Source organism: Amblyomma maculatum, chromosome 1 (assembly GCF_055883805.1).
Source record: "Amblyomma maculatum isolate TAMU_Amacu chromosome 1, ASM5588380v1, whole genome shotgun sequence".
Lineage (NCBI taxonomy): Eukaryota > Metazoa > Arthropoda > Arachnida > Ixodida > Ixodidae > Amblyomma > Amblyomma maculatum.
The window spans coordinates 331,831,044-332,119,401 of NC_139344.1; the positions used below are offsets into that span (position 1 = coordinate 331,831,044).

General features: G+C 45.0%; 5 protein-coding genes and 1 long non-coding RNA gene across 8 annotated transcripts in view; 4 read left to right on the top strand and 2 right to left on the bottom strand.

Moving 5' to 3' along the window:
- The first annotated feature begins 31,468 nt into the window (after positions 1-31,468).
- On the top strand, positions 31,469-65,061 carry LOC146207426 (acylamino-acid-releasing enzyme-like). Of its 3 annotated transcripts, XM_084587321.1 has the most exons (23): positions 31,469-31,764; positions 35,454-35,644; positions 42,394-42,626; positions 44,640-44,727; positions 45,880-45,955; positions 46,788-46,906; positions 48,887-49,116; positions 49,723-49,763; positions 50,619-50,740; positions 52,342-52,399; positions 53,476-53,576; positions 54,130-54,181; positions 54,286-54,374; positions 55,067-55,187; positions 56,402-56,473; positions 56,787-56,867; positions 57,820-57,908; positions 57,987-58,097; positions 61,330-61,378; positions 61,481-61,508; positions 62,766-62,874; positions 63,149-63,255; positions 64,600-65,061. In XM_084587321.1, exons 1-23 carry the CDS (start codon positions 31,665-31,667, stop codon positions 64,697-64,699), a joined length of 2,367 nt encoding a protein of 788 aa, XP_084443447.1. In that variant the 5' UTR covers positions 31,469-31,664; the 3' UTR covers positions 64,700-65,061. The 3 variants fall into 3 exon arrangements, with proteins under 3 accessions (XP_084443447.1, XP_084443455.1, XP_084443460.1); XM_084587329.1 differs by lacking the exons at positions 31,469-31,764; positions 35,454-35,644 and adding an exon at positions 39,193-39,591; XM_084587334.1 differs by lacking the exons at positions 31,469-31,764; positions 35,454-35,644 and adding an exon at positions 39,193-39,531.
- An 8,036-nt stretch (positions 65,062-73,097) lies between these two features.
- LOC146207427 (uncharacterized) lies at positions 73,098-150,128 on the bottom strand. Its single transcript, XM_084587342.1, has 18 exons — positions 149,983-150,128; positions 106,581-106,671; positions 101,848-102,005; positions 96,942-97,025; positions 94,917-94,979; positions 92,638-92,737; positions 91,027-91,093; positions 90,638-90,734; positions 89,853-90,058; positions 89,070-89,165; positions 87,193-87,263; positions 85,887-85,967; positions 85,143-85,250; positions 83,417-83,593; positions 80,986-81,183; positions 79,142-79,303; positions 78,415-78,513; positions 73,098-73,749 (listed from the first exon to the last, which is right to left on the bottom strand). The coding sequence occupies exons 1-18, from the start codon at positions 150,037-150,039 to the stop codon at positions 73,589-73,591; spliced, it is 2,076 nt and encodes a 691-aa protein (XP_084443468.1). The 5' UTR covers positions 150,040-150,128; the 3' UTR covers positions 73,098-73,588.
- Positions 150,129-158,818: 8,690 nt separating this feature from the next.
- Positions 158,819-201,804, bottom strand: LOC146207428 (uncharacterized). Its single transcript, XM_084587350.1, has 8 exons — positions 201,339-201,804; positions 198,705-199,378; positions 189,258-189,839; positions 180,331-180,519; positions 173,189-173,377; positions 172,211-172,482; positions 166,827-166,935; positions 158,819-162,226 (listed from the first exon to the last, which is right to left on the bottom strand). Exons 1-8 carry the CDS (start codon positions 201,622-201,624, stop codon positions 159,302-159,304), a joined length of 5,226 nt encoding a protein of 1,741 aa, XP_084443476.1. The 5' UTR covers positions 201,625-201,804; the 3' UTR covers positions 158,819-159,301.
- Positions 201,805-202,523: 719 nt separating this feature from the next.
- On the top strand, positions 202,524-222,999 carry Set (NAP domain-containing protein SET). The gene is made up of 6 exons (XM_084587363.1): positions 202,524-202,903; positions 204,902-205,091; positions 207,774-207,952; positions 215,728-215,822; positions 221,361-221,455; positions 221,802-222,999. The coding sequence occupies exons 1-6, from the start codon at positions 202,634-202,636 to the stop codon at positions 221,837-221,839; spliced, it is 867 nt and encodes a 288-aa protein (XP_084443489.1). The 5' UTR covers positions 202,524-202,633; the 3' UTR covers positions 221,840-222,999.
- Positions 223,000-234,035: 11,036 nt separating this feature from the next.
- Positions 234,036-234,954, top strand: LOC146207430 (uncharacterized). The gene is made up of 3 exons (XR_014703325.1): positions 234,036-234,060; positions 234,136-234,282; positions 234,361-234,954. It is a non-coding gene; the product is annotated as an uncharacterized LOC146207430 (long non-coding RNA).
- A 28,346-nt stretch (positions 234,955-263,300) lies between these two features.
- The window catches only part of LOC146207431 (uncharacterized), a 262,324-nt gene continuing 237,266 nt past the window's right edge, over positions 263,301-288,358 (top strand). Inside the window, exon 1 of the mRNA XM_084587378.1 lies at positions 263,301-263,637. Within this exon, the coding sequence (XP_084443504.1) occupies positions 263,376-263,637 (262 nt within the window). The 5' untranslated portion in view covers positions 263,301-263,375. The remainder of the gene's footprint in view (positions 263,638-288,358) is intronic.

The following is a 288,358-nucleotide window of genomic DNA, read 5'->3' on the forward strand; positions in this document are numbered from 1 at the left end:
AAATCCGCTTCTGCAAGCGCCCTTTCCTGTGTGCCAAGACCATGGCCAAGCCGTCGGTATGTTTGAAATTCCAGCTAATCCTCTCTTCGATGCGGTTCAGACTACGGGAGCTATAATCAAAAGCTGATCACAACAGTGTAGCTGACCCTCAAGTGAAGCATCAGATCAGTGCTTATTGCGGTATACTTGTAGCAGTACGCTAAAAATGTCAAAATGGTGTAAAATTACCCAAACGTAGTTAAATCAATGCAGTTTTTATAAAAGAGTTTATTTGAAGATCCGAAGACAAGTGTCCAATCTATCATCACATGTATTAGTGCCAGTATACATAAAGTAAGGGGACAGTGCACTGGGGGACACAGAACAGCACACGACAAAGCAGCATACAAAAACAACGCAATGACAAAACAGCACATGTAAAAAACAGCAAGCTTCAAAATTTCATACCGTGAAAAATCAGAACAGCAACAGAACACCGCGCAGACAAAGCAGCGCATGGAAAAACAGCACGATGAGTTTCTATGCTAAAGTCAGTGACTGTAGGCATCACACTTGTGAGGTGCTCCTGAAGCCTTCTGAATTGAATTTGTGGCGCATTGCTGATTAAAAGCCGGCCACTGCGTTTTTTAATACGGTTTGATGAGTTTGACATTCTGACTAAACTGTGCTGTATGTATACAGGATAATTTCGTGATGCACATCTGAATGATGGACTGAACTAGTGATTCGGTAGAAAAATGTACCGAACGACATTATTGTATTGTCTTTCTATTATCACACAAATGCTGCAGCAATGCTCTATTCAATGTAGTATTCTATTTAGGTCTATTCTATTTCTATTCTATTCTATTTAAACCTGAAATACTAGCTACCAACTACCACCTGCCATATGCAAAGTATCGGACAAACATCGGCAAAATTAACGAATGTGGGTTCTAACTGTCCATCTGCAAGGACCAGGCAAATAACAGCGAAATTGGCGAATGCGAGCACTATAGTATAGCGCACTAAACAGCAACCTAACGATTCCGCTAGTCTTTCTTAATTAACTTAATTACTGATGAAGGCCACAGAAATTGGGGATACATGATGAGACGGGTGTATTCTAAAGAAGAGATTGGATGAATTAGTCAGAGGCGTCATCCACAGGAAACTCATGCGAATTAATATACAAAGACACCTATGCACAGCAAGTAGCATCTTGCGTTTTGTCCGATATACACCCAGTATTCGCACATTGCGTCGTAAAACCGTGCGCGAAGCGTCTCTTTTCCTCAATGACCAGCAGCGGCGGTCGTTTTACGCAACGCTTCGCTTCGCTTCCTTCTGTGCGTTCCTTTATCGTCTAAAACTAGGACCATCCATCACCCCATGGATGTTCCGTGTTTCCTCCACGCGGGACATTCTGTTCATCTTGAAGCTTTTACAGCTCAGATATCCTATTCAGACCGTCTGAAGGAGAGGCCCTTATTTTCTTTGTTGTTACGTGCCTTTTATTATTATTTTTTTTTCGCTTGTAAGCCTTCCGTCCATGCGCTCTTTCCACTGTTGCCTTCGCTATTATATCTTCGGCTTCTTGTTTACTGTTTTGATTTTCATTTCCGCCGCCACAACAAACCGAGCCTGTACAGGCCACGAGTACACTTCAGAAGGGAAAAAAAAGTAAACATAAAAGAAAAAAGAGAAAGCAACAAACCGATAAGGAAAAGGAGCGGGACCTTAATATATAATCTCCCTTGCCTAGCGTCTGAGCTGCGGTGCGGGATAGCAGGGGGTAGAAACACAAACGCGATGACCGGCCGGCAACAGGCACACAAAACCGACACACAGGACACAGCGCAGCAGCAGCAAGGATTCAAAACAGCAGGGTAAAGAAATGGAATAGATAAGGCAGGAAGAAGAAGAAGAAGAAAACTAGCACAAAAAATGTGGGGGGGGGGGGGGGGGGGGCGTATAAGCAAAGCAAACGTGGTTGGGGCAGGGGGAGGGGGTAGAGGGTTGAACGTTGAATGCAGTGGTCGCTTCTTGCCTCGGCGCTGGCTGGAAACCTGTTTATGGACGGCGACAACGCTTGGACCGAACCGAAGAGAGAATCGCCGCTAGGGATTCGCATCTCTGCGCTCTATTAGATGACCCCCCAACCCCACCCCCCTTCCTCCCCTACGCATGGCCACTACACGCTTCTTTCTCTGCGGGCAGAGGTGACGTTTCCGGTGATGGCGATATAAGACATACCGTATTAGCGTGCGTTTAAGCCGCCGTCGTGCCGTTTCGAGAAGAATCGTAGACGTGAAACGAATCAACGAAATTGATGCATGCCCAGAAGCGGGCGCTATCAGTTGGGACAAAGCGAAAGGAGGGAAGGGGGAGGGGTACAGATATCGCTATCAATTTAGCTCCCAGGGAAGGCCTAAACATTTGAAAATCTGGAAATGCCCCCTTGTCCCTTTCAGTATATATGACACTAAAACTATGGTGCGTATAAAGCGAAGTTTGACATCAAGAGGCCACTTAAGGAGCCACGAGTGTTGTTCCTCTATCTCTGCGGATTTTCGCTTTGTATGGCTGCTCTCGCCCGCAAATGCACTCTCTTGAAACTAGCAGCTGCGACCGGATCTCCTTTTGCGTCCGGCATCTAGGCAGCAAGAATTAGAAATTGGACAGCTAAAATCAAGACGAATCTGATCGAAAACAGATGTTATTGAGCGCGCTGATATAGCCTAACTAGCATGATCGATGTACAAGCACAAAGCTCAAAATCATCCTCATATTCGCCAGCATCACCACTTGTTCAGATATCTGTAAAGTAAGGAGCAAAAATAGAACAGCTAGAGGTAAATAAAGTGTGCTTATAGTTGACCCGCCAGGCTGCAAGGGAATGGAATCACTTGCCGGACGACGTCATACCTCCCCCAATCCATCGACCTTAAATTGTCATTTCAGCAAAGTAGTTCGTCGAACAAATCCAACGGGACATTTGAGGCGCCAAGAAATATTAAGCCCCAGGTTATGCTAACTCGCCTTATAGCATTAAGACCTGTGCAAATAAGTGTTCATTGAAGAATAAGCGGGCAAAATTAAATCAGCGTCCTCCATTACACAACACTATCTCTATCTTTCTCCCTCATTTCATCTCCCCCTCCTCCCCCCGCTTCATCTATTCCCTCATGAGTCATTACTTGGCTGTGACATAGTTACTGATCTTCCCCTTTGTCTTTATGCTCTGCTTGAAAGTTCTCTTTATTGTTTTTTTTCTCTTCCTGTATACGGTAGACACGTGATGTGGGTGCACTTCGGAATATGTTATAAGTAAATTAAGAGCGTCGTAAACGTTTCACTTTCGATGGACACCTCAGCCGTGCCATAAGGGAAGGGATGAAAGAAGAAGTAAAAGAATTGCCACGGAGAAGGAGCCGTATTGGAGGGCTCCGGACTATTTGCGACCACCTGCGGCCTTTTACAGCGCGCTGACGTACGTCGCACTATTTTTTTTTTTTTCCGAGTTTACATCGACATGCCGTCGCACTCGCTATTCGATACCCCAACCACTGCTCAGAGAGGCCGAACTCCATCACCACTGTCTGAGTCACCTCGATGGAGCATGGTTAGATGCGCGTAAACACGGTACCATAGCTGCAACTCACCCTTTCCCTCCAGGTGCCCTCCCCTCGATGGTCCGCGCGCATTTTCAATTTAGATACCATCAGCTGCCGTGTGGCGCAGAGTCATACGACCAATGCTCCTGGCGCGTATGCTGCGATTACGACCGGACCCCCGCAGACGCGGTAACGCACTGCATTCAGTCTTTCCACTCGAAAGAGGAAGGGGGGCCTCCGGTGATCAAGAGTGGGGGGGTCATTTGTTCGCAAGGCGGACGGGAAGAAGGTTCATTTCGCGTTCGGTCGCGCACAGGAGCGCACCCCTCACTCTTTCCTCCTCCCTTTCATTGCTCGAGATGAGCGAGTGGACGACATGCCGAGTTGTTGATCACTTTCAAAATTTCTTCGCGAGTGCAGTGTAAAGCCCTCACGGAGGCTGCTGCATAATCCGGACTCATTTCCGGAAGACCGGGAGCGATTTACTTTCGGTGCACATTAAGACCAATTCCTGATATTTCATTCATTTTATTCGTAGAGTAGGTATCAATGGAACGACCATAAGCTATTGCACGACTACCATAGTTCGCATGCAGGACGCTTTCGAAATGGCACCATACTGGATGTTTTCAAAAGGATGTGTCAAAAATGCGTTTTCATTCACGATATAGTACCTTGTGAGTGAGCTCGGTTTTTCTACGTTTCATTTACGGAGGAAGATGATATTTCCAAAAGGGAGAAAATATGTTGTTAAAAATTTAATTGACTACATCTGGCCAGCCGGCTCTTGCTACCAAATGCATGGAGCGATGGTCCGAAAAAAAAAAAAAAAACGCTTTCGTACAGTTGTGCGTGTTGGTGAATTTAAGTAGCGTTTCAGACTCGGGGTTGAGAGTACCTTGCAGATTAGCAAAGAATATCTATGAAATCGACTTGTTTCTCTTTTGTAGCATTTATGAAAGTAAATAATTTTCTCTGTCTTTTTCAGTTTTGCCCTTCTTCCTGCGCGTGCATTTCTGATGCGAAAACACTTTTTAACAAACTAAACCAAACGGCCACGCCCGCCCCAATTGTGTGTGTGCGTGTGTGGCGTGGTGTGTGTGTGTGTGTGTGTGTGTGTGTGTGTGTGTGTGTGTGTGTGTGTGTGTGTGTTTGTGTGTGTGTGTGTGTGTGTGTGTGTGTGTGTGTGTGTGTGTGTGTGTGTGTGTGTGTGTGTGTGTGTGTGTGTGTGTGTGTGTGTGTGTGTGTGTGTGTGTGTGTGTGTGTGTGTGTGTGTGTGTGTGTGTGTGTGTGTGTGTGTGTGTGTGTGTGTGTGTGTGTGTGTGTGTGTGTGTGTGTGTGTGTGTGTGTGTGTGTGTGTGTGTGTGTGTGTGTGCGTGCGCGCGCGCGCGCGCGCGCGCGCGCCAGTATTTTTCCTACAATTTAAAACCTATTTCCATGTCTGAAACTGAGTGTTTTAAGGAATTAGGCGTAAAATCTCATATCACAACATGACAGCTTTCCACTTCCAGCATGCTCTGAAAAATGCTGTACTTAATATATTCGGACAATGACACAATTTGAGAACCGAAACTGATACTCTTCAAAAGGGGCACTGCAGCCAATGGCGTCGATTGATGCACATCACAATTCGGCTAATCCGATTAAACCGTGGTTAATCCCCTTTCATTTCCCGCCCCCTGAACTGCCCGGCTAGCAAAATCCAAGGGGGTGAACTACAACGTCAGGATAATCGCTTGACGCCTTTGGGGGCTTCGTTTTAGGGGCATTTGCCGCTTTTTTATTTATTTGTATCCGACTAAACTTCACAATAAAGTTGTTTTTTGCTCTAAACTCATTTACCTCAACAGGTATTTTGTTACAATATAGTACTATCATTAAGAAAGGTAACAAAAAGCCTGCTGCTGTATACTTATATGACCATGTGAAAACATACCGAACCAAAATTAGGTATGCGCCCGTCATTTCTCTCTGTCGCTCACCTCTTCGATTTCCCCTCCCTGTCTCCTTGTTACCCTTTTATTTCTGCCGCCCCAGTTAAGATGCTTATTCCGTTGTTTCTGATAGCAGATACCCGGGCCAGCAAATATATTTTCACTTCAATTTGCTATTTAAATAAAAAAAACTACTTACTGCTAATTAACGTGGCTGATTTCTAAAAGAATGCACCACCAAAAGTTCCTTTAAAAAAAAAAACACACGCACAAACAGCGCGCAGGGTAACTGGACAGTCAAGAAGACACAGTACAGCGCTGACTGTACTCTTAAAAAAAATACATTAAATCTTGTCTTGAGAAAAGAGTCAAGCCATTAGTTTTGTGCACAAAAAGCAGAAATTACTGAATAATACAAGGAGCCACTACATGTGGCAATCCGCCGTGGAGGTTCAGTGAAAAGGCGCTCGGCCAGTAGCCGCAGCATTTTGATTCAAAAGCGGCGCGATGGTCACATGTTGATCGACCGAGGGGGAATGCAAAAGGCTCCCATGTCCTGTACAATGTCAGTGCAAGCTAAATATTCCCAGGTGGTCTAAATTACTTCAGAGCCCTCCATTACGGCGTCCATCATACCCTGAACGCTTCAGTATCAATCAATCAATCAATCAATCAATCAATCAATCAATCAATCAATCATTTATTTCAATAAATATAGAAATTGCAAAAAAAATGTTGGGCCAATAGCCGAAGCTAGTTTAGGCCCGTACATACATACATACATATACACAGCAGTGGAGACACGCTAAAGGACATGTAACAAATGTTTTCAGGCTTATACACAAGCAAACGTAACAATCAATGAGCACACAAAGTACAAAAAAAAAACATAACAGCAAAGAAATGAAAAGCAGGCATGCACATACACAAATTATTTTAGGCGACTTGCATAATTTAGAGATCACGGAATACAGTTCCCTATCTGAAGAAAATGAATACAACCAAGACATACATATTTGGTAGCGCCAGAAATGTAAGCATTTCTTATCTCTTTTATTTAGTGTTATAATAATATAATTCTGTCAAAATAAAATCTTTTGATGGAAAATAAAAAGTTATGTGCCATTTTAATTTCAAGTGGAATATTATTCCATATTTTTACACCGACATAATGTATTAGGCGCCGGCCGTAAAAGTTTCTTGTGATAGGAAGGTTAAAGTTTATATTGTTTGCATTTCTGGTGTTCCTGTTGGGTGTAACAAATATTGTAATTGGTAAAGGGTGAGTATTCAGGAGAATGGCATTTACTACACAGCAAACTTTCATTTCCGACGCAAGAGTAAGAGGGAGTATATGTAGCCCTGAGAACAATAAATGTTAGATCTCACAAACCATACCATACCATACCATACCATACCATACCATACCATACCATACCATACCATACCATACCATACCATACCATACCATACCGTACCGTACCGTACCGTACCGTACCGTACCATACCGTACCACACCATATCATGCCATACCATACCATACCATACCGCACAGTACAGACAGTGCTGCATTAAAAGCGGAAAGGACATCGGCTTCAGAAGCGAAAGAGGATGCAGTGTCTGAAAATATTACGCGCGATATTCGCAAGGGAGCTGAGAGGCTATGCTATCGCTGAATAGTATTTGGTACTGCATACATGTGCTTTGTCGTGTTCTCATCCTCTGCACAGTGTCTGACCTTGCAGCAGCAAGTAGCTCATGAGCCTATACTCTTGCAGATTTCTTTCACTGTTCCAGCGTTTGCTCTATCTTTCCTCCTTACCTTCTTGTCCCATTGTCTCCAAATCTCCGCGCACATATTTATTCCGTTCCAAATCAGGACGTGGCCAGATGTCAAAGACCGCACAATCCAGCAGCATATATTCAAGTTTTCGTCAAGTGTGCTCCTCGAAGACAAGTGCGGGTAAAATTCGTGTCCGAATTGAACTTTGGACGTAGAATGAAACCACATATCGCCCATATTTGGTCTGCACCTCCAAAATATTCCATAACAGTAAACTTTCTTAATTACCAAAATGTTTTACAACATTAAAGGAAGCATTCCAATTAAAGGCAGACCCCTTTGTTTTTGGTCCGGTCATTCAAAGCCATCGCTGCAAAAGTGCAAGCTGAGAGCGTCGAGCAGTGCGCAACTGCAGGACGGAGGATGAGGCCATGCAGATTGAATTCGTGCGAGGTTTACAGTGCAGAAAAAAAAATATAATAAAAAGGGGGGGGGGGGGGGAGATGTTGGCACGGTGCCTTCGTAGCCAATTTCTCCCTCCTTATAAATCCGCTCATTAAAACAATGTAAAGGGTAGACTATTGAATTTCGTATGAGTAAAGTGATTGCGCAAGTCTGAAGTATTCAGGTGAGTATTCAATCTGAGGCGTCTGCAGGTATTCCAATAGTCACCACCTTCTAACGGTACAAACGCTTTGGAAAATAATGTCAGAAAAAAAAAAATCTATAAAGATAGAAGGTCGAGTACAAAAGCTCCTTCAAGAGCGCTATAGATACAGGTCTGTCAAGTCAGGTTTCTGCACGCCGCTGCGTGCCCGGACGTGTTTAGCTTTCCAGAGCGACGACAGAAGCGAATCCCGCTGGGAAAGGTCGCAGCTGGCTGACTCACCCCGCCAAACAACCAGGTGCAACAAGCGGGGGGACACCCGCCATTATTTGTATTTGCCAAAACCCTCAGAGGGCCCGGCACAAGGTTGCCGTTGGTTGGGAAACGAAGCAAACAAAAAGATAGCGGGGAACCAGAGACGGCAAAAATCCTCCTTCGTCTGCGAAGAATCGCCTATATTTAGAATCTAGGCTAGGCTCGAAAAATAACTCAAATACACGTTCGGTCTCAACAGAAACGTGCAGCGAAGTGAAGGCAGCGGGCCACTATCAAATAATATAAAACAAAACATTCCCGAGTGTATCATATGTGCTTGGGCCTACGTCGTCTGACCTCCTCATAAGAAGAGAACGATGTAAAACAGGTATACAGTGTGAGATAGAAGCGTTGTCAAGTTTCGCAGAGCACAAAAATACAGAGCTGAAACTCACGCTGTCTACTTCAGCGCAGGCTTTAGCAGCTTCCACAGCACTGAACGCTTTTGGTGGACACGGCACCCGCACAAGCATAAACACCACCGAGGGAAGAGAGGTAGTGGACCTGCATAAAAGGAGCACAGAGATCTTCCACCATCAGTCCCAACGAAGAAAAGTAGGGGCTGGGTGGAGAACCTATGGGCGAGCGCTGAAGTGGAAAGAAGCAGCAGGAAGCCGCGCCTTTGAAAGTAAAAGCAACGCCCCCTCCACCCCCCCCCCCCCCCTACCTCATCTACTTCCTTCTCTCCGCCCTTGGGCCCTTTCAGAGTAAACCTCACGGGGTAATCCGAGGCTTCCTTTCTTCTTCCCGTTCGAGCAACCACTTCGCGTAGCTCTGCTAGTACAAATTTCCCCTCCCGTGCGCTTTCCCTTCACGGTTTATCGCGATCACAGCTGGGGCTGTTCGGGGCGCTGGAAACAAATGATCAATCCAGACGGGAGACAGCCGCCTACCCCCTTCCCCTTGGCCGCAGACATAGCATGGGAGGCTTCAGAAGTTGAAAGAGTGAGAGCGGACTTGCACCATGTGGGCAGAGCATTGGGAGCTAGGGAAGAGTAGGCAGTGGGTGCATAACCTTGTTCACTAACGGCATGCTCCCCGTGAAAGGTAAAGACAAAGTTCTTGATGTACATTCCCTCCGAAAGTCTCACTTCGGCGTGGATATGTTTCCCGTGCCTGCCTTTCTGGTTTCACAGCTAGGTGACTGATAAGCGCTGTTTTCTGAATTACAGACACTTAATTCTCATCACCCCCTTTATTCCCGTTGGCTACTTCCCAGCGAGCAGCGGAGAAAGGTTCCAAGGCACTGCACTGTACTAGTAGGCCGGCGTATACCATGCTCCGTTGAACGGTCATGGTTCGTCTGAGGGTTCTAATGCACCCAGCTTTTTGCGGTTTTCGCATTTTTTTCTTTGAGATATTTGTGCAAAGATGTGTGTACGGCGCGCGGCGCGCGGCGGCGCGGCCCAAGTGACTCAGCTGCGGGAGGCCACGTGGAGCACCGTGGAGCGAGTGGGGAGGAGGGGTCACGACCCTTAGGTCCCCATCCCTCCGCTTTTCAGCTGAGTGAAACGAGGAACCTAAAGAAAAACCGAAAGTAAAGCTGGTAAAGCCGCCTGTCCGCGAAACGGTGGGGAAACACGTCAGAACTTGCTTTCCATGCGACGTGCAGACGTCGCCAAAACGGAGCGACCATTTCCCGCCAAAACTCATTGTATGCACCGGCGAAATAAGGTGGCAGTGTTGATCTCGTACGAAAGAAAAAAGCAGAGTTCTTTTATGTAAGTATAGGTTCGAAACTTCTCGTTGGGCCCATGTATAAAAAAAATTACTGAATCTCCCTCAATCTATTTAATCGAGAGTAGATGCAAGCTTGAAATGGTCAGAGGCATGAGACCGTGGCGCCATCCTTGGGGACGGCGCGAAAGCCGATGTTTCGCGCCGCGCCTCTCTCATATATACTCATATCAAGAGCTCCTGGCGGCCATTTTATGATAATTACGGTCGTTCGTTTTCGGGTTTTATACTTTCTCTTCATGTAAAGGGGGAGGGGGGGGGGGGTAAATCGGGCGCTATTTTTCAAATTGGTAATAGGGAATCAATAGGGGTTTTCACGAAAATACTCCGACATTCGTTTCATTTTTTTTTTTTTTCGTTTGGTGGGGGATAAATTTACAAGCTTTAAAAATTATTAGATTTCTTTTAATCAGAAGGTAATAATTAGGGATACGTTTCAGTTAGTAGACGGGGGAAAGTCGGATTTAAAGAATATATATATTCCGGATTACCGTGTTGCTTTGGTAACTAATAATTACTGACAGAGCCTCTTTTTTCAGAAATTATCGCTCGAATAGCTCCAGCTTTACAGCTATCATGCGAGCTTTCAGCAGTTAAGTTCCGTCACATGGGCTCAGCGTTACAATGACAACAACAAGCGCTTTGCAGAAGTTTTGCCAGCTATATTCGGGACTACGGAAGGTGGCTTCTTTACATCAGGTCCATATAGGCCATTACAAGCATGAATTTCGATATACTTTTGCTACCTGAGTTTGTTAGCAATCTTAAATAAAACTACGGGCCTGATCACTACAAGTCGAATGTAAGACATGCAAGGTGAAAAAAAAAAAATGGCATAGTCAACGCTCACATGAATCAAATGTGCTGAAACTTTCACAAGCAGACGTCATTTATAGGGCCTGTAAGCCGCCTCTCGCCAGCGCGCAAGCTATATGAGGCAAAGTAGTTCCGCGGGCACAGTTTTTCCAGAAATCGGGATTTCAGGAACATGTCTGGGGTGTAAAAATTGTTTAAAATCGAGTTTTACCCGAAAACGAACCACCCCAATGATACTGAATTAAGTGTATGACGCCATGAACCTGCTTTTCATACGGCGGTATTACAAATGAGAAATTAAATATCACCGTGTTTTAAATGCACAGCTTGAGTGATGCAGCAATGAAAATTGTTAAAAAGAAAAAAAAAATGGAGACAATGATTTTTGTAACTCGTTTGAGCAGCGCCTAGCGTTTGTGTGCCAGTCCTGTACTAGGGCGAATAACTCTTTTCGTTGAATCAAGCTCAACCTCGTTTGGTGTTTGGTGCTCGGACGACAGTTTTAGGTTTTACTCAACGTTACTTCAAGGTTGCCGACAGCGGGAACTAAGAAATTCATGCCTAAAACGGCGGTTTGGCTTCACGAAAATTAAGTTGGATGGACGGAATACATGAGCGTCCCCTTCGAAACGGGGTGGTGGCAGTTGCCACGTGCTAGGCTTGTTTTTCTCTACGAAATCAGGCGATAAATTCGTCATTTTCTTTAATACATTTTTAATCCCAATTCTAACCTTATGTTACCTTTCTGGTTTTGAGCCAAAAATCTTTCAATCGCTTTTTGCTAACTTCTACCGCAGAGTAATTCACCTGACTATTGTAATCACTAAACCATAGGGCCTCAGCGAGAGTGACTGTGCCTGCATCGACATCCGGATGGTACCATCACATTCGAGTACAAGGTGTACATGTCTCTACAGATTTGTTTTCCGTCTCTACAGAAACTTCAGAAGTTCCATGTCTCTACAGAAAGTTCACCGGCGTTCTACCATTGGTTTACATGAAAGGAATGGCGCAGTATCACTGTTACTCCCGGAATCCCGTCGACACATCTCGCGGACAGCGCAGCCACGCTCAGGCTTACGCATTTCTCCAGTGCAGATTCTGCAGTGATCTCAGAAAATATTTGCACTGTTTTTACTTTGTTCATTGCCAGTCCCACGTCTTCATAGACGTTTCTGCTATCTGATTGTGATAATTGTATGTAGGCGTGTAGGCCTGTGCGGTCTTCAACATGCATAGCTTAAAAGTTATAGCCGCTTTCTTCTCATGCAATTTCAGCTACGGCTGTGATGCTGAGCACCGAGAAGCATTTGATCTAGCCGTAACGCGCCACGAAGGAGTCGGCGCTGCCACAGCAGTTTGTCCTACCTCCGATACCACTGAGGCAGCGGAAGCCGCAATTTCTCTCGCGCCAGAACACTGCGATGCTCGCACCCCAATACACCGAAATTGTCTCGTGCCCCGACCTTTCGAGAGGATTTGCCCGTGACTGGGTCTTTCAGAGGTCTATTCGACCCAGCCACCGCTTTCCTTCGCAGACAGTGCATGGCATGCCTCGTGTGGGTACGGAGCCCTAATGTTTTTATCTATTAAAGTTGATTCCATCCATCCATCCGTCACCGGTAATAAACGCGCTCGTGAGTTCGAGGTCTAACTTTCCGGGCACCGGAACGTGACTCACCCAGTTAACACCACACAGGTCCCGATGTTCACGTACGGCGACATTATCGTGAATCCAGAAGCACGCGAACGAGGCTCAACGACAGGCTCTATCTCAGTCAGCAGACGCACCTAACTCCGGAAAAGCATTTCTCCTCGCCTGTCTCGATCGCGCGCCATTTTCTCCAACCAATTCCCACTCCACCACGTGCCTGGCCATGTGCCACGCCGTATCACGTCCCGTGAAAACCCCGATGCAGGCATGTTTCTTAGTTAAAAAGCAATACCTAAGTCACAACCTTAAAAAGAAAAAATTGTCTTATTATCGTTGTGAAAATGTAGGTATATTGCCCAAGATAACACTGTAGAGTAACAACTGAGAACCCCCTGTCATACAATTAGAAAAAAAAAAGCGACAAGAAAGCATAAGAGCATAATTATATGCTCATAACTGAACCACTCCATCTCCATCCGTTGAGTAATTAGTAAATTTATAATACTTGCAAATTTAGTAGACCTACATCCATATTATTAAATCTATTACAGTCCATCAGAAAATTCATACGGCAAATTATGGTGGAATAGTAAAATAAACAAATGGAAAGGCAAACTAGGCATAAAAAGAAGACAGGGTAAAGATGTACAAGAAAACATAAAATATCGCTGTTTTCAAACACTTCCGGCCTTTTCGCGCAGAGAATAATGCTCTTTTTCAGCTTTTATGAGTTTTTCAGAGGACATGCCCAGACGCGGAGAAGCAGTTGGCTACCAGTAACCAGTACCTAAAATCAGACCAAGAGTACAGAAATCGACGAACAACTAATCACATGCAAGACCGTATGTACGTCAATTAAACTCAAGAACAGTATTTTGAGCCAAGATAACATTGTTAAGGACTGCAAAACGAAATATGCGAGTCAAAACATTATCAGTAAAGAATCAAGCATTGCAAGCTAATACTTTCTATCCTAAGAACTATAGAGAATTGTTAGCCGAATAATTATACTCATTTCTAAAATAATTCTGCTGGGGAAAATTTATTTTTGTGTGACTGGGCAAACAAAGTGAATGAAATGTGCGGAATCACGAAGGGCAATGCACGCCTCATTCGGGCTTGCCTGCCACCGAATTTTTATCTGTTGTAGGCCGTCATTGCACCTGCCACCACTTAGGTGGTGGACGACGTTGCGGCGCGCGTCTTTCTTCCTCTTCCTTTTATTTCTTCTCTATTTTCTCTTTTGTCTGCACGAGGCAGCGGAGGTGGCTCAGCTACAGAGCCAGTAGCAGGCCCGTGCATTTTCTTTTCCTTCTTTCTACTGCCACAACAACACCAACAGCGCGTAGTTGCTTGATCGCGGAGGCCACGACGGAAGGCTTTGTTCTACCACTGGGCACGAGGGGCGCTGACCAGTACAACGGCGACCGAAACCGAAACGGCGAAACTTCGCTGTTTTTGGTCGGCCGATCGCTGCACAGTTCAAATGACGAAGATTGAATTATTCTGACCGAAACAGGCAACTTCTCCGTTTAAACATATAAAACAAAGCCTGCTAATAAATATGCTGCCTCTTTGTAAATTTTAGCCTGAAAAATCTAGCGGCAAAGCCGGGAGAATTTATTTCGCCGTGCTTCGAGCGACGCAACGCTAATTTTCTCTCTGTCCTCAGTGATTTGCATTATTTATTTCTTTTTTTTGCAACTTCACGCACTTTTTACGAAGCATTTCGAAAACCGACAGCAGCATCGTCAAAAAGGCGCCAGACGGCTCGACGTTCATGCGTTCATGGCTGCTTGAACGAAGATCCTGTAATAAGTAGTGGAGCAATTGAACCTTGATTAAATAGTTTATCTGGTCCCAGATACGCGCATTAAACTTGCACATGTACAGAAGACGGGCGCTGCTTCTTATAAAGAAGCTTCTCCTCCTGAGATTGCTCAAAAGGTTGCAAAATCGGCGGCGTCATCGCATGTGGGTGCAGCCCGCGTTTCTGGAACGAAAACAAAAGAGCCTTTACTTCACATTAGTAAGTGTCCCTGCAGTTATTTATTTCACAGTGGGATGCTGAGCGTCGCACTATCTTCTGGCGGTTGAAAGGTTGAACAGCAGCACAAACACTGCTTTACGTTTCGTTTTCTTTTGCTAACCTTCGATTGGCAGATGCGCGAAGTTCGTGATGGAAAACTCAGTAACTTCACCAAGCATTACCGGATGACACCACGGCTGTTCGACGTGCTGTTGTCGTTTGTGGAAGATGACTTGACGCGGCAGCACGTCGTCAGAGAGCCACTTGAGCCAGGAGAGCGGCTGGCGATAACACTGAGGTTAGTAAAATATTGACGGCCGTAAAAGTTGCTCGGGCGATTGCTGATGCAAGCAGCGCTTTCTGTGGCATTCGGTTTTGACTGTCCTTGGTGTGCAGTAAGAACGCTGTACTGGTCATCTGCAGCGCCGATATTGTGATCGGATGGCATGATGCTGTGGTATAGAGTTGTGCCGAAATTTTATAGTGTGCATTGTGTGGCAGAATATCACGTTTGCAAAAACCGTTCATCAATCACGGCTGTTGTCAAGCGCCTCATGGACCTTAAATGTAAAGGGAAAAAAACAGAAAAAAAAAAACAAGAACAGTTGTTTATATTCTAAAGTTCCAAGCACTACAAACTTCTACAGGCAAATGCCTAGTTGGCATTTCTACAGGCCACCGTGAATGACTGGCACATGAACAGTGCATGTTCCTGGTGGCATCTGTGAAATGAAATACAGTATTACTGGATTTCAAGCAGCCATGACCGATTGGTTCGACGTGATTACAGCTAAGGCAATGAAAACTGAAATCATTACTTTTTATTTTTTGTTTTGTGTCCCAGCTACTTGGCTTCAGGAAAGGATATCAGAGAAGTCGCCAATATGTACCTGGTGGGAATTGAAACTGCTCGGATAAGCATTCATCTGACTTGTCGAGCTATCTGGACAAACCTGAGACATCGATTCATGAAGGTGAAGTACACATTCGAAAACTTTCCGGTCTTCGCAGCCATAAAATTTGATTTGTAACTATGCTTTTGCCTCTGTACCAGCAGTCGGTAGACTTTCCTCAGGAGTACCCATTTTAGCTGGAAAATCACTTTTCCAGTTGAAGTTCTGGCTGGATTGATGTTTTCCAGCTGGAAAGGAGGTGAGATTCCTGCTGGAAATTTCCCAGCTGGAGCTTGACCGGAGGTGTAAATTTGCCAGCTGGACATGATCTCCAGTTCGAAAACCTAGCTGGAAATAGATGTCATTCCAGCTGTGAAAGCGTGGTTTCAAAGCTGGAAAGATTGGGTACACAGGTTCAATGATCAGCTGGAAATGGGTCTTTTTTTCGCCCGGGTACCATGTGGTGTGAATAAGGGTTTGCAAATATTTGTAAGTTTTATAATAGCAAGTCAAATATTTCCCAATTTTATTCACCTCACGAATCAAATAGTGCATATGTTCAAAATTATTGGAAGCAAATTCAATTTCTCTCGTATATATGCCTCAATGCGAAACCTTCAAGGTCTCTGCTCAGATGTAACTCTCACCACTCGTCTACTGAGATGTGGTGCTAGTTTATTCACTTTTTTCAGTTGCAGAATGTAATTTTTCAATGTGCATGAAATGGCAGTCATTGAGTTTAGTTCTACTGTTTACCGACTTCGTGCTGAGTACCGCCTGGTGATGGAGGCCGGTGTTGCGTTCTTTGATAGCTAGAGCTACAGCTCTAAGTTATAGCTAGGGATTAGACTCTTCGGTTATAATCGAAAAATGTGATGAAAGTGCACCCAATTCAGAGAAATATTAGTACTTTTGACATGCATGCCACAGCAAGCTGGTTATAAAGTGTTGTTACGCACAGCCAACAAAGAAAATTAACAATGTGTGGGAGCCGGGCCCATGGTGAAATGGTGTACGAGCATATTAAGTGGCACAGTTACGTTACATACTTCTGCTGGCTAGGAGGTTCTATCCCATTGTCGTGCGCCGTCTGATATAGCTTTGTACTATTCACTGTCATCGCCTGCTTATGGCTGTAACTTGGTTAGGCAGGTGTCTGTGAGAACACTCAAAAACACAAGTGTCATGAAAGGGTATCGAATTATGGCTACCGCAGCGATTAAGTGGCAATTCCATTACTGTCTTCAGCATGTAAATTACCTCATGTCCCACCTTCTTACTCAAACTAGCACAACAGCCCAGTTAACACGGCAGTGCACCTTTCATAAGTTTACATCTAGTTTAATTTGTGTGCAACTGTCCCATCGTTTACTTTCCATTACCTTTGTTTCCATTGCCATTAGCACTTTCTTCTGCAAACACACCTATACATGCTTTAAAAGTAATTAACGGCCATTGATGCATTAACTGCAGATAATTTTAATGTTTAAGCTGGCAAAAGAAGCAAAGATAAATATAAATTTTAAATGACTTTATAGCACCCGCCGACGCTATAAAGTGGAGGCGCTGAGATCAGCGTTACCAGCAGTGTTAGAGGAAAATAAAGCTGTACAAGCGCGTTGCTTCACTGCATTTGAAACTTCACTGCATCCAACAACAACTTCACTGCATTTGAAAATGGCACTTATATTCTGTTTCATCTTAAATATTTTTCATGTGCTTTATTCTGGTTAAGAAGATGTTGAACATTAAAAAAATATATTGGGTAAACTACAATTCTACCCAGAGGAAAACCTTATCTAGTCCACTGGACACTGGGATTTATCTATTTCATTAGGAGCTGCATAATCTTCTTTGCATGTTGAGACAGTGAAGCTTAGGGCAGCTCGGGAGTTTAGTTAACTCACATGCGGTTATTTGCATGAATTGCACAAAATTGAATCTGAAAGCTATGAGCACTTTGCATGTGGCAATCTCCTTGTGAACGATGGCACACTTTGTGTAGCCTCATCCCCAAGAAAAAGTTTGCAAAAAGGAAAATATCTTGATCAAAATATTGCTCGCCTTTAGGAGAAGCCATCAAAATGGTTTTGTTTTCGATGGATGCAGTTTCTTCTTTGTTTTTATGCCAATTTTTTCGTGTACAGTATACTGGACACTAGGTCAAAAGGAGATATCGGTGAAAAAAAATTAAATGTCCATAAAATTGCTGTCATGGCAAACATCGAAGGAATGCTGTGAAAGGTTTCGCACCAGCCTAAAACCGAACTCGCATTTATATTAAATTTGTGTAAAGGATGCAGTATTAATGTAATTTATCTGGAGCACAGCTTCTGATTTTAATAATAATAATAATGACACAATTCATATTTTTGTCCAGACACTAGCATAGCCAAGCACGAAACGTTATCTTCACAGCATTCTTGCAGTGGGTGAAGACATTAAGAAACTCGCGCAGACGGTGGCTCCACCTTTTCCTGTAGGTAATATTAACTATTTTATATGAACAATACATTGTTCCTTAGCCTTAACTGTTCCTAAGGTGTATGGCTAGACCATACTGTTCACTGTACTGCACTGGCCTTTAATAATTTGTGGCCCATGCTCCCCAATCCAGTCTAGTTAAATGTATTGATAACTTGAATGTTGAAAATCAACCTTTCATCAAAGGGATGTTCCTAGCTACGTTAGTCGCATGTGTTTTCACCAATATATGGGTAACTGTAGTTAAAACCGCTGCTCCTCAGCCTACCTGCATTGTGCCACAAGAAGCCTTTTGGTTACCCCAGGTTCCGACTGGAGAAGACTGGTGCCAGATCGCCGAAGCTTTTGCAGAACAGTGGCAATTTCCCAACTGTGTGGGTGCTATTGGTGGCAGACACGTGACGATTGCCACGCCTAGCCGTTCAAGTGGTGGATACTTGAACCACAAGGTAAAATGTCTTTCCTTAACCAACTTTTTTTTTTCTTTCCAAGATTCTGGTTTCATTTCTGCCAGTATGTATATTTAGAGCAACACACTTTTCAACAGAAAAGGAATTTGGCTGAGAATCTCAATTTTCCCTGGGAATCACTTGGAGAAGCATCTGGGAACGGTCACCAATGCCCTTAGTACTTTCGTCAAGCTAGGGAGGTGACCATTGACGGCACAAGCATTATGAGGGCCCACATCATACAGGATTTTCCATCTTTGAATAAGATATTTTGTGCTGGTTACTGATCTATTCATGACCAATCCACATTTGGGACCGCTATTTGGGACCCCTACACTCAAAATAACATCATTAAACTGGAAAAAGTACAATGTAAATCAGTAAGATTAATTTACAACGCATATAATGCGCACATCTCCAAACCAACTATTACTAGATGCCAAATTGGAAAGCCTGGCCTCAAGACGTTACCGGGAAAGAATGAAGCTTTTTTACTTGCTTTATCATGACTAATTGGGAATATTGATAAAATGATTTACATTGAAACCGTTAACCCGCGGACAACACGTTCCTATCACCCTAAAAAGGTTAAAGAATACTCCTGTAAAACAAACATTTTTAAAAGATCACTGTTTTCTAGAATGACTCGCCAGTGGAATACCTTATCTGCTGATGTTGTCCAACACACGTGTATCTTCATTCTGTCACGCGCTGTCCTGAATATTTGAACACATTTGCTGCATTGTACTCAGATCGTGGCGTCTGGTTGGATAGCATTTGAGCTTTCTTTGTTGCAGCACGTGTCGCTTTACATTCTTTATCCTATTTTTCAATCTAATTTACAGCTTGCTGGTCTAACGTTGACTTGTATTTATGATGATTAGTTACGGTTCCATGTATTCTTTTTTTTTTTTTTTTTCATTTCTCTTCTCCGATACTATGTGTGCATTGTATGCCTGCTCCTGCCTAAAGCCTGACACTCAGGCTGGCAGTATGTTTCTAAATAAAAATAAAAATAAATAAATAAAGGCATGGCATAAAGGTCTCTTTGATTTGGTTGCATGTAGCAAGTGCAGTCTTTTGCGTACTCAGGGAGTGCAACAACGTCACACTGATTTTGCTGGTGCAGTGCACGCCCATTACACATCCATATTTGATTTGCAGAAGTGCTGTATTAGTATCGCACAAGTTCTTGGCTGGCTTGCAATCGCCAAAATGAAAGTTGTAGCAACACTGTGGTGTCCATGCTTAGATAGGAGACATGTCTGCAGTCTTAATAAAATGGTGGCGATTCTTTGTTATTGAAAGGAAGCAGCAGGTGGGTAGCTATGTAAACCCGACTGATCAAGGCAAGCCCAGAGGGCAGCATTTTAGCTCTTATTTGTAAACTGCATGCCAATAATATGACTTTGTTCAGGAAAATCACAATTCCCTGAGGCTGGTTCGTGGCATCACTTCACTGAAAATTGCTGTTCGAAAATTCTTAAAAACAGTCATTGACGTGGGTGCCATGCAGCTGGCTGCAATTTGGTGGCAATGCCAATGCTAGATGACCAGGCCTGTACATGACCATTCGTTTTCAAAGCAGCCGGCTGCAAAGCTGCAAAGTGGCTTAACTGGCACCGCACACTCGTGGCAGCACCGCAGAACATTAAGAAGCCAGGTCATTGAGTGCAACCAAATCAAACAAACCTATATTGCGGGCTCTTTTGCTTAAGAATTAATCTTACGCTGCCCCATATCTGTATTGTCCGGAATCATCAAAAAGCATGCTCTAAACCGTGACTTTCTCTTGTAAAAAAGTGAGCTGCATGCAAACATTTTCCCTAAGTAAGGTGTGCCATGAGTTTGCTTGTCAAAGTATGCTCCGTAACGCGATGGCCAGAACTGATAGACACTAGCCTGATAGTGGTACAGCAGTATGCAATGCAGCACTGGCTAGCTTTAGGAGTGTTCCACCTTATCATGCTTTAGCCAGCAGTGATAGGCGTTTGTCAGTAGAAGTTTGCAGCTGTGAAGGAAAAATAGCTAGTAGGAGCAAAATCAGCTCACTAGTTCAGCCAAAAAGGCAGCTGTTTCACACTATTTCATTAAATTGGAATGAATGGGAAAAACCCAGAAACTATTACTTAAAAACTCATAAGCTGCTCGATATCTTCTGCTCTTGGGGTCATCATTACTGGATTAGCTGGAGTGAAGCAGATGAGCCGTGAAACAAAGCTTGTATGCACTATAGTTGTGGCAGCGCTTCCAGCTCTGTACTGATACTCAGTGCAATGTGTCACATTTCAGAACACATCCTCAGTCGTGCTGTTGGCAGCTGTCGACAGCAGTTGCAGGTACATCCTTGTCGATGTGTGCACCGAGAGTCGACCGCCTGGCAGCAACATCTTCGAGGATTCGGAGCTTGGCAAGGCAATCTGCAGCGGTGCCCTGGGTGTCCCTACAGCCGCTTCACTTCCCAACACTGGTGGAACGCTTGCACCTTACGTCTTCGTGGGGGATGGCACGTTTTCACCACGCAAGCATCTCATGAGCCCGTTTCCAGGAGAGCAAGTTGAAGATGAGAATGCAGTCTTCAACTACAGGCTGAACAGAGCCCAGTAAGATGTTGGCAGTGCACTGGAGATGGAGCATGTGGGCTTTAGAAAAACTGCGCTGCTTTTTCCGAGTACTGATAAGTTGACCGCCAAGGGGATAGCACTAGCCAAACGGGGCATCGCTGTATACATTAGCAACCACTGCTAGAATGCCGCACCAAGGTGCAATTTTTCCGCAATTTTTCCGCCACTCACTTTGCTCTGTTTCATTGTTGAGGCTTCCGTCTTTATGGGCACACACCCCAAGCCTGCTCCCCGATGCCCCGAGGCCAAGTTCAGGCAATTTCAACTGAGGGTTCAGGCACGGTGGAAGAACAAGGCTTCAGGCATAGGTCCTACAGACTATGTTTCTTCATGTCAGAAACATTTATTCTTGAGTGTTCCAGCCAAAGTTGCAGTGCACCGAGCATTTTAATTCAAGTGCTGTTAGTTTTAAAAATTCACTTCTGGTATATCATAATCTATTGTCCTGTCAGCTTTATTTAGAAAATGCATACCTTAGCAGTTCGTTCACACTCTTATCTTTTTTTTTCCACTTAAACCCTGTTTTTGCTGTGTTTTTTACAGGAGGTGTGCAGAGAATGCCTTCGGGCTCACCGCAGCCAGATGGAGAGTGTTGCTCCGCACCGTTCATTTGAAGCCGTGCAACATCGACTATGTGATCAAGGCCACCTGCATGCTGCACAACTTTCTCATTGACATGAATACGCAACAGTTTGCAGATGTGGAGGATGGTGCGGGAAATCTCACTCCAGGACTATGGCGTAAATACATTAAGCAAACAGATCTAGAGGCACACTATTTCCCACTTGAGGTTGCAGCGGGAGTGGAAGATTGCAGTGCAGAGGCTGCACATGCGAGAAACCTCTTCATGGCATATTTTTGCAGTGGCATGGGTGAGGTTCCTTGGCAATGGCAGCAGGCAGGAGTATCTAGTGAGGATGAACTTGGACGAGCGACAACTTCTCCCACTTCGCTAGTAAAAGGCGACTCTTTTCTCATCGGCAGCTGCGGAACAAAGTACCAGCCTTCATGAAAGACAAGATTTGGACGCATTGCAATATCACGGGACAATTCCTCTTCCTCTCCTTAAGAAGAAGATGCGGAATTAGTGCTGCAACAGAGCACTTGCCTGACCTGTTTGCCATGGTTCTCCACTATTTCTATACTTAGGCTTGTGAGGCCACTAAGCCTTGTATGGCTTACCTGATTAAATAACATTTTTTGTTGCCTGTTTCATTGTCTTTCTATATCTGTCGTGTTACATGTGAAGACAAATCACGTGATGCAGCTAGCTTGTTGATGGCTCTTCATATCGTGGAAAGGCTGTATTGATGATCACGGAGGCCAGTCATGGGCACTATCGAAGATACATGTATCTTCGATACTATCTTTAGGTGTACTTTGTGTATCGGTATTAGGTATCGTGTGCGGAAAATGAAATTATCAGAGTATCTGTATCGAAAATAGTTTTAAAGTATCTTGTATTTTGAAGATACTCGATACTAAAGAAAACTTCAAATAATGAAACCGCTGTGAGACTTTGGGTTGACAGCACTCAGACGGTAGTACAGGACTGGAGACAGCTCGGCTTGTAGTACCGCCCGAGTTCCCTACAAATGCCCTGGCCCCTCAGCGTCAACCACATTTCCACCAAACTCGCTTTCTTTAAAACTGAAGGAGGCAATGGTAAGTAGGTGCTCACGCGGTGCTTTACTTTAGAGCACCAAGTGCGTACCATGAAGCTGCTAAACCTTTAGCAGACACACAGAGAGATAGGAACAAAGCAGAAACGCAAGGCGAACACGCTGTAGGGATCACGCACATTGCTGTACCCACTCTCCTACCATTTGCCATCCGTCCCCCGGCTCTGCGGAGTTTAATTCTCGTCAAGCAGTGCCCTCAGTGTGCTGTCAGACGCACTAACTTATGCATAACACAAAACCCCCTGTGCTCCGCGTGCCGGCTTTGCTTGACAGCAAGAACACAAGCTTCTAAGGCCTCAGTCCACCACGATGCAGTCGGTTAACCACATTCTTGTAGTTATGGCGTTTGACGGAAAACAAATTCATTCTTTGTAACTGCACAGGGAACAGGCTTCCACTAGATTTTTTTACTGGGAAAAATATTATGTCCAAATTTTAATGAAGTGCGCGACATGAAAGCTATGAATGCAATTTTACAGCACAGTTTGAATAACAAATTATGCGTTGTCAAAAAAAAAATTTTTTTTTTTTTTTTTGCGAGAAACATTTGAGCAAACCTTGAATAAAGCTGGTAAAGATATCTCTAGGTTAAAAAAAATGTATATATATATATTTTTTGAAATATGCGAATTGATTGACACGATATTGGCCCCTTTCAATTAAAAAAAGATACATACTTTTAGCTTTTTATCTACAACCAGCCGTAGTTCTGCAGCGACACTAGTGAACCTCGAGTTTCCTAACTACCTCCAGGATGCTTGAGTTAACACGGCTGTGGTTCACTCTTACACGCTGACAAAAGGTATCTTCATCAAATAGAACACTGCGGTGTGCTCGTGTGCGTATGTAGAGAGGCTTTTCTCTCTTTCCGGACTAAATAATTTTCAGCCATATTATTTTTCTTGTTTTCCTTCTAGCTTTTAACAATATGCAGAGCTTCAAAAGTTTGTTATCGCACTAATAGCAATATAATTGCTCAGTTCTCAAAACGCACACAGATTGTACCTTTGTATTTGTATGTATAGCCAAGTGCCAGGTCGGTTCGCATGAAGAGCATTAGTTTAAAGAAATATTTCGCTCGGCTGCTTGTGGAAGCAATCGCTTAACTGTAACCATGGCTGCAATTCAATGCAAAGTTCTGACACGGACAGCTGCCCAAGCGATACCTCCGTGCTGGCGCATTCGTTAAGCTTTTTCAGAAAAACTACACTATAAGAATGCTCTAAAAATTCCAGAAAGCACAGTAAAATTTCCTAATGCCGCTAATCGTATCACCACCTTAATTATGTTAGGATTGCAGTGATGTATCGAAGTATCGACGACACAGTACCGAGTATCTGAATCGAAACTCTATTTCAATCCTGTGTCTTGTATCAGCATCGGAAATACAATTTTTCAGGGTATCGTGTACCGGTATCGAAGATACTTTTTCGAAGTATCTTGCTCAGCCCTGATGGAGGCACTGGTGTATTTTTTGTATTATATGATGTACATGTAGCTGCAATACAAAAGGGGACACACTGACAGCATTCCACGAATTGCTGCACCCTATTGAGTGGACACCATGAAATCCTGAACACCCACACTTAATTAGGAAGGTCAAACTTGGGGCCACAGTGACCTTGACTTTACCTAGCACAGTGAAGCATTCGCTTCAAAAGTCTGTATGTAAGATGCACCTGTTTACCCAGTTAGGGCCATGGGACTTGGCTACACATGTTCGCACCATCATTGCGTAATGCTCCGTGCCTGTGAGAACACTTCTTACGCGGCGTGAAATAATTGAAAAATGAGGCAACACTCGTGAAAAAAAATAAAATGCATGTAAGATGCAGCATTGTATGAAGTTACTAGCGAAATTTTTGGAAAAAGAGAAAAAAAGTGTGTCTTATGCACAGAAAAATATGGTAATGCCTATGAAACATTTCTAACTTTAGTGCAGACCAGGAAACTGGCTGTTCCTTTTTGTACTGCAGCCACCTGCACGAAGGTACCTGCAGCACTGACAAGATCATTTGAGACAATTTTTCAGCCACTTGGCTCACAGAGCAAACCCAAGAAATTGTGCAAAGATGGGCAAAAAAAAAAAAAGCATGTGCTAAACTTAAAACACAAAAAGAAATGACAGATTCCTGGGCTTGACATGCTTAGAAACTGAACACAAGCCATATGCACGGTACAGGTAACAACACTGAGGCACACTGCCCTTGGCTACTACTCCAATGGTGTTGCTTTACAAGCTCAAAATTTTTGATGCCCTTCACCATAAATGCTGAGGAAGCAACAGAAACCAAGCATAGTGAATTGGAACCTAATGTAGGCTGCAGTCATTTTATTGTTTTATCATTTGTTCACTGCATTCTCTAGCACTGCTTTCCGAGAAGAGCACACCACTGGTCTAGAGCCTACTCTTGGAACATTTAAAGTGGATACTGCAGTGCCCTGCATCTCGCATCTGCATCTGAGCGTGGAACATTTTTTACTTACGGGACGCTTATTTGGTTCCGTGACCGCTACGGACACAGTTGGAGCACTGACTCCTGTTCTTTGAATTCGTAACTGCTGTCGTCTGCTCAGACCACAAAGAATGAAGTTTTGATTATTTGCAGTCAACCAATAGTGATGGCCGAGTGTTTCAGTGTGTTTTGTGGTTTAGGTTTGCATCAATGCAGAAGAAGGAGAATGTGTTGAGAATTCTGCCTTTACTTCTACCGACAGTTGTTCATGTCATTCAGTAGAGGTGCCCTTTGGTGTAAAGCTATGCACATTCACAGCTGGGATCCACAGCTTGCCAGTGCTAGCCTTGGTGTTCAGTACATGGAGCTGTGTGGCCACTTTTGATGCATGCATTATGACCTAAGTGGAGATCGTGGAACTCTGCTCAAAACCGTCAAAAGCGCTCTTGCTGCAAAACCATTTCTCAGCACTTGTATTATAAACACAAGCCTAGCATTACATGAGACATTCCACTAAACAAACACCTTTCCAAGATTGTGGAAACCAGTTTCTTCCTCTTCACTGCGGCTGACTTTTTATGCTGCTATTTCGTAGAATCTTAACTCCTTTTGTTGTGGTTACTTCAAGCATGTGCGGCTGTACCAGCCCATTCAAGAAGGCTGGCATCACAGTTACCTGAATTGTAGTAGTTTTACTGGAGCTGCTGTATCATTTCCATTTTTCTGCATTTTTAGGCAAGTCTAAGTATGTTTCAATGAATGAGTAAATGTCAATGTTGCCTGTTTCAAAAGGAATGGTGTCCGTGGCTGTGGTACTTCACTCAGCTGTGCATGCTCAGTTAAAAATGTCTCACCAGTTCAGGGTCAAAAATGAAGTTCATTTTACCAGCCACTACAGGTACAGTGGTCACATTAGGGGCACTAAGGATTTGGCCTGTATAGATGGGGTGCTCTTTTTATTAGAGCAAGACCGGTCCCACCGATAATAAAGCTTTTATTCAATACAAAACACTGCAACCAGTTAGTCTTGGTGTAGACTTTACAGATTTGGTTCGAGTGGCCAAATAATAATAAAAAAAATTCTTGCCTGTTAATGCATCTTTTGCTTCTGAACAAATGTTAACACAAAGAAGTAGCAGCCAGAGGATAACTTTTTACTGAGAACAGTAATTGGCGGAGTTGTACTCAGTGTTCTTTTAACCACAGCAAGACTTGCCTGAACCACACTGCAATATGTTGGTACCAGCCAGGTCTAAAGTGAAAAGATGATGGTTGGTTTGTGGGGTTTAACGTCCCAAAGCGACTCAGGTTATGAGAGACGCTGTAGTGGAGGACTCCAGAAATTTTGACCACCTGGAGTTCTTTAACGTGCACTGGCATCGCACAGCACACGGGCGCCTTGCTTTCCGCCTCACCCGAAAAGTGGTCGCTGAGGCCAGGATTCGATCACGTGTCCTTGGGAAAGTGCAAAGATGAATAAAACCAATCTGGTGTTCCACACCACTGAACTATGAGTAAGTTTTTAGATCTCTATGACTAATGTGGCCAAACATATTTCGGTGCCACAATATTATCCTTGAGAAACGTAGTTTTTTTTTTCCTTTCACATGTATTGCTTGATTTCAAACTCTGTGAGCCCATTCCCAGTTGTTGCAGGATGGTGAAAAACAAAAGAATAAAAGGTTAATTTTACAAATGTGAATGACATAAGCAGATGTCTTATTTAGGATTTTTTTTTTCTTGAGTGGCTGCAGGAGACTACACTACACACCAGACATTTCACATAATTGCACTCAGAATGTGTAAAGTGTTGAAAAAACAAAAAAGGACACTTTAAAAGGAGCACTCTTCCAGGGAATTGCAGAGAATGACTGGTACCTAAATTAATATTTCCTGTGTGCAGTGACAAGCTTAAATCAGGCTATATTTTTTCTGTGCAACAAGTTACAGGATGGGCGCCATAGTAGCAAACTCTAATAGGCTTGTAATAGTGTCAGAAATTCTGTTGTTCAATATACTGGGTAAATTTGTAATGGCCTTGAAAAAATTACGGCCGATTTGCATAGTTAATTAAATTCGAAGTAGGTGCATAGCACTGCGAACCTGTGCTGCAGTGCCTGACGGCCCGGCTTTATCCATTGCGACGTGAAGCAAACGCAGCTTTCCATACACCATATTCAGAAATGAACGAAAACAGGCACAATGTACTTCTTTACAATGCAGTGCTCGGCGGCCGAAAGGTCTGAGGTGGGATCATAGGGGGAGATCTAGATAGAAGAGAGAGGGAAACGTGCTTGAAGGCGAGCACCAGTAAAGGCGCAGAGGTAAGCACAAGCAGCTTCACGACGCAGCGAGCAGCTCGGAGCCGAGGTCCAGGGAGCACCAGTGCACGTCTGCTGTCCGTGAAGGCTGTGAAGGCTGAGGAGTGACTGATGCGAGGGGAGAGATGCTCCGCCCCTCAATGTTAAGTCACGTGATGCGGACACGCCACTTTCCCTTCTTCCACTTCAAGTTCATGAAGAGATGGATGTACAGAGAGAGCGGCTTCCGCTGTAGCTATGCGGCCGCTCCGCCTCCTCAATGCTGAGCTGCGCGACGCACACGCCGCCATCTTCTCTTTCTCCACTTCAAGTTCACGAAGACAGAGTGAGCGGCTTCGGACGGACATCGGCGAAATCCGTGATTGCGGCTAGTAGTGCTACGCACTAAAAGTGCACCTTGCTACAAGGCATATTATATACGGCACTCAGAGCTATTTAATATTACCAGTTGTGAAACTTCCCATAGGGCCCACGTGTGAAAAAAATGTCGGTTCTGATTGGTCAATATTCGGGTGTCTACAAATAGTGGCGGCCCCTGCGGCCATTAAAGGAAACTGTGTCTAAATTGGAAACTTAGATTTTTGCCATGAAAATAAAATATGTTCAAGAGATGCAGAAGTGAAAATTCTTGGAAATAAAAGCTCGAGGTAATTAAGGTGAAAAAGAAAGAAAAAGAGGTGATTTTCAGAAAGCAATGATGCATTAGCAGAAAGATTCTATTGAGCGCTCTAGATGGTGCCACAATTGATAGGCACCCAAAAAGTGTGTACTAAAGCCAATCACTTTTTGAAGCAGATTCCCAACTGGTATGATCTAAAAGCTCTGTACAGCACCATGTCAATGACTTGATGCCAGTCAGGATGCCAAACTACTCACTAGGCTGCATGCCCTCCTGAGACCTACAGCACAAATTTTGTCTGAGTTTGTTCAGATGCTTAAGATACGATGTAATTTAGGTTCCAAAATAAATGTTTTCTGCAACGTTTCGAACCTATGGCTGTGTGCTGGGAAATATGTTGCATGAAAAAGCTCGCAACAATTATTTACTTAGCACACAGAAAAAGCAGAGTTATATGTCTCTTGGTTGCACTGTTACAAGTACTACAAGGCACTCGATAGTGCTTTAATGCCTGTTGGAATGCATATGAATTTGTGCTTGCTCTTCTGGCCCCAACAGTAAAACTTTCTTTTGCAGACTCCCAATTTTTTGGAGAGCTTCTAGGAAGATGAAAATGATATGACTTAGACCACAATTTAAAATAATCGAAGATAATCTAAGATAGGAGTACATGACAAGAAACTCTTTAGACGCCCTTCCATACCTGTTGTGCCCTCAATTCTGTTGTCCAATATATCGGATAAATTATTTGATGACCAGAACTCGGAAGGATATTCCATTGTGGTAAACAGTGTGATAATGAATGAATGCTGAATTCCATCTTGCCGATTTTCCACTTGAAAGTCCATGCTTGTCAGTGCACATCTTTCTGTTAACTCAGTTGCTGTCTGTGATTTTAGTTTTGCACCACATTAGGCACGTCTTCTCATTTCAAGAGAGGCAAGCTTTTATAGTGCAAATCTGTTCTCCACATGGTCACCTCCATTTAGTCTGTTTTACAGTAACAGCTCTACGGGGAACTGAAATGGTAAGTGGTTATCTGCATCTTACCCTCCAGGATGAGAGTGGTAATCTTTCGCTGGCCAGAAGTTGGCAGTACTGAGTGGTAAAAAAGGAAATCTTCGTTTTTTTGTTAACTTATGCAAGCTGCATAACTTTAGCAGCATTTAGAGAAATACAACTAGAATAATATTGGGACGTTCTTTACCTTGTGATTATGAAAACACAAGTTTTCATTGGCAATCTTGAAGCTTGGGGCACATAAAAGAAAAGATAGCAAAATTATGACCGTATGAATTATGTTGCAACAACATATATTAGTACAAAGTAAAAGACCAGTCATATCTTTATCACAACAGTCATTGCTGATCTTGTTGCTGCAGATAATATATTATGCAGGCACCAGCACTGCCACCTTAAATGCCTCAAACCCCTGTGCCACTTTCATTAGGTGGCCACTTTCATCTGGTGGCTTACAGTTTGGTTTATATAGTAGCTTAAGAGTGCGGGCCAATTGGTGTCCCGTTATTTATTAATGCCAGCACTTGTGTGTCCTCGTGTCTTAGTCGTGTCGTTTGTTGTGTTGTGTTGGTAATAATACATAATGGTTTAGAGGATTTAACGTTCCAAAGTGACTTAGGCAATGCAGGACACCTTAGTGGACGACTCGGAATTTTCGACCACTCAGGGTTCTTTAACATGCACCGATACCCTTTTCGCTTTCATTGAAACGCAGCTACCATGACCGGAATTCGATCCTATGTCCTTAGGTTCAGCAGTCGAGCTTCCTAACCACTGAGCCACCGCGGTGAGGCACTTCATCAGAGTTATCCACAATGCTTGTAGTCACGTGGATTTATTGGTCACTCGTGGACAGAACACTTGGGTTGGCGTAATCACATTTACATTTGTGTTTCGTGGCACGTTTTGGTAAATTAAAAAAAAAATTCAGTTGGCATGGTTTTTTTTAATGTAAAACGTCTTGCCTGGTTGAGCCATCACTCCTTTCTGCAGACCACCATAACTTTGCACTTGCTTGGATTATTAAATTAAATTATAACAAACTTTAAATGATTGAAATTAAACTAGAACAGCACAGGGAAACTGGAGGGTGGCATCTTGTCACTTTTCTGCCTCTGACAATGTTTAATATTTTGCTGGTTAAATTCACAAGTATATTTGCAAAATGGGCTATCACGAGAAATCTTAAGAATCCTTTTAGCCCATTTTAAATTGTAAGTGTTTTGTTAAACTTGCATCTAAACTTATATAGCTGTGAAGAGAGTTGCAGAATTAGGTTGCAGTATATATATCTGAAAATAATGAGTATACTGTGATTCGAAATGACATATGTTGCTTGAAGTACGCTAGCGCTGTGACAGCCTCATATTGTGGCCATCATGAATGCAAGGAGCCATAACTTTCCAAGAGAAATAATATGCAACTTAAATGTATGCACATGATGGTGCTCTCTATAGTGAGCATACAAGTGGCTCATAACTCCTTAGAGGAGCACCGAGGGCAAATCCATCCATATGCTGTTGTAAGTAAAAATTGGTTGCTCTCTCTGGCTCTCTGACAGCAAAAGGATTACCACCGAGAAAATCATGTGCAAAAATTTTCCCGCCAGTCGATCCAAACTCGTGGCTTCATCGAAAATGATGGGTTGCCGCGACTTGAATGAAATGGCGGTGTCAAGCGTACTTCTTGGCTGGTGTGGTTTTGGTTTGTGATTTTTTTCTAGCTCGAGTGATCTGCAGTTCCATATCGATAAAAGCTTAGTTTCTTTTCTCATTGTCGGTTGCCAGAACGTCAAACCAGTCAAACTGAGAATATTCATAAGATTAATTTCTTGTACTTTTAAAGGAGTCATGAGCACTGTCATGATTTCGGTTTCGCCGCACACGTGTGTACACGTGTGCACGGACGGCGAAAAAATTAGTGCATAAAACTGTAGTAGCCACCCTAACTGTAGCGTCAAAAAAGAATTCTTTACAGGCGGATGCCGCTAGAAGTCGCCAGTGTAGCATTTAAAATCTGGTATGGTTATCTGCACAGCACAGCTAAATTAGAAATCCACTGACAACATATGGACAAAGGCTTCGCCTTCACTGCATTAAACAACATTTTTTTTTTTTTTTTGCACCAGGCTTTGATCCTGCGCGGGTAGATCAAAACCAATCAAAATACAGAATCTGTTTCCTCTTTACGACGGCAGCGCCATTCGCGGCCTTCAGCATTGCTTGTTGCATTGTTTACTGACTAGGTGTGTTTTCTAGGACGCTAGGAAACATGCAAACTGCTTTTCTCACTTTTTCTCGCTAAGGAAAATGTGTATTAGCCCTATTGGAAAAATAGTTAACGAGTTTATCTACTGCATATGAAGCAAAGCTTGTGGATAACTCTAATATACAGCACGCTTTCGAACAGCGAGGCGCTTGCGCGTACGGCTGATTACGAAACTAGTGGGAAAAAAAAAAAAATAGTTCGCCTGCAACACGCCGACGCGATTTGTACAAGCGACAAGGCTACAAGGCGTCGGAAAAAAGATACTTGGTGCATTCAAAGTCCACTCCAAATCCGCCGAGCTTCAACGAAAAAAAGTGCGTGACTGCCCCACTCCGAGCTGACAGAAGTTGAGTGCTTAAACTGGCGACGCATCGACAATGAACGACAGACCCGAAGCAGACAAATGGGTAATGAAACAGAGCCCAAAGTACAAACAGCGTTACCGTAAGGAATGGGAAGAATGCCCAGCATTCCGTGGTAAGCATGCCGCATTCTCTTTGAAGGCTTGTTGCAGACAGCGCACGCTTTCGAAAGGCGCCTCGCATCACTCTCCCACGCCTTTGCTCGGGAATCCGCTACATTTGGCGACATACAGCACCGAAAAAATCGGTTTGCAGGCGCCGTCCATTTCCCCGTCATGTATAGCGGATTCACGGCGGTGCCCTTCACCGCGTGGCCAGGCGTTCGCGCGGTTAGCGCGGTTGCCGCACTGGAAGTGCACGTTTGATGATAAACTTCGTTTACGGAAAAGAGGAAATAGACTGCAAGGATTACAGTTGTAGTTAAGCCTTTTAATCTGCTGCGCTACTCTCTCACTGCCGATCCGTCAGTCAATAAAATAGGCAAGCGCCGCTTTCGAAGAATTTTGGTACATCGTTGGAGGCACTCTTATTGCTCGTATCGTGTTATTGCTGCTCCCAAAGTGTCGTCCTTATCGTGGTGTGGGCATCTGTGCCTCGCTGTAACATGAAAGCGTTAGGTTTTGTTTTGTTCGGAGCAATAAACCTGTGGTCGCAATTCAGGGAACAGCAGCGTACAACTGTGCCGCCGAAAATGGTCGTGCTAGACGTTATCGCACACCGCTCGTTCTTGCTTCTTTTTAGCTGAGTTTACTGCTTTTGTTTCTGCCTGGCGAACAAGAGTGCATATTTCTCGAAAACTGCGTGGCACGTTTATTCGTTTTGAAATTACCAAACTCTTATGCGGCTAGCACGCTGCCGCTGAATCGCTATATAGAGCGTGATGTGACGACGCACTACTGAATTGGATTTAAAGGTATTGCGGCCGTTTAAAACACCAGTAAGCCGCATGAAGATCGTTGACCAACGAGACTTGTAGGTTTATGACACACATGCGATCAAAAACGTTTCCAAAGTGGAAAACTTGAATACAGCAGAAATACCGAAGCAATTGTTTGCATAATTTTGTAATTATTTGAACGCTTGCTCTATATGTTGTGAAATCCAATTAATTTGAAATAGCTAAGTTTTAACTTACAATTAATTTGAATTTACCACTGTTGCCCCCGCCAGCACCAATATTTTTTAACTGGGACAGGTTTTTTACCTCCTGTTCAGGGTTGACATATGCACAGTATGTGTCACACTTGGAGAGAACATAGGGAATGTTTAAACTGGCTCTTAACTTGAGAAAAGTAGTTTTCACTGCAAACTTAGGCCGAGAAAATGATGAAAGAACACAAGAGAAAAGCCTCAAGCCTTGCACCTGCTTTATGGTGACACCTTTTTTTTTTTTTTTTTTTTCATGCTAAGAGCAGGTTTAACCATTTTTCTTGTTCCCACTAAACATGACATGTACTACATATGTAACAATGAAACTGGGTAGTGTACAGCATTTCAGTGACTCCCTGAGCAAATATCTGCCAGCATTACAGCCAATAATATGTGATTGCAAACTCGTATATAAACATTTGTGGGATAACTCTTTAGTAGGTGGCAGTGCAGAACAACAGATGGGAAGGCACGAATGCAGGAAGAAAACTTTCATGCAGCTGTATGCATGTTGAAATGAATATTGTTGCACCCTTGTCACTACAGGTAGGCAAAAGACATTTCATTTGAAGGACTGAAATGAAATATATTGCTTGATGCAGTGCATAAATGTTGCTAGTATTACTGAGAATAGTCTACTGGAAATGTTCTCGAAGAAAGCCGCATAAGGGAAGATTTTTTTGCCAGTTAGTCCATGATTAAAGCAAGGAAACAGCAAGAAAGAAAGCAGGAAGACTAGAAGTGACAGACACCAAACCAAACTTGCAAATTAGTGTATATCATGAAGTATAGCAGTGAGTGCACAAGGCGTACAGCATAAACAAAGACAACGCTAATCTGAAATCATCACTCGTACTGGTTCATATCTAAGAAGCCTATTTTTTTCTTCGATATGCGAAGGAAAGGCATGCTTGTCACTTTTTTTATGGATAACAAAAGCTTCATACAGTTCTCATACTCGTTGACTTCCATATGTGCAAAGCATTCTGCTTCTTTTGAACTGAAGATTGTATTTTCATGCTGTCACATGTTTGACTGGTCTCTGTCTAGGTGCGATGTCTCCCGATTCTTGTCTTCCTGCCACATTTTTTGCGCAGTTTCCTTACTTTAAAGAAAGCTGATTTACTGGGGATAACATTTAGTAAGCGTTCGTGGCATAGGCATGAGTATGCATATGTATTGAAACAAGAGTAAAAAGTCTTGAAAACATTATTAGGTACATGTAGCATATTTTATACCTCTGTCATATATCAGGGAGGCACAGCTTTAAAATTCATACTGTAACCATTGACCTCAAAGCTGTTCCTACATGATTTAACGCGGCAGGTGGCAGCAGAATACTTGATATATATATGCTCAAAACGTAGTTTCACAACCGCAGCCCTGCATGAAAGAAGCAAACTTTCCATGGTTTTCTGTTGCCATTCAATTGTTTCTCTCTTTTATTTTTAACACAACAATTTCACTAGTCTATTCTTCTACACTGCTTTTTGTGTGCTGTGCAAATTGCATAACTTTTTCTTTTTATTCCCGCTGACTTGTCACCACAGTATTACTGTGATTTTCTGTCACTATGTAAAAATCTGCATACTTGTGGTACCTATTTGCTTCTATGTTACTAATGTATTTTCAAAGTAGTATTGAGACATAGTATAGTGCTGAGAAGCCGGTGAAAGTGTACCACCCAGAGCTGCTTTTCAAAGAAACTTATACTCGCACAAGGTGTTTAAATCTCTTGTCCAGTCAGGTCTCAGGAACACATCGTATAGTCCTCGAATATCTGAACAGTGTAGGGCATTTTTTCTCAGCAATTAATACAGTACCTGCATAGGTAGTTCGGGTTCGTGTTTCTAAAGCACAATAAACATTTCCACTACTGGTTAAAATAGAAAAGCTTGCATGGCTATTGCTGCAAAGTGGTGCGCTGCCATTCACAAACATGGCATTCACCAAAGCAGTTGAATACTGGTACTCCTTCCTCTACAGAGATGGTGCCACCAGTTGCTTAATGAGTGACATGAAGAAACACATTTGTGGAAATTGCCATCCTGATTGGCTCAGGCTGCTGTAGGTTCTACAAAGCTACAATCTACTTGTCAAATGAAACAGATATTTTGTTAAACTTGAATATGAGAGGCAGTATGGTGATGGCAAGTAAAGGAAGCACCAACTATGTTTATGCACTCGGAGACATTTTCATGAGGGTATGTTTCTTCTTGCTTTTTAAATGTTTGGCTTGGTAAACTCTGGTGCTTGGTTAATATGAGATCCAAACTAACTCTTGCAATGTAAAGAAAAAGAGCAAAAGTTCCCTTGTGTGCAGGTTTTTGCAGTGTGGCATATCAAGCTAACTGCAAATTGTATTGCGTTTAGAAGCACAGAAATTTAACAGACGATTGTTATTTTAATTAGCAGTGCCTCCACATACCACTGTTCAGTTTCTTTCACACCGTAACAGCTTTCGCTCTTTTTTTTTCTTTCTAGATACAGTGTGTGAACATGTCATTGCCATAGCATCATTAAGGTGCATGCTCACTGTCCGAAGTGAGTGGTAAGGTAGCAGCACATGCAGAGCTGACAGTTCACTGCTCTCATGGTGGTAAGCTGTAGCATTGCTTTTTGCGTCTGTGCCAAGTGTTCACATGTTTGTGGCAGGCTGGCTGGCGCCCGTGGCAGAGAATGCCTGCATAGCGTTCTGCAAGAACTGCAAGATCACCTTCACTGCCAAGCTCAGCGACATCAGGTCCCACTCGACATCGCGCAAGCACCAGAAGGCCATGCAAGGGCAGCTGCCACGCAAGCGCATGTCTACTATCCTCAGGCTGCAGGGCATTGAGTCGCTTGACGTAAGCTCCCGCTTTCTTCTCTGTCTCCATGGCTGACACAAGCAATCTTCATTAGAAATGCCAGTATGTTGCCAACAGTAGTTAAGCATAACTTAAGTTTCAGACAGGAGCTTGGCACCGTCTGAAACTGCGCAAACTTGAGCTGTGTCATACCTGTGTCTCTCGTACTACTCTCTGGTTTCATTGTCTAACATGTGGAGCATCCACTGCACTAGCTACTGTTTTGACTGCATGTGAATTGAATGTTTTGGACCACAAGAGTGACACATGCTCTACATTCAACTGTGACAATAATAGCCTTCGAATTTAGTATTTTACGCAAGGTGTATACAGCTGTATACAGGAGCTTGGCACCGTCTGAAACTGCGCAAACTTGAGCTGTGTCATACCTGTGTCTCTCCTACTACTCTCTGGTTTCATTGTCTAACATGTGGAGCATCCACTGCACTAGCTACTGTTTTGACTGCATGTGAATTGAATGTTTTGGACCACAAGAGTGACACATGCTCTACATTCAACTGTGACAATAATAGCCTTCGAATTTAGTATTTTACGCAAGGTGTATACAGCTGTATACAGGAGCTTGGCACCGTCTGAAACTGCGCAAACTTGAGCTGTGTCATACCTGTGTCTCTCGTACTACTCTCTGGTTTCATTGTCTAACATGTGGAGCATCCACTGCACTAGCTACTGTTTTGACTGCATGTGAATTGAATGTTTTGGACCACAAGAGTGACACATGCTCTACATTCAACTGTGACAATAATAGCCTTCGAATTTAGTATTTTACGCAAGGTGTATACAGCTCGTTTGGTCAAAAAGGCGTCGATGTAACCTAGAATTGAGAAAAACTGCGCCGGAGAAAATATGCATATGATTTCATATCAAAACTGTGATGCAGCCATTCCTTGTGCAGTGTTTAGGATGGTGACATCACAATTCGCTTCCCATTTAGCATCCATCCGGTACAGTCAAGTTGGAGGCTAGTTTGCTCTAGTGGTTCGAACTGACAACCATGTCTACCGTTAAAGCGAGGCTCGAGCGTTCCCCCAATTTTTCATCTTTTCCCAGCATTTCACCATTCTTTTCCTGCCTCATACAGTCATCTAGAACTGCCTTCTGAATGCACTCTTGGAAGTTTGTTAAGAATGATTTGAACTGCTTGTTATTGTGTTCCCATCTAATGTTGCTGCAGCATGAATGATTATGCTGTTTTTTGTGGAGCCTAGTCTTTGTCTCATAAACTGACAAGTTGCTTTCATTTTACATTCTTCTCTACTACATTTGCTTTTAATCTGTTCTCCACTATTCTCCATAACAGTCGGTGTATGCCCTTGGGGTAACCGAAACAGTTTGCAGGAACAAAACGCTTTCCACATTGCTTCCTAAGGTATAATAGCGGGCTGCATTGGTATTGGTTGCTGTGGGCAGCTTGAGTGAGTGGGGAAGACAGTAGCAACATTTTCTCTGCATTCTTTGTCACTTCACTGTGGAATGTTTCATTGTCATTTTTCACCTTGTGCGATGGAAAGGTGTGGTTCACACCAATTGAATTGCAAAACATTGCTCTCCAATTTTGGAGATACTGAAAGACATGGTTAAAGTGCTGTGAAAACTATGTCAGCAAATGGAAGAAAGATGAGGTAGAACGACCCACAAAAACACCAAGCACACAGTTTCCTGGGATTCAGCTACAATATTTTTCACTGGAAAAACATCATTGTTCCTGACGCTGAAGTCATTCCATATCCAATCAACCCTGCACGCACTTAATTGAACAATTGGGCCCATGCTTGAAGCATATACTTGTGCATTGCGACAATCATCTCACACATTAGTGTGGAGAACCAGTCTTTCATTTTATAAGTGAACAAAGGACTTGTAACCTAGCTCTAGCTCATTTTTCTTTTATTAGTGAGTGTTCGCTTTGCTCGTGCCTTTCCTTACAAGATGAGCTTTGGTCAAACTTAGAGCTACTGAAAAGCAAGCTCTTAAAGTATGTACAACAGGAGTGAGACACAGCTGCCATACAGCATCACTTTCACGATATTAACATGTCATGAAATTCTGCTCTCTAAAAATGAATTGTCTCAGAATTGCAGCCTTCAACTATATGTTCTCAGAATACAAGAGCTGCTCTTTTTACAACAGGCTGCTGCCTATGTAGAAGACGCAATAGTTTGTGAATATGCATTGATAAATATGTTATTGAACAAGAACTTCTTTTTCTATGTTGCGCACTTATGCTGCCATAAACGCATTATGATACAAGGATGGTTTCAGATATACTGTGAAGGAAAACCAATGTCCCGCACAGCTCTGGATACAGCACAAATTTGCAACATTTTATTTCTTTCAAAAAGGCAAGCAAAATATAAATTCATACATGTAGACTGTTATTTAGCCTGAATCGTTTCTTAAAACATTAGGTGTAATGAGGCGCTGTAAACACTTGCGCTTTAGTCCACATTGCAACCATACTCTTGTCTCAGGCTTGTTCTTGGGAACTGCATGCATTTCAGGTTAGCAAGTATAGTCTTTAAATAATGTTTTTTTTTTTTTCTTTTACACAAGTCATACCACTTGATATGCTACATTTTCCTCATTCTGCTGAAATGAGTATACTAATTAAGCTTTTGCTGATCACTGGAGTTTTTTGGTTGCTCCTTGTGCTGCCTGTTAGCCATTCAAGTACTGGCGTTTTCGCGAGGCCATCATTGTCTGCTTGCAAGTTCGTGAATCATGCCTGACTTCAAGCACAGCTGTCCGTCTGCGGATGAGTGTGTGCAGGCCTCTGAGAGCCAGCTGAAATTTCACCCTCGTAGAAGGCGGCCTTCGGATTTCGGTGTTCTTCGATGTTAGGGCACTCGACAGATGAGGTACTTCGATCTAGGCGTCCGTGTACTAGCTATGCGTACGGTAGAAATGGGGCCTTCCACTACGGCGTCCCTCACAGCTCGAGTTGCTTCCAGCCTTTTGCATATCGCCTGTAATAAAATATTGTCACAGTATAGCTGCAGGGAATCACGAATTCGCGCGAAAGTATGCTCATCAGGCGAACTTGTGCAGTACGTTTGCAAAATATCCTGCCTGGCGATAACAATCGCAAATCATTTAGAAACGATGCGTACGTATATTTGCAAGATGTAACCAATTCCGGCCAACGTTCTTATGGTTCCGGCTACACCATGGGCGACTCCGTTTCGACACCGCTTCACGAATCGGCGATATGAGTGTAGCACACGTCAGGCTATGCCCGGGAGCGCGCCGGTTCGTCGAGAACTGGTCAAACCGGTTGTACCACTCTCGATGCTTCTTCATGCACGCGTCTCTTGGCAAACTGCCGACTTACCTGTGGCGCAATCGTGCCTCCGTTGCTCTTCATCGCCAAGATGACATCGCAGCATTTTAATGTTTTTTTTTTTATTATTATTATTGTTACAAACGTCCTTGTCGCTTGCCAACATCTGCTTACGTATCGCCTCTGCCTTTTTCACTCGGTACGGGTGCGATGACCATCCGCCGCCGAACGTTCTAATTTTTTTTTTTTTCGTTCATTCTAGCGTTGCAGTTCGTTTTATTTATCTCCGGTGATTGACCGGCTAGGTCATCCGGACTAGCAGCTGCAGCTTACTTTGAACACTGCGGCTGATGGCAGCCAGGGAAGGGCGCAGCGCGAAAGCAGGTGGTGGAATGTTCTGCCACCTTTGGAGGGAATGTGCAACTGTGACAGAGATCCCAGCGTTGCAGACGACCCTTCTGCATTTTTTATCTCACGTGTTCACTACCCCGTACATTTTACGGCTGGCTAGCTGACAACGGACACTGAAGTGAACGTCGCTGCTCGAGCAGACCGAACAATGGCCAAGGAACCTGCTGCAGTGAATGTGGGTGAAAGAGTTTTAGTATGGAAGAAATTTCAGCCTTACAAACTTTGGGATTTAACTGTAGGTCTGAAGCATCTCCCAAGTGATTCCAGTGCTATATTTGCCCATTGTTCTTGCTGACTTCTAGACATTCTATCTCCCATGTTAGCCAAGTATATGTCATTTATATATTTGCACAAAAAGTTCTGATATAGAAGAAAGTTCAGTGTTACAAATATAGGTATTTAACTGTATGTCTGAAGCATCTCTCAAGTTATTCCTGAGCTCCTTGCATCTTTGCCCATCCTTGCTAACTTTTAGACATTCTATCTCCAAAACATGTTATTTATATATTTGCACGTTCTAGAGATTTTCCTGTCTCAAAAACAGTTCATGCCATTTTTTGTGTATTTAACTGCTTCATATATGTCAGTGAAATATTTCTGTTATTGATTCTTGCACTTGATGTTGTGCAGTTATTCAAGCAATGGCTTGAAACAGCCTGAATTTCACATGAGTTCTGCTTTAACTTCAGGGGCTGTATTCAGAGTTTGCGTCATTATTGAAAGTGTCGCTATCTCCCCAACCTTGAGTCATCTGATTGGTGTATACGCCGGAACCGAAAATAGCAGTGACAGCTGGTGCGATGACTTAATTGACCAATCAGATGGCTCGAGGTCGAGGAGATAGCGACACTTTTAATAACAACGCAAACTCGGAATACGGCTCCAGCATTCATGAATTTCTTGCAGTGGTTGTGCATAACAAAATAATGCACACTAATTACTTTATAAGCATTCTAGCCCTTAATTCCTGTTAATGGCTAGGCCAACACATTTTTGTTTAGCTTAAGTTTTGGCAGAAAGAAATTGCAGTTATAATGTAATGCAAGGGAAGTAGGCATTGAAGCCGGTTGATATTCTTATGCTCCTGCATTGAGTTTTTGTGCTTGGACTATGACCTCCTGATCACCTGAACACATTACAGTAAATTGTGAGACATCTCCAACCAACAAGTTTTTATTTAAAAAAAGATAATGGGGGTATAAGTATGGCTTAAACCTAGTGGCATGAACGAAAGCCCTGTAAAGCATGGTTTTGCATGGTTTAGCGTTGTTGTACACAGTTTGACGGTTCGAATTAACAGGTTTGCTCAAGCTTCACCTTAAGGGTAGACGTGAATGCATCTTTGACACCTCCTTTTCAGTGTGCAATTTTAAAAAAAAAAAATATATATATATATATATATATATATATATATATATATATATTAAGTTGCAAACTTTTACAAACTAAATATTTTTCCACGTGAAAAGACAATAATGACCTTGACCTAATTAAGTGTAGGTGCAAAAGTGAGACAGATAAGGAACCTTCCTTTGTCCCAAAACCAAAAAACTTCCCTCTGCTTTCATTGGTAGGGCACTGATTTTGCTGTTACTTTTGTGCTAAATTACACACTCTAAAACAGTCATTGTTTTCTTGGTTTGGTTTTGTAAACAACAAATTTCTATTTGTCTTTTGCACGTGAAATGTTTTATTTTGAACTTTTTTTTCTTTCGTTCCTCGTACTGAAAGGCATATATTGCAAGATTCTGACACTACTCTGTAAAACCAATTCCTGCCTAAAGCCTCGTATGGAGGTCAGCAGAGCACTTGATAATAAATAAATGTTTTGGTATCACTTGTCACAGTTGAAAGAAATTGATGGTCAGTTAGCATTACAGGGCCAATTATTGGGGCTGTGGAAGTTAATTTAAGGCGGCCTATGTCTGCTGTTTACTGCGTAGCAGTGACAAAGAGTCTACTTTCCTTGAAAATGTGATTTTTGTGAGTTATAGAAAGGACAGAAAGTGAAATACTGTAAAACCTCATCAATTCAGACTTCAAGGTAGGAGAAAAAAACATCTGAAACATCTGAATCAAAAAGGAAAAAATTTGTGACAGCTGAGGTTTTTTTTGCAATTCCAGTGAATGCTTTATTTCGTTCACACTGTTAGAAGTAACTGGTCCATAATAGTAAGGTTTGTGCAGTTTAATTCACTTATGACAAGGTAGCACTCTGCACGTGTGGTTATTTCACCATACAGGTAGTGCAAAGAAATGAGCACGGAGTTTCTTTGCACATGAATGAAAATGGAAAAAGTACGCATATTGTCGCTAGAGAAGAAGGGCAGCTTCAAACACACACACGCACACACACAAACACACACACTGGTGGCAAACCTCAACGAGGTATGCCTGTTGTTATGCCAGCGTCAGAAAGGCACAGTAAACAGTGAAATATGCACTCATGCCCAAGGAAAAATATTTGGCCAATCGCTTGTTGAGCAGGTCAAACTTTGACATGACGCCGCTTTGGAAGCCTGCTGAAATAAACAAGCGTTCATTGTCATAGATTTACTTGGGTATGAGGTAGGACTCTAGCAGCATTCTGAATTAACGGGTGTCAAATTAGCGAGGTTTTTCTGACGCACTGTCATTGTCAGAGAGCGTTCTCGTAAGCAAATTTCTTTATCATCAAGTAGTTGTTATTTGTGGGTCTGTGAGGCTGGCGCCGTTCATTACAAGCCAGTGATCACAGAATCCATTCTTTCAATGCATATTAATCGATGCCATAGTTTAAATGAGTGAAAAGAAAATGTGTTCTATTTTCAACTGTATATCGCGGCATTAGATGCATCTATTACTGCCACATAAACTTCAGCATAGCCATAGACAAAGAAATTTTACGGAGAAGAAAGTTCAGTTTAACGCTATGCATGTAGGGCAGCATTTTTTAGGTGATGTTAGTGGTTTATATGACTTGCTAGCTGCCAGATTCTGGCTATTGAGGATAGCTGGGCATCGCAGCTCTTTTGCCACATGCCCACAATTTGCACAGGTGAGCAACATAGTGAGCCTGTACAGGGAGATAGCGAGAGTGCCAGAGGCACGGGACGCCTTCCTGAGCCTGAGCCAGGATGGGCAGTCACTGACCCTGCACACCCTATGGGAAGTGCGTGATGTGGAGCAGGGGGAGCAGGCCTTCTTCTCTCGGCACCACCTGGGCACGCTGGACACCCAGGACCGCCTCAGCTTCCAGGCCGTTGGGCACCCACAGGACTGCTCGGCCGAGTAAGCTCTCTTGCATCTCGCTTTACTCCTGCCCTCAGACTGCTTGGCTGCTGTTTCAGTTAAATTCACTGTGATAAAAAAATTAGAGGAGTTCAACGCTGCTGAACCGAATGTGGAGCAAAAGATTTGGCTGCCGGCGACTGAGTGTTGCATCGAACATGTTGCGTTGAACACGTCAAAATTCACTGGCGTTCTAGGCAGAATCCACTTTTATGCAATGAGCATGCGATGCTGGCAAACACTTTCCTGCTCCACTCGGTCAGCTTTCCATGGCGGCGCGCGCATGCACAGTGTGGAACTACCCTTCTCCTCCTCTCTGCGTCGGCGCGCACATCTGCTGGGATGCCGCTACCCTCCTCCTTCTCCTCTGTAGTGAGCACAGCCAGCAGCAGAACACGCGGTGCACCTGTGGCGAAAACCAGTCTTGGCGCATGCGCACTGCCGCTCTTTTTCAGGCACCGCGGAATGCGCAAAGGGCAGCGTAGTGTAGCTTGCGCTACAAAAACCTGTCTTTAGTGATCTTACTCAGGCCTGTGCTGTGCTGGCTATGGTCATCCTATCCCCCTAAACTTCGTAATTTCATTCAATTTGCCCTCCTGAATTTCTACCGGCACTTTTCACTCACTGCTGCATTAATGGGTCTTTTGGAATCTACTGATCTATGCCTAGTGCATGATCTGCCCATGTCCATTCCCTCTTATTGGTTTCGGTGAACAAGCAATAACATATGCTTGTGCCTTAAACTATATGGTTAGTCTTACTGCTGTCATTTTTCTTTACATAGGTCACTGTGTCATCCTCAATTTATATTTAAGGTCTCCTTCTCGGCCCCTATGCTTTGGACCTATATACATGTCCGTATAACCTCCCTTGTTGAGTTCAATACATGCTGACTGCGCACCCAAATTTTTAGTTTAGTGCTGCCTTGGCTGAGACCTCCTTATTGAATGTAGATGCACAGTGATCAATTATTCTGATGCAGAATTCTCATAGAGTGAAAACATTTTGCGCCCTGAGGTTAATGCTAATTCTGCAGAAGTTATGACAAATTTTAGAATTGTGACATTCTGCAAGCACTCACTGGTGTGAAAACTTGTTTGTCGTCATTAGTGACATAATATTTAATACTGCCAGCACCAGGACAGGTACAGGTAGGTAGAAGTAAAGATACAATATCCTAAAATCATTGAGGAGGTTTTAGGTTTCTAATCAGTAGATATTGCTTCTCTCACCAGTATCATGTTTAGTTGCTGCACAGTTCATTTCAGATATGATTATATTGATTGCAATGAAACATTTTATGTGGTCATTTTATATTTCACTGGTTGCCATGCTTACCCTAGCTGTGCTAGTTTTAGTTGTTGTTATTTTACAAAAAGGCACCTTGGCAGTTATTAACTCCAAGGTCATCTCTTGTGTTTGTGTGTAACAGACCCCCTAAAATTTTTGTGGCCTGTGCATAGCGAGAAAGAGGCGGCAGGTATCACTGATGTCAGCAGTGATAGTACTACCTTGGTACTGCTATACCAGCTGTTTCAAGGAAGCCAAACACAAATTTTTAAAAATAAGTTTTGATATAACCAGACAGCTTCAACAGCATTGCAGTACCAGTGTTGGCTGACATTGGAAAACAGGCACTTTTGTTGTGAAGTGGTGATGCTGGTGGGGGGGGCATTACTTAGAGCTAGGGTTTTTTAGAAAGTGCACCTCTTTTGGCATGAGATAGGTAAAAAATTTTGAGACACAAAGTAATCGCATTTTTGCAATTATATAATGGTATGGCTGTTAATAATAGCTGGCTATAAATCTTTAATTTCAACGAGATGCCAAACTGTAATAGTTAAAAAGTCAAATATCAGAAATTAGTTGTAAGTTAGTGCTCGTGTGTACATCTTTTCTCTCATGCATGTTTTGTTAGTGCTGTGACAAGAATTGTAAGAAATGGTAAAGCCAGTAGATGAATGTTTGGATCTTGCATAAATGAGTCTTTATATCTCTATTTCTTTTTTGTAGAGTCCTGACTGCATTCTCTCAGTCTGGAGCCTACAAGGCAGTCTTGAGGAAAGTCACCAAAAATGGAGAAACCAAACAGATGATGGAGGTTTGTCACTTATGCTCTGTTACTATTTTGTTTTGTGCAAAAACAATTTGTGTGGTCTGGTGAATTTGTCAAAAAGTGAAACATATAATGGCCCAGCCGCACATTTGTTCTGCAAATATGGCTGTTTATTTTTCTTGCATGTATAACTGAAAAAAACAAAGTCAAGTCTAAAAAAATTACAGAGCACTGCAGAATCTGTATTGGAGTAATGTGAAAGCACGGATGCTGCTGTCGGTTGCTTCTGGTTGCTTACTTCACTTCTTATTTACCAATTTTAGTCTTTGGTACTTTCAAATTGCGCACCAATCCCTTCCTATGCTCTTTTTTGGCTCTACTTCCGGTTGCGTGACATCACATCCTTGACGTCACTTTAATTCAATTCTTGTTTACCCATTTTAGTCTTTGGTGCTTTCAAACTGCACGCAAATCCCTTCCTATGCCCTTTTTTGGCTCTACTTCTGGTTGCGTGACGTCACATCCTTGACGTCACCCTAATTGACTGACTTGACTATTTTAGTCTTTGGTACTTTCAAATTGTGCGCCAATCCCTTTTGATGCACTGTTCTAGCTCAACTTCAGGTTGTGTGACGTCACATCCTTGATGTCACCTTAATTGACTGATTTAATTAACTATTTAGTATTTGATACACCTCAACGTCACCCTAATTGACTGACTTAACTATTTTAGTATTTGGTACATTCAAACGTGGCACCAAGCCATTGTCTAATGAGACAGTTTTCGCCTTTACTTTACATGTTTTGCCTGTTATTGATTGCCTAATTAACTTATTGACCTAATTATTTTTTGGACTCATTACGTCACCCTCTATCGATTGACACTACTCATTAACCTCTGCCACTTATCAATTACTCACAACTGCTGCGAACACAATTTTGTTGACGCAGTCTGCAGACAGGAATCTGTGAACATAGCGAAGTAATGCTTTCGCATTAATAATGTTTGGTTGCAGAGGTTTCTTGCCTTTTGAACATCATCGAGTTGTTGCTTTTAGATGGCGTGAAGAGTGTGAGCCCTTATTTTTTGGCTAATTGCCCCTCCTCATATTTCCTGCCCTTTGAATTGCATCACTAACAACAGCCTTTTTTCTCAGATCATGTTCTGTTTAGACAGTATTTCTGTTTTGTTTTCAGTTCTGGGACCAGAATATGAGGCTAGATTCGGTCGACCTTGAAGCTGTGGGTGCTCATGGCAAGGTGCACAAAAGTGGTAAGCACTACATATTTCCTGTCCATTCCTCCGTCAGTCATGAATCCATATCAGTATGATTGTGTCTCACTGATTAGAAACCCATTGTTGTGAGGAGGTCTCTTGCACATGTTCATGTCACACAGCGATTGGAAGGCTTCCATCTTTTTTCTTGCACAAAAATTTTCCTTGTAATGAGAGTCCTTCAAAAGGCCCAATGGTCTGCTCTATTCTATTTCTTTAAAAATAAGTGTGTAGAACTTCGGATATATGCTATCTGAAAGTAATTCTATGGGCTTGAAAGCCTTATTGTATACCACATGCTGCTGTAAAAGCTTTTTACTTGGTGTGTTTTTTTGGGGGAGGAAAGAGAGAGAAAGAAGCCACAGCTTGCTTGGCTGAAAAAGATATTCATTAGTTAATGTCAACTGTAGTGAGGTCAATATTTTCATTTTCAGGTGATCTTAAATCCTTGAGGGGCTAAAAAAGTAGTCAGGATGTACAGGTGCCTGCAAAGTTTTCAGAACATGGAAAACATGAAAATCCTTTATTGCTTTGAAGCTTTTGCATGTAGCCAGGAACTAAAAGATGTACACTGATCATCCCTAATTAGCCTCCTCCCTGCATCCTTTGCTGTCAGGCTTCAGGCGGTAAGGTAATCTTTTTTTCTTTATGTGTGGTTCTCACATTCTGAAAACTTCTGTGGCGCCTGTATTCTTATGGGTGAACCTGTAGACCACAAGGTCATTCAGCTGGCACATTGTAAATATTTTCAGGTTCTTGCTGCTTGAGTCCATTGCTGGTTATGTTTACACTTGACGATGATGGGCCTTCATAACTACCATGCATGCAGGCACTTTCAGCTGCTTCTCATGGTCCAACAGCGAAAACCAGGTGCTCTATGTTGCCGAGAAGAAGCAGCCCAAACGGGCTCCCTATTTCAGCCGCACGGAAAAGGAAGACGTTGAAAAGGTGCATTCTTCCACCCTTTTGGTTTTGACTTTTGCCTCTGGAGGAGTTCTGGCAGTCACTTTGAGGCCATTTTTTTGCTGGAGCTGATGAGAAACATATTGAGGAGTGCTGTTGCAAACAAAACAGGCAACAAAACGTGGAACATTTGATTGTGAGAAAGGGCTCGGTAGTTAGTTTTTTATGCTCAGCTGATAATATATGCAGTTCACCAATCGTAGGTGTTGTGAAGAGATATCATTAGGCCTGCTTAAGTGAGAGCATAACAGTACCGATGATACTTGATATAGTAAATAATTAGCGTCATTTGTCATATTCGTTTAAACTGGTTTAACACCACCTCTGAGAATGCTATGGGTCAGAAAGCCACACCTCCGTGGCTGCAGTGTTATGCCGATGTTCTTCAGTTTGTTAGTGCTGCTGTTATCCATGGCTGCCGCTTTTCGGTCAAAGAAAGATTAAAAAAAAAAAAAAAATGGTTGTGTTCTCAGCCTCTGCTAAACAGTATAGGTAGCCCTGGATAGCTACAATTAATTTGGAGCCTGTTCTCCCATAGTCCAGGAGTATGTTTTTCACATACACAAAGTCCACTAATTTCCTTTAAAGCATATTTTTGGTTTAATATTGTTGCAATGTGATATGATTTTTTTAGCTTAGTGCACAGCTTTCGCGCAGCATTAATGTTAATTCTCGAAGATCGCCTTTGTCGAAGATTGAAGGCGAGGCTGCGAACTTACTACCAGTTGCTGGGAGTGTTGCAAGCGCTGTTGGTATTATCGTGTCCTTAAAGCAGCTCATCCGCAGCAAGGGCATCGACCGGGAGAGCATGTCCGTGCTAGAGAGCTTAGAAAGCGGCTTGGTTGGGTCTGTTATGAAGAAATGGCATTTCTTTTATAGAAATAAATTCCACACTCTTCTGGATTTGTATTTTTTTAGCTGTAACAGGGGAATCTCGCTTGCCATGAGCTTCGATACGTGGAATGCAATCCGCGTGACTCGTGTCTGGTTCAACTTTGGGCTCAACTGTATCATATGGTATGGCATATGGGTTTAATATTATGAAGGTGCACATGGGCTATGACTGACGCTTCAGTGGAGGGCTCCAAGTTTATTTATACTGTCCAGGGCCTTTGAACATGCGTTGGCATCATGCAGTAGATCACCACTTTTGTAGCTTGCCTCCATTGAAATGCTGCCGTTTTGCACCCTGACAACGAGGTACAGTGAAGATATTCAGGTCCAAGGCCCCTTCATTAACACGTTTCCATGTTAAGGACGCTTCCTCAACTGCCTTTGCAGCTGCCTCATTCACGTGTCTGACACGGAGTTGAAAGGGTTGAGGTTGGCAGACCAGTTCAGCGGCACCCATTGTCTGTTACTCTAACATGCTGCTACTTTTCAGTAGCTTTGCAGTGCCGGGTTGTGGTGAGATTGTATTGTAATTGTATTCTATTGTATTGTATCGTATTGTATTGATTATAAATTGAGATACCGGGCAGTGATTGGAGTGGCTTCGATGCACTAGCTTGACCAGCCAACATCGTTGCTACCTCCCAACGTTGACAATCTGCACCTTCAACTTTTGGCATCAATTTTCCAGCACCGTATTGGGGCATGTTTGCACTGAAGCGTGACTTTGCTATGAGATGGCATAAATGGCAGACAGGCAGAGACCTACTTGCATGAATTTTGCGTGCACACTGTCTTCACTTCTTTGCAGTCAGCTTAAACCAAAACACACCTACCACTCCCCCAGAAAGCCTACAACACCCTCGCAGAAATTCAAAAGGAGCCTTGTTACCCCGTAACTCTCGACCACATCGGCAGCTTCTCGGGCAGCGCAGAAAAAAAAAAATTGTCTAGAGAGGTGCACATTGTGTTTCCTTGTGTTCACTTTGTGTTGATGTTTAGAAGGAGCCACAGTAGGCACTGCACGAACGAACTCAAAAGAACGCTGCAGTATATCACCTTATCTTGCTGCAGGGCACACAGTTTCTATACCGGGACAGCTGGGGCGAGTCTCAACGAGACTACCTCCAGCCCATGCTGTGCACCATCAATGTCTACAGCAGTGCCATCAACGTGCTCGAAAATATACCCGAGAATGTGTCGCCGGGTCAGGCAGTGTGGGCCCCAGAAGATGCGGGCATCCTTTACATTGGCTGGGATACCAGCCCCTGGAAGCTGGGCCTGGTCTACTGCAATAACCGAAGGCAGGGCCTCTGTTGTTGATCTTTTTGCTTGTTTCACTTTGAAAGATGTGGAATTGAATTTCGCTTAGTTTTTCTAGCCTTGAATTCTGCTAAACAGTGTGCAAAAGTTAGGGTTGTGTGAACTGTGGAATCTCAGAATTTCATGGAAAAACCAAAAATCTGTCTGCCTCTGGTGATTTTTTGAAACATTCCAAAGAAAAATTCAGTGGTGGTACTGCACATGCACCGTTTGGAATATATGTGGTAACTTAGTCCATGATTTTTAATTCACTGAGCTACAAAGAGAGTGCGTGTGAGAAAGTTCTTCTGGAAGTGTGCCAATGGTATCAGCTATATTGACATCGCACACAGGTTCCTTTGCAAGTATACCAGATAAGCAAAAGTCTACATTGTGCACCGTTTTTTATTTGTTTGTTTGTTTATAGTACCCCTAGTGTTTGTCTACTGTGGTCCCTCAGCTTTTACAGTTCCCGAGTGCAATAATTGCTTTATAATGTTATAAAAATGACTATTTGGAGCGCTCTGGCTGGCAGGTTAGATGTCTTACTTTGCCTTGACCGTCTAAGAAGTGTTAACATTCTTTCTCTTGCTTTTTCTTTCATACAGGTCCCGCCTGTATTACTATGAATTCGAATCGGACACCACTGGTGGGTTATAGGCACTTTAGTAAAGCCTGCATGAGCCTAGTAGTATATTATTTCATTTTGTGTATGACTGAAAAGAGCACATATTTAATGCTATCAAAGTATGCACCTTGGGGACGGTGGAGCACTAAATTACTTCAGAGCTGTGTTTCAAATTGCATATCAGACTTGGGCTCGGAGTTGTGTTCTAAATGTTTAGAATTGAAGGCTGTGTGAAAGTACTACATTTCCGATGGATGGCTGACAGCACCTCCCTTAGCTATGATATCTGAGGTAATTACTGGAAAATGTTGCATAAGTATGCTGCTATATATAGTTTAGTATTTTAACAGCGGGAACTAAAGATGTACCGTGGTGCACGGTATGAACAAGGCATACTATGTATACAAGTGAAGTAAACGTGGCGGTTACTGAGAGCTCACAAAGAAAACATGCTTCGAAAATTCACATTCGGCGAATTCGCGATTATTCGAACCTGGTGGTGAATGAAACTTTGCTGAAATGACTATTACTGGTAGCTTTTCTACTCTTGATGTTTAGATGAAGTGAATGTTGATATTCTGTGCATCCTGATGCCTCAGTGAAATTGAAGTGAGAAGTGGGATCAGAATGATTAAAAGTCAAGTGCACTACTTTGCACTGTGCTTGCTGCACCATAAATATGTTAACCCGTGTCTTGATAAGTGGCGGTACGTGGCTGGCCACCATCGAGCATGCTGAAGCTTATCTTGGATATGGAAATAACTGTGTGGATAAGTTTAATGAGCATGTTTGGTTTGGCAAATCATGCTACTTAGATTATCATTAATTTTTTCATCACTTAGCATTACCAATAATTTGCTTCTGGACTTCTTTCAGTTACCATTGGCGAAATAAACAAGAGCGTTTACTCGCCGCGGTTCAGCCCCGACGGCAATACACTTGTGTACCTGCAGACAGAGGTCGGAGGCCCCCACTTCCAGGCCTGCCAGCTTGTCAAGGTGCGTTGTTGACGTTTCTTTCAGTTTATGCCGGTGTATATATATATTTCTGGCTTGCATGAGTATATGAACATTTTAATTGTCGAATCAGCTACGTAAACCTTTTCAAACTGTTCTAAAATTTTGGAGTGCTAACAGCCGTCATTGACTAGAAAACAGATATTATCATAATAGGGGAGTAATTAGCATCCACCAAAGTGCAGCCATATGGCCACCAAAGGAAAGCTGCATGTCTTTCGGAAAATTCGGAGATGAAAACATTTGTTCTTTTCTTGGGGTCAAACCAGTGACCACGGCCCATCCGGTGCAGTTGCTCTACCAAGTGGGCTAACCGCGACAGCAAGCAGATCAGATGGTAGGGTGAAAATGAATTGATCAATCAAATGAGAGCGATGTTGGTCCATCTATTCCACATTAGGGGATTCTAAACATTGAACCAGCAGAGGTAATTTTGTTGAAAAGTGGACTGCGTGTGAACACATCATGGTGGGTACAAGAAGGGGTGCAAACATTTGTTATTGCTTTCTTCTGCAGCAATGAAAATAGCTTTTTTTTTTTTTTTTTTTGCACGAATAATGTCGCTTTTACACTTCTCAGTCGCAGAGGGAAGCAGTGAAGGCACACACTTGAGACAGCAACCATGACACCACACGTAGCAAAATTACTTTTAAAAAATAAATGAAAAACATTACTACTTAATTTTCCCCAAAAGTACTGACATTACATTACAAATATTTCTGCAGAGTAATGCAATAACTCTAAATTTTCGGTTTTCATTCATGCAAAAACAAAATAAACATCGTAAACAAAACAACCTCTTTCCAGACTCTACACACATTTTTTCTTCTTCCCACAACAGAACGACTAAAACGGAAGTATGGTCGAAGCTTGTGACATTCTTTGCACGCAAACCAGAAACGAACGGTGAACCCAGCACTTTGCTGGCCTGGAGCCGTCTTCACTGCTTGAGTCCCCAAAGCAAGTTATTTATTGCTGCAATGGTTCCAAGCATCGATCGCAGCATCTTGCGCTCAATAATGTCTGTGCCATGGACATTTCCACCTGTCTTCCCCCTCCCTCACCCCGTAGCAACAAACATAACCAGGCACCACTGTTGTGCTAACCAACACAACAGGGAGTGCCACTGCATCTCCCATGCTCCCGAATAATTGTGCCATCTGTCCCTTCGGCATTTTGTGTACAAGTCAACCCCCCCCCCTCCTATTTCAAGTAGCCTTTTTTTTTTTTTTTTAAAGAAAATGGAGGCTTATACACAGCAATATACAGTAGTTAGCAAGCCATTCAGTTGGCATGCTATGTACAGTAAATAATCAAGTTTATTACTTATTCTTAATATACATTTGCTCACTGCATTCAAATGAAAGATGAGCAGGGTCTATGTGGTTGTGGTTTTATGTCTAATTGCTATACATAAGCATGGTTAAGCTCAGCTTGAAGGAGGCACTAGCTAGTTCGATGTTGTCTTTGCAATTTGTGCGTTTTCTCAGTGTTCTCTCTCCAACAGTTGTGAAGAGTACAGCAGTGTCATATTGGAAGCCAGCACCGTCCAGTGCTTACACCATGCTTGATTGCTCTTTCAGTGCAATTGGGAGACCAAGCAGGCTGTAGTGGTGGTCGACAGGGTTACCACCCCGATAGGTGAGTTGCTACGTTGGTTTGACAGGGCAAGCCTCTCCTTCTGCCTTCTGGTAGCCTTTCCTAAACTTTCAATAAAGCTACTTAAGTTGGAGCCAGGAGCTGCATTTCTTTTTTTTTTTTTAATGCTTATTCATTCACTCAGGTCACTGTGGCAAGTTTTCAGCCTGGGTTTAAAAGATTCCTTCAATCTATGGAAAGTTTCAAATTGAAAGAAAATTAACTGGAAAATTCAGTTTTTCATGTTTCTTGTTCGAAGTTTGTGAAATCAACCACACTGTGATGTTGAAATCAGCACAACATGATGAGGTTGAATCTCTCGAGAAAGTAGGAAAAAATTGCAGTTGAGTGTGCTTACTGATTCCTAATTCAGCCTCCTATGAATTGCTTCAAATACACTGAAAGCTCGATAATTCTGCCTTCATTATTTTGGAAACTTCGGTGTGGTTCAGTGGGAGACATCAGCCAGCTGGGTGGGCACTTATGTTTGCGAATGGCGGTGCACCACTTTCGAGCAGTCCTTCATAATACTGTGTTCATGCAGACTTCCTCTGCTGACCCAACCAGTGCGTGAACTAGCTGACATCGCATGTTAGAAAACCCTAGGTGGTCGAAATTTTTGGAGCCCTCACTACGCCGTCTCTCATAGCCTGAGTCACTTTGGGACCCCTGCAAACCGAACCAAACCATCATTTTCATTTTACTACCTGCACATTTTACTCACTAGTTTCAATGTGCGCTATGCAGTCATGTAAACCAGGCCTACTGCAAGCTGTTGCTTCCTGTCGCTTGCTCTCAGCGAGGATGCTTGGTCATTATGTGAATTTGAGTATGCGAGCATGGGAGTTTTTGAGGATATGGAATATGTGTGGAAAAGGGAGAAATATGGAATGTGAATGGGAAATTTTCAGTTATGGCAAGCTATGATGGCGACACCACTTTCTTCAAAGAAAGTCTTTGATACAGACTGTGCCGCAGAATTCCCCCTTAACGACAGAATTTTCGTCTGGGGAGGACATGGCAATTGGAATGCTTCTGCTACAATGTGCCTTAGCTGACCGGTCAACTCTCTATTGCAGGAAATGAATTTCCCGGCTTGTACCTGAACGCTCTTCCAAACAACTGTTTCGCTGCTGACGGCAACAGTGTGGTTCTTTCAAGTGCTTGGCACAGCAAGTGGGTAAGTGCCTTGCATCTCCGAGTCGTTTGCTGCTTTGGGTATCTGTGTTTGCTGTACAAGTAAGAAAACAACGCATTACTTGTGGCATTACATAGAAAACTGTTGCCGAATGCGTTTTGAATGCTAAAGAAATGCGTACAATCAACCATTTTCTTTCTTTTTCAGCTTAAATTGTGAGATGTGGGCATGGTAGTGGCTACAGAGAACAGTCGCCATAAAATTGGCTGGCCTGTCTCATTCCTCTGATATGAAAGTTCTCACCAAAAGAAACTGCCATGCCACCAAACTTTGGAAGTGTTAATCAGGGAAGGCAAAGTGCTATCAGAGAGAGCGTTTCTGCAATGTGCCAAAGCTATGCTTGCGCATTCAAACTCACTACTGCTGCTTTCGTGCTAGAGGAATGCTGCGATAGGCACCGTGCAGCTGTAGGCAAATTTTTGGCTGAGAATGACAAAGATGACTGTGGTTGCTAGTGTGATATGTTCAGCTTTTCAATGGTTTTGCCTAGTGAATGTCTTTTTTTCTGTGTACTTTGTTTCTTCTCGCTTTTTAGGAAGTAGTAGGCATCAACCTCACCTATGGCGAGGTCACCAAGCTGAGCAAAGGTACTGAAGGCCCCGCTTTTTCTTCTGGTGTTGTTCTCAAAATGCAGTATGCAAATAAATTCGAGAAGCATTTATATTTGCCGCCTGAATCATGTCGTGTGCAGATGAAACAGTTGGATGCTGGCAAGTTCTGACGGTGAAGGATAACTACATCGTTGCGTGTCTCTCTGCGCTCAACTCCACGCCTCATGTTGTGAGTCTTAACAAAATCCACTCTATTCGACCGAGGCTGCATGCTCAAGATGTGAGGGCATGCAGCTGATATCTGTGAGAGCACCTTCCAGTAGCATACATTTTTGTCTGTGTTTCTGCGGGCTTGCATATGTTGGGTTATTCGTGTTATCCAAGTACAGGCTTAAAACAAAAGAATGGTAAAGAAGCAGAAACAGTTGACAAAAAAAAAGAAAGCCTCAATTACATGTGCATCTCTTGTAGTTTCCATCAGAACTCTAATGAAAATAGTGATTGGAGTTTTCTTTATTGACAATAACTATGATGATGGGCCATATGTGCATGTTACCTAGAGAAACTATTTTTCCCTCACTCACTTACGCCTGCTGTTTACTATTCTCATCCTTTTCTCCTTTGGTACAACTATCAAAAAACATTCCCTAAAGCTGGTGTGCGAGTTACTGCATTTTTATATTACTGCAGCCAGGAGATTTCTGTGCAAGCCTTTCTTTTCCTTGACTTTTCTTTCCAAAGTTTTCTTCTTTCATATTTTTGTTTCCAATAGTTGTATTCCTACCACGATAAAATCTTTTTCCAGTTCATTATTCACCCTCCCTGATTCCTAAATTATTATTTATATACAATGCGATCTAAGGCAGAGCAAATCATTCATCTGCTTGGGCCTGCACCAACTTCCCGCTTTCTACTACCTAGATGGTGGGTACACTCACACCGGGAGGTGGCGTGAATTCCTGGGTGCCAATCGAACCTGATGACAACAAGGTATCTGGCATCAGCTGGTACATCCTGCAGTTTTCCCCACCTGAGGAGACACGTGAGCCATCTTCTCCTTGTTTTTTCTTTTGCCGAGATAAAAATGCTCTTAGTTTAGTTGTGCAGGTTCACTACTGTGTTCTAAGGTTATGGCTAGCCCACAGAGCTACATCTTCTTATTCCTAGTTCCATATTCACCTGCTTTGCGTAGAAGCCGTGAGCCCTTTCTCAAAGCTTAGAAAATTTGAACGATCTCACCTCATGCAATTTTTTTTGAGCTCTGGTCAAAACTTGAATTGCACATGGTTCGAAAAACCTGCTCCGAAGTCTGTGCTCTTGCTCCCGTCTGTCTTCAAGACGGTATTAGTGCGTCCTTTATAAATGCCCTTCCTCTGTCTTCTGCCAATAGCAGAATTGCAAATAAAGGCAAAATTTAATGACACAGTCTGCTGATAGAAAGTTAGTTTGCTTCGCTATTTTTGTTTAGAATTCACAGCCCATATTTTATCAGATCAGCTGGTTTCTCTGCTCCATGAAAAATTACCTTGCTCACTGGTGGTGGTGTGAGGAGCATGAGAATCTACGCACTGTAGCAGAAACTCTGATCGTGAGGCAGTAACTTCTTCAAGCATGCTGTACCGCTCACTTGGATCTGGATGTTAGTAACTCACAGCCATAGACTCGCCATAGTGCCAAAGAAAGTTGTCCTCATGTATCGAATCATTCAAAGCCGGTAGATTTGATTTATTGTAAATGGCTTCCTCCTTAAATTACTGAAAAGCTGCCGGCATGTGTGCCATAAACATAAAAAAAAAAAAAAAAAAAAAAAACATATTCTTTATGGCATATGGGGTTCAACGTCCCAAAGCGACTGATGTTATGAGAGACGCCGTAGTGGAGGGCTCCGGAAATTTCGACCACCTGGGGTTCTTCAATGTGCACTGACAACACACAGAACATGGGCGCCTTGCTTTTTGCCTCCATCGAAAAGCGGCCGCCGTGGCCGGGATTCGATCTCGCAACCTTGGGCGTAGTAGTCGAGCGCCATAACTACTGCACCACCACAACGGATACATATTCTTTATTAGGAGCCTATTTGTACTGTGTGGCATGCTCAGGCATGCAGGTTTCAGTGCCTGCTATATTTTCTCTCCCATGATCTGACTATATGAACTAGTTCTCTGGATCACAATCAGTGTTTCCCACATTCTGTACTTGTAACTGTACGCGGTGAGGAAAAATAATAATTTTTCTCCTTTTATGTTTGCTTTTTAGACGTAATTTTTGAAGCAACTTTAGTGACTCCCAAGAATGAAACGGACCTGCCTCTCATAGTATGGCCGCACGGTGAGTGTTCCAGTGTTTCCTCTTTACTTTGTCTTCCCGGATACTTAATCACAGCAATAAAAAGCAAGGATGTTTGGTTTCATTTCTTGCGATACGTTGCCCAAAGATATCTGATATGAAACTGTTAATAAAGTTTTGTAAAAGTACCGCTTAGCAGACATATTCTCCATCAGTGCTCATATATTTTTCTGAACAAAGCTGACCGATTCCCTCGTGTACTTTGCATTGTTTTCTTGATACAGCCCTTTGCATATTGAAAACAAGTTCTTGATCGTTTTCGTGGTGGAGTATTTTTTTCTTGTTTGTTTTTCAGGTGGCCCTCACTCCTCCTTCCATGCTGGCTTCAACCTGTATCCCATCCTCTTTGTAAAATGTGGCTTTGCAGTGCTTTTAGGTGAGAAGTGATCTTTCCTGTTCTTTTAAAGTGAAAAGTACCCGCCCTGTACCTGTGAAAATCTTCACTTATGGTCTGTCCACATTGGCAGCGTGTGGTGCAAGTGTGAAACAGTGCGTGCTGGTTTGTTAGTGGATGTCTTTTCTTCTTTCTTTTTTTTTTGTGTGTGTGTGTGTGTGTTATAGTTTTCATTTTGCTGGAGTGGCCCTGACTTTAGTGTAAACCTTTCTTTTTTTTTTTCTTTTTTTTTTTTCTTCAGGAAATCTTGTTTTTAGTTCTGATTGTGGGTAGCCTCCTTCTAGCATACATTCTAATGCAGTTGGGGGCATCCCTTAAAGGAAATGGCAACAAGCATGGTAGATAAGCAGTTTAACTTTGAGAACGTAGTGATCAGCTTAAAACTGTTGGTATGTTGATATTCAGCATATAATGGTTGACTAAAGCATAAAGCTCAGTATTCACAGCAAAGCCAATGTGGAAGCCAAGGAGACAAGAAGTTTTGTTATTGTGACTGAGGAAAAAAAAAATAAAATTAAGGAATGATACCTTTTTCTACAATGGGACCATTGTATGTACAGGTATTAAGGTTTTTCACAGTCTTAGTGTGTTTTAGCAAGTGTGCTGAGGTTCTGTTCTCAATTTTTATCCTTGAAAACGTGGTAAAAGAGGTTTTAACGCCCTTATTTTTCTTGAGTGGTAAGTCAGTGATAGCATGTGCATATGCAAAATATGTAGACCAATATTTTTACTTTCTTCAGTACTTTGTCATCTGTATGGTGCTCCGGTTTTTGTAACTATCCTAAATGGCGCTCATCTTTATAAATCCTATTCCCGATTAAAACCTTGTATGACATTCAGCACAAGAGCTGTTAAGATTTTTTTCTTCCTCTTGTGACAAGAGTGGACTGTTTTTTATTTGCTGATCTTGTTTTCTTGTACCCTTCTTCACTAGTGAATTACAGGGGATCCAAAGGTTTTGGAGAGGACAACCTCCGATCATTGCTAGGAAAGATAGGCCAGCAGGATGTATTTGATGTTCAGGTAAGTCGCAAATTGTCCAGTACTTTCTCATGTTATATCGTGTCATGTGAAACCATTGCCTGGATCGCATTTATGCAGTGTGCAGCAGAGGTTGCAGCCCAGCGGGATGAGATCAACCCGGACAAGATGCTCATCTTTGGTGGCTCACATGGAGGCTTCTTGGCATGCCATGCCATTGGCCAGTTTCCGGTATGCTACTCTACCTGGCTGGAATCCAGCCTCTGGTTCGAAAAATTTGTGCGAACTAGAGCTGCTATACTTTCTTTCCTTGCAGTAAACCAGGTACTCGGCATTTTTTGTGTAAGGGGTTAGAGGACACTAGCCTGCATTGCTGTTACCAGAGCTGATACAGTTGCCCAATAGGTTCATGTATAAAAAATTATTTTTCTGCAATTTTTTCAACCAACAGCAAAAAGAACTGCAGCCAGATACAACTTGAGAAAAAGCAGCAGATTCCAATCAAAGGAGGCTCTTTAGCCACCGATGTCGGCCAATTTTCGTGATACCGCGGTTAATCTGATTAAGCTGTGGTGAACTTCCTTTCATTTGCCATACCTTGCATTGTCATGCTGACTGCATGTCATATGTGGCACAGTGTCATTAGTGCACGTCTGTGTACTTAAATAAGCATAAAGAGCACATGGTGACGTGTACCATATTTTAACCGGGCTAGTATAAATGATTTTAGGGCAATCCATAATAGTAGTTACTCAGCGTATGCCTACACTGTGATAAATTCAAAAGCTTTCCTCTGTATAGTGTTAATTTGCATTTTTATTTGTTCTCTAAAAGAAAAGAAATTGCTTTTTTGTCCTGAGGGCTTAACTGTTAAAGGAGTATCGAAACATAGATTTTTTGTTTCAATATTTTGCTTTAATCAATCCTTCATGGTCCAAACAGAAAGACTACAAACCGAAAAACTCCAGCACAGCCCAGTTAATCAGTTATTAGGGCATTTATCAGGACCATTTCCGGTTTTGATCTCTCTGAGCATGAACACATGAAGACGTCAAAAATGCGAGAGTGCCACACGAGCGCCCCCTACTGGCAAGACTGATGATGACATGGACGTGGGATATAATGATGCATACGGGTAGTGTTCGTTGTCTGCTTGCGATCGCACTTGCAAGAAAATATCGTCGGTTGAGTAGCGTTTCAGCGTAGCTTCGAACATCAACATTATTTCGCCCAAAGATGCGGACGTTGCTGACATTGCCAGGCGCCTTAATTTCGACCCGCTCGCCTGCGAATCAAGCTTATTCGATTGGCATGTGGGAATGTCAGCTGGTAAGACACATTGAACAAGGGAAGATGCTGCTTTCTCAGCTCTGTTTGCCAGCGCTGTCAATCAAGCCGGCGTCCAAAAGAGTGCTTTAGTAGATAGTTGCAGCATAGTGCGATCAGCCACTATTACCTGTTATAGTGCACAGCTCTTGTGCTCACGTGCTGATTGGTCCCAACGCGGTAGGTCTGCGTGCCGCCACCAAAGCATCTGGCGCTATCAATGCGATTTTCGCTGTCGCTTATTTATCGTGGATTGCTGTTTTCGCATACATAACAACCCCTCCTAGAAGACTTTCAGTGATGAATAGATTGAGAGGATTGTTTAGCCAATAGTGGGGTGCTGGCAGAAGCGATTACAGCGATGAAAGAAAGTGAGCCTTTCTCCCTCAGCCACTTTAATTGCTGCTCCTTCCTGGTGCGATGCCCCTGGCGCCTGCTAGTTCCGCTACTGAAGGCGTCGCGCAAATCAGCAAATCAAGAATATATTTTAGCGTAAAATATGCTGCCCAGTAAAGTGGTGTGAAAGTAAGTCTAGCGCTTTTTACGGCGTTAGCATAAAGCCCTTTGATATGTTCACCTGTTATAAGGTGCCGTCTGCGGCCGCTTTGATGTGAAACCGGTTAGGCCTAGCGACGTCTAGGGCAGGCGGGGCGCAGCGCAGTTCGACTTTCAACGTGCCCGTGGGGGACACCATTGCTGAAAGCTCCGCACTTGTGCAGGCACGCCATTGGTGTCTGAGTATATGTCAGTCATCATGTGCACCAGGTTCAAGTTGTACGAGTCCGGCATAAAATGAAACGAGAAAATTCTGCTTCCCCTTTGCGTAGCCTGATATATATATGTGTGCACATCCGTGCGCACAAAGTATACCTAAGCTTTGCGTTCGTAAAACACGTCGACCGCGGAATCGACGCCAGGTGAACTAATTGTAACATGCACCAACAGACAGCGTGAAAGGCAAATCGAGTCAATCGAGCAAAAGTGCAGAACTTTCCAAGGGTGCACAATCTACACAGACACGGCGAGCTACCCTGTGTCGACACTTTTTTGCTCTGATGACCCTACGTCATAGTTGCTTGATGACGTCATGTTGTTTGCATATGTACACGTTTTCGTCACAGAGATGTCACTGTCGATAGGTTTTGAAAAATGGGGTCTTTGCCTTGCTTGTAATTAAAATCAAACTAAAATATCTTCGCAGCAATGTAAAAGGCTGGGATTGCTTGGGTAGCATCTGTATATAACCAGGAAGACAATCGTATTCCTTCCGGCACTTCGAAAATTGGTGTCTATACTCCTTTAAAATATTGTGACAGTCCAGAATTCAGGTTCGGGCCAAAGCATTGGCTTTGTACAATGTTGCCCAAAGGTTCAGCGACTGCGTACATGTCAAAATATCTCAGCTGAAACATTGATCCGAGTTATAAGAGCATGGTACATGAAAAATTAAGGCTTTAAAAAGGTAGGCTTGAAAAATTTTGTTTTCTTATAATGCTATAATTACTCGTAATGACTGCACTTTTTTTATGCCCCCTTAAAGCCAATTAAAATCTTAAGGTGTACCCGAAAACTTTTCATTACACGGAGGAAACTATTGAGAAAAAATTTGAAGTGGTAAAGATGCAAAAAGTATGTTGTTGAAATGAATACTTCACATGATGACTTGCCTTATAAATAAAACAAAATTATTCTTTAGCATGATTTCCATGTTCAAGCAGGCTTTCAGCAGTTTTTTTCTCAACCCCGCGCACATTACTTTTGTAGCAATCCGTAATGCTGTCAGAAGAAAGCACAAATAAAATTTATTTTGGCACAATTCACAGCTTTCAGCTTAAAGGCCATCGCAGATCAAACATCAAAACCCTTTACAACTGGCTTTCTATTGCTTCTCGGATTTCTCGCAGAACGTAAGAATTGGCTGTTTGTCCTATAGGATGAGGCTTGGTAGGCTTGACATTTGACAGATAGGGTGCATTACGAAAGCAAATATAGCGAGTGTGAAATACTGACCTCTGCCTAAAAAAATTTTTTTTAAAATATATTGTGGCCTTTTATGGATATGCCGTCATTTTGTGGCACACAGTCACAGTGGAGAGGTGTGACATTGAATAACTGCTTTGAGGAACGCTCTTTGCAGAGCTTCTACAGAGCTGCCGTAGTCCGGAATCCAGTCGTGGACCTGTCCTGTAAGCTTGAATTTTCGAATTTTGACTTGCAAAAGAAAACAGTTCTGTTCTGTGTATTTCGTGCCCATTGGTAAATTATTTTTTATTTTCTCCCTCTTACAGCAATGGATGGGACAGATATTCCTGACTGGTAAGTTTAATCGCTTCATATGCGATTTAATCGTTTGAACACAATATACAGATGATCAGTTTTTATTACGGTTGTTAATAGGTTTCGCTATGAGCTGGCTAGGGTTTGTAAAGGTCTTTTCGCATCAATTGTTCGTGGTGCACCATTCACTCATTATTGTTTCACATGTGTGTGATATATTTACCGCAGGTTGTAATCTATTGCTGCATGCTGTGTCTTAACTAATCCAGAAAGTGAATATTTATGTCCATACACAGAAGAGAAAATACTTAGGAGCACTTAAAATTGTATTTCACCGATACAGAGTAAATTGCGTACTGTGGGCACCCTGTATATTACAGAGTAACTGACTTAGCAAACTTATTGGTTTATTGGTTATTGGTTTAAACTTAACAAAGAAAAAGCGATAAAAGTATGTCGAATTCAGTTTTCCGAATTCAGTTTCAGCCGAGAAAGGCGAGTATTCTTGACATGCAAGGCAAAGGTAGCTAGCGGTTAAATACAAATGCCACCCAGAGTGTAAAATTAGCTAAGTATTGAGGCCAGGAGTTTGATGCTATGGTGGCATTGTTAGGTAAGCAGCACAGTTGTGTGGTTAGTGTATTGAATCATTAGCTCACATGCTGCTGCTGCTGCACAGTGGAAAGCACCCCTTCCTGCCTTATTAAAATTAAAATTACCACATTGTCTTATAAATCACTTAAAAAGTTTATATTTACTAAAGAAAGAAAAAAAACCTGTTTTCTGAAATAAGCACCAAAGGAAAAAAGTCTGCTGAATTTTCGAGTAATAAAAGCAGAAAACTCCAGCCTTTAATGATAACGTTACGTTCTGCTTCTCCTTATCAGTTTGTTTAGCATGTTCTTATGCATGCCACCTGTGTGCTTTGTAATGAAACATTGGTGATTGCAGATGTACAGAGTTGCGCGCAGTGCTAACTTTTCAGATTTATAAGGTGGTTAAAGGAATTCCGATTCTAATTGTACTTAGTCAAGAAGACAAGTGGGCTGTATTTGATAAGCCATGTGATGGTAACGTCTTGAAGCTGGCTCTGCTTCAGTGTAAAGTTGGAAGCAAGCTTCATTGCAATATGAAAAATTGGGCAGGTTGGTCGGTGTTGTGATGAAAAAGAATGACAGATGAACAGAAATGTGATAACACGGCTGTCCCCAATCCAATGTTTAAAGCGAGGACGCTAGCTGTGAGCAAAACTGTCTTATCGGCATGCCATTTTCTGTCTGCATCCACAATGTTTAGGCGCTGTGTGGAAAGTGGTGTCGTTCCGGACTACAAGGCAGGCTATGTGCTGGAGCCCAAGCATCTGGAACAGATGTGGAACAAATCGCCCATGAAGTACATCAACAATGTGAGTACATCATACCAGCTTTTCAGGGCACATTTAAAGATGTTTTACGTTAGAGCATAGCAGTGCCATTTAGCCTGTTGTATACAGCAGTTGGCATTTTTATTTTTCATTTCAAGGTGATGTTCCAAATGTAGTGCCTAAGCTAACCATTCTTTTTTTTTTTATTACTGAGCACTAGCTTATGTGTATACCTTTATGTGTATTTCTGTTTGGAAATAAAAGTTGATTGATTGATTGATTGAATGAGTTGAAAAGTTGCACTTTTTTTCTGCAGGTGCGAGTTCCAACCCTGTTTATGTTGGGTGAGAATGACCAGCGGGTACCAATGACACAAGGGATGAAATTCTACAAGTCTCTCCTTGCTCAGGATGTGAATGCCCAGTACGTACTCTGCTCTCACTCAAAAAAGGAGTTGCATAGTTTTCTCTCATCTTTGTGAACCCATGATACCATAAACTATAGCGGGTGTGGAAATGTTCTAAATTTCGAATAATTGCAAGTAATATTTACTCTATGATTTGTTTCGCACCACAGTTTTACAGTTCAATGTATTCATAACTCTTAAATGCATGGAAGATGGTGGAACGGGCGAAGCTGCGTCCTGCATGTGTTGCTGCTGTCCATCCCTCACAATTTTCATCCATTAGAACCTAGAAACTCTATATCTTTGCCTGTAGAGAACAAGAAGAGTGCTTATGAGGGAAGCAAACCTCGAAGCCAGCACTCGAAACTCTGCAACATGCATCATGGGCCAGTGTTAGGCATGTGTGATAGCGTTTCCATGTCTTTGGTTTGAGACAGAGTTTGAGCCACCGAAACCAACACACAATGGCAAAGCAGGCTGCATGCCACCATTAAGTGTTGCATTTGGACCAGCATTATGCAGCCTGCACTTCGAATGCTGGCCTGCAGTACTACTACTGCACGATTGTTAGCCTTGCGCTTCAGTTACGCTCATGATAAACCAAAACTAAATTTGTAATACGTACATCTGTTTAGCTGTTGCACTTTGTGGAAAAGCATTTGTTTCTTTCTGGTTTAAACTATCTGCATTATTATTGGCAGCTATTCCTAAATATTCAACTCTGTTTGCAGCCTAACATTTTATATTTGCACACCTCTGTTATAAACTATTAATGACTAAGAGTGTTTTTGACATGCACGTTACCCTTCATAGCAGGCGATTCTGGAAGTGGGACGCCATCTAATCATAGCTATCATTACCATGTGCCAACTGATATGTGCCATTGCACGGCGGTTGCTGTACAGGAAGTACAAAATGTTGGGAAGTGCAAGAATGTTCCTTTAATGGTCTAATCTTCAGACTAAATGTTTTTTAAGGCAGTTAGGCGGCACTCAATGTAGAATAGAGCAGCAACTAGCGCCAAAGATACCCACAGTCTGCAAAATCACGCACGCAACTGGATCCCTGTCCCATTATCAATGTCATTCTGCTTGTGTGTGCGCAAACTTCCCAGCCTGTTCTCTTTTCTTTTCTGGTCATTGCCTACAGGATAAAACCACAGTGGCATAGTATCTTTTGCCTTCTGGTACTTCATTGGCAGTATCAGAATTCTGACTACCTTTTCTTCCCAGCCTGTTCTCTTTTCTTTTCTGGTCATTACCTACAGGATAAAACCACAGTGGCATAGTATCTTTTGCCTTCTGGTACTTCATTGGCAGTATCAGAATTCTGACTACCTTTTTTTTTTTTTGCTGTTTTAGGATGTACTTGTACGATGACAACCACGCGCTGTCCAAGGTTAACGTGGAGGCCGACATGTTTGTGAACATTGTCCTCTGGTTCAAGAAGTTCATCAACTGAACTGCATAACAACACGTCCATTTAAGAAGTGCTTGTTACTGCTAAAGAGCTTGATGTTATGAAAATAGTTTGCTTAACGAATCACACTACATTGTTTTGTGGCATAGAATGAAGCGCTTATGCCGTGCCTGTCAGTTCGGTATTATTGATGTGTGTAAATTGGCGTAATTTGTTTATTTTCCCTTTGATTGCAACATCTGGTCGTAGTGAACAGGAGTTTCAAGGGTTTCGTCATGTTTTTGCGTACTGGAAAACTTAGCACACTATTTGTGCTTCCTCCGCTATTGTTGTCACTGCTGCTTACTTCAAGCTGCGGTTGATGGTACTATGCCTAAGATGTTTGGTAACACATGTGACAGTCACCAGTATTTGTTTTTTGTACTCCACGATGGCCAGTTTGTGTGAACACCGCCAGGTTATGAAGGACTATTAGTTTCACACATCTACTGCTGTTGTTGGCAACATAGCATTGTATGAATTGAACTTTCAGTGTGCCTGAGTACACAAAATGGGGGAAAAAAAAAAAAAAGACCAAACACTCATTTGCTTCTTGTTTTCCTGCCCCCATCCCCTATTTTTCGTAACAGTGTTCATTAATACAAATGTGCACAGCACATTTTTATGACACCCCACTATTCCATACGATGTTTGAACTTTCTTTTCCCTAAAACAAAACACCTCAACCTTATTTCTTCAATAAATTCACATCTAAGCTTGGTGCTGAATCCAAGAGCTTTAGAAGTGTCTGGCTGTTTTCTCTTCCAGGGCAGGTGAATGCAGTAACTGCACTATTATCAAGAAAACAAACACTGTGGACCTCTCCACAATTTTATACCAGACTTAAGCCTAGAAATTTTAAGCAAGTCTTATAAGTGATGGTTTGTACTCGACTGTTTAATATTGGCAGATATGGGAAGTACTGAATCTCATGAGAATCAAACCCATAAGTCATGTGAGGACAGCATCAGTGTACAGATTAAGATATTCACAGCATTTGTGTTCTCACAGCAAAGAGCTCTAGACAGCTGCTGTCGTGCCAGATTCAAGGCATGCCTCGTGTAAAACCCTAAAATGTAGTCAAAGGTGTCAGGTAAGGGTGTGCATACTCGAAATTTCGAATATGTATCGAATATATTATTAATTTGTATTAAAAGAACTATTAAAAGAAAATTTCAGTATTCGCACACCCCTAGTGTCAAGTCATTTCCATGATGCTGCAAACGAAAGAAATGACAGGGAGGACTTCTCTTTAAAAGCAATGCAAAAGCGAAGTATCGTGCTGTCCTTCACTGCCTGACTAGGAGACTGTACTGCAGGACTGGGAGATGCGTCGGGCCTGTTCACAACTCAACGGTACAGCAGTAAGTCTGAATGTCTCTTTATTGATACTAATAACAGCCGTGTATACATACAAAAAAGGTGATGACAATCGTGCCAGGAAACGTAAAATACACACGTAAACCCGCAACCCCACTAGATATCCAAACGTGATATCGGAAACTCATCTTCAAAGCTCCAAACATCCCCATAGTGTTTTCCGACTACTACATATCACAAGTCGCACTTCAGAACATTGCACTCACAGAATACACACCGAGAACATGCTGCTAAGCAGGACAGGCTAAAAATTGTCAAGAACTAAACAGCTTACTCAAACACTACAAGTGCAGAGGGCACATTTCTGGGAGCCGATCTTCAAACTTTACTTTTTTTTTTTTTTATTCACTTATAAGAATGCGTCCATTAGCTGCTCACAATACAAAAGGAACCCTTCTCTGATTCAACTTGGTGCATTTCTTGTACTTCAAACAGTGCCTGCATCTATTCGAACAATTTGTGCTGCGATTTTCGTTGAATATGTTGCGATCAATAATGAACTTAGAGCTGAAATTTACCACAGCGTTAATTATAATGTGCATAAGCAGTTATTTTCTCAATGCACATGCACTGCACATAAAAAATGCCTTCAGACCTTCAGAAAACATGTTAGCGATTTACCTTGCTAAGCTTGGCAAGCTTTGTGCTTGCATCTATTATGGTTCGCTGCATGTGCTTCGTGCTGAATCCTACAATAAAAAGTTCAGCCGCGGAAACTTGAGGTTGCTACAATTCATTCAAAAGTAGAGACTTCCAACTGCCTATTTCACAGTTGTACAGTGGTCTATTACGTGCATTAAAGGGACACTAAGGACAAATTTAAGTTGGCTCGTATCAGCAGGGTATAGCGCTTTAATCACAAAGAGACCACTTGCATTGAAAAACAGCTTGTTATAATGAAAAACGAACCAAATAACCAAAATACAGGTGTCAACGACCCAGTTTGCAAACAAAATGTCCGCCTACCATCGACTTGTTGCTGCAGATTCCAGAGACTATGCTACGCTGTCATTCACTTCAACACACTGCGTTTTGATGGAGGTGAAACAGATTGGCGTCCGTTTGCCGTGTGATGTCAGTGCATGTTAAAGATCCCCAAGTTGTTGAAATTTCCGGAGACCTCCGCTGCGGCATCTATCATAGCCAGAATCGCTTTGGGACGTTAGATCCTACTAACCAAACCAAACAAAGGCAACCTATTGTTTTCAGTAAGGATGTCTTGAGTTTTATTTGACTCACAAGGACGATAATAAATTCAATTTTCTCAGTGAAAAATGTACGTTTTGCTGGTGGACAGAAGTTAGCATGCTAAAGAATCGGTATTTACTCGAAAAATGATTTCATAAAGCCTTCCTCAACGTCCCTTTAAAAATTTGAAGAGCAAGATCACACCCTATTGTCAGCAGCTGGCAAAATTTTGTATGCCTGCCCTACCAGCACATTTGTAATATTCAAATCTATCAACCCATTGCATCTCCCTCTGCTCTAATGGTGCCATCTGGAAATAGAAATAGGAATTGTAGTAAAGCAATGGTGATCCTGTGAACTCTGCAATGACTGTTAAAATAGCCTAGCTTCTGGCTCACTTGGATATTAGAACTGTATTGCTGCTATAAGGGTTGCGGACATTATTAAACAAAGAATCGCATTTTCCAAAGAACAATACATGCCAATTAAACAGGCTCTGTACACGTTACTGCGCACAATGCAATTCGCACAGAAATTAGAACAACCAACTGCTGTATAGCAAATCAAACAGAATGCATTTATAAACATTTTTGCAAATGGTAGTTCATGCGAGACAAATCTCGACATGTACAAACACCTCTCATCAAATCTATTGATTTAAACACATCCTGTGACTGGGCAAACTCTATAATAGGTAGAAAGTGCTCTCAAAGTGTAGTTTTAGATACCATTAAATCACTACAGATTTGTGCTACAAAGTTCCAGAAACATGTTAAAAAAACATGACCAATAGAAGCAGAGAACATGCTAAAAATACAAGGGCAGCTGCTTACAAATAGTGTTTCCTTGGTTGAATAAACCAGCTGCCATCTTGTGTCTAGCATTAATTTCAGCAGTAACCTTTAAGGGTGACTTTATATTTATATCTAATACCCCATCTGCCACTGGCAATGCAGGTATCAACATGATGTGCAAATGTATTTGCCTAGATTGCGATCGCCAGAAATGTGTTCCCTCAACATCCCACGAGCGTTTACAACGGAAGTGACAACAGGATTGCACGTGCTCCAACTTTTACATAAACGTCTCCCTCGGCGAAATGTCGGTTACGGCGTAAAAATAAAGCTCTGCTTTGGGTAACACCTCACATGACTGCAAGCGCAATACACAAAAGTGAAATGCGTACTCCACCTCTTCACAGGCACAGCAACACAGAAATGCAGCAAGCCCATTCGTGCTGTTCACTCTCATTCACTCTCAACAGCTTGGACCATACATACATCAACACTGTTAACCACTGGCTTCGTGAGAAGTGTGCCTCGTCTCACCAATTATTTCTCACCTTGGCACATTCCTTCAGCTTTGTTCTCTGAGCAAAAGAAAAAAAAAACTGAAAAGCTTATTCATGCAGAACAGTGAAACGTCGTCTATAAGCACACATCACCACTCTTCAAGCATTCGAGACAAATTCATAATCCAGTTCAATACCTTGCTCTTCAATTGCAATCCCCTATTTCAGTTAAGTTCACCAGCAAGTGCAAGTTTACTTTGACTACTGAGCTACCTTACCAAGAACTGCAACAGCATTGGTGTGCCAGATCTAATTCTTCAAGCAAGCAGTATTGTATAGTAGCTTAATGAAATTTCTAATGCACTCTAATGTAAGTTAGTTCCAGAAAAGATGTTAGTGAATCTTCTGATCACCATGAAATCTCGAAGAAGAATGTTTCACATGTTAAGTGTGGATGCCTTGGTCTTGTAATGGCTTCTGTGTGTACGTGTTAAGATCTAAACACTTGAATACGAATCTAGAATTAACAGCATTGTGCTAGAATATGCACTAAATGATGATGTACATCTAGCAGCTCTTGGCCCAGATGTGTAATGACACCAACTGATGAAGAAGCCATACCACCGCCAAAGCGTACACCCACCCATAGATCATGTAACAGGAACACTAAAAATACCTCCGCACGCAGAAAAAAATATCACAAATGAAAATGCTAGCAGAAAAGTGCCCTGTAATACCTTGGATCTTTGGTGTACACATAAGTTAAGCAATAAATACTGCAAAATATACACAATAAGAAACAATGAAAAAATAATTGAAGAATATAACTTCATATACTAGCTCCAGAAAGAAAAACAGAGACCTCTGCACTGCCAACCAGAAATTGCAGACATCAGTTCACTGTCCGTCAAGAGACACAGAACAATATACTTTGCGCAAGTCTTGCAGAACACTTGTGTATTACAGCTCTAACCGACTCGGACATCGGAAGAGGGGAGGAGGTGAGAAGGGTGGAAACGGTGTTCTCTCAATACTGGCGTCTAAACTAAAGCTCTAAAATAAAAAAATGTTCACTAAGATGAGCAGATAAAAGAGAAATGGGACTGCCACGTGGGTCCAACTACAAAGATCAAAACAAACTTTGCAGTGCTCTTTTCGTCATGCAGAGCAGTGAATGAAAACTTTGGGCTGCGTTAGCAACATTCTGAAGTCCAGCCGGACTCTATTATATATCCCCCCCCAACGAGCATGGTTCACACAACACTTAAACAGGGAGAAGGGGAGTCTCTCTTGCTTCTATCCAACACGTTGACGTTGGGAGAATGGCGTCGGCTATAAGTAGGAGACCGAAAAAAAAGCTGCACACACCCTTTTGCACTTTGTACATATGCGTCAGCTTTGCTCGACACATACATGCTGGTATGCAAACAGCCAGGTAAGCCATCCAGACAATTAGCATAATTCCCACTAGACGTACTGTAGTTGGACTGCTCATGACTGGTGCCATACGTGCACGAGAAATGATGTCAAGTGCATCGTATACAATGCCTTCAGTTCGTGAATTCCATTATTCTGCCACATGTCCAGATTCAAAACCATTAAATGCCACAGAGGGGCAAACACTGACTGCTTCCAACTGTGGATTATTTTCTTATTTGTAATATTCAGCAACTTTCATCTATACTTCTACAACACTATTTTTAATGCAGCATTTATTCCTACAAGATTAAATGATGCAAATGATGTTATCGAAAGAAGTTGAATGCTCTCTCCCTCTGCACATGCATGCTTTCTGATGTGCACAAACTCTACACTTGGCAGCAGTCCTAGTTAGTTTGCGTAGTAGACTCCACCAAGTGCCATGTATTAACACCAGCAACCTAGTTAGAAAAGTTTCCTCAAATACAGTACCGCACTCAAACACGCACATATTAAGAGCAAAGCTCTTACTCTCTAATTCGCAATTTTAAAGGTCACGAAGGATATTGTTTGACCTCTAAACCGGAGGGGTGGGCTGATGTCGTACCACGCGACTCGCCACAGCTGCGCCGGCCGCCACCACTCACCTGATCATGTCACTAACCATGCGACTAACCACATGATGCACTGCTGCTTTACCCCCCCTCCCGTGCAATATATAAGCGCAGCAGCAACACCAAGCAAAACAATATGTAGCCTTGCTTAACTAGAGCATCTGCTCGTCTCGCAGGCTATAGGGGTTAAACCACTGCCAATTTTTCCTCTGCTGTTTATACGTATTAGAACAAACTTCCAAAATATGTCACTGTGTCTCCTCAGTAAGTAAAAATGAGATATAAATCAATGTGTTAGAACTCCGTGCGTGAACATGGTTGTGACATCAGTCAACAGCCAACGGCATCAAAAGGTAAAGCTCTTAGGCACTTGGTGTCATTCCTGTGCATGTATGGCACATTTATAAGTCAGCTAAACCAGTGAACAGATCTTTTTTTTCTTTAAGTGAGCACGAAACCAACCCATATCTGACTGACTATTCCAGTAGTAAAAGTTCATACTGGGCTTGTTTCATATTCTAGTAGGGGTCCTTCATAGCGTAACAAGAAAACACAATGAACGAGAGACCACTATTGTCCCATTGTCTGCTTTGTGTTACGTCACTGTGCTACAAAAGAATAGTAGTACAAACACCTGTAGAATAAAGTGTAAATAATGAGTGGGCCGAGTGGAAATTCTGTCATCGGGTACAAAAAAAAAAAAATAATAGTGTGCAGCTTTGCGACATCATCACCTGAATACGCCTATGAAGGCTTCCATTAAATGGCACAAGCTATATTGCAAGCTTCAATGCAGAAAATAAAGCCATTCAAAGCTCTCGTTATTTTCTGCTGTGTTTCAGACCAGTGATAACGTACATATATTTTCAATATACATGCAGTACAAGCATGTGGCACAGCGAGAAGAGATCTTATTTTGCCTTCATATCTCATTTGCCAGTTTTTGTCATAATTAAGTTGCATCAGTGGATTCTTTTTTTCAATAAAAAGAAAATAGCATTTTTTGGCTAATAAAAATAAAAGCACCCCTATTCAACATTTCTTTAATGAATGTGTGTCAGCAAGAATACCTACCAAGAAAAAAAAATATGAAAACACAAGTTCACTACATGCCAGTGAATTCCCACTATCTTTGGGCATGCTCAAACTTTTTCACAATACTTCTAACAATACACTGTTATTACCAAACCGGTCATGCATCACCTCAAGGACAGAACAGTCATGACACAGTCAACAACTATGTTCCACCCAACGATACTAACATAACTTCTTGCAGTCAACAAATGCTGTAATTGTGTTCATGAGAACCTCCTCAACACAGTGTTGTAGGCTAGACCCTAAAAACAACAGAATAAATAAAATGTCTTAATGAAGTGACCTAAACAAACACCGCCTTCCAAAAAATAAAAAAAAAAGGTACCCATTCAAATGACAACACTAAGTATAAACTACGACCAATAAAACCTCTCCCTTGAATAAAACATAAATATATATTTGTGAAAAAGGCAAAACAGCAATTAAAAGCAAAACCTCCCCAGCTTTCTGTACAATTTCAAGAAAAGAAAGTTAAAATTCAGCCCTAGGCCATTTATATAACGCACATTTTTCACATGAAGTACCCACACCTAAAACAACATCTGCAATTTGTATACCACAGCACGTGTTCATGATATATACAGCAGGAACAGTACCACTACCTCTCCAGCTTCGTTCAGAAATTGTGAAACTGAACCGCTTTAGACACCTATACGTTTCCAACTCAAGGCCTCTGTCACAGACGAGAAAATGATGTAGAAAAGACCCTGTGAAAAAAAAAGTGACAAAATAAAGAGATTCCCAACTACAAGAAACAGCTATGAACAGAGAGACTAGATGCGTTTCCCAAGGAGAGCCGGGCGATACAGACGTTCTGCCTCACTGCTACCTTCGTGAAAGAAGGCAACGTGATGCAGCGCCCAAATTGATCGCCCCATTCTGATTGCTCGAAACAGTGATCCAACACATGCCGGTTGGACACTGTCTATATATCTTTAAAGCATTCCCAGCAATTCATGCTTTCTGCAAAACGTGCAGAGAAAGCTCAATGAAGCCCAAGCAAGCGATCTCTCCATATACCGGTAGCCTTGGTGAGCACATGGTTGTAAAAATGAGCACTTTTGTCCCACTCATTTTGCGCAGGTTTCAGTAAACCAGAGGACAGGTACTGTTCCTCTACACTAAACACAGTAAAGCTGTGAACGTGAGCGGACAACCCTAAAAAAAAGAGGCAGACCATCACACAATACTTCAATGGGTACTGGCAACACCCTTGAGGAGCAACTAAAAGAAACGGATAAAAAATAATCAATGCGAGCGACTATACCGAGTCATTGCCGATAAAAAATGCGAATACAGGAAAGCAGTACTGAAGCCACAACAGCCACAGTTTAGAAGAGTGACTGGATCAAGAAATTGCACTTTTTTTTTTTTCTTTTGCAGCGGTTGTGGACATGCCACTTCTTTCTTGCACTTTTTCTTGTACACTTCAGCATAAATGCCTGTGAATGTCCCTCAATGTTTGACGCTTCAATTGTAAAGGTGTTTCTGCAAAAAGAACCAGCTCTGCAGAGCACCTCATCTGGCTGCACGAGTTGCTTTCATTTCTCCTATCCACAACTGCCTGCCCCATCATTGTGACACGCCTATAGTTTCAACATTAAAACATACATGACCCTAATGATTAAGGCAGAGCTAGACGGAAACATGCACACACACAAAAAAAAAGTGGCGGTCGCGGAAGGAGGACAGAGAAAGAGATTGACGGAAGACAAAAGGCTAGGCTAAGCAGGCTACCCAAGGACTTTCCCTTGGAGAGACCAAACCTGGCTTTCCCACATGGTCTTTGGTGGCAATTTAGGCATGCCAAAAAGGTGCGTTGTTTTCCTTTCGCGTTCTCGCCTCCCATCGTGGAAAAACGGCACTACTTCCACAGAAAGCGGCCTTCACACCATCGCTGGTTCTTCACTTTCCCGTCACCCAGAACTCTTCGAGGCGATTTCTAGCCTTGTCGAGAACGTCCACGCCAGTCTGGCCAGCTGGCTGCGGCTTCACCGGATCCTCCGGAGCCGTCTTGTGTGGAGACTCTTCGGGGGCAGCCTTTGGTATTGGGTCCACTTTGCCCTCTGTATTGTAGAAGAAAAGCAGCAGAAAGAGAAAGACAGTCATAAAAACAGTTTGTTTCAAGGCACTTAAATATTAAAAAGAACAGAGAAGAGAAACAAAAATGTCTTATCTTGGTGTTGGTGTCAGGGCAGAAAGCTGGGCTAGTTGGTGTCTCACGATTAAATAAAAGGTAAAGGATGAGTAAGCGTGAAATATTATAAGGCTGGCTGATACGCTGGTGCTATAAGGCGACTACCGTGTCTACCCCTTCAAGAATTATTACAAGAATAACCTCTACAGTATTGACGTGGATTCATAGTAAATAGTACTTTACTTTCGCTCTCATAATGAAGCCCCTTCGTTTCCCTATGTTAGCTTGCTGATTTTCTTCCGATAGTTTCATAGATAACATTTTGAATACTTATAAGGCATAAAAGGGGTTTAGCAAGGCCATATAAGAAAAAAAAGTTCACTGAAGCTTTATCGCATTTATTAAAGTCATGTCAATGTGCAGCATTGAAGCTACAAAAAAATAAAAAGTTCATATTTCAGTTTCTCAAATTTAATTTTTTTTTTACCACTCAACGGGAAAGGACTCAACGGGAAAATAATGCCAGAGCTTACACATAATAATGACCAACATTTATCTTCACATTAAGCCAAAAGCTGCTTGCACAGCAAATTTACTGATCAATTTATTTCTGCACTCCATGACGGTGCTGATGATAACATGTATTTTCATTACAGAATGAGGCACTTTTTCGAAACTGACATCCCATAATAACCTAATACTACCGTCACTAACTTGCATGAAAGTTCTTCCGCCAATCACTTGCTTTACACTGACAAGGAACAGAGTCCAAGAAGCTGTCAATGAACGTCTCGTCTATATTTCCGCCTTCTAGTTGATCAAATTTCTTCTCAGCGCTGCTGGCTTCTTATCCTTCGGACGACGCATGAAGCCTACCTGAACATTTTCGCTTCAAACAATCTAAGCAGACTGGTCTTGCTGACGCATAAACTCTGCCCTCTTCTTCTACCAATTCTTTACAAGCATAAAGGACTGCTCCAGGTCGTCGTCGTGCTGAAATACCTAGATTGTTGGATGCCTGTGGAAGAAAGTCCCAACAAGTGCCTTCCCAACCATTGCCTGAAAAACCTCTTTGTTCACGAGATGACACTTTGAATTCAGTGCAAGAGACCAACACCACAAGTAGAGAACCAACCCCATGCTGTTACGTTCCTGCCTATGTGAGTTAACATTAAAAATTTATAGTGAGGCACACGTAAAACCTGTTTCGGGCAACATACACAAAAAAATGCCATCAATCCCGCACGACACAAACTTTCCTTCATTTAATGAAATTACTGTTTTTAACTGGCACCTATCTCTACCAAGTGTTCACATGCCTATATCACCCTGGAAGCCCAATTCTTCTTACAGACGTGCGTCTTCCGAGCTAGGTCTTGCTGTTTAATTCGGCTAATGACACATGACACTTGTTATTCTTCGGAAATGTAAATAACAGACAGGAGATTTTTTTTTTGCTAGCGCAAACGATGGTGTTTCCTAACAACTTAGTCCGTTGACCTATCGTGTCCAAGTGAAGATTGAAAAACCAAGCTCAAGCATCCTCTGAATGTTTACCTCCTTAAAACATGCAAATAAGCTGACTGTGCTCCTCTGAAACGGTGGTGGTGTTTCATCGTAGAGTGGTGACTGCTGACAACTGCCATTTCAAGAGTTTTGGAGATATTATGGTTACATTGGACTCTTGTCCATTTGTTATAAAAATGTGAAGCGATACATAAATATATATGTAAAATGTACGAATTTAAAATGACAGCAAGTTAATAAGAATTTAGAGCAGGCAGGAAATGAATGCGACAGGAAGTGCCCGTCAAAGGGAAATGATAAAAAATGAACTGAAGAAGACAGAGCCATGCCTCAACAACTTCCAGGCTAAAGAAGAGAGCAGTACCGCAACAGATTACTCAAAAATAGCAGATGCTTATTTTATTTAGAAAATATTTTTAATTCATACGAAAAAAAAAAATGATTTTTTTATTATTATTATTGAACACTGACATTAAACAGAATCGGCCAGTTACGGAAGCTACAGTTATTACATGCTTCTTGCTGGTGCCTGTAAATGCCACGATTTATGAAGTTCCATATGCAAAAATGAGCCATGGTCAACTATTATACAATTTGATTCCACTAACAAAAATTCCCAGTCTACGCCATACACACGGCTTGCTCGCCTGGCATAAACTTGCCGGGTATGAAACTACAGGGCTACTGGCGGTTTAGTTTGCCGCATAGTTAGCCAGCCCACATGCAAAAGGAAGACATGGAAGTTAGCTGCATAGTGATCTTTGACCTCCCCTTGCAGCCGACTACTGGTCTTAGGTAACTGCGACTGTGTCATTGCGTGTATGTTGCTTTTGGCTGCAGGCACTGCTATGCCTTCTCACATGAAGTAAGTTGAGTTGAAATTACACAAAGCAAGTTCTCCAGGAGCGTTATTTGCTTGAGGTGTATACTACAGAAACTTTGTATACCAAACATCAGTTCAAACCAAATAGTTTCTAGCCCTTTGCTGTCTGGCTGAATATGCGAAATTATCGAACACAATTTGCACAAGCCTAATGAAATAGTACTTTGAAGTAGCTCCTCCACTGACAGCGAGATAAGCTTCACAAAGGGTACAAGCTGCTCTACCAATTGGAGGTCTGCATTTGGAACTGCTTTAAGAATTTTAAGAAAAATATATTTAGCTCATGAATGATACATTAATGAATGCTTCAATAACACTGACATCAGTTCAGTTCAGGCGTTCAGTCGTGTCCGACTCTTCGTGACCCTATGGACCATGTCACGCCACGCTTTCCGGTCTCTCACTATCTTCTTAACATCACATAGCTTCATCTGCAATGCCTCGAGAATGCCATCTAACCATCGCGTTCGCTGCCTACCCCTTCTCCGGCGACCCTCAACCTTTCCCAACATCAAATCTTTCTCCAGCGACTCCTCTCTTCTCATCAGATGACCAAAGTAGCTGAGCTTTAACTTTAGAATTTGACCCTCCAATGAGCAGTCAGGGTTTATGGTCGACAATATCGACTGATTTGATCTTCTGGCAGTCCAAGGAACTCTTAAGAGTCTTCGCCAGCACCACAATTCAAACGCGTCAATTCTTCGGCGGTCAGCCTTTTTCACAGTCCAACTCTCGCATCCATACATCACAACTGGAAAGACCATAGCACGGGTTATACGGATCTTGGTTGGCAGACTAATGTCTCTGCTCTTTACTAGGCGGTCAAGGCTAACCATTGTTCTCTTTCCCAGAAGCAGGCGTCTCCTAATTTCATGGCTGCAGTCTCCTTCCGAGGTAATCTTGGCGCCCAAGAACAGAAAATCTGTCACAGCTTCCACTTCTTGTCCATTGATGCTCCAGGACTTGATAGGGCAAGACGCCATGATCTTCGTCTTTTTAATGTTCAGTTTAAGCCCAAACTTCTCACTCTCTTCTTGTACGCGCATCAGAAGTCTCTTGAGTTCCACTTCACTTTCTGCCATTAAAGTGGTATCATCCGCATATCTAAGGTTGTTGATACATTTTCCAGCAATCTTCACTCCAGCTGAAGACTCGTCCAGGCCGGCCTTCCTCATGATGCACTCTGCATATAGGTTAAATAGGCAGGGCGACAGTATGCAGCCTTGCCTCACCCCTTTCTCAATCGGAAACCAATCAGTAAGACCATGCCCAGTTCTGACTGTGGCCTCTTGCCCTTCATAAAGGTTCCTGAGGAGACAGATGAGGTGAATTGGAACTCCCATCTCTTGGAGAGCTTGCCATAGAACGCTGTAATGGTTACCTTAATGTACAACCATTTCCTTCTTTTTCACGATATCAATAATATTTGGTTCTCTAAGCTAGCCAGATCACCTTCACCATTGCTCACAGTGAAAATATTTGAGAACCTGTACAGGACATTATGACTCAGCACCAGGAAAAGTAGAGCACATTTAAAGCTTTATTCATTCAAGCTCGAAGTGCATGCTATGAAATAACCACTGAACAAGAAACCATTTGTTCAGTGAATATGTGTTAAAACACATGTGTTAAAAATCAATTAAAAAGAAAAGGACCTGTAAATATACATCAAAATTTCAAGACAATTTGACACGCGGCAGAACCAGCTAATCAATCAGTTTTGCAAGAGTGCTGTCGCCCTTGTCATGAGCAAGAATTGCAAAACACTGAAGGGGCACAACACTTTATGGCGACTCTGACAGGCACTGTGCATACTAGGATGCCACCATGAGAACAGCAGCACAGTAATGAATAGAAAAAAGAGAGAGTTGTATGTATTTAGGAGAATCCCTCCAGGTAGAGCAACCTCAATCCCATTTACTCCTTTTATCATGTTTACACTCCCTGAAGCAGAGTAAATTTGGAGCAATGTGTAGTAAATTGTAGCAATAAAAAATGTCATGCTGTAACATCTTTCCCACTTTGAGTCATCTACAAAGCTGGCCTTTTCCTGAAATTTGTAGCCACCCCGTTTAACTTAGCCAGTAAAGCAACCAGCGAGCACACGCAGTGGTGGCCCCAGATTTGAGCTCTGGACCAGAATTTACTGTTCTTCAAAAGCAAACAATGAAAATGACTGCTAACCAGGAATGGCGGACTCCATCTTAGGTGGAGGTGCTGGCTTTGGGGCAGTGTCAATGATGGGTGCACAGGTGGTCCCCTTAGCCTTCCCTGGCCAGTCACCTGAGCGAGATAGCAGGTCAAGGTGCAGCAGAGAAGAACAAGGTAACCCTGTGTTAAGCTAACCAAGACACACACACACAAAAATATTGCTTAACGATAGCAAATGCAGGTAACTTGTACATAACAGTCCAGGCTGTCACCCCCTTGGCACTTAGTAACAATACCACAAAGAGGTAGAGGCAATACTCAGTGCTTATCTGCTCTTAAACAATGCCAGCCTAAAAGCTCGTTGCTGGGGGTGAACATGTATGTCTACCTGACATGATTTGGCCACATTTAAGCATGCAATAAAAAAGCAGCAGAAAAAAATGCAACGGAGCAAGGTGAAGCTGGCACATGTTTTTGCTTCTAAAGCTGGTAGCAATAACAGGTTACATCAAAATACCAAAGTAAAAGGATCTTAAACCAATGCTCTTAAACCAATGCACAAGAGAAAAACTACACTCTGATCAAAATTTTTGAAAACTTTTAATGATTTGAGATACCATGTATTAAAAGGCATTTGGGTAAAAAGAAAGTAAGGATCATAATTAATCACCTCGCCTATAATGCATTTCAACACTGGTAACATGTTGACTGCATAAAGCTTGTTTTGGAAATTGGCAAAGCCCCCTTTATGGAAGCTTACCAGCAGGCGACTGTCCATCGGTCCACTCGAGGCCTCGTCCAGTGTCCAGAGGAACCGTCCAGGTCTCGGGGTCAGGTGACTTGACTCCAGTCACCTCCTCAGGCGACTTAACCGTTGTCAGTGGCACGGGACCAGACTGGGGCTCTGGCAGTGGTGATGGACCTAAAAAAGCATGCAAGGGATTAGAAGCAGTGCTACCATAATCAATTAAAGGAACACTAAAGGGAAAACCTGTGCACACAAGAATTGATGGTAGGCCGATAGATTGACCCTTTAGGGGCAGTACTAGTGTTCTTTGTCTACAATGAGAAAATGACTGTGTGGCTGAGAAGACCACTGTAAAGTTCCTGGTTTCCTCTTTGGTTCAAATGCTCATGAAAAGCTCTCCCCACTGATTATACAAGTTTTTGTTACAACATTCATCAACAGATGGCACCACTACAGTCAGCCACAAAAAGCATAGAAGGCGTCACCTGACTGAATGTGTTTCTTCTCTTTTTCGTCTACTGATTCAGCTGGGGCACAGTCAAGACAGATGCCCGTCCGCTGCAAAGAGACTAGCCACTATACCATCATCGTCATCACCATCACCACAAAGTCCAGTTCATCACTCTTGAATCGACTGGCAGCCTCACCGTTCAGAAAAAGTGCAAATGACCTGGAGAGCTTGTTGTATGGTTTGCACGTCTCAAGCTGCTATGCCCAACATCGAGTACATTTTCGTGTGAAAATGATGAGCCAATCACGTCCAGGACAATATTCACTCGACCAAGTGCAGCTGGAGGAATTCTTGAAGGGCACTGCTATGGTCCTTTGCTTTTTATGTAATTTTTGGGCCTATCCCTACTCCCTTCTTGATGCAAGTGGCATATCTGCACTCCTGAGACACTAATCTCTCTGTCAAGGAGGGCTCTGCACTCCACTTTGGCGTCTTTTTAAAACGTCATGCTTCGAAAAGGTTCTGCTACAAGTCCCAAAACACAGGCAGCAATAGCGGTGGATCTTTGGCGATGGCACGGATAAAAAGAAGCCTCCCACATTGCATGCGTGCACTGTACAAAGCATGCCGACAATACAGGGCACACACTATAACCAGGAAAGGAAGGCTACGCCTTTGGTTCGTACCTCCGTTCCACGATTTCTCGCCGCAAACCGCATCTGATACCAGTGAGCATGAGTCAAGTCTAACTACTGAGCTATCAGTAGCCGCATATCCGATATTTTACTAGCTATACACAGCCTTTATGAAATCTGTGACAGTGTGGCACTACAGAAAATATCCTGTCATGTTCGAAGCTTAACTCCAAAAAACAGTCCCCCAATGGCTTTTGCTTGTCACCTTTGCCTGCCATATTATTTCAGGTAATGTGCAAAGGTACAAAGCATGGATGCACACAAAAACTAACAGCACGAGGTAAAACACATATAAGTGAACTGAGGTTGGATCCTGTTACCTTGTTAGTCACATTTTGAAATAAAAGGAAACTGACGAGTCATGCCCGTGCTAACGTCAGAAGGTTCAACTACTTCACAGTCAATATGGCGCCCATCATTTGTTGGAATATAATCTTCATTGGTTGGAATAATTGGCACAATGCTCTTACCACCTGCTTCAATGCCCCTTTAACTGATGCGTTAGGTTGCAAGGGAGTAGCACTTTGCGATCCTCAAAGACTCAGTCTCAGTGGAATTCATTTAATCCTAAGCAGCTACCAACAGAAGCTGGTAATTTTGCCAGACAAGATGGTCAAAAGAGGGCTCCAGTTATGCTCACTTGAAGCTGGCTTGCGTTTAACGAGGCACAAAAAATAAACAAAAATAAAAAACTTTTTTTTTCCACATACTAGCCATGTCGGCTGAAGCCAGGGCCGAGGAGCTGGCACTGGAGCCATTCATGGGCGGCAGGCTGCTGGGGCGCACCGCATCCGACTTGCGCTCCGAGCCAGACCCGGGAGTGGCTGCCTCCACGCTCTCGGCCGGCGTCGTCGCCGGAGGCACCAACACACCGTCCTCACTGCCACCACCAGCGTCCTCCGCCTTGCCTGCACCCACGTCAGGTAAGCACACTGTTCCCTGGCACTCGACAAGAGTTGCTTAACAGTCACTATGTGGTCGCGCTTTTGCAGCGCCACAGCGTACATCTCCATTACATGTGCTTCCTACACAGGCAACCTATATTTTCTTCCCCTCTATCCCATGCCACCTGCCTTTCGCTGCACCACACTGTGCCTAGCACACTGCTGTGTTTGTTCTTGCAACTACAAGATACACCAACACCCCTCTGTGGCACTGTCCGCAACTAAGTCTATTGTGTCAGATGTCTTCACATAACAGTGTCATGTCATGGTGATGGCACACTGATATTTTGAGGTGTAAGCACACTGCAAGGATATAAAGAAACTAGTGAAAACTGTCTCATTTTACTGGATGGTGGAATCCTGAACACTTCACAGACTTAACGCAAGTTGTATGCTAGTGCTTTTCATGCTCTGGTCACACCTCTTGCACAACAAACCATCTAACGATGTTTTATGTTTAAAGCACTGTTCTGCGATCACTAACATGACCTCCCAACACCAAGAAATGAAAAATTTTGTCCAGTCAGACTACTGGATACACTGAACAACAATGGAACTGCAGAAGTGGAAGCCACGGAGTGAGATTTGGCCCCATAGTTTCGAACTGTTTCTCGGCTTTTGTGAGAACCTATGCAATTGTTTAGCGAGCATGCACTAAGTCGGGTAGCTCTCTGCCTCTTGAGGAGCTTTCAAAAATATGTGAGTCAGTGTGAGCACGCTACAAAAGGTAACCAGAATCACATGCATTTCAGTGTGTGGTAAAGTACTTTTCAGCCGCTCTCAGCACACGTAACAGTGCAAACAACGCACAGCAGTGCAAAATGGAGCATCAAAATGCAAAGACAAAGTAAAGCAACCTAACTAAAACCTCTCAAAATTGCTGCACCAGATGCAATCTTTCCCCTCATCTTCTTCTCGACATCAGAGTAATCATTCCTCAGCAATTTTTTAGATGACTTTTAAAGTAGCCTGCGCATTCATTTATGTCGACCGCCTTTGCCTTAAAGGAGCATAGAGGCCAAATGTTGATGGCATTTTTCTTCTTGTTAATGATGCGCAAGACATTCATGTATATGGATCACCACGGGGTATAATTTGTAATTGAATTTTTGTTTTTTTTTTTTTTTTACTAGTTTTAATTTTGGTTTTAGCAGCTGAGAGATGACTGTAGCGTCACAATCAACTCTAGGTCAAGCGCGGCATGAAAAGAACAGCGATATAATTGCCGACTTTTCCTTTGTGTTTCCTGTTCTTAAAGGGCCACTGTCCAGGGAAGGCCCTTTTAGGCAAAGGAGCCCAGTGTTTCAATCAGGTACCGGAGATAGTCTGTGCAAAATTCTACAGTGACACGCGCGCCGCAAAGCATCGAAAATACAATTCAAAGCTCTCTCATGCTCTCCTTTGAGAAGCCAGCTTCACCGCTTCCTGCGCTGGCCCGACGGGCCCCGATAATGACGTACGTACCGTGAACGACGTCCATTAGTCCGTCTCGCTGACTGACGGGAGTGGATGGGTGTCTACCGCTCGCAGCGCGCTTTTCCCTCGCCACGGCCAGACTGAATCCAGTGGCGCGCGCTCCCTCGACCGTTTTTTTTTTTTCACGCTCGCGGAGAGCCACGCCCCACCTCCCGCCAAACGCGGAGGAGGAAGGGGAATTTGTATTGCGGAGGCTAGACGACCTCGGGCAGGAGAGTGAAAAACCTTTGCGAGGGAACGGAAGGAGAGAGGCAGGATAGAATCGGGTGATTGCGGTGGCTGTAACTGCGTTATTAGTTACTCTTTTCAAAAACATTTTGCGGCCTTGCGTTCCAGGGGCGAAGTCTCACAGTCACCGGGGAAGAAAATATTTTCGACCGGAGGGTGGACAGTGGGCCTTTAAGACAGGCTGGCTTTAGCGTTGTAGTAAATTCAAATGACACAGAAACAATTATGTCGCCGTTTTTTTTTTTGTTTTTTTTTTTCCCTTCCTCACATGACCTAGACTTGACTGACTTCACAGCCATCACTGGGCTGTTGAAACCAAAACAGGTGGGAAAAAGAAAAAAAAAAATCTATTATAAATTATTCTGCGGTTGTAGGCGAATATCGCATGGTGGTCCGTGTGCGGTAATGTCTTGTGCATTTTTACAAGAGAAAACTCAAACCCAAAAATCAGGTGCCTATGCTCCTTTAAGGGGCTGGGCTAGCTGTGGGTTACCTGTTACATCTCGCTGCTTGCTGTCTTTCTCCTCGCCCTCTGGCTTCCCCTGCGGCTTGAGCCAGATTTTGCCGTCCTGCTCATTGACAGCGGCCGATGCAGGCCGAACCACGGCCCGAGGTTTCGCAGCAGGGGGAGCGGCACTCTCTTGCAGTGGACGCCGTGGTCTCGAAGCTCCTGAGCAAATGTTTAGTATTGACATCCACAAATCAACATCCAAACATCCAAAGAAAACACTGATTCAATGCAAATGGCAGCAAAATAAATTAAAGTAAAAAATGAAAAACAAAAAGGAATGAAGGCAATGACCTCAGGCTACCCACGACCTGACACAAGTGCCGAGAAGTAATTGTGAGGGAGGGCGTGATTTTTTTATTTTTTTCCTGGCACGTACGAGATTCTCAATAATCCCTGTGGTGGAAGATGTGATGTGTAGCAGTATATACCCTGAATAATTCACTACAGAAGAAACTGCACCTCAGAATTAGATATGGCTGCCCAAAGCAAGCAGCTAGTACATGCCATCACTAATGGATGCGTGGCGCAGCAAGGTTGTGCCAGCCAATAAGTCTCCGAGAGAACAGCTCGCTGCTTCTTCACTCAAGTCAACAAGTGATCAGATAAAAACGTGATGCCGCACTGTTTTATAGCTAAGGACTATGTCAAGTTGATGTTAATTTTGACAGATCTGGAAAGGAGTGCCAGTTAGGTTGTGTGCATTCCATATTTGCAATACAGTAATTTTTCAGTTACTTCATTTTTTGATAACTGTATTGGATGTTAGCTGTCTCTGAAATCATAAGATGATATACCCACTGCATTAAAAACATCCATGCCTACAAAGTATTAGATCATGTATATATTTATCAAAATAGCCAAGTTTCTTTTTTTTTTTTTTTGCATAAACAGCTGAATCAGTAGCTTTTCCTTAATTACTAATTAGTTACCCAAAGCACAATGTCTGGCATTGTACAGTTTTGCATCATGCCCCGTGGGCAAAAATTCCCTGACCATCACTTTGCACAGTCACTTCGCCCGGCACCCCACCCCACTATTGATTCTTTCATAGCCACCTTTGCATTGCCTTTTATGTACTCTAAATCAAAAACTGGGCTGTGAAAATTCCCAAACATAGTAATTATTGGCAGTTGATGGCAGTCTTAGATTTCAACTGTCAATGTGAAAGCCCTTAAAGCCCTTCGCTTAACTGGCTACTCGTGCAAAGGAAAAATGGTGGCACAATAAAACAGGTTTCTGCTGAAGTAGTCATAAAGCCAGGTCAGAGTGCTGGGAATGACAAAATGAACCGAGAAAATTCATATTCATCCAACATACAGTACTTAAAAGAAAACGACATATTTTCTTTAGCACTTAATTTTGTTGTCTTATCCATATGCATTGCCGGTAATGGTTAGCTAGGTGAAATTTATTTAAGAAAATAAATAACTCGTTATCTACACAACGAAAAGATTTGCTTTTTCTTTTTTTTTTCTTTTTTCTTCTTCTTTTTTTTTTTTGAATATAAGAATAGCTTCAATTCTACCAGTTAGCATTCAATTTTTTGTCGCAGTGCCTTTCAATGAAATACACAGGTAGGCACGCCCAAATTGCAACACCTTTTAAATTACACCCAACAAGCAGGCACATCCGAGTTGGTTAAACTTGCGTATGCAGAAGGAGTAAAACACCTGAAAGTCAGCCTCAGTTTTGAGTTCGAACCACTTGCCTGTTTTCTTGTCGGTCTCGGCCATCGGCGTTCGCCTCTGAGGCGGTGATGAAGCTGCCCTCGTTCGCGATGAAGCAGCTGTCTTGGCCCCGTCATCATCATGCTTTGCTGGACAGTGGAACATATGCCGCGTTGAGTGCCTAAACTTAAGGTGCAAAGTCGACTACACTGCTTGAAGCATAGAAACTGCCCCGCCTCAATTCGTGACTGTGTACCCAGTGTTAGCGGTCAATAGTCTGCCCTATTGCTAGTTCTTTTTACATAAATATTTCTCAGAGGAGCTTGCAAGATAGCTGCTCTCAGCTCAACCCATCTGCATCAAACTAAATGGCCAGGATCAAATGCAAAGAACCAGACGTGAGCTAGAAGGCATTCTTTCACATTTTTACATTTGCCACCACACAAAGCAAGAAAGGTAAAAGCACATCAACATACTGCTCCCAGCTGGTGAGCCAAGTGGCAAAGTTTGTTTTATAATTTGAAGAGCAACGGAAAAAAAAAAAAAAGTTCCTCTATATTTGCATCTTGGATCTGATGGCTACAACAGGAAGTGCGTTAAGCAGAGAATCTGAGGTGGTTGTATTCATGCATGCATACATCTGAGTATTCATGTTTAGAATGCAGTGGAATGCAGCACATTTTACACGCCCTTTCTCCCCATCATGTTCAAGCAGCAATAGCGAAAACCCGAAATATGAACACTATGACACCGTATCAGCAGACGTAGCTTGAATGACTCCTCACCAGGTGTTTTCGGAGACGTCTGCTTCTGTCGAGTGGTAGCCGCAGGTTTGGCTGCCGGTGAAGCTTTGCGTTGGTTGCCAGCTAGTGCAAAAAAAGGTTAGAAAAAAAAAAAAACAAAAAAAAAACAAGAATATATGCTAACACAGAAAAATGTACTTGTAACCTTGCCTGAATCGGTTACACTTACTGTCTTGGCAAAGACAGCGTGTAGGTAACAGTGAGTTATCATGACTAGTATACTGTTAACCAGTGTCTGCCAAAAACCCCAGATGAATACTATGGTACACTAGCAAGTGCTGATCTGCAGAGTGAAGTGCTTGAAAACACACAGAAAAGCCCCAGGAGAATTAAGTGCATAGTCTGTAATGTCTCGGCAGCATACAGCACAAAAGAGTTAAATGCTGAGGAAACACAGGTGTAAATTGACTGAAAAATGAATTCCAGAAGCCACAAAGGCAATAAATCAGATTCTGGCACTAGTACTACTGTAGCGATTCCACCTCTTGAGCCACTTACTTGTAAACTGCAAGTGCGCTTTTTATCTAGAACATTTAGCAAACTGCAAATTCACAGACTTTTCACGCATCTCCTAGACCAAAACATACATTGACAGCAGAGCGTCAACAACATGTTACAGACTGAACGGTTGTGCTAGGCCTTACAATACATACTGCATCAGCTCAGTCTCAACAAAGTGACATGTTGCAAAAGGCAGAATCATAGCAAAGACAGGCAAAAAATGAAACAAACTGCATTTTATACAATAACACACTACAGTTGCTAATGCATGTGCGTAGAGGCCTCACAAAAGTGAGAGCATGATAAAGCGCTGCAATGTGTTATCACTGCCATCCCTGTCTATATTCAATACTGTGCTCTCACAGGAGCCAAAAAAGTCCAAGGTTCAAAGGCAAGATAATTCAAGCGTGAAACTCTTCACATTATCTTTCCCGGGCCACAGACACTTAAGATACTGCTATCTCGACATGTCACACAGGTCTGCAATTCAACGCCCACTGACAACGTTCTGACAATGAAGGATTGGACGGTCTGATAACAAACAACTCACGAGCAGCCAAAAGCCATGGGCAAACTTGTTTGAGATCATTGTGCTAGCACACTAGCACACTAGGGGTTGCAAGCTGTGAAGAGCCCAAGCCACAATGGGTATAGCCTGTATAGTAGCTCGAGTATTCCATCGCGCAAAGCTCATGACTCTGGCAGCCACTACGTATACTACAATGCAAAAAGGCACGACTGCACTGAAGATCGAGCAGAATGGCAAAAAGTTTGGATTGGAACGCACCTTCAGCTTTAACCGGCGACACTGCTTTCGTTGGGCTCTTCTTCTCTGAAGCATCAGCAGCGCGGCCAGCCCTAAATCAGGAGAACAATCATAATGTGACAAAATTCAACAATGGTGCTAGATTACATAAGACCTCATGTTCCTTTATATTCGCAATTAGTTTTCAAAGCAACACCTTTCCTGTGAGCTACCTAAACAAAAACTAGCACCTAGCTCTTATATGTGGATCAAAACACAGCTGGCTAACCATAATACCAATTATGAAAATTACAGCAGTGGTTATGAAGTACACAAGGCTATACAGAGCAATGTGGAATGACAATGTTTCTTTTCTGTGCAATATACAGTCAAACCCACTTATAACAATACCAGTTTTAACAATATACCTTGGCTGACTGCCAAGAGGCAGTTGGCAGTAGATAATTAAATAATTAATTAATAACAATGGGAAGCCACTGCACTGTCAGGTTTGCCACGTGTTCTATGGTAAAATGAACTGCTTATTACAATGGTGTCATAACATATTATCGGTTATAACAATAAAATATTTTTCACTGAAAATCAACAAAAACGCGGAAATACGGCGACCACAAAAGTGCGCCTGTACGTGGAGACGCCGACAACGTCGATGCAGCGACAATAAAAAAAAAGAAGAAAAAACCATGACCGAGCGCGTCGAGCCAATGCGTTCATCGGGTGCGCCTGGGAAGCTTGCATGCCGCGGAGACGCAAGGGAGGACAAAACACTTCCTCATGCTGAGGAGGAGGGATACCGTAAGGCGCTGCTAGCGTCCTCATGTCCTCTGCACGGTGGAGCAGTCCATTTTGAGGGTGTGCTGACCGTGATGCACTGCACTATCCTCTCCAATTTGCTTTGTGCAGGCCACCGCTTCGCGGTTGCACATGTTTTGTGGCAGATGCGCAGCAGCATTCGTGCACGTCTTTCTAGCGTAGTTCTCCTAATGTGCCATCATCGTTGGCACGATCTTGCTGGCCTGGATTTTCAGTGAACAGCAATAAAAGATTGTCCGAGAACGCCAACTGCCGCCAGACTTGAAGATCTCACCCCTGATGGCAGTGCAGCTAATTTTTTGAGCATGGGCAGAAGTATAGCTACTCCACCATCATGAACTGCTTCAGGAAGGCGGAAGGTCGCGAAGCTCCTGCTGACACAGCGATGACCAAACTTTGGTCCACAGTGAGCGGTAGTGACGGCAACGCGTCGGGACTTGAGGAATTTTTACATGCCGACGATACAGTCGCGGATGCCCTGCAGAAAGATGTCGGCCAGATTGCCATAAAACAGACAACGCTTACGGATTATGGGTTTCTTCCTGCTAAGAAATAAAAAGTGTAAGCTACCTCGTCCTCATTAAATGTGTAGCTTATAATGTTTTCTTTCTTTTGGCCTAACCCGGTTATAACAATGATATTTCCATGGCACTTTAATATTGTTATAAGTGGGTTTGACTGTAACACACTACTGTGTCAACATTAGTACTGAAAAGGAAGAAAAACTCCAGTCAGAACTCCTTTCCACTTTTTGACATTCACAAACACAAATCCTTATCGCATGGGGATAAAAACGCAGAGCTCATGCAGCTCACACTTTGCAGAACACAAACACGTACTGCAAGCCTGGTTGAAGCAAACACAGACATCTCATACGAGGTTAAAATTATATGCAAACCAGGTTTATGCCTAATTACTCAAGCTTGCAGGACTTCTGCAAAGTTACTAAACATACGGTAAAAAAGACCAAATGTGAAAGACCCTACTGTTTTTATATCATGAAAAGAGAAGTATTGCGTCTTGAAACAAAATGCTTCCAAGCATAAACTATAGGTGTTCAGTCCAGATACAAAAGCAGCACTCACTCAGTATCTGTCTTTTCTCTCCTCTTAGCGGACTGAGATCGGTGGATAGAAGCTGGAGCAGGCCGTTCCCTGGGAGGCGTCTTCGCAGAAACTGGCCTGCATGGACATACACAAGTTAACCTCAGCCAAAATGCTGAGAAAGGAAGACAAGGATATTATAGTTGTGGCAGAGATAAAGCAAAGACACATACAGGGAACCCTACTGGGGAAACACTGTATGAGAGAGTCATGAAACATTAAAAAACCTACTGGGGAAAAACCACATGAGAGAGTCATGAAACGATACAAACGACTGTTGTCTCACACAATATGCGTCAGCCACTAGGTTTTTTAAGTAAGTAACTTCAATTCGGCTACATTTCAACATACCCTTTTAGACACTTGGGTGTAAAGCAAACGAATGAAAAAGAACTGCAGTGGTTTAATGTGGCTAAACCTAGCGTTATGGGTCAAAGCACTAGTAGTTTGGCTGTCTTCTCGCCTGCTGTTGTTTATGCCGCATTAAGTGGGACAATTAAACTTCGCTTTTAAGGGTATAACAAGACAGCATTATTGGCTCCCACTTGAGGATCCTCGTTCATGTACTACATTCATTTTGTTACCAATCTTTTACTTTGTGCCTCTATCATACAACACATACTGATTAGTATACAGTCGTAAGCTACCAGATTGCATAATTTAAACAGTGCATGAGAACACGTGCACTTCCATGTCAAAAAAGCATTGCAATGTGAATTTACACGGCCAAAGACGGCGGGAAGTAAAATGGCCAAATACACTTGCCTTGGTGTGTGTGCAAGCGCCAGGGCAGCGAGGCTGGCGCTCGAGTCCAGCTTGGCCCACAGGGTGGTCCCATGCGCTGTGGACGGCCCTCCCGTCTGAAGGGCTCCGGCACGCGACCGGCTGCGGTACTCGTCAGCCATGTGCAGCCGCTCCACCACCTCGGTGTACCACTGGTTGGGGTCCACCACCGGTTGAGCCTCCGCCATCTTCAGAGTGAAAAAAAAATGGGCAAAACTAATAGTGACACTGCATTATCCCCTGTCAGAGAGTAGTCCAACAAAATGCTGTTGACTGGAGCTAACTTGAACTTCTTGACAATTTTTCGGTATTCAAAGCCATCGATAGAGAAGAAGATTCATCAACTGGCAACCAGTTGTAGAAAAGTTTAAAGAAAAAAAAACATTTTGGCTTCGCTATGAGAGCCTTACTCAAGGCTTCACTAGCAGAGCTGAAATCTGGCCAACAAACTTGACGGCAGGAACAAAAATATTTTTTAACTGGGAAATTGTTGGCTAGCGTGCAGTGCAACACTAGGCAACAGTCTGTAGAATGCCAAGACTTTGATCCTAACAGGCTGAGTGAAGTTCTTACTAAACGATGTTTACCAGCAATAGTTAACACTATAGCCCTTTCAGCGAAGTTAACGTCATACTAAAAGCAACAGTCAACAAAATGGGCAGCTACAGCTACATGCTATCAGGAAGTGACATACGTTAATAAAGAATTCCCTGTCCACACACATTGTAGATATTTAAGCCATACCAAAGGATCTCTACCATACTCACAACAGCCTTTGGCGGCTTTTTCCAGCTGCCATCGACGTACATGTATGAGGAGAAAGGCTTGAACTTTGCCTTGTACTCCGTTCTCTTAGTTGTTTTTCTGCGAAAAAAAAAGAAGAAAAAAAAAACAAATCGTGTGTTACTGGCTGTATAAAAAAAATGCAATCTGCACTGCACCCACCATATCTGAATTTTAACTTGATAGCACTACTATGAAAACCTGAGCAAAAGTTGGCCGTAGTTTTTGGTCCCAGAAGCGTAAGTGTAATTGGGCAGCTCTGGCTTCAGCTTCAGCTAAAGGATAATGCACAATACCTATCCAACTTTAACGAAAAGTAGAGTTACTGTCACCATAACTGTGCCCCTGTAAAGGGAAATTCTGAGGTACTCACTTGACCTCATGGCAGGCGTCGTCCCGAGGCAACAACCTCTCCGTGGGTTCAGCACGATGTGGGCCATCTACACGTATGAACATAGGCACTGTTACAGGAAGCCCCTTTACTTCTCTGAATAGCACCAATAACGAGTACAATAAAAGCGCAGTAACCAAGGGTTTATCTATATCAAACATTATTAAACATGTTTTAAGCTCGCCACAAATTTCAAAGCAATTTATTGCCCTACCTTGCCACATCTCAAGAAGGGCACACTACGGACTTAGCTGGAATGTTGGGGGGTCTACGTGGGACAACACAACTCTGGCGTCACAAAACAAAGCTGCTCTGAGGTCAAACCACAAGCAGTTACAATTTTTTTTTCCCTCAACAAACACTTCTCTTTGCCATCAATGAATTTCAGCTTATGCTCCGATTTCCTCAATTGTTGCCCCCTCTTGTGGATACTGACAGCCATGTACTAGAAGCAGCAATGACAGGCATATGTAACTCAAACTCGCTTAATTCTAAAATCCAGCATTAAACATGACATTTTCATCCTGCGATTATCTGTTAACCCTTTGATGGTCTTTACCACACATCTACAATTGCAGACTTTAGTCCTGCATAGTTTTTGCGTTATGGAACCAAATGGTTTGAAAATTCACGCCCTACTAGAGATATGTGCACACTGGAAGGTGCTGCCACCTTCTAGGATTTACAAAGAACATTAGAAAAGCTGCTTCTGGTTCGTCTTGCGGAGAAAAAGAGAACTGATTTTCGTGGTTTCGGTTTCTCCACATGATCACAACGAAGGCGCGCAAAAGTTGATTTTTTTCTTTCTTGACACTCTCTTGCAGAGGCCCGCAAGCGCCGATTTCTATTGTTATTATCGCTCTTTTTAGTTTGTGATGGAGCACACGAGGCATTATTGCTCTCCAAGTTTACAAAGTTTGCGAATGTTGATTTCTATTTTTACTAGCATTCTTCTTAGTTTGTTTATTACTGATGCTTTCTGTGCTTATTTAGTTTCCTTCGAGTTGCCCAGGTGCCTGGTGAAGAGGTGTTATGGCCGTATGCAATATTTCCTTGCTTGAGACTGGCAGCTATGCCTCTACTGATTTAAATTTGACTTCACACTTCGAGTCTGAATCAAATGACAACTGATTTTCAAAGAATGATAGGTTGTCTTTGGACAAATTACATTCCGCCACTTTCAGCTCCAACCATACTTAAGAAACATTGAACACTTTTGCTCTTCTAAGTGACGATGCAATCAAAATACCGTCTGTAATTTTTTCCCCTCTATTTTTGTTCCTTTTACATACTCATGTTGTTTGCTCAAAAGTAACTTCACCACCTGAGAAAGTTTTTTCTTCAAAACGATTTGATCATAAAAGGGTTAAACAGGCTGCCATTTTCTTTTTCTCTTTTGAGCTTGGATTACTGAGTGGCAACTGAATCATGAACAGTGCCTTTTTGTTGATAGCCAATAAAAATCAATAGAAATGGTTGTAGTTAGCAACTGCTGCTCACTTGTGATGACCCTTCGCTTTGTTACTCAACTGCCATAACATTTTTCACATGGACCACTACCGCCCAGTTACAATGGAGGGGTGCCGAACCCACCAACGACATCCTTGGTGGCCGGAGGCAGAGAAGGCTTGGGTGGCCAGGCAAAGGCAGCCCTGTACTCGCTTGTCTTGCAGGGAGCCTCATCACCGTGGCTCTGGTGGTGGTGGTGAAAGAAATATGCGTGCGTCAAACCATTTGCTGCGAGTGCATTGCCTTCACAAACATAAGCAGTTTCCTTTGCCCAAATGGCATGATTCAGGGTGTGAACCAGAAGACACTTCGACCTTTCCTGCAATTGCTTCAGTGATCATTACTATGACTTCGTAACCTGAGTGTTCCAAATACCCAAATGTGGGATTCAATTTTTGCATGAAACACCAGAAGACTGTAACAGCCCATTGCAATTCATAAATAGACCACATTATATCAGTGTTATTCTCACATAGCAGATTATCATTTCCAGCACAACATGGTAATTCACAGCATTTGATAGACATAATTATTCACTGCTTGTTTTCTGATTTGCCATTTATAGCACTGGTTCTTGTAACCATGACACTTGTTTCTTTCTTTTCTTTTTTTTTCCCCCAGGTATTCCTCATCAACGTCACTGAAATCCACTTTCTCTGCACTTCATGTGGAGAATATGAAAACATCATGAATAATGTTTACACTGGGGAATCCTACTGCTGCTGTTCTAAGATTACAGAAAAAAAATTATACAGTCCAATCATGGGAAAACCCTTAGAGCATTGAATTACATGCTGAATTATATAAGGAATTATGTTTTAATTTCCCTGTACACAATTTTGGTTTCAACACTTAAAAAAGCCCTTGTCCGAACAATTAGAACACATTATTAGCTACACAGTCTACAGCTTTCGTAATGGAGCACCTTTCTCTTAATGCTGTTTCACACTACGCAAAACAATAACTTCTATACACGTAAGCAAAACTTGCTTGGTGAAGAGAACTGTAATGAACTGTGAAGGACTACTCCAAAAATATGGTAATCTTGTATAGCATGAACAGTGACCACCTGAAACGTCCTGCATATCAGCCTTAGCCACTATGAAAAGTAAACTTCAAAGTTTGGAAACAAATCTTTTTCGTGCATTCTACGTTTGAAAGCAAGGTTTTTGGCAAGAAGCAAGTCATCTAAGTCCTCTTATGAATAGGCCTTAAAAACATGTTTCTCAAGTAAAGTCAAACTTTTTTTCTTCCGTGTAGTGGTTCAAATGCACAGGGGTGTTATTCACCGGTCCACTGTATTTTTTCTGGTTAACACCCTGAAACACGACCCCAAGCAACCAGTTAGAACCCTTGGTCACACCCCCCAATCGCAAGCCCCGTATTGCATGCCAGGCAAAAGCAAAGCCAACCAGACAAAGCAGCAACGCCAATGAATGCACATGAATCAGCTTGGCGTTGTATGCACTCATGACAAGGAACGACTTTGCATATCAGTTATGCCCAAGTTCTTGTGAACATCTTAACCTCTCGGGGCAAGTTTCACGCCAACTTGCAAGGCATTCTTGCATCACCTTATTGGTCCACTGTCACAAAACCAGCAAGTCGCCGCCCTCTCATGCCAATCTTCATTTATTGATGCCTTAGAAATTGTTGCCGCCCTCTCATGCCAATCTTCATTTATTGATGCCTTAGAAATTTATTTCAAACACAATGACCTGTGCTTGTATTTTCTCATGCTTGTAAACCCACCCCTTATGTAATGCCTCCAAGAGAGGCCTTTAAGGAAATAAAGTGAAGTGAAAAGTGAAGTACTCAATGCAAAGAATGTTTAAAGGTGCTAATTAATAACCTAATGAACATGTCACATGATCTAGAGTTTCAAATGCAACAGACAAGCTTGCCAATAGGACTGAGCTTTTGAAAACTTCCTGTAACTAGGCTACTGCTCATCCCTTGAAAGAACATTCCTCAACAACCTCGCCTACCTGCCTTTGAAGGGCAGAGCTCTGATGCCAAAGACCAAAGGCAAAAACCGTAAAATCTGCAACTGCCTCTTACATACGTAGCCACCTAGAGCTGAAGTACAACGATAATAATGCAAACAGCTGGCCTCCAGGTCGCACAGGTCTCAAGTCAAAGGTTCACAGGCACCTTGGCAGCAATTCCTTAGCCTCCTGAGCTCAGGAAAAGAAGCACATGCTGGGCAAATTAGCTATGCCGCAATGGGCGGCATCCCAGCGACAGCAGTTAAGAAGCAGGCAGCATAACTGTTAGCAAGCCCAATAACCCCAGAGAGGCATGCTGAGAAGCAGCGCAAAGCTGCATCCCACTATTATGTGACAGTGTCGCGTGACCCCTACCTCTGGACAGGCGCCATCACAAGCCCCATTCATGGGGCCCTCTGCACAACACTCTTCTTTGCTCTGGAAATGTCGCGCAAGGAAGGAGGGCTCTTGTTTCACTCCAAGCCAGCTAACAAAATAATCGTCGTCACCCTACACTTACGCAAGCTGGCAATGGAGAAGAGCCCTGGCGTGGGCACCACCACGGTTGCTTACATTCGAGAATGTCAGGAATGCGCTGCACTGGATCTTTCTTTGAGTAAGCTTAGGCATGCTAAAAATTGAAAAGCAACCTCAAAAACAGACAAATATGCTTAATTTCCTTCTTGTTTCTATATCTTAGCGACTGCATGACATAAAAGAAGTTGAGATCATCACAAGCCAGTGAAATGAACGTAATAAACAAGTGTTGATACTAGCCACAGTTTCAAGAAGGGCTTCTAAGGATGCTGCCACATTTCCCGACAATAACCAAATTATGCCACTTAGCGCAACACACCAAGGTTCAGAGCTGTGTGCTGCCCACGCCAAAAACTCCAACAAAGTAGAATTCGTGCAATTACTGCATCACAGCAGACCTCTTCTTGTGTACGTAATCTACATGTCTCTAGGAGCAAACCAATCAAGCAGTGAATGCATAATAATTACAAGATAGAGGAAGGCAGCAATGTTTCAGACCCTCATGACTTTGTGAACCATCCCAGGACTCCATGAAGTGGCAGCATAGCAATAAAATGCCTGCACTAACATTTGTGACATGCACATGAAACAGGAACCCAGACCTACCTAGAGAAAATTATGTACAAGGAGAGGTCTACTGACTATAGTTTATTTATTGATAGCTACAAAACCACAAAGCAAAATAAAGTGAGAAAGTCACAGTATTCGATTCCCTCTTGCATTACTTTGACCTCTCGTAGCTTGTGAAATGTACTACTCTGCATCTGAGATGTTCAACGGGGATGCATATCAGACTTCAACAACTGCCCTGGAATACGTACGACATAGCATTAAACAAAGAAATGATGCTGGAGCAAAAATCTGATTGCCGTCATGTTCACAGGGTTAATCCCCTATTAAACAGAACAAAGCTTGGAAAAGTTTGTGAACAAAGCCACTCTATGAGATTGTAGATAAGCGCTTCAAATATTATGCCTACCTAAAATATACCAGCAAAATCATTACCGCATGCTATTCTTTAAACTTAAGCAAGACAAAATTTATAATAAAGCAAGGCACTTGGAACTGTTTATACTCCTTAACAATGTTCTACCATTTCACAGAGCAGTCAATATCATTTGATGAGGCCCACTTGATTCAGCTGAACAAGACCATATGCAAATAGGCAAGTAAAAATTAGACCTAAACTTAAGATGTTTGATGTTGCCGAATAAGTATGTAAAAAAAAAAAAAAAAAAAAAAAACTACACCATAACTTATTTTAGGTGCTATTTTTCTTTTTTTATTGAAAAGCAGCGTTTACCAGACTCAAAAGCAGAATGCAGCAATGACATTCTCATTTGACAAAAGCTTTTCAGGTATAAAAGAAAAGGAACATAAAACTAAATGCGGAAAATCTGATAATATAGGAATCGATTTGTTGCCCTGTTTGTTGCTCATGCAGTTAAATAATTTCAGCAGTCAATGGATGCACGGAAAGGTTTCCATTATCTCTGACAACTGGCAAGGCATTCACTTTAAGTATTTGCTACCTCTGAAAAATGGCTTGGTTCTGGCTAAAATTAAGTTTGCATTAGCGGGTAGAAAAAAAAAATCGTTTTGCCAATAGCCTTCCGGAAATTCTGCAAACAAAGCAAACAACCTGTACGTTTAACCCTTTTGGGACATGTGTCGGGCATGGCTTGAATAGAAGGTGTTTGGAAAAGAGTGGTACAAAAGAATGCTGACCAATGCAGTATAGTCGGTGGAAAAACTGCATCTGACCGAAAAGGTTTAAAATCAACCCCTAAGATAAAAGACTATATCTGTCTGCATATAAGTGACAAGAAAGGGAAGCCAAACTGGGGGTTTAATGACACATACCATGACAGGTCTGCCACGGCCAAGGCTGGGATCTGCAGATCTGCTTCGGGAACCCACCTTGGATTTGTTCGACCGCTCCTCTGGCTGCAAAAGGCATGACAAATGATATGAATCCTGTAAAAACATCTGTGGCAAATGCACCAGTGCGTGTTGAATGGTAGTGCTAGCAAAGGGTGCTCGGGGGTCACCTGGCCTGACTTAAGATCAGCACCAATTGCTTCGAATAGTAAAAAGTAGTGTAGCAAATTATGTGTGTGCACAGACACTAACTGTGGGTTGCATAGTGGCAATTATGGTAAATGACAGAAATTTTCTGTCAAACTTTTTTGCCATGTTGTCAAACTTCAAAAAAAGCAAGAATGCTGAAGTATGTGCACACGGCAACATGACTTAGTGGGTGGGATTAACGTAATTAAACTTACTCGGGTGCAGGATCGGACACGCAACAGGTGAAGGGGGAGGGGGGGGAGAGGAAGGAGGGGGGTTCTTTCATGTGAAATTAAATTGCACAAGTACTGAGCCTCCCTAGCTAAGGCCTTTTCATGCAGTATATCTTAACCTTCTCTTTATTCCTGAGCCCGCTCTGTTTGTTTTCTTCCACACAACCAGCCGTACGAGGGGCACTCAGGATGGCCTCCCCAGCGAGTCTCCCGTGCTGGACAAGACTCGGTTGCCTAGCCTCCTTCCTTTTGCCATTCTTATTCTTTCACTCTTCTTTCCCTCCTCTCCATACAACAGCTGATACATCAACAGAAGAGAAAAAAAAGAAAAGACTGTGGGTGCCAAAAACAAACCACAGGCATGGAAATGATAAGTGGAATGCAGTTAGCAAGCACGTAATGTCATGTCTACTACACGGCATAGTACAAGTATAAAAGGAAAGGCTCTTGCTTTCCTTTTACCACCTAGTGACGTTTCGCCTCTAGGGGCACTCCATTACTTCCTCACGAGTGGAGGGAGGGGGAAAAAGGTAAAGAAAAGGAAAGAAACAAAAAAGAATCTTGCCAAGGGTGGAGTGACAAAGAGTGACACATTTCTTGCCTCAGAAACGAAGAATAAAAAATTGACTGTGAAACAGACTAAAGAAAGACAGTTGCCTTTATTAATGAGAAAAAGATACTAATTCATAGCTTTTCAAAAGCAAGGGACAGTTTTGGAAAAGCAAGCTTATTATCAATAACACCTAGAGGGCAACTAACAACGCTCCCCTCTACTTCCAAAACCCACACGAGCATGAGTATTCTTGCCTTCATTCCATGTAAGGATCAAAGAATAAAAAATACCTGATTCCCTTTCTTTCATCGCATCAAAAAACAAAGAAACACATGGCTCACTTTGGGAAGCACGTGGTCAAAAGCATTAGAAAGAAATATGTAAACAATCCCAAACAAAGAACACAGCCTTGGTTTATTTTCTGGCATGCATTTCTTTTTTCTCTTTAACCTTTCTTTGCTGGGACAGCACCTGGTCCCGACAAACCACTACCTTTCATTCCTTTGCCCTGGCGGGGTCACCACAGATGCCCGTGCTCGACCCCAGAAGTAGACACGCCCAGCAGGAGCTGACACACGCGATGTACGCCCAACGTCCCCGCCCTTCCCTTTTCCTGGCTCCTCATTACGTCTCTATAACCCTCACCTTACACTTCTGTCCCCTTTTTTCTCTACAACACACTCCAGTCCCTTTTCCACTTCCCTTTCTGGGCCTCTTCAGAGCTTCCCCCTCACCCTAATGCTACTCATTCATTCTTTCTTTCTTTCTTTCTTCTAGTCTCTCTACCCCGATTTCTCATTATGTCCCCATTTTGGTGACACAAGGCCCCGAAGCGGTGGCCTTGTGGTAGAGCATCCGCCTCGCATTCGGGAGGTACGGGGTTCGATCCCCAGTGCCGCCGGGTACCCACCGGTTTTTAAATGGGTACAAGCTTTCCCCCGGCCTGGTGCTCGGCTCTTCTGGGGTGAAATGCTTGGGAAAAGGGGACCGAAGAAATGGCCTTGTGGTAGAGCATCCGCCTCGCATTCGGGAGGTACCGGGCTCGATCCCTGGTGCCGCCGGTTACCCACCGGTTTTTAAATGGGTACAAGGTTTCCCCCGGCCTGGTGCTCGGCTCTTCTGGGGAGAAATGCTTGGGAAAAGGGGTCACGGCCCAAATAGTTGCGCCGATGTGGCAGTGATTCGTTCCGCCATCGGACAACAATAAGTCCGCCTTGCGCGGCAACAGCCCATTATGTGGCCCACAAGGCCCAGCGGTGGCCTTGTGGTAGAGCATCCGCCTCGCATTCGGGAGGTACGGGGTTCGATCCCCAGTACCGCCGGGTACCCACCGGTTTCCAATGGGTACAAGATTTCCCCCGGCCTGGTGCTCGGCTCTTCTGGGGTGAAATGCTTGGGAAAAGGGGCCATGAACCAAACATGTTGGTTTTTTTTTTTTTCTTTGTTGCTGTTGCTGCTGCTGCTGCTGATGTCGAGGCTCAGAGGGAGAGCCAAGACGAACATGAACCACCTTTGCAGGTTGCGAGGTTGTTCGAAACTAGGTCTGGCCCACCAGGGGCGCAGCGGGGTTTACGGAGCTTCTCCCAAGCGAATACCCCTAGGAAAGCCGAGCGCCAGGCCGAGGGACGCTTGTACCCATTTTTTACAGTACCCATTTTTTACTCTATAACCCCAACCTAACGTCTTCCTCCTCCCTCAATCCTTTCCTCCTTTTCTTTCCACCTGCCTTTATCGCATACTAATCCCGGTCCTGACATCTCTTTACCTCCCCTCTCTACCACTCAGCCTTTTCATTTCATTCACTTCTCCTGCTCCCTGCTACTCACGCTTTCACTACCCTGCCCTCTCATCGTTTCGCATCAGGTCTTATGAAGAGGCACAAATCAGCCACATGGCCTTGCTTGTTCATGCTTTGCGGCCGACGGGCACTGCCACTGAATGCAACCCCGACTACCTCCCCCAGCGACGCACACAGATGTCCTGCTTAATGAACCGTTACATGAGATCGACGACAGGAAGCAGCCAAACTTGTTCTGCCTGTATGTGGCAGCAAATCAAACAGCATGCAAAGGTGTAAACCAAATGAACGTGCCCTCCTGAGGTCAGCACTGTTTTCGTGAAAGGAACACATATGCAACTTCAAATCCATTTAGCATGTGCATACAGACAGCATTGTATGTATAACCATTAAAGAAAAGAACACAACAATAGATCGAATCTCAGTGGCGTAAGTAGCGTGTTTAGTATCCCTGTTATGACAACACTGTTGAACATCTCAGTGCTGCCGATGAGCAGTGAAATCACTTATGCTGAAGCATAATAAGTTTTCATGAGACGCACTCAGTACTGAAGTGGCACAGACAAATTTTACTTATTAATGTGAAAGCATTACTTTTCGCATTACAAAAAAAGCTGGAGGTGTTGTTTGTGCGCACAAGATGGTCACAAAAATCCCAGCAATAGCAAGAAAGTAGGGTGACGTCATCAAACAGCAGTATGACGCACACAGAAAGCCGAGCATCCGCAAAACACTACAGGATGCATCCATCCTCATTGGCAACTAAGGCTACCATCACTTCAATCAATTCGATAGGTGTCGTTCATCTATATATACTCGCCACTGGTAGACCTCCATGCAGTGGAAGTTTTCCTGACTTTCGTGTCAAAACTGTGAGGCATCTTGTCCCGCGTGCTATCGTAGCATACCATATGGTCTCTAACGATTTCTCGTTGCACATAGCATATGCCTGTTAAGTCAAGTCAGAGACTAGCTGGCAGCAGATTCGAACTGACAACATAAATACCCTGAATGCATGCCTTCAAACCGAGGTTTTGACAATTACAGCTACCGGACACCACGTGAAGCATGCAGTCAACGACAAATATGCAAACACACACGAATACAATACTAGCAGAAGAAACTTTAATACATGTAGAAAACCACTTCAGAACATTTTACGTGCGTGAATGTACTGCTTTCTCACTCATATATGTATCTTCCGAAATTCTCAAATGCAACGTAAATAATTACATGCCTCTTAAGGCAAGTAATTCCATTGCCCTCCTCAAAGACAACAGCGCCAAGCATCTTGAAGGATGTAGTAGGGTCAGCCTCTACATCTAAAACAGACTGGGAAGCTGCTGATAAACCTAAAACTAATGCTCCATTTCCACAAATGAACAACAAAAACAAAAAAAAAAGGCGCTGCAAAGATTCCTTGTTCTAGAAAAAGAACAAGAACAATATGTGCTGACAAGAGACACCCATTAGAGCCATACCAAAAAAGAAGTAAACGCCAGAGTGGAATCTATGCATAAAATGGAAAGATGAAAAGCCTCCCTCCGCAGCTACTGCCTCCTTTTGCAGTGAACTAGCAATACTGACAAATGCACTGTTCCAGCAACATGCCCATCCCATAAACTACACAGTTATAAGAAAGCATGAAAGGCATCCGTATCAGTATACTTGGTTTAATATACCAAAGCGATGCACAGACTATGACGAAGCCATAGTGGAGGGCTTAATGTGGACAATCTGGTGCTCTTTAATGTGCACTGGCATCACGTGGCATACAGGCATCTTGTTTTTTCCCTCCATCGAACACATCCGCTACAGCCACAATTAAACCCCTGTACTCAGGTTCAGCAAATTAGCTACTGTGAGGGGGAGAGTCACAAGCATAAGAAGTGAAATAATGAAGTCATTAGCCTGCGTTAGTCCCCGAAATGTTGATCAAACTTCATCAGTTTTAAATGCATTTCAAAGAGTCCCTGAAGCTACTTGTCTCTTCCCAACAACTTCTCAGTGTCCATGGCTGTTTTATACTAAGTAAATTCGTAACAAAACATTTCTGTAAAAGCCTAAAAAAAAAGTGTGATGACAAGGAGGATAAGAAAAGTGGCCAAGACTGACCCTTGCCCTGAAGCTGTTGTCGTTGCCGTCACGATGGAGCGCGTCCGCCGACCCGGTTGCTGCCGCCGCGTGGTGACCCCCGTCAGTGCCCAAGATGTCGCTCGTCCGATACGCTACCTCCGGGTGCCTCTTCTTCCTTGCGAGTGCTGGTTCCAGCACTGGGAGATAAGAGCAGAGTGAATATAATTTTCTTCCACACATGTACACCAAACAGAACGGAATGATTCAATACAGCATAATACAGCATTAAGAAAGAGAAAAACAATTGGTGGTCTACCTTCTCAGCAAAAGCAGTTTCTAGCTTAACGTTACCTGACGACATTTGAACAAGTTCAGCTGCATTGACTTTGAAATAATTGCTATGAACCTGTTATAGCTACCACATCTGCACTCCCAACCAGCTCCAATGGGTGAAGTTGTTGCTTCAGAAGCTGCTAACACATTACAAGACGTTAACACAACTCGCAGTTACTTTGGCACAACTGTTTTCACCCCAAGATGAAGAAACATGGAGATTAAATTGCAAATTTCAATGAGATACTAATTAAATTCATTCCTCACAGCCAGCAAAGCACTGTTTAAGCATGTATTACTTTTGAAAGAAGGTTGCCATAGGCTTAGCTAAGCACAGCATGGCTACATGACTAACTACACAGAGAGTTGTTGCCAGGATGGTAAAGATAACGCCTGGTAGGAAACAATAGCCTGGAAAAGTAGATACTGAAGAGGCATACAGCGTATCAAGATGAGAAAGGAAGATGGGCGCAATATTTGTCCATTGCTCAATCTTCTTACATGTGTTAACTTTCCACTACTGAATAATAGCTCTAACAGCAGGTTAACAAAGAGCTAATCTTGAAAACTGCATTACATTCAAACAAGAAGAAAATTGTCAGCTATTGTAGTTCACTGCTGTTAATTGGTCAGTGAATAAACAAACCTAATCTTTGATCTAAAGTAGAAGCCACTAATAAAATATAGTAAAATTTGCATGTTCTACCCCACAAAACTGCATTCCCTTCAACAGGGTGCTCTACATAAAGTGAGGCAAGGATTTAAAGAGAACTTGCTAATGTTTACAGTGAAGAACAAAAGCACACCAATACTGGTGGCAGCAAGAAGAGTGGTTTTATTTCAAGCTAACAGAATCAACTGGTTAATATGGATTGATAACCTTTTGTCACGTTAAATACAGGTGAACATTTTTCAGTGATGAAGTTGTAAACAGCAAAAAGAAAATAAATAAACATAAATGGCACAATTTCCAATAAAATAGTAATATCGCTTTTTTTTTTTTTTTTTTTTGTATGAAATGAAATGCGGGAAGCTCCAATACCAGAAAAGGGCACTGGATACTGACATGCACAGAGTAGTGCCTCCTGCACATACCATGTCAATATTTACCAGGGGAGTATAACCCAGCAAAAAAAGTGTAAAAACACATTCTTAACATTGTTGTTTTGTATTTCACACACAGGCACTAAAGCATGGCTGAGAAAATTGTCATCATCTCTCTCGATACTAAGTACTCTTGCAGTCAAACATCATGCATACACTGTGGTTGGAAAGATTTATGATTAGTTTCAACTCATTCACGAAGGGGACAATATGAAATAAAATATACCTGTTCTTGCTTCCAGTGAAACTAAGATTAAGACCTGAGCTTCAAATCCCCATTGCCCAGCTTTTTCAGCAACCTTGGTTCACTTCATATGAAACGTGCCCTATAATAATGCATTTCACTGTGAAGATTGCCTTATCAGAAGTCAATAAAATTTATTATTATGAAAACAATATATTAAAGCTGCTCATGCATCTAACATGACATGACATGAAATGTGACATGTAAACTTCCCGTTAGCATTGCTGACAAGTCAAAACCCAGTCACCTAGCTTTATAATGTTAAGTACAGCTTTTGCAGTAAATTTCATGGTAACGGCATAGCAAAGGTCCCATTAATATGAACGCAAATCAAAGTTCAGCATTTAATTATTGATTGCACCATAATTTGGCAGGTAAGACACTTGTCCCTGTTTTCTAACAGTCTTCCTTTTGGTGCACTACATATCTAAAGGACACTTCCAACTTTGAGAAATAACCAAAATATTCATCTTTATGTGCACACATATAGTCAACGGCCACAAGCTGTCCAATCAGTTTTCAAACCAAACGCAGGAAAGAGCGCTTCAGTATACTGCAGCGTTCATCAGGAGTATAATATTTTCCTGACTACTGTCACACTGTGTATGCAGTCTGCAAAAACTAAAGTTGGTTGAACAAAGAAGTAAAAGAAAGAAAGAAACAATAAAGAGAGGTACTGTGAAACTTCAACACTACAGTTGGGCCTGCCAGGTTGTATAAAATGACATTGAATAAAATCTTATGTGGTCCACATGTTTGGGAAGTTCAAGCGCAATAAGTTTAGGCCATTAAAAGGGTACAAAATATGACAACTTTAAGAAGAGAATTGAATAATGATTTTAAACTCCTCAATGGCCACCAAGGAAAGGTAAGGCAACAAAAAGATCAACAAGACAAGCCCAGGGAGAAGCTGCACGACATGCTTTGGACGGAGAAAGTGCGCATGGCTTCTTAAGAAGCATGATTTAACTCATCAAGCTCCTCTTTCAACCTGGTTAGAGCCATCAGTTCTAGAGCCAAAGTGAATAAAGGAGCCAAGGGCAGCAAAGCCAGGAAGAGCCAACACACATACATGCATACCTTTTCTGAGAAAATCCATTAGTTTAGAAGGTGCTCCTTGAGGTAGAGAAAACAGCAGGCGACCAAAAGGCACGAAGCCAATGCAACGACAAGGGAGAGCCAACTGAGAGGTGTTCACAACACTGGTGCCTCACGCAGACTAAACACACGCGCACGCACCGGCGTTGGGAAGGGGGGCAGCAGCGGCTAAGCCAAGCGTGACTGATGGCAGCGCATCGTCTGCCATGCAACAATTGAGCAGCAGGAAACAAAGAAGAGAAGGGAAGCACACATATATACGTCACAGCCATGGAAGCCCCATCACTTTCACATAGCGCCAGACAGCGCTAGGATTTAAAGCATATCCACAGGCACAATCCGCACACTGCAGGCTTTGTGAAAAGTAGGTCAGAGATTAGACAGCTTTCAAAGCACCCTGCCAGATGCTCTAGTGACATATTACATCGTCCTAGACTGGCAGCACTGCCATTTGAGCTCTTAGCTTTCCCAGAGCACAACGCATTTCAGGAGAGGAAGAAAAGAAGGAAGATTAGGGCTGCTTTTTGTAACAACGAAACGAGAAACATAATTGGGTGGCCTTTGAACGCCAAGAGTTGGAAAGTCCACGATATGTATCTGCACACAAATCCTGGATTGCTCTCTAATATTTAAAAGCACGTATTTTTACTGCATATTTTTGTAATTGTGTCACAAACACAAACAGTGCATTCACTGCAGGCTCCGGGAGGCCTTTGTTGAATCCTACCACATACAACGAACAAAAAACAAGCCACACTTCAGCTCTGTAAGTGAGGCACGAAACGCACACCATTTCTTTCCTCTGTAAAAGCCCTATTGTGTTCTGGCAGAAAGCCTTTTCCTTCACAACAACTTCAAATCAGCGAGATCCGCTGGAGCGCGACGCTAAGGAATTTCTCGGTAGCCTGAAGAATGTTGTGAGCGTCACAACGTAGCCACAGCAAAAAAACTGAGCAGCAGAAAGACAAGCTTCCAAGCAGACAATAGCCGCACCCATCACAATATCCTGCTGACGCACATTCTCGTGCTTCAAGTGCAAAAAAAGAGTGGCAAGGGGCAACTTTTGAGAAGTGTTGAAAGAGCAGCAGATGACATTTAAGTGCAAAAAAATTAAAATAAAGAAACAATATGGCCTGTGAGAGTATTTGCCATATGTTTCTGCTGTGTTTTAGTCTAAGATAGATGAACTGTCGAAAGCAGAGATGAATTTTGTTTCCTTTACAATAACACAAGTAAAATTAAATAGAAGCAAAAATAACTTGCCCTCTATTCATATATAAATGTTAAGCCAAAGCTCGAATTCCACCCAAACTTGAGAAATAAAATATATACAGGTGGCTACTTTATTACTAAATCTGTGGATTCTACTTTCATGCAAGGCTGTGCGTTAAAGAGGAGCTTGAATTCTTTTTTTCTTTTCTTTACTAAAACAGAGCTCTAGTTAGCTTTCCTTAAGTCTCAACAAGCTAAAATAGTAAAGAAGTAAAGAAAAGAATTCTGCCATGCTGTTCATGATAACATTTTTTCTTGTCCCGTGACCACCCATGAAAAATACTGCTATCTGCTTAAGTCATAAAGGCTGCTTTTTATCAGATGTTAGCATCAATCACGCATGCACACAGCTTTTTAGACAGAAAAAAAAAAAACACTAACTTAATATTTTTCACTCAGAAAGCAATGAACTACCCAGTCACTAGCTAATGCCGATTGCTTTATTTTCTGATTGCTTTATCACAAAATATGCCTGTTACATAAAATGAATACTCTAGACATCCCAAATGTTCCAGCACAGTAGCAATACAAATACACCACTGTCACACTATGATGACGGTACTTTTTGTCAGGACACACAGCAAGGCCACTGCCGCAGCTCATGCTGGTTGACAACAATTTACTGATATGTTGGCATCCCATTTGTGCATGCCAAGGAATGATGCATGCATTTCATATTGTACAATCCTAAAATGCAGAAAAAAAATACGAGTTTACTCACAAGTTGCATCTGGCGGCCTCACGACAACATATCCTGCTGGTTCTGTATGGCTCGGTTGCCACGCGAAGTTCCTCTTGTACTCAGCGTGCAACTGAAAATCAGAAAAAAAAAAATAAAGCAGAAAAAGAAAAAAAGTCTGAATTTCTCAACCAATCCAGCTTTTGTGGACTAAACAGCATGCTGCACCATAATCGTGTCAACAAATCCTTCACAAATAATTGTCCTTTCTTTTGCTGCAGCTACTGCAAATATAATGCCTAGACTTTCACACTCTGAAGGTGATCTATACAATTTAAAAGCTATGTATTTCCATTTCCTGTAGTCCTCTGTCACACGAACACTTCTGAACACGATCTGCATTCAACTCAATGCAGGTTGAGGTTGTCACATGTCAACTTTCAAGTGCAATCGAGTAGCCACTTCCTCAATCGCTCTCGAGTTTTCCAGCACATTCAAGAGCAGGCATCGCCACCCTCGTCGTCATCTAACACACACAAAGGAAACTTCTCAATGGTCATTCAAAACGGCCATGTAGCACCGAATGCTTCAATCCTTCTTGACAACCTCGATGCAGATGGAGTTCAATAAGGATCGGAAGTGTTCGTGTGACAGAGGTACAATTTGCCTCAATTACTGAACTGTGCTACAGGTTGCTTGATTTAGCTAAAATGTTAGATAACTAATGCAGGTTTATGCATAAAGTAATGATGGTAAGGTTATGTGCACAGGAAAAAGCTAAACCTAACACAGAGACATAAAATGCAGGCAGAACTATACATTAATATTTTGTTGGTAACCTGAATCAGGCGTCCATTCATATTGATTTTGTTTTCACCTTTCGCAAGCAACTTTTCGCAGCTGCAACAGACATTTATTGTTTTGTAACACTTGTTTTCTAACAGGGAAATTTACTCTAACAGAAATACTTCCTCCTTAACTTGCAATTTGATTTGATAGCATTTCAACTACGCAACACCTGAAAAGAAAAGGCAAATTCTATTTTTGCAAGTAGGTAGTCACACCACTTTATCAGAGCTCATGTTGTCACTCTGAGCACACAGATTTGGATCAATATGCAATTCTAATGCACAGCACAATCTACATTTCTGTTGCATTGTTGGTTTTAGCTTGAAGTAGGAATGTAAAGTGCCAAAAAAAAGTATAAGATGCAATTTTTGTCTGAAGTTGGTAGACATGTGCTGAGCACTACATCACTCAACTTATAAAGACATGAATTTTGAATATTTGAATAGTTGGGAAGCTGTTCTTTAAATTCTCATAAAAGGGGGGGGGGGGGGGGGGGGAATGGCTCAACACATGAATGAAATCTGGTTCTGATGAACTGTACATTGTGCACACTGGTTGACAAAATTACACAAACAGGTTTGTTCATTCACAAGCTCCTTTAGCTCAACAAGAGCATTTTTGAGTTGTGCCGGTATGTAATATTCATAACGAATTCCTTTTTCTTTTCTTCTGTAAGACAAAAGTTTAGTAGGAGAAAAGGAAAAGGCTAAAACCCACAAGCTCACTGTAGACACTCCTTTGGGCTTCTGAAGATATTTTCTCTCATCTTCCGTAATAAACATGCATTTACAAAGAACTTTACATTTTTGCTCACACCACTAGCTGGTGGCTTGTTTGCAGAAAGTGCTCACATGCTTTTATACAACCTGATATTTCATTTTAGTGCAACTTAATATTAGCAATAATTAAGATGTTTGCAAGGTGATGTCGGGTTCATGTTGAAAGGATTACTGCGAGCGCCCCAAGCATAAGCAATTCGTTGGGCAGCACCACTTCCTAGCACAAAAGACTTCCTGGAAAGGTTTCTTTAGAACAACAATGCAGCATTACGTTGCAGATGATCATTTTTTTTTGCAACCACATAGGCCACCAGACAGATCGGCACAATGGCACGTTGTACACGTGCTTTATAAAACCAGTCTACCTCTGCGAATTAAAGCAAGGTCCAACATGCTAAAGTAAAGCTTCAATGTGAACTATAATGAGTGGTCGCGATTGGTTCTGACGCGATTCGTTTATTTACACCTCTGTGCAACTGCCATGAGACACACCGCGAGCGGCGTATTATGCAAGAAGGGCGTTTTCGCGTCGCGGCTCATTCATTACATCTGCTGCATCGATTGTAAGCACGCACCTAAAAGCAGCGCCGCTCAGCGATGCCTGCCGTTTCGCCTTGGCCTACTCTCAGGCGCGGGAACGCATGCGCTAAACGGCGGACGCAATTAATGCCCGGACGGACGGAGGAGACTCCACTCACAGCTTAGAGACTCATCAAGAAACAAGGCCGCCAGAGATCAGACCGGCGATTAGGAGACCGGTATATATCCACTGAGAGAGGCGCTGGAGGAAACTCGCTTTCGGTCCCGGAAATGACACTCTACGCAGGGAACGCGCTGGAGGCGAGATCCGGATTAAAGCAACGTTCCGCGGTTCCGCCGTCTCATGTCACGAGCAAAACATTACGCGAGACGTAAACAGACAGCCATCAAAGAGACCTCGACGCAATGTTGTTATTAAAAGGTGGCTTTTACCATTTGACGAAGGCGATGTTTTCAGACGTGCAGTCACTGAGAATGGTCAAGCGAGAACAAGCTTGCCTTGTTCTGTTGCCGTACTTTTTTTCACGAGGCGAGCGACGCGGCCGACATGTTACGAAACGGAGCGGATACTGCTGCAAACGTTCCCCTTCGCATTCATTCGCCGCCCCAGCCGCCGTCGGCGACGTCCTTCGCTGCCGTGGAAACGGGCCTTCAAGAATGAAAAAAAGAAACATCGCGCATGGATCGTTCGCGCTACGCGCTGTCTCTCACCGGGCTGCTCTGTTGAAGACTACGGCGGGCGCGACGTTTGCTGCGACGACGACGGAATTCACGGGAATTTGCAGTGCGCTCAGACGAGCCTCTTATTTGGTTCAGAAAGAAAACAAGAAAGCGTGCGTCCCATATGGAGTACCCGACGGTCGGCGGTGGGGTCGACGGCGTGTTCTTTCCCACAAGGCGGGGTGGACGTTTAGTTAAAATTTTGGACCACAGATGGCGCCACCAGTCCATACGCGCTCAGCTTCCATCATTCTCCGCGCCTTTTATGAACTGTTCCTGACCGTTCGTCTTTATCGACCGAGTCTTGAGGGGGCGGCTTGGTGCTACTGCTTCACTTTCGAAGCGTAGGTGTGCACAGCGCGACCCCCTTAGACGGAAAAGTAAATATTTCTTCCCCGTAGTGAAACCCATATGGTTGCTCCAGCTCTGGCTCCCGAGGCTCAACCAAGGGTACAGATCGGAGGTGCAATCATCGAGAATTCGACGCTTCGGTGGCTTTGCTGCTTTCTTTCGTGCTTACCGTCTCATTCTTCGAGTTTCTTCCATTTATTTTTATTTTTCTTTCGCGTCTGTGACTAGGAGTTGACTGCGATGCATATTTCAGGTGTGAAAATAACTATTTTAGTTTTTTGTCTTCTCTCCCTCTCTCTTTCTTTCCCTTTGTCGCGCCCTTTCGAAGGCGCATTTTAGAACGAATTTGCAATCCCTGAGTGAGGAGCGAAACAACAAAAACAAAAATGAATGGAGGGAAGGAAAAAATTCTCTTGGAAAAAAGGCACTGTTGAGTAATGTTTCTTATATTTTTATTTGAAGGGGGGTGGAGGGCAGGTGAGTTCGCGGGCTTTGTCGCAATAAACCGAAAGTCACTACCTAATCCAGAGGAAATAAAAATTAAACTCGCGATATTTGCAGTTTGTAGAACCGAGTAAAAGCAAAGAGAAAATGAACTATTGCAAACTCCAGAAGAAGTCAAAGCCGTGCACTTTCCAGGGGCATCGGACCCAGGAACTCAATCGCTTTGTTGCCAAATTATGCGCTTAATGGTGTGTTAGCGCAACCATTCTGCTTTTTTCGCGAAGATAAAATAGGTTTAGCAAATGAATCCTCGACCAACAGTAGATATACAAGTAGTCAAGGAAAAAAATTCGTAAAGTGAATTTCACAGGAAACCTCGCTGAAAGCGAGAAAAACGTGAATTACGCCATGGACACGTACGATTCTTTTTTCCACACAGGAGTCGCATACTCCATTGGCCGCATTAGAAAATAAATGCGCTAAAGGCATATGTTAAAACGAGATGCTCTATGTTAACACGATGGCGTTAAAGGCCCCGTCTTCAAGAAAATCGGTGCCATGAGCTAAAACGGGCATGACTCTGTGACATGGCTGGCTTGACAGGTTGGTAGTGTGACGTCACGAGGCCACATGAGATAGCCAAGTTGGCGAGAAACATACCGGGACCCCTTGGATGTTAAACATGCTAATCCTTGGCCACGCAAGCACATTCGTACGGCTTTTTGATTAAAGCGGGGCTTTATATCTCTGCCGAGTGGCCTTTCACATAACATGGCCTTACTACTCTACATAATGTGCATGCACACGATTAGTGAAAGAGCTGCAAACGGGAGCATGTAACACTGTGACGTCATACCCTCACAATAGGAGCTTAAGTGCACCCCCCCCCATCCCCCCCCCCCTCCTTTTTTTTTTTTGTTTTTCAAAAAAAAAAAAAAAAAGCCGAAGGTTAGTCTTATTATGTTTAGGGGAGCCCCCCAGGGCGTCGACCTGTAATAAGCGAGCAATTATTAACATCCCCTCAAGCGCAGCCAAACTGTTACAAAGAAAAGTTATGCAGCTTCACGGAAACTTCGTGGTTTGAGAAAAGTTCATCTTGGTCTGGGACGGCTTGCATGCACCCCGAATGGACGCTTAAAAGACGAGAGAGAGAGAGAGAGAGAGAGAGAGAGAGAGAGAGAAACCGCGCGAAATTTGCGAAATGACCACCCACCGCCATCGCGCGAATCAAGGCACCCTAACCACCATATGACGCGCGCTTGTGGGAGTGGTGCACGCGCTCTGCAGTCGCACGTAGATTTCCGCATGGCGTGTGTCCAGTAGAAGAGTTGCTTTTTGACGCTGACAAGCATTGAAGTTTCCTATTTAATGTGAGATACATAGATACGATGAGGTGTCTAACAGCGTATGCCTGTCCTCTCTTACCCATTAATTTTCAAAGTACATTGTCAAGTCTTTGGATACATTTTTTTATTTATTCTTCCTAAAATGGTCCTTCGCAGGACATTACAAGGATATTACATTACAAATGCCCCGCACATCTTGGACAAATAACTGCAGGTGGAACGACGGGCTTGTATATATATATATATATATATATATATATATATATATATATATATATTTTGTCTGCCTTATAGCGCGTTTGTCTTTCGGTTATATAACATTCTCGAAGTGTAGTGTTCGATTGAATACAGTTTGCGAAAGACTTGCATAGAATGTAATTTCACCGGGGGCGCCTTGTCCGGTGGCAGGCATTAAAGTTCATAACATTATCAACCTGGATTGTCTGGTAACCTTGAATTTAGCGCTCTTTTGTCGCAGATGCGAAGATGGCCTTGTGAAAAAAATAAAAAGAAAAAAAATGACGCAGAAGATAAGCAGCTTTTCCTTTGGCGTAAAATACACGTTAAGACATCCTGTCTAAATTTGGCAACCACATAGGGCTTTGAAAGCTTTAAAAAAATAAAACCTAGTGGACGCCTGCGTACGACTTAGTCGATCTGTGCATTGTAATATAAAGAAGCACTGCCGTGAACTCGACAGTAAAAACGGCGAAGCGATGTCGATGGAAGGTTTACATGTGTAGTTAAGGGCCCGATTGCTAAGAAAAGTACACGTCCATATTAAAACTCATTCGCAGCACGAATAAAACAACGACAAGAAGAAAACACACAAGACAGGACGAATGCTTCACTTCCAACTCTCGTTGTTTTATTCGTGCTGCGAATGGGTTTTAATATGGATCATTACCAACTGGCCCAAACATCGGTGTTATTGCACAGTACACTTCCCCTTATGTATATGTGCCGACTTCTCCAGTTGTTTTACTTCTCGTTCATGCGTTCTTCGTTTTGCGAAAAATGGTTCGCACAGTAATGACAACGCATATTGAACATGGTACCACACGCAGGCCGGTGTAGCAGGTGCCTTAACTAGTAATGGTAACCCAGCTTCTGAAAAAAAAAAAAAGAAAAAAGAAACCTACTGTCCCACTCCACCCCAGTGAAGCCAACTGAAAACTATTGTGAGTATCGTGGCCTAGTCTGTAGTATTTGTTTTTCGCTCTCCACGTAAAATTATTAGTAGAGTTTAATTATCTAAATTCCGAATTAAATTCAGGGGTAAGTAAATGCAGAAGTTGTATATTGCCTTGAAAAACATGTCTAAAATGTTTGCATCAAGGCAAGGTACTGTTAACGTAAAATACTTTTCTTTTAGAATTAAAAGGCAATTAACTCGCAGAGTTAGTAAGCTCCTATGTAAAGCGATTACATCACTTCACGTCCCAAGGTGCTTTTCGGAGAGCGAAATCTGCATTTCTCTGGCGCGCTATCATCGTTCACCGACGGGGAGTTGCATGTGCAACAAACGAGGAATATGCTCCGGCAGCTGTTCACGTGGCGGCTTCCGTGCGGTCGCTAAATAAAACTGCGTTAATGGTACATTTCCGCACGAATTTCAACCAGCTATCTCATAAGACGATCTACAACCACGGATTTGACGCGTTGCTCCTGAAGCCGACAATTAAAAAGTGCGCCAATTAGATTTCATCGAATAATCAAATTTGGCGAGTAAAAAACAATTCCGGGGACACCTAACCTCGGCCTTCGAGGGACATACAACGTTAATGCCTCCCGTCGGCGACTGACATTGCAGATCCTTAACCCCGTACCGATCACTTAATGACTAACACTTCTCGCTTAACTGCTGATTCCCAGTGGCGTAGCGAGGAAGTGCGGGTGGTGCGCGCTCGAGGGGTGTAGCTAGCTGGGCAGAGAGAGGGAGGAAAGGGCGGAGGCGAAATAGGTTATTGTGTTAAGACTCAAAAAGGCGGCATTAGTGCCGCTGAGACACTGACTGCCAAGAGTGATCTTCGCGTAGAACGAATTATTCTCTTGTGAGGAGTGCTTGAAAACACATGCCTTAGTTTATTCCAGAGACTCATCAATTTTAACGTTGGACCGGGCCTGTGTACGAGCATGTACCCTAGTGTTATGGGGTTGTTAGGGGCCGAGCCCGAAAGACGTCTATGCCCGGGTCACCAACGTGCCCTGAGAAGGGCGCGGGATGAGGCGCCCAGAAAGGAGACTGTACACATTGCTAGCGGGAGACAAACTGGCCCTCCTCGCTGTACGCGGGGAGAGCGTTTATTCACTCTTTCCCTTCCCGCTTCTTCCCCCACGCAGACCGGTTCGGCTGCCGTAGAGGAGACGCTCTGGCGGGGACACATGGGAGGGATCGTCACACTCCTCCCTCTCTTATGAAGCCTGCAGCACAGCACAAGCGCACAACAATGTCTTGCTTGTCTTCTAAAGTCCGTAGTAATCCACAGGCTTCCGAACCCGCGAAGACCGTCGAAGCTGGCGTTCCGAGGGGATGCCGCTTGACCTTTGAAAGCGCGCCGATGCTTTTGTCGGCGGCTCGGTACTCGAGCAGGGATACGGGGAAGACGGGGGCGGCGGATCGTTGACCGCTGTCGCGGCTGATGCCGGAAAATAATCCTCGTCGTCGTAGGTAATGGCAGGCGTCGTTTTCGGTCGCACATGGTCCGCGTGTCTATTCCACAGCGTTCCGTCTTCAAGCTCTACCTGAATAGACGAAGAACTTGTGGGACAATTGACGGTACCGGAAAACCAAGATGGGCCTGGTCGGAAGTTCCGAACAAAGACGCGCTCTCCTGCTGGAGGCAAAGTGCTTCTCCGTGCGTTTCTGTCGGAGCGCACCTTTTGCCCTAACTGCTTGAATTCCATGCGTGCTCTCATGTCGGGATGCACTCGTTGAATGGGAGTTTGCAGCTGCCTGCCCATAAGAAGCTGTGCAGGAGGGGATCCTGTAAACGCGTGTGGCGTGGTTCTGTATGAAAGTAGGATCCTGTCAATGTTGGTCTGGAAGTCTCCCGGAGCCGCTTTTTTTAATTTCCCCTTAATTGTTTGTACAACACGTTCCGCTGCACCGTTGGACGCTGGATGGTATGGTGGGATCAGGATACGTCGAATGCCGTTCTTGCTTAAGAAGTCAGCGTATTTCTCGCTGGTGAATGCGGTGCCGTTGTCAGAGACAATGATGTCTGGAAGTCCATGAGTTGCAAATATGTTTCTCAGGCATCGGATCGTGGCGTCCGCTGAAGGCGTACGAACAGGAACCGCCTCTACCCATTTAGAGTAGGCGTCGACTAAGACGAAGAAGTAGTGGCCTTGAAATGGACCACCGAAATCCACATGCCGTCTCGACCATGGTTTCTTCGGAAATGGCCAAGGATTCGACTGTGCTTTCCGTCCCATTCTCTGATGTTCTTGACAGGTTTTGCAGAGTTTCACCTTCTTTGTGATGCTGCTGTCGAGTCCATCCCACCAGACATGGCTTCTTGCAACTGCTTTCATTTTCTCCACGCCTGGGTGGGTTTCATGAAGTAGGTCGAGAACTTCTGTTTGTAGTTGCTTGGGAACGACGACACGTGTTCCTCGTAGAATGCAGTTTTCGTGCACGCTAAACTCAGTGCGGTTCGTCTGAAATATCGCCCACTCACTTCCTTTTGGCAGCTCATCCCCAGTAAGTAGCGCACGACGTACATTTGATAATACAGGATCACGATCTGTGGCTTTGGCAATGGCGGATGGCGAAAGAAGTCGTGGATACGCATTTTCAAGCATGAAAATCTCAGCAGGCTTGGGCACTGCGCCGGGCTCCGTAGGAAGCGGTAAACGGCTCAGCGCGTCGGCGTTGCTGATGCAGGTGCCAGGGCGGTACATAAGCTTGTACTTGTACGCTGACAGAGTAATTGCCCAGCGTATCATTCTGGGTGATGATCTATCAGGAATAGGCTTGTCTTGCCCAAGGAGTCCCAGAAGAGGCTTGTGATCCGTTATCACTTCGAAATCTTGACCCCATAAGTACTGATGGAATTTCATGACACCGAAAATCATGGCAAGGGCTTCTTTGTCCAGTTGACTATAATTCTTCTCTGCTGGAAGAAGGCTTCTCGATGCAAATGCAATGGGATGTTCCCCAGTTTCATCTCGATGTGCGAGGACTGCTCCAATACCGTACGGTGAGGCGTCGCAACTGAGAACAATTTGCCTTGAGGAATCAAAATGCTGTAGTACCTGCGCAGAGGTCAGTAGTTCTTTACTTTTCCTGAATGCTTGTTCCTCTATGCTTGACCACTTCCATGCAGTTTCTTTTTTAAGCAGGAGGTTCAAAGGGTGAAGCACTGTCGAGAGGTTAGGCAGAAAACGCCTGTAAAAATTAATTAGTCCGAGGTAGCTTTGAAGTTGCTTGATGTCCTTCGGACTCGGAGCATTAACGACAGCTTCTACTTTCTTTGGTGTCGGCTTTAGTCCATTTGCATTTATGACATGGCCAAGATACTCAACTTCTTGAGCTAAAAATGAACACTTTGCAAGCTTGAGTTTGAGACCTGCTTCTTGTAGCCGCTGTAGCACACTGGCAACGTTCTTTAAGTGATCTGCCTTGTCTAGACCCGTTACTAAGATATCGTCAAAGTACACAGTGACGTGCCGCATGCCCTGTAACAAATTTTCCATTTCTCTCTGGAAAATGGCTGGCGCTGAAGCTACTCCGAAAGGCAGTCTAGTGTATTGAAAAAGGCCTTGAGGTGTGTTGATTGTCACAAGCCTCTGTGAGTCGGTATCAAGCTCTACCTGCTGGTAAGCATCTTTCAAATCTAGCCTTGTGAACTGTTGGCCTCCTGAAAGCTTCGCCCACAGGTCTTCGACTCTCGGCACAGGGTACTTTTCCAGCACTGTTGCAGAATTGATTGTTACTTTGAAATCGCCACATATGCGCACGCGGCCGTCTTGCTTGAGCACAGGAACAATAGGGGCTGCCCAATCTGACGTCCTGACGGGCGTAATGACTCCCTCTCGTTGCATTCTTTGCAACTCTTCTGCGACTTTATCTTGAAGCGCGAAAGGAATTGTTCGCGGCTTGAAAAACTTGGGGACTGCATCTGCCTTGACAACAATTTTCGCTTTCACGCCTTTCATTGTTCCAAGTCCCTCTGAAAATACCTCTTTGTATCGAGCGAGGAGCTTATCAATATTTGTAAGGGATTCCACAGCTCTGACGTCATTTAAGTCAAGTTGTAGCGCGCTGATCCAATTTCTCCCGAGAAGAGTCGGACAGTGATCAGGAGCTATAAACAATGGCAATGTAGCCTCTCTCCGTCCGAATTGGACTGGCACGATGACCTTGCCCCTAACGGGTGTAAGTCTTCCGCAGTAACTTTTTAGTATCACGTCTGAAGGCTCTACTGGGAGATCGGGAAATCGCTCTTGAAATGCAGTTTCACCCATTACGGAAACGCTGGCCCCTGTGTCCAGCTCCATCCGGAGAGACCTGCTTGCAACTTGTAAAACTGCAATGAAGGGTGGAATTGTTTGCTCGCCGTTCATTTGCCACGTCTCGTAGACCTGCGGCTTGGGGGCAGAAACATTCTCATTGCTTCCAAGACTATGCACGGGCTGCTTTTGTTGCCTTTGTTTGCCGTACTTATTCGACACGTTCTTCGGCGTCGTGTCTCTAGTCTTCGTAGAGCGGCATACTCTTGCTAAGTGCCCTATCTTGCTGCAAGCGTTGCACCTGGATTTGGCATGCTGGCATGCTGTCGCGTAATGTGGTTCTCCACAGCGATAGCAGCTTATTGTCTGCTTCATCTGAGCTCGCATTGCAGTGTGAACTGTTTGAGCTTCGGCCCTCTCCTGCGCTTGCATCAGCATGCTTGAGTCAGTTTTGGCAGTCTCCATTGCAACAAGGATTTGTACTGCTGACTCGAACGTCAGGTTTGGCTCTTCAAGCAGGCGCCGCTGCATTGGCGCATCGTTAATGCCGCAAACGAGTTTGTCCCGCAGCATGTCGGAAAGGAAGGTGCCGTACTCACAGTTCGCCGACAGCTTTTTTAGTGATGCCGTGTAGTCGTTGACGGACTCATCTGGCTGGCGTTGGCGACTGTTGAACTTGAAGCGGCACACCACCACTGAAGGCTTTGGAATGAAGTGGCTGGAGAGTACGCTGAATATCTCGTCGATGGAGACTTGGTCGGGCGTCTTGGGCGTCACTAGGCTCCGCAGCAAGGAGTATGTGTTGGGTCCGCAGCACGTCAGGAACACAGACCTTTGCTTTTCCCCGGGAACGCTGTTGGCGTCGAAAAACAGCTTCACACGCTCCAGGTACTCTGTCCAGGCTGCTCCTTCCCCATGAAACGGCTCCAAAACTCCGTAGGTAGGCATGGTTGCAGAAATTGTAATGCAATGCCTTAAGTTTTACCTCGTCGCCAGAATTGTTATGGGGTTGTTAGGGGCCGAGCCCGAAAGACGTCTATGCCCGGGTCACCAACGTGCCCTGAGAAGGGCGCGGGATGAGGCGCCCAGAAAGGAGACTGTACACATTGCTAGCGGGAGACAAACTGGCCCTCCTCGCTGTACGCGGGGAGAGCGTTTATTCACTCTTTCCCTTCCCGCTTCTTCCCCCACGCAGACCGGTTCGGCTGCCGTAGAGGAGACGCTCTGGCGGGGACACATGGGAGGGATCGTCACACCTAGAAACACCAGCATTAACCCGGCACCCACCGGAAACTCCTGCGCGGGAGAGTGACACCCGTCGGCGGCCGTACCACCGCATCGCCTCTTTTTGTGCACGTGCAGTTCACTCTCCTTTCCTAAGCGAGCCCGCCGGCAAAATTTTGTCTTGTTCATTTATCTCCTGTGCCCTTCTCGCTCCTCGGCCCGGTCACACATGCGCATCACACTTTCAAAACGCCGAAAGGCACGGAATACCTGTTGCTCGGTGGAATTACAAGTCTGATCACTAAGCGCCGACTAGAAAAAAAAAAAAAAATAATAATCAGAAGGGCACTTTTAGCGAGGCCAGCTACCTTAAAAGGGGAATTGAGAGTGAATGTACCCAGAGCGCTCACGTAGTACGTTCTGCGGTTCTTACTTTCAGAGCGCAGCTCTTCAGCGACCGTTCCTGCGTTTCGCGTAGCCGTCGCCGTCGGCCTCGTAACCAGCGCCGCCCCCCTCTCAGCCCCCCCAGCCCAGCCTCCCTCTTCCTCCGTGGCGGTGACTGCGCGTGCTCCGATTGATGCGCGCGCTTCTGACAATGGTGTCGACCGATTCTCATGAAGCCACTTTTAATCCCATTAAGCCGGGGTGAAACCTCTTTCATATACCACAACCTACATTGCCACGCACACGCAAGCAGATCCAAGGGGATTATCTACGACGTCATGAGACTTCGACAACGCTTTTAGCTGCAGGGAGTCCTTCGAGGACCGAAAGCAACATTTCTTTCTTTTTCTTTTTTTAGTAGTGCCTGAGTACGTATATCATTTCTTCATTCTCCTTCTTGTAACTGATTCGGCTTTGTCGCAATACTTCAAAGCCGGGCAGGCAGAGCAGCCTCTGCAGGAAAGAAAGGAGACCGCTGCAAGACGTAAAATATTTAGCGAAGCTACACTACGTCACCTGCTATACTTATCGGCACCCATTCCCCGTTTTCTAGTTGTTCATCATAATTACTGCGATTCAGTCACCTGAAATGCACATAGGCGTTATCTTCAACCTTTATTTACATATATTCATCAACGATACACATCTGCTCACTGCATGCACTCGTTCGCCCGGTCGGCGCGACACGCCTATGCGTCGCAAAAATAAAATAAAATAAAATAAAAATAAATAAAGAAGGGATGCAGTGTCACTGGGTGAGGTATATGAAACCAGCGCACGGGGCTCAAACCGGTGTGCCGACCACGAAATATTGTGAATAAAAGTATTGCCATGTGCAGAAATTCGAATCTGAGCTAGTCGACTCATGCAGCCCAAATATAACATCCATCTAGAGTCAGCTGTGTTTCTCCTAGTTGGTTGTTGTTTTTGCACTGACATACTTTCGACAATTTGCTAGAAATGCCAATGTAGCATCTAGCTGAAGGCAGTTCGCTACCATGGTTCACTGCACTTCAACCGTTAAATATTAGAGCACACCTCGATGCCTGTTTTAGACCACAAAAAGGTGTTGTCGACTTTTCGCTAATTATGCGGTTGAAAATCGCGCATATTAACGGAATGTATATAGCATCGTTAGCTCTATTAAGTTTTCCGCATTCATGTCGACTGTCGTCGACATTATGCCTAAAAAATAACGGTGAACTGCGAAAAAGAACTAGAACTGAAAAAGGGCGGTCAGCACAAACAAAACAGCAGGTGGAGTTAGCGTCCCAGAGCAGGTCATTTATTATGCCACTTTCCAGACTCACAGTGCAAGATGTGATGTCCATTTCCAAGTACAAACACATCTTTACTGTTCAAAACTTGCGAGCCTACAAGCATCGCGTATAATGTCGGCACAGAGTGCTGCCCAACAGCAGCTGGGCGGCCACCGATGATTGATTCTAACGTTGGTGCATTTCGGAACGCAGTCCTGCATATGGTATGCCGTAATTTCCGGGATACGATCCACACTCGGTGTACTGTCCGTTGTGCAAAATTCTAACAAAAAAAAAAACAATTTTTCATTAGATTGTTTGCATCTTCCACCTAATCCGACGGCGTCAGGAGTGCAGTCAGCGCATTAATAGAAAAAAAAAAAAAACATCAATTTGTTATGTACGCTCTCTTTTTAAACATCATCACTGAATTTCTACTGCTCTCTTTTTTCTATCCAAAAACTCGCGAGCATGTTATCGAAGTAAGGCGTCGATTATCATGCACATTTCCACTCCAGGAAGACACATGTGATCGATATTCTCCGAAACTGGAATAATGCTGACAAGCAGCTTGCGTTCACAGACAGTGCAGTTATGACCGTAACTATATAACTTCTTGATAGTAACAATCACGCAAGGCATGATTAGTTATAATGGGTTTTTTTGAAGACAAAATAACTTCGCTATACTAACTGCGCAAATTGTTATCATTTAAACACGTATGCATACCGCGCGAACTATGTTGTGGAAAATGCGGTAGTCTGGATACTCTGCTTCACGGAGCAAGTGTTCTGCCTGCAGAAAGACGCAATGTTACACGACCAGTTTGAACGGGGCAGGGTGCAGCTCGCTGCCTTTGAAGTGCAGTCGTACAAGCGAACCGGCCGGCTTAAGCAAAACCATCCCGAAATACATGTGGAGTGCATATGGAAACAAACAGGCGCTAAAAATGATGTTTCATTCCACCACACCTACTAAACTTTACATGCAGATTGCATATTACTGTTTTCCGTGCATGTATTCGCCCCATTATTTTTTTCTTTATTCTTTCTTTCCTTATCCAACACTGCGAACCTTGTACAGGTGCAAGCAGGGTGGGTTACATGACAAGAAAACAATAATAACAAAGATAATAAACATCAAAGTGTGTCGAAAGGAAATAAGAAATCATTCCAGTCGGTTACAGTGTGAGAAAAAAAATTAAAACTTGAATAAATTTGTTTGTGCGAAATACGGCGCCAGCGAGTTAGGATGATGGTGGCGCGTATACTTCGATGATAAAAGCGACAGATATGGTGAAAGGTTAATAGCTAGATCTCTATTCCAAAGCGAGGAAAGAAATTGCAAGCGTAAATTTTTCTTCGTTGCTCAAGGCATTGAATACCATTAACCTGCATTATTTCAGAGGGAGAGTTACACGGAGAAAATTTAGAGTAAATGAACCTTGCAGCTTTTCTTTGTACCTTTTCTAGACGGGTGATATTGTGTTTAGTAAACGGATCCCAGACAACGCATGCATATTCAAGTTTAGGTCTAATTAGTGAATTGTAAGCAAGTAGTTTTACGCTCGAAGGAGAATTTTTAAGCTTATGTCTTAAAAAGTATAGTTTACGTAATGCAGAAGAGCAGATGTTATCTATATGTAAATTTCATGATAAAGTATTGGTAAGCGTGACACCCAAATACTTGTATTTGGTCTATTCCAACAAAGGTGAAGAACCTAGCCTGTAGTTAAAAGAAAGGCAAGAGAAGCGAAGAACGACGGTCTTATCAGTGTTAAGTTTCATGTCCCATGTTTTACATCATTCAAAAATCTTAGCCAGAGAGGAGTTAAGGTGGATTTGGTCGTTAATCGAAGTTATTTCTAGAAAAAGCACACAATCATCCGCAAGCAGTCTGATATGTACATTCGGATAAAAGTAAGTTGTAATATTAATAAATATATAATAAAAACAATAATGGCCCCAGTACGCTTCCTTGGGGCACCCCAGAGCCGACCGGAAGGCAGCCTAATTGTTACTCATTAACTGCTACAAATTGATAGCGATTGGGTAAATAGTTTGTTATCCATATAATCAAAATTTCCGGTAGGCCAATGCGTTTGAGTTTTAATATTAGTTTGTCATGTGGGACTCTATCGAAAGTTTTGCTGAAATCTAGAAATATTGCATCAATCTAACCGTTCTCATGAATACATGAAACAAGTGAAAGTATTACTGTCACTAGTTGCGTTATTGTTGTGTACCCTTTTCTAAACCCGTGTTGAAATTGAGAGAGGACGGCGTAAGCATCTAAAAATTAATTAATCTGGTTGACAATACTATGTTCAATTAGTTTACAACATGATGATGTAAGTGATATAGGACGGTAATTCTGTAATAACGCGCGGTTACCTTTCTTGTATACTGGCACAACCCTAGCTACCTTCCAGTCACTCGGTAATTGTCCATGAAGTAATGAAATACGAAATATAATAACAAGAAATATTGAAATAGATTCAGCATATCGCTTCAAAAACCCGTTAGGAAGGTTGTCGGGGTCACATAAGGATTTAGTTTTTTAAATTCAGTAGCATGTAAACTGCTCCGGGTATGAAACAAAGTTAACATAACAGGGGTGAAACAGTGTATCATTAGATGGACAAGCACCGGAATTCGAAAACACATTGTGAAAGTAGTATTCACTGCACTTATCCATTACTGTTATTTAAGTCAGTACCTGCATCGTAGTTGTGGCTTTACTGAAGAAGGAAATACGCACGAAAACCATTTATGATAAAGTGACTTCCGGAAGCATTCATGGTGTTCGTTTCTGACACTTCGTTCCTCGCGTACTCCGTTGCGCCAGATTTCTTCTTTCTCTCTTTTTTTTTTATAGAAAAATACTACATCGCAATTGATGACATAATGTGTATCATTGCACCTTGCTCTCTATGTATTATTATTTCTCCTCACTCTTTACTGTCTAATTCCCCTGCCCCCACCCCTTCAACGGTCGATGCTCAAGCGCCGGTCCTGACCCCGTCAGTCACTGTACTGCCTGGCCCGACCGTTTTATCTATTTCATAATGCAGCCTCACTTCAATGGAGTATATCAGCGCACGCTATAAGAATTCCAAGCGGTAGAAATATGATTGGCAGCAATTCAATACTACCGCACACCCCTCTCCATCTTCATTCTTTCACTCCTGCCTTAAGATATCTTCCATCGCGGCGTGGTTCTCCACTGAGAAGTGAGACAGTTACTGCGCCGTTAGCCTACCTAAATTGCAGTCAATTTATACCGCCACCACCGACAAGCCGACCTAATCACCTCCGAGCTGCACAAATCTAAACTTCAGATTGGTCCCGTTCTTTTTGTAGTGAGAACTGTGCCTGCGACGTTCCCCGATACAGGCGTGTGCACGTATTCTTGCAAACAAGCGACCACTCCTGGGCATTCCTTGGGCTACATTTGTCGCCTTCGGGAGGGAGAGATACACCCTCGCCCGTGGTCATGTGACCATGCGTAGTTCTCCCCCGCGATTCAGGAGGCCCCCTTCGTGCATGCAACACTTACTGTAAAAAAAAGAAAAACAAAAAAGTTTCAAAAGTTCATACCAACAAAAAACCTCTACGTCATTTCTTCCACTTACTATTTCTTATCTCACTCTAATCTCACTTGCTCTCATTGCATGCTTACACCCGGTAGCATTTTTTTCTCCTTTTTATTTTAGCCCTTTATATAAGCCAATTTTCGTTTTCAGTAACTCCACTTTGTTCTCGTCACCCTCCTGCATGTCATTTCTTTTTTTTTAATTACGAACGCCCTGGCAATGGACACATCCAGCGCACATCGCTTCCGACGTCGCCGACAATTTTTCTCCGGGGTGCAGCAATGGAGAAGAAGAAATTAACATTCGTGCCAACTCGTGCCCACGCGGTCGTCCCACGCAGCGCGTCGTGCAGATTTGCTCGTGGACGGCGTTGGGAAGCACGTCATCGCCTCGGACGCATGCGCCGATCCAAGCTCTCTTGCTTCCCCTCCCCCCCCCCCCCCCCCCCTTCCTTTTTTTTTTTTTCTTTTTCAAATCTTTTGAACGAACGCCAGCCTAGCTCCTCCGATAGCCATCTTTGCGAAATGCCAGTTTTCTTCGCTTAATTTTAGTGCGTTGTTATGCTACTTTGGAATTTTTTCACAACTATTTGTTTTCAACCCGCGTATGCAACATAAGTTCCCGGCCTTACCCGTATTTATTCCGTATTTGAGGCAAATAATTACACAGCGCGTATTTATCTGGGATATAGCGTAGGGGGTAATAAACCAGGGCACGGAGCGAAGTTTCTTTTCGGTACTCAGCCGTACTTGAGACGACGCGTCTCGCCTCACCACTCTGGGAGGCGCGCCTCTGCCAGACGACACCGGACATATGCGTATATTGCGCCCTGCGGCAGTTTGCAATCATGCCAGCGAGCGCCGTTAAGTTTACAAGACACGAGAAACAGCCCGCGAAGGCTTTTCGCCCTGTAGCGTTTATTGGGGCCACATTATCGTAATTTCTTCTTTTCGTCTTCTCTTCATTCTTCTCACTCCGACGTCTTTTTTTTTCTTTCTTTTTTTTTTACCTTTTGTTTTTCTCTTCCCGGAGCATTTCCTGTTCTCCATCTTCGTAGAGACAGGAACTTGATAGCTACAAGCGTTAATTTTAGTCTTGGGGTCAGGTACGTACCTCACCAGAGAGGACCTCCCTTAGCCGTGTTACGAGATACATTTCTCAATCCCGCATAGGCTACAAGCGTCCTACTTATCTGCCGATCGGGATCCATCAATCGACGACGACGCCAGTGCGTCAAGTCCAGTGCGGTGCGTACCGTATAGCCTCCCTTCCTCTCGCGTGGACCAAGTGACACGGAACAGTAGAGTTCCTCGGACGCGTATAATGCGGCCATTTGTATGTTATCGCCCGCCTCTATTGAGATGCGCCAACGCTTGCGGCGCGTCAATAACCCAGCCAGGGCGGCCGTCATCCACACGACGCCCCACAATCCGCGTGCACCCAGCACGGACTTCCAGACACGCTACGCTGGCCGCCATCGATTCCCCTCTCTCTCGACACGCAGACAGCGAGAAAGAACTGCAAGAGACAAAGGAGTGCGCGACAGCCGCCGTCGCGGAAGAGGAGGAGGAAAAGGAGAAAGAGAAGGGGGGGGGGGGGGGGGGGGGAAGGGGGGACAAGGCCGGTGCCGCCGCAGCGGCAGCCTACTTCGCTGGCGCGCGGCGAAAACGTGCGCCGACTCTCGAGCGTCGGCGCTGCCGCACTCCAGGTTCGACATAACGGTGCAGCGTCGAGAAACTGGCGGCAGCTGGCGGCACCGGCTAATCGGCGGCCGGAATTCTCAACCTCAGCGCTGCTCGCACCCAAGAGCCTTTCACGATTGATCAGGTTACCGCGTAAAAATGATCGGAAAGGGAGGGATACTCGGCAAGGGCAGGGCGTGAGTTGAATCCTGCTACTGAGTCGCGATAAGATCACGAGACACAATTTTATGTTACAGTAATTCAGCACACCGCAGATGTTATAAGTTTGCCGGCGTTAAAAGTTGTTCCACACGAGACACCCGTCCCCACTTGACAGTGCGATGCGAGAGTCTTTGTTCTGAAGTGCGTCTCCCGGTTAATAGTACGGCAGTGTGGAATTCATGGCTCTTGCCAGACAGACAGACGTGGAGTTCGCGGTGTTTTCACAAGTCAGAGCGTTTTTGGATACCGTGCGTGATTGGGCCACTGCGAGAGGAGTTTGAGAAACAGCCAGCAGTTCACACGTCACGTACGACTTAAGCTTCGTGACTGAAACCCTGATTACCTGACGTCAGTCCTTAGTTGCTATACTGCACGGCTTTAGCGAGGCGCTGCTTGGACGCCCGGACCCGGTGTACAGGGGGGAAGCATACGCGAAGGTTCTTACGAGCGTGTGTCTGCGGCGCGAAGCCACTCATAAATGGCGTCGTTTAGTGGAGTGCTTAACTGCTTTAGCGAGAGATGACACACCCTCAGAACCCGAGTCTTCGCCGGCGTGCTCGACATAACAAGGATACGACAATCTCGCTTGCGAGAAAGTTTAAAATAAAACGACCGTCCGCAGGTTCGTCGCGCTTGCCTTTTGTAGCAAAGCTGATACCAGCTGTTCATGGCTTATTTGAACCTTTATCTTCTCTTTGATGCTCTTTTATGAAGTGATGTAATTTACTTGAGTTCGTTTTTTGTTTTTTTTTTTTTTTTTGCATACATAACAAAGCAGAATTAACTTTTTTTTTTTTTCTTCAGGAGAACCAGTCAAGCGATTATATGTATATCACACGTCGGATACAGGTTTGACGGTCCATTTTAACCGCATCGAAACGTTCTTTTTGCAATCTGTTCTATGAACCCGGCCAAAAAAAGGCGTTTCACAACAATGGTCTTTACATGGGAGGGCGTATACACCTCCAAAACGCCCCCAAACAAAACGCTCTCGACAATTCTAGGTGGAAGCTTAATGGCATACAGTTACGTTCGAAACAGAGGAAAAAAAAAAAAACGAAGAAAAAAAAAAGAAATATTAAGCGACCGCCTGAAACGCACCACCGTGAAAATCTAAAGCAATCTAACAATGATGTTGCGTCGTGACTAGAATCCTCGCATGGTCACTGATCCCGAACGCGTACGACAGCCTACCACGCCAGGCTAATCGATGTGACGGCCAGTGCCCGAGAGGGCGCGCTCGCTCAGATGAGTTCGTATGTCGTGTTCTCAAAACGATACAACCCTGATGTGTTTCGTTCGTTCCACCTCCCAAAACCGGTTGCCAAACAAAAACCCGATCCTTGACCTTTGCGTGAAAGCATATATGCCTTCTGCAGCGCTTCGCTCGTGACGTCATGCGCATGTCCCGATACATTTCTGTCCCTCACCATTTTTTATTTTTTTTCCTCCAGGCTTAGAAGTAACGAAAAGGATAACAACCAACGTCGGAAACGCGAACGGTGTGCGCTAACGGACCTATAGGAAAGCAACCTGGCTTTGTTCCAGGAGTGTACATGTATACAGGACCGGAAGGCGCCTATCTGCGCACAACAAAATGGCGGGTAGCACTGCCTGTACAAAAGATGGCATTCCCGAGCTTCCGTTGAGCGAAGAATAAACAAAACAACGAGGTCTAAAGCTTCCACGCAAGCATCATAACAGAGTTGCTGATCAGAAAATGACAGAACAGCTCCATGAGAAAAGAAGGGAGGGGGGAGGCACTACGTATAGGGGTTTATGTGGCAACACTTGTAGTACAAGAACAAAAGTTAACGTATTATCGAACGTTAAACATTTGTGGCTGGCCCGTAACGACTCAGACAGCCTCTGGGTTTTGCTGTTGTTGCGATATAACGTCTTCAACGCTCCCGAGTTTTAAGCAACACTGCGGAAGGAAGAATTGGCTAACCCCATGATGCAGCCTATCACTTCCAAAATGTATTTGATCCTGCTTGCAAACAGCAAACCTTCTTCCTCTGCTCTCCGCATTCATCAAAGGCTGAACCCGAAGAAAATTTGAACCAACCAAAGCTTACGGTTTTAATGCCGTTAAGTTCTGTGTCCACTTTCTTGTTAATGGCCCATAGTTTAAGAAGTTAGAACTAGCCAAAAAAAAAAAAAATGTAAAATTCTAAACGGCGGTCATGCGCATTGCATGGACTGCGAGTCAGCAACAGTTAACAAACTTACCGTCGTTATGTGTGCGAATGATTTATAAGCGCAATTTCAACCATCTGCTTGTAATCGATACGTAAATTTTGGTTGAAACTGATGCCAGTGGCGTTCTGAAGGGCTAGAGTTACTGCATGGGTGTAGGCTTCGTTGTGAATATTCGGGAGATGTTTATTGCTTGAAGTAATATGCAAGAAAAAATATTGACGAAATTTGCCCTCATGGCGGTTCACTGACCTGCTACGAAAGAGCCAACCCAAAACCGTCCAAAGTGATGAGCGGCTTTGCAACATCTCCCGCCGCCGATTTTAGTGTTTAAAATGGAGGGTAAACAATAAGCTCGAGTTTATGATACTCTCGTAGAAATCAAGTAGAACAAATAGACTTGGACAGAACATGCGACACGAGGAATAAATTGCCAATCATCGATTAGGATATATATTTGATACTGGGATACTGGGTGCTAGCAGGGTTAACTGGAAGAGTGAATAGGCCTTTGATGATGTGATGGTGATGCCAAGAAGTGGATCTGCGGGCTGCAGAGAACGATGCATGTAAAAAGATTAGATCGGAAAGTTTGACTGGATATGTCGACCACGTGACTGACTCAAAACCTGACTGACGATAAGTGAAAATGACTTTGTCCGATAGCGCACGCCGTTTGGCTGCTGCTGATGCTGCTGCTGCTGCTGCTGCTTCTGACAAAGATGATGATGGTGGTATCATGTTCGTTACGAGGACGCCAGGGTGGACACCGTCAAGGTATGCCTGACACTTTTTAAAGTACTCCGATATGCAAAAGCAGCGACACACAAAGGTCTGTGCCTATATACACGATTTAGTTTGCAAATCACGGGCCAGTATAGGCTTGGAAAGCAAGTCACGTTCGAAAAACTGGACCTCGCGATTTTTTCTATGCATTTTCTTGACGCGATGTGAATTTCAGGAGCACTCCACTCCAACGAACCACGTGGGAATGTATACTTCACAGAATTGCTTCTCTTAAAATGCGCGACGCGGCTGGCAGCCATTTTTCTTCTCGCTGCATGTCTCAAACGGCTTGAAAGCAATTTCGGCATCGACGCTTATCGCCCCACGCGTAGCGTCACAAACGGCAAAGTCAGCAGCACAGCACTGTTCCGACAGTACTGCTAAAAACAGTGACAAAACCAACTACACGAAGAGGGATATAATAACGTAGTTATCATTCTGATGCCCGTGATGTCAGTGTGTTCGTGTTGTCTCTCCTTTCCCGTTGGTGTCCCATTTTTGCGTTTTTTACCGTAATGTAAAACAAACTATACAGCCCGACTTCATGCGCTAACGGAATTAGTTTAAGTTGTGGACTTCTGGCGTGCAAGTACAAGCCGCGGGAAAGAAGACTCGTATGGCTTGAGCTTAAGAAACGGATTCGGCTAATAGACTAATGCCCGATGAAGTACACAGTGGACTATGAAGCATGCGGGGTTGGTTTGGTTTATGGAGTCTAACGTCCCAAAGCGACTCAGGCTGTGAGAGACGCCGTAGTGCGAGGGCTCCGGAAATTTCGACCACCTGGGGTTCTTTAACGTGCACTGACATCGCACAGCACGAGGGCGCCTTGCTTTTCGCCTCAATCGAAAAGCGGCCGCCGCGGCCGGGATCGATCTCGCATTCTTGGGCATAGTAGTCGAGCACCCTAACCACTGCACCAATACTGCGGGGCTATGAAGCATGCCGCATATCGTAATGCCACGAATTAATGCTGGCCCCTTGATTTCTGTACCGCGGCATTTCTACATCTGCTATCCGAAGAAATATCAGGATGCGGCAGCAATGCTGGCAGGGATGCGTTCTCACACACGTTCGTCTACACGCCGTTCGGTATAGACGACTGTGGAATAGTGCTACTTCTATACTGTGTGATTTCCACTTGTAACATCTCTTGGTGGAGGTGCTGGGTGTGTAGGTGCTTTGTGTTGTTTCTTAATTCTAGCTCTAAAGGCTACAACGTTCTGACGAAACTAATAGAACCCTTTCATAAATGTTAAGTCGGCTTCACCTCTATGCTGCATTCCCCACTAATGGCAGAACTGCAATGTATTGAAACATTGTATTATGGCCATAATTCATATGATTTATGCATCAGAACATATTCGCATAACTGCCCTATTACCACTAAATGCATCTGTGTAGAAGCAATACGCGATTTCAGGTCTATATCGCCGTTTTTCTGGCAGCCAGTGACGCCATGTTTGGGGAAAGAAGCAGCGTGGGAAAGCCTACTTAACGATTTTTGCAAGGGGTCCATTAGCAAGAAATAGTTGTGGTGCGTAGAGAGGACCACAATAACAACAGCTCGAGATACCGCGTGCATTCAATGTTCTAGGAAAACATGCCAGTCATCCTTCATAATATTTTCGCTAACATTTTGCACTTTTTATATTCGCACCAGCGGATATGCTGACACACTGAAAATACACTCCAAATAGTTATTAGCACGCTGCTTAACCGAAAAAGTGACAAAGGAGAAAGGGCAGAGTTAGCGGTAATAACATCATGGTAACATTAATCGCATAGAATTCAAGGAAGGCTCTTACATAGAAAGCGTTCCATGAGACATGGGTACAAACGGTTTCACGTGCACCATATTCGTAGAAACAGGTCGAAAAGGAAAGCGTCGGAAATGCCGTAGAGCGCGTAGAAGACAAGTACGGCGAAAGTTATTGAGGTACACACGCATAACGCGCAAATCGAAGTCACTGGAAACCTTTTTCAATTTCTGCAAGCTTCCTAAATTTTGTTTGTTCAATGCACAGTTTAGCACCAATATTCGCGTTTCCCAGCAAGCCTGCAGTATCCTTGACTATCATCAATGCTCGAAAACGTTCGTATATCGTGCATTAAATACACTCCTTTGGCGGAACGATATCCTGAGAAGCGGGTTTATGACCATCTATTTCTGCACGCTTTCTGCGTGCGACAGAAACAGAGAAGAATGAAAAGAAAGCAAAAAGTTGAGGCACGACTCAGAGAAGGGACCGCTTGACATCCTGGGGATCACCAAGAGGTGGAGTTCTTTGCGTATACATACATATCCGATGCTCGTCGGCGTGCATTAGCGTGGCACGGATGTAGCAAGGACACCGTGCATAATGCAAGTTGCGCGCGGCCCGACCTTTCATGAGCAGGGCAGGGTGGGCACTCAGAGAAATCGATGAAATTAGCCAGACTGCAGAGCAATGACAGTAATCGCGTCGCCCGCCTCCGGCGCCCACCTCCCAAGGCTCTAACAAGGTCGTGGTAGAGGTCGAGGAAGAGGTCCCAGGTAAATGTTCCCGCACTGTACAGCGCAAAGCGTTTTTTCCCAAATCGAATACTATAAGGAAATCGATGGGCTGAGAATGGTTGAAATTAGGGAGCTCGAAAAGTGGCTGAAAGAGTCCAGGCTTTGGCCTGTAACGCCGAAATGTACAGCTCTGACCGTCAGCATGAACTTTTTCGGTCAGCTCCTAACTTCCCTAGTTTTCAACAGAACGAAATTTGAAGACTGCGCTCTCCTGCTCGACGCCTGATGACGACCTTGCAACCGGCAAAAAATGGCGTGGTGTGAAGTTTCTTGAAAGCGTGCTTCACCACAACAAAGCTGTGCATGTGGTGAAGCTTATTAGCAAGTCCACTGCCAGTTTTATGGCACATTTTGTAGCGCCCTTTCTTTTTATTCGTTCTCCTTTTGTTTTTGGCGGTTCAGAAGAGCTCTAGAAAAAGTGATACTATGGTTGGAGTTCGCGTACAGAAAGAGGGTTGCAGGTTTCTGCTTTAAAACTCCAGACGCAAGATTCGACAGGCGGAGCCACGCGAGTGTGGAAAGTCAATTAGGCCTTGCGAAATGAACGTCGTTCGACTGAAAAATAGGCAAGAGGTCGAAGAACTTACATCATTAACCGGAGAGAATTTAGGCTCCATCGAAGGGAGGAATTCGCTTTGTGCTAATCGAGAGACAAAAAGAAATATTTTTTTTTCTTATTTATGATTGAAGGTAAAACCGTAGCAAAAACACTTAATGCGATAGAATATTTAGTGTGGATAACCCCTGCATCATGGCTTGCTGCAAAGTACCCCTGCGTATTTTGCGCCTTTAGTATAGAACATTTTATGCCGCATATAAAGACATCGCCTCGATGAATTTAACTCCTTCTTGTTCTCCCTTTAGAAAATTTAAAACATCATTTGTTCTGCCTGGCGAGTTTTTAAATGTGTGGCCATTAAGTTATTTTGAACGTAAAACACTCCTTCGAGCCAAAGTATGCAATCCAATGTGCGCAAACATGAGCTGCAGCGACGCTTTGAAATGATTTTTTTTTGTTTTCTTTTTTTTTTTTTTTTTTGCTTTGTAACTTTCATCACCAGATACTCAAACTTCGCGAAATGTCGTTCACAAAATTAAAGATAACACACGGAAACAACTAAAATTTTAGTGAAATACCGTCGTCCAAGTTTAAGATCACCTTAACTCTAGAAAGTTATAACGAGCAAAATTGATAGAAAGGACTTCAATGACATCTCCAGAGAGGTTCTCCAAATATAATGCTTTGAATTTCGGGTATTCTAGAGAAAATCTACTCTTACAATTTCTCGCCCGCTTAGCGGCAAATTTCTATTTTCTCGTGAACGCGCTAAATTCAAATATTGCCTTTGGAATGCATTTTTGTTTGTTTGCACTGAAGGATGTGCTCGTGCATTGACGGTTTCATAAAGCTAGACCCTGATAAAATATTTATAGGATGATTGTGCTCACTGCGCGTAAGCCTAAGCTGCACTTCGGCTTCTGTACGAAGCTGACCCACGCAAAACGACTGGCACTTACTACGGAGACTGGTAACTTTCCTTTTAGAAGGCGGGCAAAGTGCGCTTCTAAGGCTCTGAGGAACCGAGAAAATTTGTGAATAGTGAGGAGAAGATTAGGAGTGTATTTACTTCAGACTGGCTTATATAAAGACAAGAGAAGAAAATACGGCGACGCTGAGACACCGGGATCAGCGAATGAAATTGGAAGTAGTACGTTAAAACCCCCCTTTATCTCTTCATCCATCCCTTTTATTCTGCTAGCGCTAATAAAAAAAAAAATAGAAAACTTGTACGATCTTTACTGGCGATCTTAACAAAATTTTTCGCTTGAAAGTCCGCAAGCTTTTGAACTAACTTCATCTCTAGCTTGCTGACAGTCAACAGAAGATCTTATAATAGGATGCTGCCAGGCGTTCAAGAAAATGCTGTGGCAGTTACCAGAAAGTGTTTTTTTTTTTTGTTTTTTTTTGCAAGCCTATAGCTTTTCAGGCTGTCGTAACCTCCTTCAGATGTAAAAAAAAAAAAAAATGATAGCAAAACAGAAAGCTTTTAGGTGAATCTGTGATAGAATAAAGGCCAAGGACAAGCAAAAACAAAAAAAAAAAAAGCGGGTGGAGAGGAAGGAGATAAACTAAGGAAAGGCTGTCAAAGCCTTCTCCTGAAGTGTGGTTAAATGTTATCCCGAAGACTTGGCAGAGTTGAGCCTGGTGCCGGCAACTACGACAGCCGCTATCTTCATCATGAGAGTTTACTGCTCTGATATCCGCTGATCCGCGAGGATTTCATGTAGATAAATTACACGATTTTCGCCGTAGGATGCTGGTTGCGTTTCTCTTATCGTAAGGAATCGTGCCACACCGAAGCTCTCTAAAGTAACAAAGAAATTGATTGCAAATAACTTCTCGTTCACTAGTAAAATGCCTTCTGTACACTTATCGTATCTGTGCTATCACTTGTCTTATTAACTCTTTTCCAACCGCAGCAACTGACCTCGGTACCTCGCTGCAGATGAATGCGAACACCAATCTGAAAGGCTTTCGCATCATGCTCTTTGCCCGAAACCAGAAAACTACAGCTTAATTTTCTCTTTCGTTTGCTATTTTGCTGTGTGGCGCTTCTGAAACCAAAGGAGAGCATAAGTTGAGAATGGCTGCATACAGCTGAGCCCGCGCACGAAACGTAGCAAAGGATACTGCTTTATCATCCAAAATAAGCTCAGAGGGCGAATTAATTAATTCAGGCTGTCAAAGAACAGAAAACACCGTCACATGCAGGATTGATCCTCGGCAATAAGTTGATCTAGTCAACTTGACTGGCCCTCGGTCCTCTACGGTGTAAGAGACAAGGGGGAAGAGAGGCAAAAGGGAAAAGCAGGTAGTGCGGAAACAGTTACAACGGCTGCATCATGGAAGTCAATAATATAGCACTACAAGGCATTCATGATAGGCAATACACATTCAATAAATTTCGAAAGTACAAGTACGCTGTGATATATAGTAAACCGAGACACATCGGTTATTCTTCATGTTTCAAGGCTAGTAAGTGATTAACTCCCATTAAGGAGTGCACAAAGATCCATGTTTGGAGTTTTTAGTTTGTCTAGACCAACGTTGAAAGTGGGTCACTGAAGTACTGCTCACCATGACTGATCATTCATCACCACACAACCATTCTTTACAGGCGTGCCGAGCATATTGAATTTTCTAGGACTAAGTGTGGATGTTAGGGCTTTTTTTTTTTTAATATTAGGAGAAAACTTTTTGTACAAAAATAACACCCAGAGATAATGTAAGCAAAATATAGTTGTCGTATGGGCATGTGAAAAAGTGGGTAGAACGGAGTCCTAATACTGAAAAACACTCTCACCGCCCTTTATTTAGCACACATTTTTCAGGGTTCTACTCCACTACTTCACCGCCATGTCTTTTTTTTTTTTTTTTTTTTTTTTTTTTTTAGCGAGGCAACTACATGGAACGTCATGAATGCGTCAGGGACACTCTCGAGTCTCGACCAATCAAAATTTTTCTTTCACAACGCCGACAAACTATGGGCGCCGAACTTAAACTATGGACTTAAAATGAGTTTTCGCTTTTTTTGTATACATGGTACATTTTACAAATATCCTTAAAAATTCATGCATGCCAACATGTAGAAAACAAGATTTTGAGCCATTTTCGCATTGCTCTAAAATTTAAACTGTAAAAAAGAAGTTCGCAGATAAGAATTTGTTATAAGATATAAAACACTTTATTGGAGCTCATTAAAACGAGTTCATTCAGCTGACTTCATTTTGATGATGCACTGCAAGAAAGAAAAAAAAAGAAAAAAAAGGGGGGGGGGGAGGGGAGAGGGGGACTATTAAATATTAAGGCCTGTTGACGAATACATGTTTTGCGCTTTTTTCGCCACTTTGTATAATTTTGTCCTTGAGACCTGTTACCCTCCCCAATGCCTCTGTGATTGAGGGTGTCTGGAATTAAAGAACCAATACTCAAATTAATAAACAAACACATGTATAAGTAATTGTATTACTGATGTACGAAACTAATAACAATGGCTTCGAACCAACTTTACGCAACGCGGGGCTATGTGACCTCGGGTACGTACGACCTTGTTCGCGTCTGCAGTACGTGCGCAACGCCCGGTCCCAACTGGCTCCGAGTCGCATAACTCGATCTTCCCTCCGAGCGGGCAGAAGCCGCAGAAACGCGCATTATATCATACGGCCACGTATATGCTATACGTATTGAGCGTTCCTTGAGCAATCACCGCGCGTTTCGAGCGGGTGCGCGGTGGCGCAAACGGCAATTCGTTAGCGTACGGGGGGGGGGGGGGGGGGGGGGGGGACATTTCATCCGCACCACAACATATGGTCAACGACCAGATCGGTATCGTAGCTGCATCGCTGTGATACAGTGTAAGTGTTCAGGGCACACAGACAGGCGCTGGATCCGTGCCAGCTGGAGTGTGGGACAAAAGGAGGAGGAAGAAAGGAAACGAAAAGGGACGCGAGAAAGGATGGCACGCGAGAAAGCGTTGACGCGCAGGGTTACAAAGGACGCAATTGCCCGCTCCCTCGGATGTGACCGACCGCGGCGGAGAAAAGGGCGACGTACCGAGCGTGACACTTCACTCGCCGAGCGCACCGCACGCACATTAGAGCGCTGATGTTCTGTGTCCCTGCGTGGCCTCGTTTCTCGAGTGTTTCGCGCAAATTTGGTCCAGAGAACAACGGGGTACATACATTACTGAGTGTTTTCGCCTTTAGCTGCTGATGTGCGTGTATACTGTACAGACTAAAAATCGGTAGGGCGCACGGACTTCTTTCCGACCGTGTAGTGCTGCACCGAAGACAAATCGAACCACTGTATAGGGTAAACAGAATCATCTGCGAGCCACAGCCTCCCACAATATGCCGATACAAACGTCATCTCCATCACACAAATTTCCCGTATAATACACACACGTGCACTATAATACACTGGTTTGATATCAATTCGCTTTTTTGCTTTTAAGCATGAATTGAACCTAGTGGTAGAAGGAAAGCTATAAGTGTTGCGGCGGTAGCCTCTGTAACACGTCTTTTCAATCTTCGATCTTCTCATATTTTTTATTATTATTAGTTCTCCCTTTGAGAATGGGCGAGCTAATTATAAGAAAAATTATGAAAAGACCGAGGACTGAAAAGACGTGTTACAAAGGCTATCGCCGCAACACGCACAGCTTTCCTTCTACCACTAGGTCCAATTCGTGCTTAAAAGCAAAAAAGCGAATGAACTACCGTTCCCTTCTAGAAACTGATGCTAACACACAGATGATATTCGCCAAGTATGCCTCGCTTAGTGGCCTGGTTAGAGCAATGTGATTTGAGTGACGATCCAAACAATGAAGATTCTCTCTACTCCCCTTTATCCCCATCCATGGCCATGAGCCTTTCCATTCAATAAAGGACATTCAATCAATCAATCTTATAATTAGTTCACAGGAAAGGAAAGGCACAGTATCTGTCACATGTTCTGTGAACACCTAAATCAGCAGGAGCTGGTTACTAAGGGCAACGTCGACGGCGGCACGAAACGCAGGAATGGTCCGCCGCTCTGCGCAGCTCCAGCCTGAAGGAACAAGTCTGGGCCATCCGGCAGGCCCTCGAGGCGGCGAAGAGATATCTCGACGTTCACACGAGTGAGACCTAGGCCGGGTCGCGCTAAACCCTGCCGGACACTAAACAAAGTTATTAGTCTCTCACTCTGCTCAGCGATCACACGGAAACCGGGTACGAGTGCTGACGTCACAGTGACAATCCGGCCCCCAGGAGGAGCGGATGTGCTCAAGTCAAGAAATCACAGTGAGCGTTGTGATCGACGCATAACACTATTCATAAAAATGATGAATGTGAGTGAGCGTACTGATTGCTTCGCACTGGTTGCACTGCGAGGATCACCCAGATATCGCTGTTTCTTTTTCACACAAATCAGCGAAAATGAAGCATGCTAACTTTTCGTCGTTGTAGAAATTTCATTAATCCATTCACATGTCAAGAAAACCATCGCAGGGGCTTGCCAACGCAATTAAGAAGGAAAAAAAGTGAGTGGAATGAAGGAGGGAAATAAGAATTGAAGACGTATAAAGCATGGAGTTCCTTCTACAGTGTAATCGATGTAGAAGTAATGCCTACGAGATGTGTCAACTGTTAAAAAAAAAAAAAGAAAGAAAGAAACACGTGCACACACATATTATACTTTATCATTTCTCCTTTTCAGTCGATGTACGGCGCGACTTGCTTTGAAGTGTGGGCGCCGACTTCTGCAATCTGCACACATTTTCACCACGGCATAATCTAGGGGCCTTATAGTTTATGCAGTGATACTTTGTGTAGGCTTTCCATAGGGCCATATATTCTTTGGGGGCATTGGCGAGGAACTGTCGTGATCGCAGCGAACAATGCCACGCCCAGTCGCCTACGTTGCCCATCCGTGGTAAGTTCTGAGTTCGGGCGACGTACCGTGATGGCGTGACCGCAGCGCGTTCAGTGGTTGTATACAAACAGACATCACTCTTAGGGCAAAGAATACACCCCCTTGACTTAGCTTCTCCCAAGAGGAATATCGTTGGCGCATGAGAGAACATACTTAATTGAGTGTCCCTGTACAAAGCCGGCCCACAACAATCAACACCAAATTACTTTTTGCCTCCTCATTTTGGCGTGATCATCAATTGAAAATAAGGAAATTCAGTTGTCGGAACAACGTCTTTCATTATTTTATTTTCTCCACACTATCAGCGATGGAATCAACTTCCTTTGCCGAATGCCAGAGGGAAGAGTTGTTTCGAGCTCTAGTGTCGCATGTATTTCAAACAGCTTGCGCGATGTCTTCGTTATCGTTCGCTTGTTCCCTTCGTTTTTTTTTTTTTTTTTTTTTTGTGTGATCGTTATATTTTTGACCTTCATCTCCTTACGTTGGCCCCATGCCATCAATGCGTGTCCCCACTTCCTCTGCAAAAATGCAGTAGGGCGTTACATGTAAGTAAGTAAATGAATGAATGAATGATTGAATGAATGACATCAATAATTCCTTGCGCTACAAAGGTTCTTAATTAATTCGAAGAGTGAAGCTTGCTAGGCGAGTAAGAGGTGGTATTTTTGTGTGCATTTTCTTGTATGTACCATACTAATTTCGCGCTGTTCTTAGCAGTTCTCAATTTTATTCGGAAGGAAGAATGGAGGCGCTGCACTTCATTTACTTTGGAGAGGCGCAGGAATGCAGGGGAGATAATGTTTTGTAATTGGCTCGAGTATTGTTAGGCATAAAGCACGCATTCAGCCGTAACAATACGACTCCTCTCGAGACAATTACCTCGAATAAATGCTGCGAGAGCTTTTATAACAGCCTAACACTGTGTTAAATTTATATAAAAGTGAAAACAAAAACGCGCTAATTTGATAATCTAATCCTCGCACATTGGAAAGCATCGCGCCGCATGGTATCGATTTTGGGGCAGAATACCCATCCTCGGCTCACCTCGTATTCCCGACAATATCACTGCCTATGAATTGTCCTTTATGAAACTCGCATAGATGGCGACGCCAGCTTTCCCTCTAGTTAATATTAATAAACCGCATGCCTCCCGCCACAATTATCGTCACGGGAAAAGATTATAGCGCTTTATATATGGTGGCAATAAACGAGCGATGCTATCATTAGCGACCCTCACCATAATAATTTATCCATGCATTACCAATATGGCGTCATCTTTCTCATTTCTAACGGGGATAATGTGACCCGTTCGCTATGCAGACAATAGTAGGCTGTGTGAAACGATGAGCAATAGACGAGTAAGTTGAAGAGACGATCCGTGTTGCGATGGTCACTTCATCCTGTGTATATCGCAGCCTCCTCAAAAAGAAATGCCAGTCAATTGAAACAGAAAACAAAACAAGAAAGTATGGAAGAGCTATGCAGGCAGGGTACATTTTCAAAATCAGAAAGAGTGCCCTGTGCAGGGGCTATGTTATACTCTGACTGAATGGAAGCAGTCTGCACTCCGCTGCTCCCGCATGTTTTGCCAGAATATGCTCCATCCTTTCTGACATTCGTTTCAAGGCTGGATACTCGTCGCCCATCAAGCGACATGGTTTCCATTTCTGCTGTTAAAGGCGGCTACGAGCGTAAGGAAAAAAACAACAACTAACGAATAAAAATAAAACGAACATTGCACACAGCAGCCGAAAGGACCGGCACGATGTTCTAGTTCCATGTGCTCGCTCTCTTATAGAGTTGGCACCGAGCTCCTGTTTTCAGAGGTCCGCGTTCTCGAGATTCCGGGCGGAGTTCAAACCGGCTGGCAGAGGCACTCAAAAAACTTCGAAGCCCGAAGGGGTTCGGTACTTATTCTCCCTCTGGACTAGCTGGGCTTCTCTCTGCGCCTGACACGGGGCCGCCATTACAGCCTTCGCTTCCTTCGTCTAGTTCTCGCCGAATGAGTAGCAGTTCGCCCAGCAGTGACCGTTGGAGAAATAAAGAGGCTAGAATATAAAAAAAAAAAGCAAGGAAGATAACAAAGAAAGCCCAGCCAAGCCAGCGCGAAGCCTACGGTGGGGAGCGAAAGCCGGCCCAGACGCAGTCGCCCGCCCATCAGCGCTCGTCTGCTGCGAGTGCAGCCGTCGGGACAGCAAAAAGGATTGCGGAGGTTATGGCGCATGCGCGCCCGACCCAGACGCTCGCGATGTGTCTGTCGTCTGCTGCGCCTGTGCGTTTGTCTGTCGTCTGCACAGCGGAGGAAACGTGTACGGAAGCCATTCTGATATATGTTCCATCTGTGCCTTATTTTCCTTTTCTTTTTCCTGCCTTTATATTGCCCCGCTTGCTCAGCCACAGCGCTGACAATTTGCGTCGTTCTATTAGAGTGGACGAGAGGAGAGTAAAAAAGCAAAAGCGAGGGCTGTTCAGTGCGTTGAGCGCGTGTGTGTGCGTGCGTGCGCGCGTGAGCGTGCGTATGATGTACTCTACATGTACGCGATAGAGCCACATTCGCCGTTGTTTCTGCGGCGACTACATATATACGCTAGTTTTGTTTTGAAAAAGAGCACGCGCGCCAGCAGCAATTCGTGTTTTCATTGCGGGCAAGACGGCCGGCGTCATCTTGTCACGATCAATTGGTTGTACGCATTGTCGTCCCCACTCTCTTCGCCTCTTTCTTCTGTTTACCGCTCAGAGAAGCCACAAACCAGAGCACACGATGCATAAACAATGTGTTTCACAAACGTAACGCGAAGCGTACTTACGAAATGCGGAACTTGCTAAAGAGGAAACGACGGCAATTTCTCTGATTGCTGCAACGAGAGTAGCGTGTGCTGTGCATTACGGAAATGAAAACAAAAGTGACGAGGGCGAAACGACAGCGCTGTGTCTACACTGAAAGAACGACGACACAATACAGTGTTACTGGAATATGTACTCGAGCCGTCACTCTTATAGTTTCCGGTGCACTATTTACATGCGTTAATCTGCGTTCGTGAAGCACCCATGCTCTGACTTGCGGATGCACGGCCGAGCTGAAAGCGGCAGAGTTCGTCTATAATACCGCTAAGAAATAAGGTTTAAGTTGGTCAAATGGTACAAGAGCAAACGGCGAACGTCCAAGCAGAAATGTTGCTTTTATTGACTATGCTGATAGCAATATTATCAATACAAGTGCCTTACGACGTTGAGCTTATTGATCGGATGTCGCCCTAGTGCAGTTACTTTGCTTCTAAGCTCACGTCAGTCGCACATTCACAAAGAATCTATCCGCCCTCGCTTTTATCCAATGGGCAAATAAATAGTGCAAATATATGTTAGTTGATCTAGCCTGTAAATTAAGAACGATTATTAAAGAGGTGATGGCTTCATATTACACGGTCGGAATTAAAGAAGTATTTTTTATCGGCGCTGCGCCGAACTGACAAAGATAGTAGGATACCTCTGGAGGCAGAATTATGAGGTTAATTAATGGTTTTTGTGTTTCCGAAATCGTACAATACTTATACAATATTTAAACTATATATTCTAAGCGGGCACGCGCGCGCGCTCCTGTGTGTGTCTTGGTGGGCACTTGAACCCCGCCGTAAGAGAAGTGGTGAAGGCGAGAGAGAAAAGAAAAAAAAAAAAAAGAAACAGCGAAAAAGGTGCCGTAGTGGACGGTTCCGGAATAATTTTTACAACCTAGGGAACTTTCGCGTGCACTGACACCACACAGCACTGGAATGTCTTTGCGTTCCGCCTCCATCGAAACGCGGAAATCGCGGTCGGGTTCGAACCCGGGTACTCCAGTTCAGTAGCCGTGCGTCTTAACCACTTATCCACCGCGGCGGGTGTCGAGTCTCAACTATCTCTCTAAAACACTGAAATGACCTTACGCTCGAAATCAGGCTTCCATATTTGCAGCTGTGACTTGTGACAAAGCTCGCTTGCTAAACAGTTAACTGAAAAGAGCTGCGCGTACTATCGTAATTTAATGTTTATGGGACGCGAGTGTGCCGGGGAAAAAAAAAATCATTTCGGCGCGATCATATAATCTGATCGCTTGAAGAGTATAAAGGCATGAGGAAACTTCAATGCTTTGCGCTGGTAGTAATACTTCGCGACTGAGTAGTCATGAAGAGCTGTACAATAACTCCAACTGAACATGCGTCCTATAAACTTTTTATCACGATTGTATACTACTCTAGCGCCCTTATTGCTTGTGACCTGCAGGCGAAACTACTCAGGGCTTTATTTGTGACCTCGTCTCTCCTTCTATCCCCATTCTTTTTGACGGCATCAAAGCTTCGCCTTTGCCACTTGTCCGCTTGCCCGGCCATACACTTTGTTATATAGGTCAACAAAATAAAACATCATATAATATAACATAAGGACAGATGTATGAAAGCTACACGATCTAAAAGCTGCTTATAAATCGGGCTTAGAGCAGCGTAGTGATGTTTTCTCCATGCACGAAGAGCAGAATCTCCTCAGAGTTAAGATTTTCGAAGTCAAATGGTCGCATATGATAATATGTCAAGCGTAATCTTCAGCCTATCTCATTTAGGCAAGTGTACAACTGCACAAAACAGCGGCATGAATTCGGTGAACAGCCTCTGCCACACATCTGATCTTGGTGTATCTTAGTCACCTTCATGTGGCAAGACATTAAGCCAATAAAGCGAAAATTTAAAACTCGAGGCAGTACACATGACAACAAAAGCAGATGAACTTTCGGTAGTCGATACCTGTGTTCCAGAAAAAGAAATTTGATTGCGCTGACCGATACCTTATGTAAGAACACATTATGAAAAACTTATATTTACTATTGTCATCTTAACCTTCCTTAAGAAATAATAAACTCTTTAACGAATGAACTAGTATATACAATGTGCAAGCGTCCACCGGAAATAGCGGGCTTTCACAACAGCGCAGTATATTTAGCGTAAGCAAACTAACCTTTATTAAATATAACCAGCATCTTAATTCAATAACACCGTTCTTGTTCACCGTTTTTGCTGTTCAAGCTGCATTTGAGCAATTTGTTTCTTTTTTTTTTCTTGCCGTGCGAGTGCCTTAACAGTGCAAGCTCCGGCTATTACCTTTTTGTTCTCTTATTAATGCGACATTATTAGAAGCACTTTTGAGAAAAAAAAGTTGTTACCGATCACATAGTTTTCGGGACCTGAAGTGAGGCCTCAGACAGAAAAGGCTAACTACGCCTTTCGATGTATGTTCAATGCATACGCGTCGTACCTCTATATAGGCATTCTAAGTAACATAACCACCAGTCATGTATACCCCGAGCAGATGTCTGGTTGTGCAACCATGCAATAATGATACAAGACATGACACAAAGCATGATGCAGAGACATCCGCACCTTTTACTGATATCCCGTTGTCAGCGCATACTGTAATGAGGAGCGCATCCCTGTAGAATCTTTATTAATTGTCTTAACCATTACGTGAAAAAATAAAATACGAACAGATGCCCTAAATATCAATACTCTACAGACCTTACAAAAGACATTGACAGCAGGAGATAAAAGCGCCCAGTTGCGACCTTCCTAGTTTTATAAAAGCGGTAAAACGATCACTCCATCTCTCAAACAACGCTTCGGAGGGTTTGGTAACGGATACAGCCGCAGTTAAGAAAAGAGAACAGGAAAACACTACACAAAGCGCCAAGCACAACTTAAGCTGTCGAAAGGAAAAGTCTTGCAGACGAGTCCTTCATCACTTTTCAGATTTTTGTTTGTCGTCTGATCCGTTCTTAAAGGGAACAATAGCTTGGACGCACGGTTATAGAAACGATAGAAAGGTCGAGAAAAACAAATAAAGCATCAAATTGCAGAAAACTGCGATTTTTTTTTTTTCGCCAGCTTAAAAGGCGATGGGGACTATCGAACAAAACAAACTCTACACGTATGTGCGGAAGAACGTTCATAACGAACGTAGGGGAACTAGATACTAAACACACGAAAGGCGGAGAGACGTCGCTGGAGGCAATCGCTTTCACGGCGTTAGCGTTAAGAGGGCGTCTTTCGGGCCGCGCTTAATGAGTGTAAATCGAGTCGAGCCAGGAAGCGAACAAATATTCTGGCACGTAGCCATAATGCTTACTATATACGCGCAAACGTGTGACCTGAGACCTACATGGGGGACGGCGAAATGGCGCTGGGTGGCAGAGTACTCTTTCATCCCTTCGAAAGGACGGCCGCTAAAGGTCTTTGGAAGATCGTAAACAATGAGCGGAATAGACGGTTATGTACGCTGACGACGCCGAGAAGAATAATAGTGAACGTCGCATGTACAATGTCTTCGCACTGCTAGATTAAACTATTTGCGCTTCTGCAGTGAGCTCGGAATGTCATTAGTCAAGGATCACTTTTGCGAGCTGTTCTCGCACCGGGAGCACAAAGAATGAACCGCGACAACGAACGCGAATCATTGTGTCGTTTGTGCATTAGCGATACCGTAATAATTAACCACATAAACCTGTTTGCTCAATGAGTAGTTCCAAGAATTCATTTAGGCATGACTTCCTGCTGACAAGTAAAATATTGTTACGTGACGGCAAGCTATGACAACAGGAGAACAGAGGACAGAGAGAAGATGCTCGATGGACGTGAGATGACGTTTAATGAATCTGTGTGCGGGCCTAGCGCGCGCGCTCCTGTCCGCGCCACTGCCCTCTTCTTCCTCCTTCGTCCGTACATGACCCGGGGCCACCGATCGAGCGATCGTCCCGATCGTAGACGAGGAAGTTTACCGATGATGATTCTATGGCATGATGATGGGCGTGTCTGGACGCTTGAAGAAGAGGAAGAAGAATAGAACGGTTTGCAGGTACGATGTCTGATGCGTGGGTGATCCTCCTCCCCTGGAGCTGTCAACCATCCGTCACCAGAGTCCATGGGACCGATGGCTCGAGGTCACGTAGAGCAGCTTGGGCAGGAGTTGCGTGTTCGTGTCCATCGGTTCCTTCGGGTCATTCGGGTCCTTCGTCTCGGTTCTGATTGGTCTGTCTGTTCTCGTTGGTTTCAGGTCCGGGCTGGGGGCTGGGCGGTGGTAGTTGGTCAGCTCTGGGCTTGAAGGGCTGGGGCGAAGCTGCTCGGCGATGTCCCTGGCTTACAGATGGCGTCGATGCTCCAAGGCGAGGATGGGGATGACGTACCCAGCAACTCCACTAAATGTTACGTGACGGCAAGCGATGACAACAGGAGAACAGAGGACAGAGAGAAGATGCTCGATGGTCGTGAGATGACGTTTAATGAATCTGTGTGCGGGCCTCGCGCGCGCTCCTGCCCGCGCCACTACCCTCTTCCTTCTTCGTCCGTAACAATATAATATATGCACTCAATAAGCACGCCAAAAGGACAAATCTAAACTCGTAGTTCATTATATCGGAAAATATGCATAACTGAGACTGTGTAATTGTTTTATCTATACCCACGCGTGGTCAGCGCATAAAATGGTAAACAGTGAGGCGTAAAAGAGGAGGAGGAAGAAAAGCTTTATTGAACAAAAAGGAGTTGTTTGAGTTTATGGGCGGGCACTTGAAATCCAGCATGTACCAGTACATTCCGGCAGAAACAAACACACATTCGCAGTGGAAAAGTGCGTGGAGCTTTGCGTCCCTTTCACGCCGAATTTCCCTTCTCCGTGGAAGTCCGCGCTATTCTTTCCGCTACGTCATTGTAACGAAACTCTTATTTGGTTCCTCGCTGAATAAATCCGTTCCACTGCAGAGTATAGAATTCCAGTTTGAACGATGTCAAAGGCATGGTTTCAAGAATGTTCAATTCGCCACAGTGGAAAAAAGCTACATAAAATCTCGCACGTTTCAGCGTCTCCCGAAGTACGCGAGCAAGTTCTAAAAAAAAAAAAAAAAAAAAAAAAAAAAAAAAAAAAAGAAAGCAGGGACAAAGGAAGCGAACAGCCAGCTTTAAAGAATTTTTTTGGTCATTTCTCTCTTTGTTTCATGAAAAAAAGAAAAAAAATGTAGACAAGATAGTAATGCGATGCGAATATGATGCGAATGCCGCGCACAAATGTGTTCAGTCCTGATAGGCCAGCCAGTGCATGAACTCAAAACAGGGAGAGGAGAATAAAGGAATAACCCGAGGGGAAATGTGAAACCTCTGTGGCCGATACATACAAGCGAAAAACACGAGCGAGACGGCCGTTCGAGATGGGGTCCCTGTGTTTCGTCAAGGACATTACAGGGACGCTCTGCGGAGAAGGGGCAGCGGCGCACAAAGGTAAATTCCTACGCACTCGCACGCATACGCTCTATACGGCATCGACGCGGCAGCACCCGTTTCGGTTTTGGCACGATATCGAGCGGCATACGTCGGCGGCTGTCCTCGGCGTTGCGAAGCCTTCGACACATACGGGATACTACCCGCACCCTATTTTCCCCATGCTCTCCTCTCGCTTCCTACGTCTTCTCTTTCGCGTACGTGAGGCGCCCCCGATCCTCCAAGTCCTCATTCTTCTTTTGTTTCCTTTCCCTTCCTATCGCTCTTCCACTCACGGAAAGCTTCGCACCCCGTTTTATCTTCCTTTCTCTCCCTGGCTTCTCTCACTTTCGGGAACGTTCTCATCACGCAGCTCCCCACTCCTGCGCTTTTTCTCCCTCGCGATCCTTCCTGGCCTTTCTCTGGATTCCCTCCACTGTGCGTGTAATGACGGCGAGATGCTCGCAATGGCCAGACCTTGCAGACAAAGACGTAAATGAGAGGAACGCGGGTCCATGGCTCGGCCTAAGGCTTAGAAGGAGGTCGTTTGGCGTGCCGGCTTTGAGGCGAATGCGTCTGTGATACTAATGGACATACGCGAAACTGCGGTGCGCTCTGCGAGGGACAGCTTGCACTTACACCACGCGGATGTGACCGTCGCTATCGGGCCTAAATATTCTGGGAGCTATACCAAGAACCCCTTTGTCCGCAATGCTTCAGTGTTGTCCAAGCACATCCTATGGCCTCCAAACTGCTCGATTGTCGCAAAGCTGAGACCAGTCGACGTACTTAATCACTTCAGGTATAGGTTGAACACTAACCGGGCTGTTTCAAGTGAAATTTCCCGATGAAAAGACAAGCAACGCCACACAAGCCGTGGAGAGAACTGATGTGGCATTTGCGCCATGGAGTGACGGCGTTGGGGGCAACGCTTAGAGCACGGTGTTTTCGAAAGTGTGCGTCTCTTGGCACGAGGTAGGCGAAGTTTATTAAGCCACAGCGCCAAGAGCAGTCGCAATTTTGAACTGATACGGCTATTATTAAAGGTTGGCTTCAAATTGCAACCAGACGCGTTGCTGCAACAGATTAAATTTAAGTTAATTATTAGAAATTGGTTAACCAGCATACCAATAGGCATAATTCATCCCTTTGTTGATGCAGCCCAGGATGGCTAATATCGCGCCCAGAAAGCCGTGTTCAAAACTCAAAAATTATATTCAAAACAAAAATAGTGCTGTGTTTCCTGGTGGTGCTGCACCACGCCTGAAGCCGCGGGATCATTGCACGCACTCAGGGGCTGCAGTCAGTCGAAGGGGAGCCAAATTAAAAACATCGTCTGTTTGCTGAAAATTTCGGCGCTCTTTACGAACCCATGCGAACCCGGCGCCCCGATATCAACCCGAAGCTCTTTACTATTAAGTGCTCGCATGCAAGGCTGCTTCGAAACCGATTTTAGTTCTTTTGTGAGCATACATTTACACTATATCTGCTCGGTACACTCTGAAGGGTGTGGAATTTTACGAGAGAACATGCAAAGCAACGCAAGCTGTTTCTTCTTCTTTTTTTTTTTGTGCAAAATAAAATAAAAATAATTCGTACCATTAGTGTAACTCAAGCGAATGACATGAGAGAGCACTGAAAAATATGCTTCGTCAGCGCATTTGCACAGGTACTATGATATTAGCAAGGTTTTGTACCATGCACCCTCTTTAGTGTGTAGGTATACCTGGAAAAAGAAGCACCACTGGAAAGGCAGAAAGAACAAAAGGGAATCCCAGTTTGTGTACGCTCTCTTATGCGCAGCCAGATGTGCGTACGTTACATTTTGAGGTGTGCGCGAAAATATCGCAGCGGAACCTCGCCAACAATCGTCATTTCTTGGCGTGCCAGATCACGAATCCCACATGCATGGCGCCCAGAGTGACGCGTATATGACTGCCCTCTGCTCAGCGGAGGAAGCCTGGCGGCTGCTGATGTTAGTGTGGCTCTAACGCTCTCTTGGCAGCACAGTTGAATACAGTCTGGTTAGCTCAGCAGTCACCGAATTTTCGAATCTAGTAGGCACGGTGCTAGTAGGTATGCGGTGCTAGTCAATAGAGGCAAATTGGTGAATAATGCTTCTGAGGCTGTGAAGCTTATGCGACGCAGCTTAAATCCGCCTTTGCTTAAAAAAATGAGTATTCGGTTCTAAGAACTTCTCGATTAAATAAATTTAGTTTTTTCCCGCGTGAATTCGTTACATTCTTTGATCTAGCGTAAAGAAGTTTTCCACATAATGATGCGATGTGCAGCGCATCGGGTCAAATTTATATACAACACCCATATCACGCTACTAAAAGGCTCGTATTTGCCACCGGCTGGGGAACCGATGGGCCTCACGGCGCGCCTCTACTGCGCAGCCAATCAATAGGATCGATAGCCAATCTATCAAAAAAAAAAAACGAACAAAAAAAAAAAACGCTGCCACGGGTGTACAGGGTCGATCGACGGACTTTACCCATACCAGCGCAGCTTAATTGCCATCTGACATGGCGGACGACCTATCTCTACGACCCGCCGCTGTCTGAACACGTGTGAAGAATCTGAGCAAGGTCAAAGCCCCACGCGGAAAGTTGCGCAAACTGAGTATGCATGTTCCGCACAGGTGACGGCGCCACAGCAGTGGGTCTCACTCCCATCTTTCTTTCCCAGCCTTCTTTGCGCTACCGAGTTCGGTGGCTGTGGTGCTCTGAAGCCTTTGCGAACAAGTTGAATTTACAGTTTAACATTTGTGACTGACTAATGAGAGCTAACGTGCGTACATGGTGAGAGGCGTAGGATGAATTGTAGGAGCGGGTATAACAAAGCTTAGTTGTAGGACGGGATACCACGCCCAGGTTGCTTCCTCGACAGGTTGAGACTGCGAATTGAGCCTCCTCCTGTATGGGAGCCGAAATGCCTCTTTCACTGTGGTCGGCGGCGTTTATTTTTTCACCGCGCGTTCTGGATAAGCCGGACACAGACACAATAAAAAGAAATGTGAAATATCAAAGTAATCTCTGGAATGGAAACAGCTTTATGAGATTACTGAATAAATGTTAGACTAAAATAGAAATAGAATATCCGGCTTTATGCATAGGTGGTACCTTTCAACTCGATGAGCAAGCTAAATGACATTATGCTGCGCGCTTTTACATACTGCAAATTCGAACGCAAAAAAAAAAAAAAAAAGAAAGCTGGGATAAGAATTTGCAAATAAGTATAAAAATGTTTCATAAAACATGAAAATCCATTTAGAGTCAAGCTTCCACGAACAACACAACAACAACAAAAAAGCTGAATAAGATACATGGTAGGCGTTTGCTTGGTTTTCGCCGCCTTGCTCGAACTTGCGACTGGTCTTGACGGTAATTGTATATACATTTCAAATCACAATTTATTTGCTTGTGTCTAACGAAGTTAGAGCTTTAATGGATCGATTCTGAAATTAGGCCAAATGTAACTAAACGGTCGCTGTAATCAGGAAGGACCGCCCTATAATTAAGGAATTCCAGTGTTCTCGCGGAAAGTGGTGGCCAGATAGTGCGGCAATATTTTGACGGATAATTGAATTACGCGCGAGACACGTACGGGATTACGATATCAGCGCTGATCCATTAACGAGGGTGTGACCCCGGCGCGGCGAAAGACTCAGCGCAACAAACATACATGTCACATGAATATGGCGGTTCCGCCTTTTAGCTTTTACGACTGGCCCCACGGTCACTCGCGCTCTAAAAACTCTGCGGGAGTGGCGAAACGAGGTCTTCCGGCCGACCAACGCCAGCGCCCCATGATGGAGTAATGTTTACAAATAAACGTTTTCCCCTCCCAAAAAAAGCGCGCCTTGAGTCAAGCGAGAGCGGCACGCTTCGCGCATTGACATTTGAACAGCTTATGCTCAAGCTGGTGTGTATAAGCACGCTTCGCTTTCCGAAATAGAAAGCAACGCTCCTCTGTGACGCGCCTATCTAGCTCTCTGTTTCTCAAAACCTCACGCAACGATGAATCATGCGAGCGGAGAGCGCAACCGCTTTTTACCGGTCACCGAGCTGACCTACTGCAACGCGCCTGCAAAATCTGCCCACGCCACTGTTTGCGGAGCGGCAGCAGCGGCTAGTTCCGCTGCAGCGGGTGTGCTTCGCCGTTAGGCTTAGATGCACCGCGGTGCAGCCCGGTCGGTCCCTGCGGCGATGGACCGAACGGTGGGAAAGGGCAGAGCCAGCTTACCTTGCTCTCTGCCGGTATAGGGCAGGCGCGGCACAGATTCCAGAAGGTGTTAATCATGGGCCTGCCGTGTGACAACTTCGTCCGCACGCCAACACAAGCAAAGATGGTAAAAGAGGCGCGGGACCCGGGGCCGTGCGCGCTCGACGGTGGAGCTCTTCTGCGGCACCGGGGAGAGGCGGAGTGGCGGTGTTTTCGCGGAGCGCCGGGGGTGGCCTGCGCTGCCGACGACGACGACGACTCCGGCTCCGGCTCTGTGGAGAAGCAGAGCGCAAGCGCCTCACGACTCCTTCTCTCCCTTTCCTCTCTGCTCTTCTCTGTCTCATATGCGCTGCATCTCTCCCTCCTCTCTCTCTCAATCGCTCTTACAGTCGCTGCCACTCGAGTCGAGAGTCTGAACCGTAGCGAGCGCTGGCTACGCGTCTGGCCGTTTCCGGTGGAGAGCTTGAAGTCGAACTCTAGCCGAATTCCCTGCGTCGTCTGCTTCTCTGCGTGGAGATTTCCGCCACAGTGATTTCGATGCAATGATAAGAACTTCTAGATCACTTTATGTTTGGGAAGCGGTGCTACCAAAGAAGGTTGCGAAGGGATAAGGCTTTATGACCTCAAACATATTCAGCGGTATGCTGCACCATGTGGAGTAGATTTCAAACAAGCAAATAGTTAGTAATATGGGACACTACGGGCAATGCTATAAATATTTATTCTAACTAAAATTTTTTTCTGCGCTCTTTCTGAGTATGGTAACGGTTGTCCAGTAGTAAGAGGTGCATTGCTCTCCAATAAAACTGCATATAAAAATCTCCCCGCCAGTCAGTATAACTTCTTGGATTCTTTACTGGAAAAGACGGGTTACCCCAGGCTTGAAAAGAAGGACGATGTGGAATAGCTTCCGGGGTTCTCATTTTTAGTGCTAGTGATATCAGCTTTTCTATTTTTGAAAATGAAATTCTCGTCGCCGCTGCAGCCAAAAAAATTCGATACCGCACATGGACGAAATTGAAACCGCGCGGTCGGGAAGCGAAAGCAGCCAAGCCTGTCGCGTAGCAGCACGGATGTCACGTGATCTTGGAGTCGTCGTTTGAAGCCAATGGGAATCATCCACTCTTTTGAACTCCCTTCCCTCCAACCAATGAATGGATCCCCCATGAGCCTTCTAACGCTATTGTATACATTAAAAGCTTATTCCGCGTCAGTATAATGACGTGTAACCTGAGATCAGCATGTGCGCTCAGCTTTAGTGCGGACACGCATATCATTGCCTGCCATTTTGCCTGTCAAAGGCTGCACGAAAATGGCTTTTACAGCAACTCAAGTGCCACGTAAATTTATTACGCCGTACGTGCGTGTACCCGAGGATCGCTCTCTGAATAGTTTTTAAGAGACTGTGGTACGTCTTGAAGAAACTGCGATACTTGCTGACGGTGTAATTAACACGCCACGCGCAACTTAGGAGCACGTCTTGCTGCAGTGAGGCCATGCGGTAGCTGAAAATTCTCTAAATAAGACATGAAACTGAAGTCTTTATCTCTGACCTTTCTCTCGGGAGTATAGTTCAGAACAGGCAAAATATTGAAAGAGAAAAGGTGCGAGGAAATTAACCAATGCCCATGATGGTTCCCTTTTCGCCAGCTTTTTCTCTAAAAATTACCACGAAAAGAAAGAAAATGCTGCATTGAACACTCCATTTTACAGAGCTAAATCATACACGTCCTTCGCTCTTCCCTTTCCTCGTAGGGCGCGTAAATTCAAAATTACCGCGCGGCACAGCGGCCGCGCCACGCACCACTTGTAACTGGAGCCAACTAGAACAGTATTTTCTAAAATGAGGGCCATTAATACTAGTGCGCAGGCAAAAGGAGGAGAAAAAAGAGAGATCGGACAAGAGCCTACGCGTGCGTTGCACCAACGTGTCTGCGCATGACACCGCTATGGGCGGCTTACACAATGGAACTGAAGATTAGGAAAATATTCTGATTGTAACCACAATACTTGAAATGAGATCTACGAGCACGACTTGTTACCACAGGTCATAACTACCTGTACGCACTTCAGCCTTTGCGTTAAAAACCAGCGTCTCCTTAAGCTCGTTAAGAAAAAGCATGCATTGCACGTCAAAACGCACTGACCTCGTTAGCAGCCCACACAAAGTCCTGTACTCTACGTGCGGGCCGTCGGCAGGCACACTGTTCAGGCTATCCTGCTCTTTTTTGTTTTGTCATAACGCTGCTGACGCGGACTTTGCCCTGTCCTCAAGCGGCAGTGTCGGAGTAGCCGCGTATTGCATCTTCGAACGCCGCCACCCTTTTGTTGCCACCATTACCGTTCTTAATCACCCACCGCTCCCTTCATAATATCATTCAGCTAACATCTCTCTCGTTTTACACAGTATCTGCAGACTGGATAACTACTTCGCGCTCTCCAATCTCCCATTCTCCCCGAAGACCTCTGCGATAAACTTCAATGCTCGTGCTCATCTCATATCCCCCACAGTAACCGTGGATACCTAGCTGACTACGCTGAAATTACAGGAAATGAGATATAGCGGATAAAAGTCTCCAGGACGCGCCATCAGGAATCGAAGCCCATAGCTCTGTTATTATCCCGTGACTGCAGACCAGACTTGGATTCGCCTATACTGTAGCTATAGCGTAGCACTTAATTACACGACAAAATCACTTTTCGCGCGTCCCGGGAACTTTTGTCCTCGATACATTAGTTCGCTTGCAATACTCTACACATATGGCACCTGCAATCTCCCGATCATGTCCATTCTCTGGTTACGAAGTCCTCCTCTACATGAAGCAGATTACGGAACAATATACTCACATATGCGTATATCCCTGCGGACATTTCCCCGGAACCGAACGTCTCGTTTGCCTTTATTCATGCATCTGCATCGATGGCCGCCAATCGGCAGGTCACTGATTGGTCGGCGGGTTGTGCGACGTCATATGACCACTTGACATGGTCGAGTAGGCAGGCGCTGCCTTCTTCAAACCTCAGGGACATTTGGATACCTAATTAGGTCACGTAGGCACGTTCACACGGCTCAGTTAAGCGAGGCTTGCTATCTCCGTCGACGGGTCTCTCGCATAATGTGCTAGCTTGACACTGTATAATAATAATTAAACGCGCATTGTAAGATAATAGAGACAAGCTTAATCAGTAGCAAAGTGCATGCACGCGAAGGAGGACCCATGATGTGAGCAAGCTGTTAATGCCCTCCCCCTCCCCCCCCTCACACACACACACACACACACACACACACACACACACACACACACACACACACACACACACACACACACACACACACACACACACACACACACACACACACACACACACACACACACACACACACACACACACTGGACACAACTGTACAGCTCAGTGTATTTGCAACAAATTACATTTTACACTTCGACCGGTACAGTCATTTCAAGCCAGAACGATCGAGAACGTCAAGCCAGAGTTTGCTCTTCACAAAACCCAGTATCCATGTCTGACCGACTTAACTCGCGCTATACGCAACGTTTCTTGGCTCTTCGGAGCGCGGCCAACGCAAAGCCTGACCTGGTCCGAACATCTCTCCTCCAACTCTCCACCAAAAGCCTTGGCCGAGTCTCGCCTTTTGGCGCCAAATCACGTCCTAAATCAGTTTGCCCAGCATTAGGGGACCCTGTTAATAGTCAATCAGGAATGCGCTTAGAGAAGCCAATCGGCGAACTTTCTTTAAAGTTGAGCAATGGCACGCTGGTACCCAAGAGGTTCTGGTTTCAACCCTCGCAACAATGTTGCTGGTTTGTTACGTGAACAGAGAGGAAAGCACATCCGTTGTCGTGGCTGTAGGAAGAAGGAAAGGAAAATGCACGGGCCTGCTACTGGCTCTGTAGCTGAGCCACCTCCGCTGCCTCGTGCGGACAGAAGAGAAAATTGAGAAGAAAAAGGAGATAAAGACGCGCGCCGCAGCAACAGCCGTCGTTCACCACCAAAGCAGTGGCGGGTGCAATGACGGCCTGCAACAGAAAAAATTCGGTGGCAGGCTAGCCCCGCCACAAGCGGCGGTGACCTACCTGTCCCAGCCCCATCAGGGCCAGGATCAGCCACCCTTCACCACCTCCGCCATGTCAGTGCATTCCCCCTCCTCCAGCTCGAAGCCCCGCTCCAACGGCCAAGCGCCTCCTTGCATCTTTCCCGCGCATTGGATTTGAACAGCTTGCAGCCACCCTCTCACTTCCTCCAGTAAAGCGAAAAAAAAAAAAAAATGAACACCCATAGGGCGCGCAGGAGTGACGTAGACCCTACGTCACTTTCGTGTCACGTGATTGCGCACTCGGGATCTGCAAAAACATTCTCCCGCAAAATACAGTCGTCAGCCGCATACGTCATGGATCAACATCACATGAACGTTTAGATCGCGAGTGGGGTCGTGCGGAGACCTGCGTGCCTCGAATTCTTCGCATAATAGATTTTACTCCTTCTCCAGCGAGCAATATGGCGGCGCCCAGCGACCGCTTGTTGAAAAGATGTTGACCTTTGCATCGGGCGAGGAGGATGTCAAAACTCCTCCTTTCTGGGCTGTTGCAAACCGGTTCCGCTGCCACTTCCATTGTGTTGGGAATGGATTCGGCCTCGCGGGCGACGACGCTGGACGCGTTGTTGCGCTTCCAGTGCAGGACGGCAATAACAGGCCACTATTAGTCCTTTCACTTAGTTCCCCACCTCTAATCCCCTGCGGCCTAGAGCCATCCACATTTCAATTATTAAAACCAAGCTTATTGCGAAATCACACTGGAAACCGCGGGGAAACCCGGCCCACGACACCGCTTCGCAGAAAGGCCGACTGGCGGTGCAGCGGCTGCCACCGCCGGGCACGCGCTTTACTGGCAGTAATCATGTTAATTGCGCATCGATGTAGGATTTACGAAATTTTGGGGCTGTATTTTGCTCTGGAGTGAAGTGGCGCATTTTGGCTGTGTAGCTTTAGCTACAGAGCTATATGCGTATCGGAACGTAAGCGCCTTCAAAATGTTTTTTTTTTCCTTTTTTCATTCGTGTCTGCATGTGTTGTTTGTAGTGTTTTCTTGGGAGCGAGCTTTGAGCAACCTTTCGAGACCGCAGGTGAAACGCGAGCCAGCGGTCCGCATTGTGGTGAATACGGTGAATAGCCATGCCCGTTCCTTCGGCACTTAGTCCACGGAGGAGCCAAGCACTTCACCTCTGTATGAAGCGCATGATCACGAGTCACATTCGCGACCTCTGGAAACGAAAGCGAAGAAAAGGGCAGTTCACGGGAGGAATGTATGTAGCCAAGGCTGTGCTGGTGCTCAAAGCTGCACTTGCTTTAAACCCGGCAGCTTCCAGGAACAACCATCTCACACATTTTGTAAGAAAACATACAACCAAAGGAACTCCCAGGCTACACCAAACACAGGAAGATTGGTGGCGGTGGTGGTGGGGGGGTGTCATGTAGGTACAGACAGCAGCCCCAGCATCACAGGCAGTTTAAGGAAGTTGAACGAGTAAAACTGCGCAAAAAAGACGAGACGCAAGAAACACACAGGCACAAACAAGGCGTGTGTTTCTTACACCCAGTCTTTATTGCGAAGTTTTACTCGTTCAATTAGTATAAGCCAACTAGCCCTTCAGAGTGTATTACTTAAGGAGGTTGAAGAGTGCAATAAAACAGTGGAATGAAGAAAACTGTACAAGCCCCCCACTATTCACTCCTGAAATCAGGGTCAGATTATAACTAGGACTTGGCCATCAGAGTCCACGATGCATACTACAAAGCATTTTTTTTCTCTCTAGCAGGTTTATCGGGATGCTCAGAATAAAACTGCATGCAGTGTCTTTTCACAGACGCACATAATTTTGAACAGAAGCAGTCAAGCATTAGAATAAAGCAAGAACTGCTGCCAACAGTGCTGCAGTCATCTAGAAAGTTCTGAATACATGAGCACTGCATTACATTTTAGCTAGTGCAGTGAATGAAGCAATGCTATGCTAAATAGCATCTGCCTCTATTTTGTCCCCAAAAAATGTGGTTAACAATTCCCCAAAGGCAGCTCAACTTTTCAGAGCGTAGTGAGGAGCAAGAACAGACAAATGAAGAGGTCCACAAGTCGCAACGGTGGTAAAGCAGCAGTGTTTTATTGGTCACCGGCCTCTCCCCAAAATGTGTGTGTGTGTGCGTGGTTGCAGTGAAAAAAGGGTGTATCTACAGTGCATCCATATGATACAGGGAACAAACGTAAAAGAACCACCGCCGACAAGACAAGATGCAGGAGATAACTTAGACATACAGATAGTGTGTTCATCAAACAGCGCTTTCCCAGCTATGTCGGAAGCTTAATATAACAGATACCACCCCATGCAATCTAATGCACGCCCACTAGACAGTATGGGAGGGAGACCATTACACAGAATATGCGTCGTGTGTATTCTACAACTATGTACAGCATTACACCTGCGTGCATGAAGGGTGGCCTTAAGTGGACCTTGGGGGCTTCACGACACACTGAGTTGTATATCCGGCACTGTTAGCATAGCATGCACCTCCACTGGACATGTGCATCGACTGTGTAGTGTACGGAACACTAAATCTCCGTTTACTGCACTGAAGGTCTTACCCGGGCACATGTGCCAGGAACACAATTGCACACCAAAAATGCTAATTACACAACAGAAAAGGGCTGCAGTGCAGGTGCATGAAAAATGTGAAAAAGAAATAGCATTCGAGTGCAATTAGCACCACACACCTGTTTTACAAAACCCTACACCATGTGGGCTTTTTCCTTGCAAACACAGATATTTCACCGCACAACTTTTCACTACATTAAGGTTAGGCCCCAAATGCCACAAGAAATATTGAACAATCAGATGATGCCAGGATAAAAGCAAAAAAGAACGAGGATAGAAAGAATAGAGGAATATGTGAAAATTTACTGGCTGTCTGACAGTGCACGAAAGTGGTTGTGCGATTGAGTTAACAATGCTAGCACAAGATTTGGGGTCCCAGGCCAGACCATGTTTGTGTGTAAGATGCAGGAGGCTACAAGCAGTGAGAAATCATATTCACTTTGTGGCAGAATGTGTCCTAAGGTTCACTTTAAACCCCAACACAACTTGTGGAACCTCATACCTCATGCCAGCAGCATGAGCTTTCATGCCACACTGCTTTGGGGCCTCTCTGGCTACCGCTGTCATCCAAAACTGCACACCTGCCCGGTGCTCTAAGGTTTGCACTTAAAAGGTCCAGGCCACCCTACATGCCTGTATCCTATGTACATGGGAAAACGACTCATTCCCCCCTCTTCTTCCTTCCTTCACACGTATGCACACATGTGCGGTGCCTCCGAGCTCACTGGTCCACAACAAAAGACAGCAATGAGTCAAACTGCACTCACAACACAATACTTCAACAATGCACAAAATGACACACACGTGAATCTTTTTTTCTCCCCAGAAAGGAGTCACCAGTTTTACCGCTGAAAACTTGTATCGAAGCACTGTCTTTGGCAAGCTCTGGAAATGTGTGCTCAACATTTACGGGCATCAAGAATTTGCAAGAATTTGTCCTGGAATGGCAAGTGAGCAAGAAAGATACAGTAATAAAATTATGGCTGTTTCATGAAGCATCTACAATCACAAATGGTCTATATCTAACATAATTATCAGCCCGTTAAAGAAAGCAACGGAAAGATTCAAATTTACATGCTGCCAACAGCTTTAAGATGTTTTGTGAACATTACACAATGGTGCATTCAGCAGTTCTTAATGCAACTTTAACATTATATTACAAAAAAGTTAAAGAATAAAAGAGAGACTTGAACTGAATTACCACCAAGGAAAGTAATATGACCTCTCTGATCAGAAACAGATCTGTCAAAAGACATAATTCCATCACCATTAGCAACACATGCAACTCATACATTTTCAAATGCAATGCACAGTAAATGCAAAATTAAGTGAAAAACAAAATACAGTCCCAAGCTGTTCCGAGTGATGTGCACTTTCTTTTTACACACGAATATACTGTGGAGCACTGCACTTCATTCAGCTCCTCTCTCTACCGCGCATTCTGCACAGCATTTTTACATACCGTAAATAATTTTCAAACATACCAAACTTTAAGGCGGTCTTGTGTTGAACACTCTCACACTGATGGAAGCAGTGCCACATCAAGCTGCTTTTCCACTATTCTTAGCCCTGGCTCCTCCTTTTTGAGAAAGGACATAAGCTTGAAATTTCACATGCTGTGCATTACCACAATGGTATACTTTGGCATTAAAGCAATGGCATTCACAATTTTGAATAAATAAAGACATGCATCATGCAATGGAGGCGAGAAAGCCTTATGCAGCTCATTTATCAAGGCAAAAGAAGAGGCAAGGATGACCAGATTTCCAGACAAAAAAACACGCAAGACGCAGAATAACAAAACCTTCTAGCCCACTGAACCATGCCGAAACACAGAAACAATGTACACATCAAATAAGTTAAAATGAAAGCTAAATTCAAGCAATTTCTTTACCTCCTCACATAACAGCAGCCCTCTCTCTCGTACCACATGCATCCACTTTTTCCATGACGGGCTGTTTCGAAGAAACAGCTCAAATGCCAGTATCTGAAAATGCATTAACTTAAGCAGTGCCGCTAAACACCTCCAAACAGTGCAGAACAAACACACACACCGAATGGACCAGATCAGAAAGAAATAAAATAAAATAACCGGGCGGGTATATCGTGCGGCAAACAGAACTTTGTGACGCAACGCAAGCACGAGACCAAACTTTGTTTGATCATGCAACCTGGCTTATGTGATATTAAGTTTAAAAAAAAAAAAATATGAAAATGAATGGAACGGACAAAAACCGGAGCGAGCCTTCACATTTACGTGATACGCAGAGGCACAGCCATCGCACAAATGACAAGCAGAAATACGATTTTGGGGCGTTCCAACGGCGTTCCCAAAAGCCTCACCGGAATATGCAGAGGGAGGCTCTTTTGTCAGCTCAAATAGTCCCAAGCGGTCTACGGCAAAGTTCCACCAGGTCAGAGCCCGAGAGCCGCTTGTCAGAGCAGCACGAGACTCAGTGCCAATACATGCACCTTATCGTTCACTGCAAGCGCAGCTGGAGAGGAGAATCCACAGGCAAAGCTGCTTTTGTCCTTCTCCTCTCTCTGCGATTGTTTGTGCAAGCAGCCGCACTCAGTTCAGCTACAGCTGAGCAATGCTAAAAGATGCACTCAAGATATGCGTCTGGCACAAGTAACGGCGCCACCAGGACACTGTTTCTTGCCAGGAAACATCTCACCGGAGGTCTAATGTTCTTACCACTTTTGCACTGTCATCCGGTCTCAGTGGTTGGTGGCAGTCATACAGAGGAGGCGTCGGCGACTCGTGCAGAGGCTCTTCGTCCATGAGCGGTGTGCCAGGGTCATCATACTCATCAAACGTAGCTTGCTCTGGCTCGTTCGTCGAAGTAACCACGGGAGGTGGCGGTGGTGGAGGGGGTGGTGCTACTTGTTGGCAGTAGGGTGGCATGGCCATCTGTGGTGGCACAGAGAAGCTGGGTGCCACAGAAAATGCGGCGCTGGGTGCCGTAACAGGAACGCCACTAGGCATGGCCAGGTAGCCCATTGCTGCCGGGTCATAGTGCGGTGGCGGATGCGCCATGGACGGCAGGTAGGTGCCAGGTGGGACTTCGCCAAATGGCCCCACAATGGAAGGGTGTGGCACGACTGCAGGTGTCAACAGCTGGGGGGTCACCGGAGCCATGGTGGAGGGCACCATTATGGGAGCTGCAATGTGGGGCAGGGAGGGACTCAACAGGGAGGCCGGAGGCTTGGGAATGTCCCTGAACATGGGGTTTGATGCAGGCCCCAGGTGCCTTGAAAAGTCCTCGTAGCTGCCCCGTGCAGCCATGGGAGCAGTCAGTGATACCGTTGACACAGACGGTGGAACTGTTCTCAAGTGTGGCATAACCATGGGTGACGTCAGAGTGGTTCGCACCATAGGTGTTGGAACCGGGGCTGGAGGAATATGCCTAGGAAGAGGTGGTGTAGTGGACCGATGAGATGATGACAATGCAGATCTGTTCACCAAAGAGGATGACTGCCTTGGTAAGGCAAGAGAGGATGATGATGCTGTCACTGGCCTTGGTACACTTGGCACTGTCGACAGATGGGGTCCAGGCCGTGCGGATGGGGATGCAGGCATGGCCTTGCTAGCTGAAGTTGTCGAAAAGGTGGCTGGTGACATCTTAGAGATGGTGGCAGCTGTTGTGATAGGAAGTAGGATCTCTAGAGGTGAGACAGCTATAGATGATGTGACTGTTGAACTACTTTTGGGGGTAGAGTGAATGACGGTGGAAACAGTGGAACCAATTCTGGAGAAAGAGGAAGCTGCAGCAGAACCACTTTTGTGCCCTGCATGCTGGGTGGTAATGGCTGAACTGGAACTGACCTTGGATGTTGAATGCATGAAAGCAGAAGACGCAAAGCCACCCTTAATGGCAGTGGAGTACGCAGCTGTCGAGGAGGTCACGCTGCCTTTGGATGATGGAGGAGTACCAGCACGACTACTCTTCGAACTCTGAAGGGCAACTCCTGCTGCAGATGACAAACTGTTCTTTGAAGATGACACTGCGGTCGATGATGCACTGATCTTGCTGATATGAGAAGTTGACGAGGTCACTACACATACAGTTCTCGGAGATGAGGCTGGAGTAACTGCATCGCTACGGGATGATGCAGCCATGATTCCATTTGCACAGCTTGTACTTGTGACAGCTGCAGAACTGGCAATCAAACTGCCCTTAGATGCCGACAATGTGCCGCTGCTTTTCGGAGGCAGTGTCGATGCAGAACAGTTCCTTGAAGGAGCTGTACCACTCACTGCAATGCTATTCTTTGAGGAAAGAGTACTGGATGCTGTGGAACTAGTCCTTGAAGAAGTGGCACTGCTGGACATAGACATGCTCTTTGAAGGAGCTACGCTGGTAGCTGTAGAACTGCTTTTTGAAGATGGGGTTGCAGTTGATGTCAAAGTATTGTTCCTTGAAGAAACTGTGGTTGTCAATGTGGAAGTGCTTTTCACACTAGTGACTGCAGTCACTACAGTGCTGTTCTTTGAGCTAGTACCAGCTGCTGCTGTTGATGTCTTGCAGGTAGTTTCAGTGGCCACAATACAATTGCTCTTTGAGTTAAGGAGACTATCAGCAGTAACTGTAGAGCCGCTCTTTGAAACTGAAACCACGGTATGCGCTGCACCAGCACTTTTTGCGGAAGGGAGTGTTGCAGAAGTCGACGAACTAGCAGTCTTCGGCAACGGCAGTAAAGATGACACCAAGGGGTTTGTCTTGGGCACTGGTGAACTCGAAGTCGTCACTGATGTGCTCAAGGAAGACACACAGTCACTTTGCCCTTCAGCCGTCTGCACAGGTGAGGCCACTGAGACTACTGCCGTACTAGAAGCAGGCGCAACAGTGAGAGCTGAATTAGGTGCGGCACTTGATGGGATGCAACTACCCACAACAATGGTGCCAATGCCATTCTCCAAGGGCTCCACTTTGATAGGCACATCCAAGTTGGGCAAGTTTGCTTCAGCTTTGACTTCCAGCTGCTCCTTCAAGGCAGAAGAAGGCTTTTGAAGCTGCTGCTTAGTTGCATGACTCGCTGCCGAGTGAACTTTCATTGTGTGCTGTGCTTTTGACTCTGAAGAGGATTTCGCATCGACCTCTTTTATCTTTTCCTTCTTATCTTTGGCAACCTTGTGCTTGTCCCCACTGTGCTTCTTCGGAGTCGATGATTGTGATGATAGCTGAGCCATTGCCGCCGCTGCCACCACTGCCACCTCTTCCGGCTTCCTCTCCCCGAAGGGCACAGATGGCTTGCCTGGTTCGAGCTTGATCTTCTTAGAGGAAGGTTCCTTGGGAGTCTTTGAATCAGCCTCCCGTTTGCGAGGTTTGGAGTCCTCCACCTTGACTTCCTTTTTCACTGTAGCAGCCTCAGGACTTGGAGCCTCAGTGGAAGTAGGTGTGGTGCTCTCTTGTGGATAGTACTGGCGCAGGCGCACGTGCCAAGCCACGCTTGCTACGGCTGTCACCGTCCGGAACTGATGGACGATGTTCCGGGGCAGAAAGTAGATGTCGTTGTCGCACAGCGGAATGCGTGCATAACGAATCCCCTCCCTGCGCAGCTGATTCAGCTTGGCGTCTTCCACCCATTGGACACACTGCACCGAGAAAGAGAGAGAGAGAGACGCTTTCAGTGGCATGTTCGCAAAAGATGTGTCATTTAGAACAGACGGCAGGAAACTTAGGGCCTAAAATGCAAATGCCCGTTAAATATGCTGTACAATGAGAACTTAATTCAAATTGGCCCATCTACAGCCCATGTAGCCAGTATTACAGTCCAGCCCACTTATAACAGCCGCAGATATAACGAACGCTCGCTTAGTACGAACGAGGGTGGTGCTACCGTCAAAATATATATTGGGGCAATGGCACAGTGTCTCACCTAGAACGAACTATTGTGGCCTCAACACTCGGTTAGAGCGAACGCGAAGCTGTCGGGCCCCCGTAGTTGACCGAGCCGGCGGTGTTTGGCGCAGTTTCGCTCGACTGCGAACCCGCGGCAGGCAAATTTCGTGCACTTCGTGTTCCCCTGACACGACGTGACCACAGAGTGCACAAAGCGTCCCCCGGTGTTCCTTTGCGGGTAAAATAAAGTAAAAAATAAAAAGCGCGTGTTGAGAAATGAAAACGAAAAAGCGCGAGCGCGGTGTCGAAAGAGAAAGTTGCGCCGCCCGCGTCGCTGTGATGCATCCACCTGATCTGCGTCGGCCAATCCGGAAAGTCAGGCGCCTGCTCTACCGGCTCAAACCGGTTCTCCATTTGTTGCTCCATTGCCACCCCGCGCTGAGGGCGTTGCGCCATCGATTCTTTCTGTGCGATGGCACGGCGTTGACATCGTTGCTGCATCCGTGCCTTTCCCAGATCGGGGAGTTGAAGGCTGCCTCAACGTGCGAGCCCAAGGGCTTGACTTGCGCCTGATGCGATGGAGGACTGTACGCCGACCTCTTCAGGTGCTAAAAGGAAAGCTGTCGAAATCGCAACGAAGATGGCCATTGTTAACGAACTTGCAAAAAACTGCGAACTGGTCAAGAAGTATGGACAGTCGAAATCGACTATTTCAACCATTGCTAAGGGCAAGGAAAAGATTCTTGGTGCTACTTTGAATGCCGACCCGATGACTAGAAAGCGCCTTCGGAAGGCGACCTACGCGGACGTTGAGGACGCACTGCTGAAGTGGTTCGCTGACGCCCGGTCTCGATACGTTCCGATCAGTGGACCGCTGATGCTCTCCAAGGCTAAAGACTTCGCCTTCCTTTTGGACTTTCCCGATTTCAGCCCAGGCAATGAATGGCTCCACCAGTTTAAGGCTCGCCACGGAATTGTTTTCAAGGCGGTCGTCGGCGAGGCCGTGTCTGTGAACAACGAGGACGTCGATGCGTGGCTTTCCGACAACCTCCCAACAATCACGAGCTATGCTCCACGGGACGTTTACAATGCCGACGAGACTGCGTTGTTTTATCAGATGTTGCCATCTAAAACGTATGCCTTGAAAGGCGACAAGTGCGCAGGAGGGAAGAACAGCAAGTTGCTCATAACCGTTCTTCTGTGTGTTAATATGGACGGCAGTGACCGGTGGCTGCCTTTTGTCATTGGCAAGTCACGTAAGCCGCGATGCTTTAGAAGCTACGTGCCCGTATGCTACAGGAACAATACAAAAGCCTGGATGAGTCATGACTTATTTGCCGAGTGGCTTGTCGAGTTCGACTGCGACATGGCACGAAAAAACAGGAAGGTCCTGCTCGTGCTGGATAACTGTGCGGCGCACCATGTGCAGCCTTCCTTGAGTGCGGTGACAGTACTCTTCTTGCTTCCCAATGCAACCTGCAAAATTCAGCCGCTGGATATGGGCATCATTCATGCGTTCAAGGTGTGCTACCAGCGGCGCGTCATCCAACGCTTGTTGATCGCGATTGATGCTGCCATGCCAGTTCGCATCAGCTTGCTTGCCGCCGTGGAGATGTTGAAAGCGGCGTGGATGGAACTCACCGCGGAGTGCATAGCAAATTGCTTGCGGGTTTTATGGGTCCAGGCACCGAGGACGCCATAGATCACCCACCGGAAGACCGGTCGCACGAGGACTTGTGGCAACGCGTCGTTGACACGCAGCTGGCCGGACCTGACGTTGCCTGGGACGATTTCGTTTCTGCTGATGACGACGCTGACATTGCGGAGCCATGCACTGACGAAGCTATTGTGCGTGAAGTGCGAGCCCTTCCTGACTGCCCAGAGACCAACGACGACGATGACGAGGATGCTGCTCTACCGTCGGTTGCTCTGAACGCTTCAACCGCGATTGGTTACATCGCGTCGCTTAAGGAACTCGTGTGCAGCAGAGGCCTTGGCGATGAACATATTACCGCGCTGGAAAAATTAGAAAAGGCAGTGATGCGATCAGCTTTAAAGATGCAGACATGCATTAAGGACTTTTTTCAAAAATAAAGTTAACTTTCGTCTCGCTCTTTTTGCCCGTATTATAGGTGGTCCACTTACTACGAACTTTGCTGTTGCACCCCTGTTTTAGTTTCTATTTTACGAAAATTGCCGAGCTGAGAAAAAAAAAAAAGGACGAAAATATGGAGTACTCTAGACTAGTCTAGCCTTTTTTCTTTTCTTTTTTTTTTTCCCCTTGTTGCATGTCACTTATGATAGTTTTTATGCCGACAGCTTAGCATATGAGATAGCAATGGCCATGAGAAGAATTATGTTGAGCGTCGAAGTTTCTAAGCAACTGCTAAAGCAGTTTGAGCCCCTCCTGAGGTCAACTCTTGTACAACTAAAGCCAATCAAAGAAACAAGGCCAAGGACAACCGAAAAGCTATGCAAAGGTTCCAAGAGTATATGCTTAACCTTATACAGAGCTCAAAACTCCACCTTAAAACAAGTTACATACAATATCAAATTTTAGGAACTAGCACATACACTACCTGTTAGTTTTAGCACCAACCATCATCAACATGCTTTTAAGCTTACTGGGGGTGCTGAGAAGCTCACATGACTTTTCCCGATACTGCTGCAGCTAGTACCAAAGTTCAAAACGGAACCAACCCCAAAAAGCAGCAGAAATGTAGGATGGGCACAGACAAAGCACAGTACGCCTTTCATGCTGTCTTACTAGTTTTCGCATGTGCAAACCGAACAGATATTATGCCAGTCCAGAGGTTTTTAAACTTAGGCCAAAGGGTCTGAAATATATACAGTACAACCTCGTTAATTCGAAGTCATCGGGACCGCGAGAAATCTTCGAATTAAGCGGGTTTTCGAATTAACCGAACACACCAAGAAATAAGACTTAGGCAAAAAAATTCGTTGCAGGAACGTGTTACCTTTATTCGGCATATTTTGAATTACTACTGAAAGTAATCAGAGATGCTGGTTTGCCGCGTCCGGTAGTTTGTGGCTCCTAAGGTCATGCTCTCGAGTTGGTCAAATAGACTAAACATCTCTGAACTTCCACCGCGGCACTCAACAAAACTGCGGATAACGTTCAGCGATCCGATAACTTCACCAAGAGCAGGTGCTCGGGGAGGCTCGTCGGTGTCGTCGTCGCTATCGTCGCTGTCATCGCGCATGTTCGTACCAGCAGTGATCTCACTCTCCAAGTCAGAGTAGCCAGTCTGCTCTTCGCTCTCAATGTTGATATACTCGGCGAAGCCGACTGCGTTGGACTCATCCTCTGCGCAGAGTGCATTGATGCGGTCGTAGAAGTTGTAGAGCTAGGTCGTTAGCCTTCTCCCGCAGTAGCGTTCCATTGACGGGAAGGTGGGCAGCGTTTGCTTTCTGCAGCCAGCGAAGCAGAGCAGCTTCCACATCTTGATACGTGGGAGCCCGCACTCGTGACCGCTTCGAAGAATAGGTCTTGCCGTAAGCCTCTAGTATTTTTGACTTGTTGCTCAATATTGTGGACAACGTCGAGAGGGGCACGCCATGCCTTTTGGCCAACTCGGTCTTCGAACAAGCGCTCTTGCCTGCTTCCTGGATCAAGCAGAACTTCTGCTGCAGCGTTAAAGTCTTGTACTTTGGCATTTCTGCACTGCTACGGTCACAAAGCTAGCACTTCTGCACAGACCCGCCCAAAAAAACGGCACAGTAGCCGACCCCTAACCACAGCGCACAACACAAAGAAATGGCGCAGGCAAGACCGGCGCGGTGGTGGTGGCGTACTTGCAGCGTCCGAGGCACGGGGGAAGAGTGGGGGAAGCACACCAAGGGATGGAGTGGGGGCGAGGTCACGTGATAAAAACCGGTATGCCCGCCGTGTTGCAGTGAAGCACGTCTTCTCCTCTGCAGGCGCGTGTTTCAGCGGTGCGCGAGGCGCACTGTGGACCGATTTTTGTGCAGAGTGCTCCGGCTGGGGCGCTTCGCCTATAAATCATCACCATTACTATGTGGCTTTGCCTCGCGGCTCCGTAGGGCCGTCGTTTCGCCGGGTTTGCGGCGAAACATGGATCAGGCATTGCCGCATAGCAGTCCAAATTTTCGAATTAACCGGGCTGGCGCAGGCCGCCTGTTCGAATTATCCGGCCAAATTTACATTGGAAAACACGGGACCGCAGAAAACCTTCGAATTATCCGGGATTTCGAATTAACCGAGTTTGAATTATCGAGGTATTACTGTATTTCACTTGCACAGCAAAGAAGACTATGGCTTATATGGCTTCCCTCCCAAGGCCATCAAGAGAGAATAACAGCCTCTCTCACCTGCGAAACGGGTGGCTCATGCAGATCTAGCTGCAGCTTCTCCACCAACTGGTTGAAGTCTGCGGCGTGGAATGCCACGACATCCTTGGTAATCCGATTGGTGTCTCCCCTGCGGCATCACACACATAGGGAAGTTCACATTCCATTCTGTTTTAGTCATGCTCAGCATAAAGCACAGCTATTCCTCGCTATGAAGGGACAGTCTACTACAAAAAGCCATCGGCCCAATATTAGGATAAGTACTGGTTTTATGTAGGGCCGGGCATTGTCAACACAGGATCAGTATTGGACCGATGTTTTTGTGCTGCCTGGGGTAACTGACAAAACAGAGGCAAACTAAACTTTCCTTGAAACACAGCGTTAGTAGTACAACCCGTTACAGACACACTGAAACAAGGCTTACACAGAAGCGATTGCAACAGTTGTAAAGGTGCATAGTAACAATGTCTAGAGACACGCACAGCTTGTGATGAGCATAAGGTCTCACAGCCTCATCCTAAAACAGTTAAGTTTGTGCATCACTACAGTGCAGTCAAATCCCGCTAAAACGAAATTCATAGGACCTGTAAAACAAATGTTACTGAAATATGCAAGTTCTGTTGTCACGATTATATTGTAACCTCATCTTGATTATATCACCAACCAATCTCTCGAGTCCCACTGGTATTGTTAAAGTACAAAGTACAATATATATATATAATATATAAAAATAAAATAAAAAAACCTCTCTATTTCAACTTTGTAATTGTTCAGCAGTTCTCTACATAATGGCCAACAATGTGCTGCTACTGTACACAGTCAACGGCATGGCAGCAGCTTTCATGCACTCTATGTTCAATGGCTGCACCACAATGCTGCTTTTAACCCACTGCACACGACAGGGTGCAGAAGGAAAGGAAACAAACCATGGAGGTCCTGAAACAAGATTGTGGAGGCAGCGAAAAGCTAAGATGTTGTCAACATGTCTACGGCAAATGCTTTGCTGGAATTTGCTTCAGTGATTAGGCTCTGAGGCGTTGAACCGAGTCTTGACGCTAGATGTCTTACAATCTACAACTCAGGTGAGATCAACGGAGGAGAAATACTAGCTAACATAGGCAATGAAAGAGCAGTCAGGGACATTACAGCTTCCCTGTTGAACATCAGGGAAGATGATGACTTGAGTTACTTCCTTGAATCACAACTGAATATTAGAATCTGAGAAATGCAGGAAGAGCAGCGATTCAGTTTAAGTGCATGCCAATTTCAGCGGCTGTGCTTAGTGACAAAGTGGGATAAATAACCTAGCATAGCACAATCTGCATTCTGCGTGCATTGCATGTTCTGATAGCTGCAACAGTAAGATTTATTCTGCTATTTTGCAGTAAAGGGCAGACCAGACGACGAAGTTTAATAATAACAACAATAATAAAAACTGTAATGCAGGGAAATGCATGCGAGAATGAATGAAAAGGCTTTCTTTTCTGCAACTGTTTGGCAGAAAATGTCAGATATACATTCAAAATCAACTGAGCAAGTACTGCAATGCTCCCATAACCGCGGCATTCTAAATTTAGTCCATATTAATGCTCTGTGATGGGAATATGAACAGAATTCTGAATATGAATGACTGACGAAGTGGCCCACAGCGTCAACAAAGAAACGCATGGTTCATGGGGCTGAAGTGCCCTTACCCTCTCTAACTCGCTTAATCACTGCTTTTTCTGCTTTTTTTCCTTGATAATGGTACAGCACCTTCAGTTTATTTTTTTTCAAACGCTCACTGAGTTACGTATTAGAGAATAAATAGCAAATATGTTCTAATTTCTGAGAAACGTCTTCCTGCCCCATAGCAATGCGGTTGCCCGCACCGTGGAGACTGACCACCAGGTTGCTGCATCAGAAAGAGGCCGCGTGTGATGCCGCCACCATCTCTGGAGCAAGCGAATACCTGCAGAGGGAAGTGATGAGCGTAGCCTGCAGAGGTCACACATTGTGCTTTCCCCAACTATCTAGCATTGTTGCATGGACTCTAGTTAACCGCGAAGATTTGTTGTCATGCAATTTTCACAAGCAGCAGGCATGGCTCAGAAGCATAATGCAAATCGGGCACCACATCTTAAAAAAATTCAAATTTATTGTCATGTTTCCTTCACTCAAACACACACACACACTTGCAACAAACCAGCTCCGCACTGTTGGTGGGAATAAATATAAATTCTGCAGGTATGAATCACACTAACTACACTTTACATACACATTCCTAGATCAAACTATAGTAGAGTCTTGTTAATTTGCAGCCCATCAGAATGCGTAAGATATCATAACTAACTGGTCTTAGAAATGACCTGAAAAAAAAAAAAGCAAGCGTGAAATGTTTGAGCACTTGCAGCACATCACAGTTGTTACACTACTCAACAAAGCTGCAGTCAACGTTTTGCGACTAATTCCTCCTAAAGCAGCAGCTCAATTGCATTCACTGCGACCGCCGAGATCCTGAAACTTGGTCACGCCCGCCTCAATGCCTAGAGAACATTGTCGTGCACCTCTCTTGACATAACTGTACAGTAAAATCCCGCTACAATGAAGTACTTCCGGTTCCCTACCGGCAAGCTATGCCAGGCAATGCAATTGTTCTCCTCACAACGAACTATTTTTGCAGCGAGGTTGCAATGTTTTCACGGAAGAAGCCGACATTTTCTTCCAAACAGGTCAATAGTATCTCATTCCATTTCACCAAAGACAGCCGCCGCAGTCAGTTTTAAATTTTGAAAGCCCTGCTGACACTCCTCTGTTGAATTGGATTTAGTAAGCAGGCACATAAGGATGTGATTTGGTGCACGAACACCTGCAATGTTTCATCGGCCCGAGGTCTCGAACTTCAGGTTTCCGAATCGCTCGACACGCTGACAAAAGACGTAATGAAAATAAGCTTTGCATTAATTTTAATGCGACGCTATTGTGTTGGTGGGGACAGGTAACACCACTAGGCACCTTAAGATAAGAGGTGGTTAGTTGCAAAGTGCTTTCGCTGGAGCTTCACTGGGAGCAGGGCACATTTAGGCTTAGTGAAACTGTGCAAGACTGCCATTGCATTTGTACTGCATCGACCCGACTGAGGGGACTCTATTCAGTTTTCGTCCTCGTTAGAAAACGAATTCCATCCCTGGCTCTTTCTGGTTATGGTCATGCTGGTTTGTAACTTTCCCTGAAACTTTATTCAGGCCTGTGGACTCAAAAGCTCTAAAGAACTCCACATTTCATCTGTCTCATGCTTTTAACCTTTTAAAAATTATATACATATATATAAGAACAGTAGTATGTCAATGATGTACTGCAGATGGAACATGAGGCTCTTTGCCTATTGCCTTGTTTTCCTTTTTATTGGGAAGAAAATCAAGAGAACTGAACTGCAAAGAATGTACACATATCTCATGAGGCCGAAAAAAAATTCGCATCATCCAAAGTGAAGAAAATTTACATGCAAAATCACCTTAAATGCATTTATGCATATCTTTTCTTTTGCTTGACAGCATTACTCAAGACATGCTACTGCTCAGTGCCTACTGTTCGTAGTGTCAACAGCATGACTGGCAATCATGACACAGCAAAGTGTAGGTAGCGATTAGTTCTCGTGTAACTCGTGTTCGTGTCATGAATAGTGATGTGGGTGAGTGCTCGGAACGTCCAAATTTCTGTAGATTCTACATGACACACTCAGACCAGAAAAATCTTTCCAGATACGTATCATCGGGAGTCTAATGTACAGACTAATTTTAATTTCACAGCATTGCTTCTGATTAAAAGAGGAGAGAAAGAGAGAGAGAAAGAGAGAGAGAAAGAGAGTAATGGCACATTGGATAGAGCTCAGGTATGACTTAAATCAGGGTGCCCAGTGCCCTTACGGGAACACTACATGATCTACATGGTTAATTATGTAGTCCCTGCTGTACAAACACCTCAGCCCATAAAAGACAACCAGGAATGCTAGACCAGCTCAACTACAACATTCAGAGTATGTTTAACTGAGATTTTGAGATGCCCTCAGCAGTGATCTTTCATGGAACACCCACATCAATAGCCTTAAGTCTGATTTGTCACGAGTTACAGGTTGTCTTTACAGAATTCAACACTTAATCCCATCTTGGTTGAAACAAGCCCTGTATTACTCTCTTTTCTCCTCAAGAATAACCAATTGTATATTAGTCTGGGGCACAACTACTGATCACAATTACAAAAAATTAATTACTTTACAGAAGCAGGTATTGGATATATGTGAAAATTATCGTGATGAGAAATATAAACTAAGAAATCACCCACTCTTTCTGAAATACTATAGTATACTGAAGGCCGGCAAGGTTTACTAATTTAAAGCTGCTGCACTGGATACATAAGAATTGTTTCCACAACACTTCTACAGGCAGATTAAGCTTTACGCAATCAGGGATCTTAAAATAAAGATACCCATAACGAGAACAAATTATGGTCGCCAAGCACTGTCCTTCCAGTTTAAAAAACGCTCAATAGAAGAGATATCCCCATAAACTACTGTCAACCCTTTTCTGCATTTAAGAAAGATTGTAAGTGATGTAGTGATATTGCGTACCCACAGTAATATTACTCCGCGCGCACATGCTTTTGACGATCTGTTGGTCAGTGTTTCCTTGTTTGCTTACCAGTGCAATATTGTACTTAAATCGTTTGTCCGGTGAATCTGTAACTGATTGTGTATTTGTTTACGAGACCTATTGTTTAAAATGTAAAAAAAACAATCTCTCTGATAAAGGGTTTTCTACAGTGTATATTTCATTTACTTTTATTATTTTTGCATGCCTGTGATACTCACCGTTAAATTGTACCTATTAAGTGTCCTCATTCTATTCATATTGTACCTACATAATTTTTTCAAAACACTGTGCACAAATGTCACTATTGTTTCGTTTCCTCCCTTTTATGTCCTGATCAAGGATACTGTTGTGTGCCAGCCTGCCGTAATATTATTCTATTTTCGATGCTTACTGATCATGCAGCAGGGGGCTGAGGCCACGTCAGGCGACCGAGCTTTTAGCCTCAGCCTCCTTAGGCAAATGTCTAAGAAACAAAGGAAGAAAGACATTAGGCTTTGTATTGAAACTTAGTGGCTTGGTTGCATTTCCCTAACCTATGCGTGCAGAGTGCCACACATGTAAGCAGTCAATGCTTGAACTTCAGAAAGGGGGAAGAAATGTCAACAAAATCTGATGATGATGTGCTTCTGTTATAGATGGACACGGGAAGCTGTAACACCTGACAAGGCGAATGCTTCAGAAGCTCTGCATTTTCGCACCACGGCTGACTACACAATAATAAGAACTCTGCAGAGATAACATGCAGCCGGAAAAAAAGAAAACGAAGAGTCCACGTACCCGGTGCTGCAGTGGACTGCCTTGAGCACACCGACGGCAGCCGTGGTGAGTCGGTCAAAGCCCTGGCCAACGTGATCCGCATGACACTTCGTGCGATCCTCAAAGAGCATCTCGCGTGGCTCTGAAGCACGGGGAAGGTACTGCAATTTGCGCAGCTCGCTGCGCCTTGCCCCCGACACGCTGCCACGCTTGCTGGGCGACCGAGCCAGCTCCGCCGTGGGCACCATCTGCTCACCGGGCCGAACCCACAGGATGGGCCCATCATTGCTCTCCTGCCAGGCGGAAGAAACGCACATGACCAGATCAGCACACCGGCATGCCCTTTAAATAAAGGGACAATGAGGACCGTACATATCAACAGCCTGTCATGTTTTAGCGATGAAAGCACTGAAACAGGAGCTCTAATAAGCCAAGAACGGAAAAAAAATTAAATACAGACGCCTTTACGATTTCAAAGCAATTCCTTGACGTTCCCAACAGTGTTTACAAAGCGAAGCACGTGAAAAAAACCGAGAAAAATTGTCGTTGTCGCCTAGCTTGCATCTTAAATGTATTAAACAGCCATGTTCCAGGTGTTCATCACATAAACTTGCTGTGACACGAACGGTTTTCGGCAATGTTTTCAGCCCATTTGATAATTCGAACCTCCTGATAGTTTAAAAATTTTCCCCAAAGGCCGATTTAATAAAAATTTTACTGCATTCGTGGTGCTATTGGACGTCCTGCGTTCGGGCAAGGCCAACATAAACCGTGTGCACTCCAGCGCTGTTGAGGCATTGGCACGCAAGTGAAGCCTCCAAACGATTTGGTGCAGTGCCTTGTTCTGGAGATAGGTCCAGAAAGAAAAGCTGTGCAGCCATTTGTGCCATCTCCCCGGTTTTTTTTTTTTTTTTTTTTAGACATCTGGTGTGTTATTTGGTTTACATAGTCCCCCTCACCATCATTTTTGCCATCAGTGCATTCAGCAGTGGGGCTCACCTGTGGGGAATCCATCTGTACACTGGACATGGGACCCCACGGCATGGTTAGGTGCAGGAAGGGGCACTTCTCCAGCAGTGCCAGGAACTCCGGGAAGTAGCCGCCAACCTCCTCATGCACTGTGCCGACGAGGCTCATCTGGTGCAGCGGGCCTGCCCGGTACGTGCCGCTGCTGTATGTCCGTTCAATCTACATAGAGCAAGAAAAAAAAGACGAATTCTTAGGAAAAAGGTTCTATGCATAACCTCCTGGGTGTGAAACACATCCCGACTGCATGCCAGTGTCAAGAAGGTACCATCAATGGTAAGTTTAGAAAGGACATGGGTCTTAGAGCTAGTTTTGTTATTTTTCGGCAAATTGTGATAAAAATTCGTAGACTTCATGAATTTTTCATGCTGATTTCAAATATGCAATCTTTTTTCCTGTAGCCCAATTAGTTTTCAATATAATCAGTAATCAACTTCCATTGTTTAAAGCCTAAATTCTGAAATAATGAATTGTTAAAAACTTAAAATTAAAGCATGGTTAGATATCCAGAAGAGTAAATAAGAAATGTTGGGAGCAGTTTCCCGGTATGTTAATTAGCACTCATTTTGCAGCCTTATTAATTTCAGCATACAACGTTTGTGTACCAAATGAGAATAAACTCATCAAAATTATTAATTTTAACTGAAGAACAATAAATATGCTTCCAACATTTCACATAGCATACATGCAGCTTCCCATTGCAAAAAAAAAAGTTCAGCTGTATGTGCTTTGGATTCCAAGATATTGAGGCCGCAAAACTAAAAGTGGACGACAATGCATGTTTTGAGAAAAGAGCAGAAAAAGAGATGGGGGATTATTTAACAGACATTTACTGGTGCAATGCAAGCATTTACAATTTAAAATAGCTAGAAACATTCAGGGATGTAGTCTCTTTGCTTTCCAACGTTGAACTGTCACCTCTTTCATTTTGATTTGTAGTTGCAGGACGTTCAGTTGTCACTTTTTTGGCTGCGCGAGTAACATGAAAGCAGCAACTTTTTTTTGTTTTCATGTATGTCGTTATGCCACGTTCTCGAATCAAGACTGTGGTAAAGAACGTTCATTGCGAAAAAAAAAAAAGGTCTTTTGCAGCTGTTTGCTCCTCCCCAGTGTTCTGCATTGCACGGAAAGCAAGCCCATTCACTAAAGACTATGAACGTGATCCAATCGGTGCAAATGCGCAGCAAGCTCTCTGACGACGTTGACGTGTCCTCGCAGTTTACGCACTGGAGAATAACTGACAGCGATTTCTTATTCACGATCACCTTTTTCAACGTGAATATCGCCGCCGTATGTTTTACACTTCGCCAGTCTCGGCAAACTGCTTACACCTGACGATCATGAACTCCGCCTCGCCAAGCGGATTGTCCGCCGCACTGCTGTCATTGTCACGAAAACAATCCGACTACCGCTTCATTGCTAGAGTTACCGAGAGTTCAAGCTTTTTCTGTTTTGAGCTTATCTTTCTGCCCATCTGCAGCTTGTGATATCACTGTGTCGCAGCAGGTGCGAGCGCTGGCAGTAGCAGTCTCCCGTGCTGGGGATCATGCCAGGCCTACTTCAGGCTCGTACGCTCGATCGTTCGATGCACAACTTTTGTTGGCCTGAGCGACATAGCTGGGGCAGAGCATCACTTGAGGTGATTAACCAACAACCTTTTTTATCTCTTTTTCCCAAAACCTTGCCATGAATGCCGCTCAGCGTTAAAAAAAAAAAAATGCGGCGTCACGCCTCCACAATCTCCTCGAGGCTCTGGCAGCTCGGGCATGCCCAAGCAGGCGCTGCTAGCTAGCACCAGCAGTGTGTGCTGACGCCCTGCTATCACGTGCACCCCGAAAGCCAATGAGATTGCGAACGCCACCTTTTCTTTTTTTTTTTTGCTATTTTTTATGCGACCAACAGGCGAATGGAAACAACAGGTGGCAATTTGAAGACGAAAGGCAGCTCTTTCGAATGAAACCAAGATGGCTCGGGTGCCGTGCACGAAGTAGGATCTACGCCTCACAGAAAATGGCTGTTTCAGGGGCCGTTTCAAGCCCAAATTTGGACGAAATCAATTATATAAATTGGCATTGTGACTAAAATACTGACCATAGAGATGAAAAATTTGGCAGATAGGTAGATGAAGACCTACTAATTTCGAAAATTGCATTTTCTAAATAGTGATTTTTTAGATTCTTTTAGTCCGAAAGACCCGTGTCCCACCTTAACCGCACAAGCGCTATTTTGCCGATGCTGGTGGAATGTAGTTCTCCAATGCTAAAACATTTTGGAAATAAATTTTCTAGCAGTGATGATGCAGTATACAGACCTTTTGAGAAATACATAAAGAGTGCCTTTGCAAGGGAAGTTTCAAGACATTTTCTGGCTACGTATTCTGCCATGTAATAAATAATCCTCAAATCACTTTCTGACCACTAAAGGCAAGTGTTGTGTGCTTGTTGGTCCCGCATTAACGAGAGAAGTTTCAGCTTTATTTAATTTACCTTGAGCAATTGAAGCTCATCAAAAGGCTTCGGGGTAATAGTTTGGCTCTTGCCACACGCACTGAGGAGTGCATCTATTGTTTCTGAAGTGGGGCTGGCACCGACAATTAACACTCCAAGCAAGGCAATATAATGATAGGCAGTTCACAGTGGTGAGGAACTGCTCCGGGGAAGGATGCGAATTGCATCCACTGGACTGCCGCATGATTCCAAACAAGTGCTCCATAGGGTCTGTGCCTAATTAAACGTGAAGTCATTAGGCACATAAATTAAATCTCAGTGTCGCAGTGGGTGTGCAATATACGGAAGGAGTGCATATGGGAGCGTAAATTGCACCATGCAGACAGATGAACTGCTGGAAATAAAATGACATCTGCGATCTGCATTTCGAAGTGAAATCGTATTAAAAGACTATGTGCATATCCTTAACAGCCAGGTAGTGAGCATACAACGTGGCAAGCCCGCTCATTCGCCGGATGCAGTACCAATTGCTTCATATTCAGGAACTCCAGATAATGATAACTTCGAAGTAGCCAGTACTATGGGTTGCAGAGTGCCACAGAAATGAAATCAAAACACATGGCCCGAGAAGTCAACAAGGAAAGGCACGAGTCAACCTCGCTAAAAGCAGCGCATGGGAAAAGGTCATAAATGCGTGGATGTGCTAATGCAAAATTTCGCATGCAATCAGTGTGACACTGCTAGCGACTGCGTTCTTTATTATCCCTGTGAGTCGCAAATCTTTTCACCTCCAAGCTCAGAGCAAACAGCTCTTTGGTGCTCGCGAATCGAATGACTGGCTCGCTGTGTTATAAGAGACCCTTTCAGCCTATGTGTTCAGGGCAAGTCTTAGTTTCTCTCTTTTCCTGGCACCATCTAAGCGCCATTTCTATGTGTGGCATTGGAGAGACTTTGAGTGTGGCAGTGACTGAGAACTGTGTGTGTATTTGTCATGCCCTGTGCCGCCTTGCCATCGTAATCGTGTGGCTACAACAAAACAGCGACAGGGACCCAATGGGTCACGATCCCCTCGGATAATACAGCCTTTACTGAATGGCATGCCTTGTCCTCTAAATTGGAGAACGTCCTCGATAGCCCATTTACTCCAAGGCAGAGCGTATTCCCCACATAAGCAGGCTGGTTGAGGGTCTGCCTGTGGCAAGCGAAAGGAGCCACAGCGCAGCCGTGCGGAGGCCTGAGACTTCGGCGCTCCCTGCTTCATGTGCTGTTCTGGCGCGGACCTTCCCTCAATCCACTACCCCGTAATTTAGTTCACTATAGCAGTACATTAAAGTGGCCGCCGGCTAGCCACAGCTATTTTAGCTTGGCTCAAACTGGCCTTGATCGGCGGTTAGCCGATGATGCCAATGGTGCTAGTACAGCCCCTGATGGTGATGCTGGCGATTACGATGCGGCTGCAGATTCCTTGGTGCCGGTTTCACAAAAAAACTTTCTTCGCAGGCAGAAGCCACTTATCGGGAGATATAGGGCAATGTTCATACAATCAGAAAGTTCCATCTAAAATCAGAAGTTTCCCGGGCAAATCGGAATGGTTGGCAGGTACGCATGACAGCTGTGAGAGCAGAGTAAGCTAAACAGGAGCACTGCAATAGCCAAAAACATAGTGGACAATAGAATTCATGTGTGCCGCTTAAACTTGCAGTTAACATTCCCTACAGAACAGCAGTTGCACATTTGTTTTTTACACGCTCTTTGTGTTCCTAATGAACAAATATGACGTAGCTTCAAAGCATCCATGCACAGTAAAAACTGGAGTTAGCGAAACCCGATTTGACGAACATATCCCAATTCCCCCTCAGGTGCATATAAGGTCAAATTCTTTGATTAACTCGGAATGTCGACACCAATTCACCTGTTTCGATTTAACGGACTTTTCTTTTTCAAAAAATGAACGTGAAAAAGTTTCAACTTTTGTTCTTGTTTTACATAGAACGCTGAAAAGTTTATTGATTTTGAGCCAATGATAACATTGCGGAGTGCCTTCATCCGTTTTTACAAAACCATGCCGCGCAAAACAAGAAATTGAATTGACCAGATGACAGGTGAAGTGGTGGACGCGCTCTATCTGCTGTAGCAGTTGGTTGGAACACACGAAGGGATGAAAGACATGCTGGACGCACTTCAAACTTTAAAAAAGCAATCTGTGCTGCCGTTGCTTACAAAGCGTACGCAAACAAAGATGACCGACTTCTTTACTGGGAAATAAATTGGTAGTCACCCAAGGCTCTTCTTGTTGAGGTAGCAATTTTTGTTGTTTCTTTTCATACACGCTAGTTTCCATGAACCTCAATTTCATTTGCAGCACAGTTATTGCTTTGCCAATGCAATGCCGCGGTAACTTTCTGGATGCCACTACACCATAAGCGAATGTATCGAATTAAGTGACTGAGACATGCACACTCAATATAACAAGGTTCCCAACTGAAGGAAATAACTCGTGGCGTCCCTCAACTTCGTTAAATCGAGTCTTGCATGGTCAACAAAATGCGGCCATGCAAACATCTCCACACCAATTGGTACCTGATTACTGCTTGAAAGCTGCAAATTCAGCTACAGCTTTTCATTTTTAGTTTAATGCAAAGGGGATGCAGGTTCAACGATGTGTCTTCTTCCAATACAGTTAAATCTCATTACAAGAGACACTGTTACGAGAGACACTCGGTTACAAGAGACATCTGAAAATGGTTTGGTTGGTTTCCTTGTCTGCCATGTTAACAACATTGCATACATGAGACATGGTTACAAGAGACACTCGGTTACTAAGGACAACTTTTTCAGGTCCCTGGAGTAAAATCTTCACTATTTAGAAGACACACAACCCAGGTGTGCTCATGCAATGCAGCTGAAGCGTACCAACTCGTGCATGATGCACTTCAGATTCCCTTAGCTAAATTCTGTTCCATATCAGCATCATTTTTGTTGCAATATGTCAAGAACTAAGATGGAGTGCTTCCCCATGATTGGAAAGTCAAAACGACCCCGTTGTTTCAGCCAGTGGCATCGCATTACCGTCGCCTACGAAGCAGATCAAAATGCATGAATGACATCCAGCATTTTTAACTCCTCGTTGTTAAAATTTGATCACAAGATGAAAGCTCAGAGTCCTGATGTCTTTCTCTTTGTGGACAATGCTTCTAGCAGCACCAAAGTCCTCGTGCTCAAAGCTATCAAAGCTATTTTCCCCTCCGAACTCCACACACTACCTTCAACTAATACATAAAGGCATTATGCAACTCTGTTTGCAGTACAACACAAGGTTGGTAGAAGGCCTTTTGCTCAACAGGTAGCAAGACTATACAATAGTATAATTGATGCGAAGTTTGCTGTTCCAAGTCATTTCAGGTGTCTGAAATGGCCTGAGAAGTGAAGCTGCGAAAAACTGTTTCAGATAAGCAGGCTTTAAATGTGGTGACATGATGTAAGATGGCCCATATACGGATACTGTAGAAAGCTTCCTTGAAAATGAAGCTTGGGCAAGCATTCAAGAGACTGCTGAGGTACCTGAATCTTTTGAGGAATTTGTATTGTGTGCTCCCGAAGAGCTTACAGACTCTGCAATTCTCGCGCAAGTAAATGGCACGTGCCACAGAGGATGACAATGAGAAAATTTCAGAGGAAAAGTGTCAGCATTTGAGGGTGACGTGCATGCAAGAGTGCCTCAGAGCTATTAGAGCAACAGGAAGGCTTGAAAAGTGAAGTGCTTTACCTCCAGAATTTGGGAAGGAATATACTCTGCACTCACAAAAATACATACAAGTTTGAATAACTTCTTTAAGGTTTCCTGAACAACTTCCTGTTAATGCGTGTGAATGCATTTATATGCTGATGTGCAGTAAACTGATCAACACAGTGCTTTTAGAATTTTTGGTCACAAGAGACCTTGCTTACAAAAGACAACTTTTTCGGGTCCCTTGAGTGTCTCTTGTAACGAGGTTTTATTGTATCTAGACCAGAGGCCTTCAACCACTGCTGCTCCAAGGAAACCAAAAAAGCTTTCTAAGTACCAAGGAATGCCCCAAAGAAGGGATGCCACACTGAACGGCTCTAGCATTACTTCAACCACCCATGGTTCCTTTAATACTCACCGACACTGAGCAACAAGAGTATTTTTACATTTCCCCACTACTGCGTACAGCTACACCACAGTGGACAGTGGAGGGCCCTAGAATAATTTCAACTACCCAGAGTCCTTTTAACATTCACTGACACCGAGCAGCACACAGGTTTTTTACATTCCACATCTACCACAACATGGTCACTACAGTGGGAGTAACAAAGGAAGACTAAGTATCTGTGAACACATACAGAAGGAGCAAGGGAAAGCAGCAGAAAAGACGAAACATGACAGTTGCTGATCAGCGCCTGATGTCGTTCGTGCACCATTGCCTTGTGCTAGTGCTGTTCCCATTAAATTCCACAGCTAACCTGCGGCATAACCCCCGAGAAGAGACAAAGTATGCAGCATGTTCTGTGCTTGGTAGCATTTGCCTTCACCCCGACCTTAGTGTATGTGTTGACAAAAGATCCAAGTCGGCCCTCCTACTTAACTTAGCCATCCCTGACATCCTATTAACCATGCCACAAAGCATTGTTAAGAAAACAACTTACCATTTCCTGAAACTTGATCATGGAGGTGGTCTCAATGTCAGAATGGCGGCCAAGGACGCCACACTTGACCACCAGATTGGGGTGGTGCTCGGCAAAGTAGTCGACAAGGTCAGGCAGACCATGGGCTGCTCCATGCACAATGCCCATGACGTAGCGGGCTACACCGGGCGGATCTTCAAAGAAGGTCTCCTGCAATGCAAGCAGACAAGGACAAGTTACACGCAGACTTGGGTTCCAATACAAGAAGTTAGAGCGAATGCTCATATACAGCAAATGCACTTGAAAGATTCTAATCCTCTACCACAGCACAGAGTGCATTGGTCGCATAAATATCTAAGAAATTGTATTACTGAACGGCATGGAAACTATGCCTCGATTTTCTTCCATCCTTGAAGCGCTTTGCAGCAATATGGATATGCATGACCTCGCCTAAATTTCAGCTTTAACAGCATCACCCATCCCCATTCAGACAAGCTCATTTCTAAGCGCCTCCTTTCTAGGTACACATGTGCATCTACTTAATATTTTGTGAGCCACCGAAGAAAAATGATGGCAACATTGCTAAATTCACAAGGTTATTCGTAATGTGATATTATGCAAACTACAGTGTGGTGCCAGCGCAGTGTTAATCAAAATCAGAAAAGAATAGTACTTGACTGAAGCCACGATTCTACTGCATGAAAATGTTTGAATCAGAACCTGGCTTTAATGTACCATCAGACAGAAAAAAAGAAAATTATGCACGGCAACGCAAGCAAAATAAAATACTCCATTTCATGACAACAGGGTAGTAAGGAACTCTTCTCGTTTGTAATGTCAAGAGGACAATGATATTAAACCCATCTTTATGGCACCATTTGAATGGCACTAAATCACAAGAATCAATGTCAGCACTCTGCCAGTCTGGCACAGGCATAATCTCAACTCTAGCTACTCTGCTTCCTCAAGCAAGCACACGCCCTTGCTGTTCTCAAAACAGTTTCCACGTCTCAATCCAAAAAAGTTTGCCAAAAGTAACCAAATTAATGAGGGAAAAACATATCTGTCATTTAAACATGTGAAGATAAGCACGTAAGTGCAAATTTGGCTGCCCTAACAATGAAAACCTGTAATCTCGCCTTAAGACCACTTTCAATTCTGCGACTCCTTATGCTCTTGCCCTTTTTTCGTAGTGGACCACAGCATGTGCACTGCTACCACCTGCTGTCTGTTTTGCAGCTGTTAGCTGGACAGACTCATTATTGTCATGCTCAGCAGATGCCAACAGGAGCGGAAGAGGGCAGAAAGGGCAGGCCAGCTAAGCTCAAGGCCATCAATGAATAATGAGCACAAGAGAAACAATCCACGAAAATTGTTGCAGCAGGCCGTTGTATGTTCCCACTACCTCCCATGCTGCATAAATATTGCAAACACAATTCGCACCATTTTTGAGCGCGCCTAGAGTCTGGCAGTCTAACTTCAAATAGCCCATTGCCAGTAATTTTTATTTTTATTTATTTTTTTATTTAGACATACTGCAGGCCAGCACTTTGACCCAAGCAGGAGGAGCCCCCCATTGCATAAAAATACAGATATAACAAGCAAACACACTAGAACGCTGTACAACAGAACAATAAAAACAGGCATCCCGTTCACTCTACAATTGTTCAAAATTACCAACGGGGAGGGAATTCCAGTCTGCAACCGTTCGCGGGAAAAAAACTGAACTTATGAGCGTTTGTTGGGGCAAAAATTGGGGCTAATGAATGCTGACGAGTGTGTCTAGTTTTTCTAGTGTTAAGTGCTTTTACACAGTCAGGCAACTGGATATTAATTTTACCTGAGAAGTGTTTGTGAAGCGACAAAAGACGGCTGATTTTCCTTCATATGTCTAACGTTTGGATACGATTTTTTTGCATTAACTGAGTTGGTGAATCATCCCTTTTATATTTACCGAAAATATATCGAATCACCTTTCTTTGTTCTTGCTCTAATTGACTGTAATAGTAGAAAGGAAACCACACGTCAGCAACCACATTCCAACCTTACACACTGCCCAAGAAACAGATCTTAACAGACTGGCCAAATAAAATAAAAGCATACTCAAACATAACTGTGAGAGAGAGTAGAAATTATTCAATAGTCCACAAGATCCATCAATACATGCAACAGCTACATGCACAAGTATGGTGCTGTTTCATAAAAAAAATAAGCTGCTAATGATTTCATTCCAGTTCTACAACCAGAAGAGAGATATGCTACATATATATATATATATATTGTTGTGGTTGTGGGACGCTGTGCCTGCCTAGAGATAGACACAGAAGAACGGAGGACACCAGGCAAACACCACTTGCCCCGGCGCTCTTCTTTTGTTCTCTAACCCTCGCGCTGGCGCCGCGCGCTCGTCTCACGCTCGTCCCGCACCTCTTCTTTTTCTGGCGCAGCGCTCCTCGGCGCGCGCCGTAACAATATATGTATATACATTGGTATAGGATGAATACATGAACTTGAAGAGCATGACTGATCAAAACTTGGTGACCTTGTCATACTCCATTACTAAATAATAAAAAAAGATTACAACTTTAAGCTGAAAAAGTAAACAATTTGTGCTTTGACAAAAATGAAAAAAGAAAGCAAATACTTACACGGGCATGTAAAATAAATATGGGTATTAATTTACAAGGAGAAAAATATAATGGACTAATAAAAACTGCCACAAGCAAACAAAGAAGTTCTTACAATTTTTTGGTCTAAGAATGCTAAGAATGCCTGTCAAAGGGATTAACTAGTGCTTGGTTATAAAGGTGTGCACTGAACATGTAAAAAAATTCTGAGAGCACTGGAGAATCTACATTGCAGGAATGCGAAAGCCTAAGAGTTGCTGGTGCACATGGTGCGTCATGTTTGTTCTCATTATCATTATCAACTAAATGCACCATCATTATCATTGCTCATGTCATCATTGTCATTATCACTAACTGCAGCGTCATTATCACCACTACTATCATCCTCACGGTAGACAAGGACGACGTGCGTTTCACGATTCCGGGCATGGCACAGTTGGTTAAAGCGCTCGGCTGGGAATTCAAGGGATGGAGGTTCGATTCCCGGTGGAGACCGGATTTTTATTTTTTTGATGACATCATCAGGATGAGTGACATCTAATTTCCCTCCTAATATATTAGCAAGTGATACATAAGTGCACATAATCCACGCACAGATCCCATGTACAACTCTAGCGCACAAGATTTCATTCCATGAGCCTACAAAGACTTTCACCTTAATATGCGCCCAATGCCACAACTAGTTTCATAACATTCAGGGCAGACTCTGTATATAAAAAGTGGGACTTGGGTTTCTGCAGACAAGAAACTTTACAAATAGTACTAATCACTGCTATTGGCTACTTTTTAAAATTCAACAAAGAGTACCAGCTGCGACAAAACCCGGGAAGATAAAGCCATTCAGCAGTATAACACAGCAAGGCTTTGTGTCTTTGCTACCATATTAGTTTTCAGACCTTTCACTTCATTTCAAAAGCAAACTGCTCCCTATACTTGCTTTAGTCATTACAAATGCGGCTGCGTAAGCTGTCTAAACAATACTACTTTGGGGCAACAAAAGTAAAAAAGATGTTCATTTATGCCACTATGCTCGGAGACAGCTCAGTCCGCTGGCCAGAAATGGGTGGTGGATCAGGCTCTGTGTGAAGCACAAGCCCGTAGACTCCTGGAATAGTAGGGGACCACTATGGAAGATTTATTTTTCTTTTATCTAACAAAGTTGATTCCATCCATCCATCCGTCTGTGGCTATTCAGCCAGGGCATATCTAACCTCGGTTACGGTTTTGGTTTCAGTTCAGACTTTACACTGAATGAATAGTTTTGGACCAACCAATTACACATAAATGTGCCCCTTTACGTCCCTGAAGGCCTATGTGAATGTAAATTTGCAAATGACCGCGAATAATCAACAGTCTTCAGGACGTACATTGTTGAAACAAGCGCACTGCAAAAGCTTACAGGAAGCAGCGAACTGACGAGTTTCGGATCTGTACCTTTTGCAGAGTATAGTTCTGAATTGTCACGCCCAGCATTATCTTGAATCAATTCTTGTAGCAAAAGAAACAATCAATACATTCAATAGAGAAAAAATTCACACTGACAGTTTCAGAAAAAAAAAAAAAAAGACCAATCTCATACACTTAAAGACAAACTGTTTTTTTTTTCATACATGTGCTTAATAAGTTCAATTAAGGCTGGGCTGAATTCCCAATGTGTTTTTGAAAGTCAACACATATTCCTTCTGCTGAGCACATTTTTGTGCCCGAGAACCTCCTTCTCTCCCAATGACAAAGTCTTGACTACTTCTGTGGCTGCCTCAATTCACCATCGTTGCTGTGTACAGGGACCTCTGGTAGATATCAACAGAAAAAAAAACAAGTGAGACAATTCAAAAGCCTTACTCAAAACAGCCACGACCAGTAGGGCAAGATAAGATAATGCGACCCGATAGGTTGTCAGTTTTACACCTGGCATGGATCCAGGTGTCAAACAAATGAGAGAAAAACAGGCAACAGCGTATATTCAGCACAGTCTTGATGAGTGCAGCTCAGTATGGCAAAGACGAAATTTTTAGCTAGTTTTCTCGAGGTTTTTTCATCAAAGTAGCAGAAGAAAGGGTCCTTACCACAGAAAAAAAAAAAGAAAAAAAAAAAAAAAAAGAAGGAAAGATGGAAGTGTTGGAGGCTGCTGTGCTTGCAATATATGTAGACATGTTTGTTTATTGTAGAGTACCAAATGTAGCTGAAGAAACATGTTCTTTAAAGCTACAAAAAAAATTACAGGATAGTTGTGACATCATTTGGGTAATCTATGTAAATATTTATAACAAAGATCAACTTATAAAGCTACAAACTAGTAAATGGCAGCTTATTCAGTCAGGAAGGATTACAAAACTGATAGCAAAGGGGAGAAAAAAAGATACAGAGAGACCCTTAGACTCGTGTAATATTCACTGAGGTCCCTTGAGGCTAAAAAAAAAAAAAAAGAAAAAAAAAATGCACACGCTATAGGCTTGAAAAAATTTTGTTCACTATCAAATTGCATTTTCCATGTGGTTGCGATCATTCTTCTCGACAAAGCTGACCATCGTGGACAATAATGTGAGCAAGTTCCTGAATGAAAGGCTGCTCTGTCCCTTTCATTGCAGCAATCAACATCAATGCACTCAAAATAAAGTAAGTGCCGAGTTCATAAGTGATCAACACACAAAAACATAACTTATCCAATGTGGTCTCACTACACTGAGAGCTTTACGACAAGAGTAAAAAAAAAAGAGGAAGATGAACAATAAAAAAAAAGTTAACTGAAGCGCTCGAAAAGCCTGCAGCTGTCACTTTTCGACCAATGCGACAGTCGCTTTTCAACCAAAACGGTCGCACAACCTCCGTGAGTCGCAAGTGTAAATGGGCCTTAACCGTAATAGTGGTCGGAAGTTGATTGATAGTGAAGCGGCAACGCAGGATGCAACACACCAAACACGACTGTAAAAGCAATATATGGCAAGAATAGCTAATGATACACATAACCATCATATATTAGGATCTAAACCATAAATTTAAGAAAGGCTTAAGCATTATATGTTATGTGAAATGTAACTGAGCTACTTTACTGTTACTATTCTCGTAAGAAGAGATATTTTACCTTAAGCAAGGAACATTTCGAACTCATAGTAGAGTAAATGCTGCTGGGATACTACAGCGAGAAACGGGCAGTGCAAGCTACGTTTCTAAAAAGTACATTATATACTGCTTTAACCCCCCCCCAAACTTCAAAAAACACAATGAACAAAAACCACATAGGCAAGGCAAGGTTTAATTCAGCCTAGAAAATATTAGCCAGCAAACGCTATTGCAGCCATTGATGGCATCTGGCTACAGCTACAGCTGCCCCCTGAAAGTGTGTAATGCTAATGGCAAGAAAATGAAATCACACCAGCTTTGCCTCCCCACCACCTTTATAAATGTACATGCGATGGACTGAGGAGATTTCTTAGTTGGTTTATGGGGTTTAATGTCCCAAAGCGACTTAGGCTATGAGATAAGCCGTAGTGGAGGGCTCGGGAAATTTCTGCCACCTGGGATTCTTTAAAACCATGAACTGACATCGCACGGCATACGGGCACCTTGCTTTTCGACTCCAGTTAAAAGCGGCTGCCGCGGCCGAGATTCGATCCTGCATTCTTGGGCACAAAAGTCGAGCGCCTTAACCACTGCACAACTGCGACGGGGACCGAAGAGATTTCTCAAAAATTAAAAATCAAAAAATGAAGAAATTTTAGGGCTCTATAAGAGACTGAACGACCATTATGTTGCTTGCAGTTGTTTGCAATAAAGTGGAGACTGTTTCTTAAGAAAGATTAAAAATAAAAATAAAATAAAATAAATAGGTGATTGCTTTTTAACCTCACATACGACCTGTATTCAGTTCTACTAAGATAGCAAAGATTTCTTTAGCAGATTTCATGAAATACATGCACTTTGTCACATGCCATCAGACACAAGTCAAGCTTGCTTTGTGGGCTCACAAGGTACCGATATATCTGAAGTCAGAACCTTGCAGATTGTTCCCGAGTGCCATAGGACAGTAAACGAGATTACAGAGGAGATGAACGTAATACACTGCAGATGTGGCAATAGGGATACCTGTCAATGCATTACACTGCAATACTCCTATTTTGTTACCCCATGAAAGAAATGTGCATTAAGTGCCCTACATTCACCTAAGTGACCAAAAATGAAAAGTTATTTTCAGCTGATGACAGGACAATGGTAGACCCATTTATAGCAGGCCAGCTGATTGTTTACACAAACGACAGCTGTAGACATTGCTATTAGTATGGAGGTGGTGTAGAACAACAGTGTGAGATTAAAAATGAGAGATGTGTAAAAAATGCCAGTAACATCACAAAGTGCTGGACAGTTGTGTTAACACGCTGTTTGTCACGCCTTTATTGCATCGTGTTTAAAAGAACTAGAGAAAACACTTTGCACTTCCTCTCTCGTCATTAGCGATACATTAATTCTAGGCAGCATTTTACACAGCTGCCTTCCTGCCACTATGAAAATGTCAGAGAGCCCGCTGGAGAAAGCTGAATATGCAGGGGCCATTCAAGATCGACTATCACGCCGCCTCACACCAAGGCTGAATGGTGCTGGCCTTTTTTAATCGGACAGCACCACATTCCGCAATGCAACACTGCTAATCAACATCCAAGATTTCCCTTCTCAATGGTCATAGTGCATGCTTCACCAAATGAAAGTGTAGTGATATTTCGGAGAAACAAGTAGATCACCTCAAATCGAACTAATCAACCGCGATTTCTAAAACAGCTATTCTCCCTGCGCAGCAGTGGCTTCTGCACATTCTTATTTTCACCGCATAACACATCTAGAAATGGCTCAGCTGAGAGCCTGCAGTGAGTTCTGACATTCGTTACGTCTTACTGTGATCCAAATCAAACAGATGCACTTTGAAGCACACGTGAGGCTAACTTATTGCCATGGGCAGATGTAGGCATGAAATGCACAGCCGTGAATGGTACGGTGCACTCAACAGAGAGCCACATCATATCTAAAATCATTGGTTTGGTTTGGTTTATGGGGTTTAACATTCTAAAGCGACTCAGGCTATCAGAGATGTCATAGTGGAGGGCTCCGGAAATTTTGACCACCTGGGGTTCTTTTAACGTGCACTGATATCGCACAGCACACGGGCGCCTTGCTTTTCAACTCCATCAAAGAGTGGCCGCTGCAGACGGGATTCGATCCCACACCCTTGGGAACAGCAGTAGAGCACCTGAAATACTGCATCACCACGGCGGGGCCTGAAATTAATTCAACCAGTGGGAGCTCCCTTCCCTATTATTTAAAGGTGGCGGCCGCAGCAGCCCTGAAAGTGCAGGGATTTCCAAAATTTCACTGCAAGTCTGCACAAGCTGGCAGTCGAATGCAGTTACAAGATACTCTCCACAGAACTAATGCAGCTTCTTCATCTCAGGATAAAAGCATGCGAGACCCACTGTGTTACAAAAGCACGATTTTGTTTTTAAAAGTTGATTTAAAAGCCCTTACTTTTGTGTTCTGCTTGTTTATTGAACGGGCTCTGAGCTCAGAGCAGGTCGCAGCTGATAGTATCAAGACTGCCAAAAGTGATGAATGTTTGGTCATGCATGCCTTAATGCAACGCACACGTTCAAACACCTGTTTACCAGACTGTTGCAAATTGGTTCAAGAAGCTTGTGCCACCACTCTGCCAGCATCGGGCGCACACAGCACTCTGGCAAGATATAGCAGTGCCCAGGGAGCGTCTTGCTTATTTGTTTGAACAGGAAAAAATGTCATGCCAAAGTATTACATTCCCAACGTGGCCCCAAATGCATCCTCTAAATTTGGAAACACGAGTTTGCCATGTGTGTTAAGCAGGCAAATTTGTTAACATTGATAGTGTGCTGCCCCAGCTAAAGCTTTTGCCTGCTTTAAGCTCACAGAGCCGTATACAGAAAAAGACCAACACTGTTGACCACTCTTTCGCTATAGGCAATGATTGCGCTATCAATGAACTGGAATGGCCCCTGAAGGAAAAGAATACGAAACCACAGTGTAGGCGTGCAGCCACTCAAAGGGCATCTCTCACTTGAAAGTTGATATATGTAGCAAAAGTGGTACAATGTCACACTTGTGAGGGCCCACCTCAAGGCTGTCACCGGCCAGCCTAGGATTTAGGCTACCTGACCGCAAGAAATACTCACTAGACTTTCACTCCCCTCTGCTCCCTATGTCATAAGAAAGGATCCACCGTTCTTTAAAGGTACAAACAAGATCTCGTCTGGTAGCGCCTGCCAAACAGAGCCAAAAACCGGTGACAAGCAGCTCATTGCTCACCTTCAGAAAGTCCTCGGCCAGGCATGCCATGTCAGCTTGATCCAGATGGGCAATCTCATCCCAGTAGAGGTGCAGCACTTCTCCACCGCCATTGGGGTGCACTTCTCGGCGCACAAAGCGTCCAAGGCGCATGTGTCCAAACTCCAGAGAGGCTGGCATTCGAGGCACCAGAGCCCAAGCCCCGACTACCATGGCCGGCGGAGATGAAGACAACGACGGAGAAGAGGACGAGTGGCCACTGGTGAAGCGCTCTTTCTTGCACTGGACGCCCACGTTGCGTTGCGACGAGCACTTGCGCTTGCACCGGCTGCATGTGTTTCCACTCCCGCTATTTCCGTTCTTGACCGGGGACAGTGTGAAGAAAGAAGACGATGACGAGGAGGATGAGACAGTCGGTGACAAGGTTGTTTGTAGGTGGTGATTATGCTGGTGATGGTGGTGGTGTGAATTTTGGTGCGATGATGGCACCACTGTGGCGGCAACAAGGGGCGCTATTCCACCTGGTGGAGGAGCCGGTGGAGGTGGTGGTTTTGTCTTGTGAGGGAGTTGGTCCTTCTTGCTGCCACTGCCATGGGAGGATGACTGAAAGCAAGAGAAAAACAGGAGGGAAGCAACAAGAGTACAATTAGCGCCATGAGGGTCGAAACTGCAATTGCGTGCAATAAGTCAGATCTATCACCGACTAGAAAAAGACCAAGCGTTTGTTCGAATTATGCAGAGTTTGAGTCTGATAAGACCCAAGTACTGCACAAATTGCACAAAAGGGAGTCCAAAACTATGTATGGTGTTAAGAAACAATGAACATGAAAACCAAACAGCAGCTGGTATTTATCATTCACCTTGGCACAATCAAGGCTTCACCAAGGGTGGGACAGGTTTTAGAGTAGCTCTAGAAGCAGAAAAATATGTGCTATTCAGAGGGTGCAGAGCAGGCAACATGCATTATGGAGCAGATGTTGAGAAGAAATATCATTTTGGAGAAGTAGCAACCAAATATGTACACTTCATGTGGGCTGTATTGTATCGCAAAATCACTGAAGTTATATTCTCATGCCACATAATTAACTTCAATAGTTGGTGCATTTGTCATCAATTATTTTGAACGGTTTCAGTGCAAAGTCTGAAAGTCTGATCATTGCAAATTCGAAGAATGTGCTGTCAGTCACGAGTCTCTACTGGACGAAGAGGTTGGAAGGTTGAAAGGAAGGGGGGGACATTCTTTTTTGTAAATGCCCCTTTTCCACTAGCCAGCATTGGCGAGGTCCTGGTCACAGTGTGCCACAAGCAAATTTCTGCTCTCACGCACCGAAATGTGTGCTCCTCGTCGATGCTCGGTGTAGAGGCAACAGTGTGCCAAAGGCACGCCACAGTGTTGACAAAATGCAGTAAGGCATCTCGAAAAATAAAGTACAGTGCAACCACCTTTACACACTCCTCGTAAACCCTTTGACTGCTGGCTCCAAGGTGCTTATTTCGGCGAAAAAAACTGCATACCCCCTGCATATCAATTTCGCTGCAGTGCAAGTCACAGGATGGGCCTACACACTGCTGCAAACCGAAGGCACAAAAATGATAAACTGCATACCCCCTGCATATCAATTTCGCTGCAGTGCAAGTCACGGGATGGGCCTACACACTGCTGCAAACCGAAGGCACAAAAATGATACTACACTGAGAGATGCACCACATAAGTTGTGCTGCATGAGACGTAATTGAGAGGGCTAGCTCCTAGGCTTTTTCTGCATTTGTCTTCTTTTTTTTTTTGTCCTGCAACTGAGCATAAGCTCGAATTAGTTTTCATGAAGCGATTGCAGGAGTGCCCAAGTGCTGCAGCTTTTCCCATGCTCAGGGGTGGAAGCAGGCTCGAACATTTTGGAGCAGCTTTGGAGCAACGAAATGAGTGTTTTGGAGCATTTGAATAATGTTTTCAAGCACGTTTCTAATGAGCTTTCCAGCTTCGCACTAACTCTGACAAGACAAACAGCCAAAGCATGTAAAGATGTATGATATAACACAGGCTGACCTTAGCAACAACTTCAGACTAGCAACAAACAGAACACTTGCTGGTGCACTTCATAACTGAACACCTAGTCTTACCTAAAGCGTTTGCCTATTTTTACTTGATAGATTTAAATGTCGAGTCTACCACTTCGATGCGCTCAAGCAGCGCCACTAATTTGGAGTTCAGATTAATGGGCACGACATTTCCGCTCTCTATCTTGTGCATATCCATTTTGATTCTATGCCTGTGCTGACAAATTACTGAGCACTGGTCAGTAGTGTCTTCAGGAAAGATAGATGGCACTGAAGGGCAGCACTTTCATCCTTCCTCTTTTTTTACTTCACTGCCTCCTTGCCAACAGTTCATCATTCTTTGATTGAGCAATGCTGGGGCTTGTCTTTGAAGTCTTTGCGATAGGTCCTGTATAACTTTCCAACACTCTTGAGAAGCTTCCTAGTGATTGACACCTTCGGCGTACCAACCTATAACGCTTCAAGTACGATTTTTCTGCCATAGGCCTGGCAAGCATGTCGTTGACAAAGAGGCTTGATGGTGAAGTACCTGCTTGTTTTCATAGCAGAACCATTAGAATAACTCAAGCAGTTTTTGCAGTCGTACAAGTTTCCTAACGTCTCACAGTATTTTACGCTATCTCTTTCGTTTGCTGCTCTTGCTTCTCTCCCCACCGGTAATGCTATGTCCCATGCACAGTGCACTTTTTCTCGCAATCAATTCTCTCAGATTACCTATGGCTTATACTTATTTAATTGCCAACAAATACTTATTATGCTCCATGCTTCCTTTCCTTACAAAATTTTATTTGTATTAGGCCCAGTGCAAGATGCATTATCTCTTTGCTCCCAGTGCTATGGCATTGTTCCCGTGTTCTGCTAAATTTGATGGCAGAACATCGAAGCACCTAGTTTGGAGCAGGGAAAGCAGTTGGGAGCAGAATGGAGCAGCACTTCTATTCCTGCATGCTGCTGCCCTCGCAAAACCCGCCTCCGTGCCCGCCACATCTTGTGTCATAGTGATCGGATGTGACTACCGTATACAGCACATGGCTTTCTATGGTCATTAACACATTATTTTTTATGGAAGTCTAAGCCTTAACTACACATGCGCATTGTTTACTTCAATACGGTGCATAAAATCTCGTATCAAAATCACACAAGGCAACAAGTCTAAAACATAAGTGCACACGCAGTAAGCTATATGATATACCGTCACCAAAGCTTCAAACAAGGCTAGGCAGTGTGGTTGTGTGATAAACAGCTAACACTTCACATTAAACCTGCACTTCCCCTAAGTGCCGTGCAAAGAGTCTGCCCACATGAAACTGAGTGAACTTCCTTGCAGTGTAGCAACACGGTAATCAGAGAAGAGTGCAATGCCACAACTCATAACATATTGTACTGAATTTTCTGGTGAATAGGCAACTAGGCCATCACGCACCAAACAAAGGGTTGAATGTACTGTACGCAAGAGTTTGTTTAGAAGGTTAATTTCCTTAAAAAAAAAAAAAGAAAAAAAAAATGAAAATTCAGCAAGGGCATTTTCTCCCTTTAGAATGCTTGGATGAGGTGGGATGTGTTCATTGTAGCGAAATATGCAACACCTTTTTCTTATTTCCTCGACCTTCGTGCATGATACAAGACATGACTGATTTTGAGCTCATCTCCAATGCTTCACATGTAGGTTTCTCTTGCTTCAGGAATAAAAAGTTGTGCGTAAGGTGTGTGTATGACGCAGAGACAGCATAGAATCACTTTCCTGCTCCCTTTATAAAAAGAAAAAAATCTGAAGTGAAAAATCTGTAAAATTAGAAATGCAAATGCATTCATAATGATAGAAGTGGTTCTGCGTACACCTATGCATGCAAAAGGTGGAGAAAGACGTTAGTGCACTTATCTGACATAACCTAATGCAATGACTACTGAATGGCCTTTAACATTTACGAGCACATATGAGCTAGCGTTTCCAAAATAAAAAGAAATACGCTGGCATCAGAGCTTTAAGCATTCAAGCACAGAAGAAACCGCATGTTTGCCGGCTATCCTTTAACAGCATAAAATTCAGCGCAATATTCTAAAATGGGCCAAAACGTTTGCTTGTTCGTTCAGACGCTTAAACATCACTGTAGTGTTGATTGTTCGTTCTCTTCTTCGCTGTCCCAGTCGTTTGTTGCGCCACAATAATATTTAAAATTCTAAAATGAGAAGAGACTAAGCATTCAGATTCCCCTCTTTGCCTATATCAGTGTGCATGGTCTGAGAAATGTCAGAATAGGCGAAGATATTTGCCATTATGTTTTGATTTTCTGCAACACTGCCTTTTACTCACAGCTTCCACGGAATATGACTTGGAAGGCTAGTAGAGAGAGCTGGCACATATCAAAGTCAATCCTGACCACAGCAGCCGCTTTTCGGTGGAGGCAAAAAGCAAGGTGCCCGTGTGCAGTGCAATGTCAGCGCACAATAAGGAACTCCAGGTGGTCGAAATTTCTGAAGCCCTCCACTACGACATCACTCATAGCCCGAGTCGTAGCTCATAGCTGCCTGCTCCGTCAGCTGCTGCTAGCGCACACAAACTTTCATGTTCTCTGAACATGAAAATCGGACTAGGAAAATGGATTCTTAGCAAAAACACAATGTCATTACAGATTACTAGAAGTATACTGCTACATATCTTATCTCATTCTGGCATAGCTGCAGCAAGCAATTAGGATCGTGAAACCAGATTCACAATTTCACATCAAGATATTTGTCACCTTTTAGTTGCAGACTGAGCTGCTTCAGAGTGAATCCACCCAAGCGCAGCCATACGGCTACAAAAAAAAGCTATACAGATTTCTCAGAAACTTCGTAATTATAGAAAAATTCATCCTGGTGCGGGGATCGAACCCAGGACCACCGCCTTTCCAGGGCAGTCAGTCTACCGAGGTAACCAAGACGGTCAGCTGAACAGATGGCAGGGCGAGAGCGAATTGATCAAATAACTCGAATTCGGAGCAGTGTTGATCGAATATTAAGGGGAATTCCCCAAGGTGGAGTAGATTTGTAATAAGGGAGTAATTACTCATTGACGTCCACCCAAACACAGCCATATGGCTACAAATGGAAACTATACAGCTTTCTCAGAAACTTCGTAGTTAAATAAAAATTCGTCCTGGTCTGGGGATGAAAGGAAAGCTGTATAGCTTTCCTTTGTAGCCGTATGGCTGCGCTTGAGTGGATGTCAATGAGTAATTACTCCCTTATTACAGATCTATTCCACCTAGGGGGATTTCCCTAAATGTTTGATCAGAGTGAAAATTTCTGTTCAAAATGTTTCCAGACGAGATGTGATGTTGATAGACTGCACCACTGATAGTTCAGAAGCATGCATCCTTCAAATGTATTGCTGCTAGGAAAGGCATAAAACCATAAAACACTTCAGTTGTAGCAGCAGCTCTGGAAAAGTTTACGACAGGTTAAGATTCTCGCACGATAATGTTGGACAAGAAATCTGAAAGCATTATTGAATCTACACAATGACTGATGCCAGCAAAATTATTACTAACAGTTTAGACAACATGCACACTGTACCTCTTTTTGTACTCTTTGTAATGTTTACATCTTTGCAGCTAGATGAATTAGGACAGCTTCAAATTTTTCTTACCTTCAATTTTCATGCTAAAGGTATCTTGTATCAGCTCTGCGAAATTTCCAAGAGCTCTTCAAGCTCTACTGTGACTGCTGGCATCTTTGCAATAACATACCGATGAAAGTGCATACGAAAATCTTTGCTTTCTTTTGTGTTACTTGTGTAGCACTCTTAATGAATGCGCAAAGAAATCATTTCACACACCTGTGCTCTTGCAAAAATGAATAAAATTATAGCTGTCACTATTGCACACACATTGACGGATCTGGAATGCTGGAAAGTGACAGATCATAAAGCGCAGCAGTGATGGAAGTAGAGTTGTTTGCGTATACTCCACAGAAGCATCGACAATGCTTTCAGCATCAATGCATCCATGCTCACAGCACAAATGCAGGCTACTAGCAGTAGAACGGCTGGTTGGCTGTAGTGTTGGGGTTTTGGAGCATAAGCAGCTGAAGGCTACTAAGTTTCTTTTCCTATTAAACGATAGTGCAACTGCAGGCAGCTACATGAATAAATATTGACCTGGCAAATATGCACTTATTGGCTCAAAATGGACACAATACAAACAATATGGGAGGGAGCACACCTTTAGTCCTTTTTCAAGCTACTCTGCTGTTCACAAATGATCTCCCTGATACTCCACTAAGGTCCACGTAGAAGTGAAACATACAGTCCTTGAATTCAAACCCAGCATTTTCTTTCCCCCCGTCCATACTTACAGCTGCTACTTGCAATGCTAATAAAAGCCCACACTGGCAGAATTGATATAAACAACTGTTTAGCTATGACAAGACTGTTCCCCTCCCCCTTCCAAAATAGAGGCTGAAACAATTACAATGCCTCAATGCAATTATTCAGTGTAACATTCCCACAAGCCTCTAACAATGTAGACTTTAGCACAAGAATCTCTCCGACATCCTGCTGAACCCCATAGGCATGCAGTACCTAATATGTGGTTGCTTCAAAAAGCATTTGGTTGTTAGTGCCCATGCCAATGTGCATGCATGTACTGTGTTTCGGCACACTTATCTAGTTCCTGACCTTCTGAGACCCTTAATGAGCTGCACTGTGATGCATTAGTAATATTGCATACAATCCATTACCACAATAGGTGGTATGCACTGGCGCTCACGTGGCGCCCGCTACACCGCCAGCCGCCATACTTGTGGTGCACACAGCAGACGAACTATTCCGCTAGCATGCTTTCCTCGCGCTGCGCATTCGGATTGCTTTTTTAAACTCGCGAACACAGAAGATTTGGCTGGTCGTTGCCGCGCGTGACAGCAGCAAGAAACTATGTAGAAAATAAATGCCATTTCAGATGAATAACTGTGCTGCTTAGTTCTGCTCGAGCCAAGCTAGGTCTAGAAACAGGTCCAACAACGCCGTGGGCTGACTCGAAACAGAGATAATGGTCAGGGGCAGCAGCGCTTCCGTGAACTCGGAGAGTCGGAATTGGGAAGAGTTACAAGCTGGGTTTCGCAAGGGCAGAGGAACTAGAGACCAAATTGCCAACCTTCGCTGGATCATGGAAAAAGCAAGAGAGTTCCAGAAACCCATCTACTTCTGCTTTATTGATTATGCGAAAGCGTTTGACTGCGTAGATCACAGCAGATTGTGGCAAGCTCTCCAAGAGATGGGAGTTCCAATTCACCTCATCTGTCTCCTCAGGAACCTGTATGAAGGGCAAGAGGCCACAGTCAGAACTGGGCATGGTCTTACTGATTGGTTTCCGATTGAGAAAGGAGTGAGGCAAGGCTGCATACTGTCGCCCTGCCTATTTAACCTATATGCAAAGTGCATCATGAGGAAGGCCGGTCTGGACGAGTCTTCAGCTGGAGTGAAGATTGCTGGAAAACGTATCAACAACCTTAGATATGCGGATGATACCACTTTAATGGCAGAAAGTGAAGTGGAACTCAAGAGACTTCTGATGCGCGTACAAGAAGAGAGTGAGAAGTTTGGGCTTAAACTGAACATTAAAAAGACAAAGATCATGGCGTCTCTCCCTATCAAGTCCTGGTGCATCAATGGACAAGAAGTGGAAGCTGTGACAGATTTTCTCTTCTTGGGCTCCAAGATTACCTCGGAAGGAGACTGCAGCCATGAAATTAGGAGACGCCTGCTTCTGGGAAAGAGAGCAATGGTTAGCCTTGACCGCCTAGTAAAGAGCAGAGACACTAGTCTGCCAACAAAGATTCGTATAACTCGTGCTATGGTCTTTCCGGTTGTGATGTATGGATGCGAGAGTTGGACTGTGAAAAAGGCTGACCGCCAAAGAATTGACGCGTTTGAATTGTGGTGCTGGCGAAGACTCTTGAGAGTTCCTTGGACTGCCAGAAGATCAAATCAGTCGATATTGTCGACCATAAACCCTGACTGCTCATTGGAGGGTCAAATTCTAAAGCTAAAGCTCAGCTACTTTGGTCACCTGATGAGAAGAGAGGAGTCGCTGGAGAAAGATTTGATGTTGGAAAAGGTTGAGGGTCGCCGGAGAAGGGGTAGGCAGCGAACGCGATGGTTAGATGGCATCCTCGAGGCACTGCAGATGAAGTTATGTGATGTTAGGAAGATAGTGAGAGACCGGAAAGCGTGGCGTGACATGGTCCATAGGGTGACGAAGAGTTGCACAAGACTGAACGACTGAACTGAACTGAACAGCCACCACACTAGAGAATTTTCTTGTTTCTTAAACAAAGGTTGCTGTCCACTGTCGCAATTAATGATAGCTCCTTAAGGCACAAAACTGGTTCCTTTTTGGGCTGTGTGCCATGCGTGTTAACAGAAGTCGACACGCGCATGTGCAGCCGATACACGGTAATCCACGCTTCATCTCTGTTGTGTCCGTCTTTCGTGTTGGCATCTTTAAACACAGTGCGTGTACAGTGCAGTGATTGAGTAAAACTGGCGGGCTACTGAGCTAGGCAGCGAGCTTGCATTATCACCCTGGGGCAAGCATAGATTCCCAGCATGTGTTTTCGTACAGCTTTTGGAAAAACCTTATTGGTGCCAATCCTGCGCTTATCCAGGATACATTTCGCCCAAAACGTTCGCAGGTAACCCTCAGGGTAAAGTCTGAAGCGCTATGTTTAGGTCGCATATGCAGAAGAGATCGAAATCAAGGGTAGCAGATACATCATCTAGAGTAATGCAAGAGTCCCGTAGACCCACTGCAGAACCACATACGGCTTTCCGGATTCACGGAACGGCTATTTTCACCGTTGTCCGAGCTTCCTTTCCGGAATAGAGGGAAACCTAATCTCATGAACAACATTCGTCGCTGAGGCCTTTTCGTGTACCTCGGCTCAAGCAGCACTAACCAGCATATGTGCACACCTTAAGTGGCATTTGTTAAGATGTATTTTCCCGCAGTCATCGAGTGCGACAATTACAGGCCTGATTTTTAATGCATGCAGATTCTAAGCGACAACTTTATAGTGGCATTCGAGCCACCGTAACACGACGAAAGCACGCTTTCGGAGCAGTACTAGCAGGAGTTAGTCTGCTACGTGCAATGTAAAAATGGCTGGCAGCGGCGTAGTTGGCCGCCATGCGGGCGCAGTGCATACCACCTACAGCACAATGCTGCAGATGAGAACAGAGTATACAAAGCAAGCCACACAGCTTTCTAATGCAAAGCTAATTATATGCAGCACTATATTGAGGCAATACGCATATTAACATATGAAAATGAAGGGGTATATATTTTTCTTTTTTGAGCTCAAACACACCATGTTGGTGAAAAGACATAATCAGCCACAACCCAAGTTCAATCGCAATAGACTGGTATTGCTCACCTTACTGCCAGAATCACTTATTATCTTTAGCTTCTTATCTTGGGGCTCCAAGTGTTTGCTCCCCTCTTTGGGACTGCTGCCGCTTGATGATTTCGAACCGTGGAGACCCTCACCACTCTTCTGGCTTTTGTGCTTCTTGCTACTTCGCTCCTTGCGACTGCCAGAGGCGTCTGTCTTTGTCCTCTTTTTCTCAGATTTGGAAGTCGTGCCTCCGCTTGATGAGCGAGGCTTGCCGGAGCTGGACTTTGAAGATGCAGACTTCTTCTTCTCTCCGTCTTTTTTGACCTTAGACCCAGGAGACTGAGATACCTCTGGTGGAAGTGCAAGAATACTGCTTGCAGTGATGGAGGAAGCAGTCAATGGCCCAGCAGTGGCTGGAGTTGACAAAAGCACTGTGGATGGCACCACGGGTGCCGTGGTGGATGACAAAGACCCAGAGGCAGGCCCTGACGACCGTGGTGCTGCCGACGACACACAGTTTTGTGACGGTGATGCTGCCTCTTTACTCGTCAGCAACGCAGGCTGTGAAGCTGTGGTACCATTCAGTCGTACCTCACAGTTTTTAACTGACTGCAGCGTCTTTGATGAAGTGGTCATTATGGCCACTGCTTCGACAGCTTGAGGCACAGAGGGGAGATCATCGGCAGACGGCATAGTGTGTGTTGTTTCTTTTCCTGCGACAAAAAGAAAGACTGATAAGGGCAAGGAATAAGGCCGCCACTTCTAGTAATCACTGAGAGGCATGTCTCATACTAGCACAAACATTTTACTGCCCTGTTAGCAGATGCCTGGCAAGGGCTAGCCTGGTGTTCTTCAGGTCACACATCTGTAAAACAAAGGCTTTGCTCGATACTTTAACTTTGCGGATAAAGCTGCAACCTTGCATCAAATTAAGCCATGTATGTTCCAGACAGAGCTTTTCAATATACTGAAACCCGTGTACCAAAAAATGAGCATAATTGAATGGAGCTTTTTCCAAGCATTCTACCTAAGAAAAGTAAACTTTTCAATAATGTGGTGGTTTTCAGAGAAAATTTTTGTGCAAAAGTGCTGCCCCACACCTATTAGAAAGTGAAAGCACTAGCTCTGTCCACCCACCTTCCCCTTTTTTACATAGCAGATGCACTGCAATCAAACTTTATTTTCTCCAGAACAAATTCTTCCAATGTGCTCACACCTGTACATGAACTGGAAGGAAAAAGAACATGAATTATAGTCATTAGTTTCTCTCAAAATGATTGTATGTGACGGCAAACACGCGAATTCTGGCATTTGGAAACCTAGTTCAGATACGAAAGTTGCTGCTAGAACTACTGAACTGTAATATGATGTGTAGAGAAAGAAAGAGCATCAGGAATATTCCTTATGAGAGATAACATTACTAGCATCAGTAAAAAATTACTGCGGGACACCTTTGCTGCAGTCTCATCACTATGCTTCTCATTTGCAAGCCGAGTAGAAGGTCATCCAGGGGTTCATTGATTCTCACGGTGCAACCATAGAAAGACCTATGAGCATATGACAAGGGGAGCGGTCTCAATTTTCAGCACGCTGCGCACGACCCCGAAGGTCATCCAGGAGTCAGAGTGGCGCCCTACTGGATACTTCGGCCGTCAGGTCTACGCTGAGGCACCGTCCTTTTGCAATCAAGGAGGACACGACAACAATCCGGCCACGTGGTGACGGCGGCACGCTTCAGGAAACGCCAGACGCGCACGGCTTGCCCGCCCGCCCAGCCCGGGAAGGAGGGGAGGCGAAGCGCGTACGGGGAAAATGTTTCCGAAATAGCAACGCGGAATTTGAAAGGACGCGACGCTTCGGCAGGAGTTTGCGGACCGCGATCGCAACTGGCTCGCATGCGTACCTGAAACCTGGAGGGAACAGTTCGAGACAAAAAGCGATCGCTGAGAAAACTGGCACCGCGAGCTTCCGAAAGTGCAGTACGTACGGTGCGAAACCGACCTCGTTTTGATGTCCGCGACTCTCGAGACGACGCTCGCAACGGATCGATCGCCTCATCTACAAGGCTGTCATCTGGCCCCGATCCGACCGCCTGGCCGGATAGCCTTTTCTTTCCCTTCGCGGGCTAGCTCACAAGTGTACAGAGCAGCAGGCTTGTGGGGCGGAACGCGTAAACGCACTCAACGCCTGCAAACAGGCAACAGTAAAAAAAAGCTTCGAACGTAAGACGATCCGCCAAGCATATCGCTGGACGTATGCGGCAGGACCTGAGACCGCGACACGGGCGCAGTAAGGTTGAGCCAAGCAGACCATGACAAAACGCGCTCGCGTGAGAACTTCCTACGCCCAAGCAAAGAAAAGAAAAAAAAAATAAGAAAAAGGCGATAACAACTGCAACGTGACTTTCATCAACACAACAAGCCGCCGTCGCCAGAGCGAGTAATCCCGTTTGACTGCGAACAATTTGGTGGCGTCAAGCGACGCGACAGAGGTTTTTGTCCCGATCACAGAATCGACGCGGAAGGCCAAAGCAGCAGTCGCACACAAACTACCAAGGTTGGAGCGGGCTGTTTCACGCGTGTAGGGCTAAGCTCGGCCTGGAGACGGGACGTCGACAACCGCAATGCAATTGTACGATCGCCCAGCTCTGACCAGCCCCGAGATGGAGAGTACCTTGTGCGCTTTCCATGTCACACCGAGAGGCGTGCTGCGCTACTGTGTCAGCTTCATCGTCGTTCTCGGACGGCGACGAGTCCGTGGCGAGGTAGGCGCCGTACGCCTTGCTCGGCGGCAGTCCGGGCAGGTTCCGGCAGCTGTGCTGTTCGCGCTTTTTCAAATGGCTGCCGCCGCTCGGCTCAGCGTCGTCAATCCTTTCCAACGATGGCTCAAAAGTCGGGCTTTCGCGGCTGGCACAACGTTTCATGCGATCTTCGATGACGTTGTTGTAGCTTGAAGCCATTTTGCGTGGCCCCTGCCTCTACTACAAAACGCACTGAGCAGGACAGAATACGAACGGGTTTCGTCGTGACTCGTACCATTGGACAATGCGCACGACTGAAAGTCACGTGACGTGGCTAGACGAACATAGGACCAATCGCGCACGACGTACTAATGCAAAATGGTTTCTTCTTCTCGAGCGCAGTAAAAATGTCGGGCAACGCTGGTTTCTGTTTTGTGTGGTTTGTGTGCGCATGCGTCAAATAACATGGTTCACAACAGAGGGCGCACGTTTTTTTTTTTTTTTTTTTTTTTTTTTTGTATGTTTTCTGTACAGAGTTTTCGCATTTCGGTTGAGCCTCAAAATGCGAATTCGAGGTGGGCTAAAGTGGGATACGACGCCGTTCCCAATCTCTGTTCGCAAACTAGTAAACAGAGGTTGGAGCAGTTGGAGCACACGGTGCGAAAAGCGGCTGTACAGAGCACCAGCCAGTAAACATAGCTTGACATCAGGACTGCACCGAAAATAACATCAGACAACCAATTGCTATCCTTTCAACGGGTGTACACGCTAAGACACATATACTCATAAAAACAAGTAAACAGATAACGGCGAAGGATCTCACTCTTGAGAAAATTTGCTTCCGCGCGTACCAAAAGTAGCGCCAAATAATATCAAAGGGGGCCAAGCCATGACGACTATAACGCGTCGCAGATATTCTTTCACATAAGCTAGTCGAAACAAAACTCACAAAAACAATCAACCCGAACCAGATAAAGCCGCAAAATCACCGCGTGTTTTGTAATGTATTCCTCCGGCGTCACTACGTTAACCGTTTACACCGCCAGCCAATAAGGGAGCACGTTAGACAAACAGCGGAGCGAATAGGCGCGCACCTTGCAGTCGGGCTGATTTGAGTTGACGCATGCGCGCTAGAAGGTCAGTCTTCTCTTCCGAGACTTGCTGAAGGAGGGCTGTGGAAGCCCGAGCTTGTGTTATTTCTCGCAGTCGCGTGCGAACAGTTTCGGAGATGTCGACAACTGCGCCGGCACCAAAGAAGGCGAAGAAAGCCGAGGGTTCGGCGGCGTCAGGCGACGGCGATGAGAGCAGGGATTACGATGCCGAGACGCAGAAAGCTCTGGAAGAAATCGACGCCTGTCAGAACGAGATAGACGCGCTCAACGAGAAGGCAAGCGAGGAGATCCTCAAAGTGGAACAGAAGTACAACAAGTTGAGGAAACCGTTCTTTGAGAAGAGGAACGACTTAATCAAGAAGATTCCGAACTTCTGGGTGACAGCTGTATCCTTTCCTGGTAAATGTGATTCTGCATGCAAGTTTTGTTCTGATGTTAAGCCTAATATGGTGCACCCGGCCGCTGGCTGCGCTAGCACATGCTTTGTTCGACGCACGTTTTCGCGCGTGAAGCCTGTTTTAGTGGCATCGGCCGCGTTGTTTCATGCGGCTACGTGTTCGGGACCTTTCTCTATGCACCCGGTGACTGGATGTTGCTCGTCTGTGGCTGCTCGGCCTGCATTTGTATGAAACGTGTGTACCCAGTATTCCCGCCAATGCCTGCCGCGGCCCGGCAGCCGGCACCGAGACGCGAAAGGGGTCGCAATTGGTCGGCTTCTGATAGTAAAATAGCTGGCCGCTCGTTCTTTAGTCGTTTGTAGGGGTCTGGAAACATCCTTTTTGCCACAGAATGGTCACAGTGTTGCACATTAACAGTATTTCTTGGTGGAATCGTTTGTTTTCAGTTGCTAAGCCTAACGTGCTAGCGACGTCCATGTTTTTGTACGGGGGGTGCACGCTGTGGTGTGCTGGCAGCGTGGATTATTTTGCGCACTTGCTCATAGCTGAGCGCCGACATGTATTCTGTGCTGTACTGACACGTGTCCAGTGAGTTAAGTCCTACGTGGCACGATTTCGAAGCAACTTGCACGTTTTTCATGCTGGAAAGAGCGCCGATTTGCCGCCTATTGGATTGGGATTCAGGGGGTGGCTGACGCTGCCGAGAAGAGCGGCCCGCGCTTCTGTGTGCTATTCACCGGTGCCACCCTTCGAACTGATGGGCCTTTTACTTTGTCTAGTTTTTCTGTTTACGCTTCGTCGCCAATGGAACAGCATCCGTTGTTTTACGGCATTGCGCTCGGGCTAGGAACGCGTATGCTGGCGGCAACGTGGGCACCAAACGCTCGTGTCCAAGCCGCGCGCTTTTCGCAAAATGCGTGCGTGTGCTGTGTTGTCCACGTTGGTTCTCGAGATAATCGCGTTCCAGCGACGCGCATTTGCCTAGCCTCGTCGCCAATTGTTTCCGGTGTTGCCGTCTTCCGAAATATGGCCTGAGGTGTTTCGGCGGGGGTTTAAAAGCAGCGGTTGCTGCGGCTACGGCGAGTTTGAGCACATCGTTTTGCGAGAAAGCTCGTGCCGAGCGCGTGGGTGCCGGGCACGCAGTTGCCAGACGGGACGTTCGAATTTGTCTAATTTGGTCGTAGTGGCATCTGACGAACGAAGTATTTAGTGTGCGGCAAGTTTCTCATATTTGCGACCGGTTACAATGGACATTAAGTAGACATAGCCATCTGTTAAAAACAGGTTTTCATTGAATTTATTTGACTGTCAATGCTTGCTCTCCAGCCAGAATTAGTGATTTTATACAGACAGTACTATTTTTGAAGAGGGAAAACGAAAAAAAAATTATGAATGTGCCTGGTTCCCTATGTATGACTAGAACTTATGTAACAAATAAATCAATAGTTGCAATGAATTTATTATTGAAATCTTCTGTGTAGTACCTTATGTGTGGGCCACTCAAATAAAATTTGTAACATTCCTTTCTAGCAGGTCACGCCTTGCCACTGTAGATAATGTTGCAAATGTTCTCCTGGGTTCTCTGGGGCCTGTATATTAGAATGATGAAACTTTATTGCCTAGGATATGGTTGGTTAGGGCAGGTGGGCTTGGTGTGGCCCACGTGGCGAGGGCCAATTGTCATTTTATCTGGTCAGCATAGGATGTATATTAGAAGCATGGTTGTACATGAATTAAAATGAAAAGTAGATACTGTTGTGAGTGTAAATTATTTTTCCTACTTTGGGAATGCATTTTGCTTGTGCTAGTTAAGAATGGCCAGTGTGCAGTAATTGTGATGCCTTCTTTCAGATTTGCGAATGTGTATCGCTACAGTAGCTGTGTGGGAGTGGAAAGGACATGTTTTGGTCTCATTCTGCTTAGTTCACTTTATCCGCTTTATGCTCTTGGGCTTGGGATCCTTGACGGAACCTTGTGCCTGTGCAGTTTGTGAACCATCCACAGATTTCTGCCATCTTGGATGAAGAGGAGGAAGAGAGCTTACACTTTCTGTCCAAGCTCGAAGTTGAGGAGTTTGAAGACATCAAGTCGGGATACAGGATCAAGTTCTACTTCGATGAGAACCCCTACTTTGAGAATGATGTGCTTATCAAGGAATTCCACCTTGGCTCTTCTGGTAAGTTTATTTGTGCGTGTATTAGTGTTGGAGAATGAAAAAGCATGATTTGGTTATAGGGTTTTTGTAACTCAACTAAGATTATGAAAGATGTCATAGTGGAAGGCTCTGGAAGTTTTTACCGCCTGGGTTACTTTAACGTGCAGTCATATCGCACGGTACACAGGAGCCTTGCATTTTGCCTCCATCAAATTGTAAAGCGGCATCTCATAACCTCAGTCTCTTTGAGACGTTAAACCCCATAAACCAGACTCAAAGTGGTCACCGTGGCCAGAATTGCATTCCGCTTTCTTGGGTAGAGCTGTCGAGCGCCTTAACCACCGAGCCATCGTGACGAAACAACATGCAGGCAGTAGCAAGGGTGCTTTCGAAATCGCGACATTTAGGTCTGTGATGTATACTTAAGGGCAGATAAGCTACATTCTTGTTAATGTGCATTCTCGGGAACTTATTAGAACAAGGTAATCTTTCTGCTACTGGACAACTTTAGCTCATGCTCATCGTTAATTTCCAGTTACTTCTTATGAAGTTAGCGTAATATAGTGAAGTGGGTAACATGAGATTCCATCACATTGCATAAAATGAGGGCGAGTACGAAGTGGGCATTTGCGGTGAACTTTGCAGCGGAGGTCTCAGAAAATTTCAGTACTATTTCAGCATGTCATATATAAAAACATGCCAGCAGGATCATATTGGGAGGCTTGTATCTTGCTTTGACAGCCCCTTCATGCATGTGTCAGTGTGTCATTTGAGACAGAATAGTATTTTATACTACTACTCGAAACTGCTTTCAGCACTGCGAAAGGCAGGGTTGGCTTGGCGTAATACTGATGCCTCTCGCGCCCCTGCACAGCATAGTAGATAATTATGCTCCTCAAATTAAAACTATTGTTCTGGGGGCAGATATGTGCTTCTAAAGTAGAGCGTGATGTCAAAATGACGACACCATGACCTTAATTTCATTTTTGCCGCTGGTGAATGCACTACTTTGGCTCTTTGCAGTGTTAAATTTTCAGCTTTTGCACTGCCCGCTGCTGGGCAGAAACGGCATAAAACTTTAAGCTGCAAGGCTTAGCTGCCTTGCATTTTTACGGCGTTGTGGATGGTAAGGTTTTCATTAGTCTCAGATTCAAGGGGGTAGCTTAGGCTTGATTTCAGTGGTAATCGCCGATTAGCAGCGAAATCAGGGGAGGGTGGCTCGTGAAGTTGAACTCTCCCCTTTCTTTTCATTCCTTGCAACTGCACTCTGTGGCAGGGCCAGTCTGCCCTGTTTCAATTTTTATGTTGCATACAGAAAGGGAACTTTGCAACTGCCTCCTCTTGGATGGTACCACCTGTAGGTGCTGTCTTCATAGGGGTTGCAACATGCCCATCTCTATGTGTGATGCGATTTACTATGACCCGTTACTGTTTAGATGTTGTTCCTTCTGACTTTTTAACTCTTTCGGGACCGCCCGAAAAGAAGGCAATTGTGATACAACTTGGAAAATATTTTTTTATTCAATGACATTTTCTGCTAGCTTGTTGCAACATATATTGTTATGCAGCTAAATGAACGCACTTTCACGAGAAAAAAATTGAGATGCCTTAAAAATATACATCATATCACAAAAAAATCTCAAAATATAACTTTTCTTCTTAAAAAAACATAAAAAAGAAGGAAATTCTTGAATACGGAAATAAAAAAGAGTAATAAAAATATTTCAGAATATACAAAATGTGATACAATGCCTCTTTTCTAACTTCAAGACAAAAAAAAGTGGGAGGCTTATGTACAACATTTTTTTTGTGTGTGCTTTCTTGCGGCCTGACGAGAGGTTGACGCCATGGTTCTCAATCTGCGCCGCCGCCGCGCCAAAGATTAAAATCTCTCCCGCGTCGCCGCCTGCCGTGAAAAAGGCAAACTACACCAAAACCGAAAGTTTAGATACTAGACTACTCACTAGATGGCGACACGTGTTCCAATGTGAGCTTGAGAGCGCGCGCGATTTGATCGTGCATTTTTACACGATGGCCTATGGCGCGGTCCCGAAAGAGTTAAGGCTCTGGAAGAGGATCCTACTTTTACCTGGTGACTCGGCCCTATGGTTTCTCTTTTTACGCATTGCATGGGCAATTTTAGAGAAAACGTGTCCTGCTTCGAAGGTTAGTGTGTACGTGGAGATTACACAAGAGCTTAAAGAATGCGCAGTCATGCCTGCCAATTCTTCCAGCTAACCCAGGAAACTCCAGGTTTTGTGCCTGCGTTTCTGTGTCTCAAAAGAACAAGGTGTCAGCATTATGGCTGGACATTGGTGTCGCTCTGTAATGTAGGCCAAGCAGGAAACTGAAGATGGGCCTTTGTCCTTGTGTCGTGAGGAATGGGCTGCTTCAGCCTTACAGCCCTTGCACCGTCCCTCAGGCTCCCCCTACTCCAAATACAACCCATGGCATAGTGACAAAGGTCCTTCTCTCTCCCTTTCCTCTCTAGCTATGTTGCAGAGCCACTAAAAGCTGTCCAGGACTAAAGTTCCAGGCATGAAGAAAACTATTCATTCTTATGTTGAAGTTGACACAGCAAGACAGCTTCGCTGGTGGAATATATGGAGTGGTTGTTAGTACCAGTGCATCAAATAAGCGATAGTGAACCTATTGCACTTGTATTATGGGAATGTCTGTTGGCCTGACGTGTGTTTGCTTCAGGGGACCCTGCATCTCAGTCGACGCCCATCAAGTGGAAGGAGGACATGGACCTGACCAAGCGGCATAAGCAGCGGCAGTCGCAGATGAAGAGCAGTCGCAAGAGGGCGCACGAGCAGCCACGCACCTTCTTCAACTGGTTCACCGACCACGGGGATGCCTCTGCCGATGATATTGCCGAGGTCAGTCTCCCTGCAGGCAACTACAGCCGCTTGTGATGCGTCCGAATTAGAGTTCTCCATTGTAATGTCTTGTAGAGGTAATCAGTGCATTGATCTGTTACAGCGGTCTTGCTTGCTCTTGTTGCTTTCTTTGCACTGTATTGGCCTCCTTATGAAGGAAGTGACGAAGTGCAGTAAAACCTTTGTAATGTGTACTCTGTTAGCTCAAAATCCTAATTCCATTGATCACCATAAAAGCCCGCGTCTAATTTCTTTTTATATTTTGTCTAATTTCTGCTTCATATAATACAGAGGTCCGAACAAATTTCAACCTAAATTTGCAGTTCCGGCCTTGTTATTAATCAGCATTATAAGCATCAGGATTCCAGCCAGAGGAGGTGCTATCTAGTGGAGGCTTCAGCTGGCTTTTGATGCTTTCTTGTTTCACCGCGCTGACACCGCAATCCTCGGGGCCATGGTGCTCGCGAAGCACGCATAACAGGAAGAAGGTTGATTGCACCTTGCACTGTGTAGGCCATAGAGTTCCTTACTCTTACCTAGATGGAAAGCTGTGCCGCCAACTATGGGAGTTTGCATGGAGCTTCCCGACAACCAGTTCAGCTGCCATGGGCACCCAAAACATGGTGCGAAGAGCTACCATGTGCAGAACTACAACTTGTGGCCAAAAATAATGCTAAGATAAACATTGTTTTACAATAAAAGTTACAACACTGAATATTGTAACTAAAAATGGCAAAAAACAAGTGAAATGGCATGTAACTGTGAAATGTGCCCGAAATAAGCGATGGCTCTCTTTAGTTGGCGAAGTATTGAGTAGCACAGAAACCAGTTTAGCATCTAAGAGACATACTTTAAAAAGAAAACAATTTTTAAAATGTGTAAAACAAAACCTTCAATGAATGTGGTTGGCATTGTCTGCTTTTTCACTCTACGTTGGCGCCTCGAGATGCTGATCGCTATGAGAAAGAAAGCTTAGTAGCACCACTCTGTGTTCCCGAAAAAATCTTATTGTCCAGTACCAAGTAGCACTCCGGCCCATTATGCTTACGCACCCATGGAGGCTGAAGTGCAGCGCCCCCAGCTTTCCCTCTAGGTTAGAGTTAAAAAAAAAAAATGTTGTAGGGTTCGCGAAAGGATAACTGCAAGTTGCATGGGTCTCTCACAGGCCTCTCCAGCCATGCTGGGCTCGTCCTACAGCCGAACCACGGATGCATGACCAGCATTCCCAAGTAGCGCATCTGTTGTACCTTTGAGAAATGGATACCGAGCGCGTTTAGAGGTACTGAAGAGAAAGACGTCTTTAGCAAGGGTATCCCAGCAAACGATACACCGGACGACGAACGCAAAATCTGAGAACATTTCATGGGCGCTCACACAGCGTTGCGAAGAGGCGTGAGTGCGGTGCATGCTAGCCGGTTGTTCGTGCGCTGCCGTCCCACGTCACAGCTGGAAGCAGCCTACTAGTTTTGCTTGCTAGCTTGTATGCGGCCTACTGTTCTGCACGCACGCGGCCGTCACCTCTGCCCAGGCTGCCTTCATCATCTGAAACCCGAAATGGCAAGGTAGAGGCTGGGCGGTTGACAGCGATGAGCAAGCACTCATTGAGAGCGTCCAGCGCTTTTCATTTTATGACCGCCATAAGCACAGCATTTGCGTCCGCTATCCCGAATACAACTCTGGCGACTACAAAATAAGGCTAGCACCACCCTCATTGAAAGGTAGAACAAAGAGCTGCAATTGACGGAGCAGACATGCACATGCGACAATCAAGCAAGGGTACATGGCAACCATGGTCTGTACCGTGGAGAGGTGTTTCGCTAACGGCCACAAAATGAAACTTCTGGACTAAGGCCTGCGTTGTGGTGCACCTGTCTTCAACGTGCGAAGGGGAGGGGGGTTAGAGGAAGGGTGGTCACAAGCCTACACTCGGGGGCAGCACATGTCTGCAGGGAAAGGGTAGTGCGCTTGAAAGGGCCACAAAACTGGCAGTTCGCCTGTGAGGAGGCTGGGGAAAACTTTCAGGCGAGGGAGAACAGACAGCACACAAGCGAGTCTGAGGCCAATCTCGCGACGCCGGGTCTACACTGTCTGTTTGCTGTAACCGATCTGTAGAGCCCAGAGGTGTTATACGTACAATTTCCAGCCATTCACAGCATTCATGACTTTTTGCCACTTTGCATAATAGCCATCCAATGTCAGTTTCTGGCACTCTTTGGCTTCAGATGCCCTTGTGCCAATAAAATTACAAGGGTTCAACGCTGCTGAACCAAATATTGAGTGAAAGCATTAGCTGCGGGTGACCGAGCGTTCTTCTTCTTTTCTTCTTCCTCAGCCCACATATAAGCCCTGCTTTAACCAACACATATGCACGTGCCTTAGTGGCCTATAGGGGTAACGTGAATGCCAGGGTCTTAGCAGGCTGATTCTTGCATAACATAACCGTCCCATGTGAAATGAGAGACCCAAGTTGGCAGCTCCTGCCAGCCCACATATAAAGCCCCGCTTTAACCAAGCCGTATGAACGTGCCTGACGTCCCCTATCACGTGAGCTCTAGCGCGCCACGCCGACCGCTTGAGTTAGTAGCTCAGCTCTCGCCCTAGTGTCACGTGGGGTGTGATGTCACAGTGTCATGTGGGTGCGGCGGCGCCACGCTGAAGGCTCGAAACCTAGAGTATTGCTTTCGCAATAAAACATTACTAATCATCAGCAGCAGTAATTCCTATAGAACTTATTGCTGTAGGTGGAAAAATTTTGCATATTTGAAATCTGAAGTGCATTCACAGAGGCTTTCGTTTTATTGCGTGCGTGTGCATTCGCTAAGTGCATGTGCACAACCTGCAGCTGCGTTATAGTTGTGAAATGTCTTAGACATGATGAAAGCATGCCTGGCAAGATAGTTTACAATCTGCATGCATCCCAGAGGCACGCATGTCTGCGCGTGGAAGAAAGCAGGTTATGGGTGCGGATCACGCTATGCTACAAGTTTTTGGCCTTGTATCACTTGGTCCTGATAGAAAACTGCCTTAGGAGTGGCGGTCGTACATAATCTGTACCGTATTTACACAATTGTAAGTTGACCCCCTGAAATCGCATGTTCCGAAAAAAAAAAAAAATACCGTGGTGGATGATGAAAATTTATTGTTTGGCTGTACAACTCGTCTACACTTCAGATCGTGTATTTTGGCGATATGCACGGCAAGCTTGGCCTCCAGATCTGGATAGCATATCATCTGTGTCCCTTGGAAGCCTCTTTGCTTGGCATCAGTTGAGTTTTGTCTCCTTGCGGCCCACAGTGCAGTTCTTTCTTCGGTATAAATGATAGCCTCCTCCTTTGAACATCGCACAGAACAAGCGCTGAATGCTTTTTGGACTAAAGAGCTCGTGACTAAGCATGTAGCCTGTCGTAAAGTCAAAAGCGCGAATGTGCAGTGAGCGAGAACTTAATAAATGGTCGGTGTCTGCTCTTCCATCAACCATCATGTCACATGACCCAACGCGACTGACATGCAAAAAGGGAGTGTCGCTGCGATTCGAACAGCGGCTCTTCAGTAAACTATAGACACTCCCGCAGCTGCGGTTCGTGCTGCGCAATAAAGGTAACGAAAAATTCTTCCTGAGAAACATGCACAGTACCGTAAAAACCCGCATATAGTACGAGGCTTTTTCAAAATTTTAGGATGTAAAATTTCCGCCTCGTACTATATTCGGGTCCCAAAATTTTCAGCCCCAAGTTCGTAGTTCTTGTTTCGTTACAGCCCGGAAATATCATCAAGGTTCGCAACGAAGGATGCGCCGTCTAGTGGTGGCGTCAGCTACCTTTCTTTCTCTGTTTACAGTGTTCTAGAACACTTGATGCGTCGCCATTGTCGCCGTTTTGGACATCGACTAGGCTACTAGGCGAAGCGCGCATGTCAGTGACAATGTCTGGTCCACGGAAGCAATATTCAGCTGCTTTCAAAAGAAAAGTGATAGTAGCAGCTGAGACCATCGGAAATTCTGCGGCAGGGCGACAGTTCGGCGTCACCGAGGGCAGCATTCGTGGATGGAGAAAACAGAAAGAGGCCCTCTTTGCGTGCTCTGGCCTAAGACGAAGTTTCCGGGGGCCAAAAAACGGAGCATATCCGGAGATTGAGCAAGGCCTGACCTCCTTCGTACAGGAACAGCGTGGACGACATCTGCCAGTGAACATCGAGTTGCTCCAAGCAAAGGCAAGAGAGATCGCAGCGGAAAAAAACATCCCACGGAGCGATTTCAAAGCCAGTAGGCACTGGGTGTCTCGGTATATGCACCGCGCTGGGTTTTCGTTGCGTCGAAGGACGTCAATATCTCAGAAGCTACCCGCAAGCTATGAGGAGCAGCTTGTGGCGTTTCAGCGGCACGTTATATCGCTGCGAAAAAATGTGAACTTTCCGCTGGGCCAGATCGGCAACGCCGATCAGACTCCGGTGTACCTAGACATGCCCTCTGCACTCACAGTGCATGAAAAAGGCAGCAGGCAAGTTTGTGTGCGTACGAGCGGAAATGAAAAAACACGGATGACCGTAATGTTGGCGTGCACTGCGGATGGCCGCAAGCTACCACCCTACGTGGTGTTCAAGCGGAAAACTTTGCCAAAAGGTGAGCAGATTCCCAAGAATGTTGTCATCCGATGCCAGGACAAAGGTTGGATGGACGAGACTTTAGTCCTGGATTGGATAAAGTCCGTATGGTGTCGGCGGCCTGGAGCACTGCTCGGTTTACCGTCAATCCTTGTGTTGGACGCCTTCCGCTGCCACCTAGCAGACTCTGTCAAGAGACTGCTACGCGAATCTCGCACCGAGCTCGTCGTCATCCCAGGAGGGATGACATCGCAATTGCAACCGCTCGACGTATGCATAAACAAGCCTTTTAAAGACGCCGTGAAACGCTGTTACGCTGAGTGGATGAGGTCGGGAGACCCCGAAGTGACTCCATCGGGGCGACTGAAGAGGGCTTCTCCAGCAGTCCTCTGCAAGTGGATCGCGGACGCATGGGCTACCATCCCTGAGGAGCTCATCGTTCGGGCGTTTAAAAAGTGTGCAATTTCTAATGCACTGGACGGCACAGAGGACGAGTTCTTGTGGGAAGAGCTGTCCGACAAACTGTCAGACGTTTCACTGTCTTCTGACACTGAAACGGACGACGAGTGAAAACGAGATGCTGTGAAAATAAAGGCCTTTTTCCCTCGTATTATTTGCGGGTGAAAACTTTTTTTTCCATTTTCGCTACCTCATATTGCACCTCGTACTATACGCGGGTTTTTACGGTAACTGTTGGCGGCTGTAAGGTGTACATAAAGAAAAGATTGGCATGAAGGTTGTCATCAAGTGCTTACGCGCCTGCTTTTTCCTTTTCAAAGGACTGTAGAGCGAAATTTGCGCAATGCGAAAGAGCACAACTTGTTAAGCTGAACAGGACTGTGTAAAGCACGCTGGAGCCCATCCAAGTGATGATTTTTTGTTTTGTTTTCTCAGAAACATTTGTGAATCATTGTAAAAGCCAATTTGTGTTTTGAATGTAATCAAATTTTTCACATGAAACAGTTTGGACTTGGCAAGAGGTCAGAAACTGAGAAACGTCTGCCTTTCTTCCATAAATATCTGGTGTAAGGCTATACATCAGAGAGCCCAAATAAAGTGATCAGGAGAGGATGCGCCAAGGCAGCAGAGAAGGGCTGCTTGGCTGGTTTAGTGTGTGCTGTCCAAAGCAATTTGTAGCGGTGATGTCGCCCAGTCAGCCAGGCTTCCGGGCACGCCCGTGCATGTGGGCGTTCATCAAACACATGCACTCAAGTTCACTATAGCCAATGTACAGTTCGTTATACAATGTACATTTATTATGAATATGCCAAGACAGCTTCGAGGGTTCGATATAAAGGAGAATTTGCTTTACTCGGGTCGGTTTTTAATAAATGGGTTTGACTGTAGTCACCTAGCACCACCTAGAAGCAGGGCAACAGCCATTTGTGAAATCTCCAAGGTGAACAGTGCCTTAAAGGGGTTGATCGGGCTGTTTAAAAATGATGCAGCAGCAGCAGAAACTACAGAGTCCATCATCTGCAATATTTGGCTGCTGTGCCTGAAATCCCAAGTTTATCTCAAGGACTGCTGTGGAAACTGCAGCTGCCATTGCTGTGTTGGACTTTGTAGCTTTGAATAACTTGGCGGGCTGCTTCAGAAGAGAGCCTGTTGTGCTTGGCAACTCTCGTGACTGGAGAAGAATTATAAGATTTCTGTTTGCCAAACTGCGCTCATCCGCATGACATGGCAAAATACCGCATCTCACGGACTCCACTCGTGAAGATTGCGAGAGGCCAGTGTGTGGGGTTGGAGAATTGAAATGAATATGGCTGTGTGTTTGGGACAAGTTCTTGTGAGGAATTGTTACGTTTTTCGAGAATATGGATGGGGAGAATATAGAACTTCGAGGTGCATTTTTTTTTTTTTTTTCACTGTATTTTCATGTGTGCCACAACTGTCAAGTACAGTGAAATCTGATTAATTTTCAAATTTGGATAGCTCAAACTAGGAGCGGACAGGTAGCAAGTGCAGCTGTATCAAACTGACCAGACAGAGAAGTGCTGGCAATAATCATTCGCAGCTATGCACTCTGCCAGGGCTGCACATATGCAGTGTTCCACTTTTGAAGCTGCATAGCCATCGGCAGCCTTCCTCTTGGTCTGTGCCACCTGGTGCAGCCCTCACGTACAGCTGCTACATTTTGTTAGCACTGACAGCCAGTATGATTTGGTTAGCATGGCTAATGATTCACTTGCCATGGCCTTTTGCCTCTCCTCCACTCCAGGGCTGATGTGGATTCATTTGCAGTCTTCGAAAGTCGTTGCACAGGGCGAGCTCACCATTAGCGGTGAAATATGCGTGGCAACTCGGTAGGCTCTGAGGTGTTGATATCCGGTGATGACAAGTGTCTGCATAGTAGAAGTGTGATGCAAGGGTCAGCTACATACAGCCGTGGAATCTGGTTATCCATGCTTGGCGTCGGTGGCAGCAACCCCTCACACTCAGCCGATGCTTTAGAGAAAGTTCTTGTGCATCCGCATTGTATCACTTCTGCGAGAAGCTTGCTATACTGGCAGAACGAAGTCCACACAGCGAGCGAATAATGCAACATCCGCCGTGTTTACTAGTGGAGTGGCAGTCAAGAAGCACCCAAAGTAGCATCGCTGCCATCTAGAGATTTTTAAAAAAACTCGTGAGCTTTATTGAGTTTTCTCAAGTCAAGGAGTGATTCAATTTGAGTTGGTTTCCTGAAATGCCTCCAGGGTCACTCAGGAGCAGAGGTTCGAGTGAAGGTGCGGCTGTGGGTACAGTAGATAGTATAGCCATGTATAGTAAAGTTACACTTGGTTGTTGCTATAGCGGCATTCAATGAGGAAACCTAATCCGGATACGAGCAAAACCAATTAGGCTAGGCCAGAAGTGCTTTCATACTTCCTAGCCCTAATCTCGCCAGATTGGCAGGTATGCGTAGGTGATTTTTAAACCAACATGTGGTCATGCCCACCGCCAAGTGTCTTGCCAGTTGAGTTAAAGCGATCCTTAAGTATAATTTGTTCTTGCAGAAAATTGACATGTATGTGGCAATGTACAAATCCAGCAGCCTTGCAAAGGTGCCCAATAGACTTTGTGCTCTGGATTGCGATGCAAGCTTTGCTCAGTATGTTCTGCGTTGCCCTCTGCATATGTATCACTAGGAGTCTTGCCTGTTTGCTAAAACACATTACACTTGTACACAGGTGATCAAGGATGACATGTGGCCCAACCCTCTCCAGTACTTCCTTGTGCCAGACATTGAGGTCGAAAACGGGCTGGAAGGTGATGAGGACGAAAGGTGAGCATTGTCCTTGGCTCTGCTACAGGCTTGATGCGGTGTGGGTGCTCGCAAGGCATGGAGGATTTTTTTTCTTTAGGGCATGGAAGATTTTTAGTGCTTGTGTGGATCTGCAGTGAAAGCCATGCAGTGCGTTTGCATATGGCCTTTTGGTGCATGCACTTAATTTCAGTTGAGAACAGTGTCCTAGGCTTTCATTCTATCGGCAGGCACGAGACAGTTGCGCTATTTTGGTAAAGATGCGATTTTCTGCACCATAAGCATTAATGCACCACAATATGTGCAGGGTGTCAGCAACTGGGAATTGTCAGAGAAATTTTATGCACCGGGAAAAATATTGAAATGTCAGGAAAACCAACAAACCAGCTCCAAGTGGTATGCCGTAGTGTTAATCTGTCCAAAGCCAGTGAAAGGCAAACACGTTGGTAAAGAATGTGAGCATGGGCTGCAGTCTTTTTCGATCGCTGTACCTTGAGAGGTGTGGTGTGTTCACTAGCAAGCCTTTAGAAAATACTGTGGACTCTCATTAACTGGAACCTCAAGGGACCAAGAAAATATGTTCCGTGGAGTTTCGTTTAGAGACAGAATAGATTTTGAAGAGGCGGACCATTCCCGTTCGCCGCCAGTGTATACATACGCGCAGCTTGATACCAATGCGGCAAGAGTGCGCGCAGTCCGCAGTCTCTGCAGAAGCAATATTTAGGCAATAAAGAGAACTGTACACAATGAGCACAAAATTTATTCTCAAAAGCAAGCAAATACTTTTTTCTTCAAACCTCCCAGCTGTGTAGACTTGAGGCCCGGCACAGTTCCATGTCCAGGGCAGTTCTCAGCGAGGAACAAAACTTCCTTCTGACGCATGAGACTGGCATCCTTGCGATAAATTCATTCACTACAAATGGCCTGCGTCACTCACGCCTTGCAGTTGGCTTGATAAGAAACGGGCAAGGTCGTGACATACTTGAAGCACCGTGGATGCTTAGATTTGCCAATCACTAGCGGCTTCAATTTGTCGCTTCCCGTCAATTTAGCACTGATGAGAACGGTCAGCCTGTCCCTGGTGCACTTCTCTCCTTTGAACGCGAGAAATTTAGGAGGAAGCAACTTGAAAAACAGCTGTCTCATCTACATTGTAGGTGTCATTGCAGATGTCCTGTAATGTATTTTTAGGCCCCCCTCCCCTCCCTGCAAGAAGTAAATTTCGTCGAACTTTCAACGTAACGAAATTTAGTAACCAAGGTGTACCATGAACTTCAGCGGTTGAGTGCAGCGCCCATCAAAGCGCAAGCAGCCTAAAAACAAGCGCAGCGCGGCCAAGGTAGGTTGACCTTGCCGCGGCGGCGCAGCAGAGCCGAGCGCACTTAAAAATGTTACAATAATGATGATACAACGTGGCATACGCTGCACCATATGATGTACTTGTGCGCGGGTGACACAAACATGGTGTTGAGCAACTCCACTAGGCGGCACGAGCATCTGCTCAGTTTAGGCAGCGCGGTGCAGCATTCAGGCTCCCTACCTAGTTTATGCCTACTTCGCAGAGCGTGTGTGCGGTTGTTTGTTGTCGCGTGACTGGTGACCTGTCTCCTCATCGTCGTCGTAGTTGTGACACTTGTCTGGGCTCCGTTCCAGTAGCATGAGTGGCAAGCGAAAAGTGCTCTCTCTAGAACTGAAGGCCAGCATACTGGATGCCGTCGCGAAGGGCGAAAAGAAGAAATATTTCCGCAAAGTTCGGGATACCACAAAGTTTGCTGTCCACGGTTTTGAGCTCCAAGGAATGCATCATCGACGGGACAAGCTCCCAGCGGAAAAGGTTGAAGGCAGCGACCTATGAAAATGTGGATAAAGCCGTTTTCAAGTGATTCATGTCAACCTGGGCACAAAACATTTCCATCAGTGGCGCGGTCCTGTGTGATTTCTGTGTCCTCGAGACAGAAGAGGTGACCATGGAATCCATCCTGAACTGGTTCAGGAATTGCAAGGTGAGAGTGACGACGAAACAGAAAATCGGGACAAGTGTGACAATGTCTCCACCTCCTGTGAAGTAGCCGATGCGATTGCCATACTGAGGCGTTTCGCGGGCTCTGCAGAAGAGGAAGAGGCTATGCGGTCGTTGCGGACTTATGAAGTACATAATGCCATCGAACGCAAAGAAGACTCAAAGGAAAGTGACGGACTACTTTACCCACAAATAAAAGTTCTTCCGTATGTACTTCGCACCAGCAACACGTATTCCAGTGCCGATTTTACTGAATTGTTATATTGAGGTTTAACTATACATTTCAATTCCATGTATCATGTGCTATAACATGATCACGTCCAATTTTGCGACAGTGACGTTGACTGCGACTGCACGATCGTTATATCGATCTGTGAAGATGCCATTCATGGGCATGGGTACGAGAGGATTAACTTTGTAAGCAGTTGCCACAAGTATTAGTTTAAATAAGAACTGCGTAACGAGGCGAAATTGACTGGTGCAGTGGTATAAATCCAAGTAATTCCGGTCTTCTGTCCAAAAATGCTGCTGCTGAAAAGGTGCACGTAGCTCATTGCGCGGTGTATACATGTCTGTGTACTCCGTGGGCGAGAAGTTTGATGTCGCATCGTCAATGCGCACGCTATCGTGTGGATCAGGTCTCTCACACACACTTGGAACGACAGAACTCGATCTACAGCTACTGATTTCTGTTCGCCCATGCCACAAAACACTAGAAAAAATACTACATAGGACAATGCGCGCAAAGGTGCCATATCGCAGCCACATACCGCTACATATGTGGTCGCAACTGCATATAATATTGCTCCTCCATCAACAAAACACTAGTCACCACTATGCAGCCCAACTACCCTGCATACGCAACCATTCGCGGATCCATTGGCAACGAACCGCCCCGGTTCTGAATGAGACGGACTTTACAAAGCTCTGTGGAACGATGCGCAGCGCCTTCTGCTCTTGGCCGAGCGGCGCATACGCCATGCTGCACATTTTTCTGCGCCTCCTCTTTGGCGAGTGCAGGATAGGCGAGAACTCGTGCAGAACTAGTCCTGCACCTTGACAAAACGAGAAGAGAAGTGCGGACGGCGCGCGCTGCGCCGGCAAAACGAGGACGGCGGGGCTGCACTGCTTGAACAAGTGCAGCGGGTGCAGCCAAATCGAAGAGACCTATAGGTGCAACGCACCGAAAGTTTCCAAACACGCTGGCTGCCACTCTTATTGGTTTAACACACTTAAACTGAGTTTTTCCAACAGCTGAAACCTATAGGCTCCAGAGGGCTTTTGTATCAATGTTTCATTGCTGATAGGTTGGCCGGTCGCATCACTGGGCATATCAAGGGAGTCAGAAAGCATAAGGGAATTTTTTTTTACTTGTGTTGATTAATGTGAAATACCGTAAAAACCCGCGTATAATACGAGTTTTTTTTCCAACTTTCAGCGTTCCAAATTTCCGCCTCGTATTATTTGCGGATCCCAACCAAAATGTCAAAGTTTTGCGAGAAGTTTTGGTTTCGTTGTTGCCGCGTGGCTACGGCTTGGCTTTGTTATCGATGTGCGGCTACGGCTTGGCTTCGTTGCCCTAACGTGGCCGCACCCCGCAGTGGCCACGACGTCGAGGTGTCGTCTCTTTGTTGTTGAGTCGTCGAGTGCGCACAGCATCAGCGCATGTGCTCTCGTGCAAACCACGGTTCGCGAAAAAGTGCACGCTTTTTTCTTTAAGTGAACGAGCAGGATGCCAGGGTCTCGGAAACAGTACTCGGCTGCTTTTAAGAGAAAGGTGATTTTAGTTGCTGAAAACATCGGCAACAGTGCGGCCGGGAGGCAGTTTGGCGTCACCGAGGGAAGCATTCGCGGATGGCGACGACAGAAAGAAGCCCTTTTCGCGTGCAAGGGAATGCGAAGAAGCTTTCGCGGGCCACAGAATGGCGCATTCCCGGAAATTGAACTCGCTCTGACGGAGTTCGTACGAGAACAGCGAGCATCGCATCTAGCTGTGAGCGTAGAGCTTATGCAAGCAAAAGCTAGGGAGCTTGCAAGGGAAAAGGGAATTCCGAGCTCCGCCTTCAAAGCAAGCAAGCACTGGATACATCGCTATATGTGCCGTGCTGGATTCTCGCTACGCCGGCGAACCTCGATTTCACAAAAGCTGCCCGAATCCTTCGAAGAGCTGCTGGTGGCTTTTCAGCGCCACGTGATTTCTTTGCGAAAGACCAAAAACTTTCAGCTGGGGCAAATAGGCAATGCTGACCAGACGCCGGTTTACCTGGACATGCCATCGCCCCTCACCGTCCATGAGAAAGGCTCTAAACAAGTTTGTATCCGGTCTACTGGAAACGAGAAGACGCGGGTTACAGTCATGCTATCGTGCACGGCAGACGGCCGCAAGCTCCCGCCCTATGTCATCTTCAAGCGCAAGACAATGCCGAAAGGTGAGGAGCTGCCGAAGAATGTCATCGTGAGATGCCACGAAAAAGGTTGGATGAACGAGGATCTTGTCCTCGACTGGGTGAAGTCAGTGTGGTGCAAACGGCCCGGTGCACTGTTGTCCTTTCCATCCATCCTCGTGCTGGACGCGTTTCGTTGCCATTTGGCCGACTCGGTGAAAAGGCTGCTAAGCGACTGCCGCACAGAACTTGTTGTGATTCCGGGTGGGATGACCTCACAACTTCAGCCTCTCGACGTTTGTGTCAACAAACCCTTCAAGGACGCAGTCAAGCGATGCTACGCGGAATGGATGCGGTCAGGTGAGCCTGCAGTGACGCCGGCCGGGCGGCTGAAGCGAGCATCGCCAGCCACGCTGTGCAAATGGATTGTGGACGCGTGGGCAAGCATCCCAGAGGAGCTTGTGCGCCGTTCGTTTAAGAAGTGCGGCATCTCAAACGCCCTCGATGGCACAGAAGATGAGTACCTGTGGGATGATTTGTCCGACAAAGAAATTTCCGAGGAAAGCGCTGCTGAAGATGAAAGTGATTGAAGTGTGAGGTCCGATTTCAATAAATGTCTTGTTTTTTCTCTCTCGTATTATATGCGGTAAAAACTTTTTTTTTCCATTTCGCGTCTCCAGAATTTCACCTCGTATTATATTCGGGTTCGTATTATACGCGGGTTTTTACGGTAGTAGTTGTGGAGGTAATTGACTCAAAAGAAAAAAAAAAACCATATACCACTGGCACGATTTGAACTCACAACCTTTGAATTTCGCACTCAGTGCCCAACCACTCTGCTGTGGTGACTGTTTTCTTGGGTTTTTATGTTGCATAAAACCCAACTTTTGAAAGTATGCGCCAGCACCACCTTCCTTCCTAAAGTGTCGGGCATGGAATGTCCTGAATGTCACGAGCGTCACTCAAAATGCGACTTAACGGGGAAGGTGGGATCTGTGCAGTAACCTTCTTACAACACCTGTTAAGCTGAGACACCCAGATTCAAAGCCCTCATTAAGCAAATTAGCTCTTAATAAGTTCGTTTTGTGTTGCCTGCATGTGTGATGCTGTTGTAAAAAGTTTGTGCTGGGCATTGATTGCAACTGTCTCTTCCAGTGATGAGGAAGAAGGTGGGGATGCTGTGGTGGTTGTAGAAGAGGAGGGTGAAGGGGATGATGATGACGAGGACGAAGAAGGGGATGACGATGGAGGTACGTGGATTTCCCTCTTCTAGCTGAGCAAGACCATGGACTGGTCACCCTTGTCTGTTTACAAGCTTCCTTGTGCAAGCTGTGGTTGGCTCTCAGTCAGACACTGATTCATTTTCCCCATCTGGATGTTTTTGTGCCTCTTGCTTCTTTAAAGGCACGGCTGTAGCACAGCTGTTTAGCTCTTGAGGATGAGGTGTAATGGAGGGTTATATAGTGAAAGTGCTTCAGATGAGGGGGTCGGAACAGGCAATAAGAGCTTTGAGGGAGTTGCAGAGGTGTCACCTCTCCCTGAGTAGATTGCTGTGGTGTGTTACTGACTTGCTGCCGCCTCCACATTGTGTTGCAGGGGACCTGGAAGGGGAAGGTGGTGATGGGGACGACTGAGCCAGGGGTTGCGCATCGGGGGTCGCAGGGGGCAAGAGGACAGCTGTGCTGCCGTTCAGTGGAGAGAGGGGTCCCTCTCTTCTGCCACCCTCATTCATTTGAGAGCGAGTCATTCATCTCTTCACACCCTGTGGGGAAGGGGGGAGTGCCACAGACAACACGTACACACACATCCACTGGGGGCAAGATGAAGTGGGCATATGCCATGCTATGCTGTCAGACACCCATTATGATGATAAACAAGCGTCTCACTTGCATGCATACCTTCTCTGCCACCACTACCAGACCTCTCTTCTGACCTCAAGTCCTGGAAAGAGCATTTGTTATTCTTCTGTCTTCCCTTGTTTTCTTGTTTTTCTACCACATGTGCATAGGAGTTCATAACTTTTTCACTTTTTTTTCCTGTTTTCGTTAACTGTTCTTGAAGGGGGGAAAGGCACGGCCTGTAGTTTTGGTTTGGTGGCAATGGCCCACTTGAAGCAAGGCAAGTATAAACACATAGCTTGCTACTTATTTTTCTGAATGGTCTCCCGCTGCAGCTACAGGTGCTGAAACGTGGAGTCGTGTTATTGGTGTGCCCTTCACTTTTCATTTATTTTTCTCCCCCCTAAACACTAAATTGTGATTGCTACTGCAGCCATATGGTGGGTGTAGCTTTGTGGTACCTGTACAGAGGGCGTTTCATTCCATTTGTTTGTTTTTGGAAAGTGTTTGCGGGGCTATTGCTACCAAACCAAAAGGGCGCAAGTGTGGGACTTTATGTACCAGGACTGTTCTCACAAGTCCGCGTATTTAGTTGTATTGCAGAGCTGCTTACAGGCAGTGGATGTTTGGGAATGAGGAGTGGTCGGTTTTTGTTTTTCCAAACCATTGGCCGAGTTTTCCTTGTGGGAATAAAGCACTTCGGTCCTTCTAGCTGACCACCAATACACATCATGTTTTGTCCCATTTCATGGAAATGTTTCTCGCATTGCACCCTGTGTGACAAGTGTGTGCTGTTTTTGTTTTTTTTCCTGGAGTCATTTCTTTCCCACTTTTTGTTAATGATTGTAAAAAAAAAAAAAACGAGAAAGAAACGACCTCCTCCTTCTCACAGTGTGAATTTTTATATATTGGTGTAATGGTCATTAGTATAAAAATAAAAGCTTTCCATCCTCATTCTTCAGTGTCTAGAGATTGGGCAACATAAGTAAATGCTCTCCTAGGAGTTGAGAAGTTTGCCATCAGTTGTGCATGTCAGAGGAGCAGGTGATTTCCTTGGCTGCTTCTGTCATTCATTGCATACATTGTTCTAGTTATAGGCAACTGACATTGTAAGTTGCTGACCGAATTTCTGGGCTCCCAATTTTCCAGACTTGCCTGATTAGACTCCCATGGCACTGTCGCGTGTTCCGTAGTCTACATATAATTTAGGACGTTCGAAACCTCTTTCATTTTCTGGACTCTGTCAATTACAAGCTTTTTTGTTTTCTGCAATTTGGAACATGTGCTGCATGTGTCCCGGCATGCTGTTGTACTCGACCGTTACGCCCTGAGGTCTGGTGGCCTGCATAGTGTCATAGCCTCGGGAGGCTATGACAGTGTTCACCTCCTCCACAGTTTTGTCAACCGGCGCTGATCAATCTCTACAGACGGGGCGATAAGCATGAGCTCGTTGTCACGCGACCGTATGTCACGGCTTGCGTGTACATTTGAGCGAGAAAAAGAATGTGGCGCGAGTCGGCGTGTGATGTGCAGTAGTCGTGGGGAAAAGCGCCTGGTGTCCTAACTAAATACGCTTTCCAAGAGAGCTTTGTGTGAAACATGAAAGCTTATTGCGAAAAACTAGATCGTTACTGGAGCTTTAGTTTAAAGGCAGCACAACGGTGGCAGTTATAATGTACCTCGAGCTGAACTTAATACGTATAATAGTTTCATAAACTAGAAGAGCATAGAGCTTAAATTTTCAAGTGAGTTTAAAAGTCTCAACAAGTGATTGGAGGGAAGTTATGAAAAACTGTTTTGTGCACTTGACAGAGCACCTTCTTCAAGCCTTTTGTATTGTCAGTGGCGAGAGGAGTAAGAGGAGCAGTCATGGCAGGTACCTAGAGTCAGAGCAGTTCTGATGGCAGTTCTAAAGATTCAGCTGCGAAAACAAGCAGGTACTTACCATTGCGCCCATTTGCTATTACCAAGCATGTCAAGCCTACATCAGACAAAGGCATACTTGGAGCATATCAGGCGACACCAAAAAGGTGCCATTCGTTAGATGTATTCCCAGGAATGTTGGAAAGCCGTACACGGCCTATTGCCAATATGTTTACATCACTGTGGTTCACATTAAGGAAATGCTAGTGTTACTCCTGTGGAAGCAGGAGCCACTGACAGTCTATGAAGCAAACGAATCTGGAAGAGGAAAAGGTTACCCTTGAGTGCATTCTATCCTTCCTAAAGGTACTACTGATTATTGCCCTGGAATTTATCGAAAAAGGATATGCACAAAAAGAGGGAAAATGTGCTGGTCATTTATGTGAATTCCCATCTAGTGGTGCTTGAGCACATCGAAGTGGTAGGTTCCACATTTCAATCTGTCATGTCAAAATAGACTTGGTGCAGTTATGACGTGCAGAAGCAAGCATTTGGTTTGCTGCTAGTCTTCAAAATCGATAAATATTTGTAAATGTTATGGCGGTTTGTCTTTTTATCAGAGATGCAGGTGCAGTCTGCAAAGCATCCAGCTGTGAATAGGAATCAAACTGGGTATTTTTGTATGTCAAAAATGAAAACTTGCAATTATTAAATGTGTTTGACCCTAGAAACATGCTCTAAAATATAAATTGAATGCTCTAAATTCTCATTTTATTGCTCCAAAATGCTCAAGCTTCCTCCCACTCCTGACAGCTATCTGGAAGGTTTCATGATGTCGCTGACTGGTAACGCTCACAGTGGAACCTCTTAGCCTCCACTGTCCATTTTATGCTGGGGAGCAGGTCCTCAAAATAAAAATTGAGGTGGAAAATAAACTGAAAATTACACATCTGCATCTGTTTAGAGTGGAACAATTTATCATGGTCGTTTTTTTATGGTGACGACCTCATCATTAAAATTCTCCCAAAGCATTCCTTCCATGCTTCTGTGGAACTCTCGCCGAACATTAATATTGAATGCATTAACTACGGAACTTTCAGTGAAAGGAATGACATTGTAGTTGCAAGTTAGTAACTATTCTTTCTTAAAGGCACAAAGCCGGGCATTTATTTCACTCTAATTTTTCCACAGATTTACCTTTTCGCACACTTCTGTGTAGCCAGATTTTATGATGCTGGCATAGTTTTGTGAAGATTGAAAAAAAAAAAAAAATAGGAATAGAGAGTTCATGGTGTGTAGGACAGAGAGATGCACTCAGGTTGGTTCGTTTTTATTGGTATGTGAACTTTATTTTTTTAATGGCATGTAATAGAAAGTGCTTAAATAGAAAAAAAAAAAATCTGTTTTTCTGTCTTAACTTGAATTCTATATCCATAAAATGGTAACATAGTAAAGTAGTTGTGGTCGTTTTTTTATCTCCACACTTTCACCATTTTATTACAATGTGTTACTAATGCTTCCAACATTCTCTGGCAACACTGAGTAAAAGCAAACCTGCTAAAACAGAATTTTGACTTTTATTCGTGGTGATTGCGGCAACCAAGCCATTTTTTTAAATCCTATGTCTAATAACTCTTGCTTGTTGGAACATAAAAGCCGAAATGGGATGTCTGGATGCAGTGCAAAACTGATGCGCCAATGACCATGCTAGCCATGTTTCAGTGGTCCATCTCCTTCGTCCTATACTTTTTAAATTATGACACTGTAAACCACATTTAGGTATGCATCTACTTGGCCATGCAGCTTCCCTGTGTGGTGGAAAAAATATCGCCACCATGGTCACAAGTTGTTGCATGCAGATACCTAAGGCAAGGCTACATAGTCACAGACTCCCATGTAGTTGTCTTGGAGTTCCCTTTTGGAGATATATATATATATATATATGTGGTCTATATTTAGTCAGAATTTCTTCAAATGCATCTTTTGCTGACGAACATAAGCCAGAAAAAGGCTTACTGTTGACTGCTAAAAAAAGGAGCATCAGCTCGTAGTTGCGTCAAAGGGACTTCTGTAAGGCCATTTGAGAGCAAGGCCTTTTTTGCAAGTGCTGGCATTAAAATTTTGCTATTTTCCATTTTGAGCTGATAAACCTCTGAACCTTCCAGCTGTCATCTCAAAATGTTTGTTGGAACACAAAACTCCTCAAAACAAAATGTGGCTAACCATGGTCCAGGCATGTAAGGCTGTACCTCTGATCAGAAGAACCATCAGTGTTTTCATTAAACAATTTTCATATTGTAGGCCTGAAAGTGGCAGTATTTTTTTTTTATCACAGATAAAAGTTGTTATATAGCGATCTTTTTTTTTGTTTTCAAATTATACGGTTATGAAAGATTATCCTCAAGAGTTGGGGGCTTTCAAATTGCATTTCATGGAACCCTGGGAGCGCTTTTGGAATCTCGCTGTAATTGCTTATAGCACTGACACCGTGGTCTTTGGCATCTTTTGAAAAGCTCTGGGGTTTCTGCTCGACTAATTAGATTGAGAGAATCCGCGTTCTAAATAGTCAAGGTTTTCAAATGAAAATTTTTACTTAACATATAATGCACACACACACACGGAAAAATTAAGACATGAATTAGAGGCACATATTACAAGAGACGTAAGCACTATGCGCCAGCACTGGTGTTCTAGAATTCCTCATCCTCGTGCTAATTGCTACAAACTGCTGAAACTCCTTATTGCCAAACAAGGTAGCTGTATATGTGTACTAAAACCAATAGGCTACTGATTTCACTACAGATAAAAATAAGCACCGGCTATCGCAAGAGACATGCACCAGCAGGTGTGTACTATAACTCCTTCCTACCCCTATGCCAAGCAACGCTGCAAACTGCCATAGCTGCTTATAATCTTTAGCAAAGTATCTAGGTCCCTGTTCTTGATCGTAACTCGCCGAGTGTGTTGAGCCAGAATGTTGCAGCCTTCAAGAAGTCTCGCAATCACGGCTTCACTGGCGTCTTGGAGCACCATAAGGGCAAGTTTTTGCATCCTCAGCTCTTGATCTGTGTTGTTCCTTAGTACCTCACGCACAACACGGGCAAAAGGCAGTCTTGGAATGAGCAGCTTCGTTGACTTCTGGTAGCGCCGAATCTCTTTCAGCACTCTGTACCCTCTTGGTTTCTTCGTCGTCTTTGGTCCATGCTGCGGAAGGAGTGATAAATGAAAGGAATTTTGCTCAACAGGGGCAACACAAGCACTCAACAGAAGTGAGTTGACGCATTTTAGAGTACTCAAGAATAGGATGGCCGAACAAAACGTTGTGTTACTAATTCCTTAAAAAACACCATTATAGGCCCTGTGCACCAGCTATAGGGGCACCACTGAACGCCTTGGTTGTTGTTTGAAAGTGTAAGCTGCTGCTGCTCGTTTGTTACTGTAACAAGCGTCATACATGTTAAATGCACATACCACGTGTTTGGAGCACTGTCGCTCATTAAATCTTGGGCCTTGTGCCTAACAGTCCTATCTTTACTTCGCGCTCAAGGCCTATGAAATGACATGAAAAATATAGCGCCACAGAAATGTGCCGCGCTGCTCAAGTGAACCATTGCAGTAACCAACATATTTTGTGGCCTTCACCGAACCACAAATGACAGCAAACGTAATAAAATTCATGGCGGCACACTAATAATGCTTCAAACATTTTTGACGATGGAATATAAGATTGCAATAACAAGCGATGGTTAGCGCAAAGTGAACCCAAGCAGTATGCTCTCAGTCATGTTGGCTGCCGAACTGGGACAAGTATATATCTCAAGCGCGTTTGTTTAGCATTTGAACATTTACCCAAAAGACTATTGCTGGGGATGACCCAATGCTTATGTCTCACTGCATTGGTTGTGGATGTTGTTTACGTAATCGTGCAAACATCAGGGGCAAACAAATTTATGACACTATGACTGCGTAGGAACTCGTGACGAGCAGATGACGCACTGGCTCCGCTTCCTGGGGCCCTGTTCTCGACAATTCGCCATTTTGTTGAAATTGTGACGTACGCGTGGCATGTGCAGTAGGACGGTGCCAGGTTACGTAAGCATACAATCGGGTTACGCATTCTGAAGAAAAAGAGTAATGGAAAAAAGCGCGCTGTCGTCAGCTACTATATATTGGCGCCAAGTATGAAAAACGACTGTGCTCCTGCAGGAACTGATACTCTGCGGTGCATTCCGTGGTTCGGAAGCCTCGGGTTTCAGTGAGGCAAGTGAAGTATCTTGTGGAGTTGCGGTATTAGTGTGTCATGACATACTTTCGGTCGAACATTCGGCATCGGCTACGCACGGAAAGGCTGCGCGACTTTCAGCTGAGAGCAAGAACGGCAATGGAATATTCGCAGTGGGTTGGTGCAAAATGGGAGCGGAAAGTAGCATTGCTGTTCATAAGCGCCGATGACCTCTCACGTTAACTTATCAGCGGTTTTTAAATGCAGAAACTAAAAAGGACTTGGCCGTAAACAGAAGGAATTGACAGATTTCCAAAGTAGCTCCAGCACTGATCAAGAGGCGCCGGCGCAGCCGGCTTGGTCCATGTCTGAGCACAACGCTCGCAGTCTTAAGTATCAATTACTGTTAGGTACTGGCTGTGCTACCCACCTTTTTCGAAATGGCGAGTTATGATCAGCTACCGTCAGGTCACAAAGTCTGCTTAAGTTTCTAACATATTGTGTTGGCTTGAGTTGTGTAGAGCGCAGAAAGCAGCGCAGATAGAGTTGGAGGGAGAGAGAGTCTTCCACACACACGCACACGAAGAAGGCATATGCTGGGCCTTACACCTAGTCAAATTTTCATGCGCTGGCGTGCAAAAAGCTCTCGCAAAACGTAAAAGATGTCTGAGAAAGAGAACGAAACAGAAGAACGGAATAGCAGGAAGGTTAATTAGGGGATAAACGGAGAATAAGGAAAGAAAGCGAAAGATGACTGAGGAAATCGTGGTATGAATCTAGGACGGCGCCGCAAGCGTATTTCCTACTGTCGAGACAGTAAAATGCAAATTAATAAAGGGAGATTATTTTCAGGTTGTATTAACACAAAATGTCACTCAACTACATCATATGATTAGAGCTTACCGTCATAGCGTTCTCCGGATTTTTTTTTTCTAAAAAATAAGCAAATGAGGAGCCTGCATGCATATTAAATGAAAACTTTATATATAAACACATCACATGTGGCAAGCAAACATGTGCCATGTACATAGAACATATATTCCTTTATTAAAATAGAAGCTGTGAGTATTTTTGCTTGCTTTGCCCATCGTGGAAAGGCTGTTCAATTCATTAAAATTAAAGTGAGTGCATAGTGCAAGGCAAAAAAGGCAGTGTTTAGGGCCGACGTTCAAGAAACCTTTGCTGCCTGTCGCGCGAAGTTTCTGCACAGCCATCGAATCATATTACCCCTCAGGTTGTACTCGCGAACCGATCAGACATATTTAGAAAGCATTGCGGTGCTCTCTGAAATTCATGATGGTTTGGTGGGTGCTGTTTAACACAGAGAGAAAGAGAAGAAAACACGGGACTGGCGCCTTTATTTCTGTTTGTCTCTGTGTAAAAGAGCACCCACGAAACCACCATGAACAACCTATAACTCGCCCAACTTCCCGTTTTTTTACTCTGAAATACCTCGTCTCGCACAGATCAACCGCTTGAGTTAGCGGGCCGCATTGCTGCGCTTGGCAATGACGGCACGGATCGGTGGTTTCTCTATGAGAGCAAAGCATTTGCAACGGGAGGGTAGCTACGACCCTTGTGCGGCTGTAAATCTGCGTCTTCATTATTAATTTTCTAAAAGATGACGCAGCTGAAAAGTTGCCTTATGACGTCGTTTTAGTGCTTTCTGCAATTACAACAAGATGTGTCAGCTTACTTCACCACCCACCAAACTCTACCAAACTGCGGTGAGCTAACAGCCGCCTTCACTGCACGTCGGATTCCAAGATACTTTGTTGGGTGAGTTGGTACTTATTCATTATTAATATAAACAGCACGAACACGAAGACAAAGGACAAGATAAAAGAACGCCACAGTACAAGCGCTTGTACTGTGGCTTTCTTTTATCTTGTCCTTTGTCTTCGTGTTTGTGCTGTTTATATTAACGTCGAATTCGCCATGTTTTCTTCTCAGCCGCCTCAAGTGGTTCAAAATGCGGCACCCAACTTTGGTTATTTACAGGGTGTTTGGTACGTTGCAAAATGCGCATTCATATCTAGGTGGTGGGCGAGATTCTGTGTAGTAAGGTGCCGTAGACGTGGCTGTTGGTTTGGATTTTTCAGAGGGTGACTACTTCTTCTCTGGTTAGTTTCTTGTGGGGTGGGGAATATTTTCTTCTGTCAAGTATGTAATGCAGGAGGATGTCGGTATATTTCTTGGGTACATCATGTGTGCTCCGAAGCCCCTCTGGACGTGGTGCCCGGTTAGCACACCCTCGGGCTGAGGCGTTGGCTGCTTCGTTTCCTTCCAAGTGAGTGTGTCCCGGAGTCCATATGATGTAGGTATCTATGAGGTGATGAGTTGTGGTGCGACGGAGGATTTGCAGTGCTATGCTGGAAATTCTTCCCTTTTGGTAGTTTCTGCATGCAGACTGTGAATGTGGAATCCATGACGCTAATGGAGTGGGCTTGTCTTCCCGGGTATTTTGCTGCATCAGTGTATCTCGTTTCCGGATTTGTTCCATGCACTTTGCTCAGGGCCCGAACTCTTGCTAGGTGCCGGTCTTTGTTGTAGGTAGGATGCATGTTTCGCGGGATGGGGGCTACTGTGATGTATGAGCAGATTTCGTCCGGGATGCGCTGCTTGGTGTTTATTTGTTCGAAGCCCTCTTTGTATCCCAGCTAAGCATGTATTAATTACTTTGGTTCTATTGCCCGCCAAGAACTGCCTTGTGATACTGTTGCAACATAAACGTCACTGATAACTGTGCATACTGAAATGCCTGATACAGGAGCTATTTACACTGCCCCCAGTTACATATTTCCTCGGAAGAAGATCGCCCAGAGCTGACAATCTTCACGATCCTCTATTGTATTTCAGGTGATTCAGCTGCTTGGTTGGAAGGTGCATATTGTGTTCAGCCAAATGACCTTTCATGATTTTATTCAGATTTCTTTTGTAAATAATGAAGCTGTGCAGCTATAAATCTCTTGCTTTCTTTTTAGCTTTACTGAACTTGCCATCCCGTCACCTCCACTGCTTTAATTGGAATAACGGCTAGCACACGTTTGTATCAACCAGCACAGCTATACTCTATTCTCAAACACTGGGATAAAATAGGCGACATACTGAACAAGAGAGCTCTGCGTTGGGCGAGTCGATCATACATCATTAAAGAACTGCAGTAACAAATATGCATGGATGGGAAGGGGCACAGGACAGGTGTGGAGTCTTGATTTCTCGACTATCCTTTCTCCTTGTCATTCATATTTGCTTTGAGCAGTTGCTTACTTAACTTACTGAAGGCTCTTTCTATATGTGCCAAGTATCACTGTGAAAGTATTTCTTTCACTCTTAAAGTACTGTGCCATCATTGAATCATTGTCCATCATTGTCCGGTATCTGTGCAAACTATTCAATGACCACCTTGTGCCATTTGATCCTATGTAACCAGTACACATGCTTTAACATTTTCAAGCAGTGTTTACATGAGTCGATTATCAGTTTTTTTTTCTATAGTTATGCCTGCCAATATTAAATGAGCTCTTCTGCATATATTCAGGTAGGTTTTAGTCTATTTCCATCTCAATTCTTCCTAGCTGTTCCTTGTAATAGGGTTGTATGCTTTTCAGCAGCTCAGGTAATACATCCAGTTCCCGAGTGTTTATCATCCCTGCTCAGTTTCATTCACATCAGTCGGCACATTCATCCATGTTACAAAACTTCGTTGCTTCTTCTCTTTTCGTTGACACTGCTGTGTTCAAAAAGTAAATTAACGGTGTTTGTTTTTCTGCTTGTTCCAGTATTAGCGTGCAAATACTAGAGTGCGTCATAAGTTATCCATTTCAATACACCTCGGCAGCCGCTTTTCGGTGGATGCGAAAAACTAGGCATTTGTGTGCTGTGTGCACACAAGTGCCACAGTGCAAGTGTGTGTCAGTGCACGTTGAAGAACCCTAGGTGGTTGAACATTCCGGAGCCCTCTGTTATGGTGTCTCTCATAGCCTTAGTCACTTAGGGATGTTAAACCTCAGAACCAAACCATTACAATACAAATAGGAAACTGAACACCATTTTGCAACGTACAGTCCGCTTGTTTTTCAATGCACTTGGCCCATCGTTGCACTATCTTCCTGGTGCCTTTTGGCTGGCCAGCAAGCCATGCTTGCACCGCTCCCTAGAGTTTTATTGGGACCAATCTTGCACAGGCTTTTTGACAATCAAGACTCTTGTGAATGATTTCGTAGGCAAGACCATGACTAATTCGCAGATGATATGCCTCTTTATCAATATGCGCTCGTTCGTCTAACAGAACTCTGTCACATGCACGTTCAATGTTCTCTTGGAAGAAGGCAGCAGAGCAGGTAACAACACAAAGCACACACAAACACAAGTACAACGCTGCATTGACAACTATATTGACAAGAACCTGCACATCTCCCTTCACTTCATGTCTGCAGCCAACTTCTTCCGTGTCTTTAACGTCCTGCTGGTTTGCTCAGAAATTCTAATTACTTCTTCAGTACTAATACCGCTGAAGGCATACTGACATATTGGTCTCTCGAGTTATGTTCAGTGTTGTAATAATTTGTGGCCATTGATGATCGTCCAGCTCCTTCCTCATTGCTAACACTCGTGCGATCATTTTTGAATATTTCAGTGTATTTGTAAACACGTAATCCGCCGCAGCATGGCCCTGTTTCCATATTGTGCCGAAAGTCTTTGATGGTCTTTGATGGATTGGAGCCCCTCCTACACCTTCCGGCCACAAAAATCGGGTCACTGCTAGATGTTCCTCTTTGGTGCAAACTTATTTAATAGATTAAGCAGTTTGCAGGGGTCAAGTGGATGCAGCTAGCACAGAACCAAGTTAAGTGGAGAAATATGGGAGAGGCCTTCGCCCTGCAGTGGGTATAGTCAGGCTGATGATGATGTAATGAAGCGGCCATGATCTATCTGCAATGAAAGGAATTAGGATCGACATCTTATAGCAGGACCAGAACAGCATAACAATAAAATAAACGAGGTCAGTGTATGAATAATGCTAGCCGAGTTATGTCAACATTGCGGATAATTTTTTACTCGCCCTCGAATATTCACTAAATAGGCTTTCGAGAGTGCACAGAAGGATCAGCTATATGGAATGGAGCAAACTTCACATTTAAGCGAATTTGCAGCAGTGATGCAACTGTGGACTGGTAAAGATGGAGAGTAAAATGCTGGTAACTGCACTTGGTGCAGCTGACCCTAGTGGTGCCACTGACTTTCTTGCCAAGCAGCTCGGCATGTATTATTGTGCATTTTAGATCTCGCAGAGAGTTTACCAGCACGTCTATATACAATAAATGTATGCATGCATTTACCTGTTTTCTTGGACGTTTAGCAGGGGTCTGGGAGCCATTCATTTGGCGTACCCTGCGGCTACTAACAGGCTCTGATCTGGGCGCATTTTTTCTGACACCCTGAGTTCTCTTTTGTAAAGCTCGTGTAAAAGCATGAGTGCTTCTACGAGGTACTGATGAGGCTTCTTCGTCATGACGAGGGGACCTCCGGAGCGATCTCTGAGGTGCTTCAGAAGGCTGCGCACCTGAAACTTCTTGCTTTCTGGCCCTTTCGGGTGATAAAGCTCGTGTAGAAGTATGAGTGGTTCTATGAGGTACTGATGAGGCTTCTTCGTCATGATGAGGGGACTTCCGGAGTGATCTCTGAGGTGCTTCACCTGAAACATCTTGCTTTCTGGCCCTTTCAGGTGATAAAGCTCTTGTAGAAGTATGGGCGGTTCTACGAGCTACTGATGAGGCTTTTTCTTCATGATGAGGGGACCTCTGAAGCGATCTCCGAGGTGTTTCAGAAGGCTGCGCACCTAAAATATCTTGCTTTCTGGCCCTTTCGAGTGACCTTGGCTCAGATGCCTCCTTTCTGACACTGCGGCCATGCACAGATGCAGGTGCAGGTGAGGCAGATGCTCTTTGACGAAGGCTTGAAGTGCCCTTTTTGTGACGGAGGGACTTTTGCGGCGACTTATCAGGTGTTGGAGTTGGCTGCAAGCCAGAAACTTCTCCGACATGGCTGTCTGGAGGCTGTGTCATGGATGAACTCTGCTGGTGTTCACGAAGCCATGGACTGGTGCTTTCGAGTCTAGGTGTTTGCCGAGGTGCTCCTGTCATGCTACCAGGTGGGGTAGCGTAACCTGATCTTGCTGGACTAGATCCTGACTCTTGTTCAGACGTGTCACGAGCGATTTCCTTTACAGTCACTTGGGGCGGGCTCACTTCCGGCTGCCGCTTCCTCACTGTACTCTCTTCAGGCGACTTGGTCTTCTCACGGCTTCTCACTGTTTTCCAGAAGCTTCTGCATGGAAAAAATAATTACGCATTTTCTTGAATGGAAGTAAAGGCAGCTAAAAAGGCATTGTACCTTCATGAGGTATGCCTGAATTTACAGTGCTGTTACTTAAAGCCAGCACTTGTAATATATCACGCAGACTCATGGGGCGAACTTAGGGATTCATCACACAAGAATTCAAACAGTGCTTGATAAAATTTTGGAATTAAAACTCCAACTTTAAGGGTACAACACAATAGCAATAAGTGCTCTGCTACTTGCTTAACCACACATACACATTAGCATGTACAGAAACTGCCACCTCGCAAGCAAAGACGCCTGACACAAAGCCCTCCCTTATAACAGCCGTGCGAGCATGCCTGCACGGTCTAGGGGTAGAGTGTCTGACTGCGGATCTCTGTGTGCCAGGTTTGATTTCTATTAATGATGTGCCATAGTTGGCAGCTCCTGCCAACTTGTCCATATCAAGTCATCTCAAGACATCGCAGTAACTGCCAACCAATCAGAGCCTGGCCATATCACATGCTAACTATCACCTGCTAGAGGAATATGCATGATTTTTGGTTTGGTTTGGTTTCGGTTTGTGGGGGTTTAACATCCCAAAGCGACTCTGGCTATGAGAGACCTGATTTTTCATACATGAAGCCAATGATGGATTTTCTGGAGGGCAGGGCCTATACCTAGAAATTGGAGTTTTCACTTTAAACTGAAAAACTACAGTAAAACTGCATTGAAATCACTTTTTGAAATTTGGTTTTAACTGAAAATGGTCAGCATTTCTTGAACGCACGTAAAAAATTAAGGAGCTATATTCAGTACCAGTTAGAGTAGGCCGTGGGAGAAAAGAAATTAAAAATAAAACATTCTGGAACCAGGCACAGGGTGAAACAAAAGTGGAACAAATTTAGTACTGTGGTTGCAAGTTATGAGGATATGATTTGCAAACTTAAACGCTTCTTGTGGGTCAGGAAGCTTCATTGCTCAGCCAAGCATTATTGGCTAGCATAACGCCATCTCTGATTAGACATATTACTGGCTTTGGGATCTCACTTGGTAAAATAAGTATTTCTAATGCATCTCAGGACACTGAAAACATTTAGTATTGTAACCTGCCACTGTGTAAGTGAAGCCAAGCCATACATACATGCATGCACGCATGCATGGCACAGAAGTGCTATGTTCTGGACTCTGCTATGGTTTAAGCAGCAGTTCCACTGCTGTTGTACCTCATGGACCATATGGTGTGCCATCCTCTCATTTATACAGAGTGCACATGAATTCGCCAGTCAAGATTTTAGAATCAAACTTCTGTTTTCATTATTGGCTCACAATCTCATTTCTACCTCCAGCTTATTCAACTTCATGGCTGTACCTCTTCCTTCTGCAATGATAGCTGTTAATATGCCTGTTTGTGTGGTAAATATGTTGATAAACTGCACATTTTTAAAAGAAAAGCCAAGGTAGTAACTCTGCGTCTCTTCTAAAAAGAAGAGCATCATATATTTCATCAATAAATATTACGGACTTGGGCGAAAGCTTGAGTGCCACATTCTGCTACGCAACTGGCACTAATTATTAATTATTAGTCATTAAGTGGGCAAATAGTTATTTAAATAATTAAGCTTTAGTTAATAAATTACTTCATTGGCAAATAGTAATTGATCATTGATTGGCATATGGCCACATAAGGCACGCATTGTGCATACTGTGGTGCTCTGCGATCGGTCGAGACCTCTATGACGTCACCCCGCCTCGGCCAATGAGAGCCACCGCAAAAGTGGGACACATTTTGTCCATGACAAAAGGCTTTCGCCCTAAAATTAAAAATTCCTGCATGGAAAGTATTTGCCAATCTGCCAAGCCCTGATAGGAGCCGAGCGCACGGGTGAGGTTTATCGGAGAAGACAGTACCGAAACTGTTTCTTCTGCCCAGTCGTTTCTGCGGTTTTGTTCCTTATGCTCTCCAACCATCTGGCTTACAACTGCACTCTATCAATGTTTAACGCAGGAATGTATTTAATGGCTACATTTTCGACTCCCACTGTGCATCATGGTTCTGTCCACCAAGACTACAGACATCCATAGTATGTGCCCTAGTGAGACCCAGAAGAGTTTAGAAAATTCTTGTCTGTTGTATTCAAATATGGCTAACGCAGCCAAGTAACGCAGTATTAACTGCAAAAAGTTGTAACCGATAGTTCAAACAACTCATTCGGTTGAAAAGCTGTTGGCATAGTCGGCACTGCATGTCGAAAATCAGGGGCTGCGTAAAAAATCCTATCATAGTAATTTGTGAATCTAGTGATTGATTAGTGTTTGATAGGCAATGACGATTTAATGCAATAATTGTAATTGATTAATTGTGAAATTAAGGAACAATAGGAAAGAGGGGGTAATGAAAAGCCAATGCTTGATGATGCTAGTTAAGAAAATATTGATGAGTTAATGAATTGAAGATGCAGAATGTGCTCAAAGGTGTCAAACTGCCGAAAATGGAAAGCCAGTGTTTGTTTAAAATATATTGCAGTCAATACCAAGCAGGAGGGCAATGCAAGTCAAAATGCAACTCAGCACCACCATTAGCGAGTAATAAAAAGCAGACAGCTATATAAATATTAGTGCATAAAAATAGAAAATATGAATAATGAAAACATCTGCAGAAAGAGCATAGAAAGGTGTTAAAATACTCGGAATTAAAAGCCAATGCTTGATGCTAATGACGAAAATTTAGTGCGTAAACTCCTCAATTAATTGAATTGACAGAAAAATGACATATGCATTGAAAGGTGTCTATCACTCAGAATCGAAAGCCAATGTTTGCTGATGCTATGTATTGCATAAAAATAAAGTGAAAAACATCGTTCATGTGGGTGAAACGCTAACTCATACCCTTAACGATGGAGCGTAAGTGTCCCCTGAATTTTAATTGCTGCTTATGAAATTGCGAAGGTACCATATTGTTAGTCTGGGCGAACTCCTATCGCGTCCCCTCTCGGTGCCAAAGACTGCTGTTGCCGCATGGTACACAACCGTTCAAACAAGAATCGCGGTGGCAGCATCAGATGGCGCCCCTTATCTGCGGGGTGATCGAAAATCTGAAAAAGCCTACGCGCGGAGACAGCTGTGCCGTCAAGTGCGACGTCAGCGGACAAAACGTGGTGATAGCGTGTATATCAACATTACTAGATCCTAGTAAGGTTGGTGCATATACATTTAGCCCAACACCCAAGAATTTTCATGACTACGACAAATGCATTGCGCGCGCGCCGGGCGCTTTACATGATCATCTATAGCTGCAGCGACTTCAATGTAGATAAGAAATCACAGTGGTTGTGAGTCACATGTGACTATCAAAATACATTTTGCATTGATGACATCTTTTCATGACACGTCGATGTAATCGGCATGAACTATGCACCGCATCTTACTTCAGTTACTCCGTGCCGCTGCTCGTTGTCTTGCAAGACACGCGAGGGGCTTGCATGAAGCGATGCATGCTGGGTAATCCGCCATATTGTTGTCGCTGGCAGTAGACGACGCAGCACGGCACTGCCACACAGCCTCGTCTGCATGGTCGCGTAATGCGCGCAGACGATGCTGGCGTGATCGGACAGGCCATCTGGGGGTCCTTCACGATCCTCAAAAAGAGTCTGCACGAGTGCGAGGAGGCAAAGGGACGCCGACGCGAGTGGCTTAAACAGACGCCAGATCGACGCCTATCCGGGCAAGTATGAATAGTCGCCAGAACCAGAAATCATGAATGACTGCGATGTCGACGGGCGGCCACAGGCCCAGACGCATAGTGCAGTCAGCCGTCCGCGCCGCACTGCTTTGCATTTCTTGATAGGGTGCCCGATCATTCGGACGCAGTGTCGACGCATACGTTCATCAGGAATCTGCCGACATCCTACTCACACGCAAGAGCAGCGCACGAACAGCCGCGTGTTCGCTCGGTGGACCGTCGAAAACTACAATGCATTCGGTCAATTCAGCCTGGTAGGCGCTATGATAGCTGTGAGAGCAATAGCTATGCTGCCCGTCGTCCGCTGTCGACATCATCATGGCGGATGCATCGCTTCATGCAAGCTCTTTATATGCTCTCTATATGTATGGATACTATATGGCAACAGGACATGGGCCAGCACGCATGTATTCCTGCAATGGAATACGCTCGGCGTAGCACGGATTAGACAGCAATTTTTTTCTGAATGGTTTTAAGGTTTGAGCTATTTAAAACCTTTTTGTACATTATTACATTTAAAATGTCTGTAAACCGCCCCATCTAGCTTATTTTTGGCATATTCTGTACTAAAATAGTGCGAGAACTTCATATAATAATAACAAAAAAAAAATTGCGCCTGTCAAAACCGGGTCAGACCCGGGATGCACACAATCGCGCAGAATCCACTATAATTTCTTTTTACTGTGCGACTTGCGAAGAGCTGCACCGATTATTGGGCGGATGGCTCAAGTTCACAATGAAATAGCACGAAAGGAAGACGAAAGAAAACAAGAAGAGGCGGACAATTTTTATATACGTGCATGTTGCCACTGCAGAAAGCAATGCGTCTCCGCGACTATACCTGGGGATGATTAGCAGTCGCTATCAGTTCGTCACTTGATGGCGATATGACAGATACAAAACACAAGTGCCAGACGCGTTTTTTTTTCTTGCCACAATCTGATATAAAAGCACGTGCTAAAAGGAAGTTCACAAACGTCTCTCTGACGACAGGAAGCGAATCGAAAGGTCAAAACAAATACACATGCGATCAGCGCGCACAGTGCTTACCCAGGTTGCTCATGCGGCAGGTTCTCAGCGCGACGTTGTGGCTGGTCACTGATGTCATTCTTCAAAAAGTTTGAGCTGAGAGAGGAGTCGGACGGTGTCGAGGAGTCTCTGGTCATAGCCCACCCTGCTAGTGAACGCCACACGTTTGCCGGGCTCGGTGACCGTCTCGAGTTCATGGCGCTGCCGTGCAAGCCCTGCACAGATTGTACGGCTTCACTGCTTTGCCGACACACTATTACGTACGATCACGCAGGCTGCAAACAACAAACGGGACAGTCGCTAAGTCACCACCTCGACTACGTTTCCAAATAGGTGGGCTCAGTACGCGGAGGCCAGAAGGGGAGGTGTGCGGAATGTGCTGCTTCACCCGATGACAAAATTGTTGCTCGGCCGTTCCAATAAAAAGCTTGTAAATACTGGAATAAACGATGTTTAGTACTAAAGTAAAGTTTATTAGTGGTAATTTCACGAAATAGACAAGAGGCCAGAAGGGGAGGTGTGCAGAATTTGCTGCTTCACCCGAAGACAAAATTGTCGTCTGTTGCTCGGCCGTTCCCATAAAAAGCTTGTAAATACTGGAATAAACGATGTTTAGTACTAAAATAAAGTTTATTAGTGGTAATTTCACGAAATAGACAAATATGATTACACGTTTGTTCCACGCGCAGAGCGAGAAAACGGCTCATTTGTATCTTCTGCTAACGCGCCGATGGCGCGGTCGTCTGCTCTCATACTAGCCGCATTTCGCGTTATTTTTGTGGTTGGATGATCGCGTGAGCTCGACGTGAAATGAAACATGCTGATAGCTCTTTGCGAAGACAAGCTGAGATTAACTGGAAGACGTGAAGCAGCTTCCAAAAAAGCGAAGATTAACTGAAGCCCTAAAAACCAGAGCCATATATTAAACATTCGCCTTGTATAAGTGCAGTTGTGTACATTGCGAACTTGCACCGAGCTGTGGGAAAGGTCGTCTTGCCTCTAGATCGATCTAAGATCTACAGAAAACACACTGACCGCGCTCATCCTAGAAAAAGCGTGATACCTGCCGTTCTGCGTTTGTATGGCGGGACTGCCGTTCCCTGCAGGGACGAGTGCCGTACTTCATAAGTATGGCCCGAGCCACGAGGCGAAGCTTAGAACATTTGTTCGCCGCCTCGGAACCAAAATGTATCTGGCGACCGTACTACAGTGCCAGGTTGCCGACGCCCTCCCCCACGATGCTGGCATCACGGCTTCCGAAGAAAGTGCTAGATGTCATCATTCGCACCCGCTCCCTCCAAAACCTCGTTGGCGCAGAACGTAAGTGAGAATGGGCCTTTCAGAAGCCAGTCAGCATGGAAACCATGCACTTTATACGCCGGCGAGAACCACATCGTCTGCGCTTAACATCGCGCTGTACTATGATGCACTGAGAGGCAGTGCTTAAAGTCTGGCCCTATCAGAGGGGTCTCTAGTGGTTCGAGCTAGAGTCGCTCGAAAATTGTCGAGTCACTCTAGTTCGAGCACAGGTGGAGAGGGGTATAAAAATAAATAGAGGGAGATAAAGCGGTTGGCAGCCTGCTTTCCACATCGTTTTATACAAAGGGGAGAAATCATTTTAAAGGTTGTTTTTCGTATCGACGTAAAAAAAAGTGGTCCGAACGCTTTGCCAGCGTGCTCGAAGATAGCTGATGCGATAACAGGTAACAGAGAAACTAAATGTCGGCATTTGAAACGTATTCGCGAAACCACTGCCTTATGGTGCTCTTGACTTTGGACAATTAAAGGTAGCGTTTCCGTACAGACCCGACGGGCTGGTGCGATGGAGACTTGTATAAAAGTATAATTTAATGGAAATAAATATGCTTCATATTCACTTTATATGCGTTGACCAAATTTCGCGACATGCTTTGAAAAAATTGTAACTAGGCGGAAGAAGACAATTTAGCAGCAGTCTGTTGCAGGTTTGACTGACTAGTAAGCTGCCACTAAACTTGAAAAGCATGGCATCAGTTGTCTTCCATGTGTTTTCGATCTCTGCTGCAGATCTATCAGCGCTTGCATGCGTGGCGTGCGAAATCGAGAACTATAGCGCACCAAGCGAGAGCAAAGCACAAAAGACTTCGCTTTATCTGGCCTCTCAAGAGCCATCACTTCGTTAAATGCGACTGCACACTGAAAACATGCAGTTCGCTTATACATTGGTTGGTTGGTTGGTTGGTTGGTTTGTGGGGGTTAACGTCCCAAAGCAACTCAGGCTATGAGAGACGCCGTAGTGGAGGACTCCGGAAATTTCGACCACCTGGGGTTCTTTAACGTGCACATTCACGACAAATACAACGCCTCAGAATGGAGTCGCTAAATACCAAGGATTTTTTATTTACTTAGTGAAGGTCTAACACGAAACCTGTAAAACATTATGATGCGCGAGCATGTGGCACTCGGCAGGGTGAAAAATGAACGAATCCGTACGCAGTGTGTGGCGGCATGTCAGGTTAGAGATGAGCAATTGCTCACTTACGGAGCCGCGGCCATGGTGTCAAGTTTGCCCGGCCGATGCGGTGCCGCCAAACATTCCTCCGCGCCGCATCTAGATTCCCAGACGGTGTTCTAACCAACCGCTTACCACCATGCTCACGTGTACTGCACCCGAAAGCGCAGAAGTGCGGCATTTTGAGGAAAAAACTGCGCGAAAGATGCGCAAGCCATACAAAAACACGACGATATGCGCCGCGCGCGCGTTGTTTGGCACAGCGGGAAAGGAGGAAGCAACACAACAAGCAAGAAAAAAAGCGCGCGGAAGCACGTGGCGGCGCTCGGCCAATGGGAGGGTCGAATGCCGAAGTAAAGCGGCAGGAGTAGGTGGGCGGCAGTCTTCACATGTTGGCATTACATTTAGTTTATTGAGGGGTTTTAGTCAGGACGAGAGGACCTCCGATGTCCGGAGTGATCTCAGGTGTTTCTGGAGGCTGCACACCTGAAATATCTTACTTTCTAGTCCCTTTGGACGACCTTGGCTCACGTGCACCCTTTCTGACACTATCACCACTCACCGATATCGGTGCAGGTGAAACAGATGTCCTTCGACGAAAGTTTGAAGTGCCCTTTTCATGGCGTGGGGACTTCTGCGGCGACTTATCAGGTGTTTTAACTGGTTGAAAGCGATAATCATCTTCAGCATGCCTATGGGGAGACCGTGCCCTGGGTTCACGAAGCCATGGACTGGTGTCTTCGAGATGAGGGGGGCCAGGAAGTGCAGCAAACTCTGGTCTTGTTGGACTCCGAGATCCTGCCTTTTGCCCAGCTGTGCCTTGAGAGATCTTTGTAGTCACTTCCTGAGGTGGGCTCGCCTCTGGCTGCCGCTTCTTTTTTGTGTTTTCTTCGGATGACTTGTGTTCTTTGCGGCTTCTCCCCCTTTGCCAGAAGTTTCTGCATGCCAAAAATATAAATTTTATGTTACTTTGTATGAAATTAACAAGAGCTATATACGGATATTGTACCCGTCATAAGGCATGCTTTAAACTTGCAGAGCTGTTACTACAAGCCAGCGCTTGCAATACATCACACAGGCCCATGGACTGAATGTATATGGAATTAGACCATATGAGATGTCCTTAGAAGTCGGCACTTTTTTGAGGTGACGCTTGCGAGGGCAATAGGATTATCATAACCTTGTAGTCAGACCAGTGCACTCTCCCAGGCCACATTACAAGGGCATGTCGGCGATTTCTTCAGTCGGCAAGGCTTCAAACGGGAGGTGCAAGGTTCCGTGTGGTCGATTACCATCTCACCCTTCCATAAGAAAGGAGCTGCTCGAGTTTGCAGCTCTTACTCAACTATACCACCTGGTTTCGTGACCAATCACACGAGCCGGCCAATCACACGTGCGGCGACTTCCACAAGCGAAAGGAAAAGGAGCTCAGGCGTGTCATTGCACCTCTAACCTATCAGTGCGTGGCTATGCTATACTGCCAACCACCGTTTGTCGGAGGGATGCTCATGATTTTTATAGGCTGTGAGGCTTCAGAAGGTCAACGCTGATGCTGCTGGCGTGAGCACATATAGCTCACGGTGGTAACCAAGGCCAATGTGAGGGTGGAGGCTGACGTCATGGACTAGGGAATACTTATTACCACAGAAGCTACAAATATATCTGTCCCGAACCCCCACCCCCCGTGCCCTGAACATTCCTTTCATGCTTGAGAAAGAAAACGGAAGAAGAGCGCGATGGGAGCGGGCCTCTAGTGTTGCGTACGGGATTAAAGCAGTTAGACACGGCTGATGAACTTACATTATTATATGGTGCCCAAATCCGGGAAGTTAGCGGGAAGTCCGTCAGTGAGACGTCCAGGAGGAGAGGAAAGCCGATGGATGGACCGATCGTACCCAGATGGACCGATCGTACCGCCCAGAGTTGTTTACGTACCCCGCCGCGGAACGTGGCGGCTCACTTAATCGCCCTTACTCCTTCCGTCTTCAAGCAGATTCATGAGCGCCTCAGAGTTTGCATCGGCGGCTTGTGTTCCCTGAATGAGCAGCTAGAATAATTTCTTTCGGACGAAGAGGTAATTTCAGTTCAGTTCAGTCGTTCAGTCGTGTCCGACTCTTCGTGACCCTATGGACCATGTCACGCCACGCTTTCCGGTCTCTCACTATCTTCCTAACATCACATAACTTCATCTGCAGTGCCTCGAGGATGCCATCTAACCATCGCGTTCGCTGCCTACCCCTTCTCCGGCGACCCTCAACCTTTCCCAACATCAAATATTTCTCCAGCGACTCCTCTCTTCTCATCAGATGACCAAAGTAGCTGAGCTTCAACTTTAGAATTTGACCCTCCAATGAGCAGTCAGGGTTTATGGTCGACAATATCGACTGATTTGATCTTCTACTTCTTCCACCACAGCGAGGTTCTACAGCCGCCGCCTCCTGCTGCGCATGTCCGTTGTCGTGCTACCGACCGCTACTACTGGACGAACAGGCCGTGTTGGTTCCTGATTCTTGCTCCGTTTTGACGGCACCATGTCCCACATGGTCAGCCATTCGGGGTGCACACCGCCATGCCACTAACTTGAACCTGAACAACATTGACCGTATCCATTACTTGAAGTCTGCTCAGTGGAAAGGCGGCAATAGCGATCGGAGGTATTCGAGTATCAGAAACCTCGTATGGTGATTGCACCAATCAGGAGAGCACTATACATCTTTACTTTTATTGCGAAAGCAATACTACTCGCACGTTCAAGCCTTCGCTTGACGCGGCCGCAGTTACGTTTGACCTTAAGCGGAGTGACGTCACACCAGCTGCTAGATATGGGGACCAACTCGCTCCTTCAGATCGCCCACCGCAGCTACGGCGCGTGGTTGCTGCGCCGCTCACCTGCGGCGCTACTGTCGCTGTGACGTCACACTAGCTGCTAGATATGGGGGGCCAACTCGCTCCTTCAGATCGCCCACCCACCGCAGTTACGGCGCGTGGTTGCTGCGCCGCTCACCTGCGGCGCTACTGTCGCTGTGACGTCACACCAGCTGCTAGATATGGGGAACCAACTCGCTCCTTCAGATCGCCCAGCCGCAGTTACGGCGCGTGGTTGCTGCGCCGCTCACCTGCGGCGCTACTGTCGCTGTGACGTCACACCAGCTGCTAGATATGGGGGACCAACTCGCTCCTTCAGATCGCCCACCGCAGTTACGGCGCGTGGTTGCTGCGCCGCTCACTTGCGGCGCTACTGTCGCTGTGACGTCACACCAGCTGCTAGATATGGGGGAACAACTCGCTCTTTCAGATCGCCCAGCCGCAGTTACGGCGCGTGGTTGCTGCGCCGCTCACCTGCGGCGCTACTGTCGCTGTGACGTCACACCAGCTGCTAGATATGGGGAACCAACTCGCTCCTTCAGATCGCTCAGCCGCAGTTACGGCGCGTGGTTGCTGCGCAGCTCACCTGCGGCGCAGCAAAGTGTATTTCATTGGAATAAACAACGTTCAGGAATAAACCATACTTAAAGTCTCTTTACTGTGTCACAAAATGTTCCAACAATGGTGAAATCCTCTGCACTAATCGCCTCATTACTGCTTATACATAGACTAACCAGTTAAGCTAAACATTCAAGCCAAGCCAAGTTTGAGCCCAAGCGTAGCCAAGCAATTATTGCTTTCGCAATTCTCCAGGATTAACCAAGTTGAGCCATAGCCATTTTTTCTAATCTCCAGAGTCAGTGTTCCGGACTACATACCATGAACATCAGAGGGCTGCAAGCGCTAGGTTTTCCAAAGCTGCCCTAGTCTTCTACACTTGCAGATTCTCTAAAGTCATGCCGTGTGAAGCCGTAACAGACTACTACAAGCGGCGGAGCCTCGAGCCTAACGCTACTGAACATTATTAGACAGAAACGGTACTGCAACGATTGATGGGACACCTGCACATCGAAGTGAACACCCGAGAGCAAACTGTGTCCATTGATGGTGGTCGATCAAGCGATCAAGAAGCGGGTCACGGTTCACGAGCCATGACCTCACGGAGAGGTAACAATGAAACACGTGACTCGCGTCGGAGCTCCCTGCCTGCCTTCGGCCTCTGCGCTGCATAACGCCGTGTAAACCCTGTGGGGATTCACAATCCCCTTCCTCCATTATAACGCCCGCGCGTAATTAACACGCGCGATTACGCGCGCTGGCAGAGAGGTTGGCGGAGGAGAGGGCACGCTGGCCACCCCCCGCCGCCTCCCGGGACTGCGGCGACGCTGCCGCGGGCTTCCCTCTTTCCTGCCGGCGTAACCGGGAGACCTCCTCTCCCGTTCCGTGTCAGGAGCGCGACTGCAGCAACTCGCTCGGGGTTTTTCGGCGAATGGGCGCGCACGCGCGCGGTTCATGATTTCCGCCGAGGAGACCACCGCCGTCACCGAGAATCGCCCATTGACCGTAGGCACCGCAACGGGATGTGAGCGAGAAGCTGTGTCAGGTGAGAAGACTCTTCCTCTCACCTACTTGACGCGCTTCCCTATTAGGTGGTTGTTATTGCACCCCCGTACGCGGCTTTCGCTCGCTACACGGCGGTTGTTCTTAATTGCTATTCTCTTGCCGTGTACTCGAGCAGTGCAATAAACTCTTGTTCGAGTACGCAACTCGTGTTTGTCCCCTCTGGCCCGAACCCGCCGCAGTGGCGATTTCTCGCACCGCGGGTTGGGGGTCACAGCTCTGTCTGCTAGGGCTGGCACGTCGGGGCTAGAAGGCGACTGTAGCGTCTAGCCCCCCCGTGGCGCATTCTCTCTTACGAGAATTGAACACCCCCATAACCCAAGACGGTGAATGTTTCTTTCTGCCGAACAAAGACGCATTTGACGGAATATTGCACTTGCGGCATAAGTCTGCTCGAGAGGATGATTGTCTTAGGTAGATCCGGCCGTTGTTTTAAATGCACGACTCAAAGCCATTGATCCAAAGTCTGCCCGTACGCTGTTTGAGGTGCAAATTAAGGCAAGCATGCGGCCTCCATCTGACACCATGCTGGTCGCTCAAGTCGATCGCCACCACTGATAACAGCATCAGCTTGCACGCTGCGGCTAATGATGCAACGACAAGTTACATGGTCGCGCCGCTCCAAACCTATACGGCATTGTTGGCAACCTGCATCCTCTGAATCATGGAGGAAGGAAGCTTAGGAGAGGCCCTGACGTCATTTTTTCGAAGCCGGCGCGGCCGCGCCGCGACCGGACGCTGCAACGTCTCTTCTCCTCCTTTACCCTTTCACCGCGACGCTCACGTACCTATACTCCGTTTCATACATCAGGTGCAACGCAGCGAAAGCTACGCAAGTAGTCCGCAAGAAAAAAAACAGGAGGCGTATCACTACGCGCTCGTTCTGTAGGCGAGTGGTTCCTGCCGAAACGGGCTCTATTCCGAGCATACACGTTTGCAATAACATGCTTCGTATGCTTAGACATCTTCACAGAGCAGATCTTATGGAAAAATGCGCACCAAAGAACAATTTTCTCAAAAAGAGATGCGCAGCGTGGAGGGCACAGCCAGCGCCATCTGGTGGCACAGCTGGCAAGGTTGCGGGGCAGCAAAACGCGGCATGAACAAAAACGAACTTAAAAAACATACAAATTAGCCGAATCTGACCTTTTCTCCTTAAAAAAGGTGCTTTTTATGAAGTTGATGGCAAATGTAAAATGTATTAAGCTTGCAGACAAAGCCACTATTATTTTCTCTCGTCAATAGCAGGCACTATTTTTTATCGCGGATGAGGAGAGCGCAAACAAGAGCTGTAGCTTTGGTAGTGTTGCACTTGATGTATGAAACGGAGTTATAGGGCCCTTAGCAACGCTGTTGCTAGTGGCCCGACTTGGCTAACCCTAAATTGTTAACGTCACTTCCGCCACACTTTCTCCAATGCATTGGGAATGGCAAGGGCCTCTCCTAAGTTGTTTCCTTCCTCCATGCTCTGAATGTATACATCGGAAGTATCTCGTCTTTGCTGCGCTCTTATCTCTTGCACTGTGAAAGCCTGCGTGGTCCATACACTTTCCTTTCTAACGTTCTAGCCTTTTTAAACATCGCCTCTAATTGCGAGGAAACTGTGAAATATTGTTAAGATGCGTTTATGAGCTCAGTAATGAGAGTTCTCCTACATTCTAAAGAGTAGAAAAATCTCGCTTTTGACATTTCTCCTGTGCTTGTACTGAGTGAATACTTCCGTGCGTATTTGGCAATGAATTGCAGAAAGCTGTAAGCGTCCAATCGGAGCTGCAAGCCTGCAGCTGTGGATTTATTAATTCCGTTGTGGGACTTCCATTTGAAAAATACAGCTCTCCACAATTTCTGGATATGTTCTACATACTACCAGCGGTACTGGCGTGCTCTACATACCTGCGCATTCATGCTCTGTGTGAAAGCTGCAAAGTTGTGTGTAATGGCTGGCAAGTCACTGCGTATCTGACAAGACACAGGGTCTTACTAAATGGATGCGTGACAGTTCTCAGGCTGCATGCGACTGCCGAAGGAGATGGCGGTGCCCCTGTTGTGGCCCAAACATGATTACACACAGTGCTTCTCCCGTAGCCGGTCCGTTGCCGCTCTGTAAGGAAGGAGACATGCGCGCTGCCACCAGTGTTTGCCATCAAGTTGACGTTATCAAATCTGTAGCATTGGTCACAACTTGTTTTAGGAATAATTATTCTATTACTAGCAATAGATTACAGGAAAATAATTTGATTACATAGAGCATTACCGTTTAAAAGTAATCACGGAATTGCACAAATATATAATTGATTACTGCAGCACCTGTACTGAAGGATTAATTGAATGCATTACGATCTCGTTTACGCCATAATTCAGCGAAACTTCGGGCAAATCAGTGAATATATCAGAAGAGCTATGTAACAGCCCAGTTTTCAACGTAGTAGGCCAAAGCCTTACTAGCCGATTAGACGAAATTCCGTTGGTGGCCGTTGGTGTCGTTGAGGCCAACTGATGGTCCAAAAAAGGTGGCGTTGCAACAGCTGTCGTCTAGGCACCCAAGCGGCAAGCGCGACGATGGCATGCATAACAGATACCCCTGTGGCAAGGAGCCCTCCGCCACAGCCCCGAAGGGTCATGAGGAATCACCTCCTTCCATAGCCTCGGTCTGTCGTTGTTGTTGTGGCTGTAGGAAGGAAAAGAAAATACATGGGCCTGCTACTGGCTCTGTAGCTGAGCCACCTCCGCTGCCTCGTGCGGACAGAAGAGAAAATAGGAAAGAAAGAAAAAGAGGAGGGAGAGAAAGACGCGCGCCGCAACAACAGCCGTCGTCCACCACCGAAGCGGTGGCGGGTACAATGACGGCCTACAACAGATAAAAATTCGGTGGCAGGCCAGCCCCCGCCGCAAGCGGCGGTGACCTACCTGTCCCAGCCCCATCATGGCCAGGATCAGCCACCCTTCACCACCTCCCGCCTCGGGCTCGTCGTATGCTTATATGCTTGTACGTCTTGACTAGCAGACCTCCATGCGGCGCCAGTTTTCCCTCTTTCGTAGCAAAATTGGGACGCAACCATTTGTTAATATTAATTTTCTAAAGCTGTAATTTTCTAAACATTTCATTTTCACTCATAAAGAAGCTCAGCAACCTAGTGTTTGGCGCATGATGGCCATAGTAGCCTATGTGCCAAAAAACCCAACCCAACCCAACCATTTGTTAATATTATTCTGGGTGACGTCACACGATCTGTCGTTGCACATAGCATGTGATTTCTATAGTTAACAAAAGAGCAGTTGGTACCATGAGCCAGGGCAAACGGCATGCGTAAATTTTTGCTGAACAGTAAACAAAATCGCTTTTTAAAATTAAACCAACCAAACTAGCCATGATCATCGAAGTTCATGAGCTTACAATTGGGTGTGATGCTTAGCTCTTTATTTGGGTGGCCCGAAAAAACAGCGTACTACTTTCTGTCACGCGGGAATTGCGCATAGCGGTTACTGCAGACCAGGTGCGTGCGACAAGTATTCCAACAAACGACATTCTCGTGATTAAAAAGATTGGCAGGGCTAATCTTACCGGCTTAGCGCATCACTATCAGCGTGAGCTTATTGGCATTTTCTGACAAAATGTGTGGAGTGATAGAAGGCTACATACAGACTTAGGCGGCGAGTGCGGACGGCTGGATTCGCTCTCTGCCTCTGCTTTTTTTCGACAGAAAATGTAGAGCAGTCCCAAAAGACGCGCCTGCGGCTCGGTACGGGTGCCTCAGTGGATGCGGCACACGTTAAAATTTTGTCTTGCGCGTGCAAGTACACCTATGTGATTTTGCTTTGAGACGGAAATACGGTGGCTAGAATGGGCCATTCTAGCCACCGTAACGGAATTCCGCTCGAATGAAGTTGAAGACTGCGTCTCAGGGCGCGAGAATCAACGGCTGTTTAAAACGTGCTTTGTCAGGCTCCTGCGATGGCTGGGTTGTCAGCGTTCATGTAAGACGGGCTTCGCCGTCAATTCGAATGATGTTCGTGATCGTATGTTATTTCAAGCATGAAATGCTTTGAGCTCTTTTTATCGGTGACTTTGTGGCTCCATCTAGATAGACGCGAGAGCCAACATCCAGACACCGATTTCGAGTCATCCGGGCACCGATTTCCACTCATCCGCGCACTGATTCCCTATCAGCCGGGCATCGAAACGGTTACATTAGGGCACTGAAGCAGATTTAACGAGACGAGTTCGCTCTCTCAGCCATAATACAGTGCCGTTCACGTTAACCCTATGCCACGGGCAGGAGCTGACAACTCGTGTCGCTCCTTTCATATGGGAGGGCGATATCAGAATCAGCCTGCCAGAACCGTTTGCGTTCTCGTCACCCCTACGACTCGCTGGCACGTCCATACGGCTTGGCTGAAGCGTGACTATATGTGGGCTGGTAGCTTACGCTCCCGCGTCATACCCTTAAAGGATGAGCTTATATGATAAGCGTGATAGAGGAATAATGTAGCATCGGCAAAAGAAGCTTCCACCGTTGCTTTCTAAGTTCAACTAGGGTTAACCAGAGCTAAACCACAACTAATTTTTTTTTTCTGTGGACACCCGTAACGCGCTCTAGGGGAATGAAAGGAGGTAGGAGTGAAAGCAGAAAGGAAGAAAGAGGAGCGGTAGAGGAGGACTGCGGAGTAATTTCGACCACCTGGGGATCTTTAATGTGCGCTGACATCGTACACCACACGGACGCCTCTTCGTTTTGCCTCAGTGAAACGCAGCCGGTGGCGGTGGGGTCGAACCCGGGTAGTCCGGGACTGTAGTCGGGCATCTTGACCACTGCGCCACCGCGGCAGGGCATGAAAAGCGAAAGAACATGTCCCTGTGTGTGAAACGCTATTGCGTCATACCCTTAACGATGGAGTTCTTCGGTGCTGCAGCGGACGCAAACAGCGCGTTCAGCTGAACGCGCACGGGATGCATCGTTTCAAGAAGCGGCGTCTGAGCTTACCGGTGACGTCATCTTCCGGCTGGTTATAAGCAAAAAGAAATATAAAAATATGAAACAATGTTTCTGAATAAAAATGTGATCAAAGCATCGTCCGTGAGCGCTTGTTATCAAGTCATATTCGTAACGTCGGAGCTTAAGTGCCCTCCAATCTTTTTTTATTTTCTCTGAGAGAGGTAACATTCAATGGAGGCAGCCAGCGAACTGTTTCGAAACGAGCCGTCCTGGAATGAGCTCTGACAAGTTGACGAGAAGCAGTGCCTTCCATAGGCCAGAAAACGGTGCGCTCGAATCGAAACCGAACCGCGCGTACTCTCGAAGTCAGACCTCAGGCACTATCTTTCTCTGGACTTCCAAAAACGCTGTGAAGTGCCTTTGCGATATGCAAAACATTCGAGCTTTTAACCGCTGTAAGTGTAATACTTTTCCGTGTGCTGCAGCGACATGGACTGTCACGCATCTAGTGCAGTGAGGCTGTGTCTGGCCTAGGTTTGCGGCCCACACCAGTGGACATTAAAGCTTGCTCTCTCTCTCTCTCTTTCTATCTCTCTCCCTGTCATGGTTCGCAAGTACAGCAAGCCATATGGGCACCACCGCGTTGCTTACGCATGTAGTGACAACCAGAGGAAGAGAAAAGCGTGGATTTTTTAGCGCCATGTGCAACGTACCCTACCTGTGTTGGGAGCTCGGCTATTGCGGAGTGTTAATCTATCCTGTTTGCCACCATGCATTAAAAAAAGTTGACTGAAGGCTTAGCTTGGTTAAGCCTGGAAGATTGCGAAAGCGCAGCGCCGCCGCTTGGCTGCAGCAGATCGTTCCAGCCTCGCCTTATACGCATCATTCGACATACCGTAAGGCTGCGCCCTGACTACTGCGAGGAGCCGAGCCACAGCCCCATTTATCCTCTTGGCGTAAACGTCACAAACAGCGAGCGCGCTCTCTCGGCTGCGACACAGCGCCGTGTATGGACTCGCCGCCACCATCCGATGGCGCGAGCTGGGACCCCGTCTCTCGGTCTGGCGTGACGTCACACGGTCACGTGAAAATGGCGTGACGTCACGGCTGCGACTCCTGTAAGGACTCGCCGCCACCATCCGATGGCGCGAGCTGGGACAGGTGGGTCACCGCCGCTTGCGGCGGGTTCAGCTTGTCAGAATTTTTATCTGTTGTAGGCTGTCATTGCACCCGCCACCGTTTCGGTGGTGGACGACGGCTGTTGTTGCGGCGCACGTCTTTCTCTCCCTATTCTTTTTCTTCTCTATTGTCTCTTCTGTTTGTACGAGGCAGCGGAGGTGGCTCAGCTACAGAGCCAGTAGCAGGCCCGTGCATTTTCTTTTCCTTCTTCCTACAGCCACAACAACAACAACATGGCGCGAGCTGGGGCGCCGTCTCATGGTCTGGCGTGACGTCACACGGTCACGTGAAAAGTCATGTATGGAAGCGCCACGACACGGCAAAGGTTCGAAGTGGCCCGAAGTGCTAGCAGTATTGCTTTACGACTGTAGGGAAAAGGAAAAGAAAATGCACGGGCCTGCTCCTGGCTCTACAGCTGAGCCACCTCAGCTGCCTCGTGCGGTGAGGAGAAAATAGAAAAGGAAAAAAAAAGAACAAGATAAAACAGACGCGCGTCGCAACAGCCTTCGTCCGCCACCGAAGCGGTGGCGGGTTCAATGATGTCATACAGCAAGTACAACCGCTTGTGGCAGGCGAGCCCCCACTGCGAACGGCGGGGCCTACCATTCCCAACCCCGTAAGGCCAGGAGCAGCCACCCTCCCCTCTCCCTCATTAAATACTCCGACCGACATCAAAACGTGATGCCAGAGTCAAATGCGTACCTCACTTCGCTGCTTCTTGCCGGAGGTTCTCAGCACGAGACCTGAAAATGTCTAGGAAAGCATTTATATCCAGTAATTGTGCAGCGTTCGCTTCTTTTTCCGAGACCTGATATCAGGGAAGATGGAAAACACAGGAGTTCCAAAAATGTTACCTTATTCCGCAGTTCTATACACATAGAATGCGAACACAGATACGAAAAATAATTAGTGGATTTCTTAGATGCCTCTTAAGTGGAGAATGGCGAAAGCCTACCCTTCCTCTCCTAGCATTTGCCTCTTACCGGCGTTCGTTGCAATGCTACATATAGTTATAATTGGTTTACAGGAAAGGACAGGCGCAGTATCTGTCACACTTCCTCCGCCAAGTGTGGCTTTGGACGCTTACCATCGCTCCTGTCGCGTTCCTTGGCACGCGTTCAAGTGTGGAATTGCAGACGGCAGGAGCGCTACACAAGAACCAATTTCGGGGAATCTCGCGGAATGTGACAAATCTCGAGCACAAATCTCACGCACAACAACTCTCGCGCACGGCATTTCATTACATGAGCCTAGAAAGGCTTTCGCCTTAGTAGAGGTCTAAACCGAATAATACCAATCCGGCGGCGCCTGATTAGAAGGGGGCCGAGGGGGCTCTCCATCCTCCCAAGCAGCAAATTATACACAAGGCTACTAAAATAAGGCCTTTTTTGAAGAAAGAAGTCTTAGAAATGCACGCATCAATGACCGCTCCCCACAACACACACATACACGCACACACCCCTAAGAGCAAGCCACTAAATCTCCTTGAGCAGACGCCGCTGTAAAGGCGCAGTTTCCAGTGCGCGCAAAACTTATTTGCAAAAGCGCATATTTCTTCCTAGTTGCGCGCTTTTACAACGAAGCATTAACGCGGTACTTAACTATACCGGTAACTGAGCGAGTTGGTTCAAAGTTGATGTTGAAATAGCTCCAAGGGAAGACGACGAACCAATAGGAGGACGCAGCAGACAGGTGCCATCAGATACATGCGTGCTGCCATAAAGCAAGGCATCTCCGAGTCGGAGTTGCTGTTTGCTCGTCACCGGATAGCAGTGCCAGATGCATGGAATACACAAGTGCCGGACGCAGCTCATTCTCGTGCCATAATTTGACATAAATGCTTGTGCGAAAAGAAAGTTAACAAAAATCGCACTGGCGACATTAGGCGTATACCAAAAAGACAAAGCATGCGATCAGCGCGCAGTGCTTACCCCGTTTGCGTAGGTTCATGCGGCAGCTGCTCAGCGCGACGTTGTGGCTGGCCACTGAGGTCACCTTTCAAAAAAGTGGAGCCGAGAGACGAGTCAGACGATGTCGACGGATTTCTGGTCATAGCCCATGCTGCCAGTGAACGCCACACTTTTGGCGGACCCGGTGACGGTGTTCTCGAGCTCATGATGAGCACTGATGTGGAACCCGTGCAGAGTTTGTAGCGCTTCGCTGCGTTACCGACACTATTCCGTACAAGCACGCAGGCTGCAAGCGACAAATGGAATCGTCACTGAGCCACCACAGCAGGGCGTTCTATCATATTGTTGTGGCTGTAGGAAGAAAGAAAAGAAAATGCACGGCCTGGTACTGCTTCTGTAGCTGAGCCACCTCCGCTGCCTCGTGCGGACAGAAGAGAAAATAGTCAAGAAAAAAAAAGAAGAGGGAGAGAAAGACGCGCGCCGCAACAATAGCCGTCGTCCGCCACCACTGAAGCGGTGGCGGGTGCAATGACGGCCTACAACAGATAAAAATCAGTGGCTGGCTAGCCCCCGCAGCAAGCGGCGTTGATTGGTATCTAAAACAAATGCTAGAAATAGAGGGAAATACAATAAAGAAATAGCGGGACAGTAAGATTCGAATATAAAGTTTAAAGTTAAAATATAAATAAGAAATGGATAAAAAAAAAACTTGGAGGACGCTTAAGCTTCTCCTTTAAGAATGGAACGCGATAGCTTAAGAGTACAGTGAAGTACACAAGAGACACCGTAGTGCGGCCGGCACTGGTTGGCGCAACCGATTTCATTACACGTCTCTCAAGAGCGAGCTTATGTTCCGACGCTTCATGCCCTAGCGGTGACGTCATCGCTTCCCCTAGCGGCCTCTGCGAGAGAATCTTTCGGCTCCGGTTCGCGCGTACAAGCGTTCCTTCGCTCACAATGCGGCTTAGGCCTACCTTGCTTAGGCGTGCACTAAGAAGGGAGGCTCTGTTTCGAATTCCTACTTAGGGCAACTTGCTATACTCATTTTTATTTATTAATCTTTTCGGGACTTAGAAGCGCTACCAGCCACCTTGCCGAAACGCGCGGGGCTCAAGTTGCAGTCGTAGTTCGTCAGCAACATCATTGCCGATCCGAGCCGGCGCGATGAAGGTCTTGGAGGCCATGCTAGAGTGTACTCTAGCTATAGTGTACTCTAGCCATGCGCTGTCTGTCATTCCGTGCGCCACACGCATGATGGCGCTATGTGCACGCGAAGCGAACAGGAAGTAAAGCGGGAAAGTAATTTGCTACTCGCTTAACTTAAAATAATTGGTTCACAGGAAGGGAAAGGCGCAGTAACTGTCACACTTGCTCTGTGGACACACCGAACCGCGCCGTAAGGGAAGGGAGGAAGGTGGGAATGAAAGCGGAAAGAGAGAAAGAGGAGCTGTAGTGGAGGGCTACGGAGTAATTTCGACCACCTGGGGATCTTTAACGTGCGCTGACATCGCACAGCACACGGACGCCACTTCGTTTCGCCTCCATCGAAACGCAGCCGCCGTGGTTAGGTCGGCGATTTTTCCTACTTGTTTTTATTTATTAATTTGCTTCTGGGATTTTTCGCTCATGGCCAACGCCAGACGACGCGGGACGACGGCCGCCGACGACGGCACCGACTTTTCTGCGACACGGGGCCCTTAACTCTACCGCGTTAAAAGCAGTTCAAGATACAGGCAGCATTGAACAGGATAAAAAGCGAAAAGTGAAGTAAATACAATAATTAGGCTAGAAAGTGGAAGTTATATGTGATAAAGTACTGTTTAAAATACAACGCTACGAACATCCAATATAAATGAACAGAATTTTGGAAGATGTCAAGGTGAGGACAAAAAGAGTTAAACAACCACTGCATTCTGTCCGGAGGGGAATGGGAATGAAGAGACGGAGAAACTTGAAAGGGTCTGAATTGTCATGCTTTTTCGCGGAAAATTAGAGGGTCTCTTAGATGTCTCCTAAGAGGAGAATGGTGAAAGCCTACCCTTCCTTACCTATAATTTGTCTCCCCTCGTTAGCCTCTTGTCGGCATTCGTTAAAGAGCTACATACAAGTATAATTGGTTTACAGGAAAGGAAAGACGCAGTATTTATCACACTTTCTCGGCGAGTGTGACTTTGGACGGTACACCATCACTCCTGTCGCGTGGCGTTCCTTGGCGCGCGTTAATAATAAAAATTACAGGGTCTCTTAGATTGATGTTGTTGTGGCTGTAGGAAGAAGGAAAAGAAAATGCACGGGCCTGCTACTGGCTCTGTAGCTGAGCCACCTCCGCTGCCTCGTGCAGACAGAACTGATTGATTTATAGGAAGGGAAAAGCGCGGTAACTGTCTCACTTGTTTTCTGCGGACACCTCAACCGCGGAGTAAGGGAAGGGAGGAAGGTGGGAGTGAAAGTGGAACGTGAGAAAGAGGGGCCGTAGTGGAGGGCTACGGAGTAATTTCGACCACCTGGGAATCTTTAACGTGCGCTGACATCGCATAGCACACGGACGCCTCCGTTTCGCCTCCATCGAAACGCAGCCGCCGAGGTCGGGTTCGAACCCGGGTACTCCAGCACAGTAGTCAGGCGTCTTACCACTGCACCGTCCCGGCGGGGCGCAGACGGAAGAGGAAATAGAGAAGAAAGAAAAGGAGAAGGGAGAGAAAGACGCGCGCCGTAACAACAGCCGCCGTCCACCACCGAAGTGGTGGCGGGTGCAGTGACGGCCTACAACAGATAAAAATTCGGTGGCTAGCTAGCCCCCGCCGCAAGCGGCTTTGACCTACCGTCCCAGCCCCGGAGGGCCAGGAACAGCCCAATTTATTTAGCATCTTGTCGGCAGTCGTTGCAGTGCTACATATAATTATAATTGGTTTACATGAAAGGAAAGGCGCAGTATCTATCGCACTTTCTCCGGCAAGTGTGAGTTTGGACGGTACACCATCGCTCCTGTCGCGTGGTGTTCCTTGTGGCTGTAGGAAGAAGGAAAAGAAAATGCACGGGCCTGCTACTGGCTCTGTAACTGAGCCACCTCCGTTGCCTGATTGATTATTCGATTTATAGGAAGGCAAAGGCGCGGTAACTGTCTCACTTGTTTTCTGTGGACACCTCAACCGCGCCGTAAGGGACGGGAGGAAGGTGGAGTGAAAGTGGAAAGGGAGAAAGAGGAGCCATAGTGGAGGGCTGCGGAATAATTTCGACCACCTGGGGATCTTTAACGTGCTCTGACATCGCACAGCACACGGACGCCTCTTCGTTTTGCCTCCATCGAAACGCAGCCTCGATGGAGGCCTCGTGCGGACAGAAAAAAAAAACTGATTTATTTATAGGAAGTGAAAGACGCGGTAACTGTCTCACTTGATTTCTGTGGACACCGCAACCGCGCCGTAAGGGAAGGGAGGAAGATGGGAGTGAAAGTGGAAAGAGAGAAAGAGGAGCCGTAGTGGAGGGCTACGGAGTAATTTCGACCACTTGGGGATCTTTAACGTGCGCTGACATCGCACAGCACACCGACGCCTCTTCGTTTCGCCTCCATCGAAACGCAGCCGCCGAGGTCGGGTTCGAACCCGGGTACTCCGGCACAGTGGTCGGGCGTCTTACCACTGCACCACCCCGGCGGGGCGTGATGTTCCTTGGCGCGCGTTCAAGTGGGGCAGTGTAGATGGCAGGGACACATCCCGCCTCAGCCAATCAGAACGCCGCAAAAGCAGGACACACTTTGTCCACGACAGCATGGGCCATTAAAGGCTTTCGCCTTAATAAAATTACGAGGGACTTTAGCGACTAGAGTAGTGAAAGGCGAAAACATGAGGTTTCTTCTTGTCTAGCGTTCCTGCCATCTGCAATCCCACACTTGAACGCGCGCCAAGGAACGCCACGCGACAGGAGCGATGGCTTACCGTCATCACACTTGTCAAAGTGTGACAGATACTGTACCTTTCCCCCAGAAGTCGCATCTTGTCTAGTGTTCCTGCCATCTGCAATCCCACATTTCAAGAACTCATCACTGCCTCAGCCGCCAGGCGGGTCGCGTGCCGCTGAACGGTGGGATCTCCGCTCCGCAGCCAAACCTCCCAGGCTGCTCTACTGTCAGTTTTAATGCCGGCGCCTGGGGAGTTGGCGCATTCCCATATTATATGATCTAGTGAGCCTTTTTGGCCGCAATTTTTACATTTTGAATCTTCTTCCTTCCCAGTCTGTGTTCAGAAAACCCAGACCTAGCATATGTAGTTGTATACCGGCTGTAATCGCCTCCAGATGCGTGCTTTATTGTTAGCGAGCGACCGATCGGGGAGGGGGAGTTGACTTTTCGATTAGAGTGTAAGATTCAGGGATCTCATTGTATGTGATAGCGCAATCTTTGATTTTCTTGCATTCGGGCTGTTCTACCGCTGCGGTGGTAGAGATCTCGGGCCAGCAGGTGCGCAGCTTCATTGCCACATGAGTTTCCAGTAATGGGATCTGTGAAAAGAATCATTTTGGCCTCCTCTGAAATCCGTCCTTTTGCAAAATTTCAGACAGCTGTTTTGCTGTCGCTGATTATAGTTTTGACCTGTGTGCCAGTGCATGCAAGCGCTATTGCGACCTCTTCAAGTGCGCTTGTCACGGGTGCATGTTGAGGCCGCAATTTTAGGTGCACCTTCTCCATTTACTACTGCTGAGACGGCTCCTTTGTGTCATCCGCATGATTCGTCTACATAAGCAACTTCGTCGACTGCTTTGTGTTCCATTCTTTTAGCGATGGCTTTGGCTCTGTGTTCTCTGCGTTCTTTGTTGTGTTCCCTTATGTTGTGTGTTCCCTTGTGTTGGGTGAGATATACGTTTTCGTCTGTGGGCCTCTGTCTGATTGGAGTCCGACCCAGTCTAGGATAGTTCTGCTTGTCTCCGTCTGACTTAGTCTTTTCAAATGAGCGATTCTGACTGCTGTAGCTTAGTTCGGCTACGCCAGGATATACGTAGCGAGAGCTACTTTCTTCTGGTTTCGGCATATTGCCTAGACTATTGTTTAGCTTATATTGATTAGCAACAAAGATACATTGATCGTCAAATATCATTTTTTTTATATCATGCACATTATACCAGCACTCCTCCCTCACAAGAGTACAAACTATCTGGGCTTCAAATTACGAGCACACAAGTCGAACAAGCCTTTTTCGCGGCCTATGCGATGGGGCATTGTTTTCGATGCACTTATCTATGCGTCATGTTGTTAAAGTTTCTTATTCTTACTAGATATAAAGGATCCTTTTCTACGTACCATTTGTCAATTATGCTTGGCAAGAGTTTTGCCAATGTTCGTTGTGTCAACTGCGTATCACTTCGCCGGTGGAAAGCGTGGCTCTTTTCGTGAAATTGAGTCAACGCGGTTTTTGTGTACCCGATTTTCAAAGGAAAATTTACCCATCTCACCAGAAAAAGGCTCTACAAAGATCTTATTGAAATAGCCTTACCTGTTCCTGTGTACCGGTCATTATACTCTTCTGGGCCGGGGAAAAATGTATTTAAATGTGTAAAAAGGATGCCTGCACAGCCTCTTGTGAAAACGCGATTTTTAAAATTGCATGTAGAGGACCTGCCCGCAAATGCATAGATGGCATAAAAAGGAATCTTTGTGTCATGGGGTGTGAACTGTATTTTGCGTAGGAAGCCGGAGCCTATTGAACATGTTTTTACAGATTATTGGGATGAGGTTTTCTTTTGGGATATCCCACAGTGAACTTTGCGCAAACGTTTCCCTTTAAACCGTCATGGCATTTAGTTGTTATAGCTGTAGAAAATGATGACGTTGTTCCGTATGATATGATGTTGATGTTAGGTTTGGCTAGCGTCTGGAAACGCCGAATGGCTGTTCGCCATGCTGATTTTCATATGAATATTTTGGGGATTCCGTCCAACATAGGCATAATTGATGTTTTGAAAAAAAAAAAAAAAAAATCGATCATGTGTACCTGTGTTTATCGATGTATTGGAAAAAGTAATCAATTTGAATGTTTTATAATTAGTTCTATTGCAAGCGTAAACTGACTCACATTTGAAAATTCGTGTCGGGGAAATAAAGGAAGTAAAGACAAAAAAAAAAAAAAAGTCGATACCATAGAGGTAGAACATCCTCCTCGCGTGCAAGGAGACCGTGATTCGAATCCCGGTGCCGCGCAGTTCTCACCCACCGGATGAAAGAAAATTCGTGTGTCGATGGAATTGCATAAACAGGTAGAGGGTGCAACTAATCCTGGTGGCCACTTCCGGAAACGTTATCCTCACGAGAGCAGAGATTGACCACCATTGTTTATTGTAGTGATATATGCTAGTTTAGCAGTGCTGTTCGAGGAACTAGCGGCAATGAAAGGGGATATCATGGGGCTTAGCGAGGGTGTGAGGCCAAATGATGTATCTACTGTACTAATGGGCGTGTATGTTATGTGTTGTCAAGGTTTTGCAGATGAGAATTGGGAGTCAATAAGCATATAGATGTTAACATAGATGAGTTCTGTACTATTATTGAGAGGGTGGCAGGTATTGTAAGTAAGCTATAGACTGAAGCTTGTACAGGCCTACTCGCCTACTATATGATTCTGTCATTACGACCAAGCAGTCGAAAGCCTCTACGATGGTTTAGAATCGGCAATGGGCAAATTAAAAATTACAGACGGTTAATCACGGAATATCGTGCAGCGGCAGTACGTATTCATATACTTATTTGCATACGTTGCCTCTTAATGATAGATATTGTTTTGCAAAGTTAATTTAATAAGTATGATGCTTGGGACCAGGTTACATGCACTTCACAGCGGCAATTTCCTTAGAAGTAATGTTCTTATTCACAATAGAATTTCATACGTGGCACACGTAACACAATTTGGCAAGTACAATTTTATGGTATGTGAAGTAGTTTGAAATGTACTTTACGTCCTTGAAAAAAAAATTTCAAACACAAGACCCATACAACTGTTTCATTGCCATTCATCATCATTTTCTTATAGAAGTTCTCATGTTATGACCTTCCCACAGCTGAGCCAGACGTTCGGCAAGAATACGATGGACATATATGGTCAGAGTTACATGCAGAAAATGCAGCATGGATGCTCGCCTAACGGTGCAGCACATGCTGCGGGACTGTTACCACGACACCAAAGAAAATACATCCCAGGCCATGTCACCATTCAGTGCGTGGAATACACTGACCAACGACAACGCTCGGGCCCTATCCCACGTTGATATTCCTCTAAGACCTTGCGCATGAGGCAGATATTGACATCCAAATGTGGTCCCTCATCTCCCGTGAATATGTGTTTGGGTCAGTCCCATCTAATAAAGATTATTTTCTAATTCACACTGACGAAATGCATCGAGTGGGCGACGTTGCATGGTTGCTTTCAAGAAGTACCTGCGTATGATTCGTGTTTCAGCTACATTCTCGCCTTTTTCACTGACGTCAGCTAAAAATCCCTGTCAATCTTGAGCTTTTCTTTCTCCCTTCCGCGCTGTCCTCTCAATAGTGCGAATCCTTACAGATTAGACAAACGAAGAAATCTCCCCTTACTCCTTGTAGGGGAGAGGTACGACAAGACAGAAAATTCGGATGTAGCGAAATAGTGAATATAACGAAAGTCTAATGTGTACCTCATTACTGCATAGGCGGAGTCGAAAAAGCGAATGATTTCGTATTTCCTCCAAGTCAGTCAAATTTATCGCCAAATGACCGCAACACCCTGCTCAACGATCACCATCGAGATATTTACTCTAAGCTTGTGCGAAATCCCGTCTTCCTGCTATCATTTCTATCATTTACGAGTCTATAGGTCACATTCTTTGCGAGTGCCCCATATACAGTGAGGAAAAACAGTGTCCATGCCGTGCGCTGGAGCATCTAGATGGACGACCATTGACTGAAATTAAGGTTTTAGGTCCCTGGCCACGGCGATCGTCTGCGGTGAAGGCCTCCCAGGCACTGCTCCGCTTTATGAGAAGCACAGGCCTAATCGAAATACTATTATTTCGCTGTTATGTTGCGTGATATGACTGTGACGTGATGTGATGTGAATGTCTGTGATGTGACTGTACTAACTTCACCCATCCCTCTCTCACAACTTTTATATCCACTCACCCCTTTCCCCCAGTGCAGGTTAGCAAACCAGTTTCTTTTACGTGTTAACCTCCCTGCATTTCCTCCTCATCTTCCTCCTCCTGCCGACAATATCAGGAATACAGTGAGGAGGAGATCCTGGCGGCTTCTATGGGGCCATAATTCGCGGAAGGTCTCCAGCGAACACGGCAAATAGAGCGACCGAGTTGCGCTCACACAAGCGCGGCTGCCGCCTCCATTTGTCTGCGGCGACGCACGCTCGCCGCTGCCGGTCGCTTTGAGCGACGTATAATTTGCTCACGTCTAGAAGGCTCCCTTCTCACGTCTAGAGCGGCGCGCCTCCACCGGCCGAGCCATGGAGTTCTTTCATTTCGCTCTCACACACGCTTTCACGCACTCGGCAGCAGGTTCGCATTTAATTCGCACGGAACCTCATGCAAGAGCAAGCACAGGGGTGCTCGCTCCTCATGCTGATGCACTAAGAAAGGCAGCCAGTTCGCGACCCTATTCGTCCGAGGCCCGCCCAGCTTTCATCGGCTCGCAGTTCCGGCGACAGTGGGTTCAGATCTAGCAAGCGGCCCGAGCCCGCAGCACGTCGCCGTGCCGTATACAACCAACAAAGCGGCAGAGCCGGCAGTTGCGGTGGGTCCCTGCCCTAACGCGAGCGACGACGCAGCAGCGGTTTGAACACGTGAGAGCGCGAGCTGCTGCGACAACGCAGCGCCCCGCTTGTTCCTTCCGGAGCCGGCGCGCGTACGGCGCGCTATCGAAACACCTGCTGCTGCCGAGGCTGTTTCTGCTGTTGCGGCGGCGGCGGACCTAGGCTCGTGCCCGTGTCTCTTTCTGTACGAGGCTGGCTGCGGAAGCGCACTGAACGCCCGGACGTGCTTCGGAATACACGACGACCATCACCACCGCAACATCTAGGCTGCTGTGCTGTGAATAGCGAAGGCGAGCGAGTGAAGAGAGCCAGCCGTGCGCGGCTGCTCCATGCGTCGTCGGTCGCGCTGGGCCGCCGCTTGCCTGCAGGCAGGATGTGCGACGCCTCCGCCTCCGAGGAGCCCGAGCAGACCCGACCAACGCACGAAGATCGGAAACCGCCGCTGTCGCGTGCGCACTCGATCGTTGACGAACTGCTGGACGAGATCAACGTGGGCCTGCAGCATCAGCACCACAGGCCAACGCGCCGCTTCAGCGCCGACAGCGACGCCTGTACCACGGACTGCTCGGTGTTCAGCGCAACTAACGCCGCGGCCGAAGTCAGGCGCTACTCGAGACAGCAGCTCGCCGCCAAAGGTAAAAGGTTTGACACCTTCCGTCTTGCGTGGCTGCTTCTCCCATTTCTTATGGTTGGACCGCCGTTGCTGGTTGAGAGGGCATGCGTGAACCGCATATGGTGCCAGCTGCTTCGGTTTCGTCTGGTTTGTGCCTGTTTTATATCGCGTAGTGTCACTCGCCCGTCTGTCCTAAGAGCAGCGAGGCTCTGCATGTCCAGCTGCTGTCTCGTTGTGGAAGGACCACAGAGGCATTGCGCGTTCATGTGGTTTTTGCTGTCGTTCTATAACACGTGTGTGTACAGGGCAACACGTGCACTTTATAGTCCCGTCAATGGGCCCGAAGTCTTGTTTGATCCTTGTCTGAGCATCTAGAACTGCGCTGACGGCTTTCAGTCGCACTTTGTCTGCGTTACGAGACCATGCGGGTGCCGAACAGCTATCCCGGAGAGGAGTACGTGATTCGGTTCGCGTACAACGAAAAACTGGCACAACTTGCCGGATTACGCTGTCACTGGAGCATTTGTCATTTGCGCTGTTCGCTGTTTCGCTGGCTTGCCAGTGGTCTGTCTGCCGTTCATAGTATACACGTTGTCGCCCGTGTGTGCCACAGGTGGCGAACGGTAATTTGTTCTTGATGTCGTGGCTGTTGTTTTCGGGTGACGAATACGGTTTTTTATGGTGGCGACCGAGGAAATAAGAACGGGGGCACGACCAACAATAGCTGTCCCCGTGTTGCATCTACACCGAGTACTAGGAGAGAGAGGGAAGTCTGAAAAATGCCTGGTCAGTACCGCTACGCGGACATGCGGGCATGCAGATCCACGAGTATGGTGAGCAAACAGCTCTTTGACACGAGGCACAAAAGGAGACACAACTCACTGCGTTTCCGAGTTTTGTTTTTGTCGTTTGTCAGGTGCGCAAGTGGCTCTTCTTTGTGGCCGCTTAGACAGACTTTCCATGCATTTTGTACCATGTGAGACACGTTTTATTGGATCCATAGTGCAGATGTTTGGTAAGGTTTCCGATTTGCGTATATCTTTGGAGGCTGAGGTTTCGTGTCGGGAAATGGTCTGATGCGCGTTAGTAATGACAGCCACGCAGTTTCAAGAGCGCGCGGAATGATAACTTTCGGGAAAGTTTGGAAAGTTATGTGGCGAATATATTCCACGATGCTTTTGATGTGTTGAGGGGAAAGGAGAGAGTACATGTAACAGTCAGATAAGTTGCCAGTCTGAATGTTCACACGTTTGATGCTTTATACTGGGCAGTAGAGAGGTTAATTTCAAAATGTGACAAGGATGTATACCCCAGGGACCAGACTTTATGCATCCGCTTCATGGGTCGTCCTGCTTGCATCTCACAGGTGGAAGGTAGGATCTTATTCGGTACTGTATGGGATATAGAACATCATGAATCCTCTGTATGGTGTTCGCAGGAACGAACTCTATTTCCATCTGTTCCAAGGAAAACCATGGTCATGTGAGGAGCGCTTTTGCGGCGCTTAACTTCCTTTGCGCATAAGAGGTCAGACCCGTTGACGTTGGATGAAAGTGGGAAGCCTGACAGTGTTTGAATGCACTTAGCGTCAATACGGCTCCGCTTGTCTACGCGTCTGTAGAACGCCATCGCTCCTAACCGGGTCACGAATCAACACAGAGTAGCACATGAGAAGAGGCACCTCGAGGTGCTGCATCGTGCCGTCTGCCACTTTCAATGATTGCGCTACTAGTTTGGGCGTAGTGGTGCTGCTCGTGTGTGGACCCACGCGTGCTGTTAACGCTAAGTGGGATTGATCTTGTTAACGCTAAGTGGGATTGATCTTCGTGTGCTGTAACAGATAAATATGGTACCTGCAGTCTTCATCATCACTAGGCCGCAGAAGTTTGTTCTCTCAATGTTGCTTGCACGAGGCCTTCTGCCACGTACGTCGAGTTCCTGTTAGTGTACTCGCTAGACGCGACGTACTGCACTGGAAGGAGCGCGATCTGGAAAGACGCGTTATCTGGAAAGCTTAGAGCTACATGGAAACGCACAGACGACTTATATAGTAAGGCGACGGTAGGCACTGAGTTCGAATCGCGGTGTTGCCTTGAACAAATAGCAAGTTATCGGAAGGAACCGCGATTCACATCCAGTGCTTATTCGTCCAAGGAGGAGATGATCTTACGTATAGAGTACATAGTCATCGAGTCGTATTCCAGAAGGACCTATCTGAAATGACTGTACATTTTCCATGTCACCTGGAGTCGCGCCAGCGTGAAGGCAGCACCACACGAAAACAGCGAGAGGCCATTCTCTGCATGTAATAACAAGGCAGTGAGCCCACCAGCCGCACGTTCCGTGCTACCTCTGACAGCGCCATGCAGCCAATGCTGGGGTCCAGTCTGTAATGGGCTATAGTGTCCGTCATCATGTAGGCGTGCTGAACTTTAACTCAAGACGACTCACTAACACAAGACAAGACTGGTACGTGTGCGATACCAGTCGCTTACCACGGACACTTGAAAGACGCAGCTTCGTCACCCAACAGTGACCAGGGCCAGAACAAATGGGTCGGAAATTGAAATTGATAATGGCTCCGTGCCTAATACGGTCCCCTGTTTTGGGAGCATTTATAGCCCAACACTTGTACTACGCAGCTTTCCTTTGCGGCCTTGTGTGCGCCGGCCCCCCTGTCGCGTTGCTGAAAGAACTGCAAGTATAAAATGCGTGCAGGGCGCGCCGAGAGTCACCTCATTTACCCACTGTCAGCGGGGCAGCTCGCCGTTCTTGTTAGCGCAGCTGCCGGTGATGAGTTGTGCGCGGCCCTTCTTCGAAGAGGCGGCCAGGCAACGCTCCCGGGGTGCCATGAGATGAAACGCTGTAACGCGCACGCTCAGAATAGTATGTTCACGTTCGTGCTTGTGTGCTAATGCAAGTGCACAGTTTTGTGGCGATACATACATGTGTAATATGCGTGAAATGCAAACAGCGCATCGTGTGGAAAGCGGTCTATCTCGGGCAGTCTGCCTGTCGTCGTCAAAGGTAGGCGCGGTCATCGGTTTCGCGACGGTTTTGCTTCTGCTTTCTTCTCGTTCGTTTCCTCTTTGTTTTCAGTGGAGCGCATTCCTTCCAGAGATAGCGACTTGAGCAGCTAGCTTTCCTACTGTTTGCGGCATCACAGCCAGACGCTGATAACACAGCAATGACGGAAGCAAGAGCAAAGCGCTGTAGGGCAATGAGCGAAGAGCGCAAGCTTCACCCATGCGTGCCACAGCCGCTGCCGTCAGTGAAACCGCACTGCACAAGTCGTCATCTCTGGAAGGAATGAATGTGGCGCTACGAGAAAACGAAGTAAAAGTAAACGGAAGCAGAACTATCGGGAACCGGCCTATCACTGATTACGACAGACAGACTGCCTGAGCTGCACCATTTTCCGCGCGCCCTATATGCGCTCCGCTCTTCGCATATCATTTGACGCCGATAATACTTCACGTTTTCCAAAGTGAGCAAATGACGCCGTGCCAGGCCAAGCTTTCAAGCTGACGCACTGGACAATAGGAGGCATTGTAGAGGTGAGACTGAAACGGCCCTTGCCTCGAGTACGGGGTTTGCGTGCTCATGCCATCCGTGCATGGGTCATCTCCTGTGGACCGTCACTGGAATGGTGGCTGTCATGAGGATCTGTGAGATCTCTATAGATGAAGTGCCCTATGCGGTAGTTTTGGGGAGCACAGACACCCTTGATGTATGGGGCGGGAAATGGTTTGATTTGGTTTGTGGAGTATAACATTCCAAAGCGTCCCAAAGCTGCTCAAGCTGAGACGTCTTAGTGGAGAACCGTGGATTTTTTCGACCACCTGGGGCTCTTTAACATGCACTGAAATCGCACAGAACACGGGCGTCTTGCATTCGCCACCACATTAAAGCAGCCGCCGAGGCCGGGATTCGATCCCGCATCCTTGGGCACAGTAAATTAGCGCCCCAACCACTGCGCTATCCCGGCCGGTTGATTACCCTGGGTAAATGTCTATAGCTGAGGTCATATTGAAAATGCAGCTGAAGAATCAGATTGACTTCCTGCTCCCACATTAAAAAAGAATAAAACTGTAATAAGTATTAAAATATTGAAATATTAATGTTACAGTAGTGAATATATTACTATAACGTTAGTACACATCCCAAACGCACGTTAGTAAGTCATAGGCACGACAAAGCGCTCAATGAGTGCCCCTCTAATACGATTAGACCGGGGCTTGAACCCCAAAGGAGACACGTTTACTTTTTTGAGATGCATGTTTTTTTTTTGTTTCTTTTTTTATTTTCACACGTTTTCCTCAATTCTTGGTTACAGCGACGGCAACAGCCACACGTTTTCAGCCGAACGAGCTGTATAAGTTATCGTGTAAGATGCTTGGTGCGTATCGAACCGCCTTTTTATTCGCACCCTTCATCATTTCCCCTGAAATTATGATTGGCGACAATTATATTTTTGTGTGTATTTAGTCTTCTTATTCTAACAATAAATTTCTATTCTCTTATACGATTATACGGCTCGTCATGGATATATTGATGTCTGTTCGGTTGAAAAGCACGCACGTGTTGCCAAAATAAAAAGATAAAGTTAAAAATTGAACTTCTTTTTTCCTCCGCCATGTTATTCAATTCAATCTCATGACGTCAGATAGCTGAAATGACACTGCGATCTGAATTACGACCTCGCCCATGCCTCGGAGATTAATGAAAAATACTCTGTTTTTATGCACTACAGTTGGTTTGCAACGACGACCGTTGATGAAGACACCTGCATTTATTTTCCTGACCTTTCATATAGCCCGTAACTGATTGAAAACAGTGTCTTTGCTATTAGAATGCGGTAATCTACCATTACCGAACAAGTTTAATTCCTTCTCGGTGTTCCTTTTAATCTGCCCATGAAATATGAATTTGTCTGGCTCCCGGAAGGAGGAAAAGACAGGGGACAAGGCGGCTATCAATGGCACCTCGGCCTGAAAGAGTATAAAAGCCCGAGCATTTTATGCCCTGTCACAATTATCCCATGGATAGTGGCTTATGCACTGGCGCGCGCAATGCACTTCAAGTTCTCTGTGGTTCTTAACAGCGTTTGTAAATCAGGAAGAAGTATTTCCAGATGGTGTTCGAACCAGATTTCATCCGAGCTTTCCTTGGATGCTCCGCATTCTGTTCACAGTTGTTTCCAAAAAAAACTAAGTCTCTGCTTTTAAATTAATAATGTAAACGAGATCACACGTTGCTAGAACATCGAGTTAATACTGTGCCTGCATAATATTTTCACTTCATTTACCGATGCTTCGTTAAGGGAGAAATTTACGGGAAATCATCAGGCTGGCATGCTCAAAATTACGGAATTTTGGAGGAGAACAACGACGCACGATTTAATTAAGCGCTTGTTTTTGTACAAGGGAAGTTAGGAAATATAAATTTGCACCAAAATAAATCCTTATACCGTTTTTTGCAGTATGAGGTAGACGTTCCGCACGCATTAGCGTCGATGAACGCAAAGCTTTCTCTCAGAAATATGCCTCGTCACATCCATCACTGCCATGGCGATAAATGCTTGCTTGTGCACAATTTTCCTATTTTCAAGCTTCAGCGTACGTATGCAAATTCTTGCTGACGCTTTCGCATAAGCATAATGCCGTATGCCCATATCCGCGCATGAGAATTGTTTCTTTCAAATTATGCAGAATATGGGGGAATTAGGAGTCATCCGCATGCAATAGCAACAAGCAGATCTTTAGTATTAAGATGCTGGCATCAAGTGAACGGTTACAGGTGATTTGCAGACCTCCAAACGCCTCCTTTAGAGCAAATCCGGGTAGATGTTCGAAATCTACGACGGTAGAAAGCAGTCTTCAAACAGAGATGGAACAAAATTCTAAAAATGAGGTTTAGCTAGAGAAAAATAGGCACAAAGGATTAACACAGTACGAGCGCTCGTCCTAGGTTCGCCTTTTCTGTTGCACTAACCCTCACTTCGAAGCTACAAGCTACTCAAACTTTCACTTTGTTCAAGTAAAGTTAGTCTGCAATATACACATCACCTTACTTTTTTCCTCGGCACCTTAATTCGCATCACTGCTACCACTTTCTTTCGCGACGATGCATTTCCCCTTTGGAGCTGGAGAGACGCCCCCTCCTTCGTTTGGGACGAGGCTTTCCGTCCGCTAAATTCATTTAGCAGGCGTCGACTAGAGTATTCGTTTCGGTGATAGTTTCATGTCCTCATCCTCGACGGAAGTCATTCCTCGAATGGAGGAAAAACTGGAATATCGAGAAACTTGAGGGAGCTCCAGCGCTACATTGAGAGCTTCTTGACGGCCAGTTTGTGTGCAAACATATGGCGGACGTCCCATCGTTGGAACGAAGTGTAGACTTTGTTCGATCTGTAGAATCAGCTTCTTACGAAAACGGTGCGGACGCAGAGAACCGCGCACCGAATCGTTGGTTGTGTTGTTGGGGGCTTAGTAAATGCCTCGACTCGGAGTTATTTTCTTATTGGTACGAACGTGGCGAGCCTTCTGACATCCCTACCTCTGACGCCGAACTCGGGTAGTCGCCGTCCGCAGTGTTGTAGCTTATCGTCGCACTGCAGCTTCTACGCACTATAGTGCATTTCAAGTCGTCAATGGAAACCTTGCGAATGCTCCACAACCTATTGCGTCTGCAGAGTGGCGGAGCGCTACTCAATACTGGCGAATAGCGAGCTCTCTATATTTACCACGTGGTGAACCTTCTGACGGTGCACTTGTGTGGGAAATGCCACAAAGAAGGAGCAGCTAGGGTTGAAAATATATTGGAGTAAAAATGTAAATATTTCCGTGCGTAAATCTGATGGCACCATAGTTATTCACATCTCCTGTAACGAGAGCTCGTCCCAAATTGTCAAAACATTTCGACACTAAGCTTGCTTTTTTTAGGGCGTGGGTCTTGCCGTGTGAAGTAAAAAAAGAAGCCAGTTATATCCATTTTGCACCCTAGCACTCGATTGGTAGCAAACAAATAGGATGAATTGGCACTTCTATTCGAGAACATCGGCATTTCGTTCACTGTGATTATGCTCCCAGAAGCTTGATATTCCAAACCATAGTCAATTTTCAGTCCACCTGGCTATGACAGTTACTAATGCAATCGCAGAGATAGGCGAAGGGGCGGTGTGTGTGCCCTGATAAAAATAGAAACAAAACAGACACATTGCTTGTGCAACTGTAGAATAGTTTTGTGCTGTAACACCTGATTATGAAATCATTACCTTACGCAGTCACTTGCACGCATATAGCGTTGTGTATCGACCGACTGCGGGCTACAAGTTCCTTGATTGTCTTGAAATATTCTTCATTTACGTAACAGAAAATAGCCTGTATTTGGTTCTTGGTGGCGATATTAACATTAACATTCTTGTACGAACGAACTTTCGAAAATAACTACATTCTTACTCCAAATGGTCTACAGAACGTGATAACTGAACCAAAACGCATTATACAACAAAGCGCCTCATTACCAGATATTTTTATTACAAATATTAGTGATTAATTAACTGCTGCAATCACCGTTTATACAAATTTAGAAATCACTCCGGGATAATTCTGCTTATTGGAAAAGCTCGTCGTACGGCTCGAAAGAACGCGCCGCTGAATTATATTCGTGTTATTAGTGATGCTCATCGCGAATCTTTTCGCCATCTATTAGCCATTAAACATGGGACACTGTTTATACAACAAATAATAGTTAAAGCGCCAAATGTAATTTCATACGTATTTATAATTGTATATATCGAGACCATTTTAGGAAGCAAAAAGTGAAACGGTCAACCATAGCCGGAAAGCCCGAACTTTAATAACGAAAGGCTTTGTCCAAATGATCAAAAGATGGCGTGCAAATTAATCCACTAAAATATGTGCTTGATATAATATATACCTTGTGATCACGATAATTCTCTCTAAAGGAATATCGCCCGCGTTCCACCTGTTTTCAAACGTAGAGGATGAAACAGTCTCACCAATTATCGTTCTACCTAAATTCTCTCCATGTTCTTGAAACATATAGAAACAATGGTTTACGCTAGAATTTTGTCCTTTTTCACGATGCATAATTTTTTTCACGGATATCAGCACAGGTTCAGAAATCTCCGCTAAACTGAAACTGCTCTTATGACACAAAATGAGATTAAATAGAAGCCTTTATAGCGAGAAGAAAATGGTAATGGGGAAATATACAGATTTCTGGAACGCATTTGATCTCGTTAGTCGTAAAATACTTGTGTCAAACTTAGAAAATTGTGGTTGCGGTCTGTGGAACAGCTTTGGACCTACTTAAGCGATATTTGGAGAATCAAGCGGCGTGTACCTGTCGACATCGGTGGCACCAGATCTTCAGAACAAGACTGGTGTGGCACAAGGCAGTATTCTTGAGTCACTATTATTAATCGTTTATCTGAATTTTATTATGCACTCTGCAGAAGGGGCGATGCTGGTTTCTTATGCTTGTGACACTACATTCTTTGTGACAGGGAATAATATCCATTATTGAGCACAAAGCGAATTTAGTTCTGAGCCATTTGTATCTCTGAATGAAAGTCAAAATCTTGATAATTAATTCGAAGATATTGAAGGCAGATTTATATGTCTCAAGTGAAAGAGAACAATTGAGAGGTTTTAGCATACGTGTGCGTACGGAACTTATTGAATTGGTTGACATTGTAAAGGGGCTTGGTGCGATCTTTTCTCAAAAACTTGAACATGTGGAGTACCTTTCATCAAATGTGTCATCTGTTGGCATTATATGCAGAACGAGGCATATGCTGCCAGCGAAGTTAACATTTTGCGTTTCAAGTACATTAGTGCTTTCACTTTTACAAGACTGCTCTATTATGTGCTGTACCACAGGCTTTACTAACTCGTCCAAACTTTGTTTACTGCAAAAGTGGGCAGTCCGATGTACAACAAATGCACCCTATCGTCATTCTAATGCACCCTATCGTCATCCTAATGCACCCTATTGTCATCATAATGCACCCCATTGTCATCTAGTGCATTGTTTTTGAAACTAAAATTTTCCAGTATTTTATTTGCGTAATTGCAGATTTATCATGCACTACAGAGCGTTTTTAAAAACCAACAATAATATTATAAGATATCTTGAAAAACTGCAGGAAAATCCTCCTGTTCGACAATCCCGATATAGAGAAAAAGGGTGCAATATATCACTGCATTCCGGGCACACTACAGTATAGTCTTTATGTCACACTTTGCCTACTTTGTTAAATAGATTGACAATGGAATATTTTCACGCAGGTAGTCAGCCTAACAAGTCTATTAAGCGTTATTGTCATGACCGCTTATTCCTGTAACCAGCGTTGCTTTTTGAAACAAAGCATACCACTTTTCTGCTCACGTGCAAGGGATTTGTATTTTGTTCATTGCAATGTATAGATGTTTTTCATGTCGATACTTTTTGTAATGGCTGCTGCGGCCTTCGATTTCCATTGCCACACTTTCCTATAGATGCCAGAGCTCTGTCAAGCTGTTGAGTACAGCTTTCAGCCATGGTTCTTACACGAGAGACCTGTGCGTTACTTGTAAGCCTTCCACTGCGATTCCTTTTACGAGGGGTGTCACAAAATAGCTGCCAAGAATATAATAGTGCGACAGTGCATCGATCGATAAGATATTCTTGATCAATCTATATAAGGAGGTGCGAATGAAATAACGAAGCAAATTTTCTATAACCTACTTAAACCAAGGTATTGAAGATTCTGACGCGGCTAACTATAACGCTCTAGTACCAAGAACACCGCCATGAAGGTTTTATATAATACGATTGTTCATAAGCTTCGAAAAGCGTAACTACAGCGAAAAAAAAAAAAAAGGCATATCTCGGTTTTGCACTTGTTGCGGGCCTTCGGCGCGCACTGTCGCACGTGCGGTACCTTCAGATTTGTACATATAGTAAACAGCCCATTAGCGACTAGTGTCACATTCTGTTTACACTGCCTGGTTAGTCACCACTTTGCCTTCAGCTGGTTCTGCACATAAAAATCTCCGTTCTCACTAAAGAGTAATGTACTGGCTCTCATTGAAAGTATGCAGCGTCTTCGTAGCCAGAAATGGCAAACCCTAATCGACACGGTTCAGCTTCGATTTGCTCTATAGGTGCACCTCTGACGTACATTGACGTCGCACATCACAAAGATGCTTTGGCACCTTGTCTTGTACTTGAATACGACCGTCTTGGCCGCGATTCAAACTTGGGATTAGCAACCGCCGCCTAAATCGACTGATTCCCCTCCGCAGGCAAATGTAATGCGGGTGACGGAGTGTTTTTCTTTTTCTTCTTGGTTCGAGGTCATTTGTGGAGTCGGCGCCACGGCGAATGTGAGACCATGCTGAAGAGGCTAAGCGGCTGGCGTAGTGTTGCTTTCGCAACAACAACAAAAAGAAACAACAACAAAAGTTGTCAGACTCAACTGTTTCAGTTACAGAAGAAATCCACGTCATGCGTTCCAAGTAACAGGACGGGGCTTTCTAAAACTAGGTGATCTACGTCCAGTATGAAATGTCGTAGAGACCGTCTTTCCGGTCTCTGCGACAATCCAGAGACGTCTTTCTGGATCGCACAGTGATGCTTTGTTCTCCAGATTGCGTAGCGAAGCGCGAAATCATCCTATCTTGTCTCTCTGGGCAACTCGAGCGTCAGAAAGTTGCCCCTCTCTGTACTGAGTTTTTCCTGTCCCACAAACATGAGTATGACCAGAATATTTAATGATTTCCCTGGACGTTTGACCACAGGAACATTTAGCCGAATAAGCTCCCTTAAAATTGGATTCTGGACGTAAGTAGCCAGCGATTACAGGGTTGGGAAATCTGTAAATAATAATCGGGGTTCTCAATAAGGATGGGCGGGCAAGAGGGGACGGGGAGGCTGCTTTCTTGCCGTCGCCACGTGTGTCTGATCTTGTACCCTTAACAAGCAAGATGCCACAACGCCATGAGCAAAACGAAGATAAGATTTACAGTGCGCTGTTGATGTGATGCTCTGAAGGAAATGCCGTTCATGCATTTTGGCGTTTTAGACCATAGTTCTACTCTTCGCTCTGAAACTCCCAAGGTTGAGCCGCCGGAGGGGTGCCTGGAGCGAGCGCTCCTGCCCACGCCACTGCCCGCTGTTCGTCTTCCTCGTCCGCAGCATTAACAGCCGAGCGATCATCCCGGTGGTGGACACGGAGGCTCGCTCTCCGCTATGATACCAAGTGACTAGGCAGGGTGTTTAACAACTGCTTCGCCGGCGCTAAGTTGCTTGGTCTCGCCATAGATGATGTACGTGCTGATCCGGGTGCGTCCAACCTTCAGCGCAGGAGTCATACTTAGTCTGATGATCCAGCCCGCATAGCTCGCCGAGAAGCAGCAGCAGAGAGTGCATGATCGGCTCTATGCAGACATCGACGCAAGGCGAGAAGCTCGCACAGAGAAGAAACGCCTGTATGACCGTGTAGCTACGCTTAATAGAGCTTGCGCTCGGATAACTAGGTTTAGCCGGGATAAGCCCCCGCATTTTTTTTTTTTCGCTTTCGTTTATTGAAACTGAGGAGACTGAAAAATTTTTCTTTCCGAAAATTTCGACTTTTTTTTTTCGAGAGTTACTTTCTATTCAGGCATATAATGACTAACCCGTGCGTTCAGATCTGATGCCCATTGGCCGACTGCACATGTCGAATGACAAACGATGTGCTTTGGCTACACAGTGGTGAGACGGCGGTAAGAGTGAGGCGGCTAAGGTCAACCGCCTTCGGCCATTCACCCACTGTGGCTAGGAAGGGAATGTAATCCTGAAATTTGATGTCGGCGCATAACTTTTCGTGTGTTCTTCCATTTTTATCTTACTGTTGATCTCAAGTACAAATAATTTGTTTTCCTTTTTATATCCACGTGTGTATACGATGGGACTGCAGCTGCTTGTGGCGTCGTAGTAGTAGCAGAACTGCAGGATAGTGCCCACAGCGCACTGCAGACCGTATGGCTAAAACAGCGCACAGCTGCTGTTTTGGCCATACGCACGGCACATCTCGTACTTTCGAACTGCTGCCGAGATCATTGCTTTAATTTTTTATGGACTACCACAACAGCGTGGTCAGTGAGCACCGGGCGAAATCATGAAATGACAATTAAACGTGCAGTAGCCAACGTGATTTTATTATTTCTCGAAAAACAGGGCCGGCTTGCACGATAAAGTCCGAGCTAAGTCTAGACTTAAATGGTGTCTTTAGAAAGACCAAGCTTATTTAAGACGGCTCGTGTTCCGAACGTCGAACGCTTCGGGTTCATGTTCACCAGAGTGGCTTCCCAGAACGGCCTCAGCAACCACTTGGGGCATTTTTCCTCGTAACACAATCTTATGCCGCAAAAAGCAATGACACGGATTTTACACAACGCAAAATTGACGGAATGTGTACATCTTACAGCAGGGACAGTGCCAGCGCATCCCTGTATTTCCCTAATTTCTCTACTTAGACACCTGGCGTCCTTGTGTCTTAACCAAGACAGCACTAGAGTCGTAATCATACAAGCGACTTATTCAAGTCAGGACTGAAGCCCAGTCTTGACTCCAGTCTTAAGCGGCCATGCTAGTGGCCTATTCTTTAGACTCCAGTTAAGTCTGGACTTAGCTAAGACAGTCTTAAGATTGTTTTGTGCAAGCGGGCCCAGATGCTTGTCACTTGAAAACACACGCTAAAAAAATTGCTGGCTCTCGGACAGTGAAGCTCCATTGTTATTCCCATCTCCTCGAATCTCCTCCTCGCAACCTCGAATTTAAAGCATTCTTGTTAGCTCTTGATTTAGGAAGAACTAGATATTGCTCAGTTGCTCGCGACCATGGGGCTTCTTGCGTGCTTGGATGAGAAATTTTCGGATGCCTTCTTTTTGCACGTGTAAATTCTATAACTGAACTTCCTTCTCCTCCGCGACTTCGCCTACACCTGCCACAATCACCCGGTTCTTGCTTCGAGGCATTAGCAACCTGCGACGTCGCTGTGCCTCTAGTACCGACAGTACCAGAAAAGAAAAGGAGTCAAAGATCGTATATCTTCGGCACCGCGCTGCCAGTAGCCCACTTTGTTGACCATCATACCAGCCACGCCAGCCCTGGTGGCTTACAGGGCTGGAGAAGTACAATACCTAAAATCGATTTCCTTCCTCCTGAGATTTGCCTGCCCAAAAACATTTCGGTAAATATTGTTACGTGGTGGCATGCAAACGATGAAACACGGCGACACAACAGAAACAGAACGACGTGATGACATGACGATGAAATATGCTTTAATGGCCAGCGGGCCTGGCGCGAGCGCTCCGCCCCGCGCCACTGCCTGCTTCGTCATCTTCGTGGCATTACCCGGGGCCACCGAGCGATCGTCCCGATCGATTGCTAGAAATTCAATGCATGACGTGACGATGAACACAGACACAGGATTGGGACATGAAACGCTGGACACCACAGTGAATGCGAAGATGGGAGGAATGCTTGCACCGGAGTATCAAGTCCAATCTTCACCGTTTGCCGAAGGCCAAGGCTCATGGACACGCCGAACGGCTTAGGCGGAGGTGCTGTCTTCGCTCGAGTGGTCGTGAGGTCGCTTCGTCGTGGGGTCGGTAGGGTCGGTAGGATCGACTTTGGTCTCTTCCTGGTCGTCGTGTGTTGTGGTCAGGGCTGGGGACGAGGCTGGGGCAGCGGCTGGTCGAATCTGAGCAAAAAGGGCTGGGGCAGAGCTGGGCGGCAATCTCCACGGGCTTCCGGCAGATGGACCCGGCGTACGGTTCGCTTCGACGGTACAAGGCGAGGATGGGGATGAACCGCACCTCCAACCAAATGTTACGAGGTGGCATGACAACCGATGAAACACGGCGACACAACAGAAACAAACCGACGTGATGACATGACGGTGAAATATGCTTTAATGGCCAGCGGGCCTGGCGCGAGCGCTCCGCCCCGCGCCACTGCCCTCTTCGTCATCTTCGTAGCAATATGTTTGCCTTCAGGAGCTTTATCGTGGCCCATGCATACAGGCATCCAAATACGGCTAGCACGGGGAGGGCACGTTATTGGACGATCATGGTCGCGCTTGCACCGTCTTTCTGGATGTTTGAATGTGGCTATGGTGTAGCAGTTACCGACTGAACAATAATAGCAAGGCTAACCCCATCTGCAGCTTGTACACAATAACTCGAACTTAGTATTTCGTTCTGTTGTGCGTAGTAGATCATGCATCGTCTACTACGTTTCACTTACTCGTCGAAAAAGGCTGTTTTCTAGGACCTGTGCTTGCACGCGCGGTCAATGAAACCTCTGATGTGATTTGAGGTTACAGCTGCTTTCGATACGACAGTCGACGTGTTGATGCAGGTGTTACTTAATGCATTGCGTAAGACGGCTATGCACGGCTCTCGCTTGCAGCTATACGCTTACAACTCTGCCCAGCTTATCGTGAAAATGAAAGCAGAAAACGTCTCTCACAAAACAGCATGCCACTTTGCTTTGGAGTGTTGTACTGGCTTTTATTAAAAACCAGGGCCTCCTCACTGGCAAGGCCTCCTCACTGGCAGATTACTTTTCGGAGTTCCTAATTATCCCAGTTCGGAAACCCAGTCAATTTCATACTTCGTCCAGAGGTTTTTGCTTCAGCCATGGCTTTAATATGCCGCTTCTAATCCTTTGCTTTTTTCTTCCGGCCATTGTGTCAAACCAAAATGCTATTCATTACGGTCTGTATCTCTATAGGTTCATGAAGGAACAGCCGCTTGCATCAGTTTCATTCAGTCGTAGCATTTGAAAACTTTGATGGCGCTGTCCGTAGTGGCATTATTTATGAACGCTGTGGTAATTTAAAACATAAGTGCAAATGTTTTACAAGGTAAGAAAAGAAACTATATATCGCGCATAAGTTGGGCACCTGAACTGCATTGTGAGGGAATTCGGAAGGGAGGAGTGAAAAAAAAAAAAAAGGAAGGCAGTGAAAGAAGGAGGAAAAGCGATGCCGGCTGAAGGAGGGAGGGGACGGAATGAGGCATCCAGAAAAAAAGCTGAAGTAGGGCGCCTAATCTATATCGACCATCTGCGGTGCCTTAAACATGCACTGATACGTGCACATTACGCGGGTGGTTGTCCATTTTATCTCCACCGTGAATGCGACCGCCGCAACTGGATTCCGCAGTCTCGTGCTCTATAGCCTGAGGTCACCGGCTTCAGAGCCGCCGCGGCAGATCAAGTCACCGAAGACTGCTAGATACATTTCGTTCTAGTGGCTAGATAGTTCACCTTCTAATTTCTTCGTCAGTTGCGGTAGTTGTGGTTTAACTCTGGTTAACCCTAGTTGAGTTGCGATAGCAACATAAGCTTCTTTTGCTTGTTACATTATTCCCATATCACGCCCTATCAGTGTAAGGTGCTCCATTATTGGGGACACTTCAGCTCATCATTTAAGAGTATGACGCGAGAGCAAAAGTTACCAGCCTTCTTCTTCTCCTTGGCTGTTCAAGGTCAAGCGTGGCCTCCGCCGGGACCACGGGATGGCTCGAAACCTAGCGCAGTTTTTCTATCGCAATAATAAGCGGATTGAAAGAACGCGCACCTTTTTCACCTTGCCCAAAGTACACAAAAAGGGCGTCCGTGATGGCCCTGCTGACAATACAAGTTAGGAGGCACTGAAAAGGCGCCTGCTTCCAAAAACTACGACGTGCAAGGCGTCTCATTATGCATTTCCGTTTCCCGAATCCGTTTTCTTCCGCTTGCGGATGTGTTCAAGGTCGTCACGTCCAGAAGGACTGACTTGCTTTGTGGCGGTGGTAAACGAGAAACGAGTTGCGATACATCGCCCGCTATAGAGTGAGTGAATGTGGCTTGATGGACTTAAACCAACGAGCGAGATAGCTTAGTATATCAAGGAAGTTGTTTTCTTTTTTTCGAAGTGCGCCATATCCACCTAAGCAGGAACTGAGGAGAACGCTAAAATTTATGATCCGCGGGAACCGCAGATCATACCGCGGAGACGTTATACGTAATATGCTTCACACGTATGTTACAGCAGCTCTAAGTCACCGTGCACTCGGACATTATGCAAATCATTTTATTCGTTTGAAAATGTAAACTTTGGATTCAGTGGCTATTTTCGATGCGAAACTGCAAACTTGACTGTTTTTTTTCTTTTCAGAAACTTTATTTCTACAGCAATAATTTAAGCTCCATTTGTGAAAACCACGCCTATAGCGATTCTTAAGTGAATTACGCAGAAAAGCGATTAAAACATAGCATATGCTGCGGTGCTTTACCAGGAAAATCCATTAAGTAAATGCAGATAGCAGGCTTCTGTCTCAAGCGCACAAGTGGCATGCCCACTTTTTTTTAACTTTTCTATTCGGCAGCGGAAAAGTGAGCTAGCTAAAAGGTATGAGACCACACATCTATTTCATTTCAAAATGGTATCCTTAATTACTAATTTGCATCGGATTGCTAGCCGCACACAGTACTCTAAACGATGGGACATCCGGCTACCTTGCTCTTTAATGCCTGCGTCTGCCACTTCTTCAGCAGCAATGAAATTAGGACGGCAACTAAGAAATAGGCCAACCAAAAACTGTAAAGGTCAATCTAGTAGAGAAGTATTCTCGCTTGCTTGTTAGCGAAGCTAATGATCTCTTCATTATCGTCATCTACTAGGATCAGGCCATCCACCGACCTATCCATATCCTGTGCAGTGGATAGTAAAGTAGCACTGGAGAAAGTATAAATGAAACCAGACTTGAAAAACCTATAAACATCAAAAAGGCTTTGACACGGTATTTGGCTCATTTTGATCTGTATATCTGCCGGATTTTGTTATTTTTATTTGACGCAATGTTTTTCAGAACGCCTTATATGCCTTACAGTACAAGTATTGCTATATTTACAAAGGAAAGATAGATGGACGGATTTGCCATTGCAGTAAAATTTAATTTAGACCAATTCGGTGTCTGTATTTCGCCCATTTCGAGAAAAACAAATTCTTTATACGCTGCTTAACCTCCGACAGTAAAGTGGACAGCGAAGGTTGACGTTAACACACCCCAACCACTGAGCCACTGGGGCAGGAAAAATGAGTGCTCCAGCGGCACTGAGGCTTGCTGGGCTTTGCGCTGAACGAGTTTCCTCTCGCTTATCCTTTTCCCCTTTTCTCTTCTTTTCATCTCTTTCTCATTTTCACTTTCCGTTCTTTACAGAGCATACCAGATGAGAGAGACTGATAAGAGAGATCGACAAAAACAAGAGGATAGCGACGATAGAAGCGCGTTTGTGTCAACACGGGCAATGTTTGAGTTTTTCTGCTCATGTGTGTTGACCTCGGCGTGCTTGCTCTGTGTATGCGCCAGCCAGCGCACACAGAGTACCGGACATAATTCGCAGTGCTCTGTGTAGTTCCTGCTTCAATGCTACATGCTACATTCTTTACCTTAAACACGTGCTGCGTCGAACAAACGAAAAAAAAAAAAGGAAAAGAATAGTGCCGCTCTCCCGGCTTTGCAAGTGCTGCACCATTACTGGCGAAGGAATTCGGTTTGGTTTGGTTTATGGCCTTTAACATCTCAAAGCAACTCAGGCTATGGGAGGCGCCGTAGTGGAGGGCTCCGGAACTTTCGACCATCTGGGGTCCCTTAAACTACACTGATGCCACTCAGCAGACGGTCACCTTGCCTTTCGCCTCCGTCGAAAAGCAGTCACCGCGGTCGGGATTCGATCCCGCATCCTTCGGTACAACATTAGAGAAAGAGCCACTGAGCCACTGCGGAGGGATTGAGTCGTTCTGTCAACAGGTATTCGCATGGCAGAGTTTTTATTCCCGAGTTGTCTGTTCTTTTTCCGACCGTTACCGCTTTACACGGACTCCCGGTGCACATTTTTCTTTTAATGTACAGTGATATATCATCACTCTAGTTTGTTCTTAAACCAAAAGAAGCGAAGAATATCAAGACGAAAAACGCGTTGTTTTGAAAACGGAAGCGGAACCAGCAAGATGCCGACTGGGAACCGCGATTTAGTGCTAAAGATATACGCGAGAAAAACAATGGAAATGAAACGATTAGGGCAGCGTTAATGGATGCCAAAGGTATATATTTAGTGCAGTTTAGAACAGACTCGCATTATTGCTGATATATACGAAGTGATGAAGAGGTAATGCACTTTGTAAAATCTCGACCTCGTTCCTCACGAAGTAAGGGTTAAATAAGGCATGCATCAGCTGTGAATTGCCTTCTGAAATTTCCACCGAATGAAGAGTTACATCCCGCAAAAACCTGGTCTATCGTATTGCTCTGTGCCTAAAGCACTTCACGTGGTTTAAATTAGCCTCGAGCCTCTCTCTCCCCCCCCCCCCCCCCTTTTTTTTTTCTTTTCTAAAAGTCTCTAATAGCCTATACACGCGGTCTCAGGATAATAAAGCCGACATACCGTTTATCATTAATCCGTCATTAAATGAACAAACCTTCTGTAGGCCCCAAGTAAAAACAATCGCTCTGCGTTGTGATGTTATCTTTTCGTCTAGCGTCAAACAATGTGTTTTGAAGCAGTTTTGCTTGTTTAAAATACGTGTGTGCAGGTATGCGGTTGCCGGCATTGCGACAGGGCGTTGAAGCGAACTCGGCGAGCTGGAGAGCTTTTATCGCATCGTCATAAAACAGCTTGCCCTTTCAGAATTCCATAAAGTTCGCTGCCATCCATTCGAGACGGCCTATTTCGACAACAGCTCTCGGTCGTATGCTATAGCGCAGCGACTATCAGTCACGCAAAGTAGAACGAATAACATGCGTGTGTAGTTCACACGCATGCTATAAGTGCGCCTGAGTAAATGCTCTTTATCGCGAGTAGGGCGACCCAGAGAAGCAAGAACACAATCAAAAGGTCATGCGCTTCTGAAAGGAAAGTCAATCTGTTTTCCTTTAATCTGGAGGAGGGGGAGAGGGGGGAGGGGCCGTGTTGTTCTTACAAGCATTGAGGGAATTGCGGTTTTTAAGCGCCTCCATTGAAATGCCGCAGCCGCGCTCCAGTTCGAACACGCGACCTTATGCGCCACCTCATAGGTGCCAGCGAACCGACGTATTCGCTGTTGCTTCTATTCTTCAGGTGTCTAACGGCACACCACTGCATGACGCCTAATCAGTACGAAAAATAATAACAATAATAAAAATGTAGACAAAAGCATGCGTCTTTGAGCATTGCCGCTGAACAATCGCGGCCGGTCTTCCTTTTCATGTCTTCTGCTAGTGATTACACGACTGGGAATTGCTTGATGTTATTTACTTTATTACATACGTCTGCACGTCTGTTGTTCAAGTAGCAAGCGAGCTAAGGAAAGGAAAATATTCGATGCCAGGGAAACGTGAGTCAATAACATCATGGTCGAAATCAGGCACGTATTGCGTGAGCAAAATAACCAATGGTCTTGAAAATATAACTGACTGGGTTTCAGGAGAAGGAAAGCGCAGTAGAGGGTGGCAGAAAGTTAGGTGGACGGATGAGATCAGGAAGTTTGCCCGGATAAGAGTGGCGCGGCTGGTACAGGACCCGGTTAATTGGAGAGATATGGTAGAGGCCTTTGTCCTACAGTTTGCTACTGCTGATGATATGCAGCTCTCAAATGCCGTGCAAAACCATCCGGATGGTAACCTATCTCTTGTGTGAACCTCGGCACAGATGGGGTCTAGTGAACCGGAAGTTCTGCGCAAAAGCCCCGCACATCGAACTCCAGCTCTAACAAGACCATCTTAAGCTAAAGAAAAGCGCCTCTCCCACAAATCCTCCCACTCTCTCCGAGTCACCCGACATTCTTTGTTTGCCCTGCGCCCCCATCGCACTTCCCGAGCCTCAACAAAGAGAAGGGCAGTAGAGAGAAGCATAAAGAGAGAGTGAAAGCGGAGGGTTTAGAGGTTGTGAACTTGGTTGTGAAGCTCGACAGCCAACAACTGCGAATTGCTGTGGTCATTACTGTTTTGCTGTTTAGAAAAGTCGCATACTCTGACGGAAAAGCCCTGAGCGGTTAACCATTACATGCGCAAAAACGTCCTGCGTTGCCCTTTAAGGCTCCTTGAATATCAAGTGATAATTCACTACCACTCGGGCCCGCGGTGGGATCAATATTGAATAGGTGCGCTTGGAACGGCCTCGAGGTCGGACGGAGAGACTTCTGTGCCGACCGTCTATAGTAGTCTCGTGGCAAAGCTGGCGAAAAAATTTCGAATGCGGGCCTTGACATAGACGAAAAGAAAAAGGAAGGTGTCTATATAATGTTCCTTTATATTTTTATTTGGTGCCTGCCTGTTGCCTCGTTTTTTCTGAAGATAATCAGCGTGCCGTCTGGCCAGTCGCCCAAGCCTTCATAAAAATAATTAAAAGAATCTAGACATCTGAAAACGCTCACAAGATTTCTTGGTTGAAAGGGAAGAACACGTTGATATTTTAAGCTGTTCTTAAACAGCGATAATTACCGACAGTGTAAAGGCCAAACAAACCTGTAATATGCTCTCTGGGCCGTTACGACGCAGTGATAGAGAGGCAGTGTAATTGAAAGTATAGTTAAAAATCGTCTTTGTCTTGCCCGTAGCTCGAAATCAAGCATGACGTGTGCAGCACTGTGAAGGCTATTGGGAATGTTCGGCATTCCGTAGTACAATATTGCGTTTTTAGGAAAACATAATAATATAAAAAAGTGTGCTCTGTTTCTCGCCCAGAGCATAAAACATGTCCTGAATGTTTCATAAAAACGGCGCATCGATTTCTGAAGATCGCCGCTTAATTAAATAAACTCTTCACGATCATCAAAAATTGAATTTCTGCGCATCTCATTTGCATTTGATGACTTTCGCTAGCCTATCTGTACACCGGATGCATTTTATTTTTAATCATTATTTTCATTATTCTTTAATTACATCCATTATTTTTACTCGTATGGTTTCTATATAGCGTAATCTCTCGCTAAGCTAAAATGACATTCCTCAAATGTAATTCTGCTTGAGTAACCGAAAACGTGCAAATAAAAGCAAGACGTATGTTCAAACCAGTTAGCTCGCTTGAAGCTTTCCCGTACAGGGTATATATACACTGATTAGTTGTATTTGTATTGGTGTATATATATAATCAAGAAAAGGAAAATACAGGGAGAGGGCAGAGTGCGGTCGGCGAATTAACGCAAATTAATGATAGTTTGCAGCTGAAATCAGTAGGAGCTGTGGCCAGTACATGCAACGCTAACCACTGATGGCCACCCGTGGTTCTTCGGGACAACGGAGTGTATTCCGAGAAAAGGCAAACGCAGCCGTGGGCGACAGAGTATAAGATTGCAAGTTAGTGAAATGCACCATTTGCCTTGCAATAACACATAGCCGGACTCGTTATGATGGCGACTTGTGTACACTGTTTGCTAATTGTAAACTGCTGTTATGACCGGGTAGGTAAGGGCCGACACGGGATCGAGTTTGAAGCCCAGCTCTGTGGGCCGTGCCGTGCTCAATACACATGGATAAATGAGTGGGTTTGGTACTCTGAATGAGGTTTGTGCTCAACCCTTGTAGTACAGGCTGCCCTTGCGGGGACAGGATGCAACACTTGTACAGTTCTTATAGCAGCGCCGCTGCTGTGACCTTATTAACGGGCCGTAGCGGTTGCGCTGTATCCCCTGTGAATTACGCATTCATACACGGTGAACTTTCAAAACGCCTTGCCGGGAACGCAACTTAACTGCACGCTGCAAAGTGCTGCGCGCGGGGATCCCAGGCGTTCGAAAGACCTGCTGAGGCCATTTGTCACGGAAAAACATATTACGGGCTAGGCAGCGTTATAGCGTCATTTGTTATCGGCTTCCCCATATTTTATCAATGCGGTCGCTCGCACACCAGGCGTTAACCTGTATTCGGGCTTTCCTTGCATGTACACTTTCGCGTAAAACCAATCTGTTACCGATGATCAGGCAATATAAAGCTTGCGCACTTTGAACTAGAAAGGATTAAGTGTTACAGGTTAGTTGTTCGAGGACTAAATTTGTTTACAAAACTACTAGTCGTTAAAAAGTAACTATTAGTATTTTAGAGACTAAGTGTAAATAACCAATTTCTTCACATGAACTGACTCGTCGCTGTCGGGAGCAACTGGTTCAGTTAGTTCCCTATTTTCATCAGTTTCTGGTTTGGTTTGGTTTGGTTTGTGGGGTTTAACGTCCCAAAGCAACTTAGGCTATGAGAGACGCCGTAGTGGAGAACTCCGGAAATTTCGACCACCTGGGGTTCTTTAACGTGCACTGACATCGCACAGCACACGGGCGCCTTGCTTTTCGCCTCCATCGAAAAGCTGCCGCCGAGGCCGGGACTCGATCCCGCGTCCTTGGGAACAGTAGTCGAGCGCCGTAACCACTGCGCCACCCCGGCGGGTCAGTTTCTGGTTTAAAAACCTACATTCATATGTTTAAGGCTGGAATCAAACCTCCAGCCTTCCGATTATAAGAAATTATTCCGTCTAATCACGGAACCGTATGTTTGCCCTTTCATAAATACCAGCACACCAATGACGATAGCGACGCATGTGTGGTGTATGTAAAATGACAAAGGAGGAGTCTAAACTTCGTATGGAGAGAGACGGCGACGATGCCTGTAAATTTTCGCCGCAAACAACATTCACATGAGAAACAGCGGCAGGCTCGAAACTGTGCGTTATAGCTGTGAGCATTTCGATTGCACTCTGTGCACATTCCTTTCGGAGAACACGCAGGATGTAACTTAATTAGATGAGAAGTGTTCTCAGCTGGGTTGAGTTGAGATTGCTCTGTAAATAATAACTTCACACTCTGAGAACAATTACTCAGGCCGCATAATTATACAGGGAGCTTCTGAACCACACCGTGTAGTTCGTAATGCGTTCCTAATGTTCCAAACAGCCTGAAATTTAGCAGAGTAATGGTCCTGCCCTCTCCAGTCGGTAGGACTTTCACGAATGCTAAAAGAGCCCCGAAACACGACTTAGAATCAAACAACGTGCGCTGTAAACATGCAGTTAAAATGAAAGCGTCGGAGGAATGTTTTAGTCAGTCTGCAATTCGGGGGTGGCCCACCAAATTTTGAGGGCGGGCCAAGGTTGACTTAAAAATTGTCATGTGGACCGAAAATTATTTCGGACCCAGGTCAGTTCGAACTCTCGGGGTTGGCTACGAATTGCGATGGTTGACCAAGGTTGGCTTGGAACGTTTTGGGAGCCCCGTATTTGTTTCAGAAAGTAGACCGTGGCAAACCTGAAATTTCAGGTGTTGACACCAAAATTCGAAATTAAAGTACCGGCTTCTACGCTAAGACTCCCAGACATTTCCGATGCTTCGAGGGGCTCTCCCGAATTTTGGAGTGGCTGCTAATTGGTCCTCGGGGAGATTCTGAATGATGTGTTTTCTGAAAGCTGACGCCGCATTTTGACGCAGGAGCCCTAGTACTTTAATGTCCAGGCTGGTCTCATTAACTCGCCATTGAAGGGCGGTTTTACAGACTATACACTCATGTTTAAATTGCACTTCACTCGTTTCAAGTCTAGAATTCTTATTACCGGCAAGTGAATAGAAGCCCTCGTTTGTCATTCGTGCCCCTTTGCACACGCCCAGAGTTTACGTCGCAACACACAGATGTGAGCAAGCTAAACACACTCAAACGAGCGACATTTTACATTTGGTAGTTGATTCCAAGATCTGTGCTCAAGCCGAAGTAATACTGCGTGGAAATAAAAGCTACCACATTCACCTAAACACCAGTGGTTTTTTTTTTCAAGATTACACCACTCTGGTGAGAAGTTCGGTCGCGAACATATATGCAAGGACGTTGCTTGCTGAACTGAACTGAAGGCAGCACGTAAATGGCGCTGGGTTTCGGCTCCCGCATTTGATATCCAAGCAGACCATTGCCGAAAATGAAACCATTAAGAAGCATCTTAGTTCTCAGAGGGGTGTAATAGTTTCGCAGAGCCTTGCTTACCTGTAAGAATGAAACATTAAGTCTGAGACGTGATCGCATTTTTCCTACCTTTCCTGACGCGCAGGAACGCTCAGCACTGACGATATTGGAATTGCCTAAAACGTCACAGGGGCCGGCGGGCGACGACCATTTGTTGACGAACGGCAGGCATTTTATGACAGAAGCCAATAATCTCCATTTTGTCATCGGTTTTGTATTTTACATCGAACAAAGCAAACCATTTAGATAACACGTTGTCGAATTCAATGGAACAGCCTGACTCAATCTTACAATCAGGAAACTAGCCCTGGTTAACCACAGACGGAGTCCTTCTTACGGTCGCCATGCAGGTTCATAATAGTAACATGCTCTAGTTTTTGTTACTTGTGCGCTGTAAAACGATATCTGTATTCTCGAATAACGGCGACGCCGTCACACGAAGATCAGTAAACGAAAAAGCTAACGTCAGAAAAATTACCACGTTCCATTTTGTGTTCCTCCTCGCTGGAAAGGCCGCGCAGTCATTTTGTCGTTTCCCCAGAGACTCATACGGCTCGCGCCGTACAATGTACTGAATAAAGAAGAAACTGAGCACTTTAAATAGTGACCGGAATCGTTTGTTAGAACAATTAATTTCGCATAGAAACTATCCTTTCTCGTTATACAATGATATTGGACAGTAATAACTGATTGAATGTCGCCTGACCGTGCTGTGATGACGTTTCC

Coding starts and splice junctions, on each gene's coding strand:
- LOC146207426 (XM_084587321.1), top strand. CDS start 31,665: ATGAACGACAGACCCGAAGCAGACAAATGGGTAATGAAACAGAGCCCA. Junction 54,375..55,066: donor TCAACTCCACGCCTCATGTT/GTGAGTCTTAAC, acceptor TCTACTACCTAG/ATGGTGGGTACACTCACACC. Junction 63,256..64,599: donor GCTCAGGATGTGAATGCCCA/GTACGTACTCTG, acceptor TTGCTGTTTTAG/GATGTACTTGTACGATGACA.
- LOC146207427 (XM_084587342.1), bottom strand. CDS start 150,039: ATGATTAACACCTTCTGGAATCTGTGCCGCGCCTGCCCTATACCGGCA. Junction 92,738..94,916: donor GTGATGGCGCCTGTCCAGAG/GTAGGGGTCACG, acceptor CACCACCACCAG/AGCCACGGTGATGAGGCTCC. Junction 89,166..89,852: donor GCGCTTGCACACACACCAAG/GCAAGTGTATTT, acceptor ATGTCCATGCAG/GCCAGTTTCTGCGAAGACGC.
- LOC146207428 (XM_084587350.1), bottom strand. CDS start 201,624: ATGGCTTCAAGCTACAACAACGTCATCGAAGATCGCATGAAACGTTGT. Junction 199,379..201,338: donor TGACATGGAAAGCGCACAAG/GTACTCTCCATC, acceptor TTTTTGTCGCAG/GAAAAGAAACAACACACACT. Junction 166,936..172,210: donor GCAGTCCACTGCAGCACCGG/GTACGTGGACTC, acceptor GTGATGCCGCAG/GGGAGACACCAATCGGATTA.
- Set (XM_084587363.1), top strand. CDS start 202,634: ATGTCGACAACTGCGCCGGCACCAAAGAAGGCGAAGAAAGCCGAGGGT. Junction 205,092..207,773: donor ATTCCACCTTGGCTCTTCTG/GTAAGTTTATTT, acceptor TGTTTGCTTCAG/GGGACCCTGCATCTCAGTCG. Junction 207,953..215,727: donor CTGCCGATGATATTGCCGAG/GTCAGTCTCCCT, acceptor ACTTGTACACAG/GTGATCAAGGATGACATGTG.